General features: G+C 37.3%; 1 protein-coding gene across 48 annotated transcripts; it reads left to right on the top strand.

Moving 5' to 3' along the window:
* The first annotated feature begins 47,306 nt into the window (after positions 1-47,306).
* MBNL1 (muscleblind like splicing regulator 1) lies at positions 47,307-269,766 on the top strand. Of its 48 annotated transcripts, none has more exons than XM_059886980.1 (14): positions 75,711-75,876; positions 148,835-148,927; positions 152,519-153,084; positions 156,623-196,058; positions 227,711-227,881; positions 228,928-229,038; positions 239,216-239,416; positions 249,633-249,890; positions 251,080-251,133; positions 252,005-252,158; positions 259,526-259,561; positions 260,256-260,350; positions 263,335-263,409; positions 266,340-269,766. In XM_059886980.1, the coding sequence occupies exons 4-13, from the start codon at positions 195,963-195,965 to the stop codon at positions 263,389-263,391; spliced, it is 1,233 nt and encodes a 410-aa protein (XP_059742963.1). In that variant the 5' UTR covers positions 75,711-75,876; positions 148,835-148,927; positions 152,519-153,084; positions 156,623-195,962; the 3' UTR covers positions 263,392-263,409; positions 266,340-269,766. The 48 variants fall into 48 exon arrangements, 47 of the variants coding, with proteins under 47 accessions (XP_024848284.1, XP_059742950.1, XP_024848433.1 ...); XM_059886979.1 differs by having other exon boundaries at positions 148,812-148,927; XM_059886963.1 differs by lacking the exons at positions 148,835-148,927; positions 152,519-153,084; positions 156,623-196,058 and adding exons at positions 109,496-109,679; positions 109,865-110,850.
* The last annotated feature ends 18,592 nt before the right edge of the window (positions 269,767-288,358 follow it).

The raw sequence follows: 288,358 nt of genomic DNA, 5'->3' as shown, positions 1-288,358 counted from the left end.
TTCTGCTTTCTACCCTGACTAAAGGCAAGAAGCAGATTGGCTACTTGTTTTTTTACTTTTGGGGACCAAAGGGCTCAGTGGAGATATTAACTCACAGCCTCCACTCTAATATTCTGTAATTATAACTTACTACATTAAGACCTCTGGATTTTTCTGATACTAAAGGCTATGCAGCAATAATTAGCTAATTATATCTAATAATAAGCGTTGCATGCACTAAAATTTAAAAAGTATAATTGAAGCAGAGTTAAACCATGCTTCCCTGGTGGCTCAGACAGTAAAAGCGTCTGCCTACAATGCGGGAGGACCCGGGTTCAATCCCTGGGTCGAGAAGATCCCCTGGAGAAGGAAATGGCAACCCACTCCAGTACTCTTGCCTGGGAAATCCCATGGACAGAGGAGCCTGGTAGGCTACAGTTCATGGGGTCGCAAAGAGTCAGACACGACTGAGTGACTTCACTTTCACTTTTCAAACCATGATTTATAGTGATGACCTTAGTTTTGCCGTCAAGGTTATAAAAATGGAGCACTGCACTAAAGCTATTTTTAAATGTTTTTAGTAGCTTAGTAGTCACAAAATTCATTAACTTCTAAGATCAGATTGATCTACATGATGTATGTAATAACATTTTTATTGAGGTACAATTGATATACAATGTTATGTAAATTTCAAGTGTAAAATATAGTGATTCACAATTGGACCAACCCTTTGAAGGAGCTACTTTAGTGGTTCATTTAGAGTGGTAGCAATCCAATCTTTTCTGAGGTGGTACCAGAGATGAATAATTCTCTGTTTACACAGGTGACTTAGAATAAGGACTTAACCTATACAGTGTGTTTAGGGACAAAGCTACGAAATTAAAGTTGAGGGAAGGGGATTCAGGAGAGGGAGATGCTGACAGAGATTGTATATACAGCTATGACATGCTTTAGTGAGTTTATTTTTTTATGTATTTATTTATTTGGCTGTGCCAGGTCTTAGTTAAGGCATGCAGGATCTTCAGTCTTCATTTCTACATGTGGACTCTTACTTGTGATATGTGGAATCTAGTTCCCTGACCAGGGAGCAAATTCCCGCCCCTGCCTTGGGAGTGCAGAGTCTTAGCTACTGGACCACCAGGGAAGTCCCCTGACATGCTTTAGTGTTAATATGAAATTATTTTCTTATGCAAAAATGTAAAATAAGACAACAAAGCACCAGCAGAGTGCCTCTGAAATAGCAAGTGCACAATAAAGGTTTAACAAAAGGAAATAAAAGCCTTTTCATATCAGGTGGACCTGGAGAAAGTTTGAAATATTGGTTTATTCCTTGCAGAGATTATATAACTCTAATACTATGGGGAGCATGTTAATAAAAAAGAGAGACACTAGAGGCTGGGACCTCCATGTGTGATGTGCTTCAAAAGTCCAAGCAAGAGCTAATCAGTGAAGTTTGAATCTGAACACAGAGGACGGGAGGAATGGAAAACCAAAATGCAAGAGATGTAGAGTACAATGGATAGAGTTTGGTATGGACAATATACAGAGTGATTTGGGGAAGGCAGACTATTCATAGAAGTCTAAGTTTTAAAGACTGACTGGTTAGGAGAATAAAGTTTCCCTTAATCAAAATTTTAGTAAATGAAGAGTTAGTTTCAGAGGCTCTACAATCTGTTCTATTTTGGCTAAATCATATCATCAAGCTCTACATCTTAGAAGTCTCCATTGACTCCTTGATACAAATGGGACAGATTTTAACCTCTCCTGGTCTAAAAAGTCCTTCAACATATGACCTTCACCAATCCCTATAAAACACTCTGAATGCTTGACATTCTACATCTACTCACATGCATTAAACTTTTCCAAAACTTGCCAGACAAGTGCCCCAGGCATGTTGTCTCTGTCTTCCACGCTTACCTTCCTGTTTTTCATGCAGCAAATGCATACTAGTCCTAGTACCAGCACTAAAGATGACACACTGCTGTAGTTGTTCCCAGTTCTCCCTGGTAGAGCTGATCACTCTATTTTTTTCTCTGTCATGATAGCTCTTGCTCATAACTTCAGTAGGATGTTCCATCTCTAGTCTATGGGCTTCTGCATGTACTGCATATAGTTGTGATTTAAATATTTGTTGGGAGGACACTTTGGACATTTGAGAAGCAGAATGGTCTACAGTGCTAGATTAAAACTTAAGAGTAGTTTAGGGAGAGACATTGGATATGTGAATTTGTTTATCTGGGAGAAAACTGTTCCAGTAGACCAGTGGGAGGAAGTCTAGGCTCCCAGTTGCTAAAGACAATGCCAGGGAAAGAAGAGGGAGCAGAAATAAAAGACTATATTTTAAAAGTCTGATTATGAAGTAACTGAGAAAGAGGATGGCTTTTTTTAAGTTGAAAGCAAAACTGAGGAAAACTTAGTTTAAGTTTGGTGACAACTTGGGCCTTCATTTATCAAGAGGGAAAGAGGGAAATTAACTGAAAGAAAGAAGATGAGGATAAATTACAGGAACTAAAAGAAAATGTGTGCAGAATATGGGGAAAATTTGGCTTAAAAATATGGATGGAAAGTTTAGCAAAGGAAATGTAGAGATCTTTCTTTTTATCTAAAACAAGAGTAAGAAAGAAAAGAAGATTTTTGGAGAGGAGAGAAGTGGAGAATTCATATTAATTGGCCTAAATCTTCTCCCTGCTTAGAGTGAGATAATCAAAAGTAAGTTTTAGGTAACAAATAATATTTAATAGAAAATAAAGCAATAAAATCACAAAAATACTATTGAGAAACACTGAAAACCCAGCTGATGTCAGGGAGCATAAATTTCTTTTCTCTATAGTACACATTACTATGCAACATTCTTCAGCAGTATGCTGTCATGGAATAGGAGTGGAGAGAACAGATTGTGGAATGTGTCTTGGATTGGGGAAGAGAGGGAAGGGGCTAATGAAATGAAAGTTTAATTGATTCAACGTGGGATCTTTAACTGGGTGATGAGGCCACAAAGGTAGTTGGCTTTCTCATACCTGAGGACAGTACAAAGGGGTTGGAAACCAAGATTCATTATGGGCACAAAGCAACAAATTCCATAGGAGTATAAGAGCTCATGGTGTGGAATAAAGATGTTGTGGACTGAGAGGCAGGTTTCAGACTTTGATATCTTGAAGAACCAGTTCTGGGTAATGACCAGGGTGTCTCTGCCTGAGACAGAAAGTTGGGCCAATGGGTTTGGAAGGTTCACTGATGAATGTGGTAGTGGGACAAGGAATGAAAAGAGATGGAGTTCAGTCCAGGTGTTGAAGTTGTAAAACCTGAATCTCTTGGAAGTCAATAAATGGAAGCTGTAAGAAACCAGTAACAAAGTGAGAGTCACAAATGAGAAAGGCTTGATGAGCGATGGTTACGGATTCATGGAGCCTGTGGAGGAGTGGTGAACAAGAGTAGCACTGGATCCCGTTAGTTCTGCTTTGCGGGAGTAAGACAGAGGTGTCCTTTTGAGAAAGCAGAAGGAAGTGCTATTGTGAGGGGAAACCTTTAGTAAAGATAAAGAAGGAGTGTCCTAGGGAAAGTTTACATACGTGAACGAATGTGTTCATAATAGATGTTAAATATGTACTATACTTAACATAAGGTAAGTATAAATAACACTAAAAAAAACTGCCATTCAGAGGTTATCCATTTAAGACATAAAATGTTTAGCAATTAAGGGTTTTGTAGCTAAATGTGCTGCTGCTATTCATAAAATATTTTAAAATAAACTTACATCTCAAAATATCCTATAACCAATAGATCCTAGCCTACAATTCATTTCATTATTGACTCATGCTTTATTTTTTATCATAATTTTTGGATGCTTAAAATTTCCTAGATTTCTTCCAGTATACAATATAAAAATTTTAAAGATAAAATAATTCATAGTAATTCACTAATTTTTTAGTTCACTAAATTTTACTGAGTATAAAATATATACCAGGTACTGTGCTATGAACTAAAAATGCTGAGAGGGCTCATCAGAGAGTATTTCCTTTCTTAGGAATGCTGAGGTTTCAAACTATTTTTCATTTAAGTGTTAGTATGCAATATTATTTAAATATATCAGAAAAGTGGGTGGCATTTAAAAAATAGATTATTTTGAACTTCAACCTTCTTATTAATAGATACATTTATATAGTTGAAACGTGAAAACTACTGAAAGATTATAATGTTTTAGAACATTAAAAATAATAAAATTAGGTCATCTATGACTTTTTGCATATAAGTCATAAATCTAAAATACTTCATCTTAACGCAAGTATTTATGCTCTGAGAAGATTATATGCAGGTTTGTGTCTGACATTTTTGCAAATATTTCTGTTTTAAAAACTAAATAAATATTCAGAAATTAGTTGTTTTGCTTAGAAAGTAGAGCATACCTCTAATGTCTTATGTGAAACTACTTAAAGCTTTGTGATTTTTATATCATCTAAAGATTTACTATATTTTTACCTTCCAAGAGATTATAAATTAAGAAATAAAGTCATTGAACCATCAAAGTAAAACGGTTTTGAAATGTCCTTCATTGTGGTGAATATGAAAAGCAATCTTTTGCTTATAATATAATTTTCCTATTGGGTAAAAAGCAGGAAAATTATTTCATGGTTAAACAATAACCAAACTCCTCATTTACCCTTTTCTATCTTTTTGTAAAGTCACAGGTATATGATTGCTAAATCACAAGGAGCCACGAAAAGGTATAGGACCAGTGGTGAAGCTCTGTGACGACTGTTAGGAACTGTTTGCATCATTATGCTGGCCACTAACTCCATTAACTGGATTACTGTAAATTAAACCCACCATGTTTACAGATTCTGTTGTATAAAGTAATATTTCTCCACATATTGAAATAAAATTGCTAAACTAAAATGCTAATATTTCATTTTCTATAATTACTTTACTACTAAAGTTCCTCTAGTTCTGGGTATTCATTATCAAATTGGTATAATGAGCATATTCAAATCAGTTTATATGTCCCCAAAACAGCTCTCAGTTTTAATTCTAGGCTACGCTAAGAGTCGGACATGACTGAGCAGCTTCACTTTCACGTTTCACTCTCATGTATTGGAGAAGGAAATGGCAACCCATTTCAGTGTTCTTGCCTGGAGAATCCCAGGGACGCAGGAGCCTGTTGGGCTGCCGTCTCTGGGGTAACACAGAGTCCGACACGACTGAAGCAACTTAGCAGCAGCAGCAGCATACTTCCCCTAGGGCTTCCCTGGTGGCTCAGACAATAAAGAATCTGCCTGAAATGCAGGATACCTGGGTTCGATCCCTGGGTTGGGAAGATCTCCTGAAGAAGGAAATGGCTACCCACTCTGGTATTCTTGCCTGGAGAATTCCATGGATAGAGGAGTCTGGCTGGCTACGGTCCTTGAGGTCACAAAAAGTTGGACACGACTGAATGACTGACACTTTTTATACTTCCCCTGCCTTTTAAAATAACTTGAGGAAGTGTACAGAATTAGCATCATTTAGTAAGGCTTTTTTTAAAGCTGATAATTTATTTCAAGGAAAATGAAAATTCTCTACTATTTTTACCAGTTAAATGACTTTCAACAAGTGGCTAAAAGTCTTTTTAAAAAATGTTAAGATGCTTACTGTGAGCATTAAATGAGACCATGTTTGTACTCAACAAATATTAGATTCCAATTAACTGATTGATATTTGGCTAAAAGGAAATTGAGGCTGCAAAAGTATAAGGAAGAGGAAAGGGAATTTAGTAGAAGAAGGAAGGAAAGAGGAGAAAAAAGGGAGAAAAAGAGAGAAAGAAAGAAAGAACAAAGAAAGAGAGAAAGAAAATACAGATAGTTTTTCTTTCAGATGCCCTTTACTCAGAGAATTAAGTAGACTTTTCTCACAATATTTTTAATGTATATTTATTAATTTAGAAAGTGCTAAGAATATGTACATTTATTTAACAAAATACTACTTCAGTGGAAGAATTTGGATAACACTATGAATTAAATTGCCAACATCCGTTGGATCATTGAAAAAGCAAGAGAGTTCCAGAAAAATATCTACTTCTGCTTTATTGACTATGCCAAAGCCTTTGACTGTGTGGATCACAAAAAACTGTGGAAAATTCTTAAGGAGGTGGGAATACCAGACCACCTTACCTGCCTCCTGAGAAAGTTGTATGCAGGTTAAGAAGCAACAGTTAGAACTGGACATGGAAGAGAAGACTGGTTCCAAATTGGGAAAGGAGTACGTGAAGGTTGTATATTGTCACCCTGCTTATTTAACTTATATGCTGAGTACATCACGTGAAATGCCGGGCTGGGTGAAGCACAAGCTGGAATCAAGATGCATTTGAGTCAGTCCTGATGAGGTGGATGAATCTAGAACCTATTATACAGAGTGAAGTGACTCAGAAAAAGATAAATATTGTATTATAACGCATATATCAGAGAAGGCAATGGCACCCCACTCCAGTACTCTTGCCTGGAAAATCCCATGGATGGAGGAGCCTGGTAGGCTGCAGTCCATGGGGTCACAAAGAGTTGGACACAACTGAGCGACTTCACTTTCATTTTTCACTTTCAAGCATTGGAGAAAGAAATGGCAACCCACTCCAGTGTTCTTGCCTGGAGAAGCCCAGGGACGGGGGAGCCTGTTGGGCTGCCATCTATGGGGTCACACAGAGTCAGACAAGACTGAAGCAACTTAGCAGCAGCAGCAGCAGCAGCAATGCATATACACAGAATCTAGAAAAAATGGTACTGAAGAATTTATTTATAGAGCAGCAATGGAGAAAGAGACAAAGAGAATAGAATTATGGACATGGGGAGGGGGGAGGAAAGGGTGAGATGTATGGAAAGAGTAACATGCAAACTTACATTGCCATATGTAAAATAGAGAGCCAACGGGAATTTGCTCTATGGCTCAGGAAACTCAAACAGGGGCTCTATATCAATCTAGAGGAGTGGGAAGGGGCGGGAGATGGGAGGGAGTTTCAAAAGGGAGTGGATATATGTATACCTATGGCTGACTCACAGGCTAGTAAAGTAATGCTCAAAATTCTCCAAGCCAGGCTTCAACAGTACATGAACCGTGAACTTCCAGATGTTCAAGCTGGTTTTAGAAAAGGCAGAGGAATCAGAGATCAAATTGCCAATATCAGCTGGATCATGGAGAAAGCAAGAGAGTACCAGAAAAACATGTATTTCTGCTTTATTGACTATGCCAAAGCCTTTGACTATGTGGATCACAATAAACTGGAAAATTCTGAAAGAGATGGGAATACCAGACCACCTGACCTGCCTCTTGAGAAACCTATATGCAGATCAGGAAGCAACAGTTAAAACTGGACATGGAACAACAGACTGGTTCCAAACAGGAAAAAGAGTACGTCAAGGCTGTATACTGTCACCCTGCTTATTTAACTTCTATGCAGAGTACATCATGAGAAATGCTGGGCTGGAAGAAGCACAAGCTGGAATCAAGATCGCTGGGAGAAATACCAATAACCTCAGATATGCAGATGACATCACCCTTATGGCAGAAAGTGAAGAGGAACTAAAAAGCCTCTTGATGAAAGTGAAAGTGGAGAGTGAAAAAGTTGGCTTAAAGCTCAACATTCAGAAAACTAAGATCATGGCATCTGGTCCCACCACTTCATGGGAAATAGATGGGGAAACAGTGGAAACAGTGTCAGACTTCATTTTTTTAGGCTCCAAAATCACTGCAGATGGTGATTGCAGCCATGAAATTAAAAGACGCTTGCTCCTTGCAAGAAAAGCTATGACCAACCCAGCATATTAAAAAGCAGAGACATCACTTTGCCAACAAAGATTCCTCCAGTCAAAGCTATGGTTTTTCCACTAGTCATGTATGGATGTGAGAGCTGGACTATAAAGAAAGCTGAACACTGAAGAATTGATGCTTTTGAACTGTGGTGTTAAAGAAGAGTCCTGAGAGTCCCTTGGACTGCAAGGAAATCAAACCAGTCAATCCTAAAGCAAATCAGTCCTGAATATTCTTTGGAAGGACTGATACTGAAGTTGAAGCTCCAAATACTTCAGCCACCTGGTGCAGAGAACTGACTCAGTGGAAAAGACCCTGATACTGGGAAAGATTTAAGGCAGGAGGAGAGGATGACAGAGGTTGGATGGTATCACCAACTCAATGGACATGAGTTTGAGTAAGCTCCAGGAGTTGGTGATGGTCAAGGAAGCCTGGCGTGCTACAGTCCATGGGGTTGCAAAGAGTTGGACATGACTGAGCAACTGAACTGAACTGATGGATGCATTATAAGATTTGAGTCTCATATCCTATTGTGTAAAATATCTTTAAAATAACTATCTTTCCTTGTCAAAATCAACTTCATGTTGTATTTTTTGCACAAAAAAATACTTTTTAAATTCCTGACAACAGATGGAGTATAATAAACACGTTTGAATTTCTGTGCTTCACAAGCGACTTCTCAGAGGCGAACTGTGAATAAGGACCATTATGTTCATTGGCAGTGTGGGGTTTGAGAAAAGAGGATGAAATAAACTTGGCCAGGAAAGTGAGCCCGATACCTCTAATGTCCTGGGAAGGAAGGAAAGAGGGAAATGAAAGGAGGGGAGAAATCTCCCTTTGTCAGAATGTTCAGACACAATTCCAACCCTATTATTTGCTAACCGCTGCTTCTTGTCCTCTTGCTTAGTTCTTTTGCTGTCCTGATCTCTTATTGCTAGACGCGTCTTGATTCTCACTTACATCTCTGGCTTCAAACTTGACTTGAAACTGCCCTACTCTATTCTTTTTACCTCAAAGATATTCTGTGTTCACTTCCAGTCAATGATTGTCTTGTACCCAAGGTCATCCACTTAGTGAAGCTTTCCCACTTCAACTCACAAAAACTCAATTCCTAAATCCTCCCACTTATACCCTTACCACTACTGTACAGCTCCTCATTCTTTCCATAAAACCGAACAGTCATAAGAAGAGTATTTTTAGAAAAGGTTTTTGATGGTTATGGAAAGTTCAGAGACTCTCTCTCTTTGCCTCAAAGCAGGAGTTAATTTAAATCATCTCAAAGAGATTAAGTATCTTACTCTTCCCCTCCCTCTCTCTCTCTCTTTCCCCAACCCACACCCCTGAAAATTAATGTCTAAAAGTGATTTGTGATTCATCTCTTGCTGCAAGGTGGGCACTTGTAGTCACAAGTTAAACAGTTTAATCAGTTGTCTTTAAAAAACAAAAAACAAAAACCTTGGGATGAGGAGGCGCTTCCACTGACAAACCAGTCAAGATAAGCTCGTCAAAGGGTCTGTCACGAGGAGGTAAGTTACACTGGAGATTTCTAATGAGGATAGTTAATTTCTTCTTGTTCTTCTCCTGTCCTGTCACTTCCCAGAAAGGTTCAGAGAAAAAAGTCACACAGTTTTACTGTAATTCATTCCAGTGACTCTCCTAGGCTTGTGGCTAAAAATTAGTTCTTTTAAATGTCCATCTCCTTTCTTCCTATAGCCTTTTATGTCCCCTTACACTTTTTGCTGAATTCATGGCAGCTCTTCAGTCTCCCAGAGTTCCTGCCTAATGGTCTGTCATAGTGTTTGATGTGTTCATGACGTCTAACTCATAGAAACCCTGTTCCTTCTGCCTTGCTGCCTTAGGCACAGTCTCAGGGTTTTCATCATTGTTCAGTTTTCAAGATCTTCACTGTAGTTACCTGTATCCTTGTCTATATCAATTAAGGACTGAGATTGCGTAACAATCTTAACAACGGCATAGGAGGAAAAAAAGGGTTTTTTCTTTTTCTCATAAAACAAAAAAAATCTGGAGAGAGTTACCTGTCATCAACTCAAAAAATGTTAGGCCTTAGGTTTTTCTGATTCTCTTGACGTTTGTGATCACAGGGTGTCTTCTGTAGCTTCAGTCCTCAGGTCCAAATTCCAGACAAGACAAAGGGGGATGGGGAAAGGCTAAGCTGATTCAGCTTGTCTCTTTAAGGAGATTTCCCAAAGCTGCACCCAGTCATCTTTAGTTACATTTCACTGGCCAAAAAACAACCCTAGGAAAAACTAGGAAAGTTAAAATTCTAGGTAGGCTCATTGGCCTTCACACAAAAATTTTAGGTTGTCTTAGGAAGGGGAAGAGGAAAATCAGTATTAGGTAAGGAACAAACAGTATGTGCTACACTGTCCTTTCTCTCCTGCTGGATCATAAACCATTTTCACAAGGGAAAGAGCACAGGATTTTTAATTAAGAACTCTGAGTGTGATGGCTTATTTTGTATGTCAACTTGGCTAGGTCATGATACCCAGATAGGTCAAACACCTGTCTGGATGTCACTGTGAAGGTATTTCCTATATGTGATTAACATTTAATTCAGAAGACACTGAGTGAATCACTTTCCTTAATGTGGGTGGATATCCTTCAATCGGTTGAAGGCCTTAATAGAAAAAGACTGAAGTCCCCCAAGGAAGAGGGAATTCTGCCTCCAGACAGCCTTCAGACTCGAGCTACAAAATCAACTCTTCCCTGAGTCTCCAGTTTACTTGCCTCCTTGCAAATTTCATATTTGCCAGTCCCATCCAATTACTACACACACACATCACACATTCTATTGTTTTTGTTTCTCTTGAGAACCTTGATGAATACACTGGTCTTTAGTTTGGGGTCCTAGACTTATTAGTTGGTTACTAGTTGGATGACTTCAGGCAAGATGCCTAGGACTCAGGGTTCGTTGGACTGAATCAGGAATGTTAAGGCTGTGCTCTGAACACATTTAACAGGTGTGTTTGTGGTGGATGGGGACCGAGGAATCTTCGACTTTCTCATTTCTGTATTCTTGTTTAAACTGCACTTTTATTTCTATTTAGTTGTTTTTTAAAGCTGAGCTTCTCCATTAAATTCCACTTTAAGAAGTGAATCTACTGATTAAAATAACACACCAAGTGGAAATCAACTATAGTTTGATTTAAAACTTTCTAAAACAGGGATCTTGAGTCTCTTTCCAGCTCTAACAAATAAATGTCATAATTAAATGGGTTCAGCTGGATACATGGCATCTCAAACTGGTGGGACTAGTTGGAACTATGGCTAAAGGAACTGATCCTTAAAGTAGATGAGCTCCCCCGAAAGTATCAATGCCCCAAATAACCATGCCCTAGGAAGAGTTGTGAACCTAGACTGCTGCTGCTGCTAAGTCGCTTCAGTCGTGTCCGACTCTGTGTGACCCCACAGATGGCAGCCCACCAGGCTCCCCCATCCCTGGGACTGTCCAGGCAAGAACACTGGAGTGGGTTGCCATTTCCTTCTCCAATGCATGAAAGTGGAAAGTGAAAGTGAAGTCGCTCAGTCGTGTCTGACTCTTCGCGACCCCATGGACTGTAGCCCACCAGGCTCCTCCGTCCATGGGATTTTCCAGGCAAGAGTACTGGAGTGGGGTGCCATTGCCTTCTCCGGAACCTAGATTAGATTAGTGTAAATATACAGTGGGTTCAATCTAGTGGACAGGGAATAGAAATAGGTATTTGGAGATAGTGGTGATAGTGGAAGTCAGGTAGATTACAGTGTCATAGGTTAAAACCATTGTGTAGTTTAATCTGAGGCTATACAGTTAATTGTTTGCCTCTCCACCTGAGGCGAGGGAAATGCTCCTGAAATACTCACTTCTGATCAGCTTGCTTCAAGAACTGAGGGATTCATCTTGATGTACAAACCTCTTTCATCATGGTGAGCCTGGCTCCAGCAAGTAAGGTCTGATACTAGACCAGTAACCTTCTTATTGTCTAAGACTCTTTGTTCACAGGAGATACTCAACAAAACTATGGTAAAGAGATAAGTCCTCTGTAATACTGCAGCTCCAAATGTGAGCCTAAAGACTGGCACAGTATTAAACATAAAAACATTATTTCCATGTTCTTAAGGAGATGTTCTCGTTAAAGTTTAGGAGATTGTTTGCCCCAAAACCCACCATTAAAAAGTAGATCTTTGTTATCCAGTTGTAAGAACATTTCTGGAGAAAGACTTAAATTAACAGGAGAATTGGTATGTAGTGTTTTAAACCATCTTGCCATGCTACATGAAAATATCTCTACAAAAAGAAAAAAAGCCATTTTATTATAATCTGGTGAAATATAATACAAGTAGACTTTATTATTGGAACTGACTCTATTATTGACCCAAACTAATTCTCTGTGAAATTTGACCAGTCTGCTTCTTGCCTCTCTTTCACTATATTTTATAATAGCTTTAGGAGAGGTGGTTTTCACCAAAAGGGTATCAGATATAGCTTAAAATTAATAATTTAAAATCTTCAGTAGTATAAGTGATAAAGAGCACTTCTTTTTTTCTTTATAATTAGTAGTATCTGGTTTCAAATCCTGAGTCTGAATACTTACTAGCTGTGTGACCTTGGAAAATTGCCTAATCTCTATAAGTCCCAATTCCCTCACTTGTTAAGTAAGGGTAATATTCAGTTCAGTTCAGTCGCTCAGTCATGTCCGACTCTTTGCGACCCCATGAATCACAGCACACCAAGCCTCCCTGTCCATCACCAACTCCCAGAGTCTACCCAAACCCATGTCCAGTGAGTCGGTGATGCCATCCAGATATCTCATCCTCCTTTGTCCCCTTCTCCTCCTGCCCCCAATCCTTCCCAGTATTAGGGTCTTTTCCAATGAGTCAACTCTTCGCATGAGGTGGCCAAAGTACTGGAGTTTCAGCTTCAGCATCAGTCCTTCCAGTGAACACCCAGGGCTGATCTCCTTTAGGATAGACTGGTTGGATCTCCTTGCAGTCCAAGGGACTCTCAAGAGTCTTCTCCAACACCACAGTTCAAAAGCATCAATTCTTCGGTGCTCAGCTTTCTTCACCATCCAACTCCCACATCCACACATGACTACTGGAAAAACCATAGCCTTGACTAGATGGACCTTTGTTGGCAAAGGAATGTCTCTGCTTTTGAATATGCCATCTAAGTTGGTCATAACTTTCCTTCCAAGGAGTAAGCGTCTTTTAATTTCATGGCTGCAGTCACCATCTGCAATGATTTTGGAGCCCCCCAAAATAAAGTTTGGCACTGTTTCCACGTACCTATTATCTGATAGGGACTGCTTTTAAAGATGTTATAAGGAAGTTTGTGTAAAATAGTCAATACTTATGCCTGGCACATAATGAAAATTTGGTGTTAGTTAAAATTTTTTCACTTTGAAACAAAATGAAGACTACACTTAATAGATATAAATCATCTTTAATTTTTAAATAGAAGTGGCATCTTGTAGGTGCTAGCAATTACAATGATCTCTTACTGACAATTTAAATATCATCTTGACAGTATCATTGTCTAAAATGATTCCGCTCACTCTGACTTTGGAGAAAGCTTCTCATAAGATGAAGTCATACTTCAGATCTATCAATGTAGGATCAGAGAGAAGTGGTCAGGAAAATCAGTGATGAAGGATGAGGAGGAGGAGAGAGGACTAGGGGAGCAAAGGAGGGAGGCAGGTAGGAAAAGAAAGAGGGAGGAGAGGGAGGTTTTGTAAACAGCTTAGGACAACTGGCTTCTAGGTAACTGGAACTGAATCCTCAAGCACTGGGGCTAATTAACAATCGAACCTCTGCTCTCTCCTCCTTGGAGACCACCTCCACTGAGCATCCCTGCTGTTCACACTCATTTCCTCCCAGTAATAATCTCAAGGTTGTCTCAAGGTGATAGTCACAGAAGCTAGTTTCAAAACTGTTGTTGTTTAGTCATTAAGTCATGTTCAACTCTTTGTGACCCCATGGACTGTAGCCTGCCAGGCTCCTCTGTCCATGGGATTTCCCAGACAAGTATGGAGACGGTTGCCATTTCCTTCTCCAGGAGATCTTCCCTGGTGTTGAACTGGTGTCTCCTGCCAAATAACTGGAGGCTGATAAATTGCATCTAGTGTCATAATTTAGGAATTCAGACACTGTAAGATCACAATTAAGGAAAAATATGGGTAAGTTATGAAAGATGCTAAGTTTACTTAGGAATCACCAATGTAAAATTTAGCTCAATGACCTAAGGGTAAGCTTGGAATTTCTAAGTATTGTGAAATAAGGCAACTATTTAGTTTTTAGCCAGTCAATGGGCTTAAAGCTAAGAGCGAAATCAGAAAGACTGCCAACTGGCAAGAGAAGTTAAAACCAGGGCTGGTTGAGGTTACCTGGTTGCATCAGTGAGGAGACAGTAGGTCTCTCAGGAAGACTGGCACCGTTGGCATTTATTCAAGTAGAGGAACAAGCTGAAAAAGTCTGAAACTCCTATACACTTCAAGAGCATCTTCATCAATACCTCCAATCCATTCTGCTATGATAGGAAATCTGTCTCTGTCTATTTAGCTTTAATCACTACACTATTAGCATTACCAGAGTTGCTCACAAATCTATATTTAACTAATGTATACTGTACACTTGTTCTCTTCATTCTTATTCTATTATGAAAAGCAGTATACATTTTAACTTCACTAAGTTAAAGTCACTCTGTAACTAAGGATATAAGGTTTCTATTTTTCATTTTTTTACTTTTATCGTCATTTGTCCTGGTGCAAGCTCTTCATCTTAGCCAAGAAGAGTGAAATGCTCAGTAACTGAGGAAAACGGTTTCAGACCAAGTGGGTGTGTTATCTTGGGAAACCCTCAAGAAAGAATTTTGTAACATATTAAAAAGCAGTCTCAAACTCCAAGTATTGGATAATAACTTTCAAAGTTTCTTGCATGAAAAATTCATATATATGCCATTCTTGTTATTTTCCTTATTTCCATTCTGAGTGATAATGTGATGAACTGGAAAGAGCATTCATTCTTGGGCGACACAAACAATATTTGAATCCTGACTCTCCTACTTACTCTATTTGTAACCCTGAGTCAATGACTTGACCTCTTGGAGTATCAGTTTTCTCTTCTATAAAAGTAAGATGCTGCCCATTTTGGAGAACTGTTAGAATGAGATGAGAAAAATGTATGGATAGATCTAGCACATAAGCATTCAATAAATTATTGTTTTCATTATCCTTATTATCACCATATTTTTTCTTATTGTCAAATAATTCTAAGATATGGGTGATTTTGCATATTTCTATGAAAGTATCATATTTCATACTTTTTACTAATTAAAGAACATCTGTCATTGAACCAGCCTCTTGAAAAGATAGTACTCTTAAAGCAGAGAATTTATTGAATTTATGCGGTGGGAACAGTGGTGGTGGTAATTATTTTTATGTCAGAATTGTGGTGCTCAATTCCTTTTAAAGAAATATTGGTCACTTAATAAATGGAAAGTAAGACACAATTTTTACCCTCAAGAAAAATAAACCTAGTTTGGAATATGGACAAAACACAGGGAGGAAAATCCAATGAGTGCAGTAAACATTCAACATGACCAAAGGGAAGAGAAAGATAGATAGGTGACCAGTAAAAGCTTTGATGGTCATAGAAAGATTAAACCTTGGGATAATGGGGAATGAAGGGAAGAGAAGAAATTTCCAGTAAGAGAACCAGCATGACAATAGATGCAGGGAACTGGGGCATGTTGGGAATAAAAATGGTACATGCTTCCCTGGTGGGTCAGATGGTAAAGAATCTGCCTGCAATGCAGAAGACCCAGGTTCAATTCCTGGGTTGGGAAGATCCCCTGGAGGAGGGAATGGCAACCCACTCTGATATTCTTGCCTGAAAATTCCATGGACAGAGGAGCCTAGTGGGCTACAGTTCATGAGGGTCACAAAGAGTCAGATATGACTGAGCAACTAAAACTTTCAATTTCATGCTGTATGTAAAATAACTTTTTCCAAACTCTTTTAATAGATCAAACATTTTTTCAAACAACGTTTTATGCAGAAAATACTAATTTGTAAAATACTTTAAAGTAGTAAATTAGTTATTCTGTAAGTTCAAATTTAGCACAGTTACTCCTATAATGTTTGGTCTAATGACATGTAGACATTTGAACCCCAGGATAACAGACAATAGTTGCAGTGTCAGCATCCATTGCACTTAGACCAAAATTTCATGTAACTTCTGAAGCACATCTTTGGTTCATTAGGATTCCAGAGAACTCATTTGAAAAACCAGTGGGATAGAGGGATTTAAAGTACAGCCTGACAGGTGTGTCTTAACTCAATTAAAAATGGGAGCCTTTGAAGGTTTCTTATTGTGGGAATGACATAGAATAGCACTGCTCTAGAAAGATTAATCTTATCAAATGAATAGGATAAACTGGAAGAAAGAAAGATTAGTGATAAGGAAAACTTTCAATTATCAGACTGTTGAAATAGTGCAAAGGTGGCTGAACCAGGACCCAGAACTAAGGTGGGTGGGAATGAGGTGTTCATTCATATTCTAACTTAAACTGGAACTCTGTTTTCTAATAAGAGAACCCTACTTTAATTCCACAATCTTCTACATCAACACATAAATTTTGTTAGTGCTTAAAAATTTCAGTCTTTGGAAATTAACTGTTACGTAAGAAATAAAACATTTTATAATTACTATTCTGGAGGTAGATTTTTAGAGTAGTCTTCGGTTGGAAATGCTGATCTGAAGATTTTTCTTTTTTCTTTCCTTTCGGGTTTTTGTTCTTTAGCCCTTGGTCCCATAAAAACTCTTAGGTTATTTTTTTCTAATTACTCTTAAGTTACTCAACTAAATATAAATTGCATATCACTACTTAATTTTATAAATTTTTCAATAACTTGGTTTAAATGAGTCAAACCCTTTAATTTCTATTTTTATTTTTTTGTTACATAAACTTATGACAGAATCTTAATTTTCCTTAAAATCTTTCCTGAAGAGTAAGATCTTTTGACACTGGAATCAGAGTGCAGAGAGGAAAGATTTTAATAATTTTGTTGCAAAGCTTTATAAATAAGTAGACATTTTGAGGACATAAATCCTATGTCCGAAGGTTTTATAACACCTTATTTATCAATCATCACCGATAAAAGTAATATTTCATATAAGTAAAAAATTCTAAATAGTGGAAACATCACTTTAGATGCCTTCTTTTCCCATTTTGATCACTTGTAAGGGAATCCTTTAAAACGCATTTCCCATTGGCTTGCTATTGGAATGCAGTATGATTCAAATCTTAATGCCCTTTTTTCGAAATTCAGAATCCTTTCTGGTTCATATTCAGCCATTTCGACTTCCAAAGTGCCTGATTTCTTCAGATTTCTCATTTGTTATCACTAGTCAGCCTTTACGGATAACCAAAACAAACAAGAAAGGAACACAAGAATTTGTCACATTACATATAAAATAAAAGTCAAAATAAATGATGATCATAAAAACTGCTTGTGGCAACCATATAGCCCTCAGAAGTATTCATTTGCATTCTTTATATTGACTCCAAATGGGTAAGGTTATTGAACAAGAATTATTAAGTTGACTATTAACTATAATTTTCTAGGACAGTCATAAACTTAAATATTTCAATTTGATTCTAGGTGGTTTATATTAAAAGAAATAGTAGGACAGGAAGAAGATAGAGAAAATATCCTAAAACATTAAATAAAGTAACCATTGTTTTTTCAGAGTCATGGCTGCAGGAAATGACATCTGCTCAGTTTGGAGTTTTGCTTGCTGTTACAGGGGAAATTTATTTTTCTGAGCAGATGCACTTGCACTCCCATTGCAGCCTACATCGTTCAAGTCATATTGTCTTATAGAAAATTTTTTTAAGTCTATCTGCCCCTCTAGACTTAAAAAAAATTCCTAGGACTTTCCTGGTTGTCCAGTGGTTGAGAATCCTCCTTCCAATGAAGGGGACACAAGTTTGAGCCCAATCAGAGAGGATTCCACATGCAACAGGGCAGCTAAGCGCATGCGCCACAGCTACTGAGCCAGCACTCTAGAACCCTCAGCTACAACTACTGAAGCCCATGCACCTAGAGCCTGTGCTCTGCAACAAGACAAGCCACCACAATGAGAAACCCATGTGTTGCAACTAGAGAGAGAGAGAGTGTGTGTGTATGTGTGTGTGTGTTAGTCACTGAGTAGTGTCTGACTCTTTGCAACCCCAAGGACTGTAGTCTGCCAGGCTCCTCTGTCCATGGGATTTCCCAGGCAAGAATACTGAAGTGGGTTGGCATTTCCTTCTCCAGGGGATATTCCTGACCCAGGAAATGAACCCAGATCTCCCGCATTGCAGGCAGATTTTTACCGTCTAAGCCACCAGGGAAGCCTGCAACTAGAAAATAGCCCTACTTACTGCAACTAGAAGAAACCTGTGTGCAGCGATGAAGACCCAGTGCAGCCAAAAAATAAATGAATACTATTTTTTTAAAAAAATAGAAAAGTAATATGATAAAAATAATTTTTTAAAAATCCTAAACAGAACAATATGCCTATTTTATAGACACAAATAGGTACTCAGTATGCACTTACTTTCTGGTTGTAACTGAAAATAATACTTAAGATCAGTATAAAACCAGACAGATGCAAGAAACTGAAACAATTAGGAATAATTTACACTTTCTGGTTCTGGTCCCTGAGGGAAACTGCTATATAAAAACAAAAACAAAAAAAGCAACTTTTGCCAAGCCTTACATTTTATCTTTATCCCAAACTTCCAGTCTCCTTTTCCAGCATTTCTGGATAATGCTTTAATGATTCTCTGCTCCAGGCAAGACATTTCTCTGTGTTCATCACAGGCACCATGGAAGTTCTCTTCTATACCTTCTCTGAACTCTTCTAGAGTCAGTTTCTGACTCTGACTGGCTGACTGTCAAGTAATTGAGACAGAGAGGAAAGACACTGAATATGGTCATCATTTTTAGTTTGAAATCAAAATGACAAGGTGGGGCAGATAATCCCAACAGTAGCTCCTTATTATCATTCCCAGTATATGCTTTATACAGAACTAGGTCTTGTTCACATCCTTTATTATCCTGATGAGTTACTTTTAGATCCATTTAGTAGCCATGTAACAATGTGAGAGTTGGCCCATAAAGAAGGCAGAGCGCTAAAGAACTGATGCTTTCCAACTGTGGTGATGGAGAAGACTCTTGAGAGCCACTTGGACTGCAAGGAGATCAAGCCAGTCAATCCTAAAGAAAATCAACCCTGAATATTCATTGGAGGGACTGATGCTGACTCTGAAGCTCCAATAGTTTGGCCACCTGATGCGAAGAGCCAACTCATTGGAAAAGACCCTGACACTGGGAAAGATTGAAGGCAAAAGGAGAAGAGGGTGGCAGAGGATGAGATGGTTGGATGGCATCACCACTTCAAGGGACATGAACTTGAAACTCCAGGAGATAGTGAAGGACAGGGAAGCCTGGTGTGCTGCAGTTCATAGGGTCGCAAAGAGTCAGGCATGACTTAGCAGCTGAACAATAACAACACATTTTAAGGACATAAAACTGAAGTTCAGAGAAGTTAAGTAGTATGTCCAAGGGCACAAGAGAACATTACAATTCAGGACCACACCCAGGTTTATCCCATAGCGCTCCAAACAGCATCCTCTTATTTTTTTGTTGTTTTGGTTTCCTTTCTTTGTATGGAAGTTTACATTTTCACGGACAACCTGGCATTTTCATGAAAACTTCCCCTGACAAACTGCTCTCTTTAGTTGCCAAAGCCCTTTTCCTTCCAGGCTCTAAACCTAGAAGAATTAACCTATTAAATTACAAGTAGTTACACGTGGAAAACAGACTGACACACAGTGGCCAGAAATTTGCATTTCAGTAATAAACTTTTGGAGAAGGAAATGGCAACCTGCTTCAGTGTTCTTGACTGGAGAATCTCAGGGACGGGGGAGCCTGGTGGGCTGCAGTCCATGGGGTCGCTAAGAGTCGGACACGACTGAGCGACTTCACTTTCACTTTTCACTTTCATGCATTGGAGAAGGAAATGGCAACCCACTCCATTGTTCTCACCTGGAAAATCCCAGGGACGGGGAAGCCTGGTGGGCTGCCGTCTATGGGGTCGCGCAGAGTCGTACACGACTGAAGCGACTTAGCAGCAGCAATAAACTTTTGGCAAAGTGAAATTTTTCAGGAACATGCTGGGATTTCAGCACTGTGATCGTATTCTTGGAAGGTATTTGGGGGTAAAGACATTTACTAGAGATCTATCAAAGACAGAAGTTGTTAGCTTAAGTTTGTACAATCTAATGTCTTCCAGTTGCAGGATAACAACTTATAGTTAATATTAGTGATAGTGGAACAATTGGGGTTTTTTTTAAACAGGGAAGGCTGTGGGTGGAAACAGTTGATGTCTCTGTGTTTAATGTGAGGATTGAACAGGAGAGATAAACCCTTAATCGTAAAAGGTAGACAGGAGGACATGACAATTGAAGAAATATCACAAGGAAAACAAACACACTAGATATTCGTTTCACAGAGTAACAATTTCCTTATCATGACAAGAGAAAGAAGGAGGGTAAGATTTCATGCTCATAGATGACAAGCAATTTTCTTCAATTTATAACATTTCTCTAGTACAGTGCTGTCCAGTAGAATTTCTGTAATAACGAAAAATTTTTTACATCTCAGCTGTCTAATAAAGTACCTGCTAGCCAATTGAAATGTAACTAGTGATATTGAGAAAATTGCTTTTCAAAATTTCAGTTAAATTAAATTTAAATAGCCTCATGAGGCTAGTAGCTACCATATTGGACAGTGCAGCAGGCAAAATAGAAGCTTTCTCTATGTTTCATTCCTGTCAAATAGAATAAGATGAGTTTTCTTAAATTTGTATTTTTTTTTTCTAAGTATTATGAAGGATTTGGAGTTATATTGCTGGTTGTTGTTGTACTGGTTTAGCTGTGTCCAACTCTTTGAGACCCCATAGACTGTAGCCAGCCAGGCTGCTCTGCCCATGGGATTTCCCAAGCAAAATAACTAGAGTGGGTTGCCATTTCCTTTTCCAGGAGATCTTCCTGACCTAGGGATCAAACCTGCATCTCCTGCAATGGCAGGCGCATTCTTTACCACTGAGTCACCTGGGAAGCTCATATTGCTGGCAGTACTGTTTAACTTTTGCCTGTGAGAAATCTAAAGCAAGTGAGATGGATCAGGCTTCCAAGCCTAAAACTATCATTTCAGCTATATACAAATAGTGTTAAAATAAAAATAATTCCACAAACATGCATTAATAATGCTTGTCCACAGTCATAAAACAAGTTTACATAAAATCACTTAAGATAGTAATGAGTTAAAATAAAAATTACTTAAGTCAATGGTTCCCTTTGTGCTAGGAAAGAATGTGCTATCTAGGAAAACATCAGCCAATGACACAAATCTTTAGTGATTACACATTGAGTAGAAACTAAAGATGAGTTTAAAAACCAAAAAATGACAAGGAGAGGGAGAATATAACTCAGGCTTTGCAAACTTAAATGTCTACAGGACCAGGGCATATAATGTAAATAAGTAACTTGCAAAGTCTGGCAGAGTGTGAGGCAGAGAACACTGCCCCCACCGCCACCCCTAGCCCCAGGGATTTTACTTCTCTTGTTATACCAGGGGCCGTCTGCTCAACCAATCTGCCCCCACCAGCATGTCACTCCTGCAACCTTCCTGGGGCAGCCACCTGGCCTCTTTCAAGGAAGTCTGAGTGCCACTGTACTAAAATACTTCTACATTTTCCTTCAGTTCCAGCACCCTTTGATGCTAGGATTATCGTTATTTTTAGTGGGGAGAAAAGTCTTATTTTAATCCAAATACTGTATCTTGGAGTTTTGATGCATAAGAATAAGTCTATAACTGGTGTAAGTATTTATGCGATGAGACTTTGGAGATTATTATATGCAGTTGTTTTCCTATGTAAAGTACTGTTTAGTGTTTATTTACACACCAACTCATAGCCTCTCAGTTAGGTGGCTGCCATGGGCATAACCTAACTAGTAATATGTGTGCCTTATATATTTTGTAAATAGTCAAGAAATTAGTCAAGGAACATAGTAGGTGCTCAATAAATGTTTAATGAATGAATGGTGCAGAGATTTCCGTATATATGAATGATGAATGCAATTAAGCTTTTCACAGTAAAAACAGTTACCCAACACAGTAATGACAAAAAAACCATAAATCCTTTGATTGTGACAGTGCCTGACATTGTAGTACTCATTTCATTTTGTGCTTTTGATATAGTTTGTGGCTCATTATACATTAGCTTAATTATTCCTTTTACAATAGGTTACTAGAGTTTCTATTTGAAAGTGTTAAAAATGATATTTTTAAAAAATCTTCATGAGCTACGTAAACACTAGTTAATTTTAAAAGATGTCTCTTTAGTAGTTCATAATTAACAAATATCACTAGGAATTAATGGTGTATATGGGACTGCTGCTGCTGCTGCTGCTAAGTCACTTCAGTCGTGTCCAACTCTGTGCGACCCCACAGACGGCAGCCCAACAGGCTCCCCCGTCCCTGGGATTCTCCAGGCAAGAACACTGGAGTGGGTTGCCATTTCCTTCTCCAATGCATGAAAGTGAAAAGTGAAAGTGAAGTTGCTCAGTCGTGTCCGACTCTTAGCAACCCCATGGACTGCAGCCTACCAGGCTCCTTCATCCATGGGATTTTCCAAGCAAGAGTACTGGAGTGGGGTGCCATTGCAGTTAGACAATTACTGCATCTTTTTAAAAATAAATATGCCCTATGAATTTTACTAATCATAATTGTCACTGATAGCTTACAATTACTAAGTTTATTAGATGCTTTCTTCTAAGAGGAGAGATAAAAGGGATAAAATAGATTATTCTATAAGTAAATTTATGGAGGAAACTCTGAAAAGAGAAAAATAATTTCAGGTGGGTGGAAGTTAGAGGGAGGTCACAGGCAACTTCTAGTTTTCCAAGTTTGTGTCACATACACGCAAAGAAGAATTTGGGGTAAAAAAGAAATTAGAGGTGTATGAGTAATAAAGAGGGACAAAGTTAAGTCAGATTTTGTGTCTTCCTTGGACAATCTGCACAAGCAATATTACCATTAGTATTTATAGTAACACCATCAGAAGAATGAGTGACTGATTTACTTTTAAACTCCAGAATATTTTCACTGATGGTTGACAGAATATTTTTACTGAATATTAGATACAAGTACATCTGCTATTTTATGTTTCATTTCAATACAATGAGAAGAATTCTAGGGCAACAGAGAAAGGCACAGGTGTTTAGATTAAAAGTACAAATAGTAAGCTAAAAATTATTACTTTATTCATTCTTAAATGTCATCACTTTTTAATAGTTTTTTTTTTTTTTTTTTTAAATGTATTTACTTTGGCTTCACTGGGTCTTCGTTGTGGCTCTCGAGCTTTCTCTCTAGTTGCATCACATGGGCTCAGTTGCCCCACAGCATGTGGGATCTCAATTCCCTGACCAGGGATTGAACTGGGGTCCCCTGCATTGGAAAGCAGAGTCTTAACCACTGGACCACCAGGGAGGTCCCTTTTTAATAGTTTTGAACCTGGGTATTGATGATATGGTTTTCTACATTTATGAAATTAGAATTTTTTTTTAAGTTCCAAAAATATTAGAATTGACAAAGATCTTGGAAATAATTAGTCTCAACCCCATAGAACTAAACCTCAGTTTGAAGTTAACATGACTGGTTGATGGCAGAAACCAGTGTAGAGGTCAGTATATCCAGCTTCCCCATCCAGGGCTCTTTCTACTCTGTCTGACACCTTAGCCACAATTAGTACTCTAAGTGATCTCATCAGAGTCTGAGATGACAAGACTCAATATATTCATGTGGATAATGAGACCATAGGTTGGACACTAGGCAGCATGTACATCTATGGGCTTTTTTCCCTCTGCGTCACATGATCTTTCCAAGTCCCCGTACTGAAATATGTCCCATCTTAAATACACTGCTAAGCTCCCAGCTATCTGCCTCTTTCGAAAACATGCACTACCATCTAACAAGAAATAAGCATCTCCCAGCAAGTCTGAGCCAGGTGGAAACGCTACGTAAAGATAGAAGATACATCTATTATATAAAGATAGAAGATAGATAGACATACATCAGTGATACACATTCCAAAAATGAATATGTTTTAAATTTTTTTCTGTATTTCCTTTAGTTTTTTAAAATCATGTTATATAAAATATTTAGATAAAATAGTTTTCCATAACTAGTTCAAACTTACTGCTAATTTATGGTTATTTCAAAATATTTTATCAAAGTGGCTGAGTCACTTAAAACACCTAGAATATGGGTTATGTCAGACATTATTTTATTCATCCAGTTAAAATATTTTGAGGAAAAATCATGTGGAAATAATCAACTTTTTTTTTTTCTTTAAACACACCTGGTTGCTGGGGCCCAGTTGATAGCTCCTGCTTAGTTCATGGTTAGTGAACTACAAGTCTTTTTTTCTTAATACTGTCAGGGCCCCGTGGCCCTCTTTTGCTGACTAAAGCCCATCTTTCCCACTTCTCAACACAATAGACCCTCTAAGTCCTGTGACCTCCATACCCAACCTCTAGACTATCTATTCACTATGATGGTATATTCCTACCTCAGCTCTTACCAGTCTCCTCATGACCAGGAAACTGGATATGATGCCAGGTCCATAATAAAGAACACATGAAGAGATATGAAAAACAGATGAAGAGATATTGTATATATATACATAAAATAAAAAGTAGATGAAGAGAAATTATGGATGTGAATTCATATCCATAATAAAGGACAAGTGAAGAGAGAGTAAAATGGAGGAGGAGCGGATTTACAGAGTAATATATCACATGAGAAACTTTGAATACAAATGTAATACTAAAGAAGCATGGGCTTCCCAGGTGGCACTAGTGGTAAAGAACACGCCTGCCAATGCGGGAGACATAAGAACCGCAGGTTCGATCCCTGGGTCAGGCAGGTCTCTTGGAGGAGGGCATGGCAACCCACTCCAGTATTCATGCCTGGGAACTCTCATGAACAGAGGAGCCTGGAAAGCTATAGTCCATAGTGCAGCAAAAAAGTCAGACACGACTGAAGTGACTTAGTCCACAGGCACTAAAGAAGCATAGCATTATTCAGCATGTATATGGAAGACTTCTGATGGAGTGACTAAAAATTGTAATAAATGGCAAATGATCCTTAGCTTTCCTTTACCCTTCTCTCTGCCATCACCCACACTCCACATATATCTCCAGTAAACATCTTTGGCTGTGTGTTGTGTATATTTTTCTAGACTTTAGAATAAGCATTTTAATTTTGTTCATTGTTAATGTCACACTAAGAAAAAATATGTCAATATTTAAAGTCCGTGTTAAGTATTTATACCTGTCTGTTGTGAGTCCTCAAGGAGAGGCCAGTGGATGCTTCAGTTATCTCAATGACAACCCTAACTCCATCTTCTTGTTCCCTATCCCTGCACCTGTCTCCAGCCTCAAACAGCAGTTTCCAGCAACTTGCTTGTGTTATGTGTTAGGATAGTTTTCACTGTGTCGTTTTTCTTGTTTTGGGTTTTGTTTTTGTTTTTTTTTTTTTTTGCTTTGGAATTGTAAGCTTCATGGAATTGAAGAATTTTCTCTGCTATTTCTGTCCCCCACTCTGGTCTCCCTCCTTTCATTCAAGGTCTTCTCTAGACTGCTTTATCTTGCCCCTCAGATCACTGAAACTTTGTTTATATTTTTTAGTCTTTGACCTTTCTATATTTCATTTTAGATAGCTTTTCCCCCCTCGTCTTTACTTTTACTGATCTTTTCTTCTGAAATGAATATACTGCTGTCAACTTTACCTAATGAATTTCTTATTCCAGATAGTTTAACTTTCATCTCTAGAAATTCCATTTTTTCTTTTTTATATCCTCTACTTGTATCCTCATTATGTTGTTTTCTTTTATGTCCTTGAGGATATGGAACATATTTGTATTGATATCTTAAAGTCCTTGTCACCAATTTTATCCTCTCTTTTATTTCTAAGATTCTTACCTTTAATTGATTTTTCTTTGAATTAAGGGTCAAATTTTTATCTTTTTTCATAAAGCTAATAATTTTTATCAGTTGTTAAAATTATGAATTTTAGGTTACTAAGTACAGGGTTTCGTTATATTCGTTTAAACATTGTTAGACCAGGTGCACATTTTAGAACTTTGATCCTTCGAGGTTCTTTTTAAAGTCATTTTAGGGAAAGTCTAGAATCAATTTTCTCTATTCTGGTTAATGGGAACTCAACTCCCTTCTCTGAGTTTTGGAAATTGTTCATCTTACAACTTTATTCTTGGAGAAGGCAATGGCACCCCACTCCAGTACTCTTGCTTGGAAAATCCCATGGATGGAGGAGCCAGGTGGGCTGCAGTCCATGGGGTCGCTAAGAGTCGGACACAATTGAGCGACTTCACTTTCACTTTTCACTCTCATGCATTGGAGAAGGAAATGGCAACCCACTCCAGTGTTCTTGCCTGGAGAATCCCAGGGACGGGGGAGCCTGGTGGACCGCTGTCTATGGGGTCGCACAGAGTCGCAACTTAGCAGCAGCAGCAGCAGTTCCTAATCTGGACCCATGAGGCTTCATATTATTACTGTGTATTTAATACTCAACCAAAGACTCATAGAGATTCCTAGTTAAATTGTTAAGAATTCTTTTTCTGTGCGGTTCCTTTATCTTGGATACTTGGTCCTGTATATTTTAACTGCTGCAGCCTTCTCAAATTGAGACATCAATGACGTGACTCAGTGAGATTTCTGGGCTCATTTTGGTTTCCCCATATCTGCACCGTAGCCCAGAAATTAGCTCCAAGCAAGAAGATCAAGTCATTTGTTTCTTTTCTCAGAGACCATTAGCTACACTGCCTATGGTCCAGTTTCTGAAAATCAATGTGCTCTATGTTTTGCCCAGTTTTCTAGTTGTTAATGCATGAAAGATAATACTTTCATAATGGATGAAAGATAATACTTTCATATGAGGGGCTCTGTGACTCCCTCACGGCCAGAAGCAGAGATAGATATCTTGCTTTTCAATCATGACTGCCTTTCAGGCTTGTGATTTTACTTAATTTGCTTTTTAACACACATGACTGTCTCTCACCACTGTGTTTATATATGTACAAAACAAAATATCACTGCATAAGTGATAATTTTATGCTGTTTCTGTTCTCTCAAGAGAGTCTAAAATATTTTTTGATTTAGATTTTTGATTGAAAACTTGATACCTCTTAGGAATGAGAGACATTTGTATTCTAGGTGGAGAAAAAGGTGGAGATGTATGAGAAGATTGAATTGGGTCCTGTTTGCTCTAAGTTCTAATTATTGGTGGTACCTGGAGTTGCAAATTACCATAAGAATAAATTTCCAACATCAGTGAAAAATAAAAATTACATAGATTTTATCAAGATTAATCAATTATAAATAACTGAGAGAAGAAGTGTTTTCTTCGTGGTTGACTTTTGTTTCCTATTCTAGATGTTGTTTGCCCCTTTAGGTTTTCAGTGAAACTTAAGATGATGTGACAGAAAGTTTCTGTATGCAAATTTTTTTAAACTAGTTTTCAATGCAACTATGAAGTTAGGCAATTAATTTTCATTACCAATCTGGAAAAGGAAGTAGCTGCAGATCAAGTTGGGCAGAAATTGTCATTTTTTTTAACTTAGAGGATGAGAAATATAGAAATATTACCAAATTGTTCTTAATATTATCATCATAATGAAGCATTAATGAACATATAACTTAATAACTTTGTTCTTCTTGACTAAAAAATTCAGTTTTTACGGGATACAAATGGTACGAAGATTATACTGTATCAGTGTTTTTATATTGTTATTCATACCTCTACACTACAATTCACTGAAAAAATTATTTTTACGTGCAGAATTAAGATGTACTATGAGCCGTAAAGGGGGGATAATATTCAATTGATTCTTTTTTTGTTATTTACATAAATCTTATTCAAGGACATTCATAGTTTAATAATAATGTTAAATGAGTAGTATAAATCTTTTAAGCATATAGAATCATATTTTTTGAAATATTTATTTATGCATAAAAGTCATCCTAAGTAAAATTACTAATTTATTCAGATAAATAGCAAAGACCATCATTATGCAACATGTTTAAGTACAATAGCCCTGTTATTTAAACTTCATAGATCTGTCATAAAAATAGCCCTGTCATAAAAAACTTTAAAACATTTTTTAAACTTCAAATGTTCAGCAGCATAAACAATGGTACGTTTGCCTTAGATAATTTGGAAAATTGACTATAAAGAGTCAGAGTACTGCAAATTATTTAATGCACATGAAATCTATAAATTGCAGAGCTGTAAAGCACTGTACACAGTTATTTCTAGTTATTTTCATCTCCCTTATAGTTACAGGATTTCTTTGTAACAATATCCTTTTCAAATATAACTATTGTAATGAATGGTAGTTCACTAGTCACATTTCTGGTCTTTTGTAATACAGTTCAATACTGTATTGTTTTCTTGATCAAGCTAAAATAAAACAGATGCAAGTAAATCAGACAAAGATGTGAATTTGGCATATGAGTAGACAGAGCATAGAATTAATGTTTCTTGCTTGTTTAGTTAAGCAATGCTAACTATATTTTGTTACGGGGAACAAGGGGAAATAAGATTTGCTAGTTCTGAAATTTGTAATAAATTAAGCATTAAAGAAAAGTAGAAGAAAAATGGGCAGAAATATGATACCAAAATCTGGGAGACATACTAAACAATAGGAAGACCTACTGATCTCAAAGTTTTAAGAGCTAATGCTCACACTAATTTTAAAAACAATGACTCATTACATGGGAACCTTATCACATAGCTGGGAGCACCTTCTTAGTTACCAGGGTAGTTCATTCATTGAATCATTCATTCAACAAATATCTACTGGACGTGTGTGTTTGTATATACAACTGAAAATTATTGTTTAGTCACTAAGTCATGTCCAATTCTTTTGAGACCTTGTAGACTGTAGTCGGTCAGGCTTCTCCATCCGTGGGACTTCCTAGGCAAAAATACTGGGGTGGGTTGCCATTTCCTTCTCCAAGGATCTTCCCAACCCAAGGATCGAACCTGAGTCTCTTGCATCTCCTGCATTGCAGGCAGATTCTTTACCGCTGAGTCACTGGGGAAGCACAACTGTAAATAATGTCTATTTATATATTTATGTATTAAGTGATGTGGGGGATGCAAATTATATTTGATCAACATGTAGCCATTTTAATACTGACTGGTAGATGAGAACAAGACACCATCAGTATACAGCAAAGCAGAATTCTTTTATGTGTGTGTGTGTGTGTGTGTATGTGTGTGTGTGGCCAAGCTGCCCAAGCATGTGAAGTCTTAGTTCCCCAACAAGGGATTGAACTTGCACCCCCTGCAGTGGAAGCACAGAGCCTTAACCACTGGACCACCAAGAAAGTACCCAGAATTAATTTTTAACTTTCAGTAAATTTATTGTGTTTAATAAGAAAAAAGAGTCACTTTAAAATGTACCAACATGACTAAGGTTTATAAAATTAATTTACCCCTAAGTTTGGATGTTATTAAGGGAGTCAAAGACAAAATAACCATTTGGTGTGCAGGTTCATGGTCTGTGATTTTCTTGCCTGACAAGAAAATCTAAATATTAATACAAAGACAGACCAGTAATGTGTTCCAATTAGTTATCAGGAACCTATAAAGATCAAATAAGAAGAAAATACCATTTTTTAGAATAAAAATGTTATTTCTTTTTTAAAATACATATTCTGCCTGCCAGTTCAGGAGACACAGGTTCAATCCCTGGTCCAAGAAGATCCCACATGCCATGGAGTCACTAAGCCTGTGTGCCACAACTATTGATCCTGTACTCTAGAGCCAGCAATCTGCAACTACTGAGCTCAGGTGCCACAGCTACTGAAGCCCACACGCCTAAAACCTGTGCTCCGCAACAAGAGAAGCTACTCCATTGAGAAACCTGTGCACCACAACGAAAGGGAAGATGCTGCTTTTTCTGTGAGAAAACTCACACAGCGATGAACCCAGCACAGCCAGAAATAAATAAATAAATAAATCAGCACTAATTTTTAAAAACCACATATTCTGGACCAATCTTTTAATATTGATACTTTGTTGAAAACCTACCAGGATGTATCCTATCCTCTTACATCATGTTTGCTTTTATTCTTAACTATACAACACATTATATTAATATGTAGTAAAATAGAGAGTAAAAATTTGAACTTTGGATAAATTTTTTTCATTTTTTCTTCTTTGAATGCAATTATAATCAGAACATTATGATAGATTTAGATGTGTAACAATTTTAATAGAATATTCCAATATAAATAAACCATTAAAGGAAAGACAGGATGTCAAAAATTATTCATAAGATTGATTAATATTTATAGTATAGGCAGGAAATCATCTGTGAAACATTTCTTTATTTGCTTACATTTTTCTTTCTAACTGAAGGAGAAACTTCATCTTTCTTATCTTTTCAAATAATATTTTATATCACCATGGACAAGGAATATTATTCAGCAACAATACAGTACATTTTATATACATTCTCTGTGTAACGTTTTTGGACTTTTAAAGTAAAACAGCTAAAATTCTTATACTTAAAGTAACTTTTACATGTTTCTATCCTTCAATATTGCTACCTAATTGTAAATGTAATGCAACAAGATTAATTTTTAATCAATATTCACCAGTTGAGAACTGTTAATTCTTCCAATTTACTACTTGTTAAAGAACCAAAACATTTAGTCTGCTGAATGAAAAATTAAAATTATTTCCTTAAGAACTAATAGTAGACAATAATGTTTAGCATTTGAATAATATATCATATGTAAAAATTTTCTGTAGTTTTAAAAAACTCTCCAAAATTTTTGACAGATAATCACTGATGAATTTCTATTTTTCTCAAAAAACATACTCTGAATATAAAATAAATACAGGCCTTTATATATATATAAACTGCTATTCTCAAAATGGAAATAATTTGGGCTTTTATGACATTTAATATTTTTAAAGAATCAAAGTGTAGCATAATTCAACAAATCAAAAAATTGTTGATTTTCAACAAATCAAAAAAATCATAATTAATTGTGTACAAGGCAGTGGAATACATGTTATTTTAAAAATTGTTTTAAATTAACTGTACATATCATCTGCATCCTATTTCTTATCCTTCTAGTCTATTTTATTAAATTATTGAATAATTCACCTGTTGCCTTGTCCTTTGTTTTAATTTATGTATACTCAAGGGATTCCCAGGTGGCCCTACTGGTAAAGAACTCACCTGCCAATACAGCAGACATAAGATACACAGGTTCAATACCTGGGTCAGGAGGATCCCCTGGAGAAAGGCATGGCAAACCACTCCAGTATTCTTGCCTGGAGAATACCATGGACAGAGTCTGGTGGGCTATGGTCCATGCGATTGCAAAGAGTTAGACACGACTGAAGCAACTTAGCAAGCACACACGCATATACAAAGGATAGTCGAGAACTTCGAGATAATTTATTCTAAAGGCCCTCATTTTACAGATGCAAAGACTAAAATCAAGAAAGGTTGTGTGATTTTTTCCCTTTATATTTGAAAGTTTAAACCTACAAAATACTTGAAGGAATATTACAATATAACCTATATAATCTTCACCAATTATTAACATTTGGCAAATTTGTTTGTTCTGTCCTCACATGCACACACATGTATATGCATGTATGTATATTAAACTTGTTGCTGAAAATTGTTATTATTTCATCTCTAAGTATTTTTGAACACATCTCCTGATAAGAACATTTTCCTATAAAAGCATAATACTGTTATTACTCTCAAGATTATCAAATAGTAAATAAATTATAACATCTAATATAAACATACTCAAATTTTTTGCTCCAACATGTATTCATAAACTCTTTCTTCAAACCAGGATCCAGTCAAAGCTCATTTATGGCATTTGGTTAAGTGGCGATGGTGGTTTAGTCATTGAGGAGTCATATATCTCCTGTGTCCATGGCATTTCCCAAGCAAGAATACTAGAATGGATTGCCATTTCCTTCTCCAGGGCATCTTCCCAAACTAGGAATCGAATCCGTGTCTCCTGCATTGGCAGGCAGATTCTTTACCATTGGGCCACCAGTGAAGCTACATTTGGTTAAGTATTTTAATCTAAAACAGTTCCTATGCTTTTAGTTTCTCTATTTACTGACACTGAATTTTATGAGAGTTCAGACCAGTAGATTGGGTGATGATGATAATGATTTGGGCCATGCCAGGCAGCTTGTGGGATCTTTTTTCCCTAATCAGGGACCAAACCCAGGCCCTTGGCAATGAAAGCTCAGAGTCCTAACCACTGGACTGCCAGGGAATTCCCTAGATGATTACTTTCTTATGATTGTATTCAAATTTAACATTTTAGGGAAAATATTGCACAAGTGATAGTATTTAACTCTCACTGCATTAATCAGGAATCACATAAAATTACATTGTCTCACTATTGGTTATCTTAAATTACATAGCTTTATTAAAGTAGTAATTGCAAGATCTCTCCATTATAGAGATCCATTTTTCCCTTGGTAATTAAAAAGAAAAGTTAAATTAAAAAATAAAAAAAAAGAAAAAGAAAAGCTATTTTCAGGATGATATTTTAAAACTGTGAGTATTCTGTTCTCTGATAAACTTTCACCAATTGATTTCATATCTCTGACATCCTTGTTTAAATTTCCTGTTACATCGCAGATTGCATAATAGCAATTTGCTAATTCTATCATTCCTTGTACATTTATTGCTAACGTTTGTATGAAAGACAGTTCTTCCTTTTCAAGCCTTTTTTTTATTTTTCTGTTTATTCCTTCCAACCACTGTAAGGTTGATCACAATTGCCCTTTGGCTAGAGATCTCTGTCTCAGACATACTCCTCACCTTCAGCACAGCAAATGCTCTAGTCTTTATCCATGCACTAACATCTACCATGCTGGCCATCCCAAGTCTGCCTTGGGATGCACTCAGTACCAATTTCTTTCATGGCTTTAAAAGGTTGAAAAATGATTGGACAAGGGATTCAGAAGAAAGGAAGGATGCAGGCCATGAGATTAAATTCAACAAGATTACAGTTCAATGATGTCGAGGTTTAGGTCTCAGGATTAAGGTTGAGGGACATATTATTTATTCACTTAAAATTTTAGTGGATATTTTAAAATGCAATAGAAGCAGAAAGGGTAGCAAAATAAACCCCTAGATAGCCATCATTCCATTTCAGCAATTCTTTATATTTTGCCAATTTTATTGTACCTATTTCTCACTCTATTTTTTAAAACAAAATTTATTTTTGGATTTGTTGGCTGCACTGGGTCTTCATTACTGTGAGTGGGTCTTCTTCAATTGCAGTGAGTAGGGACTACTTTCTAGTTGCAGTGCACAGGCTTCTTATTGTAATAGTTTCTCTTGGTGCAGAGCTTGGGCTCTAGGAAGACGGGCTTCAGTATTTGAGATTCCCGGGCTCTAGAGCCCTGGCTAGGTAGTTGTGCTCCAAGGGCTTAGTTGTCAAACAGCATGTGGGATCTCCCCAGACCAGGGATCAAACTTATGTCCCATGCATTGGCAGGCAGATTCTTTCCCACTCAGTCACCAGGGAAGCTTTCCCTCTATTTTTTTTTTTATTCTTGCTGTATTATCTCAATGTAAATCCAATGCATCATGTCATTCCTTCCTTTATATGTCAGCATGTATTGCAAATTGATAGGGTTTGTGATAGGCAGAATTCCAAGATGGTGCCCCTAGATTCTTGGGCCCTATTGTGCACATATTTTCTCCTACTTATTCAACCAAACACTAACCTAGACACTGTTTTAAAGGATTTTGCAAAAGTAATTAAGATTCTAAATCAGTTGACCTTAAAATAGGAAGATTTTTCTAAGTGGGCCTGGCCTTATCACATGAGCACTTTAAAACTCGGCCTAGAGATCAAAGACAGAGAAAGGCAGAGATTTAACACAGGAGAAGGCTACGATATGCAAGATGGCTTCCACTACTAGCTTGAAGCCAGAGGGGCCCAGGTGGCAGAGAATGTATTCTCTAGGAGCACAGAGCAGCCTCTCATTATCAGCAAGTAAGAAAATGGACACATCAGTCCTAAAACCACAAGGAACTGAATTCTGCCCACAACCTGTTTGAGTCTGGACCCCAGGCTTCAGATAAGAATAGCAACCTTGAATAGTGCCTCGGTTTTAGCAGTTTGAGATTCTGATCAAGGAACAGGGCCATGCTGTATGAGATTCCTGACCCACAGAAACCATGAGGTATTACTAAATTTGTATTATTTTAAGCTGCTGTTTGTGATAATTTGTTACATAGCCATAAAAAACTAATTTTTTTGTGCTAAATATAACCACTGTACTACTATCGGACCTAGCAATCGCTGCTTCCTATATATGATGTATTGCTGTTGCTGTTGTTGTTTAGTAATTAAGTTGTATCCGACTCTTTGCGACCCTGTGGACTGTACCCCACAGGTCTCCTCTGTCCATGGGATCTCCCAGGCAAGAATACTAGAGTGAGTTGCCATTTCCTTCTCCAGGGCATCTTCCCAACCCAGGGATTGAACCAGCATCTCCGTTTGGCAAGCGGATTCTTTACCACTGAGCCACCGGTGAAGTCCATATACGATGTATGCTGCTGCTGCTACTGCTGCTAAGTCGCTTCAGTCGTGTCCGACTCTGTGCGACCCCATAGACGGCAGCCCACCAGGCTCCCCCGTCCCTGGGATTCTCCAGGCAAGAACACTGGAGTGGGTTGCCATTTCCTTCTCCAATGCATGAAAGTGAAAAGGGAAAGTGAAGTCGCTCAGTCGTGTCCAACTCTTAGCGACCCCATGGACTGCAGCCCACCACGCTCCTCCATCCATGGGATTTTCCAGGCAAGAGTACCAGAGTGGGGTGCCATTGCCTTCTCCGATACAATGTATAAAGGGTCCTAAAGGAGATGGTAAAAGTGAAAGTCACTCAGTCATGTCCAGCTCTTTGTGACACCATGGACTATACAGTCCATGGAATTCTCCAGGCCAGAATACTGGAGTGGGTAGCCATTCCCTTCTCCAGGGGATCTTTCCAACCCAGGGATCGAACCCAGGTCTCCCTCATTGTAGGAAGATTCTTTACCAGCTGAGCCACAAGGGAAGCCATAAAGGATATGGTAATCCTGGCTAACATGTTAAATAGACTTTTATGAACCAGTCAGGAAAGTTAACAACAGAGTACAATCTTATAAATAGGGGGGAACAAATTCGAACAACTAAAATGCAAGTTAATTTTTGGATCACATCCCAGTTAAACTTGGAATCTGTCTGTATTTCTGAAATTAATCAGTTAAAGAGTTATAATCAAATGACTGTGGAGACCAAATAACTTAGAACATGTTACATCATGTCATAGTCAACCTTCCTTCTTTGATGAGTCTCTGCAATTTTAAATAATTCCAACGAGTCATTTTTCTAAAGGTTTTTTGAGTGTGTGTCATGTACATTACATGAGTTATATCTCCCTAAGGTGTTTTTCCCTTTCCAGTTTCTTTTATAATATCCCCAACACTTTAACAACCACTCCTTGTACTTCAAAGTTTGATTTTTTAAATTAACTATATGAAGAAAAACTACCTAACAAAAATATACCCAGGCATTAATAGTTTTTTTTATTCTGAGTCATTACGTAATTTTTCATCATATTATTTTCTGAACTTACCTTTATTTCAAATTTTGCTTCTAAATTAAAAAGAAATTTGTCATTTCTAAATACATCTTCTGCTGCTTCTAACATAAATTCTTTTCTGAATTTTGATTTCTTGATCATCCTCTATACACTACTCAGTGGATATTTCTTCTGGATTTTGACTACACATCTCCCTTAAACCTTCATTTGCTCAAACAACTTCCTCAAATATTAGCTCCTTCTTTAAAGATCTCTTCCAGATCTTCTCCTGTTTTAGAAATCTTACCAGGTTTTGTGGAAAGAAATTATTAATACATCTCACGCCCCTTTAACCTAAGAACCACTAATGATTAATTCCTGAAGTCACATAATTACATAATCAGACAGGTTGATTCCCAAGACTGTCTCTTACAAGTTGAGGCCTATTCTGATTTGTAGCAAATATTCCATGTGTGTTTCTTAACAACAACAGAAGCTATGGCAGGTGAACTTACTTTGAATGTAGAGCAATCAGCATTGCCATACAAGGTTGGCTTGTTGTTAAACAATTTCAATGGTTCTATATGTGAGAGACATATTTTTTATGAAACATCTCCAAACCGTGCATCCACAGGTATTTCAGTAGTGTGGATATATATGGTCTGTAAGAATATGTGCTACTATTGTTCAAAGGTATATAGGTGATGGTATGAATAAGAAGTGGTATTGAATGTATAAGAGTTTTGTCATTAAGTATTTCCCCAGTTTATGAATAATAAATATAAAAAGGTAGTTATATAGGAGTCAGCTATATTTTTATGCAATCTATTTCTGAAAAAATTTATGTATATGTATGTGCTATGCTATGCTGTGCTAAGTTGCTTCAGTCATGTTTGACTCTTTGTGACACAATGGACTGTAGCCCACCAGGCTCCTCTGTTCATGGAATTTTCCAGGTAGGAATGCTGGAGTGGGTAGCCATTCCCTTCTCCAGAGGATCTTCCTGACCCAGGGATCGAACCTGCATCTCTTACATCTCCTGCATCCTTAGGTGGGTTCTTTACCTCTAGCACCACCTGGGAAGCCCCATATATATGAATCTGGAAGGTTATATATAAAAACTGAATAGTAAGAATCCCTAGTTGATTACCTTTATTACTACCATTCATCAAAAAATCCATTTATATCCATAGTGTGTATGTGTACATATATTTTATCTATATCCCTATCTATGTAACTATCCATCCAAAAAAAAAAGTATTTTCAGGAAGCAAAAGTGCTTCATGTCCAACATTCTGAAAACACTGAAAACCACTGATTCAGTGGAGAAAACAGAATAAAGGATTTGAGCTTTGATATTTCTGTGAGTTTTCAGTCACTATGAAACATAAGTGACTTCATTTTAAGCCTTCTGAAAGCTGAGTAACTGCTGCTAATTGGCTTTTGGGAAAAACAGAATGCATTAAGGCTCATATAAATGTTTTCTAACAAAAGGCACATTGTAAAGCTTTATAATATGACCACCAAGGGCTCGGTCAGTAGTGGCCAAATTGATATTCATATTGCCATCAAATGTCAGAACTGGTCTCCAAAAGCAAAAAATAGTTAACTTTATTGACAAAGACAGCCACTCCCAAGGAGCAGAGATTAAATCCCACTAAGAAGTATTTCTTCTCTTTTAATGCTTACAGTCCTCAAACTGAATCCTCACAACATTCTCAAATGCATATCTCACCATTGCTCAAAATAAACAAACAAAACCAAAGAAATGACGCCAAAGTATCATTTTTATGAGAGCTTCCAACATTACATAACACCATTGTTTGCTGAAAGTCTTGTTATAAAAGGGGCTGCAGCCATCTTACAGGGGCTGTGGTCTGCTGCAGCCACCATCAATGGCTGTTACATTGTTTTCTCCCGTTTTAGGTGTGACCTATTCCCACCAACTTTCCTCTGGGGACATTTTTTCCTGACCTGATCCCTATTTTGAAACATATTCCTCTGCTGTAGTGATTTTGTGCCACTAAAGAAGAACATATCCTTTCTTTGTTTCACCATAGAAATAACAAACATAGCTCTCTCCATTTGGCAGAAACAAAGTATTTCACTAACCATATAAAATGCCTCTACTCAGTAATCTGAAATGTTCTTACAGAAAAATGTTTCTCACAAAAAAGTTTTTTGTTAATATAATTCATCTGCCAGCAAATGAAAACTCTCAGAATTCGTATAATCATTTGATTAAAATCATAATGAATGTTCCAGGAATGAAAAGTATTATATATTTAAATCATTCTACATTTATGAAAAGATGGAAAGAAAATGGAATGTTGATCAGAAAAATTTAATTAAGAAGTTATTCAAATATGTTAAACAAATTAAAAATGGAAAAATATTTTTAAAGTGTTCTGTTTTATTTTATATTACTTATCCAAGGATATTTGAAAGACTATTATTTATATTTTACAATTCCCTAGTTCCAAATATACTTTTTTGAGAAACATTTATGGGCAAGAACCTGGGATGGGGTCAAAGAAAAGTAAAGCACCTTTTCCCCACTTTGGAACTGACAATATATAGCATATTTTTTAACTCTAGACTTTTACTGTCTTCCTATTTGAATAGGTCTCAAGTCAAGATACATTAGGAAAAAAGTTTTAATTATTTGTTCATCATACATTTTATTCCACCACAGCATTGTACCTGATTATCTAGAAGCAGTAATCAGAAATTGGCCCAGCACGTAATGCCATGGGAATGTTCCAAATCTTATTTGGGACAAAGGAACTGTGTGGCCAAGTTCTTGGAAGAGGTCTGTTCAACACCAGATTATTTCCCTGGCTGCCTTACTTTAAGTGAATAAATGTTTCTGCCCCTAGAGATTCTGACATATGTCCTTATGACTCCATACAACAGGATTATAGAAAAAGACATCATTAATTTGACTGGGAAATCAAGAAAGCTTTAAGAATGCTGGAGGTGCCAGATTATTTTTATTGAAGCATTGTTTTGCTTAAGTTATTTCCTGTTCAAAAATATGAAATATGACCCTGTTCTGAGACCTTAAACTTTGACTAAAGACTCAGCTTCAACTGGACTTCTATTAACTCCTGTACTCTAGGATCTGGTCTACAGTTGTGCTGTCCAATGTTACTGAACACTTGAAATGTGCTAATGTGACTGAAAACTGAATTTTTAACTGTTGCTTAATTTTAATTTTTAAAAAAAATTAAATGATATAATTTCTATATTGATTATGTATTGAAATGGTAATGTTTATATATATTGTGTTAAATAATGTACCTTATTAAAATTCATTTCACCCATTTCTCTTTAAAATAATAACTAGAAAATTTTAAGTGATAAACTTGGCTTGTATTATGTTTCTGTTGAACAATCCTAGTCTCAGATAATGAAAATGCTTTCTTTTATTGATGATATCCGATAATTCAAGAAAAGAAAACAAGCTCCCTCCTCCAGCTTTTCCTTCCTGATGTAGAAGACTCTGTAGTTGCAAGTGACAGAAATCTAAGAATGTTTTGACTCAGTAAATGAAGAGAACAGAGACAACAGGGCAGACATAGTTGAAGTCAGGGACTCTGATGATGTCATCAGAGCTCAATCTTCTCACTAGCCAGTCTCAGCAAAAGCAGGGTTTATAGTGTCCAGAAATAAGTCTCATTGGCTGGCTTGAATCCCATGCCCATCTTTGAACCAATCACTGTAGCAAAGGAAAAGGCTTAAAACTTGCTTGCCAGATCTTGGTCACATTACACCAATGTTAGAGTGTGAGGACAATCAGTGCCACTCACTTTATCTGGGCTGACACAAAGGATGAGCTATTCCTCAGAGAAAAGCCATGAAAGTTGTTTCCAGAAGGAAAAAAAAAAAAAATCAGTAATGTGGGTAAGAAAAAGTACAGATACCTGAAAGACCTGATTGTTCATGTTAAAGGCATTTTTTTTTATTCTTCAGGATCAGGAGTCCCATTTCAAGACACCATTCCTTACACCATCTTGATTCCTCCTCTCTGGCTCCCTCACAATCCTCTTTCCCAGCCCTGCCTCACACCTCCATATAGCATATCACATGCAACTCCAAGAATTCAGTCCTCTTCCTCTGACTTCCATGACTTTTCCAACTGCAACCCTTCCCTGAAATATCCATAAAATCCAAACTGTGATCCTTGATTCCCCTAGCCTAGGGCATCTTCCTTAGTTTTTCACTTTTGTGTTCCCTCTGAAGTGATACATACACCTTGTAATATGTCACTTTCAAAGTATCAGTAACATGTATAATTTGATTGAATAACAGGACTAATGTAGATATTGAGGGTAAGGTCTGCCTGAGATGGTGCATTTTAAAGGATCAATTTCAGGTGATTTTGGCTTCCCCGGTGGCTAAGACGGTAAAGCGTCTGCCCGCAATGCGGGAGACCCAGGTTCGATTCCTGGGTCGGGAAGAACCCCCTGGAGAAGGAAATGGCAATCTACTCCAGCACTCTTGCCTGGAAAATCCCATGGACAGAGAAGCCTGATAGGCTACAGGCCATGGGGTTGCAAAGAGTTGGACACGACTGAGCGACTTCACTTTCACTTTCACTTCAGGTGATTTAATTAAGGAATGATTGAGAGGTGTTGAAGTAATTAGGAACCAACCAGTTACAATGAAGCACCTACAGGTTTGTTGTTCAGTCACTCAGTCGTTCATGTCCGACTCTTTGCAACCCCATGAACTGCAGCACGCCAGGCTTCCCTGTCCTTCACCATCTCCCAGAGTTTGCTCAAACTCATGTCCATTGAGTCGGTGATGCCATCCAACCATCTCATCCTCTGCAGGTTAGTGACGGTCAGAAGCTGTTGCCATCTCTAGACCAAGAAAGGCAAGAAAAACCGTGTTAATGGTATGAGGTATGTCTGAAGTCAGAGGTATGTCTGAGGTCAGAGGTATGTCTGAGGAAGAACAACAGCCAGAGAAGATCTGCAACTGTAGGGAGAGGAATTCTGCCATTCCTAAACTGTGCCCTGCTGGGATGAAGTGGATAAAATGAATCCTCCAAATTCTTTCTTCTCTGTCTCATGCTGGTACACTCACTGGCTAAATTTAACCAGAAGAGGGCAAGGGAGCCTAGTAAAGTTGTGAGTAGAGATCAGCTTCTTGGCAAAGGATCAGGGCAGGAAAGAATGAAACAGAGAATAACCTGCAGACTCCAATTATTCTTTTCGTGTTCCTGCTGCTACTGCTGCTGCTAAATCGCTTCAGTCGTGTCCGACTCTGTGCGACCCCATAGACGGCAGCCCACCAGGCTCCACTGTCCCTGGGATTCTCCAGGCAAGAACACTGGAGTGGGTTGCCATTTCCTTATCGAATGCAGGGAAGTGAAAAGTGAAAGGGAAGTCGCTTAGTCGTGTCTGACTCTTAGCCACCCCATGGACTGCAACCCATCAGGCTCCTCCATCCATGGGATTTTCCAGGCAAGAGTGCTGGAGTGGGGTGCCAGCTAGCCCCTAGTATATCTCCTTACATATCAGTTCAGTTCAGTTCAGTCACTCAGTCACGTCCTACTCTTTGCAACCCCATGAACTGCAGCACGCCAGGCCTCCCTGTCCATCACCAACTCCCGGAGTCCACCCAAACCCACGTCCATCGAGTGGGTGATGCCATCCAGCCATCTCATCCTCTGTTATCCCCTTTTCCTCCTGCCCCCAATCCCTCCCAGCATCAGAGTCTTTTCCTTACATATAGCAGATAATTAATATTGAATAGAAGAATAAATGACTCTCTACAAATCTCTGATATTCCTGGCTCTTTTCATTCATTCATCCTTTTTAATGAATGCAATAAATGTAATATAAATATAGACCTAGATGCGATTTAATTTGTAAACTTTCTGGGATGTTTTCCAGTAAATAAATATACCTCTAAAAATTAGAAGAAAAATTTTTGTCCAATTGTGTGTTCTCAAATTAGATCTGGAAATATCAGCATCATACTTATAAGGAAACTTATTTAGCTTCACCCTTTACCTGAGTATACAAATAATCCTCTCAGTCACTACTGAAGTTGATGTTCTCATTCCTTTTTTCAGATAAGGAACTGAAAGCTAAAGGTATTTAAGAATAATCAGACAATGCTTTCCTCTTTGATTCTCTAGCTGCACAAACACAAAACATATATGAATGCTTAAACATGAAGGCCATTTCTACAAGTTAAAAAAAAAAATCAGTGAATCAGAGGTACTTCTCTCACCATTGAAATCTGCAGAAAGCAACCGAAATATTGCTACTTCTGTACTTTTAAAGTGACCATGAAAATATATCTTAAGAAAAAAATAGTGGCTAAAAGCAGGGATACATTTATTTTGCTCTAATTAAAATCTGTTTTCAGGGATATATGCACAGATGCTTTCTTACTTTTAAGTGGTAATTGCATACTAGCAAGAAAAAAATGAAGGAAACAGTGATTGAGAGTCTTATGATAACTGTGAATCAAAATAATGGAAAATACGAAAGCTGTATAATATTCTCCAATCTATATGATTTTTGACATTTCTTTGGAAGAATATTTTGAATATTCTAAGTGTAAGCTATGACAGTTACTACATTACTACCTTTATCAAAATATCCTTTCATAAGAAAATGTCCAATTTTTACTTTTAAAATATATTTTCTTATACCAGATACATTAATCCTATCTTATTTTTAATGCAAAATATGATGTAATATTGACTCATAAGCTTCTAATACATATTTAAATATATCTTGCAAGTGTGTGCTACTTGGCACATAGAAAGACCAAACATTTTATTGACCAACTCTAATGCTTGCCTTAAGAGTTGCAACGAACTCTTGCAACACCAGTAGCAATGAACTCCAGTAGCAATGAACTCCAGTAGCAATGAACACCATTAAGGTCTCAATTGTGGTCTGAAGAAACTCTGTCCTACTAAAAGGAATCAGGGTCCTTTAGAGAAATGACTAAGCTCAGACCTGTGGTAGGAAATGTACAAAATAAACCTGGGTCATCTCACTGTTCCAAAAAGCAAGCATATTATCAACGAATATTAGAGTCATCTCAAAAAGCTACAGTAGCCAATTACTGGAGCATTAAAAAGGAAGAATGATGACAATATGTCAAAACAAGATAAATTCAACTCTACAAATCAATAAGAAGTTGACAGTTATCCAATAAAATGTCTAGAATGAAAGAACACACAATTTACAAAACAGGAATTAAAAAGTGAGATACAAACATTACAATAAATTCAATCTCCATAGTAATCAGAGAGTCCAAATTAAAACTATAAAGACACCATTTTCTTGTCCATCAGATTGGCAAATCTTTAAAAGTTTAAGTATATCAAATACTGGAAAAAGAGCCCAAAACCAGGACATGTTGGAAGCTCAAATGGATAAAGTTTTTCTTGACTGGGCAATTTGGCAGTGACGATTAATATTTCAAATATATATACATTCCAAAAATTCTACTTTCCCTTATCTACCTTAAAGAAAGACTTGCACAAACTTTGAAATAGGCATTTATAATGCTGCTGACTGGCTACACTATTTTTAATTGTGAAGAATTTACACAAATTCTATCAACAGGGGGATTAGATATATATGAATCAGTTCAAAAGAATAACTTACAGATATTTTCAAGCTATAACAGTTAACCGCACAGTCGTGTCCAACTTTTTGCAGTCCCATGGACTGTAGCCTGCCCAGCTCCTCTGTCCGTGGAATTCTCCAGGCAAGAGTACTGGAGTAGGTTGCCATTCCTTTCTCCAGGGGATCTTCCCAACTCAGGGATCAAACCTAAGTCTCCTGCATTGCAAACAGATTCTTTACCAACCGAGCCTCTAGGGAAGCCCTATTTTCAAGTTGTATTTTTTATAATTTTGTTTATTCGTTTATGTAATTTTGGCTGTGCCGTGTCTTCATTGCTGTGTGGGCTTTTCTCTAGCTGTGGAGAGCAGGGGCTACTCTCTAGTTGCCGTGTGTGGGCTTCTCATTGCAGTGACTTCTCTTGTTGCCGAGCACGGGCTCTAGGTTGTGTGGACTTCAGTAGTGGACTACAACTTGAGTTGTAGCTCAAGGTCTCCAGAGCACAGGCCCAATAGTTTTGGTGCATGGGCTTAGTTGCTCGGCAGCATGTGGCATCTTTTTGGATCAGGGATCGAACTCGTGTCTCCTGCTTTGGCAGGTGGATTCTTTACCACTGAGCCACTAGGGAAGCCCCAAGCTATATTTTTAAGTTAAAAAATATCACAGTGAAAAGCGTAAGTATGATGTTATGTACATTTAAAAACCCACACAATTATTTAATTCCATATGTGATATAATATACATAATGTATACATATATAATAACACAGGAAGTAGATCTGCAAAGGTATGTATCAAATTGATAGCATTGATTACCTCTGGGGAGAAGAATCATGTTAGAGGAAAATAGAATAGTCTTTTGATTTACCTATATTTTTTATACTATAAACATAGTTATTTAAGTAATCTTTATTTCATAATTTTTTTAATGTTAAGAAAATCATCTTTCAATAACTTTCTAAGGAGGTCATTTAAGGTCCCACTTTATGGGTGAGGAAAGACAGCTCAGAAATAATGTCTGGCATGCCCAAAGTTAAACAATAGAGGTGAAAATTAATTCAGGCTGATCTTACTGCCTCCAGACAAAATCTTTTCCTCTAGATCACAAGTAAAAATGATCTTGTATTTTGCACTGGTCAAAACTTCTTTAGGGAGATACCTAGGTTGGAGACAGGTTTGGGAGCAATACATATTTGCCTACTGAAACCATGGATGTATACTAAAGAGATTGTGGGTAAAAATCTGGGCAGGCCCAGAACAGAATCCTGAGAAATTCCAATCTTTAGTAGATGAACACAGTTAAAGGAACCCTATAAGAAAATCAAAGAAGCAATTGCTATGTAATCAGGAGAGGGCGAAGTAAAGAACTCAAGCACAAAGAACACTTCTAGGAGGAGGAAGTGGTCAACAGTGGCACATGTTGCAAAGAGGTCAAATACCAGGGCTTTGAGTTGTCATTTGGATTTGGTATCAAGATCATTCTATGACTTTGTCAAGAGTCTTGATACACAGCAGAGACAGAAACCAGAGTGCAGAGGCATGACAAATAAGGAAGATAGGAAGATTTAACAGTATGGCAGTTTCTCAAAAATTAAAAAAAAAGAAAAGCACATAATCCAGCAACTTTACTTCTAGATATATAAGAATCCACCTGCCAAAGCAGGGAACATCAGAGACGCAAGTTCGATCTATGGGTCGGGAAGTTCCCCTGGAGTAGGAAATGAACAGACTCAAGTATTCTTGCCTGGAAAATCCCATGGACAGAGGACCTTGGTGGGCTACTGTACATGGGGTCGCAAAGAGTCGGACACTATTGAGCATGCACACACATACATATACACAAAAGAATTGAAAGTAGAGACAGATATTTGTATGCTCATGTTCATAGAAGCATTATTCACAACAGCCAAAAGGTAAAAGTAACCCAAATATCCATTAGAGAATGACTGGATAAACAAAATACAGTATAGACAAACAATGGAACAATGCTGGTAGTGGTTTAGTTGATAAGTCATGTCCAACTCATGATCCCATGGGACTGTAGCCTGCCAAGCTCCTCTGTCCATGGGATTTCCCAGGCAAGAATACTAGAGTGTGTTGCCATTTCCTTCTTCAGGGGATTCTTCCCAACCCAGGGATCAAACCCATGTCTGTCCCTGCATTGACAAGAGAATTCTTTACCACTAGCACCAACTGGGAAGCCTGATGGTTGTACAACTATGTGCAAACAATACCTCTGGGATATATGCTTTTAAAAAATGACAAAAGTAGGACTTCCCTGTGACAGTGGATAAGAATCTGCCTGCCAGTGCAAGGGACATGGGTTCCATCCCTGGTCCAGGAAGATTTCACATGCTGCAGAGCAACTAAGCTCATGACCCACAACTACTTAGCCCATGTGCTGCGACTACTGAAGCCTGTGAGTCCTAGAGCCCGTGCTCTGCAACAAGAGAAGTCACTGCAATGAGAAGCCCATACACTGCAACTACAGAGTAGCCCCAACTCTCTATAACTAGAGAAAGCCTGCACAAAGCAAAAAAAGACCCAGTGCAGCCAAAATTAAATAATTTTTTTCAAATTTTAAATAATTGAAAGAAGTCAATGGTGACAACGTTTTCAAAAAGAAAAGTAATAGGGCAGTAAAGTCAGAGATTTTTTGAGATGGGGGAACCTTGAACATATTTACCAGCCTAGAAAGGATTTTTAGAGAAATAGTGATATACATCTACCACCCAGGTAAAAGGGACACAAATATTGAGCTAGCACATTAAAATCATCCAGAGATACTGAGCACTGTGCTTCCAGGAGTAAACCTGGGTCTTTGAGCAACAGATGGGCTTAATGTTTTATAATAATACTCACATATAGTAATTATAAAGTCTCTCAAAACACATAGAATCTAAGCAATGTTAATCACATCAATAACTTTTTCTTCAAAGTTTTTCTATAAGTATCTCACTTTTTTAATCAAATTTCATATTGGTGACTCTATGGTGGAGTTTTTATTTGGTTTGATTTCAGTGTTGGGGGGCGGGGGAGGGAGCTTTCTTAGTGTTGTGTATTCATTTATTTTCACTTACTGCAAATTCACATTAAGTATGACTTTAGGTGAAATGGAAAATGTTTCCATTTTTAATCATCCCCTAATTACTTTTTATTGGCTCTTTGAAAATAAGGTTAAGTAAAGCAGCGTGTGATACCTTGAGAGTATGGTAGTTTCTAAAGTTCAGAAAGCAGTTCTTGCAACGTGTAGAGGTTTGCATAATTACTTAATTATTCTTGCAATCCACCCCCTATCTCTTCCCCAACCAGCAAGGGAGGGTGGGAAGGACTGCCAAATAAAAATTGCAGCTACCCATTTGCTTCTATGATCCAGTAACCTGGGAGAAGTATATACATAAGTATTTCCTTTTATTTGAAGTTAGCGATAGTATATGTGTTGCCCAACTGTTTTTATGTCCTTTTTCAAATATTGTCCCTACTGTCCCATAGATATTTTTAATTAATGCCCTATCTTCTTAGAAAATTAACCAGTTAAATGCTCAGCATTGCAGAATCTGCACCTGTTTTTTATTCTTGTGGCTGAAGTTGAGAGAGATCATAGCTCATGAATAAGGAACAGTTTCAGTTTTGCAATGCTTTATCTATATGAAACAGGCAACTATTCATGGGAAAGGAAGTTTAAAACTTTTAGGTAAAAAAACCACTATTCAGATTCCAGGAACATGCCCGTTTACTGAAGTTTTTTTGTTTTTACAAAATGTCTGTAGTCAGGTTAGCATTTAGGTCATACTCCAAAGACCTTACATTAATTAGCCTTATGAAAAAGCAAGTTTATTCCTCATATATCAGCTTGACAATTTCTTCCACATAGAGCAATATTTTCTCTTTTTCTATGATTATCATTTAACCACAGAGGAGATGTTTCCTCATATAAATGAACATTACTTAAGTATAAATTTCTATAACTTTTCTAAAATTTGCTTACATATATAACTATATACATTAATTTTGTATGTATACCCACAAATTATAGGCTGTTACCATGATTTCAAGTGTAAGCTTTGTGAATAATTTTCTGTTCTCTGTAGAATTTATAAAGCATAATGACTGTGGTGTTTCACAACTTCCTCTTTCAGTAGACTATCACTTTGCAGAGGGGGAAAAAAAAATTTGTCTAGAGAAGAGAGCAGAGCAGAGAACAGAGTTCTTTGAGGTGCTGTTAGTTTAATTTAATTCTCTAAGCAGCCCAACAAGCAACTGTAAATAAGATATAGAGGTAAGAAGAAAGTATTACTTATTATTTTTCATTTTATTTGGGTTGTTACTTATAGAACAACAATTTAAATACTGGCCAGATTACAAAGTAAGTTAAATTAAACCGGATATCTCTCTCAAGTAAGTAGTCAATATTTCAAATTAAAATGCTTAGCAAATTTACAATGTCTCAACTTCATACAATCTTTAAAAAGCTGGAAATTTTAAAAGTTCTCATTGACCATTAAATTATTTTAACTGCAAAGTTAAACATACTCTTTCTTCGTAAGTTTGTACACAACTTACACTAAAAGAATTTTTATATTAATGATAAATTTTGAGAACTTTTTTCTTTCCCAGCTCCAGTAAATTCTTAACGTTTGTAAATTCTTAACGTTTGTAAATTCTCCTACATATATTGGTTTGTTAATTTTGCATATTATTAGTTGAACATTTTCTGGGGAAAAGATATTCTTGCATTTGTTTACTCACTGTGAAAATGTATTATTTTAAAAGGACATTTCAGTGTTATTTTTCATATCATCACATTACAGTGATATTTAAATACTTTAGAAAAGCAATTTGTAGCGTATATGATATGATCTAGAAAAATGAATTCATGTTTGTCTTAAGATCAGTTTACAGTTTAATGCTTAACAACAGAGCAAGAACTAAAACAAAGACCATTTGGATTTGTAATTGGAGATCAAACTAAGCTGAAACTGATCTCACTAGGAAATTCTAAAGTAATCTAAATACAATGTAATTTTTTCCAATTGTTTGTCCCAATTAGAGTAATGTTTATATATATTAACATGAATTAAGTGTTTTTAATACAATTGTATTCTTTATACAACAATTTTTAAATCTTCCTTTTAAAAGCAGTTGGTTTCCATGACTTTGGCCAAAATCATTACAATTTATCTCAATACATCTTTGAAAAGAAAAATGCACTTATACACACACATATATAACATATATATATATTCAAATAATAATGCAAACGCTTACTTGACTTGGTTTGCTTTTTCAGTTACAATAATAGCATGGCTTCCAAAAGAGAAAGTCTACATTGTTCAATCAATTAACGGATTTAATTTTTACTCTTTTGGTAAACAGTACTGTCATACTGGTTCTACATTACCTGGAAAAAAGCTTTTTTAAAAAAACTATTTTCATGTCAAGTGTTGTAACAAGAGTTGCTGGTTTTTGATTATAAGGAGAAAAAAAAGAAATAAAAACAGATTGATAGTGTTATAAATTCAGGAAGTAAACTGTTGACTAAAGTTTGAAATTCTTAACTAATTAACATTTTAAAATTAAGCTGATAGTTGTGAGAAAACCATTAAAATTATACACCTTCATCTTTATGTATCACATATCAGTTAAATACAACTACTTCCATAGAATTTCATTATGTTATTTGCAACAATATCATTTTTAATGCCCTTCTTTATTCAAAAAAAATGATGGAAATATTTTTAAATGTCCAGAATTTTAAGTATGAGATATTTTGACATCATGAACTATTATGTGCTATGTGTATGCTATACATAGTGCGGTGTTACACTGAATAACTGATGACAACAAAGAGAAAACATAATCCAAGGAAATTAGAATCTAAATTGATCACTGCTGTAATTCAGAACGCAAATAAAGGCTAAATAAATAGAGAAAATGCTATCTTGCTAGTAAGACAGATGTGTTGATGTTGTTGTTGTTGAGAATTATTAAAGTCTCTGAACGAACAGCCTAGTCCTAGATTATGGAAAATAAGCTTAGAATATTTTCTGCCTTTGAGAAAATTATACCTACAGAAAAAAAATCAGTGCCTATCTGGCTGTGTTTGCATAAGTCATGTAGATAGTTGAGTGGGATATTCCTGGTATTGTTAGGAAAACAGCTGGATGCATTGCATAGGCTTTTTTTTCATTAACTTTTAAAAAAATATTTGTTTATTTAGATTGCGCTGGCTCTTAGTTTCAGCACATGGGATCTTTTTTTTTTAGTTGTGGCATGTGGGATCTAATTCTCTGACCAGGGATTGAACCCAGGGTCCCCTGCATTGGGAGCATGGAGTCCTAGCCATTGGACCACCAAGGAATTTCTATTACATAGACTTTTTATTTCACACACTGTCATTACATAAAACATTTAGACTTTGCCCCCACATCCAAAGTTGCAAAGAATTGGACATGACTTGGCAACTGACCAATGAACAACCACATCCAAAGTTTTTAAGTGAAAGTAGATACCATAATGTAAATAATTTATTGCTGGGAAACATAAATTTTGACTTTTGAACTATAGACACATATTTTACTATGTTTCATTAGAATTATATTCATGTGACATACTATATAAGGCATCGATTTTCACTGAGTCTAATAAAAGTTAAAACTAAATGACTGCTGTATGGCATTGTGAAATTTTATATCTGTCTTAATAAGACACAGTTGACTATGTGACCTGTGGGTGATATTGCTGAGGACCTGTCAGTTGATTGAGACCCAGGGTTGATCCAGCTAATCTCATAACTCCCTGGCTATATCTCTCTTTCACAGTATGAACTTCCCAAAACTGCCCACCTGTAGAAGAGAATGACTTGCTAACAGAAGACTCTATCCCACCCTGACGAATATATCATCTTTCATATAATAACTTTACTTTGAAACAACATTATTTGTTTCTGATATAGACAACTGGATTTCCAAAAGGTCTTTTGAAATACAGAAATATTTCTTTGTTGTTTGTTTTGCTTTCCCTTCTTTGGGCCATTTCCCCATTTGCCAAAAAAAAAAAAGAAAAATAGACACAAGAAAGCTTGTTGCCTTGAAGAGGTTATGGTTTAAGTGCAAACTAAGAAGGATGGCATGTTTTAAATTCAGAAACAAAAATTCTCTAAAACTAGGTATTGTGAGTCTTTCAGCCTTTTAAAAGCAAATTTGTATCCACCTACATCTGTTGATCTTCTATTTATTTTTAACACATATGATTTCCAGATAAGCAGCAGATGTAGTGCATTCATATTTATTTTGCTAATAAAACTATGTGTTAAATAAATTGGAAAATTCTTGATTTCCCAAAAATATGGACTGTGTATTTCCCAAAAATATACTCAGTATATTTTGCCTGTGAGATAGAATGTGTATCTCATTTCCATACAAGAAAGTATATATCTGCAAATATAAAGAATAAGGGCAAGCCCTTTTATATTTCTGAACACTCCCACTTAAAACGATATATTAAATGCAGTCGACTGTACACGTCTGCACTGCAGTGTAGAAAATAAAAACACCACTAATTTATTGTAAGTCAACTATTACTCCAATAAATTTTTTAAAAACAGTGCTAATTTTTTAAATATTTAAAATGCAAGTTATTTGTTATTTGAGCATTGTTGTTGTATTTCCAACACTTACCTGACATCACTGATAATTTTTATTATTTTACATGAACTAAAATCAGGCAGTTATATTTGATGTTTTCCAAATTGCTTCCAGTTTTATTTTTTCATTATTCTGTATATATACAAGAAATAAGTTTTAATGTTTCAGTATTATTGAGGAAAATGCTAAATTTGTATTTTAAAATCCAAATTTAAAGAAAAATATTCTACTTTACAGATATTTCATTCTAAGCTTTTAGTTTTTTATGTATGTAGTTGTCACCACATTCTCAGAATTCTTCTTTTCGATATAAGTGGTAATATGATCTTCAAAAACATCACCAGTTTCTTCAGATTCTGAAAAAAAAAAATAGTAGAATTTTTCTTTAAGTATACCTTAGTTAAATTTAGTTTCACTTTTCATAAGAAAAAATTTAAGCAGATGCATTTATTCTTTTCCTGTGCTAGTGAACAAATCTGAATTAGAGAAGGGATAAAAACATTCTCAGTGCAATTAGGCGGCTTTCTCAGTAAGATAAAGTCACATATCTTATGGCAATGGATTTTTCAAAATGCTCACTAGATATGCTTGTTATATTTCATTTACTTAAAATGTATTTATTTAGAAATAAATTCAAGCTCAAAAAATGTTATAAAAATAAAAGCAGTATACGGAACTCTCTCATTCCCTTACCCAGGTTTACTTAATCTTAATATTTTACCTCATTTACTTATAATTTGTTCTCATTCTTTCCATCTTTCTATGTCTATTTTTTTTTTTTCTTTCTGAACCACTTGAGGGCAAGTTACAAACACCATGGCCCTTTACTTCACTGTGTAATGACTAAAAATAGTTTCTTATTTAGCAGTTACATATAATTATCTACTTCACAAATTTACATGGATATAATATTTTAATCTCATATTTGTCCATATTTTAACTTTACTGTTTATCTAATAATAACTTTTATGATATTTCTCCTTCCAGTAAAGAATTCACTCTAATGTCACATATCACATTTAGTTGTAGTATCTCCTTAGCCTTCCTTAATTTGGAGCCTTTCAACAACATTTCTTTGTATGGAGTTGCAGATTTTAAAGAATACAGTTTATCCACATACTTTTTTTTTCTCTTCTTTTTAACAGTTCCTCATTTTATATATTTGACATTTTTTCATGATTACCTTGTGGTTATGCATTTTCTGCTAGAATACGGCACATACAGGTGCAATCAACATCTAGAGGCATGTGATGCTCATCTATGCCACATGGAGAGTGTTAATTTTGGCTATCTAATCAAGGTGTTGCCTAATTTCTCCATTTTATAAGGACGGCTCCGCGTGTCGGTTTAGCATTAACCAGTGCTATCTGATGCAATCTGTACTAAAATGGTTTCCAAATGATGATTTTTCAACTCCAGCACTTCCTGAACATTTGCATCAGTCTTGCACATTCTACTGTAAGCAAAAGAACTCTCTTTCCTCCCACTTATTTGATTATTAATTTATGTTTATCTGTCACTGGTGTGAACTCATGGATTTCTGTATTTTCAATGGCTATTGCCACCTTAATAATTTTGGTGCTCAAATGGTCCACATTTAGCCAATGAAGCCCTCTCTTTCTGACTTCTGATGCCTTGCAACATGCCCTCATCATTCGAGTAAGTATTCTCTTACTCTTCTGAATAAGATGTTCTAGTACCCATCCTGTATCACCCCTGAAATCATTCATTTCTCATTTCCTTTAGTGGGGAATAGTGTTAGAAGCTAAGATTTGGGAGTTTAGTATACTCACTGCCACTGCCATATCTTTGCTTCTTGACTCTTTCTGGAGAAATGTATTATTGCATATACATACATAGACATAAACACACAAATATGCATTCACAAATCATAGGCATTCATGAAAAAAAATTTGTATAGACACACCTCTGTTTTAGACATCATGAGTTCATCTGATAGCTCTAATTCTAATCTATTCCTAGAGGGTTCTTTCTTGCCCTCCACAATTCCATATTTTTGTGCTCTTTCTTCTGCATTGTGAGCCCTGGATCCTAACAATATCAATATGCTTACTCATTTGCTCAATTTTATGATACATCTAATGGAGATGGCAATGGCACCCCACTCCAGTACTCTTGCCTGGAAAATCCCATGGGCGGAGGAGCCTGGTAGCCTGCAGTCCATGGGGTCGCTAAGAGTCGGACAGGACTGATCGACTTCACTTACACTTCTCACTTTCGTGCATTGGAGAAGGAAATGGCAACCCACTCCAGTGTTCTTGCCTGGAGAATCCCAGGGACAGGGGAGCCTGGTGGGCTGCTGTCTATGGGGTCACACAGAGTCGGACACGACTGAAGTGACTTAGCAGCAGCAGCATGATACATCTAAAATAATCTTTAAATTGCTTTACCCAAACTGCTACTACAATAAGCAAACCTACTGAAATAGAGGGCAGAGTTTGTGTGCACTTCTCTCCCCAACACTCATGCCCCACCAAATACTGTAGTTGTAAATTGTTAGATGAATACACTTTCCTTCCTTCCTCTCTCACTCCATCCCTCACTCTCTCTTCTTTTTTTTTTTTTATTCAGGTTATCATAATATTTACTTAAAATACAATTAGATTATTTGTTTCCATTTGTTTCTGGCTTTAAGATTTTTCTCCTTTGCATTATTATTGCTTTAATTTTTTTTTCTTAATTTATTTAATCTTTTTTAAGTCATGAAGAGGAATTGCTACTTGCTTGCGACCAATTCTGTTAAACAAACCTGATACAACCTAATTGAAATTTTATGACACAATTCAGAAATACTTGTTTGAATTACTAGTTGAACTTTTCCTTTATATTTCAATTTTACACAGTCTCAGTTCAGCTCAGTTCAGTCCCTCAGTTGTGTCCAACTCTTTGTGACCCCATGAACTGCAGCACACCAGGCCTCCCTGTCCATCACCAACTCCCGGAGTTCACTCAAACTCACGTCCATCGAGTCGGTGATATCATCCAGCCATCTCATCCTCTGTCGTCCCCTTCTCCTCCTGCCCCCAATCCCTCCCAGCATCAGGGTCTTTTCCAATGAGTCAACTCTTCACATGGGGCCAAAGTACTGGAGTTTCAGCTTTAGCATCATTCCTTCCAAAGAAATCCCAGGGCTGATCTCCTTCAGAATGGACTGGTTGGATCTCCTTGCAGCCCAAGGGACTCTGAAGAGTCTTCTCCAACACCACAGTTCAAAAGCATCAATTCTTCGGCACTCAGCTTTCTTCACAGTCCAACTCTCACATCCATACATGACCCCTGAAAAACCATAGCCTTGACTAGACAGACCTTTGTTTACAGAGTAATGTCTCTGTTTTTTAATATTCTATCTAGGTTGGTCATAACTTTCCTTCCAAGGAGTAAGCATCTTTTAATTTCATGGCCACAGTCACCATCTGCAGTGATTTTGGAGCCTAAAAAAATAAAATCTGACACTGTTTCCACTGTTTCCCGTCTATTTGCCATGAAGTGATGGGGCCAGATGCCATGATCTTCATTTTCTGAATGTTGAGCTTTAAGCCAACTTTTTCACTCTCCACTTTCACTTTCATCAAGAGGCTTTTTAGTTCCTCTTCACTTTATGCAGTCTACATCTGGTCTAAATTCAGTTACTTTCTTGAATATTCCAGAAAATGACCATTTCAAATGAGAAAGGAGATAAATATCTGTGGTACTTGGCCAACCTTATGTGTTTATCATTCCAGAGATTTTTTAAAAGTTAATTGTGCAAATATCATCTTATTTACAACAAATAATTAGATAAGGAAAGTAAGATAAGAAGTAACCATAAATTTTCATAGCCCATAAGCACTGAAAAAAATTCTCATCCTTCCATATAAGTTATTCTAGAATGTTCCTGTTCCCAGACCTCCCCCATATTCTACTCCAGTTGCTTATAACTATGAATACATCCTAATATTTGTGGTAACAAGAGAAAGTGGGTTGATGTCAAAAGATTCATTTTCAATTTCAATTGTCACTTGCTGACTGTGGATCTTAGATAAGTTACTTGTCTTCCCTCTCCAAATATCTAGTCTCATACAGTTCAATTTTTAAAAATCCATACCTCCTTAACATCTGCCAACTTCTGGGTTCATACCTCAAACTTATTGTTAAAGCTCTTCACTCAGATGTTAACAGTTATGTCAAAGTCAACATGTCCAAAAAGAAAAAAAATTCTACTTATCCACTACTTTTCATTTCTCCACCTCCAATCTTCTTTGCTCAGTAAATGGCACCATCTTATACTTAGTTATGTAGGTCAAAAGCATCACTAATTTTTCTCTTTGCTTCATTTACACCCTAGTTATGAGCAAGTCTATTAAATATATTTTTCCAAAATATATCAAAACACTGATCAGGCTCACCCCTTCCGCCATCTTGAGTATCATGTCAGACACTGTCTCTGTACTTGCTGTATCCTCCTAAGAAATCTCTCTTTTTCTACTCATGCATCCCAGTGCCAGCGTGACTCTTTAAAACATAAACCAAATCATATAACTCGATGCTTGAAATTCTTCAGTGGCTTCCTATTTTAAGTATGATAAAATTCAAATTCTTCATGTCTTGTCCTCTACCTACATCTTTGCCCTCAAATCCTCTCTGTCTTCCCTTCATTCACTATGCTCTGACTCTCCATCTACCTACATCTTTGCCCTCAAATCCTGTATTCCCTTCATTCACTATGCTCTGACTCTCCATCTACCTACATCTTTGCCCTCAAATCCTCTCTGTCTTCCCTTCATTCACTATGCTCTGACTCTCCATCTACCTACATCTTTGCCCTCAAATCCTGTATTCCCTTCATTCACTATGCTCTGACTCTCCATCTACCTACATCTTTGCCCTCAAATCCTCTCTGTCTTCCCTTCATTCACTATGCTCTGACTCTCCATCTACCTACGTCTTCGCCTTCAAATCTGCTCTGTCTTCCTTTCATTCACTATGTTCTGACTCCACTCGTTATTTTGCTTCTAGAGTATCTTAACTTTGCACGTACTTTTCCTTCTCTTTTCTTAGCAAGCTCTTCCCACACATTCTTTAATAAAGACACAAGCATTCTTTATTCAGATCTCTGCTCAAATGTTCCTCCAAAAAGATGTCTTCCATCACCAACTATTTTATTGTAGAGTTCCTACTCCAGTCATTCTCTGTCTTTTAATTTTCTTTAATTTTTTTTCACTTTTTAATAAAAATTTTATTGGAGTATAGTTGCCCCTCATTGCTGTGCTATCCTCCACTGTACAGCAAAGTGAATCAGCCATATGCACACACATATCCCCTCATTTCCAGATTTCCTTCCCATCTGGGTCATCACAGGGCACTGAGTAGAGCTCCCTGTGCTACACAGTAGGTTCTCATTAGTTACTTATTTTATACATGCCTGCTCATGCACGCTCAGTTGCTAAGTTGTGTCCAACTCTTTGCGACTCCATGGACTGTAGCCCACCAGGCTTCTCTATTCACAGGATTTCCCAGGCAAGAATACTAGAATGGGTTGCCCTTTCCTTCTCCAGGGGTTCTTCCTGACTCAAGGATCAAACCTGTATCTCCTGCACTGGCAGGCAGATTCTTTACCACTAAGCCACCAAGGAAGCCCTATTTTATACATAGCAGTATGTGTGTGTGTGTGTGTGTGTGTGTGTGTGTGTATGCATACTTATGTGTGTGTATCCTAATGATGCTATGCTATGCTATGCTAAGTCACTTCAGTCGTGTCCGACTCTGTGTGACCCCATAGACGGCCGTCCCTGGGATTCTCCAGGCAAGAACACTGGAGTAGGTTGCCATTTCCTTCTCCAATGCATGGAAGTGAAAAGTGAAAGTCAAGTCGCCTAGTCATGTCCGACTCTTAGCGACCCCATGGACTGCAGCCTACCAGGCTCCTCCATCCATGGGATTTTCCAGGCAAGAGTACTGGAGTGGGGTGCCATTGCCTTCTCCATCCCAGTGATATTTAATACTAAATAACATTTTATTTATTTTTTTTTTTTACTCAATTATTTACTGTCCATTCCTCCCATTAGAATATAAGTTCCATGAGGGCAGGGATTTGGTCTGTTTTGTTCATGTTATATCCACAGTATCTCAAACACTGCATGGAATATAGTAGGTGCTAAAATAAATTATTAAGCAAAATGTTTCAACATTTCTAAGCCTCATGTACAAATAAAACAGGCATAATGAAAATAACAGCTATCTCCCAAGGCGGTCTGGAAGAGGCCATGGTTATGGTAGGACTCTAAATTGTCATGCAGTTGTCAGGTGGGGATACTTCTGTTACCACTGAGTGAAAGGAACTGAAACCAAAAAGTGGTCCCTGGAGACAACAAATGGACCAAGAAGTTCTCTTTTTGGTGTGTGTTGGCTTTTTTCCACTGAGCTGAAAAGAGATGAGTTCATAGTGGCTGCCACTAGCCTCTTAGAATATGGAGGGGCAATCTCTGTGCATTGCTGCCTCACTGCTTCTACACTTTTTCTGTCCCTGTCCTCAACACCAAGAAAAACACCTGTCCATTCTTCTTTGGGCTTACCAGGTGGCGCTAGTAGTAAAGAACCCCCTACCAATGCAGGAGATATGAGAAATGTGGGTTCGATCCCTGGCTCTGGAAGATCCCTGCAGAAAGAACCCACTCCAGTATTCTTGCTTGGGAAGTCCCATGGAGAGAAGATCCTGGTGGGCTACAGTCCATAGGGTGGCAAAGAGTTGCACATGACTGAAGCAGCTTAGCATGCATGTTCATCTTTGCAGTTAGGGTTCATTGCTTTCTTCAAGCCAGATATAAAGCAATCTCCTTCCAGAATCCTTTCCTGATGAATCACCCTCATGGCTATGCATATAGTTCACATATTTTGCAAATGTTTTCTGGATCTATTTTAGATCTCAAAGTGGATTATAAAGCTGCTCTAGGAAAATTGTTTTTGACTTTTGTTTGGTTTTGGTTTTGGTCTGTGGAAAATGTCAAGATTAAAGTTATAAACATACAACTTGGTTCTTGAGACTTTTAGGCCCCAAAGAATAGTGGTGATGATGATGATAATAGCTTTATTATATTTTTAGCATCAGTTTTTAGTACCATTGCATGTGACATCATATGTCACTTTTCAGGACTATTTTTTAATACCATTTAAAAATATTATTGTATGTCAAAAGCTTCCCATGAGTAATTTAATACCTCACCAACCCTGTGAAATATGTACTATTTTACAGATTTAAGAGAAAAAGGGAGAGAGGTTCAGAGAGAGCTAACTTGATAATGGTAACATAACTGATCTTGGTGTGTTTTTCTCTAAGCTGGATTTTTATCATCGTATTATATTGCTTCTACTATTTATTTATTGAGAAACAAGATAGGGAAAGCTGTGGTTTAGATGCTATTAGAAATTTATAGATTTACATGGTACAACCCCTGCCTTGGAAATCTTACCATCTAGTAGAGGAAATATTAAAGAAATGGATTTTGAGACACAATGTGAAAAATATAAGGTATCACCCAAGACATCAAAATAATCTAAAGCTATACTCCTGGGTGAAGTGATGGCACAAGGCTTAGTAAAAGAAGCAACTTTAAAATTGAATCATCCACATTTTATTACATGAAAAAGACAATAAATTTAGGGGAAATTACAAAGAACTAAAACTTTTTAATTTCAAAGAACTAAAAATATTAATATTTTATGAATTATGATTTATAAAATGAATTTCATATTGTAATTTTTTCCCATTTTATGGCCTCACCACAGGAGGTATTTGGTGTCCCTGACTTTGTGGTTCTTCTCAGGAAGTGGGTTATGTGAGGAGAAGAGTTTAATTCTTGTGAGAAGACTGTTTTCATTTGAAGCGTGGACAAGACCAAGTTTCCACCCTCCAGGAGCTGAACTTCTAGTCTAGTGGGGAAAGACAATGAGTACACCAGTAGACAAGTAAATTTTTTAAAAGGGAATTTCAGATAATGATAGCAGCATGAAGAAAATTCAGCAAAGCAGAAGGACAGAAAGACAGCTGGCCTCCCGAGGTGGCCTCTCTGAAAGTGTAATACTTAAGCTAAGACTTGAATGCTGAAAAGACTAAGGCACCATGGATTCAGGGAAGAGTGACCTGGGAAGATTGAGGGGCAAGTGCAGAGACAGGAATGAGCTTAGCACATCTGAGAAGTAGAAAGGAGGAGTCTGGTCCTTTGAGGGAAATGGGGCATAAAACTAAGGAGGTTAGGTTGACAAAGGGCCAGGTCACCTATGTTGGAAGTCAAGGAAAAGAGTTGTCCAAAGTGAGCAAATATTTGCAAGGATGTGTGCATATGTGGATGGGGTGGAGGAATACAATGAATGACTCATTCATTATCTGTGTTTAACACAGGCCAGGGAGTAAACTGTTGTTTGAAGCTAAGCAGGAATTGCTACATAGGTCAAAAGTTTTTTTAGGAGATTAAATTATTATATTTATATAAATTTCAGATAAGCTCAGTTTTACCTTCAGAGGTTAACTACATTTTCTTGCCTTTTTATTTCCATAATAGGTGTGAGTTTGATAAAAGTGAAAAGGTCTCAAATATAATTTAAATTTATCAACTTGAGATTTTTCAGCAAAATTGCTGTGGATTAATTGACCCCAATCATGGCCACTGAAAATAAATTCACTGATGTCTGGTAATGGGGTCATAAGGCACTTCATTTCTGCATTGATATGAAGCAGAAAAGACTAGAGAAAAGGCTACATTAGAGTCTCTAGAGACAACAGATGTTCCTTTGTTTATTCTTCCTAAATCTCATTGTCAGTGATCATAGGGACCCTAGCAATATCAACCTGTTCCTCTTATAAGTAGCAGTAACTTATACATTGTATTTTCCATGGTAATTATGAATTCCCTCTGATTTATTTTTCTCATCTCAAGAGCTTTAAATGACCCAATTAAATAACACTTATTATTATTATTAATATTATTATTAAAAACTTTTTGAGGGAGTTTGGAGGTGGGGTATGATTTGGGAAGGGAATATAAGCTAATTTACTGAGAAAGATATATTATTTTTTTTTTAAAATGGAGTAAGCAGACTCAATATCTAGGAGCAAATGGCTTCCCCCTATACTTAAAAAGTGAATTGCAACTAGTATGGCTGTTTCTATATCTGATTTGGGTTAAGAGTCTAAGCAGAAAAAAAAAATCTACTGTGACCTTGGTCTGAGTGTGTGCTAGAAGATTGGCCATGGGTGGTGTGGAGGGGAACACAATGATAATTTCCCCAAGGCAGGCAGACATGATATTGTAGGAGTTAGAAGCTAACTTTTACATGCTCCTGACAGTACCTAAGTAGAAAATCATTATGCTACCAGTATTGGGAAGTGTGGAGGGTGCAAATGACTTACATGCTACTTAAGCAATGCACTCCATCCTATCACATACATTTGTGGGCATGATGACTCATCATGTTATCGGATTAATGCAAAGTGTGAGATGGTGTGTGGTTTCTAAGTGCTGGTGTGTGAGAGAATAAATATATGCTTATCTACCGTGTGTGAATGTTAAGAGACCAGTCCTGAAACATGAAGCCACTCTCTGACCTGTTGCTTACTATAGTTGGGTAACTTAACCAAGAAGCAAATCTGCTGTGGGAGTTAATGGGATTTCTGCCATAGAGTAGTACACATTTGTTGACATGAACTAGGTTCAAGAGGGGATCACAGAAAAGGCGTGTGGGTTTGGGGTGTGACTCTATTTAGTTAACTTGGGGCTAATAATTTCTCCAGCATTGGATACTAAGAATGCCTTCTCCTGGCCAAGCAGACTCTCCTGCCTTATTTGGCTTTGTTCTTCTGATGGTGACCCATCGTGTTGGAAAAGAATCTCTTTCAAAAGTGTAAATGTTCCTCTTTCTGTGGGTGACATCATCATTCCTGTGGCCCAAGTCTTTGTTACTAAATAGTACTTAGCAACATATAATCATTATTTTCTCCTCTTAGAGTTCTGAGCGTGTTTGTTCTGATGAAGTTGAGAGATATGCTTTTTTTTTTTTTTTTTCTTTCCCAGGAGGGAGGAATAAAATCTGAAAAAGAGGAAGTTATGTCTGAAAGGATCTCTTGACTTGTGTTACTTAAAAGAAGCAAGTAGACAGCTAAATTTTTGTACTGTGGCAACAGCTTTGACTGGGTTTTTAAAAAAAAAAAAATCATAATTTCACGTATGGCTCCAAAGGAAGTGGTTTCCATGCAACTGTGCACATAAACTGTTCTTTAAAGTGGTAGATAGATGCCCTTTGCTTGGCTTGGCTTGTCCTTCTTATGATTTTCCTTGTAAAGTGGGTAGGGAAAGTTGGACAAAAGAAAGCTGTTCACTGGCCAATTAAGATGTTTCTAAAGTGCCTGTTTATCATTCCAGGGAAGATCTGGGATTCCCTTTTAATTACATCCTACCTGTCTATTCAAAAAAACTGTAAGGGAATCTGTCTTTTCATCTTGTAGAAAATAGCTGTAAATCTCTTAAGATTGTAGTTTGAGTCTAATCCTCATATTTTGAAGACTTGAAGTCTAACATGAGCTTATTCTTTAAATATTCTAGATTTTTAAATTTGTAATTGCTATCCAGTTAAACTAATAATAGTGGTTGTAAGTTATCAAATGCCGGATCCATGTTAGGTTAATTCCCATGAAGTCATTCATGAGCACATTTTTATGAGGTAGGGATTTTAAGTTCACAGGAAACTGAGACTTGAAGAGATTGTCCAGAACCTCGAGTCTAATAACAGGCTCCAAAGACTGTCTTTATCTTACAGGAGCCAAGGTCATGGGCAGAATAACAGTTTTTTGAAAAATTACCCCTGTGTTTTTTAACCTGATTCTTCTAAAGAATGTGGTACACACACAGGTCATTGCATGAGGTGGGGAGAGAAGGGTATGCCTCGCTTCAAAAGTGCTCAACAAGACAAGCAAAAGGGCAAGGTGGAAGCAGCCAGACTCTTGCCAATGGAGACTGGCCCATGTGTCATATTTGGCATGTGCGTACCTGTTGTCAAAAACCCCGAAGTGTTTTCCCTTTAGTCACCCAGTAAGTTAGTCATAAAAGAGGCCGACTTACTTCAGTTGTCTTCTTCTTCCATCATGGTAAGGAAAAATACCCAAAACTGTGCGAAGTATCATCCAAGTACTCCATTTTCCCTAATAGTCAATTTGTCTGCACCCCATAAATTGGATATTTGGTGCCAGATATGCCCTTTTCCACAAGTTCAAGTCTAATCTGTTAACACTTCCCAGGGCCCATGTAGAATTCTAAGTATTTAGGAACCCTGACAAACCATTTACAGCTTCTTCCAACACAGACCTACCAGTATATTGTAAGAATAAACAGACTTCAAAGTCATCACAAGAGGAAAAACTGTTCTGGCGAAGTCTGTAATTTAGAGTATCTTTAGAGAAGAAAGACTTCATGAAAAGAGAGACTCAGAGTGGCCAGCCTCTCTTACACAGTTACCTTTTTCTTTATTTAATTGTAAAGACTAAATGACAGGTAGGAAAGTGCTTTTGCAGGACGTGGGCGTCTTGAAGCCATAGAAGGAAGTTATAGTGTGCATGGGAATAAGCCTGTGGGTAGGAGTTAGACACTGCTGCTCTATTGCTAGCCTAGAATAATCATGCATAAACATCTTTACGATGGCACCTGAACAGAATTAATAAAACCCTATTAAAGGCACTTGATACATTATTTAAAATAAGCACACATTGCTTTTTATATCCAGGAATAGAAAAAAATTTTTACATCAGGAACAGGGATTTAAAAAAAAGAGACTGTAATTTTGACAAAACAAAAGATAGCACAAGTGGATTTTCATATGTTAATTCAAAAGCTGACATACTATACTCTGAAAGTGTGGGAGAAATGCTAGCTTTGTCTGTGGATGTCAGTCTTAAAAGATTAAACCCAGGAAGCAAGTGAAAATAAACACCAAAGAACAGAGCAAGGGCAGAACGGTAATGATAAGTCACAGATTTCTTCAAACCTTGCCCTCAGGGGCTATGTGGTGGACACCGTGCATCTTAACAGAAGTCAAGTCACTGTTTCATGCAAAAACAGTAGCAGAATTCTATCTTTCAAATGAGGAATTCGAGCAGTGTAGACATGTAGTTTATACACTATGATGACTCTCACAAGGCAATGAGTCCAGATGTTAGAATTCAATGAAATAAAGGGGAGGTCATAAAAATAATAATTGTCTGTCTTTGGAATTTAGAGTCACTTGCTCACATTCTTTTTTCTCTTTCACTACACTTTGCAAATTTGTACTGTTTACCTGTGTGTGTTAGTCTCTCAGTTGTGTCCGACTCTTTGTGACCCCATGAACCTAGCCTGCCAGGCTCCTCTGTCCATGGGATTATCCAGGCAAGACTACTGGAGGAGGTTGCCATTCCCTTCTCCAGTGGATCTTCCCGCCCAGGGATCAAACCCAGATCTTCTGCATTGCAGGCAGATTCTTTACCATCTGAGCTACCAGAGAGGTCCTGTTGTTTACTTACCTGATTATAATTACTTGCTATTTCATGTCTATTGCCCCAGTGGGACTGTATCTTTCAAGAGGCTAGGGGTCTAGTGTTGCTCACCCTGTAGCCTCAGATTCCAGGAAAGGCAGAATTATGTCAAGTGCTCAGTGACTATTCATGGACCAGGTAGGAAAGCTGACAGCAAAAAGAGTGAAAATGCGCCCGTTACTGGTGAGCTGGTGGCCTATGTCCAGAGAAGTTTGAAAAGGGAAAAGAATGTTCAACACTATCCAAAAATACATGAATTACTGAGAAGGCTAGAGGGGATCAGATCCTGTCAGCGATTACTCATTGCTAAGCCTCTGGCAGAAATAAGGACATTTGAGGCCAGCCAGGTGTGACCAGGAGGGTCCTTTGGGCTGACTGCACATTCACAAAGATGGTATATTATGACTAATAACACTACCTGCAAATGAGATTCAAATGAGAAATGTCCAGTTATTTATTTGTCTTTATGATTTAACCATGTTAGTTGGTGAGTGAATTCATAAAATATACTAACATTTGCCAGAGCTTTTATTTCTAAAAAGTCACATATATAATCAAACATACATATATTTTCTTATATAGGCATATACATATCTATATGTATTCTAGAACATATATATCAGTTCAGTTCAGTTCAGTCGCTCAGTCGTGTCTGACTCTTTGAGACCCCATGAATCGCAGCATGCCAGGCCTCCCTGTCCATTACCAACTCCCGGAGTTCACTCAAACTCATGTCCATCGAGTCAGTGATACCATCCAGCCATCTCGTCCTCTGTCATCCCCTTCTCCTCCTGCCCCCCATCCCTCCCAGCATCAGGGTCTTTTCCAATGAGTCAGCTCTTCACTTGAGGTGGCCAAAGGATTGGAATTTCAGCTTTAGCATCAGTCCTTCCAAAGAAATCCCAGGACTGATCTCCTTTAGGATGCACTGGTTGGGTCTCCTTGCACTCCAATAGACTCTCAAGAGTCTTCTCCAACACCACAGTTCAAAAGCATCAATTCTTCGGCGCTCAGCTTTCTTCACAGTCCAACTCTCACATCCATACATGACCACTGGAAAAACTTTAGCCTTGACTACATGGATCTTTGTTGGCAAAGTAATGTCTCTGCTTTGAATATGCTATCTAGGTTGGTCATAACTTTACTTCTAAGGAGTAAGTATCTTTTAATTTCATGGCTGCAACATATATATATATATATATCAGATCAGTCGCTCAGTCATGTCCGACTCTTTGCGACCCCATGAATCGCAGCACACCAGGCCTTCCTGTCCATCACCAACTCCCAGAGTTCACTGAGACTCACGTCCATCGAGTCAGTGATGCCATCCAGCCATCTCATCCTCTGTCGTCCCCTTCTCCTCCTGCCCCCAATCCCTTCCAGCATCAGGGTCTTTTCCAATGAATGAACTCTTTGCATGAGGTGGCCAAAGTACTGGAGGTTCAGCTTTAGCATCATTCCTTCCAAAGAAATCCCAGGGCTGATCTTCAGAATGGACTAGTTGGATCTCCTTGCAATCCAAGGGACTCTCTCTCTATATATATATATGTTATATATATATATATTATATATATATATGTTATACATGTATTATATATATGTTATATATATGTTTTATATGTTATATATATGTTATATATATTTATTATATATATGTTTTATATGTTATATATATGTTATATATATATGTTATATATATATATATATATATATATAAAAATTATGTTTTCTGTAATCTGATATAAATAAATCCCAAAGTGGATCAGGATACTCTGAAGCTTTGATACTATTCTCAATGGTGCTCATGATCACAATTTCTTAGAAAGAAACAGGGTATAGAATTCTAAGCAAACAGCAACCTAAGCATTACATAACATGTAGGATTATCCTCTGTGTGGGCTTGGTTGTTTCTCTAGCTAGTTTTTAAGCCCAAACTTTACTGATGCTTACCTGGTATAAAGTGTAGCCTGTTTTGATTGCCCAAGAAGCACCTCATCCAACCAGGTACAGAAGAAAAGTGCCGCATCACCTTACTTCCTCACAACTAGTCTGACTCCTGCATTTCTACATGTGTATGGGCACCTGTTTACACAAAAACCTAACTGGACTTGAGACAGAGTTTCCTGCAGATAACATTGCTTCTCTTGTGCCAACTAAACTTGCCAATGGAAGGAGACAGAGCAGGTCCATGCATTGCCAGTGATTCTGAGTAATTTCATCGCATAAACTCTAGCTCTGCAGTAGGAAAACCTGACTGCACAGAGGAATCATCTGAGGAACTTATAAGAAAATACCAATGCCATGCCTAGAAATCCTGATTTAATTGCCGCCCAGAAATAGATGGTTGTACTCTACGGATCCAAAATGTGGCTAAAGAGTCACTGCCCTGGTTTCGGTCTCCTTCTTTCTAGGATGGGCTCATAAATACCGTCTCACATGTCTCTCTTGAGGGTTCAAAGAGATAGTGTGGGTAACAGGAGTTCCCTAACATCTCTGAATGCACCAGTTTCCCTTCTTCCTTTATTTCAGGAAGGTAAACAGACAGGGAAGGACTAGGGGGTGGGGAGTCTGGGAAAGTGAGGAGGAGGGATCTTTTCCATAGAGCCCTCCAGTTCTGCCAATTAGCAGTTCATTAGGGTTAACAAGCTATCCTTTTGTCAAAGCAAACACTTTTGAAGGATTAAGCCTCATTCTCACCTTAGTGTGAATGACTTTAATCAGATAATCTCCTATCACCTAGTTGGGAATTTGTTGTTAAAGGTCTGGGGGAAGCTTGAAGAGAGTTGCTGGGCAGCTGGGTGTTCCCTCAGGGCAGGGTGAGGAAGTCTGGCTGTCTGGAGCCCCAGGGTCTGGGAACTAGACTTGACATTTTGTTGTCTTTACATAATGGCAGCACGAAAAATAAGAAAAACAAACTTCTCATCACTGTTGCTATAGTGTAACGATTCGTTAAAAGTGGTTGTAGCATCAAGTTGTTTGTCCGTCTAATGGCCTTTCAAAACTTTCTGTGTCTTTCTTTCTGCCATCAAACATTTAACACATATATGCCAGGTAATCTTACCATTTGAAAATACTTGGGAGTCTATGAGGTGCGAGGCTTTGCCCAGCTCTACCCTCCTTGCCATCTGCTTAGCACATGGGTTTAATTGAATTATTTTACTTGCTACACTCTTTTCCAAATGTGTCAGTTCAGTTCAGTTGCTCAGTCATGTCTGATTCTTTGCGACCCCATGAATTGCAGCATGCCAGGCCTCCCTGTCCATCACCAACTCCCAGAGTTCACTCAAACTCAAGTCCATCGAGTCGGTGATGCCATCCAGCCATCTCATCCTCTGTCGTCCCCTTCTCCTCCTGCCCCCAATCCCTCCCAGCATCAGAGTCTTTTCCAATGAGTCAACTCTTCACATGGGGCCAAAGTACTGGAGTTTCTGCTTTAACATCAGTCCTTCCAAAGAACACCCAGGGCTGATCACCTTAAAATGGACTGGTTGGATCTCCTTGCAGTCCAAGGGACTCTCAAGAGTCTTCTCCAACACCACAGTTCAAAAGCATCAATTCTTGGGCGCTCAGCCTTCTTCAAAGTCCAACTCTCACATCCATACATGACCCCTGGAAAAACCATAGCCTTGACTAGATGGACCTTTGTTGACAAAGTAATGTCTCTGCTTTTTAATATGCTATCTAGGTTGGTCATTACTTTCCTTCCAAGGAGTAAGCGTCTTTTAATTTCATGGCTGCAGTCACCATCTTCAGTGATTTTGGAGCCCCCAAAAATAAAGTCTGACACTGTTTCCGCTGTTTCCCCATCTATTTCCCATGAAGTGATGGGACCAGATGCCATAAGCGTCTTTTAATTTCATGGCTGCAGTCACCATCTTCAGTGATTTTGGAGCCCCAAAAAATAAAGTCTGACACTGTTTCCGCTGTTTCCCCATCTATTTCCCATGAAGTGATGGGACCAGATGCCATGATCTTCATTTTCTGAATGTTGAGCTTTAAGCCAACTTTTTCACTGTCCACTTTCACTTTCCATCAAGAGGCTTTTGAGTTCCTCTTCACTTTCTGCCATAAGGGTGGTGTCATCTGCATATCTGAGGATATTGATATTTCTCCGGGCAATCTTGATTCCAGCTTGTGCTTCTTCCAGCCCAGCGTTTCTCATGATGTACTCTGCATAGAAGTTAAATAAGCAGGGTGACAGTATACAGCCTTGACGTACTCCTTTTCCTATTTGGAATCAGTCTGTTGTTCCATGTCCAGTTCTAACTGTTGCTTCCTGACCTGCATAGAGCTTTCTCACGAGGTACGTCAGGTGGTTTGGTATGCCCATCTCTTGAATTTCCCCCATTTATTGTGATCCACACAGTCAAAGGCTTTGGCATAGTCAATAAGGCAGAAATAGATGTTTTTCTGGTACTCTCTTGCTTTTTCCATGATCCAGCATATGTTGGCAATTTGGTCTCTGATTCCTCTGCCTTTTCTAAATCCAGCTTAAACATCTGGAAGTTCATGGTTCACATATTGCTGAAGCCTGGCTTGGAGAATTTTGAGCATTACTCTACTAGCATGTGAGATGAGTGCAATTGTGTAGTAGTTTGTGCATTCTTTGGCATTGACTTTCTTTTGGATTGGAATGAAAACTGACCTTTTCCAGTCCTATGGCCACTGCTGAGTTTTCCAGATTTGCTGGCATATTGAGTGCAGCACTTTCACAGCATCATCTTTCAGGATTTGAAAGAGCTCAACTGGAATGCCATCACCTCCACTAGCTTTATTTGTAGTGATGCTTTCTAAGGCCCACTTGATTTCACATTTCAGGATGTCTGGCTGTAGGTGAGTGATCACACTATCGTGATTATCTTGGTTGTGAAGATCTTTTTTGTACAGTTCTTCTGTGTATTCTCACCACCTCTTAATATCTTCTGATTCTGTTAGGTCCATACCATTTCTGTTCTTTATCGAGCCCATCTTTGCATGAAATGTTCCCTTGGTATCTCTAATTTTCTTGAAGAGATCTCTAGTCTTTCCCATTCTGTTGTTTTCCTCTATTTCTTTGCATTGATCATTGAGGAAGGCTTTCTTATCTCTCCTTGCTATTCTTTGGAACTCTGCATTCAGATGCTTATATCTTTCCTTTTCTCCTTTGCTTTTCGCTTTTCTTCTTTTCACAGCTATTTCCAAATGTGTAGGGTTTTTTTTTTTTTCCCCTTTATGTCTTCCCCCATACTAGACTAGATTGTGAGCATCATGAAGAAGTCTTCATAATTTCTGTATTTGCATTGCAAGTGTAAGTCTCAGTGTGTGGTGCTCAATAAATATTTTTAAACAAATCAAGAAGCAGCAGGGAGCATCCTGATGTCTACCTTAAGACATTAGAATTAATTTATGACTGTACTGCTTAGTTCCCACACTACTGGACAAGGCAATGAGGGAAGAAGAGAAAAAAGATGTGTATACAAAACCCCCACCATTTTCATGTGACAAAAGTTCTTATTCAGAAGTCTCTTTAGGACATTGCTTAAGACATGGTTTGAAAGTAATTTCTGGAAACAGAAAAGAAAGAAAGAATAACAGATGCAGAAAAGATCCAGAAAGAGAAAACCCATTTAAAGGAGTGAGAAGAGAGAAGGATGTGGAATATCATAATAACCAAAAGAAAGGAACTTCAAAAATAAATGAGTAGATAGATATAGTGGGCATTTAGGAAAAGAAAAATCAGTCTTGCTATTGATGTTTAAATTTTTTTTTTTTTTTTTTGCATTTAGGAACAAATAATGCAATGGCCACATTTTCTCCAGATGCTTTTATTCTACATAGAACAGAATTAAAATGTAGAAATATTTAGATTACAGTCCATGAGATAAGTACAGTATAACATTTGCACTGTTAGATCTAGTAGATACTATTTTAAAATGATTACAAGAGAATTCTATGCTTACCCACAGTACATCATTTTATGAGATGGTAGAAAGTATTTCATAATACTACACTAATTATATATAAGTATATGCTTATATAATAAGTATATATTAAATACTATAACATAATATAGGTAATGTGTCCATTTTGACATTCTGGCTACCAGTTTCATACTTATTTTTATAACTTTTTTATTTATTAAAAGATTATTTATTATATATTTTCTTTTCCCTAACGACAGTCTGTATTAGGAGACATGTATATATCCCAAACAGAGTGTATAGAAGTACAATATGCCTTAGACACATGACTTCAGGATCTGGGATGTAGGCTCAGAAATGCTGTACTATGGGGCAGGAGGCTTGACCCCCTGGTAACTATGAGGTTTTGGTCAAGGGTCAGTTCTCCAGTCTTTGTTACCTCATATGATTACTGAGGATTATAATGAATATGAATGACATGGGAGATATTATTTGTTTTATAAAGTTATATTATGAGGTAAAGTGGGAAAAAAGGAGAGCACAAAATTGCATTTGTAACACAATGTCAACTGTTTTAAAACATGTGTTGAGGAAAACTTGGAAATAAATAAACTGTAATAGTATCAGTAACAGTATCTGGGAACTAGAATCACTGCTGATTTTATAATGTTCTATCTTCAGTAATTTGGAGTTTTCTATCCTGTGTTTACGGGAGTAAATCCACCCCCTCTCTCTCTCTCTCACACACACACACACACATTTCACTTCCCTCAAGGCCTGGAGGTGGCCATCTTATGGTTTCTATTCAGCTGTGCAGTGGAAGATTCTAATGTTTACTGCATCTCACTGCTATGGACCCTCAAATCACTTTCTCTCAGGTCTTCAGCCATTTGCTGTCATTGCCGTTCTGGCCACCGCCCACTCTTTTGACTTGCTTTCATTCTCAGCAGTGGTATATTTCCTGCATTCTGTTTTGAGATTAGACTATCAGCCTTCTGCACATAGCAGTCAAGTGTAATCTAGTCATCTTCATGAAAAGCAAATTCCAATCCTGTACCAGTTATACCCACACTCCCACCTCTAACATAATCAAACATGTCAATGGTTCCTGCTGGCCAAAATGATCAGTATTGTGGCTATGTATCATGAGTGTGACTAATCGTATTAAGATTCATCAGTTCTCTCACTGGACTCTAAGCTCTTTGAAGTTAGGCATCCCATTAGTTTTTTTTAAGATTTTTTTTTTTTAATGCGGACCATTTTAAAAGTCTTTATTGAATTTGTTACAATATTACTTCTGTTTTATGCTTTGGCTTTTTGGCCATAAGGCATATGGGAGCTTAGTTCCCTGACCAGGGACTGAACCCACATCCCCTGCGTTGGAAGGTGAAGTCTTAGCCACTGGACCACCAGGGAACTCCCACCCATTAGTTTTTATGGGTCATTGGATTTCCAGCCCTAATATACGCTGAAGATTCAAGGTGCTAGGCCTGCAGTTGCCACTGCTTTGAACGATTTTTTTCCCAGATAGTTTTCACTGTCTTGAGAACTATGCCTACTTCTCACCGTCTCAACCCTTGACCACTTGTCCTGTTTAACACACAGCCTCCCCTCCTTATCCCCTCAGCCTGCTATCTTTCACTTCGTGTACTTACCTACATCTGAAATTGCCTCAAAGGTTTATTTGTTCCTTTATTTTTTGTTTGCTGCCTATCTCCTTCTAGCAGACTGTAAACTCCTTGAAGGAAGTGATTGGGCTGTGTTGTTCATTTCTGTAAACCGCAATACCTGGAACAGGACTTAACACAGAGGATGCTCCATGAACATTTGAAACGTGGCATTGTGTGAAAATGTTTTCTGTTACGGAAAGAAGGGAGGAAGAATGGAAAAATGGAAAGGAAAAAAAGAAAAGAGAAACAAGGAAGAAATAGGGACGGAAAGAAGTATACTCCTCAAAATCTAGTGTGGCCCCTCTTCACATTAAACTTGGGAGCAGTTATGCCTGTATGAGAGCTCAGTTGAGCTCAGAGCCTCATATATGAGGCAAGTATACGTTACCTCAGTGTCTTTAAGAAAAAATGATGAAAATAAATGGCCTGAGTCAGAAGACATTGATGCTAGTTCTTCTCTGACATTGTTCCAACTTACTTATACAATGCTCTCTGGTTTAATTAGGGAGAAGGACTAGATAAGTCTCCAATGTTCCATTCTCTACTATAATTCTGTGGTTCTAAACCTTTAATTCTGAAATGTATTTGCTTTCTAATTCTTTTTTCCCTATGCCAAAATAATTATAATGAAGATTTAGATTCAAGTTTTAGGTAAAATAGTCTAACTGAAAAATGCACATTTGGTTCATGCCTACCCAGGGATGCCAAAAAAAATGCATAATAAAATTAATATTTTAACTCAGTTTTAATATTTACGTACATTGTAAGACAAGTACATTGAATTGATATAATGTTTTTACATTTATGTGATTTGTATATTAAGTGGTATATATATGTAATATGTCCTATTACATAACATACTATACATACACATAATATATAATAGAATATATATTTTTAATATTTAAATACTAGGTATGATTTTTAAAACTTACTTATATGTGCAATATATAAAAATCCTAAACTAAATTTAGGTAACTAAATTCATATAACTCTATCAAATATTAATATATTTATTCAGATACCTAAACAGGTTAGAATCCAGGCTACAGAAAAATGCTTCAACCCTCTTCCCTGCTGTAAAACTGAATGGAGATACATTTAATGCATATACTTAAAATGGATTCACCATATGGGAGTGTTTCCAATTCTTCATTGCCTTCCAGCAGCTTCTCTTAACCATCTATATTTAAACATGGGTTAAAAATCACGGTGCCCGAATTTGAATCTTAGTTTTGACACTATCTTCCAATGGATTATTTTTACTTCAGAATAATACAAACAGCATTCCTAGATCTGTGATTCAAGACCTTTTCATAATTCGAGTTTAAAGAGCGTAACTTCTAAGGGTATTTTCATTTAGATGATGAGTTGAGGGGGACGATGCAGAAAAAGGAAATAATATTTAGACGGCTATGAGAGCTTACTTTATATAAATGTGGTGTGTATGACAAGAAACATACAATTTGTACACACACATTTACACAGTGCTGTAAAGATTCCCACTTGAATGAAAAAGATCAATGCTACTGTTTCCTTTATCTATTTTATTGGTAAACCAGGTAGTTAATGTTATCTCTAAAAACCATATTCCTTAACTGTATTTCTACGGGGATTCATTGGTATAATTAAAACTTGAATGGTCTAAAATATTTCAGAAACCTGCAGTGAATATTCTTTCCTTTATCTTAACATGTAGTTTTATTTCATCTAAAATTGTTCTCTATAATTTCCCTCTCCACCCACAAATGACATTCTTTTTATACTTATAGATGCACTCACTCTTGAGCCTATGGACTATAACTACACTTCATAGATGTAAGAGAAACCATAATGCTATCCTAGCACTGAGGGAATATGATTGGTATTCTAAATGGGGAACTATTTACTTTTTATTACGATAATGATTTTTTAATAATTTTCACAATTTGAAATGTGGTTAGCATGCTACTGGTAGTGAAAGCTGGCCATATGATTTAATATTTTTAACATAGGATCTGGTGTTTGCTACACTGCTTCGAAATGTTAAATGTCATTATTCATGTTATGGTATTATCAATGACAATAAATTAAGCTAGACCAGTGATAATGAAGTTTTATATCACAATTTATTTGGACTCACTTTGGAGTCCTGGGTTGAAAACTGCTTTGTATGAGTTTTCTTAGCCACCCCTTTTTCCTTTACTAGTGTGAATAACATTTTTTCCCTCTTCTTTGTCATTTACTAGGATGTTTATTCTACTGTTCCTAACACTTAAGGGTCTTTCTTGTATTTCTTTGTATTCTGTGCAGTGGAGCAGAAAATTTGTCTCAGTTTCAATTTCTCTTTTGTTCCCAGAACTTCCCCCTCCTCCAGTGTTGAAGTGGAAAAATAGTTTCCCCTCTGGCACCATACACAGGTTCAAAGTCTTGTTTTTCATCATGTTGCTCCAAACAGCAAATTTTCTAGCCCACATGAAAAAAGAACACCAAAGCTCTGACTTGGAAGTCTGCAAGGGTCTGAGAACAATTGAAAAGAAGTTCCTACAACTGGGATTAGCCCTTGGCGGTTCACTGGTCATTCTGAGGAGAGGCGTGTGGAAGCCGACAAGGCCTCCAACCTGCTAGCACATGCACAGGTGGCCCAGCTCTGAAGTCAGTCTCTGTTGTCATGGAGAATGGAGGCAAAATTAAAAAGCAAGTAGCAAACAATCCAGTAGGTTAAGCCAGGGACTTGGGAGTCTCCCAAGGCTCCTCCCTTCCTCATTCCCTGCATGAGTCATTTTTCCAGTCTGTCCACACCCATTCACCCTTCTTCCATCAGCCTCCACCCCACACTCCCATTCACTCTCCAAGCTGCTGCCACAGGATCCCTCTGAAATACAAGTCCAAATTCAACCTATCTCTTTGCTGATTAAACTCATCTAGATTATTACAGTTTTCAGAGTAAAGCTGAGACTCCTTGGGTGAATACAGACCTACTTTTAGTTCACTTTGCTGCCACTCTCCTACAAGTATCCAGCTCACTTCTAACCCCAAGACTAGCAGTTCCATTGTATTTGCCAGGCTCTTTTCCCACAGAACCTGGATTCACCTCTCTATGCATCTTGATAATTTCTATACCCCCCTTTAAGGCACCTGTTAAAACAACCCCTCCAGGAAGCCTTCTTGACTCTACTTGAAAGCACCTTGGTCTTGCCTCCCATCATTTTAGCATTTATCCTTCAGCCAGAATTAATTAATTTGTCTTTTCTCCAGTCTCTTCCCTAGTAGAGGTATTCTTGAGGGGAGGGACTCTATGTTGTTATCCATTCTTGAATCTCTGGCATAGCAGGCTATTGATGTAGTTGTTGAAATGAATGCTGAATTAGAAGAAAGGAAGTCCTCATTGCTTGGGGTAGCTCCTAATTGGCAGATAGAGAATGCCCATCCCTGTCCTTTGAGAAAGTGTCGGTTTCCTTTTAAATTTGCTTCCACTGGGTGTGCACTTGGGTACTTTTTCATGATTAATACTGAGAAGCGGCACCATCTAATTAATTAAAGTATTTGTTCTGGAAGGGAGCAGTACACAATATTAACTCAGTGTTTTGTGGATGTAGCCAAGAGTAGAGAACTCAAGTCATTATTAATACCTCTAGAAGTAGTTTTGTACTTCGGCACCTTTCACGATGCTTTTCCTTCTCCTCCTTCAGCCGTCCCCACCATCTTTAAAACAACCTAACAAACTTGTAGAAACATCACACGATAGGTAGCGTTTGCTCCTAAACTGTATTCAAAACATAGAAAAAAGTTTAAAAATTGTAATCACCGTTGAATAATTATTCCCTAAATCCTAAGTAAATTCTGCCCCCCAAATCTTTAAAACTTGATCACATCACAATAGTCCAGGATTCTTTCCGTTCAAAGTGAAGGCAAGTTAAATCTCATTAACACCCAGTGAATTATGATTTGGGGCTGTGTTTTCTTTTGTTCCAGCAATAATATGACTTATTTGCCTCGGACGATTCTAGTATTTCAGAAAATGAATATTGTATAAGGAAGGAGGAGTCTCTGCTTTCTATATATCATATAATACAGAGTTGGGGTGAAAGGGGGTTTTACAGTCCAAATATTATTTACAAAGTAGATGGGAAGCTAGTATGTGAGTATTCGTGCTTGTGTGACAGTTTTACCGTAGAATTCCCAAACCGTGGACACCCTGTTCCTGGAGAAAGATACACACTGGCAGTCTTGCGGATGTTTTTCCCGTCTATGGGCCATCCAGGTTCGAAATCTGCGTGGTGCATTTTAAGGCGGCCAGCCCCACCAGCTCCTACTGTTTTATCCAGTTTTGGAGACTCACCTTCAGTCTAACCTTGCCGACGGCCTTACCAAGCCCCATCCACCCGCCTCTTTCAAATACGAACCTATCTGTCTGCCCAGCCAGTCTCAAGGATCAGAAAGTAGCAGGGGTGCGTCCCGTGGGCACTATAGCTCGGAGGTTACAGTGTTGAACGTATAAGATGGAAGATACCACCGGGAGGCGGCGGGGATGCACCGCGCCAGCGCCGGCTCGGGTTTCCTTTTGCTTTCTGCGCCGATGGGCGAGTGGCAACCGCCACCCCCGGCGGACTCTTGTTAGATTGAGGGGTGGCGAGGTGGCGGGGGGCTGAGCCGCCGGGCGGCGGAAAGTTGAAGAGCATTTTTTTTTTTTCTGTCGCCGCGTGCGTTCCGGGGCTCGCGGAGTCCGCCCAGGGCTTCCTGGTGGGGCTGGGCCGGCGGGGGAGGGGCCGCGCAGCAGCAGCGGAAACCAGACCTCGGCGATAAGAGGCTGCACAGCGACATGCAACAGTCTTTTCACTGCAGCTGAATGAGTTGTGGCGCTCACAATGCTCCCGTGACCGGGAACTGACAAGTTCAATTTTAAATCGCGGGCCTCTTGGAATCATGACTCCCACAATGCCTTGGGCACTCGCTCGGCAGTCTGGCTGCCTCTGAGGGGGAAAAAAATGTGAGAGGTAAGTTTCCATTTTCCCAGTTTGCTCGTGCTGCTCTGCTGCTCTGCATTGTTCGTACTCTTTCGGGACTGTAGGAGGAAGTGAAAGGAGGCTGGGGCCGGCTCACCGCGCTGGATGGTTTCCGATCACACACCATCTCGAGCTAGAGGGACAGCGGGAGGTTGCAGCTGCAGCCCAGCTCCGAGTAGCCCTTCCCCGGGCTCTGCGGACACTGTCAGCCCTGCCAGCTTCCCACTTGGCAGCCTAAAACAAAGAGAAAGAAAGAAAAGGGGGGGAGGGCGGTAAAAGAAACAGGTGCGTGGAAGTGTACTTACAACTTAACGGCCTTTGTCGGGGGAGGGGGGAGATGCGAGTCCATCAGCCGCGAGCCACGGTTTCTCCCTAGAGGTCCCGCATCCCTGTTCCCGAGGCTGCCATCCAGCCCGGTTTTCATCTGGGCCAAATATGTGCACGCAAAGGTTAATTCTCTGCCTGCTACCCATAAATTACGCATGACATGTTTAGCTGGCCTTCCTTATATGGAGAGTGCTGTATTTCAGTCCAGTTTGCCTTTTGCCAAGTTTTTAGGGCGGAAGACGCCCTGCATGAGAGGGCTCCTGTTTTTTTTTTTTTTTTCCATCGTTTTGTAGTGCGTCACTCAAAAACTGTAAGAAAAGTAAGTATAGACGCTCTCTGGGTGGAGCCGCAGTTGGTTGATTCAATTGCTTTCATGAAAGGTTGAAAAGAATGAAAAGTAGTTAGGACTTGGGTTCTGGGGTTTTTGTCTTGTTTTTTTCTTGTTTTAGACAAAAGCAGGATAAATATGTAGCGCGTCCCCTCCCTCCCCTTCTCTCTCTCTTTTTTAAACGGAGCCGGAATCTGTTATTGGTAGTAATGTGTCATGTGAGAATACTTCGATTCCGGAGCCTGTATGGCAAGCAGGTATATGGTGGAGTTTATGCTTGCCCGTCTCACAGTACTTTACAACTAGCGTGGTGGAGCTAGAAGAGTAATTGTGTTCTTTAGTCTCTCCCGGGCCGGGGGGAATATGCGGCTGCTAGGATTCTATGGTGTATTTCCGAGGAGTGTGCTTCCCTAGGATTAAGATTGAGTAAGAAGCTGCCAGCAAGGTTATTGCCGCTGCCTTTTGTGTATCTACCAGCCCAGGGACAAGTCCAGAGCAAATGGATGGTAAACTCTGCTATACTCGGAGGAATTTCTTAAGCAAATTAATCCACCGAGAGAGAAGTCATAATTAATGCCTTTGAATTTGCAGGCCCTCCGCAATGTGCTTTGAAATTCTACACCCGTGGACGCGGTGTTCCTCCCTCCTGGGTTTGAACACAGTGTCTGTTTATACACGGAGGGTATTTAGTACATAACTATTCTATACCAGGCTAAGTGATCCACTCCCTGTTATCTCTTTGGGTTGCTGAGAGCGTTGGTGTTTCTCCCTGTCTTGCTGTTGAGATAAAAATATTATCACTGAGACAAGTTAAAATGAAAGTTCAAGGACTGTAAAACTCACCCTAGGAATACTTAGCTCAATACTTAGAATGGCTCTGATGCGGTGCTCTAGCCAGAGACACTGAATAAAGTTATTTTGTAGGCAGTGAAAGCACAATGTTGTCACTTGTATTTTCGCTTTCTTAAAGTTGGTGACAACTGCAGCTCAAAACTGTTTTTTTAGGAAGACTCCGGCATTCTGATCTTCATCAGTGTTGCACTGGGGTGAATTTTTTTTTTTTTTTTTAATACTTAGCGTGTTGTTAGGCCTTCTTTCAAAAGATAGACGTAGCTTTTAGTTTTATTTAATGGGGGGTTTCCTCACAAAAGTGGCCGTTTGTGTTTTAAGGAACAAGTTGGGTCAGCACTAGAAAACCTGCTCATCCAACCGTCTATAATTACAGTGTCACTTAAGACAGAATAATCAGGTTTTATTATGACGAAGAGACTCAGAAAACCTCACATATGCCTGGTTTAATTTTTTTTTTTCTCATGGAACTAAGATAAAATTTGTGTGCAGATACACATCTAGTGTGATACTCTTATGCAGCCATGCCAACAGACTCCAAAGTGTTTTATGCTTTGAGATATTATTGCTTGTGTTTACATTTCCACATTTGGGGCAAACTTAGGCTCCAAGTTGAATTCATTAAATTTTGATTCCAACATTCTGTTCTTCCTCTGGGCACAGAATTCCTATGACATGAAACACTGGATTCTGTTCCAGAACAAGAACAGAGTATCCCAAAGTTTCTCCTGGGACGGGGGTGGGAAGGGAGTAAAATTGTATTTCTGACTGAAGATGAGTGTGTTATTTTGTTATAGAAAATTTCCGATCTTTTTTGTAAACAAAAAAAATTGCCCTTGTGTTTATCATTGTTGCCATACATTAGGCCTGTATTTGATATATCTATTTATGGAAACAGAATAGCCTTCCTGCACCTTCTGGCTTTCTGCTTGGTGATGGGAAGATGCGGAGGTGAGAGACTGTCTCAGATCTTGCTTAGAAGAAGCTGAAAAGAATAGGTGATTGGAGTTTCTTGTACTCTGAGGCGTCAGAGTGGCCAGTAGATACAAAGGTCAGGGAAGCAGATGAAGGAAATGAAATATAGTCATTTAAATATTTGGCTCAATAGAAAATCCCAACAGCAATAGCAATAATAGAGGATATTACATAGGAAAAGTTAAAAACATGAACTTTTAGGCCACAAAGCTTCATGGTTTTGAAATCTGGAATGGGCTGTCCATATAGTAGCCACTGGCCACGTGTGACTTATTGAGCCTTTGAAATGTGGTTATCTGGATTGAAGTTTGTTCTAACTGGATGTTGAACACTTTGTACAAAGGAAAGGATGTAAAATACCTGGTAATATTTTTATAGTGATAATATATTACAGTGATAACATTTTGAATCTATTAGTTTCAGTAGAATATGTTGTTAGATTAATTTTATCTGTTTCTTTTCATTTTCTTTTTTTAAAAATATGGCCACTTGGGACCTCCCTGGTGGTCCAGGGGTTAGGACCCTGTACTCCACTGCAGGGCACTGGGGGTTTGATCCCTGGTCTGGAAATTAGGATCCCATGTGCTTTGCAGCGTGGTCCAAAAAAAAAAAAAAAAATGTAAAAAGAAAATATGGCTACTAGAAACTTACAATAACAGATGTGGCATGCATTGTATTTCTATTGGACAGAGCTATTCTAGAGTAAAGCAAGAAAGCGGTATTCTGGGAGAAAGCCTAATAGAATTTACTGGATAAAACACAGTAAAAGGGGTTTTCATTTTCACAGGCTAAAGAAGTTTATTATACATAGGAATACTTCATCTTTCTTACCCATTGTAACTAAAATTTGAGAAAACACACCACCTAACATCTATTTTTATTTCCTCAAAACTACTGTTTAGTTTAGAGATTTAATGGTGAGGTAGTAATAGCAGAGAAAAGGCTTATAATTAGGGGATGAGTCTTAACACCTCTCAAAGGCCAGAATAGAGTATGATTGCTAGTTAGGAACATTTTAGAGACTCTATAGTTATCATTGTCCCAAAGTTACCAAACACAAACGAGTCACTGAAATTTATTTTAAAATAGAATTTTCAGTAAATAGCAATTATCTTCAAATGTTTAATATATATTTTCCTTTGCTATGACTTTCCTTCCTTGGAAAATAAAAACACCTAATAAATCCAAACAACTCCTGACTGTATGTTAATCAAAGATTAATACATTCACAAGAAGGAAAGACTTTCACCTGTAGGGAAGTGGGCATTGTTTTGAATACTAGGAAAGGTAAGAATACAATTCTTTGGTAATGTTTTGGGCTTTGAAGAATTCCTATATACGGAGACATTGTCTTTATAATTTGAACACATTCTTGAGAAAGCATCTGACTGGTAAACAAAGCACAATGGCATAGGTCCTGGAAACATTCCTCTCAGATATTTTCATAACTGAAGTACATTTTGTCATACACAGTGAGTGTTAAACTGAAAAAAAAAATCCATATAACATAAGCATACTTTTATTTACTTGAAGGATACTAAATATATGAGACATGTTGGAGCCTATGGATTCTTCTTTGCTGGGGAAGAGGGGGCAGATTTTATGGAGAATCTCAGAAGACTTACCTCCCGGCTTGGTGCGAGTCTTGAGTCTGTCTCCCACCACAAGAAGCATAACTGCCATTAGTGTCAATGCATGTGGAGCCTTTGGGGAACAATGATCCCCATTAACTTTGTAGATCGTTTCTGATGAGTCATGGAGCAGATTCACTAATGCTTGGAGAATTATTGATTGCAAAGCAAAGGATTTAAGAAGAGCTATTGACATAGGGCACTAAAAGTCTCTAGACATATTTTATATTTTTAGAGTTGAGGTAGGAAATTTGGGATTTATGTCATGCTTTTATATTATAAAAAATATGCATTTATATAAACATTACAGCTACATCCTTGAAAAAACCCTGAACAAGTAATGAGATAATAGCTTTCTGCATACTATCATTAGTCTTTTAATGATTGCATTACATTTGTTTCAGATAACTACTCATGTTTTCTGAAAGGCATCTTATTACCTCTGCCTGTGACATATATAAAAATGAAAAACCTTTGAAGGATATATATTACAGTATGAGCATTATCTTTTGGTACTTTTTCCACTGTTTTTGAGCTCTTATCCTCAGTTTCTGTGATGATCCTTTGTTAAAGAATTCAGGATATATTAACCTCAAGATGAAATGTAGCCATATTGGATAGAGTGGAAAATTACATTCCCACTGTGATCAATTATTTTTTTTTAAAGTGAAGATGTTTCTGAAATAAGTGTCATGCTTCAAATAATGTATATGCTCTAAAAGAAAAACTGTCATCTCTTTGGACAATTGTTTTAAGAAATTGAGAGTTGCATCTTTAAATACCCAAAGAAGTGAATAATAGCTAATAAGGTAAACAGTCCCATCAAGTGTGGGTACAATTTGTGTGTGAGTATATATATATGAATATAAAACTGTTCCCAAGGCAATGCCAGTTTATTCAAATCATCTAGATATTAAGTAACATAATGTTATTAAAAAGGATTATAGTAAATACTATGTAATCCAAAGGCTGTGTCCATGTATATCAACTCCATTCCAGTCCCTCTCTAGCTGAGGTCACAAAATGATATTTCTTCTCCAAAGGATTCTTAAAAAAATCTGTCTTGACACTGGACCTTTACTATATTTTCCACTTTTAAAATAGTTGAACTATTATTTAATTCATAGTTCATATAATTACGAGTGAACTTGTTTTAAAGAGCTAACAAAGTTCTCGGATTGTGGGAACACACTTAATCATGTGAAATAAACATTACATGCTAATTTGAGATATTTTATTTTGTAAAATTGATTCATAGGAAAATATATATTGTGGCAAAAATAGCAAGCTAGGTTCAGTGAGCTCTACCAAACTTAATCAAGATACCCCTTGTCCTCAAAGAGGTGGCAGTCTTGTAGGGGAAGTTAAGAGTTTTGAAAATAACTGTAAAGTGCGAACAGGTATTTCATAAACGGTGCCTAGGTAACATTGTATGGAAGTTGAGATAAGGAAAGGTAAGTTGAGATAAAGAAAGCTCTGACCAATACATGTAATAAATATAACGGTTCTAATGCATAAATAGTGGAAAACAAAAAACATTCTTCATTTTTTGATATTATAGAAATATTATTCTGTCAAAGCAGCATTAACTATATCTATTCAGTGATGTTTCCATATTATCAATGTGTTTATATTTAATATCTAGGCATGATTTTCATACATATTCTAGTTCATTTATTTAGTTCATTTTGCTGGTAGAAATATATATTTTTCAGATGTCCTGTAGTAAAATATTGATAGCTTTGGCATTAACACTACTGTTAAATACCATAAAATACCAGTTTTTGAAGCTACCAAATAATTACAAATGTATCAGAAAACCAAAGTGGGTAACCAGGGTAAACAGTGCATAGAAAATTTGTTCAAGGGAAAAGCTAGGTTTAAAGTAAACTGATAGTTACAAGGTCATTTGCTTAAAAAAAAATCTATATATTAAAGTTAAGCAGTGAAAATATTACTAAAATGTACCAAGAAAAGAAGTGATTTCATTTAGGGAAAGAGAATGTTTTATACTGAATGAAGCAATGAGAGAAATATATATTAGCAGGGAGATTTTAATCAGAGACAGCCAGAGTATCCAATTTAATGTGACATTGAATAGGAAAGTGAAGAAATAAAAACAAGATATAGATGATGATTTCAGGCACTGGTAGAAGTGTCACAATTGTGAATACAATTTTGTGGGTTTTAAAAGTAGTTCATAAATATTTTAAGTATGTGGTTGTGGAAGACGTGGTAACATTGTGTTTACTTATTGTACTCAAAATTCCTCCTTACTAACATTTGTCTACAGTGATTATAACTGAATAGACTCTTCTAGAAAATTGGAAAAAGTGTGGTAACAATAGTATATGCAGTGGGAGTGTGAGGAAATCGAAACGGTGAAAGACTTTACAGTTTAATAGTTAAAACACGTCAAAAGCAGGATAAATAACAAGACTGCCAAATGAGGCATTAAGAAGTCCATATTCATATTTAGAACATCATTAAAGATACTTCTTGAACTTAAAACTTAAAAACTGTTCACAGCTTATTGTATCCAGAAAATTTAAAATTTAATCAAGTCAAATATTCAGCAATCTGTTTATCAGCGTTGTTGATCACAGTAATAATGATAGGTTAACATTTTATTTGTTTCTGTCTTATCCGATTACAAGAAGAGAATTACCTTTACAATGACCTTTTAGCACTCTATGTGGATGGCTCCCCTTATCCTAGTAGAAAGATAGTCTGGGATGGGATGGTGATAATCAAGGTGACCACAGATATAATAGGAAGGCAGATGGCCTGCTGGAGGGGAAAGTTGGTGGAAAAAGCTCTGAACCATTAAGTGACTTTGCAACTCAGTGTTCTAACACAGACTCTCTCATTGATATTTCTGTTTACTACATTTTAGTTTAAAAAAGCCATCCTATGAAATGATATATCAGTTTCTGTGAGCACTGTGTCTACATTTGTTTTGAAAGTCCAGTGTTTGTTGCAGTTCAGGTAGAACTAGAGCCCATTTGGGGGTACTTGTTTTGAAAAATGACGTACTTTATAAATACAAGAGGTGATATTGATGTTATTATCATTTACAAGTTATTATATTTTTATATATTTATTACACTTTGTCTATATCTTAAAAGGAGTAATAGACTTGGGAGATGGGGCACAAAAATCTCACAGTGTATGGATTTTATTTTACCAAACCAGATGTGACTAGGTATGTGGACTGGGAAAAAACATTCACTCTTTCTGTTGTTTAATTTCTACCTCTGTAAAATTATGAGCATGTAAATAATAGTTAATAATATAAGTGCCATTTGCTATACATTTCTTTACGAAATATCTCATTTAATCTTTGTGACAGATGTAAAATTCCCCTTTTGACTTTTAATAGTGACTAGCGTGACTGCTAAACGCTTTGCCATTTTCAGAATTGTGAGACTTTTTTTTTAACTCCAATTCCATATTTTTAACCTTTTTTTTTTTTTTTGGTCTTGCTTGCCATCATTACAAAGAATGGTGATGAGGATAATAGCTTTAACAACCATCACTAACATCTTGGACTACTTACTTTGTGCCAGGGTTAGGTGTATGAATTAATTTACATACTCCTCAGAACAACCCTATGAGATGGGTACTATCTCAGTTTCACAGAGAAAACTGAGGCACAAAGTTAGTTGCCCATGGTTTCTTAACTAGGAAGTGGCACAACAGGGAGTTGAACCAAGGTAGTCCAGTTCTAGAGTTGTGAAAGAATAAAAACAAAATTTAAAAAGATACTCGGTTACTGATAGGAGATTGAGACTGTAGACATTTGGAATAATCCACAAGAGCAACTCTTGCTACAGCATTTGAGGAGACTCCTGAAGAATGGATAGGAAGTTAAGAGGAGAGAGATAAGGGGCCTGGGGAGGGGCAGGTGATAGGATAGAAGAAATAGGGAATCAGTGGAGAAAGGGAGTTTGGGGCTCCACTCTGGAGAATACTAAGGACCAGGTAGGAAGTTCAGGGCACAGTGGGAACATTAGGAGACATTTGCTTTAGCAAGTAACGTACGGGTGTTGTGTTTTAGTGACGTTTTTTCGAGGGAGAGTAGGATATACACAGGATGAAATGGAAATTGTTGGCTAGAGATGAGGGACTGGAAAAGGACAATAACAAGGTAATGAAGGGACACGTGTTCTGGGGAAAAAGTCACAGGCTTCAGGTCCACAGGATGTATCAACTGATTAGATGTGGATATTAAAGGTGATGGGAGATATTAAAAATGATTTAAAGAGTATAGTAAGAATTTTTAAAACTTTTCATCCAAAATCCCTTATTTAAAACTTTGTTAATGTTATCCTTGTTCATCATATTGTTCCTTGTGAGCTCTTTTCATATAAAGCACTATATTTTAAAACATTAGAGAAAAACACTTAAAATTATGTTTTATCTGGGACTGTAACTTGGTTAGGTGGAAGATACCTGTTACATTCTTAAAAACAATTCATTTCTGTGTCAAGCTCCTTTAAAACACAGGATCCAATCAATTAAAGAATGATATTTAAATTCTTTATCCCAAATTGGTCATTCTAAAGTAACCGTCATTTCATCTTAGGGGTATGTTGTTGTTTGCTGGGAAATGTCTTATTGACAGCTAGGCAGTTCTGGTCCCTTTAAAGTTCATGCAGAACACTGGTGTAAATGATCCCCAGTGATAAACCAGGTGGCAGATAGATACATGATAAAACAAGTTTGCAATGTGCTCAATGTGGCTGACATTTATACTTCTCAGACCTTGCTATTTTAGGGAAGGTATCAATGATACTCTGTTTCCTGGAAATAAAGATCCTTAATAATCAGACACCCTTATAAACAGAATGATTTACATACGGAAATAAATAAGCAGTTGCATTGAGTTAGCAGTTACCTGGAGTTGGGAGGATAGTTATATTTCAAATAAAATAGAAAGCTTTACAGGAGTACTCGTAGGCCTTTTTATATAAGGCATTTACGTGCTTTTTACAAGTAAGTGGCTTAAGAGTTTAAGTTGAGCATGTCAGAGCAATGACTGTATTTAATATACATAGAGAAATTCTCATGAAATCAAGAGTTGCCAAGAAAAAGATTCCATTTATAAATACTTATCACTTAATTTATTTAGATAGTCTGTGTCCACGGAAAATAATTTTTAAATTGCACTGTGTATGTCTTTAAATACAACATGTAGAGGTAGAGAAAATAATGTTAACGGTGTTTCCATTTTGCCTTTTGTTTATATGCCTTTTAGTATTATGTGAAAACCACACTTAGAACGTGTCTTTTTCTATTATTAGACTTTTTTTTGCCCCATCTGGTTTTGGCTGTGTGCTATAAAGGTCCGGTAAAAATCTATTTTTGTTGAATTATTAGATAATGCATAGAAAATGTTCATTTCAAAGTAAATAAGATTAAATAGTACTAAGATTAGAAATTCTTCTTTGCCTTCCCAACTCATGGGCCAATCTTAACTAGTAAATTTACTCCAAATTATTTTGAGCTGTTATTTGAATTTCATTGCTCAAAAAGTTCAGGAAAAGCTGCATTGTCAACTTAGTGGCATTCAAATAAGACAGTTGGTCTTAAATAATTGGTATTACATACCCTATCCAGAAGACTTTGAAAGATTGGATGAGCACAGCAAAAGTGAACAACTGGGAATACAAGCAGATCTGTAACCCAGCTGTGGAACCTCTCTGAGGTATTTCCAAATAGGACCTTTCTGAAAATTAATTAGAAATAGCCAGAACAATAGTGGAGATTATTGAAAAAAAATTGAATTCTGCATAATTCTTTCAGAAGGACCACATTTACTGAAAATTGCACATGGGAAATGACTCTCCCAGAGAAATATATTAATGGTTTGAGGACTGGATTTTAAAAGTAAATATTGTTTTGGAAGCAGTTAATATAGAGACTGTTGTGTCTGTTTCTCAGTAATGGATTAAAGTTTACTCTGTGCTGAGGTCTTTTTCACTTAAAAGGCTATTTTTCTATGTTAATAATAAGGCGATATAGGGAAATCATTCTTTATGTTCTACTAAGTAATCAATTAACAAACATTTGCTGAGCACCTATTAGAAGTAAAGGATTATAGTAGGTCAGGAGAGAAGGTCCCAAAGGAGAATTACATAGGTTTTATTCTTGGTTGACATATAATTGAGTTGGGGAGAAAGACATGAGAAGTTAACAGTACAGTCAGTATTGACACCATACGATTGAATACCAAAGGAGGAAATGAAAAGAGGGAAGTCTTTGAGGAACTGAGTGGTTAGCGTGTAGGATCGCTATCCCCTCTGTGGAGGAGGATACCTGACAGGGTGAAGATTAAGCAATCTTTTCAGAAAATGGAGGGAAAAGGTATGAAGAGAATGAGGCTAGCTTCCAAATTCGAGCATCTTCTGTATATGAGATGGTCTTTTCAAAAAAAGAGCCTGCTCACAGTGCTGCACAGTTAGGGAACGGACTTATGTGGTAGGAACCACCATCCTCTTGATAGCGTTGAGGAAACTAAGGCTCAGAGAGGTTAACTTACAGGCCAGAATTCACACAGCCTGATGAGTGGTTGAAGCCAGGTACTTCTTCACTTCTGAGATAGCATTCTGCTCCCCTTTATGATTCTGCTGAGAGTGAATGTGGTATAGTTATGATACAGTAATTTGAAACTTCGCCCATGGAATTGACATGACTCAGGAAGATATAAATTTAATTTAAAAGGCTGGCTAATACATTTCGTTCTTTTGCTTTGACATTGGATTATTAATACACATGGTATAGAATTTGCCCAATTGTTTGTGATCATTACTTTTTAGGTTTGTAAAAACCAAAGCAAAGCAAAACACATCAGGCCTCCTGCTTTTGGCAGATATGGTAAAGGCATGCAGTAGTGTGACCCATTATAACATTGCATTTGGGCCATCTGGGATCCTCCCAGAGGAAGCTTTGCAAAGATAATGTACTTTCACACCAGTAACATGATGCCATAAAATTTTCACCAAGAAGTGATAGGCCTAGCTCCAGAGTACATGCTAAATTTGTTTATCAAGCTGAAACTCTAATACTTTGGCCACCTGATGGGAAGAGCCGACTCATTGGAAAAGACCCTGATGCTGGGAAGGATTGAGAGCAGGAGGAGAAGGGGATGGCAGGATGAGGTGGTTGGATGGCATCACTGACTCAATGGACATGAGTTTGAGCAAACTTCAGGAGATAGTAAAGGACAGGGAAGCCTGGTGTGCTGCAGTCCGTGGGGTCCCAAAGAGTCGGACATGACTTAGTGACTGAACAACAAGATGGGCATTTTATGCTTTCATGTTGCATCATCTTCACACAATAATCTGTGCTCTCTGTCCCTATGTGGCAGAGCTTATGATATTAAAAAAAGATAAACAATTAATTGAAGACTTGTCTTGCAGCTAGTCCCTTACTAAAAAATCCCTCTCTTCATGAGCTATTTTGAACATACACCAAATAAAATTATGTATTCTTTAGAGAAGGAGCCTGAAAGAACTGTATGCTATTGCTTTTGGCCTCAAAGGAAAGCACTTATATTAGAAAAGATTTATTGAATGTAGTTGTACATGTGCCATCTCTCATGCTTTATCCACCTATCAGAGGATAAAGACGTGAGTAAGGTATATCCTCTTCTCAGAGTAGTTTCAGTGTAGTGATGGAAATATTCACAAGTAATGTACGGGCAAAACAAAGTGGGCATGGAGGAGCCAAGAATAGGCTGCTTGTGGGCAGAGTGTGGAATTTGCCTAAAATCATCCAGTAGACACATTAACTCTTTACATACTTTGTATATTACATAGAAGACAAAAAATCAAATCATAATTTGTTAAAATTACATGATTCAGTACTTAAGCTATTTTTCTTTCTGTTTAAGTATTTGATAAATAAGCATGACCCAGATGTAAGGTAGACAGACAGAAGAGATTAATTTAGTTCAGATGTCGGCATTTTTATAGAAAGGTGGGGACATATAATTCATCTGAAGCGTCTTCATACTAACTCCTGATTAGGAGATAAAGACACTCAGTATTGACCTTCAGGTTTCAGAGACTGAAACTTTTGTGTTAACAGGAAAAAAAAAAATCTTAAGATAGAGATATGCTTTAGGTCTTAACGAATTTAACTTTAGTGACAGAAGGTTTTAGATATATGAGACTCTCTTCCCTTTGGCTTTTCTTTGTGTGCAGAAAAGAAAGCTGTATTTTGGAGGCTAGCTTCCCAACTCTCAAATGGTGAAAGTGCAACTGTGCATGGGTTCTATAAGGCCCCATTCAGCTGTGAAGTGTTTGTTACTTGTTTCCAGGATTTATTCTGTGTTCTAGGTTAGAAACCCGGAGAAGGCAATGGCACCCCACTCCAGTACTCTTGCCTGGAAAATCCCATGGATGGAGGAGACTGGTGGGTGGGCTGCAGTCCATGGGGTCATGAAGAGTCAGATACGACTGAGCGACTTCACTTTCACTTTTCACTTTCATGCATTGGAGAAGGAAATGGCAACCCACTCCAGTGTTCTTGCCTGGAGAATCCCAGGGACGGGGGAGCCTGGTGGGCTGCCGTCTATGGGGTCGCACAGAGTTGGACACGACTGATGCGACTTAGCAGCAGCAGCAGGTTAGAAACCAGGATTTTTATTCTGTTGCTTGCCATTCTTCATTTGCAATCATAAACGTTTATTTAAAGACCCCTGCTGAAAAAGCTTCATGATAAGATTTTTGGCTGAAATTTTCAAGAGAAATTAGAGATATGGGTTCTGCTTTTCTGAAGTTTATGGCCCAAAGGAAAAGCTCCATCCATTGCAAAATAATGAAAATACAACAAGAACTACAAAAGACCAGACCTTCAGCAGTTATAATAATTATAAAAATAGCTTATTTCGTAGGCACTTATTCATTTACTTATGTGACTATACGAAGTTCTTACATAGCACTGTGAGATTTATGCATGGCTGGCTGTCTCTGGTTCACAGGTGAGAAAATGGAGGCTCAGCAAGGCTCAGGTCACATAATTTGTTCAGGGGCCATGTATTAAGGTACTGTGTGTGCTGAGCTCTCAACCCAGTTCTGCTGTTGGTTTGTCTGTTTCCATCAAGATGCCACGACTTGAGTCAACAAGCACTCACAGCAGTGTACACTTGAGGCCCAGTCCAAGTTAGGTCTGCAGAGACTTAATGAAGGAGGCAGGATGTGAAAGGCGGGTTTTGAATCATTGTGGTCATAAAATAGCAGAGACCAGGGAGTGGACTTTGACGTTTCCCTGGCTTGGAAAGGAGGGCAGTATCGAATGGCCTAATCTGTCAGGGTGGCTTGCTCAGTATTAGTTCTACTCACACCTAATACCCTCTGCTCCAGCACTTGCCAAGATCAGCAAAATCTACTTTTAGACTCAAAATCATTACCACCTGTGAGTTTCAGGTGTCACTTCTGAATGACATAGCATTCTGCCAATTGATCCTGTGTATGGCTTGAAGTGGCACAGTTTGAGAAGTGTCTTGAGTCCATAGAACAGTGTTGCAAATGCTTTTATAATTTAGTCAGCTACATTATTGAAGGCATTAGTGTAGTTCAGTTTATTTCTCCCATCATTTAAAAATAGAAATCTGTTACCAACATTAAAATAAACATTTCACTGAGAATGGGTATTCACTTGGAAATTTCGGTTGAACTTCTCCCACTTCCCCCCATCTCTAGCAGAGTAATTAGAATATGTCTGTGAGTGTGTCATGTGTACAGATACATATGTTATATCCTATTTACATGTATATTCCATAAAGGACTATGAAGTAAGTAGTCCATAGGTTATAGCTGAAAATGAAACAAAGTAAATTCATGGAACTAAGGGATGCATTCACCAATAGGGTCACCAAGTTTGTTCTGAAGTATATTTAATTAAAGGGAAAAGAAGAGAGTGGCAGAGGATGAGACAGTTATATAGCATCACCAGCTCAATGGACATGAACTTGAGCAAACTCCAGGTGATAGTAGAGGACAGGGAAGCCTGGCGTGCTGCAGTCCATGGGGTCGCAAAGAATCAGGCATGACTTAGCAGCTGAACAATAGCAACCACACTTTGTGTGGTTCTTTGCACTGATTATAAGTAAGATTTGTGAAAATACAGTATGCCAAAAGAAAAGATACTCTAATATACATGTGTAAATCTAAATTTATTATTACTAATAGTTATTAAGGCTTGAGATCAAATAATTGATAGATATTGTTATTAAGAATCTTAGTCCCTCTGTCTTAGTGAATTGATTTCTATTGCTTTTTTCCTCTACTGGTGTTAGACTTTATCCTGTTTGCACAATAATTTTCTGTTGGTAAATGACCTGGCATAAATGGATTTAAAAAATATTTTCCCTTCATGTACCAGGAATTCTCGGGCATGTTTTTTAAGATAAATATTCTATGCTAATATACTAATTTTTTGGCAAGAAAATTAGCACCTATATTTTAGTTCAATAGTTCTGTGATAAATGAAGTATAATTAAACATTCAGATTCTGCAACATGCACTTAAATATTAATTTGGATTCTTTTATGTTTTAGGCACTGTGCTAGGCATTGAATACATAATGGTTAACATAAACAGATGCAGTTATAAAAGTGCAATTATAAAATTCAGACATTTCTCAAATTTCAAATTGGCCATTGCAGAAATAATGACGTATTATTATATTCTTGTCGCCACAGAATTTAAATAATCTTGTTTATGGAATTTAAATAATCTTTTCTGTGATTAAAAAGGTATCATTTATAGATGGCAGTAAATATTTATTTTAAAGCCTCTATCAGTGTTAGGCTTACTGTGAATAAGTAAAGCGTTCTGTTTTCATGTAAGGAAGGTGCCATTTTATGCTTAGAATGACTGCTTTCCAAGTAAGCAAGAGGAGTAGCATCACAAAGTACGAAGAAAAGGAAAACTCAATTTTGAGTGGCAGCACAATACTGTAGAGTTTAAAAGGTCAGGCTAGTACAGGAGGCTCCAGTTTTGCCACTTAATATCATGCAGAATGTTGTGACAGCCAGGGCTGATACAGCTGAAAATATCTGCAGCCTTGGAAGCCTTGTAAGTTTCAGAAGGTCATTTTGGCATCATAGTAGAAACACTGATTCACAGGGAAGGTCAAACTGGACAGCCAGGCAGGAAGATAGGTTGCTTAACCCAACAGTTGTAGATTTTAGAATAGTTGTCAGCTGCAAAAACTGGGTGTTCTAATTTGCTGTGGCCATTTACCACTGAAATATTTACAGAGGAACAAGTTTTACTTGATGGGAGGGTTCTGATTTCTCCTTTGTAAAACTTTTTAAGTGTTGGATCTACAACCTTACCTGATACCAGGGCATTTGTTAAAATAATTTTATTTATGTGTAACGTGTACTCCATCAAAAAAAAAAAAAAAAAAAAAAAAAAAGGATGTTAGTTGCCTTACTATGATGCTGCTCCTGCTAAGTCGCTTCAGTCGTGTCCGACTCTGTGCGACCCCATAGACGGCAGCCCATAAGGCTCCTCTGTCCCTGGGATTCTCCAGGCAAGAACACTGGAGTGGGTTGCCATTTCCTTCTCCAATGCATGAAAGTGAAAAGTGAAAGTGAAGTTGCTCTGTCCTGTCCGACTCTTAATGGCCCCATGGACTGCAGCCTACCAGGCTCCTCCATCCATGGATTTTCCAGGCAAGAGTACTGGAGTGGGGTGCCATTGCCTTCTCCAATAAGCACACATCAAATAAGACTATGAAAAGACAAATCAGAAGGAAAAGAAATGAAACAAGTACTTGAGATGAAATTGAGAACAGAATTTATCTCTCGGCTTTCTGGAGACTAAAGCAAAAGCTTTAGGAAGTAGAAAAATCCCAAGTTTATTTGTTAAGATCTCTTTATATCCCATGTACAGTCTTATTCTTAGCTCTTAGGGTATTTGGTTAAATATTCTGACTCTGCCCTTGAGTGAAATCTTGGAATGGATGGATTCCAAATAATTAAGAAATGAAGGCTAAATTCTTCATTCTGGCCTTCAAGGCCCTTACTGGTTTGGTTCCAGCCCCAGATTCCAACATTATCTTCTGCCAGCCCCATTGCACATGGTGCTTCACACTGACCAGTTCCTCCAGCGTTCATATTCTGTGCTTTCTCCTGTCCCAGCCTTTGTTCCTTGTATTCCTGCAGCCTGGAGTGCCATTCGTTTTTGTATCCAATCAAATGAAACCCATCCTTCCAGGCCCATTTTAGATGTCTTATCCATCAAGAAACCACCCTGACTCTCTTTTAATCACCAAGCCTTATTGTTATCTCTCAGCACTTTCTTTCTTATGTGCAATTATTTGTGTATTAATTTTATTTCCCCAATAAAGCAATAAACTCTTGAAAGCTGGATCCATATAGTCCCCCTAGATCTAGGCTACATATACTGCTGCTGCTGCTGCTCCTAAGTCGCTTCAGTCATGTCCGACTCTGTGCGACCCCACAGACGGCAGCCCACCAGGCTCCCTCGTCCCTGGAATTCTCCAGGCAAGAACACTGGAGTGGGTTGCCATTTCCTTCTCCAATGCAGGAAAGTGAAAAGTGAAAGTGAAGTCGCTCAGTCGTGTCTGACTCTTAGCGACCCCATGGACTGCAGCCTCCCAGGCTCCTCCGTCCATGGGATTTTCCAGGCAAGAGTACTGGAGTGGGGTGCCATCGCCTTCTCCAGGCTACATATACAAGATCATCCATAAACTTTAATATAATCAGTGTGTATATACTGTTTTATCTATGTATTGTTTATCCTTAATATATTTATTTATTTAGTAAGGTTATTGTGTATGTTGGATATATTTGGATTTCTTTAAATAAAACATTTTTTTCCTAGGATAGTAGAGAAGAAAGAAAGAGAACTAAAAAAGAGCACTATTAGAGGAGTAGACATCTGCAGTTTTTGTCAAAGGAGATAATTTTGAGGCAGTGGAGCTGAGATTGTAATTTTTAAAGTTGTTTTGATTTTGGGTTTTCTTATTAGAAAACAACTTAATATTTACCTTTTTGTGTGTGTGTGCTGTAAGGTAACTACTAGAGAACAGCTTTGTTACATGTAAAGAGAAGTATCACTTAACGCCATTTCAGACCTTCAGTGCTTTCTCCCTAGTATACTTTTCTACCCTTTTAACAGCTGTCAAAAAATCTCTCTGCTTCTGCATTGCTTAGAAGTGTTTCAGACAGTTATTCCATCTCCTTCACTGCTTTTCAAACACTGTTTTAGTGGCTGATACAGATCAGTCTTCCTGTAAGCATACTTGCTTTGCATATATTCAGTTGTGTTGCTTTCAGAGCAGTCTTCCTTTATCCTTATGCAGAAGGTTTCTGTTAATAGATTTTAAGTCCTCAAAAGCTCTGAAGGAAAGGTATGCTCTTGCTCAGAAAGCAGACAGATGAAAATAAAATCATGCCCAAAGATCCTTTTCCTTAATAACTCATCTTTTAATCATTTACTGAGTATTTAGGACCCTGTAATGTATTATTTGGGCTTCCCTGGTGGCTCAGAGGTAAAGAATTCACCTGTAATGCAGAAGACTTTGGTTCAGTTCCTGGGTCAGGAAGTTCCCCCGGAGAACTTCAGTATCCTTGGGCTTCCCAGGTAGCTCAGACAGTTAAGAATCTGTCTGTAATGTGGGAGCCCCAGCTTCGATTCCTGGGTTGGGAAGATCCCGGGAGGAGAGCATGGCAGTCCACTCCAGTATTCTTGCCTGGAGAATTCCCATGGACAGAGGAGTCTGGCAGGCTATAGTCCACGGGATTGCAAAAGAGTTGGACATGACTTAGCAACTAAACAACAGTGTATTAATTACTAGATTAAGACTAAACTAGCAGTCCTAAGAAGAAACCGATAAGAGGTAGTGTGTAATTCTCACATTTCTAAGTATACATATTAGTGTCCAGTGTACACCCCATGGACATACAAGGAAAAGAGCATTTTTCTCTCAGCTCTGTGAAGGGGGCCATCTTATCTCCTTCAGATTCTACACACAGGGTTTGCTCCTTCACTTACCTCTCAGAGCAAATCACTAAGGATGTAGTCATGGCCACTGTACCATACCCAACTCTATACCCAATCTCTCTGGTGTTTTTTTTTTTTTGGCTTCTATTGTATTTAAGGTTGTTGTCATTTCTACAAAGATTGGTATTAAATTGCCAGCATGTGTTGTGATTGAAATTTTAAGTTTCAAATCAGAAGATCTGATTTTGGATCCTGATTGTTCTGTTCAGTTAGCTTAGGAGGCTTGGGTGAGTCAGTCACTTAACCATGCCAGCCTTAATTTATTTGTTCACAAATGAACAAGATAATATAACCATCCTTTAGAGTCATGAGGAACAAATGGCAAAATGCATATGAAAGTAAATTGTATACCAGTGAATCAAATATTATCTGCTACTACTACTGCTAAGTCACTTCAGTCATGTCCGACTCTGTGCGACCCCACAGACGGCAGCCCACCAGGCTCCCCCGTCCCTGGGATTCTCCAGGCAAGAACACTGGAGTGGGTTGCCATTTCCTTCTCCAATGCATGAAAATGGAAAGTGAAAGTGAAGTCGCTCAGTCGTGTCTGACTCTTCTCGACCCCATGGACTTCAGCCCACCAGGCTCCTCTATCCATGGGATTTTTTGGGCAACAGTACTGGAGTGGGGTGCCATTGCCTTTTCCCAGTATTATCTCCTATTGTTGATAGGAGAATGTTAATAATAGAATGTATGAGTTCTGGGGGAAAAGTAAATTTTTCCAAGTGGCTCCTCTAGTCAAAACTTTTTATTAAAGAACAAGATGACCATCTTGCAGATATTATAGTAAATCAAGAAGAAATGTAGCACAGACCAACTTCTCAAGAAGGTAATCTCTCCAGGAGTTATTAATGAAGAAACATAGTTTGTAGTTTTGTTGAAGGAAGCTTAAAGTCTTATTTAAGTCTTTTTCCCTTTGTTAACTTGAATACAGAGGTTTTACTTGAATTTAAATAAAGAGCCAGGTGTTAGTTATATATGAAGAGCATGATTTGACTAATTCCTACATAAAGTTTCTCTTTATTCTTTGGATGCACACACACACACACACACACACACACACACGTATACAAACATACATGCATATCTACACTCCCATACATACATTACAGTTTATTTCTTATTTATTTATACTATTAATAATTTTATCAGATTGTAGTAATTAAGTGCTTGTTTTTTCTTTTTGCAAAATAATTTTACTATGTGGAGCCTAAATATCACTGTCTCTATTTATTTTATATATTTGTGTATATATGTATATATTTATGTATATACATATTTGACATTTTAATGATAGAAAGATATGGGAAGTTTTAAGATTACCAAGTAATTATTTTTTTGAATTTATTCAATATACTCTTTCAGATATACTGGGGTACTTTTTATTTTTTTACAGATTAAGTAGCTTTTATATGGTGTGAACTCTTGAGCAGAACTGAAACATAAGAGGTTTGTGACATAGTAGGATGATATGAGTAGTATCTTAGATGATGTGGAGGGGCATGTGTGGTGCCTGATTTAAAATAATATTTTAAAAAATGAATGTAACAGTCCCTTATAAGCAGAATCTAAAAGGAAATGATACAAAATTGGCCCATTTGGTGGTGTAACCTCAAAGGTCATTCTGTTGAGAGAAGGACAGACATCTGTGACTAGTGTATAAAAGTCTTTTATTTACTCTGATATAAAATCACCTTTGCATACAAATTTCTAGTTGCCAGTGATGTTCTGAAAATAATGAAATATTTAAAAATAAACCTTCAGTTATGACACTGAAAAAAATGAATATAACAGAACTTTGCATAACATTTTGCAGGCATGTTGATTTTCTAAAGTAGTTAATAGAATATAATCAAAAAGCATGTCAGCAAATCTCAAATAAGCCATCATTTCAGGGCAGATATTCTGGGAAATTACTGGGTAGAAATGCAGTAAACAATTTCTGGTGGAAGTAGTCTTTTAACTTTAGTTGATTATGATTGCCAGAATTTAATGAGATTAAGGGTAGCCTGGGGAGTTTGCTTAAAATGTAGATTACTGATCTTCTTTACCCTTAGTAGGTCTAGGGTAGGTCCAAGGAATATGTGTTTATAAGTCACCCCTGGGTGACCAATATAGAGAGTTCGAGAATCTAACTGAATCTCTAATTTCCCAGACAGAACAGAAAGTGTTGCTGTTAATAAACTGTTGGCAGTTACTGGAGTTTATTAGCCAGTTACTGACGTGTTGTGATTTGCCATGGAAAGCCAGTCATTGGTTTTTAAGTGCATATGATGCTGGTAGAAGCACATACAGCTTTAATCACTGTCTCATTAGAAGGATGTAGTCAGCTTTTCGGATCTCCTCATGTGTTACAGCTTTTCTAGAATGCACAGAACCTTATGGGTGATTAAAATACTTAAGAAAGGGATTGTCTTTTTTTTTCCTGTTCGGCAGAGGAACCAAACCTCACGTTGCCATATTAGTTTGTTCAAAGTGTGTTCAGTACATATACTCTTTTGGAAAGTACAAAATCCTAGGAATAGAATCTTGCTCTTATCTCCTGAGAAGTTGTGACTGTATTTATACTCTGACAACATGGTAAAAGCACACTGTCAAAAAGAGAATAAAAGCATTAGAAATGCCCGCATTTTGCCAACCAACCATCTTAAGTGTTTTGAAAATCCAGTTTCAGGTTCCTCTTTATTCTGCGAACTGTTATTTAATAACCGATAAAGAGTTTGAGGAGGGTAAAAGGAGGGGAGAGTGTTTTGTTTTCTAATGGGACACATGCCCCTTTGCAAAATCATACAAGAGTATATACCTACCTCGGTTTTTTAGACTGGAAGTAATGCCCTCCACTTCAGAACACTCCAGTCCAGGGCAAGAGGCCCTCTGGCCTCAGGAGAAATTACCACACAGGGAAATGTGTCTGGGCCTACATGAGTTCACCAGAGTTCTATTGTGCCTTAGCTAGTTTGATAACGCCTTGCATTATTTATAGCACTTGTCAGAAACGATTTCCTTTAGTCAATTAGTGTCTAAAAAAGAAGCGGGGGGCGGGGGGGGGAAGCAGGATATTTTCTGACATTTGTAGAAATAATATGCAAAAAAAGCACTCCCTTAATCATATGACATTGTGCTGTCAGAGATTTTCCTAATATAACATGTCCCACAGAGTGTTAACTACATGTTTTGTTTTTATTAAGAAGCAAAGAATGGTAAGCTATATATTTGTTTTGATACTTTGTCAACTCAAACATTTATTCAAACCTCTGGCCCCTGTTCTTTGGCAAATAATTGCAAAATATAAATATAGTAATTATCTTAGCAATGAGATGGTTTATTTTGAAATAACAGGAGTTGAACAACTGATTTTACAAATGTTTCCATCGATTAACTGCCATGTAAGTGCTAACAACTGAAAATGTTTAGCAAAACACGAAGACAAGGCTTCAAGTTTATATGGGAAAAAGACATAAAACTTTTACTCCTTTCTTACAATAGAAATTTACAATATGGTTTGAAGGATAATATCTTTTTTAGGGCCTTACATAGAGTTAATAAATGTAGAAAAACGTTATTAATTGCGAGTAGAAGTATGTAATGATAAATGTTTTCTTAGAATAAGTTTGATGTTTAGTTCAAAATTAATATTTGCATATACTTTATGTCCAAAGTATTTATATTATTAATACCACTCAAATGTATGCATAGTTTTGTATATATAATTGCAGTATTGCTTAAAATAATGAAAAATTGGCATTTATTTAGGTGACCACTAGTATAGAAATGGATATAAAGTAATACATAATTGTTAAAAAATATTTATGTGAGTCTGTCTCTATTGATAAGGAAAGGTCATTAACAGATTTTGTAGAAAGCAAGCCAAAGGACAATATGCTTAGTATGTTTTCATCATTACTGTAAAAAAAATTAAAAAAATATTTAAACTGTGTATGTCCGTTGTATGTGTAGATGTGTGTTTGTGTGTGATAATACATGGAAAAAGGACTGAACACACCGTACTAATAATAGTGGTTACGCTTGGGGTTGGAGGGGGTTTGATTTGGCAGTAGAAAGATGGGAAATTCTCAATAACCCCTTCTATATGATTTAAATTTATTGACAGTGAAAATCCATTCATTTGGCAATGTCTAAAACCAAAAACAAAAAGAAAGAAAAATATATGGAGTTAATATATGTGAGAGCTTCCCAGGTGGTGCTAGTGGTAAAGAATACACTTGGCCAGTGCAGGAGACATAAGAGACAAGGGTTTGATCCCTGGGTTGGAAAGATTACCTGGAGGAGGGCATGGCAACTCACTCCAGTATTTTTGCCTGAAGAATCCCGTCTGACAGGGGAGCCTGGCAGGCAATAGTCCATAGGGTTGCAAAGAGTCAGACATGACTGAAGGAATTTAGCATGTAGATAATGTATGTAATTCATATAAATTACTTGCTAGAGATTTCTGTCTGTCATTTGAACTTACATGTTACTATCTCTTCTGGGTAATAGCCTTATCATTTATACCCATTGGAGGAAGAAATGGCAACCCCCTCCAGTATTCTTGTTGGGATGATCCTGTGGATGGAAGAACCTGGTGGACTGCAGTCCATGGGATCGAAAAGAGTTGGACACAGCTGAGCAACTGAGTACTTATACCCATACTTCTAGATCACAAAAGAAGGCAGAACCATAGTTAACAGCATAAATTGTTATTTTTTGACTTTGAAATAATGTAGGTGTAGAGGGAGAAAAACTCAAAATTTAGATAAACTGTTTATTTAACTTGTGATTTGCTTCTGAGCCTTTACATTTCTAATTTGAGAATTCTTTATTTTCACTGTCTGATTTTTTGCCTTGTTTTATTTTACATTTCTTTCTGAATGTGAACTTCATGGGACATGCATTTTGGTGTGTGTCTGCAAAGTTCCTCTGAATGAATGACTCATGATTCCAGATCTGCATTGCACAAGTAATGAGATTTCAGTTCTTAAGTATGTTAGAAATTTAAGGAATTAGAGTTGTTGCACAAGAGTGTGGTAAATGATTTATGTACAAATATAAATTTAGTTATCAGGGAGACAAATTTTATCTTTTTATCCGGTTAGTCTTGTATTTCTAAGACTTGCAGAATCTTCCAGTGTTTTTCTTTTTATAAGAGAAGCCTTGTAATTAATAAATGTTGAGGTAGGCACCAACAAAATATACCTCCCTGTTACCACTGTGGAGCTGCTTGTTTAAATCTTAGGCTTCTGCAAAATAAATTCTGAAGCTCTGGCTATACTGTATAGCAGTTGCAGTAATATTAGCAGAGTTTGTTGTTGTTCAGCATCTGAGACCTAGTTTAGTATATGTGTTATGTGGAACGTTCCCTAGAAGATACAGCTACATTGAAGTGAAAATATGAGTTATTAATGCATGTCTGTTTTGAAACATATCTTCCTCTTTTTTAAACCAGGGAAAAACAACTGGGTCTTGATTCACTGTTGGTCAGGGAAAGCCTAATTCTAATATGCATGTGAGCGTATGTGAATTTGTGATTTTTTTTGTTTAGGAAAGCTCAAATTAAACTGAAATTCTAATATTTTATTGTTTTTAGGGATAAATTCAGTTGACATTGGTATATTATTAAATGTATGTTTGAGATTATTTGTTCAAAAAGTAATCTTTAAGATCAAATATATAAATCAGTAGAAATATCCCTAGGATTATAATGTTAAACTGTGTGGTACCTTTGTGGCTTGAGTATTTGTAAAGTTTGCAGTAAAAGATGCATTTTTGATGTGATGGGGATTTTTACTGATGAAATGGAAAAAAGGGGATGTGTGTGTATTATGTTTTGTCATCAGAAGTCCATAAATTCACTTAATTAGGATGCATTCAAGTAATAGCATCCTATATTCGTTTGATATCGTTCATTATATTCTGAAGAATAATTATTTTTAGATCTTTTTGAAGTTGAAGAAATACGTGCTCAGTTGTGTGCGACTCTTTGCAGCCCCATGGACTGTAGCCTGCCAGGCTCCTCTGTCCATGGGATTTTCCAGGCAAGAGTACTAGAGTGGGTTGCCATTTTCTCCTTTGGGGATCTTCCCCGCCCAACAATTGAACCCACTGTCTCTTGGGTCTCCTACACTGGCAGGCAGAATCTTTACTACTAGCACCACCCTCTTTAATACACATATTTTTCTCATAATGATTAATAATTAAGCAACAGATTTTGGGCAGTCTTCAATAGAAATAAGCCAGTAAGATCTCCCAGGTTGAGCTTACTAGGTTACATTCTAAATCATCTGTTAAGATCAAGTTAGTGTGCTCAGATAGAGTTGATAGTGGGCTTCCCAGGTGGCTCAGTGGTAAAGAATTCACTTGCCAGTGCAGGAGACACAGGAGATGTAGGTTCCATCCCTGGGTTGGGAAGTGTGATAGCTATGATTATTTGATTCTAATAGAGATATGCTTTATATTTTGGCCAGATGTTTTTTACTTGTTTTTGTCATTTCTTCACATACTGATTTTATAATTTAGCTCGATTGGACCTACTCAAATGGAAAATGGGCATAGGTTAATTATGGAAAATCTTTTAATGACTACTGGCTGTGAGAATGGTTTCTGCCTTGTAAAGAAAGTTGAACATTGAGGCAAAGAGGTTCACATGCAGCAAATTTTCACTGATATACGGGGTTCTATGGGAATATTTTCTTAAGTCTCTCGTTAATCATCTCCACTAGCTTTGTTTGTAGTGATGCTTTCTAAGGCCCACTTGATTTCACATTCCAGGATGTCTGGCTCTAGGTCAGTGATCACACCATTGTGATTATCTGGGTCATGAAGATCTTTTTTGTACAGTTCTTCTGTGTATTCTTGCCACCTCTTCTTAATATCTTCTGCTTCTGTTAGGTCCATACCATTTCTGTCCTTTATCGAGCCCATCTTTGTATGAAATGTTCCCTTGGTATCTCTAATTTTCCTGAAGAGATCTCTAGTCTTTCCCATTGTGTTATTTTCCTCCATTTCTTTGCATTGATCGCTAAGGAAGGCTTTCTTATCTCTCCTTGCTATTCTTTGGAACTCAGCATTCAGATGCTTATATCTTTCCTTTTCTCCTTTGCTTTTTGCTTCTCTTCTTTTCACAGCTATTTATAAGGCCTCCCCAGACAGCCATTTTGCTTTTTTGCATTTCTTTCCCATGGTGATGGTCCTGGGTGTTCTTTGGAAGGAATGATGCTAAAGCTGAAACTCTAGTACTTTGGCCACCTCATGAGAAGAGTTGACTCATTGGAAAAGACTCTGATGCTGGGAGGGATTGGGGGCAGGAGGAGAAGGGGACGACAGAGGATGAGATGGCTGGATGGCATCACTAACTCGATGGACGTGAGTCTGAGTGAACTCCGGGAGTTGGTGATGGACAGGGAGGCCTGGCATGCTGCAATTCATGGGGTCACAGAGTCGGACACGACTGAGCGACTGAACTGAACTGAACTGAATCAACTTCATTCTTATTTTTGAGTTATATGATAACGTTATTAGGGAAGCACGGGTGACTTTGCTACCATTCCTCAAGCAATAAAGACATATTGAAACACGTTTTAGATGAAGGTATCACCTGCCTCAATAAGAAGCTCGGTGATACTGTTCAGAAGGTATGGAGATGGAAAATTAAGATTTTGACCCCTAGTTACTACAGCAAATAAAATATAACTCATAAAAGTAAACTTTAAAATCAAAGTCCATAATCATAGTTTTGCTCTGGAAATAACAATATCACAATGTATCACGTTGCATTTAATGTTCAGAGTTTTGTCATGCTTATTTCACATTGGTAGATTTCAGTTGGGTTAATGAATCATTCTTCCTGAAAACTGCCAGAATAGTTAGATTTGTTTTTTCTGTCTTTTAGCACATTGCACATGTATTCAACACTGTTGATTTTACTGTAGTCTTGTGTTCTGACTTCCTAGTTATTATTTTGAAATATTAAATGACATGAACGGATCAGAAATGACTACCTAAGGCTAACAAGATAACTTCATCTTTTTGTAATATACAGAGTAAATAAAACACTAAATAGGATTAGTATTTTGTCTCAAAGAATGATAAAGTAGCATTCATAGTGTTGTTATACTTTCTTATGGAATAGAGGGAAATGTTAAAAGACTGCCTGTTGGAATCCTAAAAAAAAAAAAGCAAATTTTCCTTCTTTAGCCAGAACTGAGGACTGATTCTGTCAGAAATGCACCGATAATTATTTACATGTTAAAAATTTGCAAAACCATGTGTATCTATTTCATATTATTTCATGGATTAAAAAGACTTCTGTCAGCTTCCCAATTAAGGAAGTATAAAAATGGTTTTATGTTAATTAACTTCCTTTCCTTATGCTTTCTTTCCAATAAGTGGTCTTTGATGCTGATTTCATTCAGTTATAAAGGTGACATATCAGTGTTTTAAACTGTGTATCTATTGTTTAGGCATTATAAGTTGTAGCAAATATTTGTAAACTAGTGTTCAGATATACTAAGAAAAATATTATCATGCAACAAATGCTGATCGTTGACTTAGTCTGGACCTTGTGCTGTGTTGGTGGTGGCTGTTTGGTGAAGAAACTAGCTGGTACCTGCCTGCTGTCACGGAGCTTACATTTTAATGGAAAAAGCAGATGATAAGCAGATAGTGAAATAGGTACATACTATTATGAAAATACTAACAAGAGTTGTGAAGAAGAATAAAGCAGGATAAGGGGCTGGCAAGTCTGCACTGGTGTTAAGAGGAAGAGAGGTTTGCATACTTTTGACAGTGGGCCGAAAAGCTTCTAGGAAGATAAACTTTGCTGTAGGGACTGGTGAGGGCACATTTAGGTACAGAACTGGTGGCTCAGGCTACAAAATGCAGCAAGACGTCTTGATATTTATCTTCTAATACCTTTTTATGTTTTATAATTTTGCCTTTTATAGGAATCATTTCAAAATTCACTTTTTAATCACTGCATAGAGACTTCCTGTTTCGTTTTTGTCTTAAATATAAATCCTTAAAGGGACAGTAGTCATTATCTAACTTGAAAGTTTAGTTGCTTGCTTTTGGAATTCTAATGTTTAGCAATAATGCATCACCTAACGGACTTCCTTCAGTATCCTTCCAGTAAGACACCACTGGATGATTAGGGAAGCAAACCTTATCAGCATCTTAAAGGAATGCTTTGATAGATCTTAGATTACTTGTTTGAGTTGGTAAACATAATCTTCCTTTCCTTGCAAGCAACCTGTCACCCAAAACAATGCAGAGCGTCAGACCAGTAGGCCACGTTGCCTATTGCTGTGCCATTCCAGAGGATTTGTGGTTGAAAGTTATCTTTTTTCTCAGCAATTTATCTAAAACTTCAGTTATTTGCATATATTCTTTATGATTTTTACCAGTATATTTATTATTATTCCTTAAATTCTTTTGTTATACTTTAGCCTCTTCCTAAGTTACATATCCACACACTTTGACGAGCTTGTTTTAGCATTCTGATGCATCTATTAAAATTACGTTGTTTCTGCATCACTGAAAATCACCATGGGTGCTACCACTAGGGTGCTTCCCCCTCACTGAGAAACACTGATCTTAGCTTTTTGTTATATGGAGTTGAATACAGGTGAAGATTGCATTAACCCATTCAGAACACAGTTTTTTCCCATGTAATAAATGATTTTGTTACTTTATTTAGTCCCTTGTGAGTAGAGAAATAGCTATATAGCCTCCAGAAATGCTTAGTTATTTGTTTACCAAAATCTCTGTTAATATTTGGGAAAAGCCATGGGCAAAATTGTGCTGTGAGCTAACTTAGTTTACTGAAGTGATACATTGCTAGTTACAGACTTGTCGACACCAGTGAGCCAGGGGGAGAAGTTTTGGACAAGGCTCCTTTTCTCGTCAGCTCCAAATATACTCAGCAAAGTTGGCCGTCTCTTCCAGTTAGCTTGAAACTTTCTTAGTAAGTTAACAAAAAAAAAGAAACCTCAAATAATTACTAAGTTAACTTCCTCAATACATAACATTTCAAAATCAAAACTTATGAAAAAAGTCCCCCAAATTCCCAGCTAACTACTCTGGCATGTAGAACCAATCTGCCTATATTTGGTCCAGAAGAATTGAAATGATTAGTGAACATTTGTGACTAGGAAGTTTAACCTTGCTCATAGAGTCCAACCAGTTCTCCAAAACAGAATTTTAGTCTTATTCCTTGTGTCTGTTTATCCTGTATTGCACAATGTATGCAGCCTTTAAATAGATATTTACATGAATGCATTCCACTGTTAAGGGCTTCCCAGGTGGCATTGAGGTAGGAATCTGCTTGTCAGTGCAGGAGTTTCAGGAGGCTCGAGTTCGATCCCTGAATTGGGAAGATCTTGGGTAGTAGGAAATGGCAACCCATTCTAGTATTCTTTCCTGGAAAATCCCATGGACAGAGGAGCCTGGTGGGCTATAGTCCATGGGGACACAAAGAGTCACACGCCATTGGGCACGCACATGTAATAATCCACTGTAGTTCAGTTCAGTTAGTCATGTCCGACTCTTTGCCACACCATGGACTGAAGCACACCAGGCTTCCCTGTCCATCACCAACTCCCAGAGCTTACTCAAACTCATGTCCATCGAGTGAGTGATGCCATCCAACCATCTCATCCTCTGCTGTCCCCTTCTCCTCCTGCCTTCAGTCTTTCCCAGCATCAGGGTCTTTTCTAGTGTGTCAGTTCTTTGCATCAGGTGGCCAAAGTATTGGAGTTTCAGCTTCAGCGTCAGTCCTTCCAATGAATATTCAGGACTGATTTGCTTTAGGATAGACCGGTTGGATCTCCTTGCAGTCCAAGGGACTCTCAGGAATCTTCTTTTTGAACCACAGTTCAAAAGCATCAATTCTTTGGCCTTCAGCTTTCTTTATCATCCAACTCTCACATCCATACATGACTACTGGAAAAACCATAGCTTTGACTAGACGGATGTTTGTTGGCAAAGTAATGTCTTTGCTTTTTAACACACTGTCTAGGTTGCTCATAACTTTTCTTCCAAGGAGCAAATCCACTGTTAGTTTAGTGCTAATATATATCAATTGCTATAAGAGTAGTTATCTGTACTTCCTCAGGCTTTTTCTTTTTATACTTTATCCTATTTTTGGTTTCTTTTCTTCTGTCTTTATATTTTATTCTTTCCATTTACCTTAAAGTAGAAAATACATGTGAATTCTGATATCACTTAAGGAGAAACTGATCTTGGTTCTTGGGAGGACTATGCTTGTTTGTATCAATAGAATGTGTCACATGATGTAAGGAACTCTACAGTTTACTGTTTTGAATTTGATCAATAGGTAAAAGAAGGCTCTTACCTTAAAAACCTATATAGGTTGTTAAATTTTGATTGTCACTGAAAACAGTTAAATTCTCCATTTCTTTGTTTTTCTTCAGGGAAGTTTATTACATATTGAAATATCAGTCAAAATTTTACCTCAGAAGAAGTTTACCTGTTAGCTAATACCTTTACAGTAGCGGTGCTTCTTTCAATAATTATTTGCAAACAATACATATTTTTAGGGTGATACATTTGCAAGAATTCCTACAATCTGCACAATACCCATACACATTTAAATATTATCTCTATCTATTGAACAAAAAATCCATTACCACTGAAGTATTGGTCCAAATCCTATAAAATCTTAATTTTTATTAAAGATATGAAGATTTCTGGTCTTCCCTGAAATTATTTTTGAATAAATAAAAAGATTACAAGATAGCATTCTGATATCAGCAGTTTACTCAAATACGTTTTTTTCAGATAAGATATGAGTTCGTTACACCCAGTGCCCTGTGTCGAAGGCTGAAACACATATTATCGGGTGTAGCTGGAGTATTTCATAAAGATCAGTGTACAGTCTGATCGCTCACTTGTCCATGTCTGGCTAATTATAAATATTTTGATTATCACCTTGACTAATACATTTTATAATAGTATTTTCAGCTTAAAAATACATAGCTATATTTTTTCAGTAATACTTTTTGACTTAACTGGTCTGCTACAGAAAATATAATCAGAACACCCATTTGTAAGCATTTTAGTAATTAAGGTATATTTTGTTACTTGAGTACGACTAAGTCTGTAACATGGTAGAAGGGAAAAACAACGCTAGAAATGAATTTTGTAGTTGTATTTAGACATAAATACAGTACATAAATACTACTTGGGGGTTATCCCGAGTAGTGAAGTTATTCCTGTGTGCCATGCCATTGCCTTTCCTCATTGTTTGGATCTCATAGATCACAATGAAACTTTCCTCAGGGTTGGACACATGTCCTCATAAACATGTTTATTTCTAATAGGTTGAATAAAATTATTCTTTTCTTAAACATTTAAAAAAACACCATGTTCCAGGGACTGGGTTAAAAAAAAAAAGTGATAAACACCCTGTTGTTGTGGAATTTATAACCTGGGGGACAAAAGTTCTAAGAGATACAAAGTACTGAGAATATTGTGAAGGGGTAGACTGTTTAGCAGAGTTAGCATAGCCTTTTTAGAGAAGGAGATATTTGAATAGTTTAAACAAGAAGGGATGAGGAGGTATGTGTCAATCCAAAGGTTTAGCATGTAACAAGTTTCAGCAGCTCCCACCTGGATGGTGTATGCTAAGAACCCACAGCCCCTCTCTCCCTGGGAAAGTAGAGGTGCAGGGCTGGGAGAGACCAAAAAAGATAAAATGTGTCAGTTTCAAACAAGGGGAAGGGAGAAAGAGGGAGTTGTGCAGCATGCTGATAAGAGGTCAAGTAATGACAAGGACTGTGCAGTCCTTAGATTTGGCTTTGATGGGAGCATCGATGACTGTCACTGAGCAGTAAGGTAGGAGTTGTGCAGGTCACACCGATACATTTTTAAAAGTGAATGGAGGAGGAGGAAGCAAGAAAAGAGCACGTGTAGGTGACTCTTCAGATTTTTGTTTGGGAGTGATGAATTAGGAACATTAGAGAGAGGTGATGTATAACTAGGCAAGGTCCCCTTCCTCCTACCATGTAACCCCTTCCATTTTAGAGCTCCTTTAGCACTTTAAGAGCTAAGAGGAAAAGCAGGAATATATATAGCAGGAATTTAGAGAGGAAGAGGATTTAAGAAGGAGCCAGTCAAGGTAGCAGCTTAACCTTGGGCAGTAGAAGAGAGAACTGGGAGACTGAGAAGAAAGATACAAAAAGATAGTTTAAAGATGGGTGGTAGGAAGGTGAGAGAAAGTTCATGACTGAGAGCTACTATTTTTATTATGAAATATTTGTGACATGTAAGATCATATCCATTATTGATAGTGAGAGGAACACAGAGGAGGAGGGACTTGATAGTGAGGAAATTTTAGAAAAGCTGGAGTGTCAGAGGGGGCGGTCCAGGCCAAGGGGAGGATTCTTAGGCATTTGGGAAGCCTGAGTGACCCTAGAACACAGTAACTTATGGAGGCAATAATGGGTGTGTGTGTGTTTTCAAGTTTGTGTTTGTGGGTGCTCATATGTGTTTATAGGGGTGTGTTCCTGCATGTGTTTGTGTATTTTTGTGCTGTAAAGTTAATGCCAGTGCTGAAATAGAAATTGATCATTTAATTTACTGAAGTTTATGGGGCTCCACCTGTTTTCCGTCCCTAAGCCAGACACTTAAGGGTTCTAAGATGTGTAAGATTGTTTCTGGCCTTGGGAACATGCCGTCTCATGGGTCAGTCATATAAATGCAAATCAGACACTGATTGGGGAGCAGAGGTAATTGGGAGGAGGCAGTGTTAATATATGGGTGGATGGGGATGAAGGAAGTGACATCTTGATAGCGTCTTGGAGGAAGTGACATGTTGGTAGGCTTCCCAGGTGGCTCAATGGTAAAGAAGCCGCCTGCCAATGCAGGAGATAGGGATTCAGTTTCTGGGTTGGGAAGATCCTCTGGAGGAGGAAATAGCAATCCACTCCAGTATTCTTACCAGGATGATTAGGTGGACAGAGGAGCCTGGCGGGCTACAGTCTGTGGGATCCTAAAGAGTCGGACAGGACTGAGCACGACCCCAAGGAAAAGGAGGTAGTGGTTGCAGAGAGAAAGACAAAAGAGATGTTGACCACAGATGTGGTACACACTCACAGCATGAGGTAGTCGAGAAGTTTTGAATGCAGAGCAAATATTAAGGAAGGTGAATAAGTCTTAGAGTTTGTGACTAACTTGGCTTTGTTTTTTATGGAACCAGGAATTAGGACTAGAAAATTTTTTGAAAACAAAGATACTTCTGGAGCATCAGTGTGAATTTTTTTTTTTTAATCTTTCTCAAAAGTTGTGGCTTTTTGTAAAAAAATATTTACAATATTTTCTAAACCTAGTATCTGGTAGTTTCTAAAAAAAATAATGTTAAAAATGACAGTATTAATCTTAAAACAAATTAAAAAAATTCTGCTATATATCCATGTTTTATCTATATGTATGTGTGTATATATTCATATTCTGTATTTTAATTTCCAAGTTATAAACATGTTATATGCCCGTTGGCCATTTTTGGCCCTGGAAGAAGTAATCAGATACTATTTATTATACTGTCATTGCCTCTTTGGAGTGTGAAGCTTCTAGAGTTATTTAAGCCTTGTTTCCTTTGGTAGTATTCAAAAGGGAAAAAATAATATGTCTGCTATTCTGTAACTACTAAGCATTTTGGGGAAAGTTTTCCCATTCTGATTGAAAGTAAGTTGTTAAAAGCAAAAATGCCCTGCTGTATATAGGGAACGGTCTTGTGGTGCCGAGTTACTAGATCTTTAGGCAATGGGGGGTCCCTCACCCCCCAACCCCCAGCCTCTGGCTTCATTTGTACCTCTGAAATGCATCATACTGCCCAAATCAAACTGCTCACTTAATATTTAATGTTTCTGCGATGGAATCACTTTCTCCCTTGAGGTTGACTTCAGATTTGCCAGACACACTGACAACACTGCACTCCTTATTTCCCCCACATGACCTCAGCTTTTGCTTAAAAAATGTTCAAATAAAGGATGCTTTTGTTCATATCTCGCCTGCCTGTGATATATTGACAAAGTGTCTGCGGGCTGAATGGAATAGTTTTACAGTAGGAGTGCCACTTTCAGTGGAGGGGCAGGACTTAGGCTGGAGAAGGAAGTGAATTGGATAGGTCAGGAGAATGTACCATTTGTAAACACCCCTTTCCTTTTTTATTCACGTGTCAGGACAGCAGGAGCAGGCTGTTCAGTGCCTGTCCCTGCGCAGAGCCAGAGGGAAAGCAGCTTGGAAGTCGGCTGCAATTTTTAAACCTTGCTTTTTATTTCCTGGTAATGATCTTCAAGTGCTTGGACTTGTTTGGGAAGCTGTTTTGAAACTAACATGGTTTAGTCCACTAACTGCATGTTGGGTAAATTCAAAACCCACATGCTCGTCCTCTTGCAGTGGAATAAGTCACATCTGATGGACATTTTCTGTGCTTATAGCATAGTAATGAACGTCTGACAGGCGCGACCTTTCATAAGACAACCCACACTATTGGCTTTCTGCCCAGAATATTGCTGCAACACTATCTGTGATTGGTTATCTCTCTATCATGCATTGCTTCACAAGGGGAAACGGCCCCTTTTTTTAATAAATCTACGATGGCTGGCTGCAATATGCCTCACTGTAAGTAGTGTGTGTGTGTGTGTATGTGTGTGTGTGTGAGAGAGAGAGAGTGAGAGAGAGGGAGAGAGAGGGAGGCTGGCTTGAATATGACTTAGTCTGGTAGCACATGGCAAGGTTGTGATACTGTCTTAGGACATCAGTGAAGAGCTACTTAGTAAATCTTAACCTATCTCTTTTTTCTACAGGTTGGTACTAAGAAGTGCCTTTCCTGACGTCTCTGCTGCTTGGAACCGCTTCTAGAGCAGTCTCTGCTTTTGCCTTGCTTGCTGCCAGCTAGACTGTGACGACAGCACATCCACCCTCCACCTCTAGCCCAGACACCCCCATTTCTACTTATAATCAAGAAAAAAGCTCTAAGTATCTGGCATTGCCCTAGGCTGCTTTAGTTTTAAAAGAAAAGTTTGCTGAAAAAGTAAGATATCTTCTGCCAGGAAATCAAGAAGGAAAAACAAAATCATTTTCTCGATTTTGCTCTAAACTGCTGCATCTGTCTATGCCAAACTAATCAATACCGATTGCACCACCAAACTCCATTGCAAATTCAGCTGTGAGGAGATTACCTTTCAGACAACTTTGCTGAAAGCAGCTTGGAAATTCGGTGTCAGAGGGTCTGCCACGTTTTCATGCTTGCATTTTGGGCTCCAAATTGGCACTGGGAAGGGGTTACTGAGAGCACAAGGCTGATTCGAGGCCCTACTTTTAAACGTTCATCTACTTACGATCCTAGTATTTCTCTAAAAACCAAAACCTCTTTGAATTAACAGTTTCATGCTGTGAATTTCTAGTGGGAGATCTTTTCCTTGATATTGAGAACACAATTTTCCATGTACTTTTAAAGCAGGGAGTGGGGGAAAAGTATTTTGGAGGGGACATTTTCATCATTTTACAGTTTTATCAGTTCAGTTTTTTTTTTTTTTTTGGTTGTTACTTTTTTTTTTTGAGGGGGGTTGGGTTTGTTGGTTTCACTGAAAATTTTAACTACCTGTAAAATCTAAACATGGCTGTTAGTGTCACTCCAATTCGGGACACAAAATGGCTAACACTGGAAGTATGTAGAGAGTTCCAAAGGGGGACTTGCTCACGGCCAGACACGGAATGTAAATTTGCACATCCTTCGAAAAGCTGCCAAGTTGAAAATGGACGAGTAATCGCCTGCTTTGATTCATTGAAAGTGAGTAAATATTATATTATTTTAAGGATACGCAATAATTGAATAAAGGGGATATGGACATGCAGTCCACTGAGTTTGGAATTATGGATTGCTTTGTTAACAGTTATACAGTGTCTTCTTACTGATGATGTTGGGGTGGGGGACTTTATTGAGAAGCAACAGAGCCAAGTCTGGCCAAACTTTGTTATGATAACTTTTATCTGTCCTTTAATGCTGTGATTTTTTTTTTTTTTCCCTAGAGCAGAAAGTGTCAGCATACTTTTACTTAGTACTGGCTAAGTCAGTCTAGAGAAATAGTAAATACAGATACATGTATGTGTCAGCATATGCATAGACTGTATATGGGGCTATAGCAGTGGCTAGATGGGGATGGTTTGTTTTTGCTTGTTTGAAAACGTGCTGTATAGTTGTAAAAGAAAAGCAGATTTTGTTAGCTAAACTTGGATAGACTTTTTATATTAATATTTTGACATTATGGATTTCCTTTTTATTATATGAGCATATTATTTTAAGGCCAGAAGCAATGCATTTTATGGAAAATATAACTAGAAGTAAGGTTCTGAACTGCTCTTACAATATACTATCAGAGGCATAAAACTTTGTTGAATGTGAGTTTTATAAATCAGTGGAAACTCTATAAAAAGTACTATTATTAATTGGACTTTTTTGTTTCTAAAATTCAAATGTGAAGTAATTTAGCAGGTTTTTTTCTGTTAGCTCCTGATTATTATTTTTTATTTGTAACAGTATCAGCCAGACTGTAAAAAGTTAGCTATTGTGGGTACCGTAATCCTAGCACATTCACTTTAGTGTATTTTGGCATTCAAAATGTCATTGGATTCATATTTCAGCTATCAAGGTTGAAAGTGAGTCTTTTAAAAGATAGCATACATGTCTTTATTTTGATGTGTAAGGTCAAAACTACAAATGTGAAGATTCCTAGGCACTCTCTACATACTTGGTTTAATTGAATCGCCTTTGAATATTAATATGCAGGTGTAATTCACTCTGAACCTTTGAGAAGGAGGTTGCTATCATTTTGACAAATATATAGAAGTGAAGGTTTCATAGACATATCTTGTCTGATGCAAAAAAAAAAAGTGCTATAAAAATTTTTCTTTAATACCATAGGGGAGAATTAACTGAAGTATTTAATACATAAGTTAACCCATATCTCACCCCAGTGTTAGGAGTTAAGTTGTGAGTTAACTCTTTCAGTACATTGCTTCTTGGTCAGTTTGTGCTGCTCACTTTGCTAAAGTTTTCACCAAAGACTCAAGGATATTATCTTCAAAGTAGAATATAAAAGAAAGCATTAACAATAAGAAAAATATAATGTTAGGTTGTTCTTAATGACATAGTTCTAAAGATCAATAAACAAAAGTTATAAGTTACCCTGGGCCTTTTATCCCCTCTTGTTTGGAAAGGCATCCATGAAGGGCACGCAGTAGTTGTACCGTGTGAGTGTGTCATCCTAAATTCTGCCGACTGAATTTAGGTGTAATTAGAGACTGGGACCCATAAATGAGGGGCAAAAGGCTAATTATGCTTGTCAATAACCAGCTTTGTCTGTAAGGAACCCTGTTTTGACCCAATTACTACTAAATCCAATTTTTAATCCCACAGACAGTTGATGGTACACTGGTAGCTGAAGAACGAAGGGCATTAAACTTCGCTGTGACATTGAGTGGTTTCACAGAAGACCTGCCTCCACGGCATTTGGAAATATTGTGAAACATTAAAATTCAGTTGCTATTTTCCCCTCTCAAAATATTTTTTTAGTTGCTACTCACTTGTGGCCACAGAACAGTCCCCCTTTGAGCAAAGCAGCAGCATTGCTTAATGACATGCTGTGTGGTTAACAAGATTCAACTGCCACATCAAGGACTTTTTTAAATAACAATTTTAAGATTTTAAATTTACTTTTGAAATGAACTCGTTATAGCAGCTAATCAGTGCAAACGTTGTCCATACTCTTTGTTCTTTCTAAGAGAAACGGAAATTTAATTTATAGCGTCTAAAATGTAGTAAAATATTTCAATTTGAATAAGAGGAGGAAAAATAAACACAAATTTATTTCTCGTGGAGCTTCATGCCCAGAATGACAGCAGCTTCTTCAGTGTTAGTGAAATGACTCTGTTAAAAATTAATGTAAAAATTTTGGAATGTGTTAATTAGGTATTCATGTTTCAAAAACCACGTTTCATCTATTTGTGTGTATGTTTGTAACTAACACATGTGATTCTTGATACAGTATTTAGAATCCTACCTTTTAGGTAGTAGTCTTCCTGTGTTTGACTTTGTGGCTAAAATAGATCAAAAACATGTTTTAAAACAGTTAAAGTAATTCTTTGACTCATGCCTGAAGTTCTGAAATTTGGGAGCATTATGAGGTTTCCATGCCAGTAACCGCTAGATCATTTGTATTGTTTCAGAGAGTAAACGGAAGGAATTTAGAGAACTTGTAATATCCTGACTTCTTTAATAAAATGTGTTGTATGTATTGCTCCCATCCATAGTCCAGCCTTTTGTGAGTTCTTGAGCCCTGAGATGGAGGTAGCCTGTGTAATCTCCTATTTTTAGCAAGTTAGGAAAGCAAACCAAATACTCTCTGAGAGGACCCTGGGAAATGGCTGTACCCTTCAGCTGTGCTGTTTCAGACTTTGGCCAGGCTCCCAGGTGACTTAGGTTTATAGCAGACTTCTACAGAGAGGAGGAGAATTCATTTCATTAAAAACAGAAGTCGAACAGTTCAAGAAAGTATTTATGTAGAAGAAATCAAATTGGCATATTCTAAAGGGAATAGGAAGAAAATCAGCTATGGTAGCATTTTAGTTGCATAGTGGTGATTTTAAAGTTTAAATAATTAACTTTAGATGCATTTACTACATGAAAACATAGAATTCTGAATCACAGTAAATGTGTTGCTAAATAAAATGGGAATATATAATAATGAGGAATATTGTACAGAAACAAGTCACAAAATAGATAGCAATAAATAGAACAAAAGCTATAATAATGAGTACTCATTTATAAATTAAATCATGTGTTTTAAGTGCTTCATTTTTCTCACTTAATTTTGCTTTTGAACTTGCAGTATTAATTTACAACAAAGTATATTCATGTTGAGAATTAAATTGTTTACGAATTTGAGGTTTCAGTGTTTTATTGCTTTAGGTAGTCTGAACATCAGAAAAGGTGATTTATTTAATGCTGGAGAGGGTTTTGTTTTTTTTCTTCCCCTTATGGCTTATAAAAGGGATACCAAAAGAGAAATATGTCAAAAGGAAAATGTCCACGCTATAAGCTGCTTTTAGAATATTATATTTCAGAAATGATTCAAAGAATAGTTAATGGCAAGTTCCTTTTTTTCTTTAGTAATAATTGAACTAAAATTAAATAGTTCATATAAAGAAGGCCTACAGGATGTATTTTAATGTGATGCCGAGTTTTTTATATTATCAAAAAAGTAAGCTTTCACTCATCTTCTGGTCAGCAGAAATACACTATAGCTTATGGAGTTTTTCTTTGTTCAAATATCCATTTATCTTTCAGGTGTTGTGAGGGGAGGAATATAACCTTTAGTATTTATTTTCCAAAAATCTAGCAAAACTCTTTTACCTTTGAAAAGTTTAGTCTCTTGTTCTTTTATCAAATAAGGCAATTTTGTTTAGGATAATTCATTGTTCATTTTACACATGTTTGTGTGTACAGTTAGCCCAGCTAATCAAGTTTATCATAGACACATCAGAGACCAGATTCTACTACGAAGTGCCATGGAATCAAGGGCACAGGTAGATGCATTTAAGGTGCCTCTGAAGACATGGCATAATATATGAAATAATAAAATTAGCCATTAGAAGACACACAAATAAGTAAACATACAGGTAAATGAACAACTAGAAAACCCAAAGTTAGAAATACAAATAAACCAAGGTTCTGGATGGTTATGTGGAGACAGACATGAATGGCCCTAGTAAAGTGGTCTCAAGCTGTTGACAGTTAGATTTTAGAAATCTTCCATTGTTAACACAGTTTTATCTTCAATTTAGCTCCAAATCCTAGTATAAATCTTTCTGCCATGTCTTTTAAACCAATTTAACTGATAATCCTGATGAAATGGTATCTGCAAGTTTCAGGCTAAACATCTACTTTTGAATTAAAACTTTGATATGGTAGGCTCTTAATTGGAATAACTTTTACTTAGAATTTGTTGTCGTTGTCTTTTTTGCTAAGGGCACCTGCCATGTGATGTTACAACTTTGACAGGGTATTATATTTGTGTACATGTGACTCTGTAGGTATATATTCGATGTGTCTTTCAGTGACAGGTTGATAGGACTTCCTCGTTACCCTCTAGTGACTTAAGAGATGAACTGACTATGAGCATAATTTGTGTGGCAATGTGTAGCATGTTAAAGTTTAAGTTAAATTTTCTAAGCAGAAACTTCACAACTTTGTAAAGAACAGCCTGTAAATGTGCCAAGTGTGATGTCATCAACTCTGACACGAACCTTTCTTTAATGAAATTCTCAATAGCTGCAGCTGCTTTGGTAATACTTACAACTTTATTCATTTACCTATTTATATTCTATGGTTTGACTTTTTTAGAGTAATATTTTTAAAGGAGTAAAGATTTTTAAACTTCTGGACAAATTTCAAGGAATGTTTTGAATCATGATATGTAAGGCACTAATTCTGGAGCTCCTTTTTTTTTTCTGCATAAGATTTTGGTACACTTCTGTTTTTTCTTTTTTGTATTTAATCTTGTTTAATTTTTTGTGTGCGGCAAAACTAAAAACAGTTTAAACCTAAAGCAATGTGGCACTTATAATCGAGTTCAAACTGTAATTGTACTTCAGAACATACATAAAAGTCTGATTCCACAAATGGCCTCAAAATGATTCCATGTACAAACAAGGCTGTTACTGACGGCTGTTACTGACTTGAAAGAGCCTATGCAGCATGGGGTAAATCTTGTATTCAGGAAGTGTGTGACATGCGCCCAGTTCACGCGAGAGGTGAGAAATTGAATGTTTCTCAGACTCAGCGCAGACACCTAGGGACCTAGTTTGGGAAGCTTAAATGCTGTCATTTTCCTTGCCAAGGATAAGTAGAGGATTTCAGCTATCAACATCGCTAATCTGTTACCTTTCATGCTGAGCAATGTCTCTGCCTTCCCACAGACTTAGACAAAGCTTCTTATTTTCTTACAAAGAGATCCTATTGAGCAAATTTTGAAGTGGTTTTTTTTTTTTTTTTAACTTTAGCAGAAACACATTTTGTGCTTGTAGATAGGGGAGCAATTTCTATGTTAACAAGGCCAAAAATTATGTCAGTGAAAATGGATAACTAAATAGACGGTCTTTAATTTAGCACTGATGCTGGTTGTTTTTTAAATTAATTTATTTTTTAATTGAAGGATAATTGCTTTACAGAATTTTGTTGTTTTCTGTCAAAACCTCAATATGAATCAGCCATTGGTATACATATATTCCCTCCCTCTTGAACCTTCCTCCCATTTCCCTCCCCAGATGCTGGTTAATAATATGCCAAAGATTCAGTAAAAGCAACTGAAAAGGCTTGTTAGAAATACTTAGTTGCTTAAAGTATAACAGATTGTTAGAGTAGTGATTTCTTGGTGAATTTCACTATAAACAAGAGTAATTTTGGTGAGGACATCTTATTTCAAAATTTATTTATGATAAACAGCTATAGAGTTTTAATACTATTTTTCCTATATAAATAACATCAAATGCACATCACCTACGGTGTTACTTATACTCTTGTGGCACATTTTTGACAGATTTAAACTTTGAGATGGCATTTGGTTTGTTGTTAGAGATAAAACTTTCTGTATTATAAGGACTTGTTTTGAAAAATTCTAATGGTTATAACCCCTTACACATTATTATCTGATTGAAAGGCCTTCTCTTGAATACCTTTCAGCCTTGGCCATGTCTGATCAGTATTATTATTCTTGTGTTGTCCCTAAGTTCTTTCCAGCTTCTTACATGCCCAACATCAGAAGTGTTGGTGAGATCCCTTTTTACATTTATCTCTGGAGTCATATAGAAATGATTTAGACATTTTGTCCATAAGGAACTACATTCAACAGTGGGTAACAGAGAAACCTTTCCTCTATCATGTAATGGTGGTTTAGTCATTCAGTCTTGTTAGACTGTTTGGTACACTGTGGACTATACCCCACCATGCTCTGCCCATGGGATGTCCCAGGCAAGAGTACTGGAGTGGGTTGCCATTTCCTTCTCCAGGGGATCTTCCAACCCAGGAATTGAACCTAGGTCTCCTGCATTACAGGCAGATTTTTTTACTGACTAAGCTACCAGGGAAGCCCAAGACATAAACAGATTAAGGATTTATATTTCAGTAGGTTGTCCAGGCCTATGTGATGACTCTGCAGTCACTGGAACTTAGATTTCTTCACCCTTAGGTCCCAAGGAGCACATGCCTTCCAACCATAGGTTTATTTAAAAATCGTAAGATGGCCATTGCAGCTCCAGCCATCATTTCTGCATTCTAGGAAGCAGGAAGAGCCATGGGCAAAAAAACCACTGCCTGGTCCACTTAGGCTCTTTTTAGCAAAAGTCTTTTAAGCTCTGCCCAATGATTTATCCTACTTTCTTACTGGTAGCAGGGAGGGCTGGAAACTGTATTCTTAACCGTTGCCCTGATTGAAACCATGTTTCTGGGTAGTTTAGGTAGGAGGAGGGAAATGGATATTCAGGAGGGCAGTCACTGCGATGGGAGAGTGAGATTTATTTTCCCCCCAGAAAACTTCCAGAATCAATTAACCCCTCTGAAAAGCACCTGGGTATGGGAATAGTTGAAGAGAGATCACTTCCGAAGAGAAACTTGTATCTTCTTTTCTTGGTTAAGCTGTCATCACTTTTCCTGTCCTAGCTAATGAGAGTTGTTTTTTTCTTTTTTCCCTTTCAAATCATGATGTATTTAGTCAGTAAAATCTAGCATATCATAATACAAATGGATTGATTTTTGCTAATGCAGAATAAAAAATTGTTTGCTTTATTTTTTATTTTTCCTACTGCCAGTACATATTTATATGCACAGTTAAATATTTATAACGAATATAACAAGAATGTAAGTCATAAAAAACAGGTCTCAAATGATTTTGACAAGAGAATCTGTATTTACTCTGATCCCTGTTTCTGCTTCTTCTGCAGATATACATTACTCTTATTTACTGTGTATGAAGCAAGATAAAAACAGTTATTATTTATTAAAAATAATTCTATGATGGTATTTTCAGTGCTTTCAATTTTTTCATATATTAAGTCCTCACAAATACTCTTTGAAGAGTTACCAGTATCACTGCCATTCCTCTGATGGTCACACTGAGGTATAGAGGAGTTAAGTGATGTGTGTAAAGTAAACCAGTAAAAGGTGAACTCCAAGCCTGGTAACCTAATTTCACTGCCTATACTTTTAACAACTTTCCTGTAAAACATTACTTCTTAATTTATATATCCACATCCCAAAGATTCAGCAAAGAAAACACCTGAACAGCAGTGCTTTAGAATAAAAATTAATGTATCAGACAGATTTGCAGCATTGGGCCTAAAGCAGTAGATACTCAAAAGTAATTATATTTTAAGTCAACAAATGAATCAATAAGTGAACACAAAATGGCAGCAAGAATGCTCCACCAACTGTCAGATATATTTCTTTTAAATGTATGGCCATGTAGGAAAACATTTTGAATTAATCATCTTAAATAAGTGGTCACTGTTTAAACCATATAGCTATCCCCCATTGTATTAAAAAAAAAAAAAACCCATATTCCAAAGTTTTAATCATTTAGAAAGCATTTTCCCACAGAAGCAGTGTGGTTAAGTCATTAGTCCAACCCTGGGAAGCCTAAGTAACCTATAGGATGCTTGAGTTATAGTCCAGTACAAATAGTACCCTGGAAATTCTGATTATTAATTAAACCCAGGAGGCTCCCCAGAAGCATTGTGAATACCATCTCATCATACATCTTAAGTTATATTAGTGTCATAGACCCCCAACTGCTTTTGTTAAACTCTTTCAATGGGAAAAATATATTTCAAGTTTCAGTTTGGGGCTGTGTAAATTCACCAGGGCCTAATGCAGGAGAAGTGGCCTTTCCCAAACTTCTGGACATATTCTGCAAGCCAGTGCAATAGGTTTTCTCAGCTCCACATTTGGCCTGCTCTGCCGCTGAGCTGGCTTTCAGTAAGGCAGTGGCTCAGAATCATAGGGACTACAGACAGAGTATGGAATGAGGGTTATTCAATATTTGGGAAATACTGAACCCTTAATATTCATTGGAAGGTCTGTTTTAGAAGCTGAAGCTCCAGTACTTTGGCCACCTGATGCAAAGAGCCAACTCATTGGAAAAGACCCTGATGCTGGGAAAGATTGAGGGCAGAAGAAGGGGGAGGCAGAGGATGAGATGGGATCACCGACTCAATGGACTTGTATTTGAGCAAACTGTGGGAGAAAGTGGAGGACAAAGGAGCCTGGCATGCTGCAGTCCATGGGGTTGCGAAGAATCGGACACAACTTAGTGACTGAACAGCAACAACGTGGAATGAGGGGCTGTAGTCTATAAAGTTTCCCCAGGGTGGGAAGACTTTTTTGATATATGTCTTCCAGGTAACCTTTCTTTTTTCTAAGGACTCAACCTGCTTTCTTTTCGAATATGCAGGTTTTTGGTTCTGAGTCTGGTCCGCTATGGAACTTCATATTAATGAACAAATTTCTCCCATTCTCTTTTTTTTTTTAATAAAATTATCAAAAGCATAGCTTTGTTTTTAATACCTTTTCTTTCTAATTACTAGTAAAAATAAGGAAAAATAGGTGGATAGTAAAAATATCAGATTAAAAAAACGTTTTTTGGCCATTGTATCACAGGATATAGTCAAGGGATCAGCAATAAAGGAGCAGATATGAGAACAAAGGTGTTTAGGAGGTGATAGGGGATGGGAATTTCACAGTTCAAGGAGTGTAACTTAAACACTTCCTATGTCAGAGGAAGATATTAAAAACACAGCCTTCCAGGGACAGATTGCTAAAAGGGAGACCAGTGTATTAGGTGGTGGTGGTGGGGTTCAGATGGGAACGTCTCAATAGCAATTGGAGGGTCGGTGGAAGAGAAACTTAAGGAAGAGAGAGAGAAATGTCTCTAGTGGTTTATCTTTCTTTTTTCCCTCTCTTCCTTCTCACAACTACTAATTCCAAGACCACAGTCGGGAAGAGAACTAGAGAGAATCCCCAGTAAGCGAGGTCCCATAGCCACAGGCCACCAGCCTGGGGCAGCTGTTTCCGCATCACTGTTGGTCTATTGGAAACCACCTATATTTTAACACCAGATCACAATTTTAGGCCCAGATGGATTCTTCTGATGCTTTCTCACTTTGTTCAGCAATGTTTATATATTTTAACTTGTTTGATTGAGACACACTATTTATTCAGATCCAAAACTGTTTTCTCAAGACTCCATAGGACCCCAGGCATCTTAAGTTAGAATTTGTTTCTCTGCATTAAATTCAGACATGGAGTAGAGGCTTCTGGTTTTCAGAATCACTTATACTTAAGTCCAGGCTGTTCTTTTTTTTTTAATATAAATTTATTTATTTTAATTGGAGGCAAATTACTTTACAATATTGTATTGGTTTTGCCATACATTGACATGAATCCGCCACGGGTATACATGTGTTCTCAGATAGGTAAGAAGCATCTGCTATTAATAGTTGACAGTAAATTATGCAAAGTAAAACATGAAAAATTAAAGTTAGAAAAGCTGGGAAGCTTTTCTATCATTTTCAATTTTATGCACAGGTATGGACATAATCAGTGTTTAGGATCTGCTTGTGACAGATAAATTACATCTGTAATTCATTCTTCTCCATGTTACAGCATTCAGATGATTATTTGCTTTCAAATATCTTTGCTCATCTAATAGTCTAAAATTGTTCATAGACTGCAGATAAGTCTAGTAACATCTTCAAATCCCAGGAAGACTTTATAACTAAACAGTGTTAACTTAGCAAATGGGCCAAGTTAAAAAAAAAAAAGATTTTGGAGAAAAACAGAGCCAAATTTATCATGCCCAAAATAAGATTCCTTTTTGGTAGATGACATTGCCCTTCATAAAACAATTCTCCTTTAAGGGAGGCAACTGAGAAATAAACCATGAAGAAAGAAATAACTAAAGAATTCATTTATTTATAAAGAATCCTGTTAAGAAAGATCTGTATTCTGAATGAACCATCTTTCTTCACATTATTTCATATCTCTTCATGACTAAGTGGAAACTAATGAAATCTAAATCTAGCCATGAGAAAAAGATTATCATCATGATTTTATTTATTAAATTTTTTCACTATTATGAAGTTTTATTGCCAGATATTGCCTTCCATGAATCATAGCATAGGAATAAATTGAATACAAATGTACACATAAAACACCAATATGTTAAAAAAAAAAAAAAAAAGAACTCCAAAAACAAAAAAACAAACTCATCTTAAACTCAGATAAACTAAAGAGTCAGGTCCACATTGAAGAAGAGTCATCTATATTACAAGTTCTTGCGTGGTAGAGTCTAAGTAGCTTCTCCAAAACCTTTAAACTGACTGACATATAGTAACTTGACATATAACATACATATAGTAGGTTAACTATACAGAACTATAGAGAAACGGTATGCTTGTATTAGTAGAATGTGTTTACATTGTAAACGATTTGTACACGATTCATCATATTCCAAAATTCAGCAAGATAAACCTGAATTAGATTGATTCTTAGGTGAGATATGCAGAAATGGTTAATTTAATTGCCTGACTGGATAATCATCTATTGATTATATAAGATGCTGGGGCTTAGAATGATTAGGTAACCTATGCAAATTTGCACTACCAGAAAGTGGCCAAACTGGGATCCAACACAGGCAAATCCGTCTTTAGAGGCTATACTTCAACCTTCACGCTAACTCGTTTAAGCTGACAGTGTCATGAAGCACTGCATCGCCACTTTCGCATACAAAAATATAGTGTTAATTATTAGTGAGTCTATATATTAGAGTGACAGACATATATACTTAGGCATATTTGTTGAGAAACTGTGTGTGAAGTCGCTCAGTCGTGTCTGACTCTTTGCGACCAAATTGTAGTTACCTGAATTTAAGACAAATTGGACACGACTGAAGTGACTTAGCATAGCATAGCATATACTTTTTAAAACATGATCACTCACACTTTCACTTAATTCAGAAAAAAAAATCCCTGAATAATTGCTAATAAGGTTTTTTTTTTTTAATGGTTTTTGTTTTGTTTTGTTTTGTTTTGTTTTTTAATGGGAAATTTATACTAAATTTTACCGGGGAGTTTGATAACATAAGGAATCTAAAACCTAGATCAGGAAGAGTTTTAATAATCGTGCCAGACTGGAAACAGTTTAGAAAAGCAAAATCGGCTGCTTTGGGGGAAAAAAAAAAAAAAAAATTCAGTACTCTAAGACAAAGCTTGGAAGTGAAGTACAGGGGACCAGATAAAGAAGTTTTTGTTACATAATTATCTTTATGATTTTGTTTACACTAAGTATCCTTTCTTATTCAAGAAGTAGTATACTTGATATTTTTCTAATTCATAGAACCATGCGACACTATTTTGTAAGCGGGTGAGAGTTCCTTCTTCATATTTCTTGAGTTTCACTGGGCATTTTTAATAATACTAAAAACAAAAAAAACTGCTCAAACTTTTGTAAAGTCTTTTAAAATTGTACTATATGAAGTTGAAATCTAGATTAAACCATTCGCCCACCTCTTTGCCAAATTCCTATTGTAGGTCACACTTAAGTGTTTGTGCTAACTTTTAATGTTGTGTTTTAAAACTTAGCTTGGAATAATGTTATAGTAGCTAATTTAATTCTTTGTATATTTGCATAGTACTGGTGTCCAGTAAGAGGAAAGTTTTTTCACGTGAATAGTTAATTTTAAAATCGCTCACAACATTGTTTTTAAGGCTTTTGAGTTATTTGTAGTTGAAATAAAAATGACTAAATATAAGAATCACTGCGTTTTGTTCATGATGTTGTAAAAAGAACATGTTTGCACTCAGAAAAAACAAGGATTAAAAATATCAAATTTCTGGGCTTCCTGAGTATTTGGTAATTGTTAGTTTACATTGAACTGTTGAGAGAAGTATCTCAAATATTAATTTCATTAGATGATTTAAAATGCTCTGTGAGAGATACATAATTATTCTCACACAGCTTTTTGACAAAAGGGAAAAGAAAACCTTTAACATCAAGAGCTGGTGTTACAAGGAAGCTTTCCTTAAATGACTAGAAGCTTAATGCCTTTTGGCCATTTTCTTGAATATATCAGCTTTTTCAAACAGCTAGTTAGATACATTTTTACCAAAATTGTTTGGGATATATAAAGGAAATCAGTCCTGAATAATCATTGGAAGGACTGATGCTGAAGCTGAAACTCCAATACTTTGGCCACCTGATGAGAAGAACTGACTCACTGGAAAAGACCCTGATGCTGGGAAAGATTGAAGGTGGGAGGAGAAGGGGATGGCAGAGGATGAGATGGTTGGATGGCATCACCAACTCAATGGACATGAGTTTGAGTAAACTCTGGGAGTTGGTGATGGACAGGGAAGCCTGGTGTGCTGCAGTCCATGGGGTCGCAAAGAGTCGGACACAGCTGAGTGACTGAACTGAATTGATATAAATTCACACTTGGTATATAAGTCAAACTTATTTTGTGTTTAGAACCAAATTGATCACAGGGAAAGGTGAGTGGTTTTCCTTGTCCTTTGATTTCATTTCTCTGGGCATTTTCTTCACTAGTTTGCTTTAGTGACAGTTTTTTTTTTTTTTGGTGTTTTCTGAGTGTCTAGATTGGCCTCTGAGAAGGCAGTGTCAACCCACTCCAGTACTCATGCCTGGAAAATCCTGCAGTGAGACTGAGTGACTTCACTTTCACTTTTCACTTTCATGCATTGGAGAAGGAAATGGCAACCCATTCCAGTGTTCTTGCCTGGAGAATCGCAGGGACGGGGGAGCCTGGTGGGCTGCCATCTATGGGGTCGCACAGAGTTGGACATGACTGAAGTGACTTAGCAGCAGCAGCAGCAGATTGGCCTCTGTACTCTTTTCCTTGGGATGAAATTTACAGTAATATTTTGTAGCAAATCAATATTGGTGCCAGGAGTAATGTTGCCACAGATAGTTTTTACTTGGTCCCAACGGTACCCTGGAATTTTTAATCAAAGTAGCATCTGCATAATAATTGCAAAAAACCATATGCAGAAGTATGTAAGTAAAAAACTTTTCATGATAGAGTAGGACCAGGTTAAGCACCAAAACCATAAAGGCAGCTGGGTCTGGGTTTGACTCCATCAGTCATTTCCTAGTGACTTTGTGCCTAATCGTTTACCTCCCTAAGTTTCAGTTTCCTCCTCTATAAAACAAGACTAATGATTCCTTCTTTGAAGGTTTGTGCGGACTGAGGGAAATCACTTACATAATGTACATCACTCTATGCAGCATCTTGAGCAGTGTAAACGCTCCATACCTAGTACCTGCTCGTGATGTTCTTGTCTGAATGCTGGAATATGGTCACGTTATTGTCCCCTTAAAAGAAGAACTTCCCTATGTCAGAAGAGACATCTCATTATTTTGCATATTGTGCTATAGATACTTACTCATTTTTTGATTTAAAAATTAAAAAGCAACTTTTATCTGCATTGTCATATACTAGTTTATTCATTTACCTGTTATCAAGAGAATACATCTCTTAACCTCTAGCTTGTGTGCCCCTTGACTTTAAGCTGGTTGTAGTTGTTGTAGCTTAGTCACTAAGTTGTGTCTGACTCGTTTGCGAACCCATGGACTGTAGCCCTCCAGGCTTCTCTGTCCATTGGATTTCCCAGACAAGAATACTGGAGTAGGTTGTCATTTCCCTCTCCAGGGGATCTTCTGAACCCAGGGATTGAACCTACATCTCCTGCATTGGCAGATGGGTCTTTACCATTGAGCCACCAGGGAAGCCCCTTAAGCTCATTGGGGTAATATTAATAAGTCATTATTTATATCATTGTGCCTGAAAAGCCATTTCCTAAATGCAGGTATCCATGAATGAAGAAGTAGTTGTAACCATCATTCCAAATTTAATTTCATTTGAAACTAATGCCTCTTTAGCTCTGTGTTGGTCTAAAATGAATAATTCACATTTGATATTTCAAATGTGTATTAGTTATGTAAATTTCTTCCTAAAAGATTTATCTTGGACTTTTTTCAAAAATAAAATTGATGTTTATTTAGTAAAGTACCTGTGCAGACTAGAGGGTTAGGTATTAAAGTCTGTTTTTCATGACTTGCTTTATCCCTACTTTGTTTTTATACTTGTATAAACTTAGTTGGTGAAATATCTACCCCTTAACGTCCTAAAAGAGTGTAAAGTGAAAGTGAAAGTGAAGTCGCTCAGTCGTGTCCGACTCTTTGCAACCCAGTGGACTGTATCCCACCAGGCTCCTCTGTCCATGGGATTCTCCAGACAAGAATACTGGAGTGGGTTGCCATTTCCTTCTCCAGGGGGTCTTCCCAACCCAAGGATCGAACCCGGGTATCCTGCATTGCAGGCAGACTCTTTATCCTCTGAGCCACCAGGGAAGCCCCTAAAAGGTGTAAAGCAGCATTTATATCCAAGATATTCCATTTATCACATCCTTGTTTTTTCCCCCGTTTCATATTACTCAGAATTGATAGGAATCCCATTCTAGTCCAGTAAAATGTTCTCTTTTGCTTCAAGATATTTAAAACGTGCTGGCCTAATTCACAAGTTTGAGACTTTCCACTTTGGTTAGAAATGAGGATATATACTTTTTGCAGCAAATGGAGAGAAGTACCCCGGCTCCCTGATATTATTGTCTTGTCTGGACTGGTATAGCTTAGTGGTTTCCTGTGACTAGCTCTGGGTTTTCCTTTGCAGTTGGTGTAAATTTTGTTATATTTGGTTTCAGAATATGAGTTGTGTATTTACTGTTTGATTTATTGAGCCATGCCACTGCCTTCTTGTTAAGGCTATTGATTATTGCCCATTCTTTATGCTGTGTATTGATTTGGTATGTGGCAATGAGTTAATTGCATTACTTGATGTTAAAAGAGGATCAAATATGTTTGAAAGAGATGCTTGTGGCCTGTTTAATTGAGTTGCCTATTTAGGCTTTTAACATGTTGTGAAACAATTAAGAGAAAGTACAGGAGGACCTCTGAGGGTAGAGATCATAAAATTTGTTTTCAGCTTTTAGAAGATGCCAAAACTTGTGTAGTAAGTCATTCCTGGCATTAAGTGGTCAATTATATTGAGTTAGCAGATATGTAAGTGCTGGGATTTTCCCCCTGTATTTTGTTTAAAAATCAAAGGAGCTAACACCCTTGGATGCTCACATTTTATTGAGAAAGAATCACTTCTTTCTAAGAATGGTTTCATATTGAAACCATGTATTATTGGGTATATGTAGAAATAACAAATGCAATGTGTATGTGTGTGTGGGTGCTCAAATTTGGGGGATATTGCAGAGAGAAAATTAAGCTAAATGAGTAAGCTGGGAATCAACTGAGTTTTTTTAATGTACTCGTTTATTTCATGTTTCTTAGCTAAAAACTATTTGTTCGTGTAAACAATACATTTAAAATGAGGTGACATTTACTTATTTTCCTTGACATTAATTGTTTGAATTTTCTGAACTTCAGACAGTCTACACTTAATGTGAAAAAAATTAACCTTCAGAATGAGATCATAGTACCATGGTCCTCTAATGAATGTTACCTTTTGTTTTAGCAGCTCAGTTGGCTCTAGTCCATGGAAAAGTTATTTCCCATCAGCTCCAAGGTAGGAGCCAAACCAAAGTTAAAGAAACACTTTCCAGCAGACAAGTTTCTACAGATACTGTCAACAGTCCAAGAGGAGGCGCTTGTGCATTCACTGACTGACTCACTCACACAGACACATGCAGATCATTTCTTACAGAAATATTAGATTGGAAAAAATACTGAAATACTGATAATGATAGTAATTTCAGGTTAATAAAGGCATTCCATATTAATCCTTCCTAGTCACATTATAGCCTTAAATTTTAAATGTGTTTACTTTTTCAAAATTTGTTTGCTTCAGGATGATTGAAAGAGGACCACTTTCTCCCCATGTTAATACCTTCCAGGGCTTTTTGATCTCTAACCTGTTGTCACCTCTAGTTTATTTGCCTAGCATATGATTTTTGAAAAATGAAGGAATGCAAACAATTACGACTGGCTTTTTGGAAATGCCTATTAAAACCCTGACCTCAAAGGACCTGCCAGTTTGGAACTTTTAACAGTAGAAATGTGAAACCTCAGCACTGAAAGCAGTGTGTGTAAGAGATGGTGCCAGTTGGACCATTTTGCTACAAATACCTGCTAGCCCCAAACCTTTCCCTTGCTTCGTGATCCACCATGCTAACAGTGAGTGAGTGAGTGAAGTAGCTCAGTCGTGTCTGACTCTTTGCAACCGCATGCACTGTAGCCTACAAGGCTCCTCTGTCCATGGGATTTTCCAGGCAAGAGTCCTGGAGTGGGTTGCCATTTCCTTCTCCAGGGGTCTTCCCGACCCAGGGATCTAACCCGAGTCTCAGGAACCACTTAATTCCATATGAGCCAAAAGCTTACATGGCATGCCTGCTGTATGCCAGGTAGCATCTTAAGTACTTTCCCAGGCTTTCTGCACAAAGCAAAAAAGACCTGGAAAGTATATATATTTTTTCTTACCTCTGCCACTTGCCCCACCATCTATACCTACTCAGTTGGAATCTCTAAAACAAGAGACATGGCCAGATATATATTTTCAAAAGCTCTGTGCTCCTGGTTAACAGCTAGTCTTTTAATACTGCTAGGAGGTTCAGGGAGTCTAGTATTTTTGCCACGACTTCTGACTCCATATAGAAGATATATTTTTCTTCCAACAATAAAATCATCTGGAAGTCTTTACATACTCCAGACTCCGCATATAGAGTTGACTTTGCTTTCTGATTTAGTACTGTGGATTCATTTGAGATGGAGAAGGCACTGGCCACCCACTCCAGTACTCTTGCCTGGAAGCTCCCATGGACAGAGGAGCCTGGTAGGCTGCAGTCCATGGGGTCGTGAAGAGTCGGACGTGAGTGAGCAACTTCCCTTTTATTTTTCACTTTCATGCATTGGAGAAGGAAATGGCAACCCACTCCAGTGTTCTTGCCTGGAGAATCCCAGGGATGGGGGAGCCTGGTGGGCTGCCGTCTATGGGGTCATGCAGAGTCAGACACAACTGAAGCGACTTAGCAGCAGCAGCAGCATTCATTAGAGAGGACTTCCCCAGTGGCTCAGTGGTGAAGAATCCACCTACCAAGGAGGAGATGTTGAGTTCGATACCTGGTTTGGGAAGATCCCCTGGAGGAGAAAATGGCAACCCACTCTAGTATTCTTGCCTGGCAGATTACATGGACAGAGGTGCCTGGAGGCTACAGTCTAAAGAGTTGGACACAACTCAGCAAATAAACAACAATAATAAATTTGAAAACCTGACTTTAAAAAAGTGAAATAACCTCACCTACTTAATGTCTTATTCATGGTTAGAACATGGAGTGGAGTCACTTTATTTCATTAATGTCCCTGCTAGCTTTTGGATACAAAAATTTTTTTTCTTTCTCTAAATAACATCCTCTATCCCTTAAAAAAAAAAAAAAGGACTAGCAAGTTTCAGTTTTGATATGTATCTTCTATTTTGTTGTATCTCTTCTATTACAATAAAATAGTTGGTAAAAGAATGCTACTTTTAAGCTTCTTATAATATATATCAACAAATGTGGAGTTTCAGTGATGACCTAGTTGACCTCATAATTATTTTATTTTTGTTAAGAATTTTGTATTTTTGCATATTCTGTTTCATCTCATTATCTCCAAGTAATTGCCAATATAATAATCTTGAAGTAATTCTAATATCTTGTCTTTGAATTTCTAATTGATCATGGATTTAAATGAACGAAACTTTTCTTACTTTAGAGGCAGTCCTTAGGCATAGCAAATGAATAGGCTAGCCTGGTAGATATAGTTTTATAAACTTTCAAGACATGAAAGTGATCCTAAAAGTCCAAATGCCGTTTAGAACTTCATGCATAAACTGTATGTGTTGTTCTAGGAAGCAGGGAAAATTGATGGTCAGCCTTAGCCTGTAGTATATTTTGACAGCATGAATGAGGCAAGCAAGCAATTTTCCAGACTGTTTAATAGTACAAAGTAAAGGACTTCTAAGGAAGTCATTCTTATGACTAGTTGAAAAATATTTTTCTTAGTAACTGTTCTCGAGAAAAACAGATCACCATTGGAAGAAAAATGAAATCTGAAGTTGCCAGCATTCTGAAAGTGATTTAATCACTAAAATGTGTTTACCTTATAATAAAACTCCTTAAAAGGATACTGCTTCATACATTTCTAATTATTTAATGAATGTTGTCTTGAACTTCAGTAGGAAATTATTTAACACCCTTATGCACATTAACTCCATCACCTTGGCAGATTATTGGTCATTGTATTTTTAAACTATTTTTAAAAATAAATTTCCAGTAGCACATATAAAACTACATCATCATAAAATTAAAGATGAAATGTTTTAAGTTTACCCAGTTGCTTCAAGTGTCTTCCACTGTGTGGTTCTAAACTGCATTTGAGTGAAAATAGGACTTGATCATAAAGAACCCACCTGCCAATGCAGGAGACATAAGAGATGTGGGTTCGATCCCTGGGTCAGGAAGATCCCCCTGGAGGAGGGCATGGCCACCCACTCCAATATTTTTGCCTGGAGAATCTGATGGACAAAAGGGATTGGCAGGCGACAGTCCATGGGATTTCAGAGAGTTAGACATGACTGATGTGACTTAGCATGCAGGCACAGGACTTGACTGGTGGAAAATCATTCATTTGTGGATTTACAGATTTTATTCTCAGTGGTTTGAAAAGATGCATTGTCCAGCAGCAACTTTTGTACCAGTGACCGTGCTTCATGTGAACTTGATGGATTCTAATCACTGGGTTTATCATTACTACATAGATATTTGGAAGGAACAGCCTGTAAATCTCATTTCTAAGCCACGAGTAGCTATTATGTCAATTTGAAGAACAGAAATAAAATACAGATTAAAAAAAAAGACACCACAGTCATTCACAGATTCTAGCTAGTTAAGTACCTGTGATTATTATGATTTTTCAGTATCAGGTTAATATTTAAAATTTGGAAAATAACCTACTAACCTTATTTTTATTTGTAGTGTTGGAAGTGTTTCTAGCATTTTTCAAGTAGTAACTTGAAAGAAAATTGAGACTCATCTAGGGTTCCACTTTGATTTTTACTATAGTAACACTTGTAGGGGCAAATCACTCAATAGTCATGCCTCCACTACAATTAAACTTTGTAAACATTTCAAGAATAAAAACTTCAGGTGCTAGGTTTTTCCTTGAAAATACCTGACATTTTTCTTGCCTAAATTTAAGATTTGTTTTCTCTTTACATTTTAAAAGATTTTTCATGGAATGTTCAAGGGTTTTGCATGATATTTAGACAGGATTTCTTTTTATCACTTTCAACATTGAACTCCAGTGATCCATAGATTCTTTGGATTGCAGTTAGAAGAGTTTTAGAAATGATGTCCTGCAATCTACTTGCTTTTTGGATTAGGAAACTGAGGAGCCACTAGTGGGGTTAGAGTTTAATCATATTCATGAAGATCCTGAGATTGCCAGAACCCTTAAATATGATTGGTCAATTAGTTACAGCAAAAACTGGAATAAGCTGTCTTCATCTTATGAAAATAGCCTATGATACACTTGGTTGATAACTACTATTAATTAAGGTCGAGTTGGTGCTGTTAACTGCCATCAAGGTGCATAGCTTTCTTGACTAACATGATGCCTTGATTACTGCCAGTATTAAAAGTTTATAGTGTTTTGTTGTTTAATAGTAGATTCTCCAAAAAAAAAAGGGGGGGGATACCTAACTTTATACCAAAATTTACTAACAAAAGGATGTATTAGATATAATTTAATATCATAAAATACCCAATATCCTGTATTTTACATTCTAGATAGCCAATTGATTTTTATAGAATGTTTTTTTTTAGTTAAACCTTTGCATCTGAAGCCAACCTGTGGTTGCAATTGACAGATGAGTTATTAGTTCTCTTTCATTTCTCTTACTCATAAGAGGCCCTCATTATACAGTGATTATCAAATGAGACATACTTCATGAATAACTTTTCTTCTCTACATTTTCCGACCATTTTATGTATTACAGAATAAATCACATTATACCTGATATTATAGTTCAGTTTTTCATGTTTCTTTTTGCCACAAGATGACAAACTCCTTAAGAAGGAGACGCTTACATTCATCACCTCTCTATGTATGGCGATTTGAATGTCCTTGGCATGTGGCGTTCAGTGAATTGAAAGCAATGTTTCTTCCTAACCATGACTAATAATTGTGAGCAGATTTTATGTGCTTTCAAATTCATTAGAGAATTTTTTTTAATGTAATAGGACGTTTGTTGGATAGTGACATATAACTCTTTTTAAACTATTTCTCTAAGGAATCTGGCCCCCTTCATTTGTGGCAGGACTCATCCAGTTAAATTGCTCTGGTGCCCTAATAGACTGTTTCTGTTCTGTTGATGTAAATCTCTTGAGCAGGCCTTTATTTGCACTTCTGCCACGTTTTATATGTTATCTTGGGCAGGCAGCACTTGAGGACCCGGTTGGGCTTCCTGATAAGGATTGTTGTATGGACAGCCCATGTCTCAGAGGCGAAGGGTAATTGGTGAGAGCAGTGGCACAATACACAGTTAATCTTGTAACAATATTAACTCACTGTTAGTAAGAGTGATTTGTTGGGAAAGTATCACACGTAGATAGAACAGTATTAATTTATTCTTCAGAGGTTACATGGGGAGAAGCAATACTACCAGGATACCAATATCATCACTGTTTGTTTTTCCTTTTTCTCTCACTCTGCTGAGAATACTGAGAAGAACATTGATTAGTGTCGGTGTTTCTCGTGTGGGGAAACATTCTAGGGTCCAGACTGCAACTATAATAACTGTCGTTTTTATTGTAGACCTAATAATAATAACAAAGACACATGATATTGTCCGTAGATCATGTGACTCTGATGCTCTTAAAATTCTCTACACTTTAATTTTAGGGAAAACCAAAAGGTTTTGTCTTCCAAGTGTGAAAACTTTATGGTGTTACGAATCTTCAACCCAAGCAGAACAGAGAGTCCAAGCTTCCCCAAAGTGTAAATGCCTAGGTCCTACCACTTGTTCACTTGCTCATTATTTCTTCCTCTAACAATTCTTTTAGGAGCTGTATGACAGGAACTATCTTAAAAAGAACTGAGAAGTTCTCGTGAGTCAGAAATGATCCAGACTGTGTGTCTATGCCAGGAGTCCTAGCAATTAAGTATTTGATTGAGGGGAAACCTCCATTTATCCACTTTGAAGAGGATCATCAGGAGGGATTAAAAATTTAGTACTTCAGGCTCATTAAGGGTTAGAGTGGAGTAATTATGTAGCTGGTAACAAATGCTACAGTCTCCACTTGAACAGTAAGATACATTATTTCTTGAGACTTATTGGCCCTCTTCAAGGAGCTTCACAATTTGTAAATGTTGTCTTCTTGGAGAATAAGTTCTGCTGACCCATTATTTTAGATTCGGTGTGCCTTTTTTGTTGTAAAGTGTGCTTTCAGAGAAGGTAATACTCTTAAAGGGATATGGGCTCTGTAGAGTGTCTCCCTGTGGCATAAGCAATGCTTATTGTCTTCATCAGTGAGCCTCTTCATACAGTGCTCAAAAGAGAACACCCTCATACTACATTGACTGTGTTTATTGATGATTGTGCTGCTAGTTTAATTTCCTAATCTTGCAAGTTGAGAAGTAATTAAATGCTCATGAGACATTCTGTTGAGCCTGGTTTGCCATTTTTCATCACCAAAATTTTAAGAAACTTTGTTTTTAAATCAGGAACTCTGTGTTTCTGTTTTTCAAGTCTTCTTATTTGTATAGCACACAGGAACATGTTAATTTCAAAAGAACACACAGTTGGATCTACTTTTAAACTAATTGGAAGAGTTCGTGATCGTTTGTTTTACCTTGAGTTTTATTATTTTTTTTTAATCTGGACATATTATCATAGGATAATCTTTTAATCCCTAACTTAAAGTCTATCCATTCTGGTTTTAGATATGATTCTAATAAACCAGGTAATATTACCATAATTCAGAACTATGAAAACATATACATTACTTACACATACACATTACTTACTAGGTGATTTTACTGCATAAAAATACAGTTCAGAAAAGATACATTAGAACTCCGTGGTGCTCCTAGTGTAGACAGACCATTGTAGTTAAGTTTTTACTTCCATTCCTCTATCTGGAAGCTGTTTGGAAGCAGAGGCTGTGCCTTAGTCATTAGAATCTCAATTGCTCGCCCATAGGCCCAGTACGTGGTAAGCTTCCAGTAAATACTACTTTACTTGTATTGACTTTGAAGTGAAACAAAATGCGGAATACCAGCTACAATAGTAGCTCTTGATCCATCCCATAACCTTTCTTGCCCCCCCACTTAAGGTTTGCAAAAAGCAGTTAAACTAATTATAACCATTATAGTTGTAAATCAGACCACACATTTTTAAAAAATTAATTTTTATTGGACTATAGTTGCTTTTTTTTTTTTTTTGCAGGAATTTAATGTGTAAACAAATACAGAAAAATAAGCATTAGAGCAACAAAACAATTTTGTATCTTATATATAGAAATTTTAAAGACACTTCACCATCAAGTATGAGGCGAATCTCTGCACTAAAGTTTACCTTCTTACAGAATAATTTCACAGTCTTCTTAGATTTTAAGCCAGAAAAATAAGATTGCCACTGTTAAAGCAACCCGCAAATACTTCTTGCCTGTTCTCACAATTAGTCTACTTTAAACTTATAAAAAGATCTTCCCAAGGAGGAAGGCAATGCACTTAATAGACATGGCTGGGCCTCCCCAGCAAATCCTTGCCCATAGTAGGTACTTTACCATCTGCAGGACTAAAATGGTGGCAACAAACTGGAAGCCAGGAAAAAAGATTACTGTATCTTTGGTGTATTTGCCTGATTCACATGTTATCTTCAGATTCATAAAAAAGGAAGTGTAACAGAACAATAAAGTAAGATTTGTATAAATTAAATAGTATTTAGCTGTAGTACTAAGGAGTTGAGAGAATAAGAAACATGTAACTTAACCAATCCTAAATGACTATTGCCCATTACAACTGAAAAGTGAGACTTCTACTCTTAAGTAGATTGCTACTTTAGAGTGTTTCATTCATGTTTTCCATTTATAATCTTTAAAATTTTTCATAAACTCCTTTAAGAAATCACATAGGATCAGCACAATACTGAATAATGGCCCTCACACCCATAGTGAATGATCTGAGAAAATATTACAATTGAAAGTGGTCTTTTTTTCCTGAGAAAGCCATATTACAAAATGGCACAAGACAATACACATTTTTTCCGCTAGAAAATAAGATGGGAAAATCAGATTTCAATACATTTTGTGAGGAAAATAAGTCCGTCTCTCAAAACTGTGTTCAATCACTGCCAGTTACAATTTTTTTTAGAGGGTGAGAATCAAATTTAAGCATGATCATTGCCACAAGGTGAGAGAATGAACACACATGGTAAACTCTGGTTGGAATTTAAGCAGTTTTTATAGAAAACTGTTTACAAGTGAAGAAACTAAGGCACAGAAAACCTAACCAAGCTCAATTTCAAGGCTGAGTTTAATAGTAAAGGTAGAAACAGAATCTACGGCTCTGATTCTCAGGTCAGAGAGCAATGCGTGGTATCTTCCCAAGAGGGAAAAAATTATTTTTTTTGGAGAGTAATGTTAATAAATCATTTAAAAAATACATAATAAGAATGTCCTTGAAAATCTTTGGCATATGTGAGTCATTGGAAGCTGAAGATTTTAGATATCCTCTCTCCTACCCCAGTACAAAAAGGGGAGCTAGTTTTTAAATGAATCAAAAAAGATTAATCTCAATTTCAAAGTGACCTGAGTTTTATTCTGCATTGTTAAATCAGTTGGACAGTTTGAGTCCTATGAAACGTAACAGAGGCCACTACACCTCAAAGATTACACATATATGCATTCTGCAATGAGATTTATACGACTTGAACTTACTCCACATTTTCATCAAGTACAAAATTAAATACCTCAGTCTAATTTTTCACTAACCAGTGACTCAAAGATAACAAACTTGATACAGTGGGATGATTAATTGATCTGTAGGATGGTATGAAGTTAGCCCCAAATTCAGGTATTTATTTATCCCAGGTCTTTGTATTGGTTTGAGATTAAATTATGAAATTAGCTCAGATTGGCATTTCTCCCTGTGTGTGTGTTTCTAATCACAAAACTTTTAATCTCATAAAATACGCATTTGTAAGAGTTCAAGTAGGTTTATGTAGTCATAATATAGTAGCACAGAACATGCCATGTAAAAGTAAAAAATAAAATTATTTTCAAGTTTCTTTGTTTCTAAAGTGCTCTGTGTGCAGTATTAAACCAACTTTCAGATTATAGAAATCCGCTATGATGACTAGTAGCAGTTTTAGAAAAGATCAGCAGTTAAATAAGAATAATTTTTTAAAGTATGAATACATAGATTAAAAGATGTTGTGTTAGTTTCTACTGTAAAGCAGTAGACCACACATTTCATTAAAAATTGACATAGACACTTATTTGACAGGCCTGTTTCATTCAAAGAAATGAAAACTAGCATTGTATCTAGAACAGCAAAATCACTTGAATTTTCACTTCTCAACTTGATATCACAAAGATAAAAATACACACCTGTAGTCTTCATCCCAGTCTAGTAACTGGGCTGAAAAAAGGTCCATTTAGTTAAGTAGCCAAATTGGTTGTTGGAGTTATTTTATGTACTAGGTGACAATATTGCTGATTGATTTTTTTCATTTTTATAATCATTTATTCTGTGAATTTTTCTCCCTAAGGCGGTGAACTGAAAAAGTGACATCTTTTCTGCCATTGATAAGCATTATGAGTAGAAATCAATAGTTAAATTGACCCAATAAAAGATGCCTGGGACCTACTTTTGAGATGATAACATCAGAAACCAACGTATATAGACTCTAACAAGGCTCAGAAGCATCCTTTGCTTTTGTTTTGCATATGTATTAAGTAGCACCAGGCTTCCCTGATAGCTCAGTTGGTCAAGAATCCGCCTGCAATGCAGGAGACCCTGGTTCGATTCCTGGACTGGGAAGATCCCCTGGAGAAGGGAAATGCTACCCACTCCAGGGTTCTGGCCTGGAAAATTTCACGGACTGTGTAGTCCACGGGGTCGCAAAGAGTTGGACACAACTGAGCAACTTTCACTTTCTTTCAAGTAACGTAAGACAGTGCTCATGAATTGCATCCTTTTTTTCCTAGAGAGTCTGTATAAGCCAGGATTCTGTTCATTAATAGATAGGCTGCAGTCCATACCATGTGCCAAAAACAGGTATATACTTGCTTAAAGTTTGCTAGATGTTTGTAACACATTAGTGTAGAATTTATCTTTTTTACTTTGCCAATCACCAGCTGCTTTTCTTTGGCATTGTATTCATATTCTGTGTGAAAAATAGATTTTATATTTCACTTGTAATTTATCTAGATATATTTATTTATTGGACACTTGTGAAGTGATAAAGGAACTTTATAAGGAGAAAGGATCAATATATTAATATTAATAATTCTAACTCCCTTCATATACAAATGCAAAATTGATCTAACTGTGCTTATTCGGTCAGTGCTGTTGTTAAATGGATAACCTGAAGGAATATTTTCAAATCAATGGTGTACATAACACTAATATTAATAATTGGAACTCCTTTTCTACATATATCTGTATGTTCTTTAAATATAGATAAGATACATCTAGATCTGTGAGTAATTGGCTTTTTTTCCTCCTTTCTTCTGATCAGTGTCATTCTGCCCCTTTTATACGATAGGTAATTTGTAAAGCAGATGGTATGCAAAAACAATCCCCCTCTTCTTTTTTTGGTTGTAATGACTGTTGCTGACCAAAATCAAGTAATTTCTCTAAACCATGCTTTCACTTTTATGCTTCTCTAGTCAGAAATAAATCATCTTGTGTGCTCCCTGAGGGAAGAATAGTTTAGCAGGGAATCACTTAATAATCACTGTTCATTAATCACATAGAAAGAATCCTTTTTTTAATGTCAACTCTGTCATTCATATAAAATGTATATTTCCTTGAATTACTTGTTCATTCTCATTGCTTTTCATACATTTCATTATACTCCTTGTGTGAAGTCGCTCAGTCATGTCCGACTCTTTGTGACCCCATGGACTATAGCCTACCAGGTTCCTCCATCCATGGGATTTTCCAAGCAAGAATACTGGAGTAGGTTGCCATTTTCTTCTCCAGGAGATCTTCCCGACCCAGGGATTGAACCCAGGTCTCCCGCATTGTAGGCAGACGCTTTACCGTCTGAGCCACCAGGGAAGCTCTTAGGAGCTCATTAATTTCAACTCTAAATTGAATGTTGCTTATGTACAGAGTCTGTGAATAACAAGAGATAGCAGTGGCACCTTTTCTTTGATTTACTTGTTATCTTCTGATCAAATGAATAGCCTGTTGATTCAGCTCTCTCCCTGCATAGCTTGTTGAAGGCTGCAGGGAGTGGTATGGTGGAGTTGGCTTACTTAAGACCTCTTCCTAACTCCAGGTTAAGTGACGTCATATTGGCAGCCTAGACTTGGCCATGGTGGGAGGATTTACACTGTGGAAATTGGCAAATGCTACAACTCCCTCCTCAGAAAGCCACTTATTAAACACTTAGCAGCACCCACTGGTTATAGAATTATCTCTTCTTTTTTGAACAATTGTTGGACCATGTGGAATAGCCGTGTAGAATTTTCTTTCCAGATATCTTCTTTCTCTGCTGTTTTATTTCTTTCCAGATACTTTCTTTCTATCCCACTTGCCAGTGAAGTAACTGAGCAAATTACTTATGCTTTCTGTGTCCTGGTGTCCTTATCTGTAGGAGAGGGATAATAATGGTACCTGCCTTGGGATGGATATGATGTTGAATAAGAAATATACTTTTCTCAGTCTAATAGCAAAATGCTTGATGTACAATGAACACACAAGTAGCATTACTGTTTACCTCTCTGTACTTTAATTAATAGGTATTTATTGATTCTTTACTAAGTACTTAATATTTTGCTTAGTTCAGTGGGTCATTGATCAAGACTCAGTGCCTCTAACCATGAGTATTAGCCTTCGTGCTCTATGGTTAAAGCCTTCCTTTTTTGCTGTCCCAACCCAATGTCTTCTCTTTTTTTTTTCTGTTTTTCTTCTCAGTGCTTTTTTCTTCTTGTATGAGTTTTGCAAACTTTCTTCATACTTAGATTCAGTTTATACATGACCTCTTTCTAAGAAGCTTCTCCTCAAACCTGCCCTGGTCATGCTATTGTCCTGCCTTCTTATTTCTGTAATGCACCCAGTTCATTTCTCCATCACTGTCTTCGGCACATGAATTCTAATTACATGCATCTTCCTCCCTCTCTGGATTTCAGTGCATGACATGTGACCTACCACCTTTGTGTTTTTGTCACTTAGTGAAATACTTGTTACGTAATAGACTCCATCGAAAAGAATGTCTGAATGGTTGTTGGTTGAAGGAATACGAGACTTTGCTCCTAAAGACCTTATTACTTGGTTGAAGAGATGCTAGTATACCCATGTGACATGAAGGTGAACAAGAAAGCATTTTATAATGATATCTATATTTGTTTGAAAGTGAAAGTCGCTCAGTCGTGTCTGACTCTTTGTGACCCCAGGGATGCAAATTAAGTTTATAATTTATTTTCATATATACATTTTCCTGAAGTAGGAAAGGTCATTTACTTCCCTGTTACATACAGATTTTTATGTTCCCAAATATAAATGAATTGAGTTAGGTCAGTCAGGTCAAGTTTTAAGAAGCAGCACCTAGCTTGTCAACCATGTTTTGCTTTTGTTCTATTTCTGAATCAGAAATACAGAAGAAGGTTTGGTTATTCTTATAGGCAATACTTTGTTTTCATTTTCTTTCCCTTCTTTGGGAAGCTTTAAGAAATTACTATGGTAATATCCTCCAATTAAAAAAATAAAAATCTAAAAAATTAGAGAAACACAAAAACAAAAAATTTGTATAGTGATATTTAAGCATATACAGAATTAGAGAAATATTGTAACACCTCCTGTGTATATATCAATCAGTATTTTGTATGCATGCATCCATGTGAACATTTTTGTTTAATTTATTACCTTCCAGGTACCTTTTGTCCCTGGCGTCTTTTTTTATGTTCCCCTGATATCTTTTAAAACAAATCTCAGACATTCTTATCAGTTTACTTATATGTATGTAGGAACTTTATGTATTAATAACTTGTTTTAAATATAACATTTACGAATCTATCAATATTGATAATAATTTCATTGTATCACTTAATTCCCAGTTTACATTCAACATTTTCCCAATTATCACAACACATCTTTTTACAAATAGATCGCTCAGATGACCATCTAAAAAATACCTATCTAGATTTTATGTCTTTCAAGATTCTTTTCATCTATGATAATTCCTGCTCCTTTTCCCCTTCATGCTTTATTTGTTGAGAAAAATCAGGTCATTGTCCTAGAGAATATTTGAGATTCTGAATTTAGCTAATTGCTTCCCAATAGTATCATTTAGCTTGTTCTCCCATCACCCTTATTTTCTGTAGACTAGAAATTAAAACTAGAATTGAATTTGATTTTAATGCTACTGCTTATTATTTGGTAAGAATATTTCCCACCTGGTGCTGTGTACTTCCAGTTGCATCCCATCAGGAGGGAATAAATTCATTTCTCTCCACTTTTAATGATGTTAAAATCTATCAGTAAGTTCAGGTAAACTTGGGCCAGTTCCTATAAAGTTCTCCATCAGATCTAGATCCAGTGGTTTCACTCCACTGCTGAGCTTTTTCATAGCACCATGATTTTGTTAGGGATTGTAAAGCAGTGACTTTTAATTATATTATTCTTGCTGCATTTATTACCTGAAATTTTTCTATGAAGGGCTTTGCCATAGTATCTAGTTGGCAGTTCCATAATACAATTTATAGCAAAAGATGATGGAGAAAGAAATGGCAACCCACTCCAGTATTCTTGCCTAGAGAATCCTGTGGACAGAGGAGCTGGTGGGCTGCTGTCCATAGGGTCGAATGGAGTCGGACACGACTGAAGTGACTTAGCATGCATGCATGCATTGGAGAAGGAAATGGCAACCCACTCCAGTGTTCTTGCCTGGAGAATCCCAGGGATGGAGGAGCCTGGTGGGCTGCCATCTGTGGGGTCACACAGAGTCAGACACAACTGAAGTGGCTTAATAGCAGCAGCAGCAAAAGATGGAGAAATGCATGATTTTTTATTTACCAATATTCAGAATCAGACATTAACTTCTAATAATAAAGTGAAATATAGTTATAGTCAAAGTATTCTAACACATTTTTACAAAATTTCCCTTATGGAAGTTCTTTGATTTTTTTTTTTTTGGATGAATGCATTTTGATAACATTACTTCTCATGGAAAGTTCCCTTTCCTTTCTGTTTACTGTAAATATACTGCTATCTGATTGAGTCTGTTCTCTCAAAAGTTATTTGTTGCTCATCCTTTTTTTTTTGGTAAGCACCTGGTTAGGCTAGACTTAGAATGTAGACATTGGCCCAGCTTTTTCACAGAATATATAGTTTGGGTTTGTTTCCTATTCATAATATGATGTGATTAAAAAAAAACAAATGTGTCTATGAATCTGTTTTTGCTTACTCTCATATTTGGTGTCCTGTATTACACATTTTTAACAAACAATATTTTTAGTTGATTTTAGAGACCCTGGCCCTAGTCTCTGAAATAAAAACAGTAAAGAGATTTGAAAGTTGTTACTGCTGACCCAAAGAAAAATTAAGTATCTGCATATTGGGCACTCTATGTGACAAAAGAGGAAGTTTTTATTTTTATTATTTGGAAAGGTAAGAAGAGGGAATAATGAGACCTCCATAAGACAAAAGACAAAAATTAATGCTTAAGATCCTGTGCTGTCTTAACATAAGCAAGTATTTGAACTTAGTTTGACTTCTGTATTCAGGAACCGAGGGTGACATTTTATGGATGTCTTTATCTCCTATAATTAAAATATGTTTTGTCAGGATTTTTTTTTAAGGTGTTTTGGATTTTAGAAAACATATATCTAAATGTTTGTGAACATCTTGTATGAATAGCCCGTGTAAATGGTACTAGTAAGACCCTCCTTTCTCTACAGGATTTGTGTTTCAGTTCAGTTCAGTTCAGTTCAGTCACTCAGTCGTGTCTGACTCTTTGCGACCCCATGAATTGCAGCACGCCAGGCCTCCCTGTCCATCACCAACCATCACCAACTCCCAGAGTTCACCCAAACTCATGTCCATCGAATCGGTGATGTCATCCAGCCATCTCATCCTCTGTTGTCGCCTTCTTCTCCTGCCCCTAATCCCTCCCAACATCAGAGTCTTTTCCAATGAGTCAACTCTTCGCATAAGGTGGCCAAAGGATTGGAGTTACAGCTTCAGTATCAGTCCTTCCAATGAACACCCAGGACTGATCTCCTTTAGGATGGACTGGTTGGATCTCCTTGCAGCCCAAGGGACTCTCAAGAGTCTTCTCCAACACCACAGTTCAAAAGCATCAATTCTTCAGCACTCAGCTTTCTTCACAGTCCACTCTCACATCCATACATGACCACTGGAAAAATCATAGCCTTGACTAGACGGACCTTTGTTGGCACAGTAATGTCTCTACTTTTGAATATGCTGTCTAGATTGGTCATAACTTTTCCTTCCAAGGAGGAAGAGTCTTTTAATTTCATGGCTGCAGTCGCCATCTGCAGTGATTTTGGAGCCCCTCAACATAAGCCTGACACTGTTTCCACTGTTTCCCCATCTATTTCCCATGAAGTGATGGGACCAGATGCCGTATCTTAGTTTTCTGAATGTTGAGCTTTAAGCCAGCTTTTTCACTCTCCTCTTTCACTTTCATCAAGAGGCTTTTTAGTAGCTCTTCACTTTCTGCCATAAGGGTGGTATCCTCTGCATATCTGAGGTTATTGATATTTCTCCCAGCAATCTTGATTCCAGCTTGTGCTTCTTCCAGTCCAGCGTTTCTCATGATGTACTCTGCAGAGAAGTTAAATAATCAGGGTGACAATATACAGCCTTGACAGACTCCTTTTCCTATTTGGAACCAGTCTGTTGTTCCATGTCCAGTTCTAACTGTTGCTTCCTGACCTGCATATAGGTTTCTCAAGAGGCAGGTCAGGTGGTCTGGTATTCCCATCTCTTGAGGGCACAATTGCACTCATCTCACACGCTAGTAGGAGAAGGCAATGGCACCCCACTCCAGCACTCTTGCCTGGAGAATCCCATGGACAGAGGAGCCTGGTGGGCCTCGGTCCATGGGGTTGCTAAGAGTCGGACACGACTGAGCAACTTCACTTTCACTTTTCACCTTCTTACATTGGAGAAGGAAATGGCAACCCACTCCAGTGTTCTTGCCTGGAGAATCCCAGGGACGGGGGAGCCTGGTGGGCTGCCATCTATGGGGTCGCACAGAGTCGGGCACGACTGACGCGACTTAGCAGCAGCAGCAGCACACGCTAGTAAAGTAATGCTCAAAATTCTCCAAGCCAGGCTTCAGCAATACTTGAACCTTGAACTTCCAGTTGTTCAAGCTGGTTTTAGAAAAGGCAGAGGAACCAGAGATCAAATTGCCAACATCTACTGGATTTGTGTTTAGGAGATAGCAAATACAATATCATGTTAAATTCACCAGAAAAATGTATTCTGCAAATCTGAGGTTATAATTTATATTGTTTTGCTAGACATGTGCTGTTAATGTTGTAAATTTTGGGTATTATTTAAATAACCATTGTAATTCCAAAGTCTTCTCAGATATTTTCTCTGGAATAGAAACTCTTTTATTCATGTTCGGATAGTATGAAATAGCTTTATGATTAATTGAAATTTGAGTAAAAGGCAGATTCCTGGAATATCATTGAAAATACTTTTTTGCAATTGAAAATCAGGAAGATAGAGAAATTTTACAGTTGGCTTATAAGTCTGTGCTAACATGTTTTATGATGTATAATGTTGCAGAGAAGTGCTGAGAGGCAAGAGATGTTTAAAAGCAGTAGTATTAGGTTTGCTTTGCTAGCACCTTATCAGGAAATTTGAGAGGCAAAAAACTAAACCCTTTAATTGTGGTATCTGGTAACTGAGGATTAAGCTGAATTTAACTTTGAAGATAAGAATTGATATTTATGTTATGTCAGTGGAAACAATAGCTGTATTTTTGACTTGAGGAAATTGCTTAATCTAAATAGCATGAAAGTTGACCCAGAAGTGTACTCATCCATAAATATTGACTGTTTGAATCTGTTGAAAACCGGAAGGCTAACGTCAAGGATACAGTAGTAAACTTCTAAAAGGAGTTGGTGAAAAGTAAATGTTATGCAGCACAAAAAGAATACCAGGGGGAAAATTGACAGAGAAGAATAACAGGAAGATTAGTCATTTCTGGAAGGAAAAAAAGGTGGGGAATGGGGGAAAAAGTATTTTAAACAGGAAGGGGGAACTGGAAGTACCAGTGCTAACAGACAGACAGGAGTTCATTACAGGGCAGAACTGGACTTTCAAAAAAAGGAATAATACTGGTCAAATTTAGTTACAACATATAATGTTTATGTCAATAGCAAACAAAAATAAAATGGAGACATTTTTCTGTTACGGATTCAGAGAAATAAAAGAAATGATGTTGAATTAAAAGAGCGATATTTACTCCTTGGCCAAACTGACCTGGCTTAAGTCACATATTAATGTTCAAGTGCATAAAGAAAACAGATTTCTTTTAAAACAGGCAAACATTCTACTGTTTTCAAGTGTTAGGTAAAACAAAAACATTCTGGATGTCTTAAAATAAGTGTGCTACTCGGTTTGAAATGATTTTCACTTATTGTTTACGTATCTGACAACAGAAGAGTTAACAATCTCCAAATACTTTAAGAACTGTTTCTATAAATTCTCAAAAATATAAATTTAACTCTATATATCAGATGAAGTATATATGTGTAACAGTCCCTATAACAGAAAACAAGAAAGTTAACATCACAAGTGGTATGTGTGTTGGTAGAATCCTATTAATCCTTCATTTCTGTTAGGGAACAGGTTTTGCTGGACACGTTTTCCAATCTCTCTGAATGTTCTCATCTGTCAAAGGGTAATATAATATATCTGCCTCCAAGGTGTGTAATAAGGATTAGATGAACTGGTAGACACAGACCTGGAAGTGGCATTTTGTCTTTCTACTTTTAATCCGATATCCAGATATTGAAACACAGGCTTGTATGACACATTTCCAACTAACCAACATGGGAAGATGCATCATTGTAGTAGAAGCTCTTATTGATGCCTTGATGCTTAAAATGTCATATGCTAGGTTACATATGTATCCTTACTTGACATATAAAACTGTACTTCTGTTGGTCGTCCCTCAGTAACTACAGTAAACAGTAAATTACATAAAAAGTAGTTTTCAAGAAAGTAGATATCTCTAAGGTTACATAATCACAGCATCAGGACAAAATTTGTGTATTCATCTATTTAGAAAAAATATAAATGCAGAAAGTGGCTTATGTATATTGAAATAAAGATATCAAATTTTAAAAGGTTATCTAACTAATGTAACTTTAGAGACCCAAGACTACTGTTATTTTAGGTAACCACGTGAGACATATTCTATATCACTTCATTTATAGAAATATGATATGTAGTCAGGTAAGCATTTCCTGTTGATTTTATGATAAGTTGCAATGCTTTCATGACTCAGGTACACACACTTCCTGAGATAAAGTCTGATTCCAGCCCAGAATAACCAGTTTGCACGAACACCAAATACTACTAAAAGTTCTCTGTCTTTCTCCCTCTCTCGCTTTCTCCCCCTTTCTAACCTTACCCACATGCAGACAGACACTCTTTCCATATACACACACACCCAGCCTCCCAGGCATAATTTCGTAGGAAATGTTTATTTTCCCAACTACAGAAAACAAACCTTATCTCAAACACTGAAAGTCCTTCCTTTTCCTGGTTTGGAAACACTAAGTTATACTTGGGGATTTTCTTTAGCCAGCATTTAGGTTTATTTCAAGCTTAAAAAGTTGTGAGGACAAAATGACTCAGAAATTTGTAATGCGCAATTAAAGCTTTTCACTTTTAGGTCACCAGTACATATCTAGCTGACTTGTGTTAGTTAAGGATTGATTACAGTTGGTACGTTGTTTAATTTCCAGAAGAAGCTGGGAAGCTCACTGCAGCTTTTCCTGTTTTGATCTGTGTACGGGCTAGAGTTGGTGCTTATTAATATATTTCTTTGCAGATAAAGCCAAGTTCACAGAATTAAATAAAAGAGTCGACCTAGTAGGAGTTGATGAGTAAGAAGCTATTAATTTAGTCATCCACAAACATATATTTATTGTCTGACACCTCAGAATCATATTTCTAAATTTTTAATTGCAATCACTGACAGCAAGAAGTAAGAACTGTAACTTCAATAGATAAGACAAAGATTCAGAATGACTATATACATATATAAAATATATTTATGTATATTCATATGAAATACAGATGACTGCATCAATGAGTCATGATCTTCCTAGTCTGTCACTCAGTAGTGCCAAAGTCATAAAATCATTTGTTATGTTCTGTCTATGTAAAAGCCCATGGAATTATTTTATTTTTTCCCACCCAAAAAAATTGCAGAATCTGTTTCTAAAAATCTTGAATAACTTGTTTTAATTCAGTGTTAACATTGGACATTGAGATAAGTTTAAATCTTGTTGTCAGCAAAGAGAAAAATCAAGCTTATGTGGACACAGTCTATACTTCCAATTCCTAAGGATTTCTGCAGAGAAGGTAGTTGTCTAGAAATATGGTAAAGAATTGTCATCTTCCTTCTGTGGAAACTTTTGATTGTAAAAATAATTGGAAAGTAGGCTCTAATGCATCACCCCAGGCTGTGCCACGTGGGTATGTAAATTTCTTCCTGCTAAATGCCACCAAATGGCTGCATTGCTTACAGCTGGTGGCTAAATTCTGACACAGGGTAGATACCTTTACCATAAGTATATTTTTTCTCTGAAGTTTTCATGGATTCTTATGGTAATTTATATCAGGTTAAAGCCATAAAAAGCTAAAGTTGGCCAAAATTTGTCCAGAGAGTTAGACTTGCTGCCAAATTAATTGCTTGGTCTCAGTATTCTTATTGGTTTCTCAGACTTACACATGGCTCCCTAGATGCTTGATTTGAGCTGTCTGACATTCCCCAGATGGCTTTGTGTCTTTAAGAGCTAATTTAAAGAAGGTCATTTCAGCTGCTGAATATTCAAGGAAGTATCCTGGTCTAAGGTTGGTTGCAGCCGGTGTCTCAAGGGATGAACCTTGGATTTCTGAAGCTTTCTCTGAGCTCACAGTTATTGTCTTGGCCCTACACATGATCACATTTATTTGCCAAAGATGGGAATAAAAATAAATATGACTCTCAGCAGTGGTAATCCCCCCAAAAAGAATGACTGACACTATGAGGATAATAATGTTACTACTCTGTTACTGCCTCTGAAGATATGATACATTGGAATAAAGTATGAAACTGAGTTTGTCCTTTTTAAAATCTGAGAATAAAACACTTGTAAATTCCTTAAATTAGTAAGCATCATTAAGAAAAATGATAGAATTGTGTATTGTGTAAGCTTATCTACTTGTTAGTTGCTCAGTCGTATCCAACTCTTTGTGACCCTGTGGGCTGTAGCCTGCCAGGCTCCTCTGTCCATGGAATTCTCCAGTCAAGAATACTGGATTGGGTAGCCATTCTCTTCTCCAGGGGATCTTCCCAACCCAGGGATCGAACCTGGGTCTCCTCCATTGCAGGCAGATTCTTTACCATCTGAGTCACCAGGGTGTATGACATTATGTACTTCATACCTATGTTTTTGAAAAGGAGCAGGGGTAGATGATCCTTCTCCCACCAGGGTTCTGGCCAGAGCTGACGTTTCTTATCTCCTTTATTTAAGAATCTAACATGTAATCAGCTTTCAGGAGGCAATAGAGGGTAGGCGTAGGCACAAAACCACTTCAGGAACTACATTCCCTGAATCCAGAGTTTACATTTGCTGTTTACAATTCCTATGACCTTTGGCAATGTCCTTAACATTCTTACCCCCCTAAATAGGAACATATTTACCTTATTGAGTTGTTTTGAATCTTGAAGAAGTAGAGGACTTACGAAATTCTAGGGCACACAATAAGTACCATATACATATGATCTGTTTACCTAAACTTTGTAAACCAGAACTGATCCTGCAGTTTTCACAACATGTTTAAGAGCTCCTGGCCTGGAACTATGTATAACCTGGATTCAGTGATCATTTTTGAGCCCTGTGACCTTAAACATGTGACATAACTTGACTGAGCCTCAGTTTTCTCATTTGCAAAATGGGGCAGTAATAATATCTGATTTTGTTGCTGCGAAGATTAAATGGAATAACACATGTAAAGTAATGAGTGCCTGGCACTTCTTGGGTATGTGGTATGTGTTAATTACTGTTCTGATTTTTACTTTGGTGTTTAGGTGAACATGTGAAGTATTGATACATGAGCAACATGTATGTATCTGTGTATGTAGGGTTTCATACAGGTTTCACACATCAGAATCTGTGTATGTAGGGTTTCAGTTTTGCTAATGAGAATTATTGTTATTTACTATGCAGAGAATAAATGTGTCAGTGTTTATAATTATTTTCTAATAAGTAAATAACATTTACTTATTAGGAGAATAATAGTAATGTGTTTTTCACTTACCCTTTGTTAGACTATTTAGATTTTTTAAAATCTTAATTTTTTTTTTTTATCTGTGAGATTTGAGCTCTGGATAAATTAGTTAAATAAAGTAAATGTTTTGTTAGTGATTTACCTTCTATGTCCAGACATATTCTAGCCACTCGTTAAGTTGAGTGCCACTGGGAGGAAAAGCAACTCATCAATAACATAAAAATGGGAATGAAAGAGAGAAGCAGAGAAGACATTGCTTCTTCTGTAAAATAAAGTTCATGAGTCCTGATATTTCCCCATCTGTCGGGAGTGTTGTAAAGATTATGAAAACATAAGCGTTTGTAAAATGTAATTTTATGCCAGAAAGGCAAATAGAGTATTATGAAAGAAATGACCAAAGTTGCATGATGACATTCATTTCATATGGTAACATCCTTTTTTTCATTAACAGGAGATGTTAGGGCAAAGTACCTGCTTCTTAGGAGTGGGAAAAGTAAACAAAAATTGAACAAAGATTCATCAAGTCTTCTTTGTGATAAAGTAAATCTTTAAAACTGTGTTTTCCATAGAATTAAAAATGTGGAATTTCATAGTAAAAGTATATTTATCACCTTGTTTGGGGAGCAGATTTTAAGCACGATCACAGGAAAACACCTGTTTTGACACTCTGTGGGGAAGGCGCAAACATACGGGCAAACTCTGTCTAGGTGTAGAGTAAACAAGAATGCTTTGGCTAGCATCCTGCAAGGAGTCGGGTCTAAATGGTCTGCTCCAGCTTCTGCTGCTGCTGCTGCTGCTAATATTGCTGGGAAGGACAAGTGGCTGACCTGGCATATCCTTTACTCTTGGTGCTGCCCCAGTCACTCAGGAAATGTTGTTTAAGGGAACCTCCTGGATCCTTTTCATGGCACCATGGCAAGAAGAAGCAGTATCTTATCTATTGAAGATAAAGCATGGAATTGGCTAATGGATGCTGGTGAGTGAATAAGGCAAGTGGGGAGCCAGTTTACTAAGATACCTTTTGGGCAGACCCGCTCTCTTGAGGACTGAGGTGGCGTCCCTGGGAAAATGGCATCTATAGTCTGAATCTCAGAACTTTGTTTTAGAAAGAAATCATAGTTTTAACACTGGTGACCTGATCCATGATACCATATATGTTCCATTAATAAAATTCATATTTATTCCCAGCTTGACCACTTGAAAGTTCTAATCCTGAAGTTTGTTAGCTGTCTCAGTATATGGAGTAGATGTTATTTCTTAGGCCCTATTTAATCTTCATTCTTGTTTTTCACTTGACCCACAGTGATTTTTTTTTTAAATAACTTTTCAGTATATGAAAGAAATTATTTTTCCTTTCAAATCTAAATGAGCTACTCCTTTTTGCAACACAATAAGAATATAGAATTTTAAATTAAGAGACTGTATATTACATATAATTCTTGTCAGGAATATTTTTTTCAATTCAAGATAATTATGTAAGGAAATTAGTAAGATACTGTTCATATTAGTCAGATAGTTGCTCAGGATAAATCTTTGACATGAGCACTAAAGAAATTTCGTTGCTCAGGATGAATCTTTGACATTAGCAATAAAGAAATTTCATTGCTAATGTATTTAATTGCCAATATAAGGTAGTTCATTTGAGCGAGTTTCTTGATTGGTAAAATGAATAATTTGAATGAGCTAACCCACTCCAGACCTCCTGCCTGGAAAATTCCATGGACGGAGGCACCTGCTAAGCTGTACAGCCCATGGAATCGCAGAGTCTCACACGACTAAGCAACTTCACTTCTCATCTCAGTTTTTCTCACTCTGAAATTTTCTCACCCTAAAATTTCCTTTCCCCAAAGCAGAGGGGAAAGGATAATCCCCTCTGCTATTATAATCCCCCCTCTATTATAGTTTTTGATAATCCTACTTTGAGATTTGAAATACATATGTATCTCTTCCATCTTATAATTTATATCAGAAGGGAATATATGCCAATTAATTGTTTACCTGTATCTTTCATGAAAAGATTGGAAGATACAGAAATACCAAGTTTTTCATAGATGTGTAGACCATGTTTTTCCAGAATAATTAATCTATGATTAATAGGTATTTAATAAAAAACTTTGACAATCAAATTTAGGAGTTTACTCAGAGCATAGTAAAGGCCATGACAAGCCATGATTTTAATGTCATTTCAATTTTTAAGAACTCTATTTGACCATAACTGCCACTCCCCCATCATCTATGCTTTTTGAGAAGTGCCTTTTCACATGTGGTGGGACTATTCAGCCAGTAAATGTATATTGAGTACCTACTGAAGGACTAGCTGCCCACTCCAGTATTCTTGCATGGAGAATTCCATGGATGGAGGAGCCTGGTGGGCTGCAGACCATGGGATCACAAAGAGTTGTCACCGACTGAGTAACTAACACACACACACTACACCTACTATGTTCGCAGGTTAATGAGGTGCAGGAATACAATTGTAAGCACCTTTGTCAACAATTTCTTCCTTTGTGATGCTTAACAATAGGGAAACAAACTTTGGTTTAGATTATCTAATCATATTACTTTTAGGAAGATACTTTAGTAGCAATATCATGTTTATTTTTAAAAAGCCACTACCGATTTTTCTATTTTCACTGACAATCCTGACATACTATTCTGAAGTCTGAAGAGCTTATAATTGAATGGACTGTACTATTTTAATTGGCAACTTTAATTCCGTTTCTTATCTTCTCTTCCACATTTCTTATTTGTATGTTTTAGTTTTTGTTGTTTAGATGATTGAAATTGATTTTCATGAGAGGGATTGAGAAAAGAGGTCAGAAAACAAACTGTAATTGATTTTTAAATATTTTATTTAAAGTCAGACTTACTACATTGAAAAAACGTCAGCTTCCATTTGGTTTCCACCATAGGGACTCACTTCATCTTTTCGTATGCAAACCTATCATATTGACATGATTGTGTCTTAAAAAATTAAACTTTAGTTCAAACAAACATCTGTCTCCACTTAGGCACTGTTTATACAATAAAGGTATTTTGAAAGGGAAATTCATATTCCTCATCCTCTTACACAATCTCAATTCTCTCAGATTTAAAATACTAGCTGCCTAGGCAGTATTTACTATTTTGTAGTATAAGGATTATTTCATTTTATAAAAATATCTGACCCTTAGTGACTTACTGGACATAAGTTTTGCCCAAGCAAGTGCTGCTTTTATTGCACGTATCCCACTCCAGTACTTTTGCCTGGAAAATCCCATGGACGGAGGAGCCTGGTGGGCTGCAGTCCATGGGGTTGCTAGAGTCGGACACGACTGAGCGACTTCACTTTCACTTTTCACTTTCATGCACTGGAGAAGGAAATGGCAACCCACTCCAGTGTTCTTGCCTGGAGAATCCCAAGGACAGGGGAGCCTGGTGGGCTGCCATCTATGGGGTCACACAGAGTTGGACACGACTGAAGCGACTTAGCAGCAGCAGCAGCAACATAATATATATGACATAACCACATGTATATGAGACTGGAGATGGAAGTCAGCCTTTCCCAACACACAATATTTGAGTTATTTGACACCAAGTAAATAGATTATTATTCTTCTTCTAGTTAACTTGGACTTATATATATATATACACGCACACACATATGTATATATAAAAGTAAATACCCAAAGTCAAGATTACACACACAGAACTTCCATTTGGCAGTAGTATTTCTTTTCATTTAATTCTAAAACAATATAAAATATTATGCATGGTTAATTTGCTTCTCATCTTGAAACAGTGACAGTTCCTAAATGAGTCTGATCGTTTTAATTTTGATTCATATTAGGTATTATTAAAGTTCTATCAGAGTTTATATTTAGTCTCTAGCTTGATTTTATCCAGCTCATTAAAGCAAAATTGTCTTACGGTCTATCTCCTGTAACTGTTTAATATTTAACATTCACTTGGCTCCTCAAGATAAGTTCCTGAAGGTTTGTGAGCAGTTGAAGAGCTGTGAATAGTGGTTAACAAGCTATAGGTGTCTCCATGGAAAATAGAATATTGTGAAGCCCAAATTTAGGAGAATCTCAGTGAGTAGTTACCTGACAGAGCATTAAAAACTACTGAGTTAAGCTCATTTTTCTTTCTGCCTCCTCTCTTTTCTCTTTTTTCCATCTCTGCCTCATCTCTGAACACTCTTTGTTCACTACTTTTTCTTTTTATTCTTCTTATCTCATTGAATTCCTTCAGTCTCCCGTCATCTGATCATAATAGAAGGTGGTGTGTTTGATGAAACATGTTGTATTTAAAAAGCAGTTTTAATGGTTTCTCAATTTAAAAAATCAACTGGGTTTAACCTTCTTGCTGTCTTCTCATTTTCTCCTCTCATAGTGGATAACTTTGCCTTTTAATCTCTGTAGTCTTGTGGGTCAGCACCCTGTGACTTTTTTTGTATTTGTAAATTCCCTTATCTTAATATAAATGTTATAATAATGTGATTTAGGAATTTTATGCCACTTACTAGATTTTTAACCTCAACGCCAGTAGACATACTATAATGTGTCTTCCTTACTTTTCTTTCTAGAACTAGAGCTCCATCTCCCCCCTCAGCTGTGTTTTTGGCTGTATGTGGGATGCTAGAATGGCCTATCTTCGTGTATTTCGTTGCACTTTGCCATCGCTTCTTATGTTCTGTTGGTGAATTTTGGTGATTCTTTTCAAGCGCTTCTTGAGCTCTGTGCTAGTTGTTCCCATTCCCTTGTCCCCTTAGGGTCTTGTGCTGTGTGGTCATGTCTCCACTTCCTTGGCCCTGTCCACTGACAGACCCTTGGGTTCCCCGATGGCTGCCTCTGAACCCCTGTGAGGGCGGGAATATTCCTCCCCCTGCTGCTACAATTGAGCGCCCTGTGCTGGGTACCATGTTGCCCTCTACACCTGCTTTCAGTTGTTAAGGCTTCCCAAGCTTTGGCTGCGGCTCAGTGATCCTGCTGTCCAAACCCTCAAGCTTTCCTAGCCTCGACACTCAGTGGTAGCAGCAGGTGTTGGGATCTCTCCAAGCCCCTAAGACCCTGGGAGCAAGAGAATGGCCGTTTGACATAGACCTCAGGAGTTTACAAAGCACCAAGAAACCTCTGCAGAAGATGTGTAAAGGTAAGATTCCGATTTCTCCAGGAAGCTGCTCTAGATGCTAAAACAACCTACAGCCGTTGACTTAATGTAGACTCCATAGGTAGGCTATCCTTGGGCAGCTCTGTATCTGATGATAGAACCAAAGTAAAAAACACTTCTTTTAGGAATTTGGTGTAATAGTCACATTTCTATTTGATTTTATTTAGATTAAACTTGATGATGAATAGTTTTTTAAAAAATACTTTTTCCATCATTTGAAGTGGAACTTGTGAAGGACCTTTTGGCTTTGTGTATCTTGTCAGAGAATCTTGTTGAGAGTGGAAACAGTTAAAAATAAAATAGAAAGTGTGTATTTTTCAAATGCCTGTATTTTATTTACCTCTCCATTCATGTTGAAAACCAGAAACATGAAATGGTTATTTCCTCACATTTTTCAAATTCAAATTCCAAAGTCCACAGTTAATTCAGAAGGAATGAGAAGGGCAGCTCAGTTCATGGTAGTGCCAGGATGCATTATTGTCCTTTGTCAAAAATTACTGCTTGTTGTTCTAAATGTAGCAGTCTCTTTTCTTTTAGAATTTAATTTCGTTTATTTTTTTTAAGAGATTATTTTCCTGCCTCTATTTCTTGGGGGAAGATTTTGCTCCATTTACATGTAAAATACTGGATTAAGAATACTTGTGGGGGTGTGTGAGGGATGGGAGAGAGCACAGCAGCATGTTGGAGTGAATGGCACAAATCATCTCTTCAGCATTATAGCTTTTTTGGCAACTGTTACTTATTTATAAACTTTATTCTTTATTTTGCCTCCATTCATGGACATTATTCTGGAAAGTGTTATTAAGACACTTCTAATATGAGATCGTTGGCAGCCTTACTATCAATTCATGCCTTCTTTTTTCCTCCCTTTGTTTTCTTCTCAATAAGGACTTAATCTTTTAATTGATTCCCTGTAGTTGGAATCAAGGCTATTATTAGCTTACTGTCACACTGAAACACTTTCAATAACCAAAAATGTAACAGATTTTAAAAATGAAAAAGAAGTTTTGACCAACAGCTGTATAAAATGAAATAGAAGACTTATCTTTGATGGTGCTTATTTTAGCATGTGTATTTTTAAAACTAAAAGATGTTCAACCGAATATTTTATTTACAATCGAATTCAAGTTTTATTCCCTCTAGACTTTTGAAGCATAAGCAAATGGAATGTTCTGCTGTCTTTCAGTGCATCTAATTGAGTAATTGATTTCACATGTAAAAACAGAAAAGGGAAATTTTAATGCTTTGATTCTTAACATTTATAATGAGTTTACAGTTTTAAAAAATGTATGGCACCGTAGAAGTTAGGAGTTTGCATTATTCTCAAGTTGGCTTGTAGAATGCTTTTTTCTGTTTTATTATCTAGAATACTTATATTCTACTGGGACAAGAAATGAAACAATATACATATAAAATTATATATATGTATTAAATTTTAAAATTATTTAATTAAGTGAAGACAGACTGATAGATGGTACTTATGGCCATTTGTAAAATGTTCTTACAATTTTGAAATTACTTTAAAAGCATTTTTAGTGGAACATAATCAATTAGTGATGTTCATTGTATTTAATGTTTTATGAAGAAAGTAACTGCATGTAAGCAGGACACAATATAGTAATATTTAGAATTTAGTGGTTGCTTTTTTAAGGCATACAGAAAAGGTACAAGATATCCCCAAATAGTGGTGTTATTAAGATCTTAGCAGTTAGCTGAATAGAATAAATAATAATAATAAATAAATTGAACAAATTATAAAATGACTATTTTGGAGATAAGGAAACAGAGGACCAATAATTCATAATTTCTTAAGCTCAGAGACAAGACCAGAATTCAAGTCACTGAATTCTAACCAGTGCACTTGTTTGTATGTGATTCTGTTTCTTAAAGTTGCAGTACATTTGAAGGGCCAGAGCAATGTCGGCAGAGCAACGAATGGATTCTAGGATTAGAAGAGATATTCCTTAGTATTTAGAGTTTCTGAGCATGGCTCATAAACCTGGTTTCACTTCTCCAGTGTAGCATGATTGGGGCCTTTAGAATTTCTTTTTTATTTCTGTCTTGTTTAGTGTGGCTTTCATTATATTAAGAGTTTGAAAAGCACATTGGAAGGAAATCATTGAAATATTTTTGTTTAATGAGAGTGTAGAACTTCTGCCATCCCATTTATTTCAGTTTATGATCCTGTAAATTTGACAGTCTGCCAAAAATTTCAATTCTTAAAGTTGAAAAGATCAGACCTGTATGCAACTGTATATTTTCTGTTTCTAAGTAGAAATTTTAATTGACTTCGATTGTTTCCAAAATTAAAAAAAATATTCAGTTTGCAACTTTCAAGATATCTATTTATGGCATCATAAAGGTGGGAGAATGCTCATTCTCTGTAATAGAGTAATTGTATTTGTGTGAAATTATTTGACATATTTATTAATTAAATGCATTCTGGTTGCCCGACTTGAAATTATTACTTCAAAAATCAGTTGTCCCCCTGATTTTACCACACTTCTGTCAGCACTTGGGGCTTACCAGGTGCTTCAGTGGTAAAGAATCTGCCTGCTGATGCAGGGGAGATGGGTTTGATCCATGAGTCAGGAAGACCCCACTGATAGAGGGCATGGCAACCCACTCCAGTATTCTTGCCTGAAGAATCCCATGGACAGAGGAGCCTGGCAGTCCATGGGGTCACAAAGAGTTGGACATGACTGGGCACACACACACGCACAATATCATCACTTAATAGGACCTTTTACTATGGCTCTTTTACTATGATTCTTGGGGAAGTATAATTGTAATCCAGTCCTTTTCCAAGATGCTCACTATCCAAGACAGACCTAGGGGAAAAATGTGTGCAAAACTAAGAATATAAACTCTGAATTCTCCTTTAAGAAGGTTCAATTTGAAAAATACTTAAGTGCTAGAATATTTTGCAACAGAAACTTATAACACTTACTTTAGAAAAAAGTATGAAGTACTTATTCACTGAAAGTCTTAAAAGTCTTAGGTTAGTTCAAAAACTAAGGTCTGTTTAATCCCAATCATAATGATCCCTGAGTATTTACACTATCACTCAGCTCATAAGACTCACGCCTCTCAATTCCCACTGGTTTTTATTTCCCATCTATTCTTTGTGCCTTCTTGGAGAGTATGAGAGTTGTGCTGACTCTTGGGCTATGAGCAGAACATTTATAATTGACACTGAGAAATGTCAAATGTACATAAGCCTTTATGATATATTTCCTCAGTTGTAATAAATAAAGTTCCCAGTCTTAGACATATCTGTGTAGAAAAGAAAGGAAAAAACAGAGCTGAACTTGGTTCAAGCAAATAAAAGAAAGGACAGATCTAGGGATGGTCCCAGATACTGACTTTTTGATACTTTAGGGGAGTTTTACACTGTTCAATATCCTTTTTGTTGTGTAGAAATGAAAGCTTATTGAATTATTCAAGGTTAAGATATGTCTTTAATTGTAATTTATTGACTACCTACTACTTAAATAATTATCTCATTTATTCTTCACAGAAACACCTGGAAGTGTGTAGTACTACTTTACCTTTACAAATGAGGAAACAGGCTAAGAGAAGTTGAATAATCTGCTCAAGATACCATAACTGGACCCAGGGATTCCAACTCAGGACATATGGCTCCAGTGTCCACACTCAGAGATCCTATTAATTGTAAATTCCAGCAGTGAGTGCTAGTTCCCAAATTCAGTCCTGCCCCTTTTTATGACTTAGTGCCACTAAGGTGCTCCTTTCTAAACCCCCTCCCAATTCAGTCTAGGCTGCCTATCATCACTGGCTATTTGACCTTGAACAGATGACTTACTATCCTCTTTTAGTCATAGTCCCACTTGCTCTGAAATAGGAGTAATATTATCTCCTTGTCTTTTTATGAAAATTTAATTTAATGAGAGTGTATGCCAGGCACTCGGCACAGTGGCTGGCATATAGAAAATAGCTATTGAATTGTTGATGCTATTATGTAATTTTCTCAAGGTCACACAACTAAGAAGTGATTGAGTCAGAATTCAGACCCAAGTTTGTAAGACTGAAAAACTAAACGGAACATGTACACACATACACACTTTCCACAAAGCAATAGCAATAACAACAGGATAACAACCACAGAGCAAAAACTCATGCTTTCTTCAAACTCTGATGCTACCTCTTATGCCTAACCATACCTTTTATGATGATTGAATCATGATGTCATGAATGCTGTTGGGAAAAGTATCATGGTTTAGTGGCTCAGGGGAAACTAGAGGTAAGGCTTTCAAAAATTGGAATTCTAGCTCCATTGCTTGCAAATTATTTGGTGTTGGGCAAATTACATAACCCATCTACAGCTCTTTATCTAAATATGAAGCTGATAATAGTACCTATTATATTGGGTACAATGACAGAAATTTATGTAAATTAAAGAACTCCTTTAATAAATGACTTTCTATTAATAATTAATTGAGATGTACATATTTCTTTTAAAATATGGTATGTTCACAGAATGAGATGCATGGTTATGAAAATCCGAGATGGGTTGGATCTTGGTAATTATATGATCTGCCATTCTCCCAATAATCAATACGTTTTCACTGTCAGTAGCAGGCCCGTAGAGGAAGATGGGGGAAAGTCATCAAAGATCAGAACTGACCCAAATATGGAGTGGTTTTGCCATCAGAAAGGTGGATGAACTGCTCTCAATTGGGTAATATTAGTGACTGGCGTCATGGTCACCAGTTGGTGGGAATATGTGGGCACAGTCTGGTTAAACAGATGGTAGGTAGTAACAGTGTTCTTTCCCTTTTGAAACAGAACACAAACTAGCAGGTGGGGTTAAGTCCTGGAGAGAGAGTGTTAACTTGGACTGAGTGTCAGAGGTTAGCCTTGAACACTCGTCAGAGCAGGGACTTCTGCTCACATGTCTAACCTCCTTTACTAGATTCTCAGCTTCTTGAGGTCAGAGAGGTTTATTATATTTCTTTACAATGCCTTGTACAGACTCTGGGAAATAGCGGACACTCCGTGCATGTTTGATAATTAAAGAACAGATGTTCTAGAAATGGGACAGAAGAACTTATTTAAGGATATCGCGGCCATCAAAGGGGCTGGAACGGAAGACTGTAGTTGCAGAAGCTTAGCCTGCCCTGGGGCTCCTTCAGGGACAGTTGTTGTTTTTTAGTTGCTGAGTCATGTATGACTCTCTTGCAACACATGGACTGTAACCTGCCAGCCTCCTCTGTTCATGCAACCTGCCAGGCTCCTCTGTCCTTGGGATTTCCCAGGCAAGAATACTAGAATAGGTTGCCATTTCCTCATCTAGAGGATCTTCCTGACCCAGGGATCGAACCCACATCTTCACTCCTGCATTGCAGGCGAATTCTTTATTATTGAGCTACCAGGGAGGCCTCACTCAGGGACAGAGAGAAGGGTTAAAGGCAGATCCTAGGGGTGGACCAGGGAGCTGAATGTATGTAATCTTTGTAATGACAGGTTTGGGGACCTAGCAGAATTGAGACTGTCATTGTAGCTTGATTAATGAATGCAGGAATAAAATATTCCTAACTGTTTATAAAACTTTTCAAGCTGAGGACATATTTAAAAAATTAAAAGCTATTGGAATCAATTTACATTCATTTTTCAGACAGTTAAAGATGATATTTCTGGCATTAAAAAGCCAATTTTCATGCCAGATTTGAAGAAAAATACATCTGTAAATGTGTCATTAATGTATATGTCCTTATATAAAGAAGTTGTCAAAATACGGTTTTAGATATGTAAAGTTGTAATTTGTAGTATATGAGTAAAATGAGCTTACGCAGATGATGTGGAAAGTCGGAGTATAATTATAAAAGTTGAAATATTTGTGGGAATGGTCGGTAAAAGTTTATTTAGTATAAAATTTACTCCTTTTTTGATGTCTATTCTCCAAAATAATAAGATAAAAGCATCTTTCAATCAAAGTTTGTGTTAAAAACATAGTGAAGTGAAGCAAAAGTCGCTCTGTCGTGTCCGACTCTTTGCGACCACATGGACTGTAGCCTGCCAAGCTCCTCTGTCCATGGAATTCTCCAGGCCAGAATACTGTAGTGGGTACCTGTTCACTTCTCCAGGAGATCTTCCCAACCCAAGGATCAAACCCAGATCTCCCTCACTGCAGGCAGATAGATTCTTTACAGTCTGAGCCACCAGGAAAGCCCAATTAAAAGCATGAAACACATTCAAAAGAAAAGTAACTCTTCTTTAGCATAACAATTTACATTGATACTTAAATTGCCATGAAGGTGTTTTTAGGTAAACCAAACAGATAAGCCCATTATTTGGTACGTGTAGATCAGACACATTGAGTTAGACTCACACCCAGGATATTGTGTGCTACCACCTGGAGGATGGCTGTTTAGAAAACTTCAGCTGAGAGTTAAAATCAGGCCAAATGTTTCCTGGAACATTTGTGTCTCTTTAATTTGAAAAAGACCATATGTTTCAGTAGTACTTCTATAATATTAAGATAGCTGGAACTTTCCAGGGTATCTCAACAGCAAACTCTTAAAGCAAGGGCAAAATTATTACACATATAAAAAATTTTGCTTTGGGTCTGAAAGTGGAAAAATCATCACCAGCACAAGTACATTATTTTGTGAAAAGTAAGGTCCATCCCTGCTTTTCTTTTCAAATGTGCCTATAAACTCACCTTCTCTTCCCAGTTTCTCTCTGTATACTTAGAGATGTTTACAGAGATGTATGCATAGGGGTGGCAGTGCATACACACACCCACACACACAGGTACACACGCGCATGCACACGAACACTTGCTTATACCGTAAAGGATTTACACCAAAACAGAAATTGCAAGATGGTATCTCTATCATTCTCTTCAATCATTTGCTTTTGTGACTGTGCATCCCTGAATTATATGTGGGTCTAGCATACTATTTGTTTGAGGAAATACCCTGGCAGTGCTTTTTTTTTTTCCCTGTTTCTCATTTCCTGATGGCTGCTTTTAGTTGATTTGGTCAATTCATCAAAGTGAGTTTTAATTAGGTAGTAAGTTTGAGATATTACTGAAACTGTATGTAGTAACTAACAAAAGTTAAACTCATCATAAAATCTTTTACACAGGAAATAACTTAGATACCTGAGTGTCAATTTCACCTCCCAGCCTTTGTCCTGCATATGTTCTTGGCAGTTTAATCTGTTCTGTTTTATCCTTTTAATAATATAAGAGGGAGTGGTAGAAATAAAATTAGTGGGATCCCTCCCTGAGGAGAATTTTAAAATTGGAAATAAAAGTGTCAATGTTAAGGGAGAAAATGTAAATAAAGTGAGCGGTGCTCGATAATCATTACCAGTTGTTACTCTTGATTTCCTATCTGGCAGTTAGCCTTTGATATATGAATTTTTTAAAAGATATTTATAATTTAAAAAAAAAAAAAAAGAAAGACTTCTCTGATTTTCTGTTGGCTAGGATTCCATTCTTCCAATGCAGGGGGCTTGGGTTCCATTCCTGGTTGAGTAACTAGATTCCACTTGCTGCGACTAAGACCTGGCACAGCCAAATAAATAAATATTTAAAAAAAATGTGCTGCATGGAATAAGTCAAACAGATATTTTTTAAAAAAACACTTTTTATTTAGATGGACAGGTGTATAGTTAAACCACTGTGTATGAACATATGTGTATGTGTATCATTTATTAGATGTAATTTGCAGAAACTCTTCCCACATTTCTACGTAGAATTGCAAATATACTGGTACAGCTTGGCAGTTAGGAGCATTGACTCTGGAGCCAGATAAGAAAGGTTCAAACCTCGCCTCCACCACTGACTTACTGTGTGTGTTTCTTGTGTAAGTTATTGGACCTCTCTGAGTTTCAGTTATCTCGTCTTTATAATAGAGATAATAGTGAAACCATAAGATTGTTTTGAGGATTAAATAAATTAATAAACAAATCACTTAGAGCAGTGCATGGCATACACTAGATATTCAGTAAGTCCTTATCTTGCTATTCTTTTTTTTGTGTGATTTGTTTCTAACAGAACTGGTTACTTAGCCTCCTATTTTATGAGGTAAGGGTGATGGGAACTGACAGTCTGAGAAAAGAGGTAAAACTGAAAGTTGTGAGAGTGTTTCTTAGCCAAGAATTCAGCTGTATGTTAGTTGCTCAGCCATATTGGGCTCTGTGACCCCGTAGCCTGTAGCCCGCCAGGCTCCTCAGTCCGTGGAATTCTCCAGGAGAAAATACTGGAGTGGGTTGCCATTTCCTTCTCCAAGAGGTCAACTGCCAGAGGCCAAATTCATGTGGTAGTATGGAGTCCCAAACTGACATAAGCTTATGAATGACTGATGGGAGGGAACTGCACTTAAAACATAAATAATCTGAAGTTATATCATTGGGAGATGGGGCTTAGCAATGCCGCCCTTTTGGAAGATTTAGAGAAACATTCACAAAGGTATCCACATCAATTCTGCGTTTCAGTGTCCTATAGTCAGAAATTTTTACCAACATCTGTTTAAATTATTGTTTCCTTACTTAAAAAAAAATTCATACCTTTCACATAAATAGGTTAGACATTATTTTAAAGAAACTCTGGTTATTTCCCTTCTTTTCTTGCTTTTCTCCTTACTGTCCCGTCATTTTCCTGAGAAGAGTTTATTTTACCAGGGATACATGCAAGGGGTTATTTAATGGAATAAACGTGATGACTCTCAGAATGATGCTGTATTATGGGATAACCACACTTGCCTGGGATAGTTCCCATTTCAGTTTTTCTCCTAGACTTTGCTTTAGTGTGCTGTGGTTAGGAAAATAGGGAGTCCTGAGTTTTGTTTTCCAAGTTTGCCTAGGCTAATTAAAGCCACCATTGTCCTCTACAACAGTAAGTGAAGGTTGCCCAAGAGGAAAATACAGAGCACCTTCAATTAAAATCATAAAAATAACAAAGGCTTTAGAAGCTGTTTGCATGATTTCTGGGTAAGAAATCTGGGTAAGAAACTTACAGCCCAACTTCTACAAGGGTTGTGGGGACACCCTGTTCTGCGCCCCACACCAAATCCCTAAACAAAATCACTTTAATTTAGAAAATATGTAGTCTATATTACATTTTCAAAGATCAGGGTTGAGGGCTTGAACTTGAACTTTCTTTATGTATTTAGAGTTTTGAAACTGTGCTGACTTATTTGCAAACCTGTAATGAACTGTCATATAACAAAGGATACCTAACTGTGCCTTATTAAGATTGCTGCACAGAAATAGACCTCTTGAAAAAGGACATCTCAACTCAACTCAGAGGAAAGTTTAATTTTAGTTTCAATTTAGAACCTAAGTTATTTTGAAATGTCTTTACAGGAGTTGAAAAATGACATATTGAAAAATAAAGTTATTTAAAAATGCTAATTCAGTTAATTATTTTTAGTAACAAAACTACAAATTCAGTTAAAATTATCCTTTAATTATTTTTGTTATGAATTTCTATTCCAAAGATATTTTAAAATTAAATTTTCATGTTTAGGTCTTTAAGTAGATCATTTTCTCCCTGTAACTCAAATATACCAGTTCTTATGGAATCAGGTCCGTTTTTGCTTCATTTGTTGTTTTTGGCATCTTTTTTCTTTTTACTGAAGTATAGTTGGTTTACAGTATTGTTTTAGTTTCAGGTGTATAGTGAAAGTGAAGTCGCTCAGTCGTGTCTGACTCTTTTGTGACCCCGTGGACTGTAGCCCACCAGGCTCCTCTGTCCATGGGATTCTCCAGGCAAGAATACTGGAGTGGGTTGCCATTTCCTTCTCCAGGGGATCTTCCTGACCCAGGGATCGAACCTAGGTCTCCTGCATTGCAGGCAGACGCGTGATTTGGTTACATATATGTTGTTGTTCAGTTGCCAAGTTGTGTCCAGCTCTTTGCGACTCCATGGCCTGCAGCATGCCAGGCTTCCCTGTCCTCCACTGTCTCCCGGAGTTTGCTCAAACTCATGTCCATTAAGTCGGTGATACCATCCAACCATCTCATCCTCTTTTGACCCCTTCTCCTCCTGCCCCCAGTCTCTCCCAGCGTCAGGGTCTTTTCCAGTGGTAGTACATATATATGTATTTGTCTATGTTCTTTTTAAAATTTTTTCATTACAGTTTACTGTAATATATATTTACTATGAGATATACATACTATAAGTTTCCTATGCTATACTGCTAACCCTTGTTTATCTGTTTCATATATGGTAGTGTGCATCTGTTAATCCTATACTCCCCCTTTGGTATGATTCCCTCCCCCTTCATTTTGGTAAGTGTAAGTTTGTTTTGTTTTTTGCATTTTTCAATGGAAGTCAGGAACTTTACAACAAAGAAGACCACAAATCATTTAAGACTGAGGACAAAGCACTGGACTCTGACTTGCTTATTTAGTTTCTTGTGACAAGTTTCCGTTTAATCACCATTTGCCTTGTGTGTATCATGTGTCCCTGGAAGCATACCCACCATATTTCCTCTGGGCCACATGAAATCTGATACGGGTAATGCATAGCACAGCATCTCTTGACTTTCATCTTATTTGGGAAATAATTCATTTATCTGACAAGCGAAATAATTGCAAGTTCAAAAGTATTTACTGTGATTAGTAAATCTTTGCCTCAATCCTGACCACTAATGGTACACTTGTATATTGCTCTCATGAAGATGAATATTGAAAACATAATAATTTTTTTATAATATAATTGGTAGTACAAATTTTAATCTATTTTGAAGAATTGTGAGATGGAGAAAAAATGAGTTCAAACTATTGTTTTCCTTAAAGTTAAGTAATGTGAAAAAGTTAAGATCATATTTAAAATTTCTCTTACAGTGTTGAGACTTTTCCATTGCCCAAAATAATTTTACAAAAGTGAAGGTGAATATGATGGTAAGAAAGTTAAGGTTTAGAAAATAAGCCTCTGCCCTTAAGGAGAAAATGGTTTTTTAACAAACGTAGATAATATAAAATTTGCTATATCAACAATATGTGTTACTTCCTCAAACAGCTGAATAAGCTAATGTGTATTTATTGAATAAATAAATGTGTTAGTGAAAATGAGTGAGTGGATAAATGAAAGGATAAACAGTGGTAACACTCTCTTCTTCCTGTTTATTATTTTTAGAAAACAATACTTATTTTAAGGTATCATAAAGAATTCATTGAAAGAAAAAGGTGAAATTCCTCATTTTCTCTTGGGGCAACAACCAGTAGTTGTAGTATGATGAGAATGTCTTAGGTTATAAGATATTGCTTATGTAGGTTGAATTATCCTGCCTGAATTTATAGGGTTTTTGGGAATTAGTAGAGGAGAAAATACAAATAAGCAAAAAGGCAGTTTGTCCTATTCTAAAAATAAATATTTGTCCATTTAATTACATCCTCAATTAGATAAATAGAAATGGATTAAGAAAATTACAGTAGTTTAGAAGAAGTTTGTGTTCTCTATCCCTATTTTTATTCGATTTTGACAATAATTGTGTTAAAGGGACACCATGCACTATGTATTTTTAAATGTTTAGCCAGCCACAGTAACATCCAAAAGTATAGAGTATTAAAAAAAAAAAAGAAGTCGTGGACTTGATACAGTCGTGGCAGGCTTTTAACTCTTGGAAACCGAGGTAGGGGAAACAAATTAAATGTCAGTATGAAGTTAAGGGTTTTTGCAAGTCTTGGGAAATTATGGAGAGCATAATAAATCTAATAAATCTTCCTACAACATGGGAACAGAAAGAGTAGTTGCAGAAATACACTGAGGTGGGAGTTTGAAAAGAAAGGAAGAGCCTCTGCTGATAGAAGAGCAAACTCACATCAGCGTAAGCACTGGCCTCTCCTGGGGCTCGTTCTCCAGGAATGTATCCCTTGTGCTAAATAGAGTACTTATGTAAACACACTCTGTAGACATTTGGAAATACTGGAATAACAGTTCTTCAGGGGTTACTACGTAATTATTTCTAGCTGTTGCATTTATTTATCTTAGTACCAATTTATAGAGCTAGTCTTTGACTTATGTTACCTGCTGTGTCTTGTTTCATCATTTGAAAAAGTACATAAACAACATTTAAGAAAAATGCAAACATCAGTGACCTTATTCAGTGACTAAAACAGCTGGAAACTTATTTCTTATTATTTTGTAAATGGATAGTTGAATGTAACATTATATCCATGGCATGTTGAAAAATAAAAAAGGAGAAAGCATAGAAACTTGGCCTTCTGAATGAACAGCTTTTTAAAACACTAGCTTTTGATTTTATCTGAGCTTTACTGGAGAAAGTTTTACTATCTCTGCAAGGCCTAGAGGAAATCACTGAACTAGAAAAGCTGGATATCATTTCTGACTAATCTCTTATTCATCCTAATAATAGGAAATTATTTAGTTCCTATTTGTCATAGTAGTCCATCTTGAACAATAAAAATCACATAGCCCACTCAAAGATATTTCAGGAAAATGGATGTGGTGCTTTGAAAAAATATTTACTTACAAAGAGGCACTGTGAATGTTTTGCATTATGCTACTGTTTATCACTTATTTCTCAAAGTGTATCCAGAGAAGTTAGCTGAAAATGACCTTGTTTACAGTTTGGATGATTAGGGTTGAGGCATTGTCATTAGCCAAGTTAAGAAATAATAGATGTGTTTGCTTTCTTTTCAGGGAGAGTATACAGATAACTGATTTGGTTGGGGATGGTTTGAATTTACAAAAAAGCACCTGAAAGTCATTCACATAGAATTGATAGCTGTGTTACAGAAGAGTGCTGTGTCATACTCAGAGGATGTATGATAGGCAGAAAGGATAGAAAAAAAACTGTAGTGCATCTCTCTGTAATCAGCAGTCAGATGGGAGAAAAATCAAAGAAAGTGACAGAGAATAAGCAAATTAATAAATTTTGGGGAAAGGAGAATGAAACATTATCAAGAAACGCAAAAGACTAAAGAAGGAAGTAGTTAATGGTGCCAGATGATACAGAGGACAAGAAATGAGAAAAGGACATTGATTCTGGCAGTTAGAAGGGCACCAGTAACTATTGATTGAGAAGGCAGTTTGACTAGAGTTGGGAGGGGAGGAGGTAGAATCCTCATTGCAGACCAGATTCCAAGAAGATGAGTCACTAGTAAGTTGGAAGATATGTATGAGAACAAGTTCAGACAACTCTATCAAGATAATCAACAATAAAACAAAGAGAAGTGGGTGTTAGCTGGAGAGTTCAGAGCAGAGAAGACTCTTGTAGAATAGTGGAGGTTCCAATAGAAGCATGTTTTTCCCACTGAAGGAAGATACAGGAGTCCATGGAGAAGAAAATACTACTACTGGAGAAGAAAATACTACTACTACTACTACTACTACTACTACTAAGTCATTTCAGTCGTGTCTGACTCTGTGTGACCCCATAGATGGCAGCCCACCAGGCTTCCCCGTCCCGGGCATTCTCCAGGCAAGAACACTGGAGTTGGTTTCCATTTCCTTCTCCAATGCATGAAAGTGAAAAGTGAAAGTGAAGTCTCTCAGTCGTGTCCGACTCTTAGCGACTCCATGGACTGCAGCCTACCAGGCTCCTCCGTCCATGGGATTTTCCAGGCAAGAGTACTGGAGTGGTTTGCCATTGCCTAATGCTCATTAAAATAAGGATAATGGAGGATGCAAGAGAAAAGAATAAAAAAGTGGATAGGAAGGTTGGTCTTAGAAAGGATCTTGAACTGAGCAATTCCAGGCTCTGAAGGTTGTGTTGAAGGAGGAGGTACTCGGCGAAGGAGACCTCCTATCACCTCTGCACCTTTGGTTCTATCTTGTTTGTTGTCTGGATGACTCACAGCCTTGTTCACACTTAAAATTATGTATTGCTTTTTACATCCTTTAGTTTAACTCTGCTTGCCTTATAGTCTCACCATGACTGTAAATTCTGTGGGGACATGGACATGAATATATTGTTTAATAACCACATATGCATTGCTTAATAACTCCCTTTTCATGTAGTCCATAATGTATTTCAGTAATCCCAAAAGCCAGTGCTACCAGGGGATGTTTTGCAGCCTGATCTATCCATCATAATACAAGGTTGACGGCTAATTAGTGACCTAGGTGACCCTCAAAAGCTGTTTCTAAAACAAATCCTCATTTTCAAATGAATGGGACAGATTATTAAAATGGTACTTTTTTCCGTCTTCTGGTTAAGAAAGTTACAGCGTAGCAAAACATAACTAAGATCTCAGAAATGGATACCTCCAAAACCAGATAAAAATTTTAACCATAATTCATTGTAGAAAGTGGAAATATCTAAAGAAGATAATTATGAAAAAACAAAATTAAGTTAATGTTTACTAAATGCTATGGTTTACACCACTGTTTATATCAACTAAAGATTAGATTGTGTCCTTCACTTTGGTCTGATGCACACTGTAGTCACAAATCCCTTGATTTGAATAGTTGAATTATGTTTTCTGATTGTTTCTTGGAAAAAAATAATTTGATGCAAAAATTAAAAAGGAAAAGTTGTCTTTTCCCATTTAGATAACATATGGTAAATATGTTTCTATTTGTTTATACTAAGTATATTACTATTTGTTTTATGGCTGCTGTTTTTTACATAAATTAACAATGATTTTTTTTTAAGTAGAGCTTTATAGACACAGATTATGAACTGAATACTATTTTCATGATTTTACACTAGCTACTGAAAATAAAATACCATATCCATTTAAATTTCTAAATCATATAAAGCTGTAAAATTTATACTGTAAACCACTTGATTTTATTCCTCCTGAAAATACTTGGTTTTATTTTTCTTCAGAATAAGTAGAGAAGGAAGAATTGAGGAGTGAATCAATATATCTGAGTGAATCAATATATCTAAATGAATAAACCATCGCCAGTGACAACTTCCATATACTCATTTTGCCGTGTTTTTATTAACATTACTCCAAATCATATAAACACACTGATTGATTATGACTATTGTGCAGTTGCACAGACGTCTTATTTTCTCCTGAAGGGGCCCAGAAAAACTTGAGAAGGTCCTTTAATTGCATTTGTATTTTGTTTGTTTCTCTTTTCTTTTTTAAATTATGAGTATATAGTAGTAGTAGTGTTAGTTGCTCAGTTGTCTCCAACATTTTGCAATGCCATGGCTGGCTCCTGCCAGGCTCCTCTGTCCATGGGATTCTCTAGGTGAGAATACTAGTGGATTGCCATTTCCACCTCCAGGGGATCGTCCCAACCCAGGTACTGAACCCGGGTCTCCTGCATTGCTGGCAGACTTTTTACTGTCTGAGATACAGGGACGTCCAGGAAACTTGGAACATCCAAAACAAGGTTACATATAGTTCCACTATATATTACAGTTATTTTTTCACGTAGCTTAATTAAGATTTTTAGCTAGAGTTTCAGTACCAAACTCTCAAAACTTAACTAGACTGAATATCCAGAAAAGTAGAAGGTTATAGTAGACCTGAAAAGCATGATGAATCAATTCAGTTCATAATTAAGGTTTATATGATTTTCACACAATAGTAGGATACAAATTCTATTCAAGTTCCCGTAGACTAGGAGACAATAGAACATATCCAGAGACATAAAACAAGGTGCAAAAATTTCATGGTCTTAAGTTACTGGAATCATACAATCTGTTCTCTTATTATTGTGGAATTGTGTCAGAAATCAATATCAAAAGAAATTTGAAAATAATCCACATATTTTCAAGTGCATTGTGACATTTACCAAGAGAAATCTTGAACTTGACCATTGAAAACTTCAATAAAGTTAGACTGAAAAAACACAGAGGGTGACTGCAGAGAGGAAAGCATTTAAATGAGAAATTAATATCAAAGATACTTAAAAAACAACAACAACCTGTATTTGGAAATTAAATATCCACTATTAAATGATGGGTATATCTATGAAGCCATAACAAAGAGAATTAGAAAATACTTGTAACAGAATAAAAGTGAAAAGAGAATTTACTGGAATTTGTTGCATGCAGCTGAAGCTCCTCAGTGCAACTAAATACATTTGTATTTTAAACTGAAGCAGAGTTTCAGAGTTTTGCCCTGGCCTGTCTCTCTTAGGCCTCATCAAACTGCCCTTCCGTCTAGAAGCTCCTCTCCAGCCTCCCTGCAGTTTTGTTTTGTTTTTTCCATCATACATCCAGTTACCTCACATTTGTGCTTTCTCATCATTCTGTTTTCTCATTAAAAACCTCCTCACCTTTGTTTTCTTAATTAATGAGTCTTGTTCTTCTAGACTCAACTCTGGTGACGGTTCCTCTGGGGAGCCTCCCTTGGTTTTTCCATTCCCCCAGGCTTGAGTGATGATCCCGTATCATCCTATATTGTTGTTGCTCTTGTAATGTTTACTGATCTGCATCCTCTGGGAGGTGGCAGGGACTCTGACCCTTAGCTTTGGATCTACAGTAGCCAGCACCACTGTGTAAATGCTCATTTTGTGTTGCCTGAATGCATGTACAAATAGCTGTTTTGTTTTGGACCTTAAGCTATGTTTTATCTTTATTTGTTTCGGGGCAAGGGGTGTGTGGGTATAAGCTTTTGGGATTATGCAGTATTTTATAAAATAAACTAGTGTAAGTTTGGTTTATAGTGAGTAGTTTACAGAAATATAGAAATAGCACCTGCAGAAAACTCTGCCCCACTTAAAATTAACACATAGAGAGATTTAAACTTGTCTGATAAACTTTTTATCTTTAATCTGAGGATTCATAGATAGGCTGTGATTATCCACAGCAGCAGCAGCTACAATAAACAGACCATCCCAATTTCAGTAGCTTATCTCAACCAAGAGCTGGTTTTTTTTGCCCTGTAAAGTCAATGATGCAGTCCTGCATCCAGCAGCTCAGGAATTATGCTCCGTTTTCCTCCCACATGTGGCTTCTGAGGTACCTAAAGTTTTGGCAGAGAGAGTCTGGGAAAGAGCATTGCCTTCTGGTCATCATCTTTCAGAAGTTATACCACTGTTTATGCTCAGGGTCCCTGGGCTAGAGTTGGTTATGTGGCACAACTTGATTGCAAGAGAGGCTAGAAAATGTAGCCTTTTGGAGCACTTTGAGAAGACGGTGCACAGAAGTTGACCGAGTCAATCTGTTTTGCTTTGTCTTTCAATGTTCCTGTTCTTGGGAGTGGGCAAGAAGGGACAGATAGATGAGTAGGAAGTAGATGCCCGTAGTAATTCCACAGTTGTTTACTGATCCCCTTGTTAAATCTCATGTGTATTAATTCCCAAAGAAGAGTGTCTCAGTAGAGCCTCATCTTTTTGGCTTGTGATCTGTTTGAGAATCTGGTAAGAGTTGTAAAAGTGCACACCAGCACGTAACTCTGAAATCTGGGGGCTCATGAAACCTTCACAGCCCCCCAGTCATCGTCCTGGCGGAGTTGAGAGTGCCCGGACAGCACTCCTAGATGGGTGAAGTATTAGAGAAGATTAGAAATCAGCACAAACGTAATTTTTTCCTGTCTTAGGTGAACACTAGGAACCTTTTTAAATTAAAACTTGATCCTCTCAAGTTAAATGGAGGAGGTAAATTAGTTGCTACTTGGACATAGAATCATTCAAGGAGAGAGATGTGGTAATAATAGACAAAATTGTTTATAAAAGCATACTAGAGAGTCAGGCAGCTGATGGAGACTGCAAATTCCTTTTATTCATGGTCTCCCTTCCCTGGTTCGTCCTATATGAGGCTTTAATGAAAAATGGATTAAAATTTTCAGTTTTTTATGACTGTATTACAGACAAGTCGGTGCTTTGCTATTAAAAGATATACTTGAGTTTAAGGATCATACAGATTAATGAAAACACTGAAAGAGATTGCCATAGCTTAAATCTCTACTCATGGTCCCTTCATTCTTTAAAGTTATAATGCAAATCTGTTAAATTGGAGTTTTATATTCTCAATTCCTTCACTGTAAGTTTTATGTTTTTTTACCATATGAAAAGTAAGTGCCCCCAAATTCTTCATTTATAGAGTGAAGCAGGGCATGTGTGTATTGAGTAAGTTAGTACCAAGTTGATACGTATTTGTTCTGAAGTCCAGGCAGAAGATTTCAGTCAGTAAACTACCAGACTCAGGGAAGAGACCTGCTGCTCTGAGTGAGTGCTGTCTCTTCAGTCGTGTCCAGTGCTTCGTGATCCTATGGTCTGAAGCCTGCCAGGCTCCTCTGTCCGTGGGGTTTTCCAGGCAAGAATACTGGGGGTGGTTGCCATTTCTTCCTCCAGGGGATCTTTCTGACCCAGGGATCGAACCTGCATCTGTTGCATTTCCTGCATTGCAGGCAGGTTCCTTATCGATGAGCCACTGGGAAGCCCTGTTATTTAATTAGGGTTTTAGATGATTTCTTTTCCAAAAAGTGATACTTGTTTATGCCCATTTTTTTCAGAGGAAAATACTGAGGTTCAAAATGTTTAAATGGTTCTCTCCAAGTTTGCTTCTATAGAATTTCTTTACCTGTCATTTTAGCAGTCTTCTCAGTCAGTCAGTCAGTTCAGTCGCTCAGACGTGTCCGACTCTTTGCGACCCCATGAATCGCAGCACACCAGGCTTCCCTGTCCATCACCAACTCCCGGAGTTCACTCAGACTCACGTCCATCGAGTCAGTGATGCCATCCAGCCAGCTCATCCTCTGTCGTCCCCTTCTCCTCCTGCCCCCAATCCCTCCCAGCATCAGAGTCTTTTCCAATGAGTCACCTCTTCCCATGAGGTGGCCAAAGTACTGGAGTTTTCAGCTTTAACATCATTCCTTCCAAAGAACACCCAGGGCTGATTTCCTTCAGAATGGACTGGTTGGATCTCCTTGCAGTCCAAGGGACTCTCAAGAGTCTTCTCCAAAACCACAGTTCAGAAGCATCAATTCTTCGGTGCTCAGCTTTCTTCACAGTCCAACTCTCACATCCATACATGACCACAGGAAAAACCATAGCCTTGATTTGACGGACCTTTGTTGACAAAGTAATGTCTCTATATGTTATCTAGCTTGGTCATAACTTTCCTTCCAGGAGTAAGTGTCTTTTAATTTCATGGCTGCAGTCACCATCTGCAGTGATTTTGGAGCCCCCAAAAATAAAGTCTGACACTGTTTCCCCATCTATTTCCCATGAAGTGATGGGACCAGATGCCGTATCTTAGTTTTCTGAATGTTGAGCTTTAAGCCAGCTTTTTCACTCTCCTCAGTAGATTTTAGTTATTCCTTCAAAAGTCTGCTCCCTTTGCTAGACTTAGGACAGATTGAGAGGCATAAATTGTGTTACCACATATCATTGTTCCTCCAGAGCCTTGCACTTATTTGGGCACTCAGTACATGTTTATGGAGTGAAGGAATGAGCAAATGACTAAATAAAAGTATTACAAATAAACAAAAAAGAATGACACCCCATCCCAGCCTGAGTGTCTGAGAGGCAAAATAGCATCGTAGAGACTTTCCTTGGTTCAAGTACTAGGTTGACCTGGTACTACATCAGGGAACTTGGCAATAACATTATCTACCTTACAGTGTGGGTGTGAGGATTAAATCAGTTTATATATACAAATACCAGGAGCAGAGCCTATGTCCACTTTGATGTTGCTTTATAAATTTAAGCCCCAAGGATTATGTGCTGCTGCTGCTGCTAAGTCACGTCAGTCGTGTCCGACTCTGTGCTGCCCCATAGACGGCAGCCCACCAGGCTGCTCTGTCCCTGGGATTCTCCAGGCAAGAACACTGGAGTGGGTTGCCATTTCCTTCTCCAAGGCATGAAAGTGAAAAGTGAAAGTGAAGTTGCTCAGTCGTGTCCAGCTCTTCGAGACACCATGGACTATAGCCTACCAGGATCCTCCGTCCATGGGATTTTCCAGGCAAGAGTACTGGAGGGGGTTGCCATTGCCTTCTCCCAGGATTATGTGAATAGGACATAAATATTTAAATTTTTGACTAAAATCAGACAGAGACAGTGAATAAAATTTGACATGGACTCAATAAAGGGAAGCAAAATATTTTAAACTTTGACTTATTACAGTGCATTTGATAGTTCTGGAAATTGAGACTAATTTCAGATTTTAGTTTTAGCATAAAATATTTAAGTATAACTTATTTAAGATAAGTTGAAGTTTAAGAACAAGTTTTGTGGACTATACAGTTAAGCTTCTCTTGCAGATTTAATTTTTTCACTGTCAAGTGAGCATTCAGTTAGAAAGATGTGGTCATTAATTCGTGAGTAGAAGATGAGGAACTGCTAGGCTAACTAAGTTATTAGATATAGTCCAGAATATAGACTAATGTACTGAATATAAATATTCACCTATTGTTTTATGAAAGAGCGTGTATTTCAAAGCCAATTTAAGATGAAAATTGTTCGCTAACTGTGACTTTATTTCCAAGAGTTATTTAGTCTGCTTCCAGGCAATTTCATTATTCTGATTGGTTGTTCAGTCACTAAGTTCTGTCCAACTCTTTGTGACCCCATGGACTACACCCTCCTGTGTCCTCCACTATCTCCTGGAATTTGCTCAAATTCATGTCCATTGTATCAGTGATGCTGTCTAACCATCTCATCCTCTGCCACCCACTTCTCCTTTTGCCTTCGGTTATTCTGATAGATTTAATCAAAAGCACAGAGTGGAGAAGCAGCACCAGATCTCGTGTATTTTTGCCATGTGTTGGTTTGAGTCGTCCCCAAATACGGGGGAGTGGAGCTTGTTCCTTTAACATAGTACCGATGCCCCTGTAAATTAATAAACTATAGTAACAAAGGTGGCCACTGTGGCCACGCAGCTACCAAAGCCCCAAAAGAGCCTGCTTTTTTTAAAGAATATATTTAAATTGTTTCTGGCTCCAATTTCATGACACTTTATGTGTCATAAGAAACAGCAAGAATTCCAGAATGGTGTGAAATGGAAAGACTGTTTTCAGTTGAGTGATATTCCTTGTTATCTAGTATAGCAGAGCCGCCTGGGTTGGTGATGATCACGAGGCAGCGCATCAGTTTTCATGATTTTATGAAACCATTTTCTGATTCATGAAAATGGGTGCTAAGAAAGACAACAGTCTCTGTGACTTATGCTGTATTACACTCAGATGCAATTTTAATAGTCTCAAACTAAAATAAACAGATATCCCAGCACACTTTGATTAGACTTAATGTCCTTCTCATTTTTTGTGTGTCATCAGCAGCATTCAGCTGTTGTGAGATAAGCCTCTGATCCCTTTAAGATAACGTTTCCAGTATCTGCTTCTTAAAAGAAACAGTGGACTCCTAGAATATGCACAGAAGATGTGCTACGGAAGCTATTAGTAACCCAGGTTTAAAAGGACACTCGTAAAAGTTGGCATGGTTTTAAATGGTTACGCAGATACTTCTCCCCTTTTCTCTGATTTCTTAAGGGTTAGAAGTTGAGCTGTTCATGATCCCTCTGCTAGTGGAAGAGGAGTCATCCGACAGGGCATGTGTCTTGAAGTGTATGCCTCCTAGAAAATTGAAATTAATTATGCGGAATAAAGTAAGATACTGTTCCCCTCAGAACATTAACTTTGTTGTAGAAATGATTTTCTTTTTAGTTTCTAAAAATTATAAAAGTATAATTATTTTTGTTATCTAGTCCCTAGAGATGTTTATACATATGCAGGTACGTGCTGTATGTGTGTGTGTGTGTGTGTGCACGTGTGTATGCTCTTACATTTCCCCCAGTATATTTTAATGCAGGGTCATACACTTTCCTTGTGATACTACCATGCTTATAACCTCAAATGTAGTGAGTCCTTTGGCAGGGAGATAGCTGAGGAATGAGAAGACCTGGTTCTGTCTCCAAATTCACCATGGACTTATTGATGTGGCTTTGAGGCTCCTCTTTACACATTTCCTAAAGGAGGCTCGTGCAGTCCTGAACTATGAAGTATGCCTTGTCTGTCTCTGCAAGCTGCTAGGAGAATGTGTTCGTAGAAAGCCCAGTACAGTACTTTGCTCACAGAGGCCCTCAGGAATGGTAGATGTGATTAGCAATATTATCTTCTGTCCTTAAAAGTGATGCAAGGGAGGAGGTGGGTCAGTTTTCAAAAGCCCTGATTTTCATCAGGACCACTGCTGCTCACCAATTCTGTGATACTTGGCCAGACATGTCACATCTCAAAGCCAGTTTCCTTACCTTTACAGTAAGGTAGTAGCACCTGCCTTGATGTTTTTAAAGGACAGTTGTGAGGATTATAGGAAATAATAATTGCTATATAAACATAAACAGTGGTAGCCTTTATATGTATCTTTGGTGCTAAGTTCCCATCTCTGAGAAGGGACCCTTGTAGGAGCAAGGAAGTCACCCAGAGAGTGAATGTGGGAGGGATCCTTAAAGACAACTTTTGTTTCAGTAATGTGATAATTAGGGTTCTCAGAGTATGAGTGGTGTGTTTTCTTGGCTGGGCGGGGGTGGGGAGGGGAGGGAGGTGGGGTGGTCAGGAACAGGAGAAAGGAAGGATATGTGGAAAACAGAGTTGGAGAAATTGAATCTCAAATGGTACCTTTCCTTCCCCACCTTTTTTCTTGCTTTTTTATGAGCAACATTACTGATCAGGAAAGTCTAAGCTACAATGAGATAATATAGAATGAAGAAAGTGAGATGCAGAGTTAAAAATAAGGTTGGTCCAGGGTCAGTATGTCAAGATACGGGTGATGGCAAAGGAACAAGTAGAATTCATAGTGAAATTATGAAATGAGTGAAATTAGAAATGTGGAGGTCTCCAGGGCCCACAGAGCAGAATACATTTGAGAAGTTAAAAATGAAGATAAAGGTGTGTGTGTGTGTGTTAAGGAATGAATATTTATGTAGGCTGTATTGAAGAAAAACAGGATTTCTTAACTTTAGAGTGTTAAATTTCATATGCCATACCAATGAGGATAGTTTTTGACATCCCATGACCAGTCAACATGTGTATAAAGAATTATTAAACTTAAAAAACCAGTTATGATTCAGGGAGCTTTAAAGTCATATACAGGTTTATTCATGATGTATGTATAAATATATCACTATCTGATATGTTTTCTTAAAAACATTCTTATTTATTCAAATTTAAACAGAGGTATTGATGAAGATAGTAAGTGTAGTGTTCAATCACAGGCTTCTTAAAAATTCTATAAGCCCATTTTATGAAAAAAAAAAAAAGACATGATTAAAGAGAAAAGTAGAGTTGAAAGTTACCTTTGGGATTTAAGTGACTTGTCAGAATAAAGGATAGAAAAGACAACAAATGCTATTTGAAAAAATACATATCTCATTCACTTTTAAATATTCAAGTTCAGTTAGTTTTCTTCTTAAATGGTTGTCTTTGCTTTCAGGAATGAAGAGAATTAATTGAGTTATCTAAGTGATGGCATTCTCTCTTTTTTTTTCTTTTATTTTTACTTTTATCCATTGTGATAAAACATACTTTGCTTCTTTTATGTTTATGAATTGCATAAAAAAGCACTAGTTTAGCTGTCTTTTCTGTAAAATGAATTGAGTGATCCATATTGGTTAATCTCTGAATTATAAAAGGTATCTCTTCTGCAGACATACACTGCAGACATAATTTATGGAAAGGTATCAGTTGCTTAAGTGTTGTTGAATCACTAAGTCCTGTCAAACACTTTTACGACCCCATGGACTGTAGTCTGCCAGGCTCTTCTGTCCATGGGATTTCCCAGGCAAGAATACTGGAGTGGGTTGCCATTTCCTTCTCCAGGGGATCTTACAGACCCAGGGATTGAAGCTGCATCTCCTGTATTGGCAGGCAGATTCTTTTTCACTGAGCCACCTGGGAAGCGTACATTAACAAATGTATTTGTTAATTTTCCTTGAAGGGAAAACGTGTTGACTCTCTCAAAAATTACATTTAGTATTTATAAACAAAGACTAATTATTCCCCTGGTGATTAAAACTTTATCTCCCCAGAATAACACAATTTAAATGTATCCACATGTTGTATCATTTGACTTCGGCTACATGCTGGTTCAATTGGTGAAGAATCCACCTATAATGCAGGAGATGCAGGAGACCTGGGTTTGATCCCTAGGTTGGAAAGATCCCCTGGAGGAGGGCAGGGCAACCCACTCTAGTATTCTTGCCTGGAGAATCCCATGGACAGAGGAGCCTGGCAGGCAGGCTACACTCCATAGGGTTGCTTAGAGTCAGACATGACTGAAGGAACTGAACATACTCTCACATGCATAAACAAGAAATGGTTGTTGCTTCCTTCTTAGTTGACATTAGCGGGAACCATATATATTTTGACCTTATCACTTGGGGAGGACAGATGACATTAAAAGTTTCAAATCATTTGTTTTATGAGATCAATCCTAGCTGATTTGCTTGCTAACAGATTGCTGAGCTGAATTATTCTCCATGTCTCACATACTTTTTATTTAAAATAGTGTTCAGTTAATTTTTTCAATTATTATCATGAGATGCTTAATTGGATTCTGACTGTCTAGATGGGATAGATGAATCCAGTGGTATCCTGGTAAATGTTTAATAACTTGTTTCCTCAAAGGGAAATAAAAAACAAACCACCTTGATTTGTCACGTTTACTGGTTTCTGTGGTTGAAATACTCATACCGTGACTGATTTCAAATTACCAATGCAAGGTCACTGAATATAGATTTGAGAAGAGATGTACACAATCAGCTAAGGCCTGCCAGTGCAAGCATGGGTCAGCTTACCCCTGGAAGGTGTGGTTGCACAAAACTAGAATTTCCATTCTACAACTTGAGGGAGGTATGAAGTGAAAGATAAAGGGTGGCTCTAGACATCTCTGGGGCTTCCCCGGTGACTCAGTGGTAAAGAATCTGCCTACAGTGCAGGAGACACAGGAGGCATGGGTTCGATCCCTGGGTCAGGAATATCTCCTGGAAGAGGGCATGGCAACCCACTCCAGTATTCTTGCCTCAAGAATCCTATGGACAGAGGAGCCTGATGGGCTACAGGCCGTAGGACCACAAAGAGTCAGGCGTGACTGAAGTGACTGAGCAAGCATCCTTGCTAGACATCTCTATTGGTATTAGTGAATGTGATGCTACATGTGAACTTAGCTCTGTGCTCCAGCCTCTTTCTTTTATTCAGATAACAAGTTCCTCAGTAATTCACAGTGAATTAACAAAGCTAGAAGAGGGTTCGGACATTAAGTGTATCATGCCTGTACAGTACCTACCTTTGCTTCATTTGTAGTCAGATCAGACTCATGCTATAAAACTCAGAGCAGAATAAAACTCAGAGCATGTTCCCAAGAGAGACTTAGAAAATTATCATCTTATTGCCTCTTGAAAACATTGGCCTTTTCTCTCTTTGTTCAGCTTCTCCCAAGATACCTGCTTGTCAATTTTTCAGTTGATTCTTTTGGCTTTGTCATGGCAACCAAGTACCTTGGCCGGGGCCCTAATGATTTCCAAATGTTTTATTATCTCTAGTTTCTGATATGCTTATTCTGTCACTTTTTTTAGTATCTTTGCCCTAATGCTTCTCAAATAGGTCCTTGCCTGTAATCAGATTAGTATTCCATTACTTGTCTTCCCTACCCCAGTATATCTTCCGTATTTACTGGAAGTCAGTGCAGCTCCAACATTATACCATAGCATGACAAACCACAACAAAAGTCCTGTACACATATCACAAACCCTGGTGATTACAATTAGGGATAGCTGAAAATCATACACCATCCAGTAATTATGTGTGGTAATATTGATACAAACTTTAACTTTTGAAAATTGATAGGATCCAACATAATCCTTCCCTGCTTATTCACTCATCCTGGCCTATCCTTTCCTTATCCCTCTCTGCTCTTCAAGATTCATCTCAGGAACCACCCTTTCTGTGAAGTCTTCTCTAAGTAATCTCTGCTCCCAGACATAACTTGGATGTCCTCTCATGTTCGTTTCCTTGGGGCTCCCATAGTATTGTTGTTGACCCTTCTGTGGGTACTCCTGAATTTATTATAATTGCCGGTATTTTCCTCCCAAAATTTTATTCTGAAAAATTGCAAACCGAGCAGAAATTGCTGTACCAGGGTCATGCTGCTGCTGCTGCTAAGTCGCTTCAGTTGTGTCCGACTCTGTGCGACCCCGTAGACGGTAGCCCACCAGGCTCCTCTGTCCCTGGGATTCTCCAGGCAAGAATACTGGAGTGGGTTGCCATTTCCTTCTCTAACTGGTGTCATAAATAGCCGTGTACCATTCAAATAGATTTCCCAAGTTAGTTTATGTATTCATACACACTTTTCCCTGAATCCAGAAGGAAGTAAAATTGCGCATATCCACTTCTTTTGTTAGTCAACCCTTACTGAAATCCTCCTGTCCTTGGATTAATTTTGCTCAATAATTTTTAGAGATTTATTTCTCGATTTGTTCATTCATCTAGTATTTATGAAATAGCTACTAGGTTGCAGATGCTGAAGGCGAACTTTGAAGATTTCAATGAGGAGATAGTTTGACTACAGAAAATGTCTAATTGAGGATGGCTAGGTTATAAGGAGAGCATAAAATATTACCACAGTCAGTGGAGAAAGGAACCCATTACCCAAATCTATGAACTTGCCATCCTTGGTCCATTCACTGAACCAGTCACTGATATTTATTGTCTGTTCTATACCAGGCACTGCCAAGGGCTCTGAGTATTCACAGAGGAGGCTTCTTACCTTTAAAGAATCCAGTCTCACATAGCAGACAGAGATCGTCTGAGGCAGTGGATTATGCTCATTGATGGAGGTCCTCAGAGTACTTTGCAAACAGAGGAGAAGGGGGCACATCAGGCTTCCTGAATGGTTCTGGTGATGCTTGAGTAGTCAGTTGAAGGATAAGGATAAGGAGTAAATGAGGCAGATCAAAAGTACATTTGTGACTAAAATATCAGTATATTTCGTGTCAAAGAAGCATGAAAAAATATGGGATGTTCCAGGAACTGCCATCAGTTTAGTGTAATTGCTGTGGCAGTTGCCAAAGGGCATTTATGAGATAAGGGGAGGCACAGGGCTGGAGGCTAAAACCCAGGTTATGAAAACCTTTGTGAGTTCAACCACAGAGCTGGATCTTTACTTAAAACGTTGAGCCAGCTAGTGAATAACTCAGGTGGGATAGTGATGGTTACCGGATTTGTGTTTTAGTCAACTTGTCCTGAAAACGATTATGAGGAGGACCGATCTTACTATTTTTAATTTGGGGATGCTAAATATTGCTGTAATAGGAGGTAACTCAAAGAGCAAAAGTGAATAAATGGCAGGATATATAATTATTGTGTATTTAAGAAATTAACCAAATAATGGATAACTCAACCAGTGTCTCTTAACCCAAGAGCCAGTTTTATTTTCTTTCATACATTTTCTCCTAAGATAATGGGCATCTTAAAAAAATGCTTTTAAAATGTATTGCTTACAGCAAAGAGTTAGTAGTCTCTGCAGTTAATTTTGCTGCGTAACAGAGAGAGAGGGAGAGAGAAGGAAGGCATCACTATAATTAGACACCTGGGTTTGCGGGGACTGGATGTCATTTAAAGCATTTTATTCCTTGCTGCAGAACTCTTTCAGTTGAGTAAATGAGTAGGAATTAATCAATGAAAACATGACAGTGTTCTGGAAATTTTATAATTGATGTAATGTTTTTGTTTATTGGGCCAGTTCCACCTGATTGACTTGCAGATTGCAGCAGCTCTGACAAGGCACCCGTCGCTCACATTTCAGGTCTCTGCACCCTGCACTGCAGATCTACAGCCAGATCGATGGGCCCCAAGATCATGTCTGAGATTGCATCAATAGGGATCACTCATGCAGCTGTTTCAAATCTCTGACATAGATTCAAGAAACATAACCTAGCAGTATTCGTTTAAAATAGCACATTGCGTTTGTTTTAAACTCCTTCAGTCAGATAGCAGAGTTCTTTCTTTAAGGGTAATGCCTCAAAAGAGTATATCAACTTGAGCTTTGAAGGGCATGTTATTAAGACTTGAGTTCTGAAGGGAATCTTGTTAAATTGACTTTCAGGCAAACCAGAGTTTCTCTCTTCTGCGCTATCACCAGTGTGGATGTGATGAGTATTTGTGGTGGGGTCTGCCCCATGTATTGTGGGATGCTTGGCAGCATTCCTGGACTCCACCCTCTAGATGCGAATAGCAGTTTCCCCCAAAAAACCAAACAGTTCTGACAACCAAACTTGTCTTCATATATTGTCAAAATGTCTCCTGGTGGGCAAAATTGCCCCTGCTTCAGAACCACAGAGTAGACACTTAAGGATTAAAAAAAAAAAAGTAATTCAGTGAACCTTCTCATGGTCTAATTGCATTTATTCATTTCTCAAATATATATTGTTTATACTTATATATAGATATAGATATGTAAATATTATATTTTGGTGTTTTGCTGAGTGCTAATTTAGAGAGCATTTCAGAGGATGAACAAATCTGAAATATCTGTAGAATTGTCTAAATATGTGTTGTTTCCATATTTTAAAATTAATATAGAGAGAAATCAACCAACCACAGACATGTGTATCAAATTTGTAGATGAAGTTCAATAATAGGTTCTATATTTTTATATAATAATAGCAGGATTAGGATTAAATCTGTAAGAATATAACCAGACAAGATAGTTCTTTTTAATCATGGTTTATAATATTGGAGTTATATGTTTGTTTTGGGGTTTCATTTTTATGTACAAATTTAGTAAGTCTTCAATTTGAAATATGTTATTACTAGTATTTGGAAGTGGGAGTACTCTTGCCTGGAAAATCCCATGGACGGAGGAGCCTAGTAGGCTGCAGTCCATGGGATCGCTAAGAGTCGGACACGACTGAGCGACTTCACTTTCACTTTTCACTTTCATGCATTGGAGGAGGAAATGGCAACCCACTCCAGTGTTCTTGCCTGGAGAATCCCAGGGACAGAGCAGCCTGGTGGGCTGCGTCTATAGGGTCGCACAGAGTCGGACACGACTGAAGCGACTTAGCAGCAGCAGTATTTGGAAGTAGCATTGAGGGGCATAAATTTAAGTTGCTATGGAAATGTATACAAAGCTAATACACTGAAAGCCTAATCTTCATTAAAATGTTAACAACTCAATGTTAAGTTTATAGATTGAGCCATAGGATAACAGGGTAAAGGCTGTTGAGGGAAGGATTTGGTAGGGAGGCTCTGTTATCAATAAATTGAATAGAGGTATTAGAATTCTTCTAGCTGCATTTATAAAAGACCAGTAAGTTTCAAAGAAAAGGAAGATGAAGAAGTAGATGTAGGAATAAGCCCAATGAAATTAGTTTCTGTCTTAGCCCGGTATTAAAATAATATTAAAGTATTTATAGAAGTTTTAAAAATAATTTTTTACTGAGTGCTGACTACATATCAGGCTTTGTGGTGCCTGCACTTATATGATACTGTTCATTCTGTAAAACAGCTGACTGAGGCAAGTATTGATAGTCCCATTTTAGAGATGAGAAAACTAAGAATTTCTAAGTATATATCATATAGTTGGTTAATGTCAGAACCAAAGATTGAGCCTAAATGCTACAACCCCCCCGCCCCGCTCCCATTTTTTACTGAATGTGTTCAACAAGCAGCTAAAATGTGCCAGATACTTAACACCGAAGAAAACATATGTCGGATCCTGTCCTTTTATAGGTAATAGTCTTCATCAGATCGCCCTCATATTTCATCCTTTTTCATGCTTTTTCTGAATCATAATCAAGAATGAGATTCATCCATCACACAGCTGATGGCCCCAGGGAACATAACCTTTGCTGATCCAGTAAATACATTCCATCAAAACTTTTTCTATGATGAGAATATCTGTCAGGTGAATATTTTGTTCCCACAATATTTTATAAATTAAAGATGCTGTTATTCTTCATGTACAACTCCTGGAAGAGTTCCTTCTTTTTCAAATTTGATCACTTAAGTTGTATAATTGATAGAGACTATAACATCTTTGTGTAGCAGTGCCTGCATCTTTTATATTTAAAATTCCTTCTAACAAGAGACATCTGTGTACAAGGTAGCTATAGTGTGACTTACAGTAACTTTTTGTTTTTGTTATCTCGGTAAGAGATCACTTGCAAGGAAACAATGTACCTTTTGTGATTTCTGGTAAAACACTGCAGGCTTTTTACATGTCTAGCATATGTACAGCATGGCAGAGGTCAGGAAGGATAAATTCATTACATGCTTGCTGCCACTCCAAAAACTGGCTTCCACTCAGAACCGACGTGGAAGTTGAAATCTATCTGACATCCCAGATGATATATTAACCAGGTACATCCACTAAATTGTAAAACAGAAGCTTTAACTGCAGTATATATTTATGGCCCAAATGACTCATTAGTGAACCGACTTCCATGTAAAAATCTTAACTATCTTTAAAACATTTTATTCAGAACATATTTATAACTTTAGACTATTTTCCAAACCCAGTCCTGGCAACGTGATTTTGTTTCTTACAAAATATTTTAAATTTGTTACTTGTAGTTTTGATAAAAGCTTTCCAACTTGGGGGGTGGGGGAGTCCAACAGGGTGAGAGAGATTGCCAAAGAACACAAAGTAGATCTGTCATTATAGTGATTAAAAGGAATCCAGTTCATCAGTTTGTGTATCATGCCCTGCCTTTTTCTTGGCATAACTACTTTTGAAGTTGTAAGTGAAATCCAGGACAGACCATGTTTGGACCTTGGCTCCATGCTAGCAGTTCCGTGGAAGTGGACTGCTCTGTCTGAACGCTGAACTGTCTTTCGTCACCCTTGAGTTCAGCCTTTTGTAACCCATGTTTCTTCTGGGAAGCTCCTTAGATGATGTCACTAAATCTGTACCACCAAACGTAGGATGATTGTGGCTTATTTAGAAAGCATTTAACTGTGCTAGAGATTTGAAATACACGCATGTCGTTTCTTTAGTTGTTGTTTAGTCGCTAAGTCGTGTCCGACTCTTTTGCAACCCTGTGGACTATAGCCCACCAGGCTCCTGTGTCCATGGGATTTCCCAGGCAAGAATACTGGAGCAAGTTGCCGTTTCCTTTTGACCCAGGGATCCAACCTGTGTTACCTGCATTGGCGGGGGAATTCTTTACCACGAAGCACCTGGGAAGCCCAAGTCTGTGGTAGCTGTCCTAAAAAGTACTTTCCTACTCCAGTGGATCTTCCCTACCCAGGGATCAAACCCGCATCTCCTGCATCACAGGCAGATTCGTTACCGCTGACCACCTGGGTGGGAAGGTAACACCTATAAAATGTGTATTGTGGTAAATTTTCCGAAGTGATCCAAAAACTCTGCCATTCAGCAGTTTGTAAATTTTGAAAGTAAAATGGGTATGTAGCCCATACAATTTTCTGATAAATCTTACAGTTTTGTGGTTCTTTTCATGACTTGATTAACTAGTAAAAAATTACTGAAGGACTTAACTTTTCAAGTCCTAACAAACAAAGATGAAATGGTTGAAGGTTTGCTATTCTCACATTGCTTCATGATGAGGCAAAATAATTCATGTATTAATGCTGCCATCTTTCATTCTCCCTTTCCTTTTCAATTTTTTTTACTTTAAATTAGATGAATGTAATTGAACCTTTAAGCTCATTTTATCTTCCCTAACTAATGTAAAGATTGCTAAAAGATATTTTGTGTGTGTGTGTTAGTTGCTCAGTCGTGTCTGACCTGTGACCCCCATAGATTATAACCCACCAGGCTCCTCTGTCCATGGAATTCTCTAGGCAAGAACACTGGAATGGGTTGCCAGTTCCTTCTCCAAAGATATATTATTAGAGATTAAGTTGATGTTCTTAAGCAGTTAATTTTTTTCAAAAAATAGAAATAGAATTTGAAAATAGAGTTGAGAAAACTTTGCTTAAATTTACTTTTTCTTAAGAACATTTTGTGAACAACTAATATAGCCTTGAGGTTGATATAACAGAGATACGTCATTATAATGATACAATTTTGTGAAACATTTTTTAAAAGGCTGAAAATTAATGCAGTTTTTTTTTTCCTGAAAATTTCAAGATAGTTTCAAGGGACTTCTGAGATATTCTGTTTACTTAAAAGAGGAAGAGATCTTTATCACTTATATATGATTTTTGTGTATGTGTATATATGGGGGAGTCATTGGAGGAGGTGAGAGGGATGTAAAATTTTGGACTCAGAGATATATAAGAATCTTTCAAAAGCATAAACAAAGCATCCTGTATCAGAGCAAACATTTATTTAAAGAATACTGAATTTGCTACCACTTAGGAGGAAGGCACGATCGACATTGCATGAGCAAACCTTTGTTTCTTTATCTACAATATTAGGCAGTTGACAACGCTATTTCTAAATTCTATTCCAGCTGTGATTCCACAATTATTTATTAACTGCAAAGTTTTAAAAAAGGAAGGAGAAAAAGAAAAGTATTCTAGTGTTCACCATGGAGCATAAAAGCTGTTAACTAGGCTTATAATTCTAGCCAGAGGGTTTGTTGCTATTTGAATACTGAGTTAACAACTTTCCAACCTTGAATTTAATTACCATCAGAAGCATCTTATTCTGGTCTTAAAAGACCAATGTGTCTCTGATTTCAAGACATAATTTTTAGAGAAAGTACACATCTTTTATCACATGTACTTTATATCAGTTGATTTTTATAGCACTTAATTTTATTCTACTTCAATCCATTTTTCTTATTTTACTGTGTGAGTCATCTTGCTGAGCTCTGCCGAGTATAATGTAATATCCTCAGCACCTAATAAGCTGGCAGATACCTTTCCATTTGAATGTAGATGCTACGGAAAATCTTAACTGAATTTGGCTATAATGTTTCACCTACTTTTAAGTGGCCCATGTTGGAGGATTAATGAAGGGCTCTTTCAGTTTATTATTATATTGTAGAAATGGAGCAATCTGATGCTTTGGGAGGATAGAATAAGACAGGTGCAAGACTGAAATTTAAATACATAGGCATAATGAAGAAATAAATATCATAGCCAATTAGGAAGGTGAGCAAGCCTTCGAATATCAGTCATCCCTTGTAGTTTTAGCATTCCTTATGAAAATGAGGGACATCAAAATAACTGCCTACTAATGTCAGTTATTTTGGATGATGAGTTAAGACATTTTCTTTACAGATAATGTCATTTGTCCTTAACGACCAAGTAATAGTTTGCAGAATATTAGACATTAATAGTTCGAGGTAGCAAAGATAGGCTTAAGTCGTACTAAAGTGCTTTGGTTGTTTAGGAAAAGAAGTGATTTAATGTAAAACTCCATGAGTATCTGTTTCTAACTAAGTTTTTTTAAATGAAGATTTTCAAATACAGAAGTGGAGAGCATAATATTCTGTAATCTAGTGTCAGCAGTTTTCAATATTTGTTAATCTTGTTGCTTCTGTCCTTCCACCTGGGGGGATGGTGGGGAGTGGTCTTGAATATTTTAAAGCAAATCCTAAAAGGCATATCATTTCTTGTGTAAATGCCTTAATATGCATCATTTACATATAAAGACTTTTTTAAAGATGAGGATCACTTTTATCTCTTCTTCTGTGGAAACATTTAAGTTTAAAGTTGTTAAAGACAACTGTGGATTAGAATAGTCCAGCTATAGAAAGAGCACTTACAAAATCAGCTTTTATTTTAAATTTACTATGCACAGTGATTTATTATTCAAAAATTATCCAATATTTTAAAATCAATGAAAGACATGTTTTAGAGTTTTTTTTTTTCTTCTGGTGAGAAGAGGGAATAGAATAGAATATCTTTGGGATAGAAACGGACCACTTTCGTTTTTTATGGCCAGTGAGCACATGCAGTGATGTGATAGAAACAGAATACCCTGGAAGACATCTGTACCGCTTTTGTGATCGTGTCAGTCACCAGCGTCTCCCGGCAGCACTGCAAGTGAGTACTTCCCGGCTCTATTATAAATCATTAAGTAGCCACACTACGGTGGCTCTAACCCATAGAGCTGACAGATTTGCCTTGGCATTTCCCTTACGTGGTATGACTGTTCAAACCAGGGTGTCAAATTGGAGTCAAAGGAAGACGGCTGAAAATGGGCAGGGTGTGACTGCCGGGAAAGTGAAGTTGATGTATTACTGGTGGAATAATCTACATAAAATTCACCAAACAAGAATGAAGTATTCAGTGTTTATCTGAACATGGAAAAATAATTGGAAAAATAGAGGAGGGCTTCAGGGATGTTGGAACTGTTCGCGAATCAGGTCATCACCCCATCATCTACTGCCCACCTCCCACAGATCCTTTGCGTTGTATTAGGTCAGAGGAGGGCTTGTGAAGTGGGAATAATTATATTTCCCGTGGACAAAGTAGAATTGGCTTCATATTATCTCTTGGAAAGTGTCTATTATTCTTGTATCTTGTTTATATGACAAAGAAGATATCTTTTAGATATGTACATTATAAAGAGTTGAGGTTATTAGCTCCTTTTGAGAATAGTTGTGTTCTGCAGTGAATAAATAATGAGTTTCCCCCAAAGGAATTGTTTTTTTTTTCCCCTCAAGTAAAGCTTCGATGCTGAAAGGCTCCTCTTGGCAATCTGTTTATAGCTCTTCTCACAATGAAGTGTAGAGAATTGAAGATTAATTCCATTGAAATCATAAATGCACTGCAGTCTAGATTATCAGTTAGTCAAGATAAACACCACTGATTACCCCTGAATTATGCATATAAATATTTACAACATCCTGGGTAATGAATTCATAAAAATAAATAATAATTATAATAATAGAGACCTAGTACTCAAATTTCCATATATTTCTCAAATCCTGAAAGGAATATTTTTCAGTGAATTAATACTATGGTATAATTTAACAGGGGTGAGAACTATTTGCATTGCAGCGTTAGCCACATTTATTTCTTTTTAGGTTTGAGAACATTTAAATTTAGATGTCAACCATTTGTTTTCTAGAGAAATTTCCACATATTTTTATATCCTTGTTACAGGGCCCTTCAACATATTCATAGAGTAATAGTTTGAAATATACAGAATTACATTTTTTAAATATTTTATAAATTTCAGAAACAATTTTAAATTAATGACTAAAATATTTACAATTAAAGATATGTCATCCCCGCCCCCCCCCGCCCCGCCACCAATTAGGGTTGTATCCTGTTAAACTGTTCAGATAAATAGAAATATTTGACTCAGATGCCTAAGAAAATATTCTCACATACTGTCTTGAAGGAATATAAATTGAACTGCACTTTATCGCTCCTGTTGCAATCTTTCATTTAATAACAGTTCTAACTTTTCAGCTGGAATTTCTTAGAGATTCTATGAAAATGCCATTGTTATTTGTGGTTCACACCTGAAATATGAAGCTGATTTCGAAGGAGAATGAGATGTTTATGGTAGATAAGACTTGCTGACTAATAGTTGTTGGAAACTTTCCATTTGTCAAATTGTTATGTAGATGATCATATATTAGATCTAGCTGAGAGGAGAGCCAAAACCCGAGGAATCTGAAATAACACTTCGTTGGCAAATGGTGTGTTTTTAGGAATAAGAGCTGGTTGTGAAGAATACAGAAACATCGTATGATTTGTTCTAGTTATGTCAATTAGCAGTTGATCCAAGGGGTACAGCCCTGTAAGTCTTCATGGAGAACTCTGATTCTGCCACTTCACCTTGGGGCTCAATGCCAGTTCAGTTCTCCATCTTCTAGACGTATTTCCCTTTCCTTCACGTCCTTTTCCCCTTATCCTCCCATTCCCTGTCTTTCCCCATACTCAAAAAGTGATTTGGGCTAGGGGTTGTGGTGGGTGATTCATGTGCCCATTCCTGCTGCTTTAACACAAAACCCAAAAGCCATGACAGTGAGAAAAATACAGCAATAACAGTGAGGTTCCAAGATTTGCATTGTGAGTAAGAAGCTATTAATAATAGTTATATTTGTTCCTTTTGTCAAAGGTGTCTTCCTTTTTGATAAGATGACATTTTGCTATTTTTAACAGGATTAAGCTTAGATATGATGCTTTTGAACATCAGATTGGCCAGTGTTTGTTCTTATATGGGCCTTTGAATCTTGATCAGTTTAAAAGTACCTGCTCCTCTCCTGTTCGATAATGGCAGAAGACTGCCTGCAGAGACTTGACCTTGGAGCTGGCATAGGAGACACACTAGTTGGTAGAGTGGTTAGAAAGCCTAAGAAGTTCAGACCCTGACACCTCCATTTCTCAGCCACATGACTGTTAGCTAATTATTTAACCTGTTTGTGTTTCAGTTTCTTCATCTTTTATTTGGAGATATTTAATGGTGCCTGCTGAATAGGATTGTAAAGGCTTAAAAGAGCAAATACATGAGAAGCACTTAGAATAATACTTAGCATTACATTATAGGATAACAAATGTTAGTTGTCATTATGTGTCCAAAGTCAAATTATTGATGGAAATAAAATGTATACTCTGATTATACATCAGTATATTTGGAAGTCACATTCATGATTCAGAATTTTGGCAGTTACTTGTTTAGAATTATTTAACATTGAGTAAATGTATCTTCTACAGTACCTTAGATTTCAAATCTGAAAATAATATTAGTTAATATTGTTTGATAAAATGTACAGCTATCAAATCCTGGGAACCAGGACAAAGTATTTTAAGAATATTTCTTCTGCTCTTGCTATTTAAATGAGATGTAGAAATGCAAGAGTTCCCATATTTATCAGTCTTGATTCTTCCATTTTACGAAAGCTAAACTCACATGTTACTACTAGGAAGTAGGTATAGTACTTGATTTTAATGCTGTTACCACTCCAAATGTATATAAATATTTAATAGTATATTCCTTCCTGAGTGAAAGTCTCTCAGTCGTGTCCGACTCTTTGCGACCCCATAGACTTATACAGTCCATGGAATTCTCCAGGCCAGAATACTGGAGTGGGTAGCTTTTCCCTTCTCCAGGGGATCTTCCCAACCCAGGGATCGAACCCAGGTCTCCCGCATTGCAGGTGGATTCTTTACCAGCTGAGCTATTAGGGAAGCCCAATTCCTTCCTGATATTTACATAATTAGATAACTTTTGGCAAAACCTTTTAAAATGTGCCTGTATCATTGCTTGTTCCTGTGAAAGATTTCTTCTTTGAAAAATTTGGAAGCTTCTTGTAATTCTAATAATATCAAAAGATCATACCCAGTATTTTGTTATATCATTGTTTAGTTTTAAAATTGTGTGGTGGTAGGCTGAATATCAAGTATATTTTGATTTATAATATCCTTCATGTTTAACACATACTGAATAACTTAAAATTAGTCTGGAAACAATGGTAATTAAATATGAAGACTTGTACAGGAGGGTGGCCACTGGCATTTCTAATTAACCTTGAGTTTTTCATTGTAGATGGTATCAAATTGATAGAACACTGATGTAGGAAATCCTGTACATGTAGCTCTCTCCTAACTATGAATATGGTTATTTCTGAAAAATTTTATCAAAATATCTCATTTTTCACCATTAATCATTAATATTGAATAATTACAGCATGTTCCCTAGCGTTGAAATCAGCTGAAGATGCAGAGTGGCTTTTCTTGGATGCTTAAATATTAAAAATCATTTCAACTTTCCTTTCAAACTATTGTTTTGATGGTACTTTATATTTTTGGCAACATGTAGTTTCCTTTCCTGGGATCATTCCAGATTGCTCAGAATTGTCTTCATTAAATTTATTGGAACACAGATTTTTCTAAATGACATTTTAATAATTGCTGCAAATAAGCAGAGAAGAACCAGGAGGTTGTAGTAGGGTTTTTGTGGGTTTTTTGTTTTTCTGATTGTTTGTTTTGAGGTTTTAAAATTTTGTTTTGTTTTGGCTTTTTGTTTCTTTTTTTTGGTCCAAGATTCAGATGAGAATGGTTTAATATATCCTGCCTTTTCTCCACCTAAATTGGTGAAGGACCCCCATTTCCTTGAGATACATAGAGACTAATGATATAGGATGCTTAGACTAGAAGATGTATACTTTCTAAAAGTAAAATAACTTGAAACCGCAGATGGCTGTTCCCAGCTGGGATAAGTTTGTATTCTAGACCACAGAGGTCTCTTATTAAAGATTTCTGAGAATGAAGATTTTAATCTTGTTGTTCAGCCATATATTTCAGATTGTATAACCTTGAGATCCAGAAATTTTCCTTTATCATTCATCACTTACTGTGTTTTCTGTGTTCGAGGTCTCCTTTTGTTACAAATCTGAAGTTTAAAAGATGCGTCAGAAAGTATAAAAATAGGAAGTGCCCACAAAATTCACATTAACAGTTGTAGAACATATTGGTCCTTGAATGCCTAAAATACAGTGCCTGAAATGGTGAGAGGAAGAAAGAAAGTGGGATAATTTAAGAATCTGACACTCTTCTTACCTTCCACAAAGCTCAAATCAGACACTTTTCTTGGATCTAAATCCTTTAGGTCTTAGGGTCTAACTGGCACTGAGCCAGATAGAGAAGAAATAGAAGATAAGGGGAATGGACAGAAAAGCAAGAACATGGATGAAAGAACAGATTATTCGTTGTGATTACTAGGTATAAGCATCTAAGGAGGTTTTGCAAAAGGTTGTATAGCTTTTGCCTTATCATCCTTGCCCCGAAAGGCTTGGCTAAGTATATCCTGAGTATTGTAAGCCTGAATAAGTAATATTTTTGATACCTTAGTACATTATATTAAGCCCTTCATATGGAACTTAATTCCCTGGTGGCTCAAGTGGTAAAGAATCTACCTGCAGTGCAGGTGACCCGGGTTCAATCCCTGGGTTGGGAATATCCCCTAGAGAAGGGAAGGGCCTGGAGAATTCCATGGACAGAGGAGGCTGATGGGCTACAGTCCATGGGGTTGTAAAGAGTCAGATATGACTGAAGAGCTAATACATGGGACTTAATTACATTTTCACATGCTGTATTTTATTTTTTTTTATTTTATTTATTTATATTTAATCAGTAGAAAATTGGTTTACAATTTTGTGTTGGTTTCTGCTGTACAACAACATGAATCAGTCATAATTATATATATATCCCCTCCTGAGCCTTCCTCCCCTTCCCCCATCCCACCCTGCTTAGGTCATCACAGAGCACCAGGCTGGGCTCCTTGTGTTATTTAGCAGCTCCCCACTATCTATCTGTTTCACACATGATAGTGTATATATGTCAATGCCACTTTCTTAATTCATCTCACCCTCACGTTCCCCTGCTGTGCCCACAGTCTAGGTGGGCACAAACCTCTACTAGGTTCTTCAGTACCATTTTTCTAGATTCTGTGTGTGTGCATTTATGTACGACTTTTATTTTTCTCTTTTTGACTTATTTCACTCTTTATAAGAGGCTCTGGGTTCATTCACCTCACTGCAACTGACTCAGATCATTCCTTTTTATGGCTGCATAACATTTCACTATATAAATGTACCACAACTTCTTCATCCATTAGTCTGTGTCCATGGACATCTGGGTTGCATCTGTGTTCTGGCTGTTGTAAATATTGCTGCAGTGAACATTGGGGTTTACGTGTCTTTTAGAATTGTGATTTTCTCAGGGTATATGCCCAGTAGTGGGATTGTTGGGTCGTATGGTAGACTTATTCCTAGTTTTTTAAGGAATCTCCATACTGTTTTCCATGATGGCTGTATCAGTTTACATTACCACCAACAGTGTAGGGGAGTTCTCTTTTTTCCACATCCTCTTCAGCATTTATTGTTTGTAGAGTTTTTGATGATGGCCATTCTGACTGGTGTGAGGTGGTACCTCATTGAAGTTTTGATTTGCATTTCTCTAGTAATGAGCGATGTTCAGCATCTTTTCATGTGTTTATTGGCCATCTGAATGTCTTCGTTGGAGAAGTTTCTGCCCATGTGTTTGGCTGGGTTGTTTGTCTTTCTGCTACTGAGCTATATGAGCTGCTTATAGATTTTGGAGGTTAGCCCTTTGTCAGTTGCTTCATTTACAATTATTTTCTCCCCTTCTGAGAGTTGTCTTTTCATCTTGTTTATAGTTTCCTTTGCTGTGCAAAAGCTTTTAAGTTTTATGAGGTCCAGTTTGTTTATTTTTGTTTTCATTTCCATTAGAAGGTGGGTCAGAGAGAATCTGGCTGGGATTTATGTCAAAGCAGGAGTGTACTGCCTGTCATATGCTATATTTTAATATGGTTTTTACACATTTTCCTGGAATGGGTTTAATTTTTAAATGATTTATGAGTGTGTATGCACTTTAAATGTGTGTAAACACTTTCACTTCATATTTCTCTAAGCATTGAATCACTGTTTTTTCCCTTCTGAATATTGATGTTTTTGTTTGGCGTTACATAGGAAGATTCTGAATAATCAAGATATTAATAAAACAATTCCAATTTAAGATTTAAAAAATATAGCAAGTTCTTACACCATTTGAGAGGTATATAGTAAATAAAACAAGGCGGGGTAGTGGCAAGGTACAATAAACTGGTTCATGTCAGAAAAGAATTCCTTGTTTTTAGACAGATCCAGATGGCAAAAATCTTACTTCTTTCCCCAAACCAAGATTTTATACCAAATGTTTTTATTATAACAAGTTTTATTCTTATATTACATTTAAGTAAAAGGCATAAACTCTGCCCATATTCAAAATTGTCTGTGACAAAGCTGGGCTTGAAAGATGAACACATCTGGATTTGGGGAAATGTATGCAAATATGGCTATAGGTGGCAGAAGTTTATATGTTTCCTCCTTAGGATTATATAGATGATAGATAGATAGATAGATATACACTTTAAACTTTAGGCTGGACATAGAAAAATATCATGGCATGTTGAATTTGTATGTGACCTAACTTGTTATGAAATAAAAATAAAAGCATATTCTACCCATAAATGCATAGTTTTCTTAAGAAAAATTCCTGTTTATAGTTTGAATATTAAAAATTTTAATACAGCATAAAAAGATGAAGACCTTTGATTTGTTCCTTCCTGAAGTATTATAGCAGAATGTCACTGTTGTTTACTAGAAAATCACTTATCAGAGAATTCACTTTGGAGACAATGTAGTTCATTATAGCAAAATTTAATTTAATTTAATTTTGCTGTTGCTGTTCAGTCGCTAGTCGTGTCCAGGCTCCACTGCCCTTCACTATCTCCTGGAGTTTGCTCAGACTCATGTCCACTGAGTCAGTGATGCCATCTGTGCTCTAGTGCTTCAGTCGTGTTTGACTCTCTGCAATGCCATGGCTGTAGCCATGCTCCTCTGTCCGGGATTTTCCTGGCAAGAATTCTGGTGTGGGTTGCCATGTCCTCTTACAGGGCATCCTCCTGACACAGGGATCAAACCCCTGTCTCTTGTGTCTCCTGAATTACAACCAGATTTTTCGCCACTGAGCCATGGGAGAATCCCTGTTCTGTCTAACCATCTCATATCCATATTTCTATGAAAATTGGCCTTCATTTAATATGCAAATAATTATTCTTTCCACTCATATATGTTCATTCTCACATGTAGTTCTATGAAAGGTGTGTTTTTTATTCTCTGATTAAGTACTTAGTGAAGTGAGAAAAGACTAAAATTTGGCTTCCTCTAAAATGCTTAGGTTTGTTTCAAAATAATCAGCCCAGTCAAAGGGTTTGAAGGGGTTAGTTATTTGATGTCAAATAATTGTTTGATTGACTTATTACCTTGTTTTTCAGCTGCTCTTTTGACACCTTAATCTGCTTCAGTACAGAGATCATATTTTCTGAGGCCAGGAACATATTTGGTGTTAAGTGTATTTGTGAATTGATTTAGGAACAACCTTAGTGTAACTCAAGCAGTCATAACACACTCCTTAGTTACCCCAAGGAAGGTATATTTAGACTTGTTTAGTAAGCAGAGGTGGTAATGTTTAATCAAGTAAGCAAATATAAGTATGAAATAGTTTGCCTTTAAACCCACTTGGCAGTAGAAAGAGTCAAATGGAAAACTAGCTGACTACTCTTACCCTGTTTGTCTTGCGCACTAGTTAAGCGGAATGCCTCTCAGACAATGATTGATTAAAGGAAAAGAAACATTTTTCTTTCCTAAAGTCGTAATGGAGACTCTGAAGTATAAGAGTACATTATGAATCAGTGATAGAATCCTTGTCCCTTGCTGTGATATTTTAGGCCTCACAGCATTTTTAAGAAGGCACAAAACGTGGAAAAATCATACATTGTGTTAGTAAGAGGAAATAGATCATGGAAGTAAAACTTATCCTGCCCTTTCCCTAAAGCTTCAAGTCATTTGAAGTGTGAGACAGAAAATGAAACTTTGAAAATCCGAAGTAAATGGATTTTATTTTCTAGATGTTTTTGTAGAAGCTCTTTTTCATTTTTCTAGTATTTCTCCTGTCCATGAACTTTACTGGGTGTGTATCCTAGGCAGAGTGCATTATAGCTCCATATTTTACAATTTAAAGATCCTTGGGAATTCCCTGGTAATCCGGTGGTTAGGATTCTGCTCTTTCGCTGCTGTGGCTTTGGGTTCCATCTCTGGTCAGGGAACTAAGATACCACGAACTGTGTGGTGCAGCCAAAAATTTTTTTCTTAATTTTATTAAAAAGAAAGATACTTGTCCTTAATGACAAAATGTAAGTAGGAGTCGGATAGGTGTCCTGTTCTGTTCTTTCTTACTACGTCATGCTAAGTTGCTTTAGTCCTGTCTGACTCTTTGTGACCCCTTGGACCCCTGCCAGGCTCCTCTGTCCATAAAATTCTCCAGGCAAGAATACTGGAGTGGGTTGCCATGGCAGGGGAGTCTCTTACTTTTCTTCTTTTAAATTCAGTTTTTGTTATCCTAATACTTTCTGCAACTTTTTTTTTTCTTTTTGGTCATTGCATTCTTAGTCCTGTGATGTTGCTTTACTTAGTATGTCAGTCCATACTTAATATGGGTGTTTCCACGTATTATTAGTCTCAGCGTTAATATCTCGTTCAAGGAGTGGTTCTCTCTTGAGAGAGACTGGGACCATGCTTCCAGTCTCAAAGCTAGGAGAAGGGGAGATCTACCTGTCTGATTCCATCTCTGAACTCAAGGAGCCCAGAAGACAAGGGCTGTCCTGTAAGGTAGTATCAGCGTTTTTGTTTGTTTGTTTGTTTGTTTGATAGAAGTTTCTACCCCAATTTCTCTTAACGTCTCCTCTTATTACCCATTTAAAACCTCACAATTAGACTGCTTGCAGAGAATGATTTTGTGCAAATGGACTTGCTTTTGGATCCTTAGGTGAGTCCTGTTTTTTGTCATCTGTAACAGCTACTGCGACAGTGGAGCTTGGACTTCTACCTTAAACCGAAAAGTCTTAGAGAGTTCACAGAACTCCTGAAGGAGTTCACAGTTTGAATGGGGGTATTCAAAGGCCCTAACAGTTTTTGTTAATTCTACATGTGCAGTTTCCTGGAGAGTGAGTCCATAGCATACAGGGGTGTCTCTGACCCTCCACAGCTGAAGAGTTGTTTATATGCCCTGTACAGAGCCAGAAAATATTCTGAAAATAGCAAAAAGATCTGAAAACTCTGGCTATAGAGAAATACTGTTTCATGAATAGAGAATACATTGAATTAGATGAGAAGAGCTGGTGTAAAGGAGCCATTGTCACAAGATCAACAAAGGTTTGTTATCCCTGTGGAATAGCTGCCTTGGAGCTAATTCCCAAGCGAGCACCCTCAGGTGGTTTTTAGAGGAATCCTCTGGGCTCTTTTGCATTGTATTGACACTGAAGCCAAGAGATGAACACTTCTCAGAATGTAGATGTGTTGTGGTATATTTCCAGGTCAGTTTGCCTCGAAAACTATGTTGCTGTCATGTTGGAGAAATAACACGTAACAGAAATGATGAATTTGGAGACTGTACCTTTAACCTGTGACCAAGACAATTAGTCATGTCACCTTCACTCACCTCAGATTCCTTTTATGTGTATTGGGCATTCAGCAGATGTCTAGCCTCTGAGTAAAATCCAGGGACTTAAGGGAGTTTGAGGTTTACTGTTTATTAGATTTATTACATATTTAGATTAACCTGTTATTTAAATTATTTCAGTAACACAGTTACTAACATTTCGGTTATTTTGGTAACAAAGTGATGAATGTTTTCATGTTAGTTTTTAAAATATAAAATTTAAATAATTTGTATTCGAATGATTACAGGCCTCATATGCCTAGTGTACAACAGAAGTTTATAATGTTTAATTCTAAAAAAGTAACTTTTGGGAGCGGGTGGGGAAGGCTGTAGGCTATAGCAAAGTCTGCCTGGAAGAAGTATTTCTTGGAGGAGACTCTGTACCAATCATGACACTTTTTATCCATTTTTAGGGCGTTTTAAAAACTTGTAAAACAGTCTTTTTTGTGTATAAAATAATCCTTTATTCCCAAGGATGCTGGATTTTTGTCTTGCTACAGAATTATAGAAAAATAGAAAAAATGAAAGGTACAGTCTGAAAAGAATCCAAACTAAATTCAAATTGATTTTTAAAGTTACATTAAAAAGAATAACACTTCACTGTCAATTTGAAAAACCTTAAAATGTCATGTCATTACTCCCTAAACAACATATTTTAGAAATAGAAACCAAACAATAGATTTCAGTCATGGTAATGTAACATCCTCTCAGGCAAGCCTGATACAGTGCTAGTTGCTAAACCAAAGCAGAAAGGCACTGAAGCAGGTCACTTGCAATATTCACTGGCAGGTGAGGAGTTTGTTATGATACTTGCTTTCCAACTTTTTGTTTTCAAACTTGAAATCTAAATCTGCAAAGACATTCTTGCTTGATCAAACATTCTTTTGCCTTGCTTTGGAAATGTCTAATTGTATAAACCAATGCTGTCAGGAGTTTGTAATTCTAAACTTTGAACCATTAGATAGGCTGTTGTCCTCAGTTGACTAGCTGTTTATCTTACAGATTTGACTCTTTACTGGACATGTCCTCTTTGAACTTATTTAGATAATTATTATCTACTGTTCAGGCCTGAAAAGAAGATCAAATAACAATGGTGTAATATTCAGGATTATTTATACTTCATGTAAAGCAAGAGGGGTTGTACATCTCTGGTAGAAATCTCAGAAAGAGAACTCTATTTGGTAACAATATAGAGTTTTGAGATGTGATCTGCATTTGTGTTGCAATTTGGAAGACCAACAGCTTAAGGTTTTTTAAAAATGAATTGTAGTAAATTTATATATACATGCTTTTTTTTCCCCAAGAATGTATCTCCTTCTTGTATTTAGACCTTTCTTAGATTAAGTTCTTTAAAAAATGTTGTTGCCTTAAATAAGTTAAGACATCCTCTAGTTCCCTTTGAGGGCAGAGAGAATGCCCATAGGGGAGGAAGAAAGGAATTGAGAGGGCTAGTACTCTCATGTATTTTTCTCTTTTTCTTTTTTAAATTTTCTTGGCTGAACCTCATGGCATGTGGGATCTAGCTCCCTGACCAGGATTTGAAACGCCAGGTCTTAAGCATTGGACCTCCAGGGAAGTCCTTCTCATGTACTTTTTAATGTTTTAGTTCAGGTCTTTCATAATTAAAATACCCTCCTCTTTCTTAACAAATACTCTTTCATCTTAATTATACTCAATTAAAATCTTCATCAGTTTCCATGGTATTAAATCATACTAATTCTGGATAATCAATGGTAAATAGTATTAATGCATTAATTAAATAGTCTATTCAATGTCTTTTCCACATAAAGATCATTCTACCCTCAACTAATGAAGGAATATATATTATACTTCAAAATTTTCATCAGTCATAGGATGATTTCATTTTATTTATAATGAATCAAGTCACATCATGATAGACTGATCCTTTGGAAAAAAGACAAATTTTAAATGGCACTTGCTTTTTAGAGTGATATTGAAATGCATACATCTGGGAACTGCATGATAGAATTTCTACAAAACATTAATATTTATCTTGTGGGTCACCACCTGAAGACTAATAGCACTACGTCCTGAATTCTTGTCATGGACTATGTTAGTAAAACAGTAATAAAAGTGATAGAGTAGTTCACTATTTTATATCCTGTGGCTGGTTATGGTCATCTGGCTGGAGTCTAACCCATATTAATCCCCTGAGTAAACAGTCAGGAACATTCAATGATGTACTTAAAATACTTTTTAACATGTGGTATTTAGAGTGTTTAGAATGTCAAAGGATCCTTTGTAATGATCTTCCCCTTGAGTAGTTCAAAAGATATTTTTAAAGTTATGTTTCAAAGAGCACAGTGTTTGAAGACTTTCAGAAAATATAAATCTAGCAGAGTACTTGTCGGGAGGCGGGGCGGGGAAGCTCTGTTCTTGGGGGGGAAAAAAATCATCCTGCACACTAAAATGATATATTAGTCAAATAACCTATGAAAAACTCAGGAAAACAGAGTATGTGTTCATTTTTGCTTAAGAAAAAGAACTTTTATTTTTTCACGAACAAGAGAATGCATTTGGTGCTCCCTTAGGGAGCTACATTCTTCTCCATAATTGTGTTTTTCACATTTTATGTTCAAATGGAAATGACTGAAGAGAAAGCATAACATGTTCATTTTTTTTCATAGAACATATTAAATCCTGTTTCTATGGCAACAACTTTTAATTGGCAAATCCCATTCTGTCAGTACTCTCAAGCTTATTTTTCTAGGGTACATTGAATTGTTGAAAGTGCTTCACAAAATAAAAGTTAGATTTGGCATTGTTCTTTGGCATTGAAGATGCTCATGGTCAAGATTTATTTTATTAAATGATTTAGCTATAATATATGTGAGCTTCCCTGGTGGCTCAGTGGTAAAGAATCTGTCTGCCATGCAGGAAACACGGGTTCAAGCCCTGGGTCGGGAAGATTCCCTGGAGAAGGAAATGACAACCCACTCCAGTATTCTTGCCTGGAACATCCCATGGACAGAGGAGTCTGGCGGGCTACAGTCCATAGGGTTGCAGAGAGTTGGACATGACTTAGTGACTAAATAGCAGCAACAATACTTGCATAATAGGTTGCTGTAGAGATAATAACATTTATCTCAACACTCCGTTGTGTGTCAAAAAACCTGCCAAGGATTGATACAGACACGCAGGCTTACAAACTAAGACTAGCAACTTGAGTTATTTCACATGGCTGAAGTAGTCAGCTATCTTACCTGACTGAACAAACAAAGTTTGAAAAAAAATATTTAAATCCTTTTGGGCTAGTTTCAAACTTTTAAAACTGTGTATCTGTGGTTCCTTATGGCCTTGACTTTAATAGTATGGAGTAGATTGATTTATTAGAAACAAACATAGTTTGCAGCTTGCTTCTCATAAATTTTATCTCTCGAATCAATGTGGTACAGAATTTTGAACCAGGTATTTGCTAAGTTGGATTCGACTACTGCAGTGTTATAAAAATAGATTAAGTAAACAGACACAGCAGGCCAATGCAGCTTGGATTTTGAACTCTTCCGAGACCCAGTATAACTTGAATAGTTGATAGGTCTAGAGAGAAAGAAATATGAATCCCTAAGGTAATTTTAATATTATATGATAAAGGAAGAACTATTTTATTGCAAAGGATCAGGTGCTGTATCTATTATAATTATTTCAGGGAGATTTATCCAAAAGCTTCAATTTTTAAGGCTATTCTAGTCTGCTGTGTATTTTTTTCTGGCTTTGCTATTTTTATATCACTGCAGTAGCATAACCCTGCACCAAGCTCAAGACGCCAGTGCAGTTGGTGTTGACTGTGAAAACTGTTATTAAACGAAAGCTAGCAAAAGCAAATCCTTGGAAAGAGAGAACTTGTCTACACTGAAGACTCACAATATTAAATTTGTCTTCTAAATATTAAAATTTGTAAAGAGTAAATGATACTGTGTATCTCCTCCTTCAAAGCTGTGACTTCATATAGTTAAGAACTAAAATATGTTTAGTCATTCTTTTTAATTATTCTCCACTATTGCAGATTTTCTGTGAAAGTGTTCCTTTCTCGTGTACGATCTTTGTCTCTTTAATTTGTTCTTATTGCATTTTTGGTTAACAAATGACTTTGTTCTTTTCTTCAGAAGTCTCAGAAAGCATTTATGTCTGAATGGTTCAACCTTATCTTGTTAAAGTGCCAGTCTGCCCTTCTTATCTCCATATGTTCCCTGAGCGTTATGATTCTCATAATGTAATGTAAATTACATTTATATAGGAAACAAATTAGGAATGTTTGCTATCTGTCTTTATGTATAGTCAGTTCAGTTCAGTCGCTCAGTTGTGTCCGAACTGCAGCACGCCAGGCCTCCCTGTCCATCACCAACTCCCAGAGTCCACCCAAACTCAAGTCCATTGAGTTGGTGATGCCATCCAACCATCTCATCCTCTGTTGTCCCCTTCTCCTCCTGCCATTAATCTTTCCCAGCATCAGGGTCTTTTCAAATGAGTCAGCTCTTCACATCAGGTGGCCAAAGTATTGGAGTTTTACCTTCAACATCATTCCTTCCAATGAACACCCAGGACTGATCTCCTTTAGAATGGACTGGTTGGATCTCCTTGTAGTCCAAGAGACTCTCAAGAGTCTTCTTCAACACCACAGTTCAAAAGCATCAATCCTTCGGCGCTCAGCTTTCTTTATAGTCCAACTCCCACATCCATATATGACCACTAGAAAACCCGTAGCCTTGACTAGACGGACCTTTGTTGACAAAGTAACGTCTCTGCTCTTTACTATGCTGTCTAGGTTGGTCACAACTTTCCTTCCAAGGAGTAAGCGTCTTTTAATTTCATGGCTGCAATCACCATCTGCAGTGATTTTGGAGCCCAGAAAAATAAAGTCAGCCACCATTTCCACTGTTTCCCTATCTATTTGCCATGAAGTGATGGGACCGGATGCCATGATCTTTGTTTTCCGAATGTTGAGCTTTAAGCCAACTTTTTCCCTCTCCTCTTTCACTTTCATCAAGAGGCTTTTTAGTTCCTCCTCACTTTCTGCCATAAGGGTGGTATCATCTGCATATCTGAGGTTATTGATATTTCTCCCGGCAATCTTGATTCCAGCTTGTGCTTCTTCCAGCCCAGCATTTCTCATGATGTACTCTGCATATAAATTAAATAAGCAGGGTGACAATATGTGTGTAAATATACACATACATGCTTTGTGGATAGATTTGACTGTATCACATTTGTCTCTAGTAACCTAAGAAAAGGGTATTATTAATTTATATAAAGAGTGATAAATCAGCTACCAAGGCCATTCCATAAACAGAAAAATAGATATTAGGTGGCCTACAGTTCCCTGTATGATGCCAAGTTCTTTGAACCACATGCCTTGAACACTGTTTTATGGGCCAACTGGATTTCAGTAGACCCTATATATTCTTATAGTGTTTAAGTATTTGGGAATAGTCCCAAAGATTGATGACATGTAATTGTTGGTGTTCATGCTTGGGAGGAACTGTAAGTCACTGTGCCCTAAGTGGGCTTGGTGCCTCAGCTGGAGAGGATACCCAATCGGCTACCCACCTCAGTATGTCCCTGTTGACTTCACATACAGAGTGGTTCTGATGAAGTGGGGCATTTGTATGTTTGGGGACTTACAGTGGTCTAGAGGACACAGTTGTGCTTTGAAGTATCAAAGGTCTTTTCTTATCAGGGATGTACAAATAGAATTTTTAAAGTGGAAGAAATCTAACAAAGATTAGTTATCATTTTCAGATCTTCAGCTCTTTTAATTCCAAAAGTCCCAGTCTCATAATTGAATGAAGGAATATTCTTCTGTTGCCTTTCAATTCCTGTACTAAGAGCATCTGCCTTGGTCACGAGTGCTTCTGATTTGCAGTTCAGTTCTTATGTCTGCCTACTTGCAGCCAGTCCAGGGTTTATGACTTTGAAGATATATAACTAGATACTCTATGGGAAATGGTAGGACAGAGGAGACACAGAATTTTCTGGGAAAACGCCAATGATTCTGGTTCTAGGACCTACCAGTTGAAAGTTAGAGCTGGAATTCCTGGGTCGGGAAGATCCCCTGGAGAAGGAAATGGCTACCTACTCCAATGTTTTTGCCTGGAGAATTCCACGGACAGAGGAGGCTGGCGGGCTACAGTCCCTGTGGTCACAAAGAGTTGGACACAACTAAACGACTAACACTTTTGTTGTTGTTTAGAGACTAATTTACTTTTATTCAATCCTTCCAAGTTCACTTGAAGTATTTCATAGATCTTGAAAGGGATTTTAATCTCCATATATGCTGTTTTGTATATGTGGATATGGGTCTCCCTGGATATACACATACCCATATATATATATGTGAGTGTGTGTGTGTGTGTGTATATATATATATCTTCACTTCTCTTGTATGTATCTCTCTTTCTAGACACACTCAAACACACAAATGTTAATCAGTTTGAGATCACGTTTTTGGAAATAAAATGCCATACCTTCTTTCTTGTAGTGGAGAAGTACCCCCAAGTAGCAGGAACATGAATACTGGGATACTTGATTTGGGAAGGTATGTCTATAGGACACAGACAAGAATGGTCTTGTCCTGCAGTCTGGAGAGGCAGAGCACTTTGTAGAATGGCTCTCCTTAACAAAACAATGAACTGAGGCCCACTCCCACTTTGAAACACTGTCTGTCTCCTTTATCATTTTTAAAGGAACTTCACCATGTAATATTATACATAAAGGTGATCTTTCTTAGAGAAATTTAAACCTTTCCTAGAATGGATAATGACAGCCCCAAGTTTGAAGTGTGAAGTCTTCACAGCTAGGAGGAGATGTGTTATGTAACTGCTTCAGCTACCCTTCACAGATTTCTGACATTGCCCTTCACATTCCTGACTGTCCCACATTTCCATTTTTTCTTCCAGTTTCTTATACCTGTACACCTTCCTTCTTCTGACCTTATCATTAGGATTTGCAAACTTGGTTCATACAATTTGCCTGAAAATCACATGGGGAAGCCAAATGCCTCTTACAACTCCAGAAGACTTTTGGGGGAGGAAAGCTGACCATATTCGGGGGCTTAATTTTGTATATTTCCTTATCCTTGGTGTGTCTACTTTCTGCCTGCAGTGGTTTTGTTTGCACAGCATTTTGCTAAACATATGCCAGGCATTATTGCAGTGCTGCTTCCTATACCAAACACCTTGGCATAATTCAAGATGAAAAACAGAATGTATGTGAGAGATGAAAAAATCAGATTTGATTACTGAAGTGCTGACATCCAAATTGGTAGCAGTGAGAAGTAACACATTTGCCTCAGGCATGCCTATCTGTGTGTCTCTCCCCCTCCTACTCCAAGTCACAGGGAAGCCCATTTAAACATTCTTAGGAATGCTTTCCAATTTTACTTTGGTGGGAAAGGCTGAGTTTTCAAGGAATTTGTAATAAAGTATTGGCATTCTCTTATGCTTCTGTCATTTGAATGAATCGCAAACTATTTTTGAGTTTCTTCTATTGAACATGGGTTATAAGTATAGGAAACATCATTAAGTCTTGTCATTTTGGAAAGGGAAATTTATATTATGGAGAGGCAGTTGAGATTTATAACTAGCCAGTCCTGGCATAAAGACTTCTTTTTTCTTCATATGATGCAACATAAACAGAGATATCAACAAGAGGTTCCTAAAGATAGGCCTTAAATTTTTAAAATACTTGAATGATACTGTATTCATATGAATATGTAATTCACTTCTTATTGCTCCGTAATGCTTCTGTTAAAAATTTCAGAGCATCTTTCTGAGAGCTAAAATTGATATGAGACCCAATGCAGTGGTGTTAATGGGGACAGAGTTCAACAAATTGAGCCTTTTGTACATATTTACATTTCGTGTGCTATTTCAAAACTCCAAAAATGAATGGAATGCTTTTGAAAATTGGCATACTTCTCCTACTTCTGCCTCTTTGAATAAACAACTGCCCCAGAATTTCTGTTTTTGTTAAGTAGCAACAAGAAATAAAAAACATTTGAAGTGTTAATCTTTAATTTTTGAATAATATATCTTTTTTTAGTATTTCTTCTTAACTGATTCCCTTCTATTTGGGGCACAGTTATATAATAGCCTTAATTGGGTGAGCTGTCATCTCAGGGTGGGAAAAATACACATGAAGAAAGAACATACATTATAAAAGTAGCCTTTCAGAATACTTTAGTGCTCTGCAATACAGTCACGTTCTTCTGAAAGGGAGCTACTCTCACTTTTTTTGCGATAAAGTAAGGGAAACTTCTTAAAAGATGCAAAAATATTCCTGAAATTCGTCTGAGTAGAAAATCCCAAAGCCCCCTTTTTTCTGTTTTTAACAGGAAACACGCCTTCACAGATGGTCTTTTGAATTTTCTAGCATGTTAATGCGGTATATAATTTATTTCCTTAGGTCCTAAGTTCTAGACTGGTCCTGTCTTATCTCTTTAATGATACCTCCCTCCTAAAAGGAATTTGCATCACTTGCTTAGATGCTGCAAGAAGATAATATAACTCCTCTATATAAACATTCCTGTCCTTCCCACCTAACACTTACTCGGCCATCTCCCCGTCTTAGGTCATCGCTCCCTCAAATCCCTTTTCCACTTGTGCCTGCGTACCTCTGAGGTCTGAGAAGGGAGCAACATGCATTCCCGCTAGAATTCACATAGAAGGTGCTTATGGCCCTTGCGTGGCTTTTAAATCTGTTATGCAGCTTAGAATCACAAATTATTTTGTGGCTACAATCTTATCTATCCTAGAGGAGTTTTTGATATCCAGAACTGATTCCAGATTCCAGAGTGCTGTTCTGTTGCCCGTTTCCTTTTTTATTTTTTTCAAATTATAGTTGATATACACTGCTTCCGGTATATAGCAGAGTGATTCAGTTTTATATATATATATACACACATACATATATATGTATATATATATGTATTCTTTTTCTATAATTTACCATTATAGATTATTGCAAGATATTGAATATAGTTCCCTGTGTTGTAACAGGAAGATCTTGTTGTTTATTTCATTTATAGTAGTGTGTATCTGTTAATCCCAAGTTTCTGATTTAGTCCTTCACCCCTCCTCGTTTGGTAACCATGTTTGTTTTCTACATCTGCGAGTCTGTTTCATAAAGAAGTTCATTTGTATCACTTTTTTTAGACTCCACATAGAAGTGATATCATATGTTATTTTTCTTTGACTTTACGTAGTATGATCAGCTCTAGGTCCATCCTTGTTGCTGCAAACAGCATTATCTCATTCTTTTTTATGGCCAAGTAATATTGCATTGTTTATGCATCATGTGTATTCACACGTCTTCTTTATCCATTCATCTCTTGTTGGACATTCAGGTTGTGTGTCAGTATCCACAGCAGTGCTGCTTACAATGACCGAAACATAATACGGAGGCAACTCACCGTACTTTTAATGGGCATAGTAGTTGTAAGCCCTTTCATTTTCTGAGATTCTAACTGCCACAGAATGGTGGCAGTGAGCTAGAAGTCTCTGGAATCCTAGTGAACTAGTAGGTAAGAAAGCTACTGATGACTTACCTTCTCAAGAGAATGAATGGGGAGGTAGAGCATGAATCCTATCAGGGTTGAGAGAATGTCCTTCAACCCTTTTAGCCCAACTTTATATCTCTCTTAAGGATGCTTGCCTTGAAATTAGCTTCCACTCATTTCTCCTCCATCCAATTCTTTTTACTAATTAGAATTACATTTTATCTTTCTTCTATCCTGTGTCATCTGGTATGATAGGTTAATAGACACCCAATGTGTATTTATTAATACTATAAAAATAGTATATTAGCAAAATTGTGGATATAGTTTCCTTTCCAATGTATGTGCAGTCATTGGCACAGTGAATTTGAATATTAAATATAGCTCTTTTCTTAAAAGAGTCATTTCTTAGCCTTTATGGGTATTATCCCTTATAATAGGAGGTATGAAATTATTTTAAATAATTTTTCTAAGAATTTCAATGGAAAATGGTGTCTAATTTATAGAGCTTTTCTAACAGTTATTGAGAGTAACCAATTTAGCGTGAATCTATTTTTAACACTGACATTCAGTTCATCCTACATGTGTTTAGAAGATGAACCTACAGCTTTTAAAAACCAAGATTATCAGCTAGATTTTCTTCATAATTTTCTCCAAAGTGAGAACCACTGAGACCTTTGTAGTGGTAACACAAATACTTTGGAGCAAAATTGAGCTTTTCCCAAAGGTCAACAGAAACAGCTTTGTTTATGATTTGCAAAATGTCATATTAATTTGTGTGAAATCCATAGTGTAACTAAATACATACTGTGGTGACAGTTAGAAGAAATCTGTTTGTACTTACATCCAGTGAAAAGAGTCCTCTAAAGATTGTTTTTTTCACTGCTTCATTTTAAATACCACTGACTATTTAAATTTGAACTTGATATTGTCTTAGTTCTAAACATAGCTGGCCAAATATGTTTATATAGTACATATGAATCAGGCAGATGAGTCTCTGTTGCTTTAATTGTTCTGTGACTTTGTACAACTTATTTAATATCACAGGATCTCTGAATCCTCATCAGCATGAAATAGGTGGAGGTGGAGATTCCAGTACTCCCATCATAGAATTGTGGGGAGGACTATGGGAGATCTAGTCTTTCCTTTATTCAGCACTCTGACTCACTCCAGGCTCAGGGAAGCAAGGCCCTGCCCTCATGGATCTTGTATCCCTAGCGTTGTTTGTCAGTGAATAAGGAAACACATAAATAAGCAAGAGGATTGCAGGTATGACTAGTGCTGTGAAGAGAATAAACAGATGGAGCCTGGCTCTGGGAGGGCTTTAGTTGAGTTGGTTATGCCCACTGCCCTGTTTGTAAGAGCATAGACAATAAATGGCAAACTTTCTTCCCTTCATCATTCATTAAATTTCCTTACCTGGTATTTAACTCTTACGTTCATAATTTGTAAAAAGAAAAAAAAAAGTGGATAAGTCATAGTTTTTATTTTGTGAGAAATGTTTTATTTTCATAAATCTAAGGCTGCAAAGCAGACTTCTTATTTCTTCAGGGTTAATAGAGTGACTTGGTACAGTTTCATTTCTTCATAGGGTAATATAAATTATTTTGAACTCGACTATCAAATAATAGTCTTGATGATCATTTAAGTCCAGTTTCTATTCTTCGCCACTTTGGTCTGCACTGTCTTTCACATCGGAGAAGGCAATGGCACCCTACTCCAGTACTCTTGTACCCTAACCCCACTCCAGTACTCTTGCCTGGAAAATCCCATGGAAGGAAGAGCCTGGTGGGCTGCAGTCCATGGGGTCGCGGAGAGTCGGACACGACTGAGCGACTTCGCTTTCCCTTTTCACTTTCATGCATTGGAGAAGGAAATGGCAACCCACTCCAGTGTTCTTGCCTGGAGAATCCCAGGGATGGCGGAGCCTGGTGGGCTGCCGTCTGTAGGGTCGCACAGAGTCGGACACGACTGACGAGACTTAGCAGCAGCAGCAGCAGTCTTTCACATTTGTGTCCTAACTTGATGTTCTAGCCCACTTGAACAGTTTAGTGCAAATGTTTTGTCTTGTGTTGTTACAAACCCATGTACCCAGCAGTCACCACTTGGACTTAATGAGTGCAGTCTTTCTATATCCTTATGACATAGGCCATTTTCACTATGCAGGGTCTTCCTGAAATTCAGTCGGGTCTCAGCAAAGGTACTTGGTGGATGGGTTATCTTGGCTTTTTTGTAGATTTCTTAACCAGGCTTCCACTTAACTTTGTTAAGTTACTTCCACTTAACTTTGTTATTTCCACTTAACTTTGCCTTAACTCTCTCACTTTACCTCTCCTGAACAAAGCCTTCAATACCAGCCAGGTTAGTTTATCTACTGTCTTTTTTTTTTTTTTAATCTACTGTCTTTATAATGGCCTGAAGTTCCCATTTGGGTGGCATTGCTTGCTGCTGTTTTACTTAGCAGAACCTCGTGGCTTTTTGGATTCCTGAGAAGCCAAGTCTGCTATAAAGGACATAATCCTTAGACTTGGTAGCAGACCTGGATTTACATTTTATTTGCTCTTTCTGTGATCTTGGGCAAGTCATGAAACTTCGGTGGACTTTAATTTCCACATCAGACTAATGGAATTAATGCCCGCTACTCCTGGGGTCATTGTGAGTTGATTGAACTGCTCCCAAAAAGTGGTTCGCTCCTGATCTTTTTTTTCCTTTGCACTTGGTCCCCCTTGGTATAACAGGACACTTCATAGTATTCATTATTTGTTTTCTGACACCTACTTTGTATTATGATCTATAGTTGGTCCCACTCCACCTTTTCTTTTCTTTTTTGATAGGCAAGGAGATAAAAGAAAGATGTAGGTTAAAGTTCTCAGAAAGAAAGTTTGGGGATTACCTGCTTATTTTAATGAACGATGAACCATCTGTACATTTGTGTGAGCAGTTAAATTAAGAAATGCTTTTACATAGTGGACCCATAACAATTAAATGTTAAAGAAAAACACAGAAGGTATAACATGGTTTTGACTATTACTGGAAATAACAAGGAGAAATAACAGAAAGTAAAGCTACAATAAGTCGTGGTTGGCAAGACTGTTCAAAATGAATGATGTCATCTGAAAGTTTCTTCACTTCAGAAAATCTTGGAGATAAGAACCTTGACATTCTGAGCAATGCTCAGACTCATGATTGATAACATGTTTTAGGCATAAACACTAAGGCTACTGATAACTTATAAACTTTTGCTTGAATCTATTTAAAGTATTTCTTGGTCCTTACATAGTTCTCTATTTAATCTTCCCTAAAATAAACTCATTGACTAATACATTGTAAATCTTTTCCTGCTGTGTGTTCCATGTGGTCTGGTAACGTCATTGACTCACTTCTGTGGAGTCTGGGGCACCTGTCCCCCACCCCACATAAGCCAATATGCTTTAGCAAAACTCTGGCAGCTTATAACATAGAGTACTGATTTTAGAAGGAGTTACTTTTTGTTTGTGTAATCAGTCCATTTGATTATCAGCTGCTTTTTTTTTTTTTGCTATTCTAACAACTGTTAAAACAGTTGTGGGAAAAACCCACATTTTTTGTTTCATTTTATTAGTAATCCCATGAGCAATGAATGCCTCAAAATCTTTGCCAAGCTAGGCTATTGGGCCTACCAGGTGTTGCAGTGGTAAAGAATCCACCTGCCAATGCAGGAGACATGGGTTCGATCCCTGGATTGGGAAGATCCCCTGGAGAAAGAAATGGCATCCCACTCAGTATTATTGCCTGGAGAATTCCATGGACAGAGGAGCCTGGTAGGCTACAGTCCATGGGGTTGCAAAGAGTAGGACACAGCTGAGTGACTGAGCATACCTAACTTCTTGACACTTATTTTCCAATCTGAGTAATTCTGATTTCGATTATTATTTACTCTTTTCTGATGTGACTGTAGTATGGAGTCTAGTTTCTATCTGGGAATGAAGGAAGCCATGAAATAAAGTAATGGCCTAATGATTGAATCTGAAACTTGCTACTAAGTAGCAAGAAATTGGAAAATAATCATGCCTAATGTGGCAGCTAATCAATAAATACATTTTCAAAACATTAATAGATTTTGAAAAAGCACTGTTCTAGGTGTGTTTTAGAATTTAGACATACGCTTAACATATATGTATGTATATTACATGTCCAGTATATGTGTGTGTATAGATATATGTATCATGCATATATTGGGTTTCCCAGGCAGTTCAGTGGTAAAGAATCCACATGCCAATGTAGGAGACGTGGGTTCAATCCCTGCTGCTGCTACTGCTGCTAAGTCGCTTCAGTCGCGTCCGACTCTGTGCGACCCCATAGACGGCAGCCCACCAGGCTCCCCCGTCCCTGGGATTCTCCAAGCAAGAACGCTGGAGTGGCTTGCCATTTCCTTCTCCAATGCATGAAAGTGAAAAGTGAAAGTGAAGTCACTCAGTCCTGTCCGACTCTTAGCGACCCCATGGACTGTAGCCCACCAGGCTCCTCCATCCATGGGATTTTCCAGGCAAGAGTACTGGAGTGGGGTGCCATTGCCTTCTCCGGAGTTCAGTCCCTAGGTCAGGAAAATCCCCTGGAGAAGGAAATGGCAACCTGTTCCAGCATTCTTGCCTAGAAAATCCCATGAACAGAGAAGGCTTGTGGGCTACAGTCCATGGGGTCTCAAGAGAGTCAAACATGATGGAGCAATTAAGCACACATGTATATTATTTAATATATATTCTACTTTATGATACTCCTGTATTTCTTTGCTCATTCAGTGAGTTAATTCCTATTATGAGCCCATCACTATCCTAGATGTTCTTGTTTTGGGAGTACAGCTGAAAAATAGACAGTTGTGGTTTCTACCCTCATTCCTGGTCTAGTGAAAGATAAGGGCAACTGCCAAGTGATAATGATAAAGTGTAATGAATGCTCTGGAGCCAACTGGAAGAGCATTAAACAAAGACTTGAAGTTTAAAGAACTTCCTGGAGGTGGTGACATTTAACTGGAGTCTAACTGACTAGAAATCAGCCAGGCCAAACAGGAAAGATGAGGGGAGGGTGAAGTATTTGAATAACTGGATCTACGTGGACAAGGTAGCATCTTGCCCAAGGGACTAAATGCAGTTTAGTTTGATATGGCTGGGAGAGAGAGGAGGAGGGAGAGAGAATGAGTGTGCATTAGGATGGTGTGGGGTGGGGGACTGTGGAAAAGACGGGATGATGATCTGGAGAATGGGTAGGTCTGTGTTAGCTCTTGTCTGGACTATTAAAATAATTACTTAATTTGGTCTTCTTTCCCTAGGCTCTCAGCCATATCAGGCCGCCTTAGCTCCTGTCTGATGAATTCATGAAACACAGTTTTGCCAACGTCATCCTTGGTCCCCTTCAGAGACTCTCTCTAGCCTGTAGGAGGAAGTAGACAATCTTTAACTCAGTTTTTAAAAGGGTCCCCAAGCTGGACTCACTTTGCAAACTTTATTTCCCGTGACTCTTATTACAGATTTATTACTTGTTACTGATGCTTCAATTGTGCTATTCCCTCTACCTGAATATCTTTTCTAACTTGTCATGTATAAAATTCTCTCTCTTGTTCAAAGCTATTATCTGACTTTTCTAAGTGAAATCTTTCTCGTTTTCCTTGAAATTATAAGAACTCTTCATCTGAATGCCTGTTACGATGCTTTTTGTCTTCTTTCTGTATATTCGCACTTTTTATGTGCCTGCTTTATTTCCCTGAGTAGACTGTGTGTCTGATTCATTTTTTGTCTCCTGTGCCCTGCAGCACTCAGTACATGAGTGGTTTCACCAAGTAGATAAATGGTGGATCGATAAATAAATTAGTTTTTCTAGAAGATATTAAGGCTTGGTATGAAGCATATTTTAGGCAAGGCCACTTATTTTACTTTTTTGCCTCATCCATTCATTTCCTATCTTCTAGCTTATTTTTCAGGTTAGATAGGAGACAATGAATCAGTTGTTCCATTGTGCTTTCTCTTTTGCCTGCACGTATGCCCAAGATGATATGCCCAAGGGAACACCAGGCAGTGGCTCTTTTTGTGTCTACCCTTGCCCTGAACACCCTTTCTCCCACTGTCTAGGAGAGGAGCTGTGAGGAGACAGTGTAGGAACACAAGTATCAGTTAACAGGCAGATAACATTAGCTGTTATCTTGGAGTCGTTGGCAAACACTGGTTTTAAAAGACCTGTGGAAAGGGTTGTGATGGATGTGTAAATGAGAATGTGTATTAGTAGATAGAGGTTCACCAATGGTCCTCAGAGTAGCAGCCATTAGAACTGTCTGAGAGCTTTCCTGGGACCCAGCCAAAATCAATTAAATCAGAATTTCTGGGGATGGAGGCTGGGTATAGGAATTTTTAATTTGTCATGATTAAGGGCTTTCCAGATGTTGCTAGTGGTAAAGAACCTGCCTGCCAATTCAGGAGACATAGAGATGAAGGTTAGATCTCTAGGTTGAGAAGATCTCCTGGAGGAGGGCATGGCAACCAACTCCAGTATTCTTGTCTGGAGAGCCCCACGGACAGGGGAGCCTGGCGGACTGTGGTCCACAGTGTCATAAAGAGTCAAATACGACTGAAGCTACCTAGCACGCATGCACACCATGATTAAGGACCACTGGCTTAAAACTTAAACAGTGGTGTCTCAGTAGTGTGGTGATTTGGACACCAAAATGTCCTTCTTGTCTCCTAAATTGCTTATTCATTCTGCAAACGTACTGAAAATGATTAGATTTCAGCCTGTCTTTAACAACTTCTTAATCTCGAGGGATAGACAGACTTGTAAAAATTACCTGTGATACAATTTGACAGGTGCTGAATTCACCACTGTGAGTTTATCCTACCTGACAAGAAAGTGGTGAGGAGGAAGGAAGGGAAAAGGAAAGAGAAAACGTCCACGGAAAGGGACATTTGAAAAGGGTCATCTCTCATCATCAGATTGAACCTAGAAAATGATTCCATGTTTTTATCAATCCCTGTTAAAATAGTTTCCTTGATGGTCAGAGAAATGAGCATTGGTTGATTTGTCCTTGGGCATGGGGGAAGCTTTCTCACAGCTACTCGGGAGTAAAGTTCCTTGGATGCAGTTTCACAAATGAAGGCACTGTGCAGGCTTGGAGGCGAGCACCTACCTGAGGCCAGCGTTGGTGGCTGACAGAGCTGCACTGAAGCCAGGGCTGCCTGGCTCCTAAAGAAGTGGTTTTGTCCCCCCCCTGGACTGAACATTTGCCATCCTAAGCCACTGGAGGCTTGTGGGAGTTAGTTCATTCAAAGAGATTCTAACTTGACCGTGAGCTGAAGGACTCTGTCAAAACAGAGGTTGAAGGAAAAGGAGAAGGAATGCTTTCAAGCATGTGTGAGGGGAATTGGGGGTTGCACGATTCCAGGGATGTGAAGAATGTGCTGGGTGTGGGAAAGGGACTCAGGGCTGTCTGGTCACCGAGTACCAGCGCCTAATCAGAGGCTGTTATAACATGCTCTTATTTATCACATCATCCCTAGGATGGTATTCTTGTTTTATAAAAGAGGAAGTTTAAGTAGAGTGAGGTTGAGTAATTTACTCAGTCTTACTGCTAATAATACTGTTGGCTTTAGAACCAACAGCCTTGTGATTCCAGTTCACGTGATCATTTGAGCCTGGGGCTCTACTGCTCTTTTACATCACATCCTGGGATGGTTCCTGGGATGGTTTCTGTGTGCAGATCCCCAAGGCCTGCAGAGGAGGAGCTTTCACACTAAAGGCGCAGAGAAGTCCGACAAAGGGCCATATTGTTTCTTTGGGTCGGAGCAAAGTACAGACTTGTGTTTGGATGATGGTATTGTATTAATAATAAGTTACTAGAAAATGGAGCAAATGAGATGAGGGGGAAAGGAGAATAGAATTGAGAGAAAACAGAGCCATAGGGTGTGAGTTGACTGGGTGAAGATGTAGAAGTTTGGGTGAAGATGCAGAAGGAATGTTTTTGAGAACTACTTTATTGAAAGAAGATTTATATATATAAATATATATATATATTTATATATATATATTAGCTGAAGTATGGGCTTCCCTGATAGCTCAGATGTTAAAGAATCTGCCTTCTATGCAGGAGACCCAGGTTTGATCCTGCATTGGGAAGATACCCTGGAGAAGGGAATGGCTACCCTCTCCAGTATTCTTGCCTGGGAAATCCCATGGACAGAGGAGCCTGGCAGGCTGTATGGTCCATAGGGTCGCAAAGAGTCAGACACAACTGAGTGACTAACATTTTCACTTTTTTCTTCATGGATTGATTTAGAGTGTTAATTTCTTTTGTTTTTGTTTTTGTTTGTTTGTTTTTCCTTTCTTTTTTTGTATCTGAAGGATTTTTTAATGTAAACTTATTTATAGTTGATTAGCAATGTTGTGTTAGTTTCAGATGTACAGCAAACTGATTCAGTTCTACACACATGTATCTGTTGTTTTTCAAATTCTTTTCCCATTTAGGTTACATAATATTGAACAGAGTTGTGCTATTTATAGTGGGTCCTTGTTGGTTATCCATTTAAAATATAGCAATGAGTACATATCTATCCCAATCTCCCTAACTATTCCTTCCCCATCCTTCCCCTCTGATAACTAGAAGTTCCTTCTCTAAGTCTGTTAGTCTGTTTCTGTTTTGTAAATAAGTTCATTTGTATCTTGTATTTTTTTTAGCTTCCACGTGTAAGTGATATCATACTATATTTCTCTACTCTGGACAGAATACTTTATATTCTGAAATAAAGTCAGGACTGATTCACTTGGCAAACATTTCTTGGGTGTGTTGACCTGGACTGGGCTGGGGGCACAGGCTGAGGCACAGCCCCCTCCTGGAGGCAGTCAGCATGGGAGGAAGACATGTAATTAATTCACAGTAAAGCCCTATGACCCTCTTGGGAGGAAGACAGACATGTGCAAAGTGCCAAGAAACGTGAAATGACTATATCTACTAACAACCGCCTGCTGTAGCCAGAGGTGGACAGTGTCAGATTCACAGATAACGTTGCTTTACTCACTTAATGCACCCAAGCCCGGTGTTTAGAAGATCTGGGCTTTCGGCCTAAATGTTGATGATGTGATAGCAGGAGAAAAACATCATGTGACAGCCGCCTGTGCTTTTCCCTCTTACGTTCACATTCTGGCTTATTATAAAACAGTGTTGCCATGGCTGGCATTCCCGTGAGGCTCAACATCTCCGTACTTTTCATCTTAAATAAGCACTTCAGAATATCTCCGCAGCTTCTGATTGCTGTTTAGAACAAGCACCTTGTAATGATTAAGCTTTTCAAATGCTGAAGTTTAAGTCACGACTTCAGTACCCTTCTGCCTTAGAAACTCATCTTACAGATGTTCTGAAAGAGTTCCATAGTTCATAGGCATCTTTTTTATTTATGTATGTATTGTTACAATGGATCATTTTCCAGAGAGCTATTCGAGGATAGTAGAAATATAACGAATGATTTCTCTAAATTCAGTGACTTTCCTGTTTTATTCCCAGCAATAATTTTTAAGTAACTTTTGTTGATGGTTACTCTTTTAAATGTTTGGAAACCTGCCAGAGAAAGCCAGTGAAAGTCTCTAGGGGTGGGGGTGGGGGCAGAGGAGGAGAGAGGCTCAGATAACCTGTGTTGTAATACTGCTTTTTTACCTCAAGAGCTTTTTTTTTCATCCTGCTGCCTGTGCTACCGCAGTCAGCATCCAATAGAGACGTATTCTGGGCCCAGGAGCCAATTGTCTTGCTCCTCGATGCAGACTGAAGTCTGAGGGAGAGCGGATGGCTGTGCACAATTTTAGCAAATTGTCATGGGGATGTTGGGCGGGGAGAAGCGGGGGTGGGTGGAGTGCTTTCCCCACAGGGACTGAGGCAGTGGCATTGAGCACATTTTGTTCAAGTGCAAAGTTGATCTGCCTGAAGGAGACAGTGGTCAGCAGTAATGAGGGCCTTTGTCACCTCACTTTTGCTTCATGCTCTGTCATTGTTTATGTGAAGCAGTAGCATTTAATGGCTGGACTTGAGGCCGAATCTATGAGGTCAGGAAGCTAGTGACGATTGTTTTCAGTTAGGGAATCCCAGAGGTTTTTTATAATTTAAGGTTTATCGTAACTAAAAATAAATGTTATCATTTTAGAGATGTAAAAACAAGGTTTGCTTTCCTATATTTGTGGGCATATAGGATCTAGAATAAAACAAATAAATCCTTCATATAAATACAAAGTAATGGTGTGTTCTCCAACTGACTTCACCAAAATTTTTACCTCTTTGATTTCCTTTAGTTTCTTTAAATTGCTGGATGAAAATCTTACCCCTTAAAACCTCTTTGTATTATTACCTAGCTTTATTTTTCACTTTTAATATATGCACACACATATATACAATGGATCCTGTTTTCTTATATAAAATCACCTTTTCTTTACATGTGATCTGTCTAAATCACAGAGGCCAAGTTAGTGGAATCCATAGAAAGTCTAAGAACCTCTTGCCTCACTGGGACTCTTGTTGAAATGGATGATGTGAAGCAAGAGTTTAATTTTTTGGTGTACAGTTGTTTTCTTTTTAGTTTTCAGAGAAAGTGAAATTTATAAGAGAATCTTAATTTTTTTTCCATGACACGTTGGAAATACTATTAGAGTAGTCTTCTCAAAATTTAGTTGCTTAGACATAGGTATACCATTGGCTGATTCACGTTGATGTTTGGCAGAAACCAACACAATATTGTAGAGCAATTATTCTTCAATTAAAAATAAATTTAACTGTAAAGATAAAATTAGTTTCTTATATTGCAAAACATCTTTTCCTTTTGCAGAATTCAAGGGGGTTGAAGCTTTCATTGGTTCTGACCTATTCTGGATAAAGTCATATATGTTTTTAGTGTGAGCAATGTTTAGAAAAGCAGGCACATGGAACAGTGATCAAGTGGTCATTGGTACAAATACATACCTCTAATGTAATGGTGAAGGGCACTAACTTTATAGTTAGACTGTCTGTGTTTAGTTATGTGTCCTTGAGTGAGAACCTCTCTCCTTCCCATTTGAAAAGGTATTTAAAGATGGAGAGCTTTTGCTTTATCAGTGCACTAGGAACTCTCAAATAGGTCTATAAAGAACTGCTTAAACAAATCTTCCAAGGGATTGTTAAGGAAAAAATTATGTGTGTTTGACTCAAGAAGTTTACCTCTTTTTTACCCTCAGGAAAGCCCTAGAAATATAATAGAGACAACCATGCTGTAATCCACCTAATCATGGTAGGATGATGAATCGGGTACTATTTGTAAAACATTTTGTATTTCTCAATTGAAAGGCATGCGCTACAAATAGAGCTCTAAATTTTATTATGTAAATGTTCGTGCTTTTAATTATTAGCCAAGATTGAAGAGTGTCTGATTTGGATGCCATAAAACTTCAGAATTGTTTCTGCTACAAACAGTTTAGAAGTCTGGCAGTTGCTGTACCGCAAAAATAATGAAGCGATTGAAAAAATAATAGAAACATAGTGATCTGGCATTTCCAACTTTATGATGCCATAAAAAAGCAGCCAACAAATGTTGGACTGTTTAATGATACTGGCACCTAGCAAATGTCACTGGGCTTTCACAAGGTCATGGAGACTCTGGTTTGGCTCAGCGATGCTGGCCAGACCCATCTTTGGAGCCCAGGAAGACTGTGGAATAGTGACAGACAGTAGGTGCCAGCTAAACCCTTTATAGCACTTCATAGATGGCCACACACTATTGTGGGACTCTGTGGCATAGAGGAGGCTAGGAGCAGGAGGAAAAAGTGAAGACTGTTTCTTCTTACAGCATCCTATCAGAAGCAACTCTAAATATAAGATCCTTGTGGGCCCTCTCTGAGGAGGCTAAGATTTCTTCAGATGACTATCAGCTGAAATTGTGTGCTGATAACAACTGTTGCTGTCTCAGTTGTATGTATATCTGATCTCTCACAGACAAAAGCTGCTGGAGAAAGGAGTGGTGTTTTGGTTACGAGAATGTGTGTGTGATTTGTTGCCTTTTTCCCTTTCTCCGCCTCCTCAGAGGCAGCTAACCCGACTCTCATGAATTACATAATACTTATCTAGACGTGTAGAGTTTCAGTTATGCCATTTTCAAGATGATTAATGGGAGTTGTGCAATTAAAGCTCCTGAGTTCTCTGGGAAAAAAGTCATAGTATCCTGATGTTTGAGTTAAAGTGTGTTGCTATTGCGTCAGCATTGAGGATATTTTGGGGTCTTGTAAATGTCACTATTGGTTTTCATGTCCAAGAGTCGTCGTCATCAAACTTAGGAATGTTCTACAAAATAGTGCCTAGAACATTTGAATGCTGGAGAGGCCTCTTGAAATAGCTAGGAAAGTCTAACCTAGAATTGCTTCCCTAAAGTCAGATTAGACTTGGGTGAGAAAAAGTGTAAAGCCCAAGAAACAGAGTCTGTTACATCCTTTTATGTCCTTTCAAACCATGGTAAAATTACAAATTTAAACCAAGTAGATTGTATATATGTACGTGTATGTATGTTTATATTTTTTTTGGTTTTACTGACAGTCTTAGTTTTTAAGCCACAGTGTATATATGAACATGAACGTTTTATGGGATCAGGAAAAGGAAGAAAAAAAAATTTGCGTTATGTTGATTGTTGTTTGAAAACACTTCTGATCTGTAGTAATAAATTAAGAATATTTCAGTGAAAATACATTTATAGATTTTTGCTTCTTTTTTCTCATACTGGTAGGAAAAAATTGTCCCAGTTCTTATGTTGACCTAAGCTCCAAGCACTTGTCCTTATGTTGACTGGATGGAGAAATAGCAATTTACACCTAAAAAGTTAAGCTTTAAGTATTGATGTAGTGTTGCTGTATTTTACTTCATGTTAAGTTTAGGAGACTAGAGATTAATTTCCCAGAAAAATAAGAGGAGAAATGATTCCTTTCTTCATGTTCTGGGGGGATGCTAAGCATTTGTTTCTGGTGTTACCTGAAAGTCCAGTGAGGAAATTAAAACAGATATTGTGTTTGTTTTAAAGAATATTTTCTTGTCTTTTTAGGTGGCAAAACTGAAATAAGTACAAGGGTGCACCTATAATATGGCTTAGAGGGTCATAATATTTGAGAATAAAAAATGAATAGAAAAATTCCTGTTAATATGTTAGTATTATCTATTTATCGTGTAGTATATCATAGTATTTAAATATAGCAAATTGATGGTTCTGACTTACTAACAGTGTATATACTGCAGTTGACTCTTGAACAACATAGGTTTGAATTTTGTAGGTGCACTTATACGTGGATTTTTTTTCAATACATACTGCTACAGTACCACAATATCCGAAGCTGCTTGAATTTACAGATGCCAAACCACCCATAAAGAGGGCCGACTGTAAGATTATATTCAGACTTTCAACTATGTTGAGGGAGGGGTTGGTGTCCCTAACAACCACCCCTTTACCAGACTCCCTGTGTTGTTCAGGTGTCAACTCATTGAGATGTAGTATAGAATCTTATTTGTAAAACAAAAGAAAACAAATAAACGATAACATCAAATCAGTGAAATCCCCCTGGAGACTAACAAAAAAAATGAAGATATCTGCTTTGACTACTTTAGGAATTTCTTAAAAATAGTTCTATGCCCCTTTAGGTTTTATTCCATAACTTCCTAAAAGTTCTCCTGTGTTTTTTCAAATAAAGCGTGAAATAAAAATTTTAGTCATATATCTTAAGTTTCTTAAAATTGCCGCAAAAGCAAAGTTTGAGTTTGTAATACAAAACTGCTCTTGGAAATAGGCATACAATTGAGGTGAATATATATGTGTGTATATGCATAAGTACATTTGTACACATGTATTCATTTTCATTGGAGAAGGCAATGGCAACCACACCAGTACTCTTGCCTGGAAAATCCCATGGACGGAGGAGCCTGGTAGGCTGCAGTCCATGGGGTCGATAAGAGTCGGACACGACTGAGTGACTTCACTTTCACTTTTCACTTTCATGCATTGGAGAAGGAAATGGCAACCCACTCCAGTGTTCTTGCCTGGAGAATCCCAGGGACGGGGGAGCCTGGTGGGCTGCCGTCTATGGGGTCGCACAGAGTTGGACACGACTGAAGCGACTTAGCAGCAGCAGTAGCAGCATTCATTTTCATATGATTAAAAACAACACTATGCAATGGGTCCTCCAGAATTCCAGGTGGCAGTCAGAAATACTTTTCTGGGTTCTTTGGCTACTTAATTTATCTTTCTCAATAACTTCTTTTTCAAAGGAGAGAGTGTGTGTCTAGCTTGCAGTTTTTCTGAAAAGACTTTGTGGGGAAATAAAATCAAGAAAATGTGGCTTGTCCTTAAAAAAAAAAATCAGCATCTTCAGTATTCCAGTTAGCAAGTGAATTGATTGATATGACTTATATGATTTCAGAATGTATTTATTCTTTGATATACTATAGTCTTTGTTTTTATTTTAAATAAAATAATATCGTTTAAAACCCAAACAAATAGGAAAATTCACATCTTCATACTTTGAAAGTTTTTAGAAGCTGCAGCTACTAGAATTCGGCAAAATTAAAAAGGAATACCACCACTTTAGAGTCAAGTGTTGGGGTGGTATTCCTTTTAATTTTGCCAAATTCTAGTCATGTGTTATAGTACAAATCTGTTATCTTATGTTTGAGGAAATTTCCAGAATAAAGAATTCTACCATTTAAATGTAAGAATGAAAATATTTAAAGCTACTAACACATAAATTTAGGTTAGCTGTTTTAAAATTATGCTTGCCCCTTTTACTAACTGAAGCTCATCTCTCTCTAAATTCATATGCTGAAGCTCTGTCTCAGTGAGGCTATATTTGGAGATGAGACTGGACCTCTAAGCAAATAGTTAAGGTTAAGGTCCTAAATGTGGGGCCCTGATCTGAAAGGATTAATGTTTTAATAAGAGACACCAGTGAGAGTGCTCTCTATGCATGCATGCACCAAGGAAAGGCTACCTGAGGAAATATTAAGGTGATGCAAGCCAGGAATAGAACTCTCACTGAAAACCGAATTGTCCAGAACCTTGGTCTTGGACTTCTTGCTTCCAGAACTGTGACAAAATATGTTTGTGTTCTTTAAGCCACCCAGTCTACAGTATTTTGTTATAGTAGCCTGAGCAGATTAATATAGCTTTCATTAAATTCCATTAGGTATAAAGCAGTGCTTAACTCTCAGCTGAAGATGGTTTTACCTTCCCCTGGCTCCCAGGGGTGATTTGGCAGTGTTGAGACAATTTTCGGCAATTATCAAGAGATAATTTTGATGGTCATAACTGAGGCCAGGAGTGCTAGAGCCATCTAGTAGGCCAGGCCTGCTACTAACAGCCCCCATACCAAAGGCTTATCTGGTTTCCAGTGTCAGCAGTGCTGCGGTGGAGAAACCTTGAACTGCTTTTTAGGATGCATGTATTTTTTCAGCTGACACAGGTACTTTATGGAAACAAGTGAGTCATAAAGAGGTATACATAAGACCTATAATATCCTGTGTTTTAGATGCAATTAATTTATTTCCAATATTTGCAAAAGCCAACAAACTAATTCCTAGAGCTAAACTTTCATTCACTTAAATGAAAAAAACAAAAAGCATTTAGCATGTATATGTAAAATAAATTAAAAAATAAATATTATGTAAGTAAATTTATTCACCCTTATCTTAGAATTGATAATTGAAAGCATGACAGAACCATAAAAATCATCATTTTGGAAAAGTGTGAAACAGTATTTCTTGACTGCCACTTACTCTCCCACCTTGGCAGAATTTTTCTGAGTATTTGTATTATCATAGCTGGAAAAAAAAAAAGGTCGATCAAAAAACAGTAACAGTTTTTAGTAGGAAGCTACCAAATTCTTTTGCCAGTGCTTCCGGCCAATATCTGAGCAATGAATATCTTTAGAAAGTGCTTCAAAACATTTGCATATCTCAGCTGTTGCAAAGAAAATATTAGTTTTAACAATTGAAATATCAGAAAACCAGTATTTCCAGTGAAAGTTGGAAAAGATTTTTGAGTGTTAGCTAGTATCCTTATAATTTTTTCATTGCTCCTTTCTTTTCAGAGTCTGCCCAAATATGACTCAGTAATTTTAATTTTAAAACATAGTGACCATTTGGTAACTTAATGAGATGTCTTTTTGTATTCTGACCTCATAAGTCACTGTATTTCTTTTAATTTAGGTGGAAGAAGTGAAATTAAAAACAGGACATTTGTTTTTCTAGTTTTCAAATATAATTTTGGTGGTGTTTTTTTTGGTTTTATTAAGTTTGTCCAAGTTCCAAGTAAGATGTTTTATTTTTGATTGTTAGCAGGTTCTTAAATATTGAAAATAGCTGACAAATAGTGTTCTTATATCTCTAAATCTCCACCTCTGTTTTATGCAGTTTTCTCTTTATTCTGCAATTTATACCTCATTGTATACATCATATATCATTTTTAGATATGTATTATATATGCTCATACTATGTATGTAATTATTTTAAAGTACACTTTATTAGTGGAGAAGGGAATGGCAAGCCACTCCAGTTTTCTTGCCTGGAGAATCCCAGGGACAGAGGAACCCCCACAGCTACAGGCTGTGGGGTTGCAAAGAGTTGGACATGACTGAGCAACTAACACACACACACACACTTTATTAGACTATAATGTTTAAAAATTAACGACATTTATTTTGAGGCTCAAACAATAGTGTACAAATTCTTGTTGGAATCACACTTTTTGTACTGATTTCAAAGGCTAATAAAACACTTCAATTCACAATTTAATAATTTGTGACTTCAGAAATTGAGGATTTGATGATTTGATCTCTCCGTTGGCCTCCAGTGATTTCTGATGACCATTATTGCTATATATAGGCTTTTAAGACTTCAAGGGGAAGTTTTTTACTTTTTTTGAACAGGTTACTTTTATTTAAAGATGTAGAAAAATTATTAGAGGAAAATGGACTCATTCTGGATCAATATTTTATTGAACTTCCTTCATTTCCTTAAAATATACAGCATATACATTACAAGGGTATCTTTGGAATCTGTGTTGTTAACTTATAAAAAGTCTCCTTGAATGGAGTCTAAGGTATTTACGATATAAGCTGTATAGCATCGGCTGGCCAGCTCACTGAGAGTAAGATTTCAGTGCAATCAACAAAAGTAAATCACAGAAACATCGCGTTGTGAAAAATGTATTAGAATGGCATTTTTTCTTAGTGGATATGCCAATATAGAATGATGATCAAGGGCAAGCTTATATTATAGTTTTGATGATTGTCATGCACTGTCATGGAGTTTTACTCCTCGTATTATTTTTAGTACTTTTAACAGATAGGGTGCTGGATTAGGCAACTGCTTGTTATTGGGCTTCCATTGTGACTGAGCTAGTAAAGAATTCGCCTGCAATGTGGGAGACATGGGTTCTATCCCTGGACTGGAAAGACCCCCGGAGAAAGGAAAGGCTACCCACTCCAGTATTCTGGCCTGGAGAGTCCCATGGACAGAGGAGCCTGGCAGGCTATGGTCCATACAGTCGCAAAGAATCTGACATGAGTGAAGCAGGTTAGTTTCAATCTATCTGTAGGAATCAAAACTTTACAAAAACGTATGCATGTTTTTGCAGTAATCCTGCAACCCAATTTATTGTATCTTGGAGTAAAATCTCTAATGATTTAGAGTTGTAGCTCCTATACAAAAATTTGTGTATGTGAGCAGAAGATACTGATTGACTTTCTGTTTTTAGATGGTTTAGAATATATTCTCAGCACTGTATAGAGTTTAGGATGCCAAGTGCATCGAATCTCTACACAGATCTTCTTTCCTCCTTAGTGAAACTTGGAGGCCTCCTGTTACCCTCTCTTCTTTTATTGTGGCAAGCTTTATTTATTGTGTGTTCAAATTGCTGGCCTCTGAATAAAAGCATCACTAGGTTAGTACAACTCAGAGTCAAACTCATTGGAAAAGACTCTGATGCTGGGAGGTTTTTGGGGCAGGAGGAGAAGGGGACAACAGAGGATGAGATGGCTGGATGGTGTCACCGACTCAATGCACATGAGTTTGAGTGAACTCCGGGCGTTGGTGATGGACAAGGAGGCCTGGCATGCTGAGATTCATGGGGTCGCAGAGAGTCGGACACGACTGAGCGACTGAACTGAACTGAACTGAACTAGTTTTTATTCTATTATCTTCATTGTCTCCATAATGGAGTTACAATAGAATTCATCTTTAAGCATTTAGTTAGAAATGTTCTTCATTCATTCTGCAAATGCTTATTGAGGTACAGAGCTGGGAACTTGGAGATGGATGAACCTGGAGAAGTACCAATGTCACATTTACCTTAACTCTCCCCAGAAGGGTTGCCACTCATGGTTCTCCTCAGGGCTTAGGCAATTCTCTAGAAGAGGATGTTTATTCTAACTTACTTTTGACCTTTGTATTTGTCAAACCACAATTATTCAGCAGCACAGTCAGCATTAAACAAGTTTTGACCTTCCTAAGGAGCTAAGTTTATCTAATATCCATTGCGGAGGCTACTCTGTTATTTTTTCCACAGATGTCAATGAAAAATTCACATGGCTTTGCAGAATTGTAGTTTATTATGTTTCCTGCTATATCAGAATAACCTGGAATACTGTTAAAATGTAGATCCCTGGACCCCCAGGTCTGTTGCCACAAACTCTGTGTGAAAGAGGCTAGGTAATCTGCATACCTTTTCCACAAAATGTCCTCAGTTAATTCTTTCGGACATAACATAGCTTTTTGAAAGTAAGGCTCCAATGCACTCAAATCAAGCTGAGCATGGAAAGGGGGCCTATGTAAGAAACGTAGTAGAATGACATTTTTCCTGAGTACGTGTAGTAAAGACAAAAGGAAAACCAAAGGGCCTGAATTTTTATTAAGTTTTGAGATGCAGTGATACAGAATATATGGTGATTTGTACATGATTTCTTTCCTTTATTGTTTCAATATAGGCTGTGTTTGTAGGTTGGAGGGCCCTAGAGATTTGTGTTCCAAGGAGGCCTTAGGATGAAGAGAGAGGAAGACCAGTGTTGATGTTCACAAGGCTGCTTTCAGCGCCCAGGGCTGTCTCTGTGTTATTTATGGAATTTGTGGAACTCTAGAAAGTGATCTGAGTGAACTGACATTAACTGAATCCTCAGAGTGGATATAACCCAGCTTATCTGCTCTTAAATAAGTCCAATCTTAGTAAGAAATATGATGTGGAGATATTGATAACCAGAATTTTTCTTAGAACCAAGTTATTCATTGTACTGAAAAAGTAGATTTTCTCTATAATACCCAAACTTGGATATTTCTGATATCAGACCATGTGTCATCCGTGGTTGACCAGTCATTCACCATGGTTTGTCTTGTGACTTGAAGTGTTGTTTTTGTGAAGGTGGTTTTGCATCCAGATGCTTTTAAGCTAATAACGTGCTCATGATCTCAACAGGTATCAGGCATGGTGATTTCCTATGGAATAAATCAGAGATATGTACATGTTACTTTACTTGTAAATATATCGATAGCTGTGATTAATGGTATAAAAGTTACCTTCATGCCAGTATTTTGTTTTTCTGCTGTTGTGTATACAATGTAAAATGTGCTGGGGGTGGTGGCAACAGCAGCTTTTGACCTTGCCCTTGTTCCTCTAAGAGTACTGGACAGGGCCAAGGGTGTGACATATACATTATCTTTTTTAATCTTCAAAATAAATGTATAGCGTAGGTTATATAGGGCCAATGCACAAGACATAAGGGACATGAGTTCGATCCCTGGGTAGGGAAGATCGCCTAGAACCAGTACTCTTGCCTGGAGAACCCCATGGGCAGAGGAGCCTGGCAGGCCACAGTCCATAGGGTCGCAGAAGTTGGACACTCCTGAAGCGACTTAGCACACATGCATGTAGGTTATATAGCAATTTTGAAATGAATGAAAAGCCTGAGGCTTAAATAAGTTAGTTTTTTATGCAGCTCATATAGCTGATGAGTGGGAGAGCGCGGCCTCTGCCCCACGTCCTGACACCTGGAATGGTCTTGCTGTTGTCCACTGTTCTCTACTGCCTCCTGACTTGAAATATTGTTAGTAATACTTTATTACATAAAGCTTGTTACCAGAACAGGCAGTATCCTGTGATATTAGCCTGTGGATAAACTTATTCCCAAAAGCCTTAATCAATATAAGACAGAAATAGGTCATTAAAAGTAGAATTCTGACAGATTTTCTCACAAACCTCAGTTTTCTGAGTTAGGTTACAGTACAAGGTCAAATTATGGTAAACAGATAGGTTTTTCTTAGCAAAATCAAAGAAAGCTCAAGAAAGTGGTTGATGGCTTCAGTTAAGTCTTTTTTTACCCTCACAAACAGTTCTAACTAAATTTATTGATGAAAAAGATTATGAGGTAATAACTAATGAGATAAGTTGCTATCAATATGACTTGACAATACTGTATTGAAATAAATGGGTCTGTCCCTGACAATATTTCATAATACAGACTTTTATGTGTATTTTGATGAGGAGAATCATCCCCAAAGAAACATATATTCATATTTTTTATTTTATAGTAACTTATTTTGTTTCTCTATTTTATGCTGTAAGTTTTTGAAGGGTAAACATATCTGTTTCTGTTGTTTTATAATTCTTAGGTAATGGAGACTAGATTTATTGCTGAAAGGTTAAAGGCTGCATTTTTTCACCAGTATTTCATTGTACTTACTGATCTCTGTATTCAGCAGGAAATATGTAGGAATTTCCTCCCTTTCATCTATATATTTCTTAACATTTAGGCTCATAAAGCTTAGTAGCAATTTTAACTTCTTATGAGATATGTGTAAAGGTGTTTTACTGAAGATACAGTGTGCCTTGAGTCCTGTAAGTTCATTTCCTTACAACTCAGTACAAGTAAAAATAGATGGTAAAACTTCATGATTCTTTTTGATTCATTAAAGTTAGCCAGGAGACATTAAGGAAGGAGCCTAAAATTTTTATTTGATCTTCTGTGTTAATATTACCCTAGCAGTTTGTAGATTTTTAAACTTGGGTCTAGAAATATTAATGCTAATATTTTAATACAGGAACTTCTCTAAGCTTTAAACTTTTTTGAAATGTCTTAATACTTCATTTTGATAATACACTTGAGTGAATTCATTACTTATTCAAATGTGTTATAAAGTCCTTGGATAATACATTGTGTGAAAGACTCATGGTAGATTCAAGATAGGTTTATATTATTATGATTTTTTTTTTAAAGATTGGTGGATTTTATTTTTTTAAGATGATGTTTTCTGCTTTCGTTACTTAGGGTCGTTGCTCCAGGGAGAACTGCAAATATCTTCATCCACCCCCACACTTAAAAACACAGTTGGAGATAAATGGGCGCAATAACTTGATTCAGCAGAAGAACATGGCCATGTTGGCCCAGCAAATGCAACTAGCCAATGCCATGATGCCTGGTGCCCCATTACAACCCGTGGTAAGCATGTTCTTAGTTCTCATTCCTTAAGTTTGTCTTGCTGAGTGCTCAGTTTCAGTGTTAACTTGGTGATTACACTAGATCAAGTGAACACAGGTAACAATATCAGTTGCCTAGCATTTTCCAGCAAAAATATCAGTCAAACCCTAGAAACAATTTCCCTAGGAACAATTTTTACACGATGAAGTTACTCATCTTCTGGCTAAATCGTGAAAAATGACATGACAGGATGTTTAACCCCTCAGATTCTCTTCAGATTAAATCCTGTGACTTGCAGATGTGCAATGGTCTTTTTAAAAATGACCATTAAACTCATCAGTATAGTCCAGTGCATTTTCAGGTTACCTTTTTAACACTAATAGTCATTTTGAAAATTGGTGTCAATCATCTTTAATTTTGAGTAAATGTTTCCCTTCCCTCTCTCATTAAAGAGAATCTATATAGTTCTCTTTCTTGAAAAGGAGCCTTCGTTATTCAGTTATGAATTGAAACTATTTGGTAGTTACAGATGCTAGGAAAATTCTGACAGTAGTGAATCCATATCATAGATCTGGAAGTCTCATCAGAGAACTAATCAGGAGAGGCAGAAACTCCATGGACTTTTTAGAGAAAAAAGCTAAATTTTATAAACTCTAGGTGGTCACACACATTTAATGTTTACTGAACAGTGTAGGTAGATAACCTATGATTCTGAGCATATTCATTTATTTTTTTGTTTGAATTTGGGGGGAGGGTGTATGTGACATATGACTTTAATAACCTTTACTCACACTTATCCACAAAAATGTAAGAGATTAATATCATAACTAAGTTGCAAAAGATGTTTTGATATTAATTTTGATATAGTAATTTTGTATTTAAATGCATGTTGAAATTTGCAATAATTGGAATATTGCTGTCACTGACTTATATGCAATATTATGGGGTCCTAGAAACGTGAAGACCCACGTTTTTCTCATATGGCAACTGTAGCATGTGTGCTAACTAATTTTTTTTCCTAATACCTTTTAACACCTGAACTCAATGTAATTATTATTCTCTCTTAGAACTTAATGAACCAATCATTCCAAAAAAGAGGGGGGGATTGCATTTCGAGGTGGGAGGGATCTCCAAATCCAATCGGCAGTGATACCAATTATCAATACTATACAGTTGAGGTGAGAGAATGTTATAATTCTGTCTGTTTTCACTTGATATATTTTTTTCCATTATTGGGAACTCAGTTAACAATATGATATCTTAAATTTATTTGTGTGACATCTGTTAATTTCACATGTCTTTGTGGGGATAGCATGAAGATTTCCATTTGGTTAAAAAAAAAAAAGTCTTCTCTTTCTCTGTAGCGTAAAATATAGGATAAGAGTTCTCTTATACTTGACTCTCACATGGTTTCAAAGATGTGATAAATCCTTGGGGTGGCTGCTGCTTTAATTGATATAAGATCTTTCCTTGGTGTGAGATACTTTGTTCCACTTAAACACTTAAGTGTGCTTACTGGCAGGCTCCTCCTTCTCAGTGTCCCGGAGCACCTCTGACATCAGCAAGTGTGGTTCCCAGACAACAAGGACAGGTCATGGCAGTGAGCTCCTCACTGTCAAGTATTGGCTTCTCCTGAGGCAGTCCTTGAGTTTTACTCTCAAGGCCATTTCAGGGTCATCATATGCGTAATCCTGTGACAAACTCTAAACAGCATTTCTGCCCATGTCTTTGAAATACTATTAACAAAATATATGTTGTTTATGAGATCACTAAATTACAGATTTCTGAAACCAGAAAAATTACCTCATTTTGTGTTTTTGTTGGAAAATTCTCTGCTTAGACAAAGCATTTATTTTTATTAGTTGTGAGCCCATTCAGATTTTATGTTAATTTTCCTTGATATGACTAGATTTGAATGTGGAATTACCCTTCTGCTAAAGGCATCCTGAGATCATAGTCTAAAATAGACTCCATTCAGAGTGACGTTTTTGTAATGAGTATAGAAGTCATTTTAATTATTCAATTTTGAAACATTTGGGCTTTTAATGACTGTAGAGAAGGCTTTACTCCAGGAAATTTGCTTTCAAAACCCCACCTGAGACACTGATCGTTCTTGTAGCAAGCCCTGTTTTGATGAAGATAATGATATGGAGATTCAGAAATAAACGAGAGGGTCATAACCAGCTGCTTTCTGGAATTTTAGTGCTGAGCCTACAAACAGGAGTTACAACAGGGCTGGAAGGTTAGGAAATATGGAAAAAGGTTGCCACTCAAAAGAAGATGGCCATTAGAATAGATGGTGGTGTACAAAGATATAGTATCAACATGGATCCAACCCACATAGTGGTGATCTCAGAGGAGATAATACTGTGAGCAGATTTGTAACCTAGGCAGTATCAGGAATATCTTAAGTAGTGGCAGGGTTTTTAGTCAATTAGGTAAAGCATCTTAGTTCTCTATGGCCAACCAGTGTGACCCTCAAACCATAACTGGAGGAAACGTGAAAAGACGAGGGAGCTATGAAGGTCTAATCAAATTCATAAGTATTTAGTGTTATTCCTGACATGTAGCAGAGATTTTAAAAGATTTCTAATAGGTGAAAGGACTATTGAAGGAACGAGTTTCCCAAACATGGGAAAAACAGAAATTCACAGTAGTTTACCTACCCCAGACTCCAAAGGAATTGTAACTGGGAACCAGAACACAGTCCAGTTATAGAGACTGCAGCATAGAATGGGGTAGTCAGGGACTTCATGAGAGTACTGTTGGGACCAGGAAATAGCTAGCATGCCTCCGAGTTTAGTTTCTCATTTTCTCACAGAGTTTGAGCAAACTAGGTCTATAAATTTAAGATCTCCAGGACACGACACTGGACTGATCTTGGAAATGGTGGGATTTATAGGCGAGTTTCTTGTTCTCATGGACTTGATTATGTTGTAGTGAAATGTGCCAAACCATGAATCAGAAAGAGAACATAACATTGGGGGGTGGGTAGTAATTACAGTACTCTGAGGGCATTTAAAGAGTTCAGCACTTTCTGTATGATGAATCCTCACAACCATACTATAAGGTAGGGAATATTATCCAGCTTTAGAGATGAAGACTCAGGGGTTCAGAGATTTACTAGTTTGCCCAAGTTACATAGCTAGTGAGTAGGAGGGCCACGATTTTCACCCAGACTGTTCAGGTTCTGGCGTCCATGCTGTGGAAACATTAAGTGCAGACATGTCACCAGCCCACTTTGGGTCTTTGGTTGATTCATTAAAAATCCCTAACCTTCTTCAACATATAGTGAAAAATTATAATAAGACATATTACTTGCAAAATCCTACCAACTATAAAGTTATTCCCATTTCATAAGAAAATAAGTAGTTGAAAATAAGTAATTGAATCTGTGTGTCTATTCCTTAAATTTATCATAGTAAATCATCAAATAATTGGTATTAATTGTATTGTCATTTCTCAATCACTAATAAAAATGCAAATAGTTGTATGATTTTTGAAGATAAATAGAGTACCTAGAGAATTTTATTATCCAAATTAAAAAATAATAATTTTGGATTTTTTTTAATCTAAGTAATACTTTTAACGGAGAAGGCAATGGCATCCCACTCCAGTACTCCTGCCTGGAAAATCCCATGGACGGAGGAGCCTGGTAGGCTGTAGTCCATGGGGTCACTGAGGGTCGGACACGACTGAGCGACTTCACTTTCACTTTTCACTGTCCTGCATTGGAGAAGGAAATGGCAACCCACTCCAGTGTTCTTGCCTGGAGAATCCCAGGGACAGAGGAGCCTGGTGGGCTTTCATCTATGGGGGTCACACACAGTCGGACACGACTGAAGTGCCTTAGCAAAATACTTTTAAAGTAGATTTAAAAAATGGACAGAGAAGCCTGGCAGGCTACAGTCCATAGAGTGACAAAAAGTTGAACATGACTGAGCAACTAACACACACACAGTACTTTAAAAAATACTATTACTTTGTCATGCACTCTCTGATATAAGGTAATCTAACAATAAATTGCTAAATAGCCAAAAATAGATTGCACCTAGGGTTTCACAACTTGGAAGCATCTCTTATATTTCTTTGGTCTATCCCAGAGAGATGCTTTTTCCAGGTTCTTGGCATTGCTCTTGAAGAGGTCTGCATCAGCAGTGCTTTGAGGGGCTGTAACTGAGCTCTAGAGGCCCCCTAGCCATGCCCGCCCTGATGCCTTTCCCTGTGTACCCAAAGGTTGGCCTTGACTCTCCATACTTTCCCATGGTAGCTGCCCTGAAGGTACACACACTAGCCACTTACAAGTGCAGAACTCATGTCGAATTCTCTATGCATTTCATGAATTCAAAGTAACCTCAGTACAGTTCAGTCCAGACGTTCAGTCATGTCCAACTCCTTTTGACCCCATGGACTGCAGCACACCAGGCCTCCCGTCCATCACCAACTCCCAGAACTTATCACCAACTCCCAGAACTTACTCAAATTCATATCCATCGAGTCAGTGATGCCGTCCAACCATTTTATCTTCTGTTGTCCCGTTCTCCTCCTGCCTTCAATCTTTCCCAGCATCAGGGTCTTTTCCAGTGAGTCAGTTCTTCACATCAGGTGTCCAAAGTATTGGAGTTTCAGCTTCAACATCAGTCCTTCCAATGAATATTCAGAACTGATTTATTTTAGGATTGGCGGGTTGTGTCTCCTTGCAGTCCAAGGGACTCTCAAGAGTCTTCTCCAACCCCACAGTTCAAAAGCATCAATTCTTCGGTGCTCAGCTTTATTTATAGTTCAACTCTCACATCCATACATGACTACTGGAAAAACCATAGCCTTGACTAGATGGACCTTAGTTGGCAAAGTAATGTCTCTGCTTTTTAATATGCTGTCTAGGTTGGTCATATCTTTTCCAAGGAGCAAGCATCTTTTAATTTCATGGCAGCAGTCACCATCTACAGTGATTTTGGAGCCCAAGAAAATAAAGTCTGTCACTGTTTCCATTGTTTCTCCATCTATCTGCCATGAAGTGATGGGGCCAGATGCCATGATCTTAGTTTTCTGAATGTTGAGTTTTAAGTCAGCCTTTTCACTTTCCTCTTTCACTTTTATCAAGAGGCTCTTTAGTTCTTCACTTTCTGCCATAAGGGTGGTATCATCTACATATCTGAGGTTATTGATATTTCTCTCAGCAATCTTGATTCCAGCTTTTGCTTCATCCAGCCTGGCATTTTGTATGATGTACTCTGCATATAAGTTGAATAAGCAGGGTGACAGTATACAGCCTTGACATTTTCCTTTTCCAATTTGGAACCAGTCTGTTGTTCCATGTCCAGTTCTAACTATTGCTTCTTAAGGACAGAGAAATTCAGAGTTACTGGATTTAGCTAAAGTCTTAGAAGCTCCTTTGCTGCTCCTGACAGCAAAACTTTGCCTTTGCTGTCACTTCATGTCCAAGCATTTTTTGTCAGTTGGTTGCTCAAAGCTTTGAAGTTGTCATTTGTCACACTTCCAGGAACACCTGGAAATTCTTAAATTGTTTTTTAGTGCTTTATTTTCTAGATTATCCAACTAGTGGTTGAGATAAGGCTGCTTTATCCCCAAGTACTTCTGGTAAAATGTTTCCGGGTCAGGCACCCTGAGCCTTATTGCATCCAACCTGCCCGTCTTACTGCCTGATTCTGTCAAGGAACCTCTGCTTCTTCAATCAGCTTGAGAATGGGCCCAGAATCTTAGGCACCAGCCCGTGTTTGTTAATACCTTTCTGTGTGGAGGACTAGAATTGAGTCTGCTCTTTTAAGTATTTATTACTTCAGGAGAACTCGCTTGAAGGATAATGTGAAATTCAGAATAAAGGAAGTGGTCATATGATTTGCCCAGTCAGCAAGTCAGTCTAGAAGCGGGGTTTAAAACAATATTTCTCATTTTATTCCAGTCATGTGCTACCTTCTTAGAAAAAAATACGCTGTGATGTGAATTTGTTGATAATTCCCATTAGCTTTTGGCTCTGTGTTTATATGCAAAATAACTGTGTACAGAGACTGTTTATAGCTTTTGTACAGGATTGTACCTACCCAGAAACATGGCTTTATGCACCTTGATTGTGAGCTGTTAATTTTTTTAAAAGCTTTGTTTTTCCCTGCTTAAAAGTTTGATCTTTACAAACAGACACACGCACACATACCATAAAATCTAGAAAACTCTTGACTTAAAATTTGTTCTGTATCCCAGAACATGCTGATTATGTATGATCTATTTTATATACTCCCTCCATTTTATTAAAAATAGCAAACATTGTATGCAAACACTGTTTCACACAGTGTTTAAAAAATTAGGACCCCCATGATATTTGCAAGATTACAGCTTGGTAACAGTATGTTAATGAAGCTTAGTTCAATATATAAAAAAAGTGACAATTGAAAATAAAATAAATTTTAAACAAGCATAGTAAAGAAATTAATGATTAAAATTTGAGATTGGGAGAAAATAACACTAAATCTTTTTAAACTTTCAGATATGTGTACTAGAAAATATTTAATGTATTTGTTAATTTTTAGTGGCAGAGAAAAACAGCAAATCCATAAATATATTTGTTAAGCAAGTATTTGTAGAGACATGTATAGATGCCAAGTGCTGGATATATTAGTAGACAAAGCACAGTGCGTGAGACTGCCCTCTGACAGCCCAAGTAGAAAAGATGGTTAAGTAAACACACTAAGTGATCAGTACTGGATTCTAGTGATGAAGAGTTACCTAGGAACTGAGGGTAGGAAAATGCCTTTCATAGTTGGAGCTGTGGATGAATCAGGACAAACACCAAAAGAGTCCTGATTCTTGAAGCCTAATTAGTTATTAAGCATTTGGGCTTGGCAGGATCAGCCTCTGTTGTGGAGGGAAACCCATGTTCAAAAGCAGGGAGCCATAAGGAAACATGTGTTCTTAGAGACCTCGTATAGAATCTGAAAACTGGACCCATTTCTGTTTTTAAATAGTAGAAGACTGCATAGTATATGGAATTGGACCTCCCCAGGAGCTTAAAAAAATCCTGTTGCCTAGAAAACTCTGATGAATGGAGAGTTTATTTAACCAGGGCATTCTGGGCTTCAAGTTGTCCAGGTGATTCTGTTGGACAGCCAACATTGAGAACCACTGGTTCTAGAACCACCTGGAATCAAACACACTGATGTGCAAGTCATAGGTCTTCATGCACTCATTTGTGACCATATGCACATAGTCTCTGTGAACCCTTTTTCTTACTTGCTAAATGGAACTAATAATATCCACTTGATAAGGCTGTAATGTATTCACCCTTTCATTCATTCTTTCATTCAATAACTTATTCAGCGTGTATTTATTGAATGCCTATTGTATACCAGACATCATTTTCAGTTCTGGAGACTTAACAGTGAACTAAATGTGTCTCCCCTCCTCCTTGACATAGAAGCAGTAGCGGTTTTGCTTTTGTTTGCTCCAAGGAATTTATTTTCTACTATTATGAGGATTAAATATAATAACACAGGTAAAGCACTTAGCACAGTACCTGGCACACAATAAATAGAATTATTGTAATAATCATGTTTGCACACATTTAACTAGGGTCCTAAAGTGAAATTGAATAATGTTTTCATTCATAATAAAGCCTGATTACCTTTAATGGAATCAAATGTCTCATATAAAACAAACAAATGATTAGCCTATAAATGCACCAGCATTAGTAAGATTGCAGTTTGTTTTTCTCTGCTGAGGGTGTTCACTGGCAAAAAAGGCAATCATAAAGCAACCTTCTTTATGCCTTCTGGGAACAAAGATATCTGTAAATCATTATTACAAGGATGTAGTCAGGATCAAATGCACCAGTTACATAATTATACATTTTTCTGTGGATACTTAGGAGAAAATAGGATACTACTTGATAATACCATTGCATTAATATCAGTCTTTGCGATTCTGCTGAACTCTGCAGGATGGCTTTTGTAATAGAGAACTGGCAGTGCCACCGTTCAGGCGCTTCACTAGTCTGATTAGGGCCCTCTGATGGGGCCAGCAATGACCTACCTCCAGCAAGGTGCTTCTTAAGAAGAGATATAACGAATTTACAAAAGCTCAGAAGAAATGAAGGGATGTTGCGCTTTGATGGGGATGTTTTGGGGGCAACTTTTGGAATCAAATTTCAAAGTATAGAGCTACTTTTATTTATTGTCTGCCTGTTTAGCAAATAATGCTACTTATCTGGAGAGGGAGCAATTTGAGATAATGCTTGCTGCATAGTTGATGTTTTAGAATTTTGAAAGCTGCTACTGATTTTACTTGGGGACAGTGCCCTAAAGTTTTTAACATTTGCTGAATTGTCAGAAAGTCAATTCATGTGACAACTCTATAGAGACAATCCAGTGGAAAAAATGTTGCCAGTTAGTAAGATCAGTATTTTTATCTAATGAAAGTATTCTTTTATCTGTAATATGGAGCTGCTATTTTATATGTATTGCAGATTATAAATTTGTTTTACTCAATGATATTTAACAAAGCTGAATTTTATTGGCCACTGATCTTATTTTCTTAAAATTTTTAAGAATGCTTTCTTCCCTCTAGATAAGTTTGCCAGTTTGACCTCTGCTTCTAAATAGTTTTAGTAGATTGTGCAAAGTGACATAAACATCTCAGTTACTTTCTGAAGTTTACATTTAAAATACCCTGTCTGGAAATGCATATTAATTCATGGCAAGAATTAATATTGACTGGCTTCTGTTCTTCATATTCTAAACTAGTTTTTTAGTCTACTATGCTAAATTACTTATAATTCTTAAATATATAAGAGAGAAATTAGAGTGCTGGTCTGCATGTGGCTGAAAATGTCACGTATTGCATTTGATAGTACGTAATGGTATAAGTTTAATCTGAATAATTCTGAATAGAGACCCAAGTTGAACATGTATTTATTGTACAGCTAAACTCTTGTCTTGCTGCTGCCTTGGCAGCCAATAGTCAGTGGAGCAACATCAAATCAACTGCTATTTGAATAAGTAGCTGTTGATGGACTTGAGAGATTGCTCTGGGCCCCCATTTCTGACAGGTTATTGATTGTTAATATCTGGGACTCCCACAGTTTTCTGTTGTTAGTGGGTAGCTGCCTTAGGCAGAGATGGAACTGGGAACTAGAAGTATTACTTTAGGCTGTTTCATCAAGAGCCATCAACCTGACGGGGCAGCTCACCATGGCATTCAGACCAACACATTGGGAGGCATAATTATTTTAATTTGAAAGTGTCTGTGGACTCTATGATATACTTTTTCTTCTCCCAAGTGGATCAGAAGTTGTATTAACTTTTCTCTATTACACGATCTTGTGCTTAAGACTGTATATGATAGCTGCAAACATGTTGTCCTAAAACAATTTGTGACATCAAGAGAAGGCGGTCAGAGATTTTCAACCCCAGCACTATTGACGTTTAGGCCAGATGAGGCTATGTTATGAGGGGCTTTTCTATGTGTTGTAGGATACTTACCAGCATTATTTGCCTCTCTTCATTAGATGCAGTAGTGCCCCCCAGCTGTGACAACCAAAAATATCCCCTGCTGTTGCAAAATATTCCCTGTGAGAAAACAATCACCCATAATTGAGAACCACTGCCTTAAGAAAAAAGGAATACTTGAATTCTGTGGTATTCTTCTAAATACAGGAGTCAGAGCCAAAATAGATAAAGAGTTTATTTTATTTTTTAAGATATTTCTGAGTTATAAAAATTATTTCTGTAACATATATATCTTGATTGCATAAAGCTCTTTTTCCCTTGAGTACTAAGTAAACTCTTGGATCATCTGACTTCTTCTTCCTATCAGAGGGAAGAATTATCTACATTCTCATGTCCCTTTCTTTCTAAAGAAACTTTCTATGATTCTGTTCCTTACTGCAGGGTAAAGATAACAAACTGTTGAATATTACCTTAAAGAATAGGATCCATTTTGTCCATTTGTTTTTCTGTTTTTGAAACAAATATTATTATTACACATAAATTAAACATCCAGAATGAAAACTCCATTGACTTAGAAGGTTGAAAATATACCACCAGTAAGGTGGAAAATTGGAGAAGGCAATGGCAACCCACTCCAGTACTCTTGCCTGGAAAATCCCATGGACGGAGGAGCCTGGTAGGCTGCAGTCCATGGGGTCGCTAAGAGTCAGACATGACTGAGTGACTTCACTTTCACTTTTTACTTTCATGCATTGGGGAAGGAAATGGCAACCCACTCCAGTATTCTTGCCTGGAGAATCCCAGGGACAGAGGAGCCTAGTGGGCTGCCGTCTATGGGGTCGCACAGAGTCGGATACGACTGAAGCAACTTAGCAGCAGCAGCAGCAAGGTGGAAAATTGTACTAGGTTATGCTTTGAAAATGAAAAAGCACATTGTTAAAGTAAATTTAAGGTAAATTATTTAATTTTACTCAAGAACAGATATATTTCCTGACATACAGATTTTCATATCAACAAATGGAAACCATCCTCATATATTCATGAAAGCATTTCTGGCAGAAAAATCTATCTTATAGCATTTATTCAGTGTTACTATATGTATTTCCTTGAATAATCATAATGTACTTCTTTGGGAGTATTCTTTTCAGACTTCATTTCTTCACAGTAAGCTGAATCTGTTGTAAAGTCTCTCACAAAGGAATAAGAAGCTGGTGGAACATCTATTTCCCCAGGAAAACCTACAACAAATACATAGGCCAAACACTTTATCTTATGTGCTCAAAAGAAATGGTGTCATCATCACCTTTCATATATCCTGAGATTTATTTACAGTTTACATTGACTGTGAGACTCTGTTATCCACTGGGAGTTCTGCTTTATTTATTCTAGATGATAAGACACTTGCAGCCTATTAACAGTTGTAAACAAATCTTTCAGGTACATCTGACATAGCAATTATGAAATGTATTTTCTTAGACAAGTATCTAGGATTAAATCAGGACAAAGGTGGAGTTTAGGTAACTACAAGAAGTTTCTGTATTGAATGGTTGAGCTATTTTTCAAAAAAGCAATTGCAAGTATTGTAGACCCCAAGCTTCAAAATCCCAGTGGAAAATTTCCTAGATAAATTACCCATTATATTTTAGAGAAACATTGATTTGATGAATGCTTATTTAAGAAACGTTCTTAATCTAAATGAGAGTTAATAAATGTACAGTTAAGTGGAGAGAGGGAGGGGGAGGGAGGAAGGGAGCAGAGGAAGAATGGATTATGGATGGATGCATGGAAGGATGGAAGGATGGATGGATGCATGGGTGGAGGATAGCTATATGATGCAGGATATCGACTTTGAACCAAGACCTGCCTATTAAATTTTACCTTATATTTTATTTTTCAGCCAATGTTTTCAGTTGCACCAAGCTTAGCTACCAATGCATCAGCAGCCTTTAATCCCTACCTGGGACCTGTTTCCCCAAGCCTGGTTCCAGCAGAGATCTTACCGACTGCACCAATGTTGGTTACAGGGAACCCTGGGGTCCCTGTACCTGCAGCTGCTGCAGCTGCTGCACAGAAATTAATGCGGACAGACAGACTTGAGGTAGGAGTCACGGGTATTTTTATGTGTTCCATTCTAAAATTCATAATGTGCTCTTTGTTTTTTGTTTTTTTTCTTCAATGGCTATAAAGGTTAAAAGATAATTCAGAGATTTTGGTTCAGTGTTTGGAGCATTTTGCTAGAATATAGATATGCTGTATTTCATGAAAGTAACATTTATAGAAGCCACAACATCCATATGTGGAAAAGTGGATAAGAACTTGGACTCTGGGATCAGACTGCTTTTTACTTGGTTGGGCCTCAGTTTTCTTATGTTCAAAATGGAGAAACGATTTTATCTCAAAGAGTTAGACTTAGCTTCCTAAATGTTTCTTGTTACTGTTGGTATTAACAAATTCTGTCAATCCCCTGAATGAACTTGTTATTAAGTTACTACATACAAAGTGTTTAAAATTTTTTTATTGTTAAGTTTCCTTATAACCCTCACAATGTTTCAACAGGAATGACAAGGCACCTTTCTTTGTGAAATGTGCTGATAAATTTTTAATTGCAGATTGGGTGATATTCTGTCTTCGAGTCAAGGATGATCTGATGTATGTGCTTTGCTGTTGCTGCGTGAAAAAGAAATTAAAGATATAATCTTATATTGAAGTAGTTGAGAATTTCAACTTGACTGTAAATTAGTAGACTTGGTAAACTCTGGGAAAAATGGCAGCATTACTGTACACTGAAGCTCTCAAATCTGGCTTTGGTATCCAAATAAAGAAAAAATGAGCTTTTCCTCTTTTCTCTGGTTAGGATGAGGCAATATTTAGTACTAGAAGTTTTGCATGTCTTAATTACAAGAAAATGGCAAAACAAGGCCATTGTGTGAACATAATTGACACTAATAATTTATCGGTTTAGCAGGAATTTATTTAATAAATACCACTTTCTTGTTGATTAAGTTTCATTGCATGCATTACAAAGGATCTCAGATTTCAGAGTATTTATAACTGCTACCACCTTTCTGATGATAGTAGCAATAGTTGATAATTACTGGATATTTACTCTCTACCAGCCATAGCATTACCCCTCCATGTGCAACACACATTTAATCCTCAGAGCCATCTTATGAGAAAGATACTATCGTTAACTCCATTTAACAAGGCAATAAACTTGAGAGAGATGTAACGTGACTTATTCAAGGTCACATGGGTAGGATCTTCTGGTAGGGCATGATACCAGAATTTTAAACATTGTTATTACTCCCCTTCCCATACAAGTGATGGTACAAACAAGAGGCAGGAAATTTGGGCTTGTGTGTTCCCTTTAGAGTTTTTGTTTGTTTGTTTGTTTTAGGCTTATTTTTAACCTTTCATTGAACATGCTGGAAAAAGCTCCTAGTTACAGGAGTTCCATAAGGAGGACTCAGGAAGGATGTTGAGACCTGATTTCATGCCCTCTGTGGACCAAGGCCCTGCTGTGTGCTAGAGATAAAACCTTGACTTGTGGGTGGTTTGTCATTGCATAGTTGTTCTTGCTCATTAATAACTAACGCTGTTTGCAGAGAAATTTAGGAGCAAATTTAGGAAGTTTTAAATATTTAAAATTTATTAGATGCTCAATGTATGAATCCCTCCCCCCCAACCTTTCAGAAGCATATCTTAAGGTTCTTGATTGTTTAATGGGAACCAAATAGGCAGTCTGAGATGAACTTGATTGAATTAATTTTTAATAGGAGATTAAAACTGAGATTGTCTCTATTTAACTCTCTTTCAAGGAACCTTTTTAAAAGGCTGATTGTGTATTCAGAACTCTTTTAAACTAATTCTTCCACAATTTTAGGTAGACTGTAATTGGTTATATTCTGCATGATGTTTAGTTAAAATGAAGACTTCCGTCTTTCATTTGGTTTTGTTTTTCTTTTGCAAGGAGCTATTGCAAGTATTTTTTTTCTGTCTTCCTTTCTAGTAGTCACAACAAATGGCTCCTGTTGTAATGACTGTCATTTCCTTTTAACCTGAATTCCACTTATCTCAGTGCCTGATAGTAGGGCAGCTTCCTATCTTATTCTCATTCACAGGATCTGATTCAGGGTCACAGTTACAACCTGTTAGGATATTGCAGTGTGATGCTAAGGGGCACGTCTTTCTCCTTGGCTTTGTGATTTTAGACACTCCTGTCTTCAGGCTCTTTCCTCTCATGCTCATTACACCATATCTTGGGGTCTAAGAGACATGGTAGTAAGCGCCGGCACTTATTTACACATTTAGTTGTTTGGGATTTAAATCTGTGCTTGATTTTTAACTCATGGAACTCCCAAGTACATTTTAGAATTTTTGAGTTACTTTTGAGGTGAACAAATTTTGAATCAGTTAAAATACCGGCCAGTTCTTCTTGCCACTTCCTTTTCTCTTTTTACTACAAAATAGGAAATGAAGTTAAAAACACCATAGATTACCACCCTTCTGATTCTTTTTTTTAGAAGAACTAACATATAGCACCCAATGTGATGCTACAAAAATGTTGATACTACAAAAAATTGAAAAAGAGGAACCCAAGGATTAGTGCTGGTGATGTTGCTAATTGAGTAAGCATAGGTCAAGTTTTTTTTCCCCCTAAGTGTCATATTTCACACGTATTAAACTAGGAGATTATACCAGATACTCTCTACGATCACCTCCAGTAAGGTGAAATTTAGATCATTTTCTTGCATTTAATGCCAACCACAAATTACTGAAAAGGTTATTTATGTGTGTGTGTGTGTATATATCCACACATGCATAAGTTTCCTATCACTATCCATATTATCCATTCTTTGTTGGATATCTTTTAAAAGACTTTGCAGCTGCATACTCTCTATGGTGTAAAATCAGTTTTCTCTAAAGAGGAGCAAACCTCTTAAATATTGGTCACTGAAATGAGGCTTTTAAAAAATTCCATTTTGTGACCTTGGGGTGCCTTTGTGTAATTTCTGAGTGGCAGTTATTTTCAGTGATTATTTTAACAATTGTTAAAATCTGTACGTACTAGAAAGGACTGAGGTTTTTAGTCATATCTGCTTTACTACAAAGAGTTGGTAATTAAGGAAACTGTTTATTTTCAAGATACACAATAATTTTTTTATGGTGCAAAAAGGATCCATGAATGCATTTATTCTCTCCTTTATTCAGCAATATCCAATGAAGAACTGTTGACCATATTTCAAGTAAAAGCTGTTGTGAGGAATATCTTGAGGCATCAAAGGTTGCCTACTGTTTTGTAACAATAAAAGGTCCCAGAATAGTGCCAGGCTCATAAATTATGCCTAGTAACTTGTTCGATGAAGGAATAAATGAGTCAATCAACTAGTTAATCAATTAATTAGTCCATGCCCTTATTCAGAGCTTAGGGTAATCTACCAGAGGAGATAAAACATGACACATTTTTAACATTGTTGGCATTATCCTTGGGAACATGTTTACATTTTGAACATTCCAACTACATAATAAGGCATCCTGTTCATGCCCCTAGTCCTAGAGCAATAGGTTCAAGCTTTAATGTGATGAGAATCACTTGCGATGATTGTTAAAAATGGAAAGCCTGGGAATTCTCTGGAGATCCAGTGGTTAGGACTTGGGCTTTCACTGAGGAGGGTGCAGGTTCAATTCCTGCTCAGGGAACTAAGCTCCTGCAAGCCACAAGGCACAACCAAAAATTAAAACATAAAAAATTGTTTTTAAGTGTGGGGCCTCATCCCCACGGACTGATTTGGTGGATCTCCAATGGGGATCTCAAATTCTTTTCACAGATGATCTGGGTGATTGTAAATACAAATGGTTTATAAAATTCCATTCAGGGGATGTGAGCACCTGTTATTTAAGCAGTAACTTTTTTATCACTTACCTCATGTAGTTACTTGTGATTCTGGATTAAAAATCTGTCTCCTCAAATGCATTTAGCATTCTGTATTTTGTGAAGTTGCTGAGAACACCGTGGTACAGCATAATGAAATATTTTAAGTAAACAATGATGATTTTGGGGGCAATTTATACCACATAACAGCATTAATAAAACAGAACAAACCAGTGGCCACATACTTCATATGCTGATGGAGACATTAGATTGCCATTAGGTTAACTGTATTATTTTTATATTAATAGTCTATATGACATATTCCAGCAAGGTGGCCAAACTACTCGGCTTCTGATATTTTCAGTTGGAGTTGTTTCAAAATAATGTATTCATGTGCTCAAAGTTTTATTCTACTGAGGCAATCATGACATGAGTTTCTAATTCAGGCCGCTGGATACTGAATGCTTCCACTACTTACTGATACAGAAGAGTCTAGTGGCTTTTTTCATATAGGTATAAAAACATATGATACTTACTGACTACACACACAAAAAAAGCATTTAAAGCTAAATGTGGATTTAAGTGATGGTGAAAGGATGCCTCCATGACAGCATTATAGGCATTTAATGGATTTGTCATGATCTATTGCACTCATTTCAAAATGAGATTAGAAAAGCAAATGCTTTTAATAATACAAGAAAGCCTTATTGATATAATTACTTTACTTTTGTGTCTTTGTCTCGAGTATTTAGCTGCTGCTTCTGTGATATTTTAATTTCTTTGGAAAATCACCAAGAAATATTAAGAGTTTAATGCACATGGTTCTATGAAGTTTAAATTAAAAAAATAATTGTAATAAGACTTTAGAATGGCTTAATAATGTAGTGTAATAAGACTCTAAAATGGTGAACTCATGTTCCCAGTTAAAACGTCTAATCTGTGCTATCTGTAATTAGTTTGAGTTTTGTTTTGGAAACAATATAGTTGGAAGTTGTTTCTTTAGTTGGCCATTCTGATATATTCAGATTTTACTTTTAAGTTACTTGAAATCAAATGACAAATTCTTAGCTATATTATCTATAGAAATGTGCTTGTCTTCATTGGCTAATGGCAGTAATCATGGATTTCACCATTTAGATTTCAAAGAAAAGTCCCTGTTGATCTTAACAGAAATCCTCTAGAGTAGCATTATAGATGTCTTTTTCTTCATTTTTTTAAAAAATGAGATTCAGGTAGACCAAGTTTGTTCAATTATCTGGTAACAAACTGAAACTAGATATCATACCATTAGACATTTATCTTGGGAATGTAATTATGGAAACAATTAACTAAGATCATTTCCCCTAATCATCACAATTTTAAGATATGGATATTTGAATTCTTTTTGAAAACATAGATAATTTCATCATATTTGTATATTCATGACCTATAATGCTATGGATTCTTTGATAAAATAATTGATTATTCAGTATTTATGCTTTAAAGTGTGTGTTAGCTCAAATTTAATAGAAAATAAAATATCCATGATACTTACTGTTGAACAGCAGGTATATATGTATCTTTGACTAAGCTCCTTATTATTAGTCATTAGACTTAAATTGGGCCTTCCTGGTGGCTCAGTGGTAGTAAAAAAAAAATCCCGCCTGCCAATGCAGGAGACGTGGGTTTGATCCCTGGGTTGGGAAAATCCCCTGGAGGAGGAAATGGCAACCCACTCCAGTATTCTTGCCTGGGAAATCCCATGGACAGAGGAGCCTAGCAGGCAATACAACTGAGTGACTAACACTTTCATTTCTTACAACCTATTATTATTTTGACTGATTTGAAATATGTTTGTCATGTTTATAAAAAATTGAGATCACATAACAGAACTGTTTATTTTAATCAGATTTATATAGTATGTTTTAAGCTATGTATTATTTTTTTTCAGTATTCATGATTCCATAACTAGTAAATATAAATACTAGATAGAACCCCAAATTTCTGTTTTCAGACTCTGTTCTCTTTGCAGACTACCACTGCTATTTAATTAACAAAGAAGGTTTATGTAGAATTAACATAGATTTCCTTCAGAAGTTTTTCTAATTGCTTTTCCTTTTGATTATTTAAGGTTTATTAGCCAAAGATGTTTTTCTGGAAATGAAATTTACTACTTTAATGTTTTCAGTAAATATTTTTATCAAAGTGATGATTTTTACTATGAAAGTAACTTCTTAACCTTTTTGTATGAAAGTTTACAAAACTTACGTGATTTCGAAAGTAAATCTATGTTAACACTTACAAACATTCTTTTTGATTGAAGGACATTAGCTAGTAGATGGAATTATTTTCATGTAGGTTTGAAACCACTTATCAAATTGTAAAAGTAGTTATGTTTGTTGACCCACTAATACCATTTCTACATATTCATCCTTATAGAATGATTTTTTTGGTGTGTCTTGAAAATAGTCTTTGCAACATTATTTGTAGTATGGAAATATTCAAAATAATCTAGATGTTCTCTGAAAGAATTACTTAGATTGTGCATATCTATTTGATGGAATTTGATTCAGTCAGCAAAAATGATCACTGTGGACACTAGTAAAATGGCAAAAAGAATGTTTACATACATCAGCAAGCAATAACAGATCACCAGGTAATAACCATACTCTAATTACAACTATTTGAAAAATACATTCGTGCAGAAGATTAGATGCAAATAGCAAAGAGGGCCATAACATTGTTAGGATTTTCAAATTTAATCTTCTTTGTTGCAAATTCTCTATATGGTAAATTGTGCAACTTCTTATCCTGATTTGAGTTGGATGGTTAAATTTGTTGAAATTTTGTCTGTCAACTAGAATTTGCAAATGCAGTACCAGACTAAGATATTTCTTTGAGGGAGCAGCACACCCTACAGTTTCTCGAGTTTATCAGAGAAACCAGGCCAAACTCATATTCATCAGTCAAGAAACAGATCTCATTTTATTTTTAATGAAAAATTTTATTTAGAAATGAGATGTATTGATTATTAGAGAAAAATCTGTGTGAAAAGCTCTGGGAGGTTTGTTCTGTTCAGATAGGTCTTCAGCAAGCCAGATGTACATCTAAAGCTTGGCAACATTCTCTAGGCCCCCTGGCCTTGTGGCTCGCACCAGTACAAGTTTACACAAGAGATTTTCTGTTTCTTCTTTATATTTTTTCAAAGGCAAGAATAATTGGAGAAAAGCTATTTCAGTGTATTTCTTCTGTTCTGTTTCTCTTGTCAGGAGAAACATTAAGCTGGATTAAAAAAAAAAAAAAAATGAAACAGTCACTTTAGGACAAGATTCTAAGCTGACTGCGAGTTATCAACTCTGCTTAAGTGTTTTTTAGAATTCTCCCTAAATGAATCCTGCAAGACTGTAAAGAGTACAAAATTGTACTAAAACAGTTATTAACTTATACAAAAGACACATACTAACTTATACAAAACACACATATACACATGTATAAAGCAAATAGACAGGGACCAGAAGAGGTCTTAGAATGACCATCTTTATGCAACCTGATGGTAAGTTCATATTCCTAAAAATAAAAAGAACATTGAGACAGACAGAGAAATAAAAAGTCAAAATCAGCCCAGCATTCAGGTTTTATTTTGGGGGACTGTTGCTCAAATTTCTGGCACAAACACTGGTGTAATTGCTTTTGGAAAATAACAAATCTTTGATTTTAGTAGTTATTCAGGCTCCTGCAGATAGACTACCTTTAGATGTTATTTCTTGTCATTGTGGCAGAGTAAGAGAAATTGGAAAAGAGTGTTGGTTCAGCTGCCGGCAGATTCTTTGTGAGCATATTCGAGAAAGCAAAAATTACTGAAAAGCTAACAGCAGTAGTGTCCGAACAACAGTTTCCTGTTGAATGAGGCTGAATTGACATAGATTTTTTAAACAGAAAAGTGGCCTTTTTGCTTATGCATAAGTTTTACATATATACATGAAAAGTTTTTATCCGTATTTAATCCGTATTTAAAATCTCCTCGTATTTTGAGAAGTCTAATTTAGTAAGTGGGGATTTGTGGTTTAGAAAGCGGCACAGCTTGATTGCATGCCCAGTGAGAGTGGAGGACAAGAATTCCGGATAACAGCTTAACCACGTTTGCTTTTCAAATTATAAACTCCTCAATATCCTTTCAATATCCTTGTTTTCTTCTATTCAAGAAGATAAATGTAATGATTAAAAAAAGGAGCATCTTTTGTAACTTTCTAAGTCATCTTTTACTCCTAATATTTCTCGGAGTATTTTGCACAGAGTAATTATTTAATACTTTTTTAAAATTATATAAATTGAAGTGATGAGTAGAGTTGACTCGGCTATGTAGATAAGATGCATTGCTTTAGCTTGAGGTTTCTAAAAGTACAAGATGCTCTTTTTTTAACATGTAGCATGATACAAATTATAGAGGCCTTTTTAAAAGGAATCATTTTCCTCAATAATGGGATATGGATATAAAAGGGAGAAACGCTTAGAATTGAATGTAATCATTTTACGTACTTAAATCCAAGAAAATCTTTGTTTTTTAAACCATAGCAGAGTTCGCCTTTTTTTTTTCTTCATGAATTCCAAAATAGAGTGTTCAGGGACTGTATCTGCTCAGTTTGTAAAAGATTTGTGAAAAACAAAAAGGAAACATCCTTAAAGCATGAAGTAACAAGAGCATAAAAATATCACAAGGACTTTTTGTGTTTAGGTGGCCCTCTTGTGGTAAAAAGGTCAAACTTTCCTGAATGAAAGTGCTGGCAACTTTTTGAAAAGAGCTATAAAGTGTGTGCTCAGTCGTATCCAACACTTTGCAACCCCATGGACTGTAGCCCAACAGGCTCCTCTGTCCATGGAATTTTCCAGGCAAGGATACGGGAGTGGGTTGCCACTTCCTACTTCACGGGATCTTCCTGACCCACGGATTAAACCCACATCTCCTGAATTGGCAGGCAGATTCTTTACCACTGTGCCACCTGGGAAATCCCCAACAACCTTTAATAGTAAGAGGTCTGAATCAAGCAAATGGGTGAAAAATAATCCATTTGCACCTTTTCTCCAGGGACCCCATCCAAAATTAATAGATATAAAACAAACAAATGACAAAAACGAATCCTTTGCATCTGCTTTACATTACTACCTGGTGAATCTCTAATGATCAAAAATATAGCTCTTAGAAACATTTTATAAAAAAGCTATCATTTTACTTTTTACACTTTCACTTTTAAATTATTTCTGATTAGCGTAAAATTTGCAAAAATAGAACTGAATTCCTACATCTCCTTCACCCAGCTTACCTAAATATTGACAGCTTACATAACCATGTTACCGCTTACAAAACCAGAAAATTAGCATTGATATGCTGCTATTAACCAATCTACAGACCTTAATCAAATTTCATCCATTGTGCTCCCAGTATCCTTCCTCTGAATCAGGATCCTTCAGTCTATAACAGTGTCTCAGTCTTTCTTTGTCTTTCATGACCTTGACACTTTGGGAGAGTACTGATGAGTCATTTTGTAAAACATCCTACCGTTTTAGTTTGTTTAATGTATTGTCATGATTAAATTCAGGTTATGCATTCTCAGCAATAATACAACAAATGTGATGTTGTAACCTTTTTTAAGTGCATCATATCAGTAAATATGTGGTATCATTATGTCTTTATTACTGGTGATATTAACTTTGTTTGGTTAAGTGGGTGTCTATAGAGTTCTTCACTACAGAGTTACTGTTTCCTCCTTAGTAATGAGTAAGTGTGGCCTTCCATGATGGCTCAGCAGTAAAGAATCCACCTGCAATGTAGGAGTTGCAGGCTCAGTTCCTGGGTTGGGAAAATCCCCTGGAGAAGGAAATGGCAACCTATTCCAATACTCTTGTCTGGAGAGTCCCATGGGCAGAGGAGCCTGGTGAGCTACAGTCCATGGGGTCACAAAAGAGTCAGAAACAACTAAGCGATTGAACAACAACAATAAATAAGTATATCAACTTTATTTAAATTAGATGTTTTACCATAGTTAGTATCTTAAGTGCGTTTTCTTCCTAATGGACATTTTATTGAAATGGGGCTGTAATTAGTATACTACAATTTCCCTGTAGCTCAAATAGTAAAGAATATGCCTGTGAGGAAGGAGACCAGAGTTCAGTCCCTGGGTCGGGAAGTTTCTCTGGAGGAGGCAATGGCAATCCATTCCAGTATTCTTGCCTGGAGAATTCCATGGACAGAGAAGCCTGGCAGGCTACAGCCCATGGGGTTGCAAAGAGTCAGACACAACTGAGTGACTAACACACACACACAGTTTTCAAGTTATTTTGTGGTTCCTTTGCAAATTCTTTCCCCCTTTCACCTGTAGCCTTCTGTCACCACTCTTGCACTTTAAATCTTGAGAAAGTTTCTACTTGTCCATATTGACTGACCTTCGTGCACTTTATGACCCCATAGGTATGTCGAGAGTACCAGCGAGGCAATTGCAACAGAGGAGAAAATGATTGTCGGTTTGCCCATCCTGCTGACAGCACAATGATTGACACCAATGACAACACAGTCACCGTGTGTATGGATTACATCAAAGGGAGATGCTCTCGGGAAAAGTGCAAATACTTCCATCCTCCCGCACATCTGCAAGCCAAGATCAAGGCTGCCCAATACCAGGTCAACCAGGCTGCCGCAGCACAGGCTGCAGCCACTGCAGCTGCCATGGTGAGTAGAGATCTTAGCTCAGTCCTTGTTAACGGTCACAAAACAGTGAACAGCTGTATCTGACAACAAGCTATTCATTTATTAACCTTTAAAAATTTTTTTTTTTTTTTTTTGCTGAAGATATGTTTGTTCAGGTATCCCAGACAATACATAATGAAGTGACCATTCAGAGAAGTGAGGGTAACTCCTCAAATGGTTCAGATTGCTCCTACCCTCGGCCTAATTTTTAATACTCTGTCTTACTCTGGATGTAGGGTTTCTGAAATTTCTGCTTTGTACAGAACACCTGTCTCCTTTTCGGTTTAACGATACTGCCATTTCTGATCCTCTTATTTCTGTGTGCTATCTAATCAGCCATTGTTTTCCTTCGGTGTGTTCTTCTGCACATCAAGGCTCTTCTCTACATTTATTTTGCTTTAACCATAACAAAATCTGAAACTGTTTAGGAGAATTGCTTCAACAAAACTGTTTTAAGAATTCAATACATGATGTTGAGCAGTTTGCTTATCTAGATTCTCTTGAACTATATTGTGGCATAAACAGAACTGTAAAACCAGAGAAGTTTGCCTATGCCATTACATAGAAAGGAGAAAGCAGTACTGAAGGAAGAGTTAGAAATGGATCATTTAGAACAGATACTAAACTATATAACGAAGGTAAATTTTAACGTGATCTAATAGCTGATTTTAATGAGTCCATTTTTGTTCTTTGCTTAGCTGTTTTAATGTTGTCCTTTTTTTTTTTACATAAATATATGACTTAATTGTTAAATTATTCATGAAAAAGAACACTGTGTGGTATTTCGTAGCACAGTCAAATAGTTACGGAGAGGTCTTTTCTGTGTTTGTTTATGGATACTTGAGCAAAAATACAGAAGGCAGACTCTCTCCTCTTCTCTTCCTTCCACTCTTCTTTTTTTTTTTTTTTTCTGTTAGAGTATCTTGTTTGTAATTAACTACGAAGAGGAGTTATCCTCCCAATAACAACTCAGTAGTGCCTTTATTGTGCATGCTTAGTCTTGTTATTCGTTGTATATGGCATTCCGATGATTTGTTTTTTTATTTGTTTTTTCTCACCTACCCAAAAATGCACTGCTGCCCCCATGATGCACCTCTGCTTGCTGTTTATGTTAATGCGCTTGAACCCCACTGGCCCATTGCCATCATGTGCTCGCTGCCTGCTAATTAAGACTCAGTCGGCTGTCAAATCACTGAAGCGACCCCTCGAGGCAACCTTTGACCTGGTACTATGACCTTTCACCTTTTAGCTTGGCATGTAGCTTTATTGTAGATACAAGTTTTTTTTTTTTTTTAATCAATTTAAATATATATATTCCTTTTTCTGTTATAAAGTTGTAAAGTACAATGAAAACTGAGTGTGGTTTCCTGACAAAATTAGTGGAAAGACTGTAAACAAGTCCCTGGACAGATGTGGTACAATGAAAGAATCCAAAAACCCAGCAGCCCACATTCAGTTTAACTACATTGTAGAATGTTCTAATGAAGTATTTGAAGGACATTAAAAATGTATTTTTGGACTGTATATTTATGTACCTGTTTGGTTAGCATGGCTTTAGTGATAGAATTATTGACTTTTTAATATTTATAGTTCAGTGTTTTAAGAAAAAAAAAAAAACTTGCATGCTCTGGGACATGTGCATGTTTAGGTAGATGTGGGGAGGGGGGCAGAGTGGGACTGGGTTTATTTTACCAGTTTCGGTCACTTCGTACAATTAACTATTAACATTGCTTATACTTGTCAATCCTCATGGAGCTCGCAGTGCAGCTTTTCTTCTTTTCCCAAATCAACGGCTTCTCCCAGAAAGCCTGAAGCATTATGGGACTTAAAACACTTTAACACATTATAACATGTGCTCTCATACTAGTGGGATTGTTTTTCTCCAAGACAAAAATAATGCTTCCTTTAAAGCTTTTATCTTGCTTTTTTTTTTTCCCTTTAAATTTTTGTTTATTGGATGTTTTTTTCCTCGGGTAGTTAAGTGCTCTGCTGCTTGCTTGCTCATGCTTCCTAACAATTTTAGCCTTCAACTGATTTTTCTTTTTTCTTTTTCTCTTTTTACTGGTATTTGTTTTTTATACTCACTCACTAAACAGGGAATTCCTCAAGCTGTACTTCCCCCATTACCAAAGAGGCCTGCTCTTGAAAAAACCAACGGTGCCACAGCAGTCTTTAACACTGGTATTTTCCAATACCAACAGGCTCTAGCCAACATGCAGTTACAGCAGCATACAGCATTTCTCCCACCAGGTAAGGCGTTTGAGTCTGTTAATAAATAAATCTGATAATGCATGTAGATTTCTGTCGGTAGAGCAGATAAGCCACGCCCCTAGTCGTTTTTAGTCATAGAGCAGGTGGAAGGTAAGATGAAAAGTTATCTCAGGTCTCTCCTATGATTTTCCTTAAAAATTAAGAGTTTTAGGTTGATGAAAAATGGATGAGAAGTCAGTGATATTTTGTATATTTATTTGTATTTGTGTAATTTGAAATGAAATAGAGTTCTCTTTTTTTTTTTCTCTTTCCTCAACACCGTTATGTGTCTGTCAAGCTATTTTATGACCCTTTCCTGCTGTAAGACCCCTTTGCCTTCATGATTCCAGAGTTCATTTGAATTATATGAAATGACACTTCAGTTTTGATTTTTATTTTTCAGCCTGTTTGTTTTCAAGGTGGAGAATAAAAAACTGACTCTGTTCCAATCTTATTGGTACCAATCAGTATACATCACTTAAAGCTGTTGCTCCTGAGCTTATATTGAAGTAGCCCTAAGTACCTGGTGAAGTTTACATGTATAAGTGAGTTACACATTTCTGGTTTCAGTTGATTTCAACGTAGTAACATAAACATACTCTAGAACTATACACAAAGATTTACAATTTAAAAACATAATCAGTCACTTAATTACCTGGAAATTTATTACTTTTACTTACTCTTCATTTGCTTCAGACAATACATATTACATTCCTTATAATCTAGAATTCAAGTAACCAGAGACTCTAATCTTATTTTCCTCTTCATCTCTTAATCTTTCTTAAAAATTGCCTTGTGTTAAGAGATTCAGTTAATAAAATAATTTTATTAATTAAATTGATTAATTTATGGTTAGGTGTGTATGTCAAAGATCCAGACCCATTAGTATGTTATACTATGCTAACAGTATTTATAGTACATTAGGTTCAAAATACCATGAGGAAATGTGATAATTTATTTTTTAATAGTGAGAATAAATTATATTCTCATTAGGTTTTACTGCCAAGTACAGCTTTTTATACAGTGCCTCTTTGAAAACTAGCCATCCATGTGTAGAATATGTAGTAACATTCAATGAACTAGAATAGAATATTCCACTAATTGAAATAGCCTGCCCTAGCACCACAGATAAAGTTATATTTGAACTCATGAAATAGTATCTATCAAGTTGAAGTTTGTCCATTTTAGAATAGAAATTAAGTCATTTGATCTTTGGGTATTTGTTGTACTCTGAAGGAAAAGTCACATTTCTTTTAAGTTTTATAAAATTAAAAATTTTTTCTCAACATATGTATGTTTTCAGAGATTTCCAGAAATAATTTTTTTTGCTTTAGTATAAATTTCCATTCCCCTGGATTTATGCTGTCTCCAACAAATAATCTATCAATTTTTCTATAGTCAGATCACTAGACAAAGTTTCAAGGAATTGTAGGTAACTACTGTGATCTTTTTGAAGAAATTAACAACTATTTTTGTCAGTTTATTTCACTGAATGAAACATTACTACTAGAAATGACAGTTTCTCTATTTAAAAATCTAAAAGTGAAAACAAATTTAACTTCTTCCATGTATTACTTAAAGAAACCTAAAATAATCTCTTTTATCAAGTGGATTTTGCATCATTTTCTCCAACAACATTCACATGACTGAAGACTTTTCTAAATAAGTATAATCATTAATTGTATGACATGTATGACTCTGATTTATGACCATAGTCTCTCTATGGAATGGATTTTAGTCTGTGGATAGGATAGAGCAAAAGATGTGAGATAAAATTCAACTCAGGGAAAACCAATAAATACCTTTATAAATCAGAGTCATACTTACTTCTCTGTCTAGAAACTAAGCATTGTTAAATAAAATGTGCCACAATATATTGGAACATGTGTACACCCGTGGCGGATTCATGTTGATGTATGGCAAAACCAATACAATATTGTAAAGTAATTAGCCTCCAATTAAAATTAAAAAAAAAGAAATATGCTGAAATTTTTAAGATTTGTTTGCATTTTTTATGATAAATTTGCATCAGAAATATTTTTTTATATTTGTAGTCAATATGTAATTATTGCAATAGTAATATCAAATAAGGTTTATTTGTAACCCAGTTTTAAAGAGCTTGCAGGTTAACTTTTAGTCATCACATAGAAGTAGGTAGTACCTCCTTCATTCCTTCAGAGTATTTTTAATCTCATATGTACTTATGTGCCACAGTGACATTAAAAAGTTATAATGGATAGCCCATCTATACTCCTGCCAAACCACTTTATTATACAGCTGGGAAGGAAAGAAATCTAATGTAGAAAATATATAAAAACCCAAATGCCTTAAAAGCCAGGCAGGAAATATGAACAAGTGAAGCAAGAAGTAAATTTGAAGCTATGGGGTCTGGGAGGTGCAGGAGAGCTTAGGCCTAGTCTGAAGGGGACAGTCGGTGTTCAGACTTAGCCTTTTGTTGCCTTAGAAGATTATCTGCCCTGTAGGTTGTACCTGTTGTGCGCTGGACACCCTTTGTGGCTCCATATATGTCATAGTCTTTGTGACTATGGGTGGTTGTGTCTGTGCCTCTCAGGGTTGGTTGTATTCAACTCAAAGTGATGGCTCTGGTGTCCAGTATTGCTAGATCTTATGATGTATTTCCCAGATACTCTGGACTTTTGAACAGTTATATGTGAAATCTGTCCATTTTTAAACATTGTCAATTAATTTTTGAGAACTACAGAAAATCTATCCTACCATAAATTCATGTGTCATCTCATGGGATAGGGAGGAAAAGGAAATTCATTTTCCAAAGTCTAGGTTATTCTGCAGACCTATAGATGAATTCTGTGATCAGAGCATCCTATCTAACCACAATATTATAATTTGGAAGTTATATTTGAAGACTTTATTGGAACTGATTAGAGAAAGAAAGCTATTTATTTTTTGCAGTTTAGAGTTTTCGAATTCTGTAGTCTGTTGCTTCAATAATAACATCAGGGATATATAGGTCTATTTCATTGACATTACAGTGAAGCATGGTTGACTAAATCTTTGCAGCAGGTAACTGTATACAGAACAGGTTGCTAGCAAAAGATCAGGATTCCATGACAAGCCACCTAACTAGTAAAGAAAAATTAGTATATACCATAACTTTTAAGAACAAACTTAGACTTATGTGGCCTTTACCCATCTATCCATCAATCCATCCATGCATCCATCCATGTATGCATTCATCTGTCCATTTATCCATCCATCTTTCTAACCATCTATCTATTCTTTCTGTTCCTACCTCCTTATCTTCCTCTTTTTCTTCTTTCCTTCCCTGTTTTCCATCCACCTATCCTTCTTCCTGGGCTTCCCAGGTGGTGCCAGTGGTAAAGGACCTGCTTGCCAATGCAGGAGACAAAAGAGATGCGGGTTCGATCCCTGGGTCAGGAAGATTCCCCTGGAGGAGGCCATAGCGACTCATTCCAGTATTCTTGCCTGGAGAATCTCATGGACAGAGGAGCCTGGCGGGCTACAGTCCATGGGGTTACAATGAGTCTGACACAACTGAAACGACTTAGCACCGCACATCCTTCTAACTCACTTGTTCATCCGTCTTTCTTTTCATTCAGTCAACTACATCCCACTGCATCTCCCATCCCACTACCACCCCTCCCAAGAAAGTTTTCTAGCCTTTTACTTTTATACCCTCCATCTCATTTAAAGATAAATATAAGTAATTTGGACCATGTTCACACTGAAGAAATTTTTATTTTTTTAGATGTATAGTCCATTTTTTTTTACCTTCACCCGTTAAGACTAAATTTGCTATTCATACAGAGTATACGTAATCTAATGTCTACTTATGTTGTAGGTATAAATTTCACGAAATAACACTTATATTTACATCAGTTTTGTTTTCCTGAATTTATATTAAGTCCAATTCTAAACTTCAGTTACAGTATTGGATAGATGTATCAGGCACCACTGAAATTCCAGGATTCCCATCCTCACATCTCCTCTTCTTTCCCACCTCTACTCGAATGGTGATCCTGTGCCGTCCAGTAGTCTCAGACAGGTTACCCAGTCTCCATTCTTCAGTCAACACTGGCCATTACTGATGTAATCATTGTCCATGCTTAGAAGATCCCTTGAAGGCAGGTGCTCCAGGGCTTCTGTGCCTGCCTTGGGTACCAGCATCCTTGCCTACGCTCCTTAGCCTCCCATGCAGCCCATTCCCTGGAAAGCCTGCTTCTGGCAGCACTTCTGTGAAAGAACACACCACCAGCCCAATTACCGAGGGGTCCTGCACGCTTCTCGCCTTCTCTTCAGAGTCTGGAAGAATTTTTTTCTCTCTGCTTTCCTTCACCATTTTTGCCCACTTGCCATCTGCAAAAGCATACTTCTCTTCCTAGCATATTGCCCTCAGTCATTGTAGGCTTATGATTTTTAAAAACCTAAAAATAAGTTTGCTTTCAACAGCTTCAGCTTCACCTTGAGCAAACACTCCTAGAAAGAAGGAAACAGAAGTCCAGAAAACTTTCCTAAGGGTTTGGAATAAGAGGAGAGATGCAGGGGATGGGGTTGCTTTTACAGAAAGAAAAGAAAACAAAACTTTCAATTATCATTTTTATATGATTAATGAAGTTAATAAAGATGGTTTATTTGAACCTTAGCATAATGATTATAAATCTGGCTTGGAAGTTTAAATACAGTCTACCATAAGTTATACTTTAATTTTTTCATATATAAAAAGGAGATAATACTGGTGATTATTTCATAAAGTTATGTGTAAGTTAGTTTTAAGCATAATTTGATAAAACATCTTCTTAAAGCGCTTTTACAGACAGGTCTAAGAATTTGGAATAAAGCCAGGAATGTAGTAAGCACTGTTTTTTTGTTGTTTCCTGAACTCAGTAGAGACACAAAATATAATTCAATAGATTATAAAAATAAATTATATGAAGCTGTTGTTTCTTTAGACATCAGTTTTAAGAATAATTCAATTTATTGTGAACTTTTAGTTCTAAATGATATAGAGTATTTTTAGAAGGCTTTAAATCAGCTTTTTACTCCTATCATAATACACCTAAATAGGCTTGAATTACCACATGTAAAACCTCCAACAAAATCTCTATAGTTCTTTTCCTCTCTACTTTTTTCCCTTCTCCTTGAACTGATTTGAACTACACATACATCTCATTGGTAAACTACTTTCCTAGTTGTATTTTCTGAATCTTCATACAGATTAACTTAACATTTCAATTTAAAAATCATGTAATTAACATCTTGCATTCCTCAGAAGCACACCATTCTGCTCTACCTTTGTAGGGGAAATTTGAAATTGACAAATACGTTCACTTAAATTTTACCTTATGCTGAAAATTGAATAAAAAATTTTAATTGGCTATTTATGCAATCATTATTCATAAATCAACCAATCTGATGTAAAGATGACTATTATGGTCATTTCAAAAGTGATTTTTTATTTCGGTAAGTGGGTCCTACAGCATTATGTCTTCATATTTGTGAGTTACTGCACCCTGGCTAGTATTTTCATTGCTGCCTTATGTTTATTTGCTGCAAATCCCTCTCAAAACTGTGTGCATTGGTTTTAATGGTAATGAGGAAGATAGCTCAAACTGAAATTCAAATCCTGAAAGCTTTAGGGTTTTAGAGAGGTAGGATAAGGTTAACTCATTTTCAGCATGTGCAGCCTTCCTTATGCATGGGATGAAACATAATAGACAAATTGCAGCATAATAATAAATTTAAAACTTACCCTGGACAGTATTTAAAACAAATATTTCTCAAATTCCACATTATTCTTTTTCATTCATCTTTCATTCATTCTTTCCCAGTCTTCTGGCCCAACTGTTGGAGGATAATGATTTCATAGAATCTAGAATATTAAAGTTTGCTTGCTCTACTGTCTCAAATTACTGTCTCAGTTATCACTGATTTGTTTCTGTTGTCTTCCACAAGGCTTTGACTCAGTAGTGGTAGCAAATGACAGAGATCTTCAAGTGTCTTCATAAATAATGCCTATCAGTGTAACAGTACTCCACCTGAGACAATGCCTCCCTAGCTCTCTTCCCGAGTTTAATCATTGATCATTGCGCCCACAGTCTTAATTGTGATAACAGTCTAATTGCAGCTGTTACAAGGATGCCAGTGAAGTAATCTATGCTTCTCAATGGCAGCTTTGTTTTGTAGGGCCATCTCTGACAAGACGCAATTGGCAGATTTTTTCTAACAAATGTTCATCCCAGATGCTGCTAGTATGTAAATAGGATGTGCCAAGATTTAGATAGAAATATAAAATCATATGATATTTTAAAACCTAGGAGTCTAAAATAGTCTCATAGAAAGAACAGTAATTCAGTATATGGGAAAGTGCCCTGTGCTTGGTAAGATTAGGTAGATTTTCCAATGTTTATATGGCAAAGAGAACAGGTACTATCTATGTAATACTGATTTTAACGTTGTGGTGGAGCCATTGTGAACATCAGTGCCAACACCCCCTATGCAGTGTATATATCTCATTATCCCCCATTCAGGGTTTTTATTCTAATCCAATTAACCATTTTTGAATGTGAAATTTCATAGAACACTTGCCGTTCTGAGAAGTCCTGAAGGTTTAAAACATCAAGGAAAACCAGTCTGCTTTCTCAGATACCTTCTAAGTAATAAATCAGTTCGAGACTTTAAGAAAGTGTGTCCCATCTAAATGTTTTCTGTACATTTAAATTCCAAACTAAGGCAGTGCAGAAGTTCAGTTTCTCCTTATGCCTTATTTATATTGCTTGGTATCCCTCCAAATAAAATTCCTGTATGGTTGATCACAACCCCTTCCATTTCTGTGTGGTTGCTGCTGCATTGAACAGGGAAATAAATAAAACTAAGGGAATGAAATGAGTGCTTTGGTTTCATTGCATTGTTAAGTCAGTTCTGTGCGTTGAATTATTTAGCCTCTTAGTAAATTTCTCTTAATTATTTAACATGTGCTCAATTCATATGTTAAAAAGTCAGAAATAGTAAAGCCACCAGATGGCCAGTAACCAGATTAAAACAAAACAAATTGCAATATTATTTTTAAAAGAATTAAGCAGGTTTCCATTTTTTTTTTTAAATTCACTTTTATTTATAGGCAGCAATTAGGAGAAACAAAGTGTACCAGCACACAGTTAAACTGGCTTTTATTCTTCACTTGAGACTAGTTCTAATTGATCACTATGCTATTGTATGATTTGATTGTGCTGACAGTTACATGCCACTGTTCCCATAATAACAATTTTTCTTCTTTGTTCAAATGAATTTCCTAATTACACGTGTGATGGGATGTTTTAATTCTTTTCCCTTTTCAAATCCACCTTCCTGTTGCAATGCATGATGGGCAGGCTCAATATTGTGCATGACACCCGCTACAAGTGTTGGTAGGTGCCAGCTTTGTTTCTTGATTATCTTAAACCTATGGTGCACCTCACAGCCCCTCAAAATCCACTGCTGAGTTTAACTTGTATCTATTGGGCAAGTCCATTTCCTTTTTACTAACACCTGTCAATTAAATGCCATTTTCTATTTAATTGACATGGACTCACATAAGTGTTTTCTTTACACACAAGTTTCCTTTAGTCACCTTTGGTGGATTTTGATTGGACTATGAGTTCTGGTGTGTAAAAAAAAAAACAAACTATCTCATAAAAGTAATATATTGTGTATTTTTATAATAGTAAATAAGAAAACATACTTTTATTCAAAACCAGATAATTGTATATATGAAGTAAATATCTGTATTTTAACTTAGATTTTGAATGTCTAACTATGAACACTATATAAAATTCTTGGTGTTGACTTAGCAAATTAAGCCTGTTTGTGTCAATTTTCTTGATTTGATGGTAACAAGCTTTTTTTCCCCTTTTTTTTCTCTTTCATCCCCCTTCCCCCTCTCTCCTTGGAATGTTGTCCTGCTTTGCGCTGTGATTGCATGTCACTCGCTGGTGATGATGTCCCGTCACATGGCTTACTGCTGTGATAAATACCATGCCCAATTATCTCCTCCATGTTGCCATGGTTTCCATATTGCTACACTCTTCTGTATGTTTGCTTATATGATTTTCCCTCCGAAAGTTCCCATGGTGCACGGTGCTACGCCAGCCACTGTGTCCGCAGCAACAACATCTGCCACAAGTGTTCCCTTCGCTGCAACAGCCACAGCCAACCAGGTTTGCTAATTTACAGCTTTGTTTCTTAAAAACCAACTCTAATAGGGCTCAATCCAACAGCCCTTACGCACGTGGATTTCCCATTGAGGTCAGTGGGGAATCGTGTGTCCGTGAGGGCTGTAGAGGGTGCTTTAATAGCATGGGGTTTCAAAGATACCTCTTGTTGGCCTACACATTCTTTCTATGATGAGCAGCAGAATGCTTTTATGCCATTTATAAGTGCTCCAAAGTTGTCGCAGCTCCATTTCTAAAGCTACTAAAATGATAATTACACAAGCAATTCTCAGTTGGTCTCAAATCAAAATCATGCAGGTATTTTGACCAATCGAAATTATATCAGGTAGTGTATACAGATGTTGAACTACAGTACTGTACACCTGAAACTTACATAATAAAAAGTAATTTTAAAAATATAGGTGATTTTAAGGGTTTTGTTATAAGCATTGGATATATATATATATATAGTTTCTTGCCTAAATTCTTAATAAAAAGCAAAACATTTAAATGTGCTATATATGCCACAAACAACCACTCTTGTAAATAGAGTTTGTTATAAATTCATTAGTTTTATTTGATAAGCAGATTGCATACTCAAAATAAGTTAAAATAAGTGTTCAAGTTTTGATTCTCAGTGATTTAAGTGAAAAAATAAAATTCGTAAGTGCTCTTATTTCTGTAACTACTCAGCATAAATGTTAGAGGGTTATGAAGGAAAGAAGAAGGCACCAAGTATAGCAATTAGAGTCATTCTGTGCTCCATACAAGTCTACATGGAGTGACAAATACACAGGGTTGTTTTTTAAGTAAAAGGAATATGTTTCAGAAATTTAAATTTCATAATGTAATTATTCAAAAGAAAATAATTGTTAAAATATTTGAAATTTAAAATCTGCATGGATTCAGCCAGCATTTTTAGCTCCTGTTTAAAATTATAGTCTAGAAAATACTGGTTGAATCAAAATCAAATTTATATAAAGTAGTTTTTGGCTTGAAAGTATAGATAGGTTTGTTATGAAAGCAAGTTCAATAGGGTTATCAGCATATGAAATATCTAGAGTCCAATCAAATTTCACATAATTCACAGACCAAGTTAAATGCAACCAAATGAATCTCAAAAACAAAACAAGCAGTATCAGATGGGTATCGACGTGTTGCCCCTTTAAATGCCATTTGAATGTGCAGTTATCACTATAAGGAGGAGCCAGCCTTGTTTCTGCAGTACGCCATGTACCATTGAAGAACTATAAACTATAAATATAGTCACTAAAAACTTTCAAAAGCAGCATGCCAAAGTGGATGTATTTTAAAGTTTCAGACAAGCTTTAAACATTTCTTGGCAAAGAATCATTAGTTTTTCTGAAGTTTGTCAAAATAGCCTTGGATTTTTACTAACACATCAGACTCATTTACAAGAATGCTAGATTGTGCATATGTGGCATGTTAGTAATCTATGGTGGAAATTTCTTAATGGATTCAATGCAATCCATTTATGGTGCAGTTCAGTGATGCTGCACTCTCTTGTGTGTACCATGTATGACTATAGAATTGCTGGTGTAAGCAGAACTACAGCAAAGCAAATTTCAACATGCCCTTGGCCACCTTGGTTGTAGGGGACACTTTACTTTTTGCATTGTGCTGTGACCATTTCATGCATAATCTTGGGTCTTCATACTGTTTGACAACCAGAAGAAAGAAAAGGGAATGGATATATATATACACACATATATTATATCTACATATACATACATATGTATATGCCTACAGTACATTAGCGATGCTGGAAATAGCTGATGCCACAAAATGCAGCCTGCATGCATGCAGAAGTTTATAGCTGGCCCTTCATCTGCATCGATTGGTGTTGAAGGTCCTTGGTATGTTTCGACAGCCCCATCCTTGATGCTTCTACACTGTTGGGTGCAGCATCCTGTCCTGCAGCAGCAGGAAAAATGGTATGAGAAGCTTCATTATGCTTGGAGCACATTTTCGTGCCATTTGCCAGTGCTGTAAATTGTGTAAAGATGTCAGCTGAGAAATGGAAATAAAATAGAGACATACTAATTTACACTCCAGACTGTGGATTGTAATACGTTGAGGTAGTTAGTCTAGGACATCTAGATGGAAACAGCAACAAAATGCCTTCATGTATGCGATTTTACTCTTCTCCCATCAACCTTGCTGAAATGAGATTAGTGCCAGTTTAGAGATGAAGAAACCTAAGTATAGAGTAATAAAGTGCTTTGCTCACGTTTACACACCCAGAAATGGGTCACTAGGGGTTGAACCTGTGCTGTGTTGCCTCTCCCCGTATAGCAGTCATCATTCTGGGTAGAGAAGAATTGGGCTACAGGAAAATGGCTGTTGGGATGATTGAAACAAGTCACCTCTATATTGGTTCCTTATTGTGTTTCCTGTCAAGTTTTGTAATTTTCTTGCCCATTTAAAATGCAATAAAATGTGCAATCAGGATTCAGGAATATGTTCTGAAGTAGACTTACATGCTTTTATCCGGTTCTTTTGAAATACTCCTTTATAATTATTACCTGGTATTTTTAACTTGGAAAAAAATGTTAGATACCATAAGTTGAATGAAAATGTAGAAATTGGTTGCACAAAAATAGGCAAGACCTTGCCTACTTTGCTTTCTAGAATACGGAATAACTGAAACCACAGGCGCGTGTGTGTAGGCCAACAAAAAGGGCTTCTTTTCAATTACTGCTCTGCATGAATTTTTGATAGTTTTACTTCTCTTACTTCCTAAAAACTGATAACATTTATAGAATAGTATTTAACACAAAGATTTTAAACAATGAGTTGCTACTTTGGCATTAAGTTTACATTAACTTACTGTTATGTTGATCAGATAAGGACTGTCACCTCACAGCTGAATTTCACTTTCTTAAAAAATTTAATATTAAGATGTTTTCATCTCTTGGTTGTTGGCTTGCTTGCATGGGTCATTCATTAAATAATTTTTTATTTGCTAGATACCCATAATATCTGCCGAACATCTGACTAGCCACAAGTATGTTACCCAGATGTAGAATTTTCATCACTAAACAGTAAGTTCATTATATAATATTGAGTGTATATTCATGGTGTTTTTTTTTTTAAGATAACAATTATGTAATGCACTTAAAAAATTTTGCAGAATTCAAAAAAATGTACTTATATAGAACTCACGATTTTATCTTAGACGGGTTATGAGGAATTTTAATGTATGAATTTATAAGAAATATGCTAATGTCATTTAAATATGCATAATACTGAGGATATATACATTTTAAAAAATTTTGTACTAGAAATAAGCACAATCGTGAAGGGAAAATACAGCTTAAAACTAAATAGAAGGTATAGATCAGGGACTGGCAAGCTTTTTCTTTAAAGATGAGATAGTAAATACTTTTGGTTGTGTGGGCCATAGGGCTACTCTGCCGATATAGCATAAAAGCAACCAGAGACAGTGTGTAAATGAAAGGGTGTGCTGTGTCCCAGTTAAACTTTATTGGTGGTGCTAGTGGCAAAGAACCCATCTGCCAATGAGGAGACATAAGAGACACAGGTTAGATCTCTGGGCTGGGAAGATCCCCTGGAGGAGGGTATGGTAACGCACTCCAGTATTCTTGCCTGGAAAATCCCGTGGACCAAGGAACGTGGTGGGCTATGGATCATAAGGTCACAAAAAGCTGGACACACACAAAACAGGCAGTAGTCAGGATTTAGCTTACAGGCAATAGTTTGCTGATCCCTGGTATAGGTCAGCATTTATTTTATTCAAAAATTGTCTTGCTAAATCCTAAATGAGAACATGTATCCAGTTCACCCCATGCTTCACCACATCAGGGTCATTAGGATATAAAGAGCCTAATTTAAATATATTCATGCATTCATATAGGAGAAGGCAATGGCACCCCATTCCAGTACTCTTGCCTGGATAATCCCATGGGCAGGGGAGCTTGATAGGCTGCAGTCCATGGGGTCGACTGAGCGACTTCACTTTCACTTTTCACTTTTATGCATTGGAGAAGGAAATGGCAAGCCACTCCAGTGTTCTTGCCTGGAGAATCCCAGGGACGGGGGAGCCTGGTGGGCTGCCGTCTATGGGGTCGCACAGAGTCAGACACGACTGAAGCGACTTAGCAGTAGCAGCAGCAGCATGCATTCATATATGCACACACATACACACACACGCACACATCTACCTGGATATTTGCTCAAATAGTTGGAAAGTCTTGTAGTTTCTTTTCAGACACACTGACTTGCAAAGATGACCATGTTTCATCCTTTTAGATCATGTTTTATTCTTAAGTATTCATTCAAGTTATCTACCTGCTCAGAATTATATTAGGTATTTCTTTTTATATTTAAGAAGAGCTACAATGCTTAAAACTGAATCTGGTAAATAAGATGAGTGATCATTCTTTCTTTGTTGCTTCTTTTCATTCATTTATCTGTGCATTAACACATTTATAAATGATTTTTTGTGTTATCTACTGTGTGTTAGTTACCAGGTCGATGAAATAAAGATTGACAGTCAGTGAGATGATGATGGAAATTTTAGCACTCTTTATTAAAATAAGAGAGCTTTGAACAAATTCCTCTAGGAACAAAGATGAAGGAGCAGATCTTCCTAACCGAGTCAGAAATTAAGTGAATTTGAACAGTAAAGGTTGATGCAGAGAGAAAGGAGATATCAGAGCCTTATAGAAGAAGGGACAGGATGTTGAATCAGGAGATGGTGTTAGGGAACCAGTTCAGAGGCCCTTGCAATAATAATCTATAGGAAGAGCTTGTCAGAGGATAAACTCATAGAGAAGAAAACAGACACAACTTGAAATAAAGGAATGATAAACTCAATCCGAGATGCACCACCAAAGATGTGCTGCAATCATGAATTAAATTACTGAAACTGATTTCTATTTCATAAGCTCTCTCAGTGCAGTTCTAATAATAAGGTTTATTATTCTGTATAATGTAATAGTACATCACTTTGTAGTATGTAGAGTTCTTCTTTAGACGTGTTAAAACCACATTTCAAGCTTTTATGGTCAGTTGGGTATGCATATATGTAAACAAGTTCTGTTTCTTAGCAATAATCCAGGTTCATAAAAAATACAAAATGGCTGTGGAGTTCATCAGTTAGCAAAACAGTAGATTTGTCAGTATTGAAACTCAAGCTCTTTAAGGTTCTGTTTATTTAACAAATACTTACACATTTTCATGAGAAGCTGCGATATTTAGAATGGTTTTTGAGTGGAGCAGAATGGTGATTTTTTAAATTCTCAAGTTGTATGAAAGCATAGTTGAATATGTAAAGATTCTATGGGAACAAATTTCATGTAACAGCTGGAATTATTAAGTCACAAGTACATTGTAATATCAGTTCAACCTGAATTTGTCAAGAGCATAAGGAATGATTTTTCTTTTTCTTGCCTTTAGGAGAAAAAATCCAAACTGCAAATTATCCAAAGCAGTCACTTAGAGTATCTTCGTTTTTTTTGTTTTTTGGTTTTTTTCCGAACACATACTGTGCTAATCAAGCATTCACATAGAACAAATTGTGTTTAATAGGACTGTTTCATGGATTTTAATTTTGTGGGCCAAACCATTACTTCTGAAACCTATTAAACTTTAGAAAGAAGTAAAGTGAGTTGTAAATTCTGTCCCACAATGATAGTGCTAAAAGAGCTCTGCTGTATCATGCCCCTTGATTCTGCAAATGTATTTTATACTTTAAGCTGTGTATTGGCTGATATCTGTTCAGAGACTACAATTTTATGAAGCTGTGAGTGTCATTTTATTCTCAAAGAGACAATAAACACATTTTGGTCCTTTGTACCTGCGATGTGTTTTTTGTTTTTACATGAAGGTGCTGCCATTCCTGTGTTCACTCTTTAAACCAAGAAATACAATTTTCATGTTGAATGTATTTGAGAAACTGCTGTTAGATATTGTCTGTTTTAACAGAAGGTTATCTCTTTTTCCCTTGTAGATCGTACTAAAGAGGAAAGGACAGTGTGCTTGGTTAGAGTAAAGGACGAGGTCATTAGCCATATTGTATATACCGTCAAGCAACCACACACAAAAACCCCTCAGCCACAAGACATCCACATACTGCATGTTAACCAGAAGAAAAGACAACATGGAAACCCACTGCACACTGTTGCCTATACACTTTGTACATTTAATTGATATTTGTGCTGAGGTGATACTCCTGTCTAAAAGAACAACATTGTCTTTCTTTTCTAGCACAGAGTGATGCATTCAAATATGCAGACCTAATTAGTTTCCTATATATTCATGCCATCTTGAAAAGACAGACTATGGTGTAACCATGACTCTATTATGTATTGGTACGTCTGTAGACCAAGATATAATTTTTTAAAAATAAGTTTATTTCTTTCAAGGTTTACAAATAACAAAGGTGCACCTTGTATTTAAAATTGCCATTATAGATGAGAGCGTGCATGCACAGTCATTTTTGTTTGAGTAATATTTTTAATGTAATAGATTTTAAGATGTGGTGAGGGAGGGATCTGACAGAGATGAATGTGCCAAGCAAAACCACAACTGTGTATCTTTTAAAGCACATCATGGCTTTAAGTACCATGTTGTTAAGGATTCTCATGAAGTGCCATAGACTGTACATCAAATTAGAGTATTATTTCTTCAGTGTTATTGTTTTCAGAGCCACATTTTGTTGCTTATTTGCTAGTACTAATCAGTCAAAGGGCACCATTCTTTTTTTTTTGGAAACCAAAGCTGTCTCAGAAATGGCCGATTTAACTTTACAGTAACAGAATAGACAGCACAACACAGACTCTCTCAATACAGATAAACTCACACATACTGGAGATTATATATAATAGATATATATAAAAATTATTTTAATGCATTGTAGTGTAATATTTATGCCTACTATACTGTATAACACGTTATTCAAAAGGGATATGCCATTTCTGAGACACGATAACAAAAAAAAAGTTTGAGGAAATTATTTTGCTTCTATTTATAGCTCTGTCAAAAGTCAGAAGACTCTAAATGCTTTGCAAAAATGGTTTCACATTTGCTTAAATGCTTCATCACAGTCACATTTAAAATAGTGACTCTAAACAAAGAAGAAAGCAGCACTGTCATCAGATGCATGATAAACCAAAATATGAAAATGGGAAATGTTTAATTAACCTAGTCATTGGGTGGGTTAAGTACATGGGTGAATTTTATATGTGATTTGTTTTGTTTTGTTTTGTTCAGATTTACTGCTTATAGCCTTAGAAAGCCTTTTACAAATTAAAAAAAAATAGATGTGCATTCAGTTTTTAAGAATGGATTCATCCAAAGGAATTCCTTTTTTGTGGTTTGGATGTTGCAGCTAGTAAAGGATATTTTTGCTCTGTTCAGCAGTTCTAAAAATTGCTGAAGTAGGGGCCAGGTCACTGGTAGTTCTAGTATGGAATGGGAGAAGTGAAAGTTCAGTTCTAGAACTTTCCATACTTCCAAGTTTACTGCAAGTTTTTATGCTTGAGAGAGATGCTTTCTAATATAAGACTGATGTGTTGATTTTACTGATTGTACTGTACATCTATTAAAGCCTTAGATTATTACATTACGGGTTGGAACCCATACCAATGTAATTTCAATCGTGTTAAGAGAGTAATGGTGACTCCACATGTTATTGTAGTTAGTTACATTATAGAATATTACTTATTTTTCTTGTTAAAGTGTAGTTTTTTCATTTCCTACATTTATTAGATTTCATTTTCTATTAACAATTGAATACCATTTCAGTTTATAGACTCTTGTTTTAGTAGATTTTACCGATGAACTTTTCAAAATACAAAAAAAAAGTAGTTTTTTCCTTCATAACATACTCAGTTTTGAATTACATGTAGTGTCATATGAATATTCGTATTGTTAACTAAATGATTTATATTTTACTGATTTAATATTAAAAGTGTAAGAATGTCAGTCATTGTTAGTTCTTGTCTAGTTTTCATTAAAGAACAAAGATCTTTTATATGGATATCTTATAAATATATAATCATTGCTAAGTAAGAAGTTAAGTTGTTGCTATCGCAACAATCCTGGCAGACAATTGAGTAATATTTTGATGATTTATTTTGTTTGTAATTAGTTATTATAAGAAGATCTAGATCCTAGATATTAGAATAAAATTTATTTTCTACTGTATCCATTTCAAATGTTAAAGTATTGTTTAATATTTTTGAAATCCCTGAATATCAGGCCTTGTTATAAATAAGCTGCATAATCAATAAATAGAACAAGGGACTTTTTGTTGATAATCCAAATACTCAAAGTTTACGTAATGAGAATTATAGCGTGTGTGCAAACTCTTGAGGGTTGATTATGCTGCAATTTAGCATGTTGGAACGTCTAGAGAGAAGGTTGACTTTTTGCACTTCTGTATATAGTCAAAAGAGAGAAACCTGTATAATAGTAAGATCTTATTTTGAATAAAAACGTCTATAATTACAAGGAGTTTTGTTAAGGCTAATAAAATGACAGACTGAGCAAAATTGCTTGCAAAAGTGGCACAGAGTTAGCACTCCATACCCCTTCAAACATGTTGCTTTGCTTTTTTGTGGACAGCTTGTAGTTTGCCAGGATTTTTTCAGCTGGAAAGATATGCCATCCTTCCAAGATCTCATGACTGACAAAAACTCCATTGGGCCAAACCTGCCTGAAGATCATTACCAAAAATAGCAGGTCCTTCAACCATTAAGGTGAAATCATGGATCAGATATTCCTTACATTTTTCAAAAACTACTGCATGTTTAAAACTTCAACAAAACAACAACAACAAAAAAAAACGAGAGAAAGAACTACACTAAGGACATATACTATTCAAATCAGTTTCTGCCAATTTCAGTGGTTTACTGTTCACAAAAAAAAAAAAGAAAGAAAAAAAAATCTTCAAAACAAGTATTGACTTTCACAAAATTTCAACCATAAACAGGCAAACCAAACAGCACACCGTAGCTATAGTTGTTATGTGATTGTTTTTTAATTGCTGTAGGAGCCTGTTCTTTCAGCAGGTGAAAAAGATAAAACACAGTTCAATTTTCACGGTTTTAATTTTCAACTCAGAAGCACTCAAAAAAGCAAATGTGATAATGGGCACTTGTTTACTGAATTAGTGTATCCAGCCTTCACTCCAGCTGGTTATAATGTTGCACTTATCAGCAACCCTACACGTTCATCTGCTGAAAGGACAGATGTGCTTGGTTTTACTATTATGTAATCACAACTTACTTTCTGCTTGTAGTTGCTTAAAATTATGTATTTTGTCTTGGGCTGCAATTTGTTTTATGCTTATTTTATTATTACTGCAGTAGTTGACTTTGCTGTATGGAAAAATAAAGTGAAATTGCCCTAATAAAACTTCTCTTTCTTAAGTATGTTTGTGTACCTGAGATTGAAGTGTTATTATTTGTGCGCGTTTCATGCATCCATGCGTGTCTGTCTTGACAAACATAATGATATGGAAATTCATCATCAGGTGTTAACTGACGACAACCGGGACCTTGACTGTCCTCCCCACTAGCCTCTCATGCCCAAGGGGAAAATCTGAATCATGTGTTGCCACCACTGCCCAGTGCTTTTGAAAAATCTTCTCCTTTCCTCTGACACTTCGAGTGCTGTTTGATGCATTTTAGGTTCAGGAGGGGAGAACTCTTAAGGGGAAAAAAGAAATTCTCTTTATCAATTCCAAATCACAGTCTTTCTGTAAATGAAATTTTATTTGCCTAACTACCCCAGGAGACTGGCACTGGAAATCAGGCAATCTGAGGGAATATTTCAATAATGGAATAATGATGACTTGATTCAGAGGGATAAACGTTTATGCACACACACAGCTGACACACAGGCTGTGAGATGACTCACTCTTGAATGTTTGTGTTTGTGTGTGTGCGTGTGTGAGAGAGCTTTTTAAATGGTGAGTTAAAAATTCAGTTGAAGTGAGACCTGGTCTCCCATATGGCTTTGCATTTTTCAATTTTCACAGATCGTGAAAGCCAAAGTTCCAATGTGAAGAAATTTGCTCATTCGCTGAGTGCTACTTTGTGTGACTGTGGTACTTGGTATTTGGTCAGGGATGGCAAATTCTCCTTTGTAGTCAATGCTTGTTTTCTAAAACCTACTGCAGAAGAAATAAGTGCATTACTTTATAATTAATACAGTTATGTTATGGGTTGAGTTTTGCATAGCATTTCTGTTCTTTTCAGTGGACTCAACTAATTCAAGCTACTCAAAACAGTAGCTGCCCTGGGGTGACTGTCTAAAGCAGGGGTTCACAACTTTTTTGAGTAACATCAAAACATCTGGCTCCTCTCCAATTAGTGAGAGTACTTTTGGGTATCTTTTAATTGAAAAAAATACAGTATCAAAAAGCCATTGTACTATTTTTACTAATCACAACAGCGTATACATGCATCTGAAAAATGGTAATTTAAGATCCTCTTTCTCCAGGAGGTACTTGTTCAGAAGGAATTATTACTGCAGCAACCACTAGGGGTCCTCAGCTCACAGGATGGAACCCTGTCTTAGACGTCTAGTTTCTTATTTCATTACAGACCCTAGACATTCATGGAGTTTACACTTTGGAATGACCCTGAAGTTCAGTGACGATCTAAATTTTACTGAGGCACACCTCCATACAGGAAATAGCCACTTAACATGTCAGCGAACCTGTGAACCTGTGGGACAGTCAGCAATGAGATTTTGCTATTTTTTTTTTTTTTACTCCATTCACTGATGAGTCTGAGGCAGTCACCTTACTATTTGAAATAGTCTACTATATATTCTGGAGAAAAATGTTATTATTCAAGATTTGGAAACTTTTGACAGAACATATCCATTTAAAGTATTCAAAGTCTGTTGTATAACATCATGAAGAGATACAAAAATGAGAAAATGTAGAGATTTAAATGTTAAAGGATTTGTTTTTGACTTCTCTTGACCTTTCAAAACAACACTGGGCCTTGTTGAAGTGACTTTAAAGTGGCCTTAGGCCATGACTGGCCATGGCTCAGCCTCCAGCACATGGTCCTCCCATGGCTGGTCTGTGTTATGCAGCACTTGGGATGGGCAATAAATCTGAAGCTACTCTCAGACTGTGGCTGTGTGAGGCCACGCAGGGTCACAGCTTCTCTCTCCAAACTTCTTAAGAGTTGGACTCGGTTCTTAAAGGGCCTCAGGTACTCTGAACCCTGCAAAAGCAAAATACAGGTGTGTGCTGGAGCTGACCTGGGCCAGGACGTGGTGAACTCGCCTCCAAAGCCCTGCAGCCAAACACCCTCAGAGTTGCCTGCACTTGCTCTGGACACCTGTCATCCTCAGCTCTTGTAGCCTACCCTCCACCTCCACCTCACCTCCACTGGGGGATGCTGAGGTAACCAAGGTAGCCAGAGCTACTCTTATGTGTCTTCTGAGAAAGCAGCCCCTTGGTTCTCTTTTCTTGTTGTGCGAGCTGTTTTTTTTTTTTTTTTAATTCATGTACTATTTTTCTTTTGCTAATTAAATGTTAGGGAAAACATACAGCCTTGCCCTTGAGTGTACTGTTTTAGGGAAAACGGCAGTGGCAGATTAGAACACAGATAAAATCTGCTACTATTAGTGACCTGTTTATGTCTTTCAGAAACAATTTACGGAAGCAAGTGTGATCAGTTTTTTTTTCTCCCTAGTTGGGTTTCATGATGACAAAACAGAGGATTTCTTTTTTTAACAGATAAAGAATAAACCTGAAGCTTCATTCACGGTGGTGGGGAGCCACTAGGCTGTTATGTAAATTGTAACTGCCACTCAGTCACGTTGGCCCCTTGGTGGAGCCCGGCTGTTGAATCTCTGCCCTTGGAATTTAGCAGAGCCTGATGGTTGGGTTAAACTGTGGCTTCAGGTGGGCCTGTGTGATTCCACTTGCAATGGGCATGGTTCACTGGAGGGAAATTTTTAACTACTGCAATCCCTGCTTGTGCCGTGGTCATAAATACATCACCTAGGAAATAAAAAAGCATCAGTTGCAAAGCAGGAATAGCGATGCAGACTTGGAGAACACACTTGTGGACACAGCAAGGAAGGAGAGGGTGGGATGAATTGGAAGAGGATCATTGACATATATACATTACCATGTGTAAAGCACAGCTAGTGGGAAGCTTCTGTGTAACATGGAGCCAAACTCCGTGCTCTGTGATGACCTAGAGGGGTGAGATGGTGGGGGTGGGAGGGAGGGTCAAGAGGGAGAGGATATATATATGTATATATATATATATACTTATAACTGATATACGGTGTTGTACGGCAGAAACCAACATAACTTTGTAAAGCAATTCTCTTCCAATTAAAAATAAATGAAAAAGCAGTCACATTCTCTATAGGAGGGTTTCACATTTGTGTGAGTCCTCAGGCGAAAGTGCCCAGCTCATTACATCTTTTCTGGCACTAGACACACAGTTGCTATACAGAAATATCTTCCCCCAACCCCCCACCCCCACCCCCTGCCAAATTATAGGTGAAAGGCAATTGCTTGGACCAGTAAAAATGTGACTGAGATGGCCCATACAGACAGGATCCATTCACAGGAGACACCATGTTCATAAGGGGTTGTAGAAGCTAGTGCTCATGTGGCCTTGAAGGTCTAGACATAGCGCAGCAGTCATCAGAAGTGCATGCGTGCACTTAAATGTAGAGCAATGCTCTGCCAAAGAGCCAGAAATTTAGCCAAGCAAATCTCCAAATTCCATTTAGAAGAGCACAGAATACAGTAGTCTAGAGGAGAGTATAAACCTCTTGACTAAAGTCATATGGTGAGAATGGCCAAGCTAAGCAGTAAACTAGACCCATAAGATAACATGACTTTAGCTTTAGGCTGAAGGTAGAAAGACATCTGAGGAGCTAGAAGTCTGGAGCAGAGACTGAACAAAAGAAGCCTTTGTAATGGACAACTGGAAAACTAACAGTCAAAATCAGGGTGGGGTGAATGTGGCTTCAGTAAAGAGCCTCAGTGCTTGCCCTGCTTTGCTTTGCCACTGGGCCTCTTCCTTTCACAGATGCAACCAATTTCCTGACGTGAGCTTAGGTGAACTCTGAAGGTGAACTAGGACATAGTGATATTTAGAGGGTTAAGGAATGAGGCAGAGAGGACAGTTTTGACAAGTTGTGCATGGAAGAGATGAGTACTGCTCAGGGACACCAACATCACTAATGCTGGCTAAGCCACAGAAATAGATTATAACCTCCTTTTTAGGAGGTAACTTTTTATCTTATTATTATTTTTTAAGGTGCTCAGTTGTTTATTTATTTGGCTATACCGGGTCTTAGTTGCAGCATGAGGGATCTAATTTCCTGACCAGGGATCAAACCTGGGGCCCCTGCCTTGGGAGCACGGAGTCTTAGTCACTGGCCCACCACCAGGGAGGTCCCTGAAATGGTTATTTTTAAGAGATGCATTGGAAACTTCCTTAAATTCATAAAAATCAAAGCTACTCATCAGAAATGGCCCTGAAGTGCTGGGAAGGCACTGCAAGTGATTAAAATTAAGGCCTCTGTAATCAGACCATCTGGATTCATGTCAACTTTTAGGCTCTTTGACCTTGGCCAAGCTACACTGCCTCTTTGGGATTCAGATTCCCCCTTCATAAAACAGAAATCGCAAGAGAATATTTACCTTGCAGGGTTTTTGAATGGTTCCAGATTGAATTATCCAGGGGAATCTTTTTAAAAAGTATTGATGCTTCCCTCTTCCACCATTCTGATTTTATTGTTATGGAGGCAACTACTGGGTTAACATATAAAATTTTAGATGATGCCTGACATGCAGCAAGAAACTATGATTGCTATTTTATTATTATCCATTTTTCAAATTACTTCACCTAATCTTTCATTTTCCTCCTAGTTCTTATGTTACACATCCCTTTCAAAGCAGTCATGGAACATACTCTATTTGTGTTGTCTCTAATTCTATCTTTCCTGTTCAGTAGTGAAACTTTATCTTCCTGTTCTTTGCACCTACAATAGGTCTTGCTCATTGTTGCAAACATAATGAACACTTCAGAAATAGAATCAAGTGCTTTTTGACTCACTCTGAAAATTTTAAATTCATCATCCAGCATGATATGATCACATACCATACCTAATCCATGTCAATTTGAAAGTGACCGTTTAGACATAACTAAACTTAACTATTCGAATTCCCCCTTTATTTAAACAGTGTTCAAGATCAAGTTAGAGAATGGATGCCATAATCATCATGAAATTTGTTCTGTTAAACAATGTATTTAAAATATTTTATTGTATTAATCAAAATATTTCTAATTATATTTGAGTGGCACTACCATATTTCCTTATCATATTTCATCACAAGTATATTTTAAATGCTTAAACTGACACTGACTCAGCTTTGTAAACACACATTATAAGAATCTAGCCAGGCACCATGCTGGGCTTGAGATGCGAGGCTGAATGGCAAGAACCTCACAGTGTAATGACTAAAACAAGATGTATAGGATCCTGAATATAGGCTGATCTAGTATTTCCTGCCTCCCACATCTGCCTCTAGTCCTTTAACTGAACCACAACATAATTTGGAATAAGATTAAATGAAAATCATCCTATCTTCTTGAATCAATACTATGACTACTCTAATCCTCATCCAACTTATTTTATCCTTAAAAAGTAACCTGACTATTGAAAAAATATTTATGAATAGCCATGTTCATTGCAGCATTTTTTCATAATATTAGAAAACAAGAGCAGTCTTTCAATATTACAATAATTATTTCAATAGTTAGGAAATAACTATTACAAGCTATTACAATTGTTGTTTTTCAGTCACTCAGTGGTGTCCTACTCTTTGTGACCCCATGGACTGCAGCATGCCAGGCTTTCCTGGCATCTCCCAGAGCTTGCTCAAACTCATGTTCATTGAGTCGGTGATGCAATCCAACCATCTCATCCCCTGTTGTCCTCTTCTCTTCCTGCCTTCAATCTTTCCCAGCATCAGGGTCTTTTCTAATGAGTTGACTCTTCACATCAGGTGGCCAAAGTATTGGAGTTTCAGCTTAAGCTTCAGTCCTTTCAATGAATATTCAGAGTTGATTTCCTTTAGAATTGACTAGTTTGATCACTTTACGGTCCAGGGGACTTTCAAGAATCTTCTCCAACACCACTTCAAAAGCATCAATTCTTTGGTGCTCAGTCTTCTTTATGTTATGTATTTAAAAAGGATTTTTAAAAAAATCATTAAGTCACATCAATTCAGTTCAGTTCAGTCACTCAGTCGTGTCCAACTCTGTGACCCTATGGACTGCAGCATGCCAGGCCTCCCTGTCCATCACCAACTCCCAGAGTTTACTCAAACTCATGTCCATTGAGTCGGTGACGCCATCCAACCATCTCATCCTCTGTCATCCCCTTCTCCTCCTACCTTCAATCTTTCCCAGCATCAGGGTCTTTTCTAATGACTTGACTCTTCGCATCAGGTGGCCAAAGTATTGGAGTTTCAGCTTCAACATCAGTCCTTCCAATGCATATTCAGGACTGATTTTGTTTAGGATTGTCTGGTTGGATCTCCTTGCAGTCCAAGGGACTCTCAAGAGTCTTCTCCAACACCACAGTTCAAAAGCATTAATTCTTTGGTGCTCAGCTTTCTTTATAGTCCAACTCTCACATCCACACATGACTTCTGGAAAAACCATAGCTTTGACTAGATGGACCTTTGTTGGCACAGTAATGTCTCTGCTTTTGAATATGCTATCTAGGTTGGTCAAAACTTGCCTTCCAAGGAGGAAGCGTCTTTTAAATTCATGGCTGCAGTCACCATCTGCAGTGATTTTGGAGCCCCCAAATATAAAGTCTGTCACTATTTCCCCATCTATTTGTTATGAAGTGATGGTATCAGATGCCACACAGGAAAGTGATTGTAGTAGTAGGATTGTATGGTAATACTTTTAAATTTGGGGGGTTTAAAATTTTCTAAGTGTCTAGTAAACGATTTTTGCTTTTCATTTAAATTGCTTCATATTTTTTCTTTTTTTTTTTTACAATAAATTCATTTATATTGTTTCTTAGATCATGTACCCATTTGAGTATACTGCTGCTGCTGCTAAGTCGCTACAGTAGCATCCGACTGTGCGACCCCATAGACGGCAGCCCACCAGGCTTCCTGTCCCTGGGGTTTGCCCAATTGAAAATATTAAAATGTCTAATAAAACATGCATTTATCTATCACTGTTAGTTGAAAAGCATATAAAATATCTTGCCAGATCAGTGAAATATGTATGTTGTTTTAGGGAAGACTAGTGAAAGGATATTAATAAAATCCATACGAGTATAGTCTTTGGTCTTAATTCTCTAAAATTGTAATTAGTTTTTGTGTGACTAGGTCATCCTCTATTTACATTTTAGTCATAGCACAAATTTCTATTTTATTTATTTTTTAAATATAAATTTATTTATTTTAATTGGAGGCTAATTACTTTACAATATTGTAGTGGTTTTGCCATACATTGACATGAATCTGCCACAGGTGTACATGTGTTGCCCATCCTGAACCCCCCTTCCACATCCCTCCCTGTACCATCCCTCTGGGTCATCCCAGTGTACCAGCCCCGAGCACCCTGTCTCATGCATCAAACCTGGACTTGCGATTTGTTTCACATATGATAATATATATGTTTCAATGTCATTCTCCCAAATCATCCCACCCTCGCCCTCTCCCACAGAGTCCAAAAGAATATTCTATAAATCTGTGTCTCTTTTGCTGTCTCGCATACAGGGTCATCATTACCGTCTTTCTAAATTCCATATATATGCATTAGTATACTGTATTGGTGTTTTTCTTTCTGGCTTACTTCACTCTGTATAATAGGCTCCAGTTTCATCCACCTCATTAGAACTGATTAGAATGTATTCTCTTTAATGGCTGAGTAATATTCCATTGTATATATGTACCACAGCTTTCCTATCTATTCATCTGTGATGCACATCTAGGTTGCTTCCATGTCCTGGCTATTATAAACAGTGCTGCAATGAACATTGGGGTACACGTGTCTCTTTCAATTCTGGTTTCCTCAGTGTGTATTCCCAGTAGTGAGATTGCTGGGTCATATGGCAATTCTATTTCCAGTTTTTTAAGGAATCTCCACACTGTTCTCCATAGTGGCTGTACTAATTTGCATTCCCACCAACAGTGTAAGAGGGTTCCCTTTACTCCAGCATTTATTGCTTGTAGACTTCTGGATAGCAGCCATTCTGACTGCTGTGAAATGGTACCTCATTGTGTTTTTGATTTGCATTTCTCTGATAATGAGTGATGTTAAGCTGTTAAGCATCTTTTCATGTGTTTGTTAGCCATCTGTATGTCTTCTCTGGAGAACTGTCTGTTTAGTTCTTTGGCCCATTTTTTGATTGGGTTGTTTATTTTTCTGGAATCGAGCTGCAGGAGTTGCTTATATATTTTTAAGATTAATTCTTTGTCAGTAATGCTCAAAATTCTCCAAGCCAGGCTTCAGCAATACGTGAACCATGAAATTCCAGATGTTCAAGCTGGTTTTAGAAAAGGCAGAGGAACCAGGGATCAAATTGCTAACATCCGCTGGATCATCAAAAAAGCAAGAGAGTTCCAGAAAAACATTTATTTCTGCTTTATTGACTATGCCAAAGCATTTGACTGTGTGCATCACAATAAACTGTGGAAAATTCTGAAAGAGATGGGAATACCAGACCACCTGACCTGTCTCTTGAGAAATCTGTATGCAGGTCAGGAAGCAACAGTTAGAACTGGACATGGAACAACAGACTGGTTCCAAACAGGAAAAGGAGTATGTCAAGGCTGTATATTGTCACCCTGCTTATTTAACTTCTATGCAGAGTACATCATGAGAAACGCTGGGCTGGAGGAAGCACAAGCTGGAATCAAGATTGCCGGGAGAAATATCAGTAACCTCAGATATGCAGATGACACCACCCTTATGGCAGAAAGTGAAGAGGAACTCAAAAGCCTCTTGATGACAGTGAAAGAGGAGAGTGAAAAAGTTGGCCTAAAGCTCAACATTCAGAAAACGAAGATCATGGCATCTGGTCCCATCACTTCATGGGAAATAGATGGGGAAAGAGTGGAAACAGTGTCAGACTTTATTTTGGGGGGCTCCAAAATCACTTCAGATGATGATTGCAGCCATGAAATTAAAAGACGCTTCCTCCTTGGAAGGAAAGTTATGACCAACCTAGAGAGCATATTGAAAAGCAGAGACATTACTTTGCTAACAAAGGTCCATCTAGTCAAGGCCATGGTTTTTCCAGTGGTCATGTATAGATATGAGAGTTGGACTGTGAAGAAAGCTGAGCACTGAAGAATTGATGCTTTTGAACTGTGGTGTTGGAGAAGACTCTTGAGAGTCCCTTGGACTGCAAGGAGATCCAACTAGTCCATTCTGAAGGAGATCAGCCCTGGATTTCTTTGGAAGGAATGATGCTAAAGCTGAAACTCCAGTACTCTGGCCACCTCATGTGAAGAGTTGATTCATTGGAAAAGACCCTGATGCTGGGAAGGATTGGGGGCAGGAGGAGAAGGGGATGACAGAGGAGATGAGATGGCTGGATGGCATCACTGACTTGATGGACGTGAGTTTGAGTGAAGATGGTGATGGACAGGGAGGCTTGGTGTGCTGCGATTCATGGAGTCACAAAGAGTCGGACATGACTGAGAGACTGAACTGAACTGAACTGGTATGAGTGCAATCCTTCAGTCAGGATACTCTAAATCATCAAAATTGGTTCTTACATATTTATTATAGTATAGTGGAAAAAACAACAAAGTGTGCGGGACATACCTTAGGAAGATTTGCTAGCAAGGTAGGTTTATTAAACAGGGAGATGAAGTGCTTTCCAAGGAGATGACATAGGAGCAGAGACCTGAATGGAGTAAGGCAATATCCACTTCTCTGGAAGTATTCACTTTCCAGCCATCCAGCCTGCTGAAAACTGACTTGTCCCTTCAGCTAGATTAAATGCAACTTCTTTATTGTTGTTGTTCAGTTGCTAAGTCCTGGCCAACTCTTTCATAACCCTATAGGCTGCAGCCTGCCATGCTCCTCTGTCTATGGAATTTTCCAGGCAAGAATACAGGAGTGGGTTGCCATTTCCTACTCCAGGGAATCTTCCCAGGGATCGAACTGTGTCTCCTGTATTGCAGGAGAATTCTTTACCACTGAGCCCTCAGGGAAGCCTGCCATTTCCTTTCGGTTCAATTCAGTTGCTCAGTTATGTCCAACTCTTTGTGAACCCATCAACTGCAGCACGCCAGGCCTCCCTGCCCAACTCCTAGAGTTTACTTAAACTCATGTCCATTGAGTTGGTGATGCCATCCAACCATCTCATCCTCTGTTGTCCCCTTTTCCTCCTGCCTTCAATCTTTCCCATGTCAGGATCTTTTCAAATGAGTCAGTTATTCGTATCAGGTGGCCAAAGTATTGGAGTTTCAGCTTCAACATCAGTCCTTCCAATGAATATTCAGGACTGATTTCCTTTAGGATGGACTGGTTGGATCTCCTTGCAGTCCAAGGGACTCTCAAGAGTCTTCTCCAACACCACAATTCAAAGGCATCAATTCTTCGGCACTTGGCTTCCTTTATAGTCCAACTCTCACATCCATACATGACTACTGGAAAAACCATAGCCTTGACTAGATGGGCTTTTGTTGGCAAAGCCATTTCCTTTAGAAGCATCGTTGTCTTCCTTTCTGACACCATGAAAGCCACATTAATTATGTCTTGCTTTACTTGGTCAGAGCTGATTGCTTTTACCTCCGCTTAAGTACTTATCCTTCCTGCCATTATAGGAAGAATATCACACATTAGAATCTGCCCTAAGAAAGGTATTCTCTTATCAGGACTAGCAGGTCTTACTCATCTGTGTGTGGCACTCTGTGCCTAGCAGTGGTATTATATTTAGGAAGTGCTGGTTGAATGTTTGTTTATTTGAATTTTAATTAAATGTATCTCCTATCCTCACTGAAAATGCAGATCAGAAACCTTTTATGGAACTCTGCTTTTCAAGCTATAAAAACAATGCAACCACTGGGTATCTAGAAAGATTGATGGCTCTTCAACGTCTTCCATTGTTTGAAAAATGGAAGAAATGAGCTGGTATTTCCCAGACCACAACTCACTCTAAATTCATTGAAATGTACCACTAAAGAGATTAATTTAGAAAGTGTTTAATTAAAACTTTCCTCCCTCCTGGAATGCAAAAATGTGATTTCTTAACTCATTATCTAAGGAGAAGAGTCTGTAGGAAGGAATATTCTGGTAGGGGTGGTATAACTTGTGAATATACTCTTATAAGGGATTTTTTTTAACTATAGTTAATTTACAATGTTGTGCCTATCTCTGCTGTACAGCAAAGTGACTCAGTTATACCCACAGAAACAAACATTTTTATATTCTTTTCCATTATGGTTTATCACTAGATACTGAATATAGTTCTCTGTGCTATACAGTAGGACCTTTTTTCCTTTTTTATCCATTCTAAATGTAATAGTTTGTCTCTACCAACCCTAAATTCCCAGTCCACCCCTTATAAAAGGGATCTTGGTGAAAGAGAACATACCTTTAGAGTCTTAGTAGATTCTCTAAAGTATTTCTAAGTCTAAAACTGAGAATCTGTTGCTTTGCATGGAAATACCTTTATCATCTGCAGAATTGTTTTTACTTATGCATTTGTTTCTTTTCCCAGGCAGCACAAGCCTGTGTTAATTAACATCAACAGTAGTTCATAGGAGGAACATAAACCATTTACTTGTGAACAAATTATAGAAATTGCAGTGGAAATTGATTTGTACAGAATATACAGCTACAGCCTGAATATTTTTTAATATATTTATCTTGCTCTAATTAGTTGTTCCTTCTTCTTCTTCTCTGTTCCCTTTACATTATTTCACAAGGTGCTGAGCTCTGATCACTATTTTTGGCACTTTTGGTTCCCAGCAGTACCTTCCTTATGAAAAGGTATAGTGAACAATTCTTTCATCTGATGTGACTTAAAAGGGTCTGGGAAACTGTTTCATTCCCTTACAATTTCCCCACCCTTTCACTTGTAATTATTAACCTTTGACTAACAGATAAAATCCTTCATTCCCTAGGTAACAAGATTTAAATATTTTAAGAGACTTTTGGGGGAAAATGACTTATATTCATGTTACTTTATTTCTTTCCTCTATCTCATACGCTCTTTTTCTTTTTTCCCCCGTGTTCTTTCTTTGTAGGGAATTTAGAAAATCTAAATTGTGGTGGCTCAGAGGGTAAAGCATCTGCCTGCAATGTGGGAGACCCCGGGTTCGATCCCTGGATTGGGACGATCCCCTGGAGAAGGAAATGTCAACCCACTCCAGTACTCTTGCCTGGAGAATCCCTGGAGAAGCCTGGTAGGCTACAGTCCATGGGGGTCTCAAAAAGTCAGACTCAACTGAGCGACTTCACTTTCATACTGTGCTCCAGGTGGTGCTGGTGGTAAAGAACCTGCCTGCCAATGCAGGAGACATAAGAGATGCAAATTTGATCCCTGGATCAGGAAGATCCCTTGGAAGAGGACATGGCCACTCACTCCAGTATTCTTGCCTGGAGAATCCCATGGACAGAGGAGCCTGGAAGTCTATGGTCCATAGGGTCACAAAGAGTCTGACACAACTGAAGTGACTAAGAGTGCACGCAATCTGTGCCATGTGCTGTGCTTGCCATTGAGAATAATAAAATTAATCCGAATCAGTTTCCATGCTCAAAGACTCCAAAGAAGAGTTGGCAAGATAATGTGCCCACAAAAAGCTGCAATTTAAACTGATAGAGCTGTCCCTTCAGTTGTGTCTGACTCTTTGAGACCCTTTGGACTCTAGCCCCCACCCCCCGGGTTTTTCTGTCTATGGGATTCTCCAGGCAAGAATACTGAAGTGGGTTGCCATGCCCTCTTCCAGGGGATCTTCTTGACTCAAGGATTGAACTCATGTGTCTTATGTCTCCAGCATTGGCAGGCAAGTTCTTTACTGCTAGCGCCACCTGGGAAGCCCTCAGACTAAACCGGCAGACTAAAGGACCACACAGATTGATGCGAGAAAGGAGAGGGCAAGATGGCTGATCTCTAAGCAGCAGTGGTGGAGAAAGAGCCCAGAGATGAGTCTACGGAATGCAAACTTGCCCTAGTTTACATTTTTCCACTTTCTAAAAAGTGCTGGCCTCGACAAGCTTTATCATGCTCACAAGACAAAGAATACTACTACTATTTTTTTTTTTTTACTACTATTGGGTAATTGCATACCCAAACCTTAAATCTGTAAATCCAAAGTGTGATAATCACCTGCATTTTGGCCACACAAAATCTGACGATACTGTTCCTTTAACTTGATTGACTTGTTGGCATAAATGTGGCTTTTAATTATCTGATTTGATTATTTAATTCTCTAATTTGCCAGTATCAAGTGCATACCCACCACATAGGTGGGTAAACAGTTACGATATTTTAAAATAGATAGAAGAGAAATGATTAAAACTCTTACTTCTTTGCATTTTTCCAAAACTTTGGAAGACAGGACTTGGTTATATATTAGTCTTATATCAAATATGAATGCATAACTAGGTCTCCACAAAATTCAAACCTCTATTCACTCGTTAGTCTTAGCATTTTATTTTCCTCTAAAGTTCTTATCAGTAGAAAAAGGATTGATTAAGATTTGATTTTATTTTCCTTCTCTGGCTCACTCTTTGGTGGGAACCTTTCCCATAATCTTAATGACAAAAAACTCTGGATAGTCCCTGCTTTAGCTTTGTGAATCCGTGAATTACAAATAACGTGTCCTCAGGACTTCTGTGATGGTCCAGTGGTTAAGACTCTATGCTTCCAATGCAGGGGCATGGCTTCAGTCCCTGGTAACTAAGATCCCATAAGCTGTGTGATGGAGCCAAAAACAAAACAAGGCAACACAAAATGTCCTCTAATAAACGCAAAAGACTTGAACAAACAAATCAATTATTTTGCATTTTAGGAGTTTCTAAAGATGGTTAAGTAATGAATTACTAGAGTTTAACATTTTTAATTAAAAAAAAAAAAACAAATATTTACAGAGGAATTACTCTGAACTAAGCATGTGCTAGCACTGGCCATATGGAGACAAGCCAGTGGAGGACAGTTTAGTTGGTGAGAGAGGTACAAAGGCAGTAACATGAGATGCAGGAGCATTTAGTGGATAAGGCAACTGGTAGCAGCAGGTACAAAATATAGCTTAGGGTGTTCTGGGAAGTTCCTCTAGGGAAGTGCCAACAGAGGAAGCTGATGTACCTAGGCAAAGAGGTCAGAAGATCAACCCAGGCAGAAAAGGCCACCTTAGCTAAAGCACACAGGAGATGAGAACAAGGCATGAATTGTAAGGCTTTAACAAGCCGGAAGTTATCATCACAGGAAACGTGAGCAGAGAAGGGTCAATGGGAAAGCTGGAGAGAGGGGCTGGAATGGGTCGTAGACACTTCAGTGAGGTGTTTGTACTTTCAGAATGTAGTTATGGACAAATGGGGCCTTCTGGTTGCCACTGACACAAGATTAGGGAAGACAAAACCAGAAACAGTAAAACCAGCTGTTGGTTATGAGACACCACAACGCTTAGAATTAAGGTAATAAATTCCTAGGGCCTTCTAGGAAACACTGAGATGGATTAAACATGCAGGAGACTTATTGGGAGGGGGCCAGAAAAAGTGTCAGGAAGAACAGACTGTCCTGTGGACCTGACACCTGTGAAAGAAAGAGAGAAGGAAGGAGGGAAGGGTAGGAGGAGGAGGAGTTAACAGATTTTAACACGATTCCATGGCAATTCCAGCAGGACAACAAGGAGAAACCAAACCAAAGTGGACTATTAAAGAAGCCCTGTGTCTTGCTGTAATTCATCTACTTTTATCTTTTAATTGTATTTTTGTGTGTGTGTGTGGGGTGGGAGGCTTTATTTCACTATGTGTGGGAGGGGCTGGGGTGGGGGTGCTGGACAGAGGGTAGCAGGCAAGGCTGGAAAGGGCTGCCCCCAAGCCTGTTGGGAAAAAGAAACTGAGGCTGTTCCTGCAGAGACCTAACCCAAGAGGGTGGGGGTGGGAGTGTGACCTGGAGGAATGACAGCCCCCTCCTTCTGGGCTGGACCTGAGGCCCTGTATCTGTAAATGCCAGGTGACTCCAACCGGCTGACCACCAAATATCCCACAAGGGTGCCTGGTCCACCCTGTGAAATAGGGTTTGGGGGAGACTGCTGTTGCCTTTGGGGGCATGGCTCTCTCTGTGGTCACTGCTGCCAGGAACTGACTGCCTCACTTTCCTCCTATAGGATCTTGGGCCCTTCTCCGCTCTGGACCAGGAGATCCCCAAAACTTTACTCCCTCCAAAATGGAGGAGAGGGCCAGGTCAGAGAGAATAGTGCATGGGGAGCCTGAGAGACTCTGGGAGCACAGGGTGGGGTCTGCTGTGCAAGGAGGTGGTGGCAGGTGGCAGCCACCCGGGCAGTCAGTTGCCCGCAGAGAGAAAGCCATGCCCCGCAAGCAGCAGCAGTCTTCCCTAAAAGGCTCTTCCATGGGATGGGCCAGGCACCCTTGCCAGAACGCTTGGTGGTCAGCAGGCTGAGGTTGCCCGGCATTTTTGGGTACAGGGTGGACTCCGTGCTCAGCTGAGCGGCATTCTCCTTCACTGGTTTTGAGATCTTGTTGTGTATCATCTTGTTAGAAGGTTCCAGCTTCAGGGGCACCCTCAAGATGAGGATGGCCATGCTCTATTCATCTCAGGGGCTTCAGAAAAACACCTTGATGTCACCCTTGATGTCACCCAGGTACTGGAGCAGGAGACCACAAGTGTGCAGGGCTGCACTGTGCTTTAGCTTCAGCTGCAAGGCTGCCAAGCTGTTCAGACACTTCTAGAAATTTCTAAGAAAAAGACTGACAACCCCTTAGGAAAATAAGCAATGGACTTATGTGAGTAATTTACAAACATGCACACACACATATATATGTATAACACACACACACACACACACACACACACACAAAAGGCTTCACCATGTCTCATACGGTAAAGAATCCACCTGCAATGTGGGAGACCCAGGTTTGATCCTGGGTTGGGAAGATCCCCTGGAGGAGGGCATGGCTCCAGTATTCTTGCCTAGAGAATCCTGTGAACAGAGAAGCCTGGGGGGCTACAGTCCATGGGGTTGCAAAGAATCGGCATGACTGAGTGAATAAGTACAGCACACACACACATATATAAAGGATAACCAATGCAAGCCAAGGCAAAATGAGAGACTACTACAAACCCTCCCAAATGGCTAACAATGAGAAAGTCTGACCATATCAGGTGTTGGCAAGGACACGAAGTAAATGGAACACTCATAAGCTGCTGGGTAGAATATGAATCAGTGGACCACTTCAATAAAAGATTTGGTGTTACAGGAGTTGAAGATCCACATACCCTTCAGTTCAGTTCAGTTCAGTTGCTCAGTTGTGTCCGACTCTTTGCGACCCCATGAATTGCAGTATGCCAGGCCTCCCTGTCCATCACCAACTCCTGGAGTTCACCCAAACTCATGTCCATCGAGTTGGTGATGCCATCCAGCCATCTCATCCTCTGTCGTCCCCTTCTCCTCCTGCCCCCAATCCCTCCCAGCATCTACCCTATGACCCAGCAAATTCACTCTTAGGTTTATATCTTGTGATGCCTATAAATGCATCACAAGACATGCATAGAAATGTTGATGGAAGCATTAGAGTTAGAAATAGTCCCAAACCAGAAATGACCCAAATATCTGTCAACACTGGGTTGGACGTGCAGTTGGTGATATATTACAAAAATGGAAGAACACTGAGCAGTTAAGAGAAACAAATCACAGCTTGCATGCCAGAACACGGATAAAATGCACAGAGTGTTGACTGAATGAAGCCAAACATAAAAGAAAGCATATACTCAGTTCAGTTCAATTGCTCAGTCGTGTCCAACTCTTTGCGATCCCATGAATCGCAGCTCGCTAGGCCTCCCTGTCCATCACCAACTCCCAGAGTTTACCCAAACTCATGTCCATCGAGTTGGTGATGCCATCCAGCCATCTCATTCTCTGTCGTCCCCTTATCCTCCTGCCCCCAATCCGACCCCATTTATACAAAATTAAAACCCCAGCAACACTGTGGTGCTTAGAGATGTATACTTAGGAGTTAAAATGTAAAGGAAAGCAAGAGTGTAGACTGTGACTGAGAAGGGACAGCTAGGGTTTTTATAAAGATGTGAGCCATGGTTTATTTCCTGAGCTGAGTACTCATTTTCTTATAATGCACTAAGTTGTACATTTGTGTTTTCTTCTTTTTCTGTATATTCATCATCGTAGTAGTAGTGAAAGTTGCTTAGTTGTGTCTGACTCTTTGCGACCCCATGGACTGTAGCCTGACACAGTCCTCTGTCCATGGGTTTCTCCAGGCCAGAATACTAGAGTGGGTAGTCGTTCCCTTCTCCAGGGGATCTTCCCGACCCAGGAATCGAACCCAAGTCTCCTGCATTGATGGCAGATTCTTTACCAACTGAGCCACATTTCACTATAAAGAGATAAAAAGCCAGAAAGCAAAAAGGAACAAAATAAATACCTTACTCTCCCCCAAAAGGAACTTATGAGGTAAATTGAGAAGAAAACAGAAATATCTCTTAACATGGAAGGTTCGTGCTGGGAAGCCAGAGTTAATTTTAATGGGTATCAACTTTAACATACAAGTTTTTGGATTTTTTTCCTGAAAAATAAAGCAAAAAATTTTTTTGAGTCACAGAATATTTTTCTTACCAAGAAGTTTTAATAAATGGGAAATATAAGTGTAGAAAGAAATGCTTCACATCTAATTTATGATTAACTTCACATCTGTTTAATTTATAAATACATAAACAGAGGAAAGTATATTCTTCTTCAGTTTGACTATTCCCCTAACACCTAATTAGTATCACAAGTGAGACACCAGAAAACAGACTTAGGAGAAAGGGTAGAATAATATAAACCACAGCAACAAACCACTTTCCAAAACTACGTCCTCCATATCCAGGAAAACTGAGGACACAAAATGATTTAGTATTTTCTATGATCCAGGAAGCATGAACCAGGCTATTCATGAAGCCTGAAATAGAAATTAATTGCAGAGATATGTATCTTATTTTTCTTTTTTTAAAAAAATACTCAATACATTTTGGAGGCCAAACATGATGTGTATATAAGAATTAATAATCCAGAGTCATAAATCTATGGTCACGTTTATCTCCAAACGTTTGTTTGTCAAGATTACATTCTCAAAAAAAGAGAAATACCCTAGATTGTTCATGCTCACATTTTCTTGATAAACAAGTTTCTTGTTTGGATCTTAAGGTATTTTTTAGGTTGTTTCTTATCATTTTGTTTCTGTACATTTTTTTTTTCTTTAACCAACTGCAGGAAATGTGGACAGAGTGTCTTTCCAGCAGATGTCAGTGTTGGTGTTTGATGTGATCTAGGAAGTCCTCTAAACCAGACTTGACCTTGAAGATAAGAGAGTACTGTTGATCCTCAGTTTTATGAAGTGTAAAAAGGTATTCTGAAGAATTCTGTTCTTTCATGGGTGGAAAGTATGTGGCTGTAGGTTAGGAAATAGATACGACTTCAACAGTATTCTTCCGCCCTTTGAGATTTAATTTGTTTTTAGTTATACATAAATTATGGGCTTCCCTCGTGGTTCAGGGAGACCTGGGTTCCATCCCTGGGTCGGGAAGATCACCTGAAGAAGGGAATAACAATCCTAGTCCTCCTATTTCTCCTAGAACTCCAGTCCTCTTGCCTGGAGAATTCCATGGACAGAGGAGCCTGAAAAGCTACAGTCCATAGTGTCACAAAGAGTCAGACACGACTGAGTGACTGACACTATTTCACATACATTTATTCTTGTTCTTGTGGCTCAGCTGCTAAAGAATCCACCTACAATACAGGAG

This window comes from Bos taurus, chromosome 1 (assembly GCF_002263795.3).
Source record: "Bos taurus isolate L1 Dominette 01449 registration number 42190680 breed Hereford chromosome 1, ARS-UCD2.0, whole genome shotgun sequence".
NCBI classification, from domain to species: domain Eukaryota; kingdom Metazoa; phylum Chordata; class Mammalia; order Artiodactyla; family Bovidae; genus Bos; species Bos taurus.
The sequence above is the reverse complement of the archived record's forward strand: the minus strand, read 5'-3'. Positions and strand labels throughout refer to the sequence as shown.

Excerpts from the sequence above, each read along its gene's own strand:
- MBNL1 (XM_024992516.2), top strand. The coding sequence starts at position 110,677 with ATGGCTGTTAGTGTCACTCCAATTCGGGACACAAAATGGCTAACACTG. Across the intron at positions 239,417-249,632 it reads TGCGGACAGACAGACTTGAG|GTATGTCGAGAGTACCAGCG; the intron begins GTAGGAGTCACG and ends ATGACCCCATAG. Across the intron at positions 260,351-263,334 it reads CAACAGCCACAGCCAACCAG|ATACCCATAATATCTGCCGA; the intron begins GTTTGCTAATTT and ends TTTATTTGCTAG.